This window comes from Vidua chalybeata, chromosome 10, assembly GCF_026979565.1.
Source record: "Vidua chalybeata isolate OUT-0048 chromosome 10, bVidCha1 merged haplotype, whole genome shotgun sequence".
Classification (NCBI taxonomy): domain Eukaryota; kingdom Metazoa; phylum Chordata; class Aves; order Passeriformes; family Viduidae; genus Vidua; species Vidua chalybeata.
Window position 1 is genome coordinate 896542 of NC_071539.1, and position 280074 is coordinate 1176615.

Below are 280074 nucleotides of genomic sequence, written 5' to 3' on the forward strand. Positions count from 1 at the left end.
TCACACTGTAAATACCCAGGGCTCATGATTTGAGAAACGACAGCTTTCTGGAGGATGGGAGTTATGATTTATACATTACTGCAACCTGTTGCTGTGGCTTTTACTGTCGACTTGGCATTTTCTTCAGACCTGAAAGGCATTTAATGTGTCACTTGGATTTGCACTGAATCCTAACTCCTGGACCAAGTTAGAACCCCAGGCTTACCACGCTGCATTTTCCATCTGATTTTTCTGCTGTGACAGAACAATGAAGTTAATAATTACTTCATTCTGTTTCTTTGGATGAGAAAAAAAATAACCTGCAGTGCACTCTGTGTGCAGCAAAGAGTCTGAGGAGGGCTCCGTGGTGCAGGCACAGGAGGTGGCTTTGGCCCCGGCCAGGAGCCAGAGTCACCTCTTGCACAGCTCCATGGTGCTGGCACAGAGCTGGGAGGAGCCCCAGGGCACCCCCAGAACACACAGGGCCCCCAAAGTGCCCTGCAGCCAAGTGACCACCACCCCTCACCTGCCACTGTGGGCTCGGTGGGCAGGGACCCTGCAGAGGGGGGCTGAGGAGGGGAGGCAGCAGAGCAGGAGGCAGGAGCCACCTGGGGCACTCCAGCAAGGGTTTTACCAGCGTGCTCTGGCTGATGCTGGGCACAGGGGTGGGAACAGCCAGACTGGATCACGGTTTTGGCTGCTCCTTTGTTCAAACTCCTGAAAAACAAGGGGCTCAGCTGGGATGTGTGTCCCAGCCCTTGGTTCAGCCCCACGTTTCCTGGTGGAAAACAACTGACCAGAGTGAAGATGCTGCACTCACAAACAACCACTGGCCTGTATCATTCAGCTCATGTGCTGGCCAAAGTCAGACACGGGCTGGAAACATCTTTATTTGATCTTACTGTGTCCTCTGAAAGAACACTGGCTTGTGCCAGCAAGGAACACAATGGCAAAACACAAACTGGCTGAAGAAAAAAGCGTGTGTTCATCATCATAATCTGTGAAAGACTTTCTAAAATGCCATGTTTGTCTAAGATTTATTTCTTGACTTGACCATTCCAGTTGACCATAAATACTGGATTAAATGGAGCAAGCTAATTTCAATGTCCTCTTTAGAGCAAAATGAAGGATTCCTTCAGAATCTTATTCTACATTTTCATAGAATAAGGGAATGGTTGATGTTGGAAAAGACATTTAAGATCACCAAGTCCAACCATCAGCCCAGCACCATCATGTATTAAAAAACTACAGCTCAAGTGGGTAGAAGGCAGCCCTAAAGTCACCTTCTCCAGCAGAGACACCTGCAGATATCCTTATCTGCTCAGATGACGACTCCCTGCTCTTAAAAACAGGGAGAAGCAAGGCTGGGACAAAATTCAAGAGCAGAAGAAAACCTCTGATAAATCCAAGGCATACCCAGGTGCAGGGACCCCCCCAATGTGTCCCAGCAGTTCCTGGGAGTGCCAGGGAGCTCCACACACTCCAGACTCACCCCAGGAATGCCAGCTGGATCCCCGGGACCTCGGTGCCAGCCTGGCACTGTGCTCCTGGAGGAGCTGCCTCACTTCCACTCATCTTGCAGACAACCAGCCAGGTCATCTTCTCTTTCCTTTTCCAGGTGATTCTGGCTTCAGCTTCTCTGATTCCATACCCCCATGGAGATGTTCCCTCCTTTAGCAGTCCATCTGCCTGAAGGAGAACATGAGAAGGATCCTTTTCCTTGCTTTTCCTACAGCTTATATATTCCTTTTTAAATGAACCCTCTGTGCTGGGAAAAATGCACTTTTAAATTTACCGTGGCAAATCAGTTAATTCAAAAAAAGCTTTGCAAGCCTTGAAAAGCCGTGAAGATATTACCAAGTTTTAGGTGACCAGAAATAAAGTTCTCAAAAGCAATAAAAATGGACCATTTCATGCACAAATTAAAGACAATCTTATTTGTAAGAAGGGAGCAGTTTTAGGAGGAAGATGACTGCGATCACGGAGTCCTTGGAGAAAAGGTGTGTGAAGAACAGCAGCTCCAAACTGGTGCTGCAGTTCCCTCTTGTGACAACCAGAGCAAATTCCTATTTGCAGGGAACCAGGAGGTTCAGTCAGCAGAGCCACTGCAGCTCTGTGCACACAAAGAGGTGTTGCCTGGGGATTCCAAACTAACTGAACCTGCTGGTTTCGGAACATTCCTCACAGAAGATGCATTCACTCTTTTGGGGCTTTGGAAAAGGAGTTTCCCCACCCTGGGGTGCCTTTGCCCCTGTGCACATTAATCCCCCAACAGCCAGAGGAAATGAAGGACCTGAAGCCCCTTCCTCAGCCTGAGGCCCCTCTGGCACTGGCAAGGATGCTCAAGGTGACAGCCATGGGCACTCTGCCTGCTGCTCAGATGCCCTGAGTAACCAAGGGCAGGATTTGCAGGCAGGAACAGAGACTTGGCTGCTTGCTCAGCAGGAGCTCTCCCTGCCCTCCTCATGTCTCCCGGTCCTTTCACTGCATTTCACCCCAAACTGAGCCCCCAGAATTGCCTGGGTTTAGCTTTTGGAAGCCAGTTCTTGGTTTGGGAGGGACCTTAAAGCCGACCTTGTTCCACCCCTGCCGTGGGCAGGGACACCTTCCACAGACCAGGATGCTCCAAGCCCTGTCCAACCCTGGCAGGGAGTGTCACAGTGCCAGCTGTGCCCTGCTCACAGCACCAGCACTGCTCTCTGGTTAAACACCTGCAGTGTCACAGTGCCAGCTGTGCCCTGCTCACAGCACCAGCACTGCTCTCTGGTTAAACACCTGGAGTGTCACAGTGCCAGCTGTGCCCTGCTCTCAGCACTGCTCTCTGGTTAAACACCTGGAGTGTCACAGTGCCAGCTGTGCCCTGCTCTCAGCACTGCTCTCTGGTTAAACACCCCCAGGAGTGTCACAGTGCCAGCTGTGCCCTGCTCACAGCACCAGCACTGCTCTCTGGTTAAACACCTGGAGTGTCACCAGTGTCACCTGGAGTGCCAGCTGTGCCCTGCTCTCAGCACTGCTCTCTGGTTAAACACCTGCAGGAGTGTCACAGTGCCAGCTGTGCCCTGCTCACAGCGCTGCTCTCTGGTTAAACACCTGCAGGAGTGTCACAGTGCCAGCTGTGCCCTGCTCACAGCGCTGCTCTCTGGTTAAACACCTGCAGGAGTGTCACAGTGCCAGCTGTGCCCTGCTCACAGCGCTGCTCTCTGGTTAAACACCTGCAGGAGTGTCACAGTGCCAGCTGTGCCCTGCTCTCAGCACTGCTCTCTGGTTAAACACCAGGAGTGTCACAGTGCCAGCTGTGCCCTGCTCTCAGCACTGCTCTCTGGTTAAACACCTGCAGTGTCACAGTGCCAGCTGTGCCCTGCTCTCAGCACTGCTCTCTGGCTCCTGGCACACTCTGGGTACCCCCAGACCCTGCCCCGGCTCCGGCCGTGTCCCTGCCCAGCTCAGAGGGAGTGGCCGGGTGCCCGCGGCTCCTCCGGGCGCTCCGCAGTGGGAATCCCCCCGGGAAGCTCCTCAGTGGGAATCCCCCCGGGAAGCTCCACAGTGGGAATCCCCCCGGGAAGCTCCTCAGTGGGAATCCCCCCGGGAAGCTCCGCAGTGGGAATCCCCCCGGGAAGCTTCAGTGGGAATCTCCCCGGGAAGCTCCGCAGTGGGAATCTCCCCGGGAAGCTCGGCAGTGGGAATCTCCCCGGGAAGCTCCGCAGTGGGAATCTCCCCGGGAAGCTCCTCAGTGGGAATCCCCCCGGGAAGCTCCACAGTGGGAATCCCCCCGGGAAGCTCCACAGTGGGAATCTCCCCGGGAAGCTCGGCAGTGGGAATCCCCCCGGGAAGCTCGGCAGTGGGAATCTCCCCGGGAAGCTCCGCAGTGGGAATCTCCCCGGGAAGCTCGGCAGTGGGAATCCCCCCGGGAAGCTCGGCAGTGGGAATCCCCCCGGGAAGCTCCGCAGTGGGAATCCCCCCGGGAAGCTCCGCAGTGGGAATCCCCCCGGGAAGCTCGGCAGTGGGAATCCCCCCGGGAAGCTCCGCAGTGGGAATCCCCCCGGGAAGCTCCGCAGTGGGAATCTCCCCGGGAAGCTCCGCAGTGGGAATCCCCCCGGGAAGCTCCGCAGTGGGAATCTCCCCGGGAAGCTCCACAGTGGGAATCTCCCCGGGAAGCTCGGCAGTGGGAATCCCCCCGGGAAGCTCCGCAGTGGGAATCTCCCCGGGAAGCTCCGCAGTGGGAATCCCTCCGGGAAGCTCGGCAGTGGGAATCTCCCCGGGAAGCTCCGCAGTGGGAATCCCCCCGGGAAGCTCCGCTGCCCCAGGCAGGGCCGGCTGCCGGCAGGCGGCGATCCCTGCCCGCAGTGCCGGCCGGCCGCTGGGGAAAAAGTCTTCTGAGTGGTTAAAAAACCAAAAAGCAATGAAGCATTTCTAGAATGAATTACACTACGTGATGTTTACATAGGATAAACAGTATTTTGTCTTGGATTTCTGGATGCAAGCCCCAGGTAGAAAACACTGAGGCAGCTCTCCCCTTCCCTCGGCCACCTCAATGATACCTCAGAGCCACCAGGAAATTATTTAAAATCAGCACCACGTGAGAGAAGGGAGCTCCTCCTGCAACAGCCCTGCCCTGGAAAACATTTCCATGACCCACATTTCTGTTACCCCACCTCTCCACCCCCTTCCCTTGTTTTTAGGGAGCAATGTCTGAACTCACCCATCTTTCCTCAAAAATCAGCGTGTTCTGCAATGCTCCTCAAATGACAAGAGAGGTCACCAGTGACATTTCCCCAAATTGGTGTTATATTTTGAAGAAGAATAATGGGTTTATAAAATCCTCCTTCAAAAGATAAAAGGCCACTGATGCCTTTTCCAGGCCCTTCCCCACACACAGAAATTTATCACTTTAATTACTCCACTTTTAAGTTAATTGCTGCAAAAATACTGAAATTCTTATTTCAGTAAAAGGCTTTCCTCAGAGTCAGTTTATTCTGGGTTCATTTAAATTAATCTGAAATAAGCTCTCTTTAAACCTCATCAAGAGCATGTTATCTTTTGTAAGGGCTTAAGAGCTTTAGAGTCATGCTGCCAGTAAAAGCACAGGCAGAAAAGCCTGAAGGCTGGGGGAAAAAAGATAGTTTTGAAGATTTTTATAGGGATATAATCTCTAAAGTTATACTTTTGATAAGTTATCTTGAGGTTTGGATTTAAAGCAAAAAATGGAGGAAAATCACCCTCCTGGGGTGTGATAATCTCTGCTGGATCATCTTATCAGCAGATAGCAAGATCTTCTTGTTTTCTAAATGTGTGTCAGAACTTTTCATGGATTTTTACCTGAGCACCAGCCCTTGCTACTTCAGCAGGTGCTGTGAACTGCCATCGAGTTTTCTAGGCCACAAAAACCCCCAAAAATACTGAAGTCAAAATATTCCATGTGTTACATGAGCAGTTACCATCATCATCAACCAGCAGCCATAGTTTAGAATATACAAAAACCCCAAAAGAAGCACAAGAATCACTTACTGCCCCTCTCCAGAGAAACTGATGCTGCTGGTAACTGATACAAATATATTCAGTGAATATTACTATTATTATTATCTGATACATTCCCTCGTGCAAATAGAGGATTCTAAAACCCCAAGGCTTATTTTTGTTTGAGCAGACACATGGGAAGGAAAGTAAAACAACAGTTTAATTTCCAAATAGTTTGGGATTTTTCAGACATTCCCTAAATGACTTTTTTCCCTTAGGAGTCATTTCTGAACAAGCAACATAAAGTTTAAATGCTGTCAAATGCCAAAGGATGTTTTCTCCTAAATGAATGCTAATTAAATGAGTAGCAAAGGTAATTACATTGACCTTAAATTCTGGATGTATTAAGCGACATTCAAATGGAGTTAATATTCAGTGTCATGTCTTTCTGTACTGATACATTAGCATATAATCCTCAGTGGTGCACAGGTTTTCAGTTAAGGATCTGTACTGTCCTGACCATGTCCTGGATCTCTGTGTGTGCAGCTCCTTGAGCCACTGCCAGTGCCACTGCCAGTGCCAGGTGCCCTCATCCCACAGGGACAGCCTTGCAGGGCAGTGCAGGATTTGGTGCCGTGGCTCTGTCCTCCTAAAATAAGCTCAGCTGAGTTAAATTTGATCCCAGAGAACTTCATTTAAAACGGTGTCCTTCACACAGCTTTAGGTCATCCCTTCTGTGACTCCTTCCAGGAATTTGGAGCTGTCCCAAGGATGCCACCCTTGTCCTTCCAGCAGCTCCACACAGCCAGGAAAGGGCAGCAGGAACCTGGGAAAGAGCATCAGGAGCTGGAGGGACAGGACACAGGGCATGGCTTCCCACTGCCAGAGGCAGGGTTACATGGGATATGGGGAAGGAATCGTTCCCTGCTCTCCTTGGGGGAAGAACAAGGGCAGCACAAACCTCAGCATTCACATTTAGTCAAACCAGGTCACAACCTCCAACGTGCCAACGCTCACGGCAGTGACAGCATCAAAAAACCTGCTGAAAATCGAGTAAAACAGTCATAAAAGGCCATTCTTTGGCCTTTGTCCTGTGCCTGACAACTGTCCCCTGCCAGCTAGAGAGAGGGGGGTTTGTGACAGCTCCTCCCAAAGCAGCCTGTGCTTCACGTGGAAACAATTCCCAGCCTCTGGCATTTCCAATTCCCAGCCTCTGGCATTTTGGGCAGCACAGCTGAGCAGTGCTGCTCCCTCCCCTCACTGCCAGGGCACCTGGGGCTCTCTGGGGACTGCTGACTGACAGCGTGTCCAGTTCCAGGTCTGTTGATGTCCAGGCTAATTTTAGTTGATTTATTTTTAATGTGCTGTCTGTACTGCACATACTGCTGCAAGATCCCTGCACTGCATTTCCCAGTGCAGTGCTCGCCCCTGTGCCACTGCCCCTTGCCCCCAGCCACTCCAGAAGCATGAAGTTAGGCATACATTATATATTATATGTTATATATTATACACTGGTGCACACAGGAGTCACTAAGATCACAGCTTTGGTCTCTTCGTGCTCTGCCCTGGGCTCTGACACTGGAATGATGACATAAAAAAAACCTACACAATGGAGATATTTCAAAGTATTATCCTCTAGCCTCCCCAGAGCAGTCAATATGTTTTAAAATGTCAATAAATTAATTTTCTCCTACAAAAAGTTTTGGATGGTTCTCTCCAGGCTGGTCAATAATACTGACAGAAGGAGCTGGTTTGGAGCTCTTCACTGACTTTGACAAACATTACAGGAGAGCCTGGGCCTTAAACAACAACATTTTCTATCCCCTCTGACAAATGACTGATTTCCTTGCTTTTCTGGCTGTGAGGAAAGCTCTCCCTGCCATCCAGGTACATCCACCAAGCTCCTCCCAGCATTATCTCACCACAGCACAACACTCAACCCAGGGACACCAATGATCCCATCACTTAAACGTCCCCATCTTTAAATGCTGCACCTGGAAATGCATTTTAAAATTTAGCAGGAGATAATATTAACAAATTCCCAGTATTGCACTTATCCCTTATTTAAAAGGCTTAAGATATATCCCTTTCTCCTTGTATAAACCAATTCATGTTACATAATGTGTGTGGATTTACTTTGCCCCAGTTCCAGCTGGCAATATATTGCAAAGCCAAGGCTGTACAATTGCAATTTGGCAGAAAACAGGTCAGGGTTCTATTACACATCAAAACTCAAACTCTTCTGAATGTTTCAAATTAAAAAGGCAAATATAAATAACCTTTCTGTCAGAATGATCCTCTTCCTTCACCTTGCTCATAAATTTGTACTGGGGACACTATTTATTGGTTTTTTGCTGCTTTTCCACATCTGTAGGTGCAGTTTGTTGTGACAGATCCTGGGAAAAGCGAGGCTGGGAGTGCATGGACACGGGAGGGGACACCTGCACCTGGCCACTGCTGCCCTGCCCAGCCACGGGAAGGGCTCAGCTCCACTCCTGCAGGGAAAGGGCAGCTCCAGGAAGGAGCAGGGAGGCAAAGAATGATGTGGGAAAGACCTCACAGGTGGTGGGCTGAAGGTGTGGTCATCCTGGCAGGCACTGGGATGTGACCCAGCCAGGAGGGACACTGGGCTGTGACCCAGCCAGGAGGGACACTGAGCTGTGCCCCAGGGCATGGGAGGGACACTGGGCTGTGACCCACACCACTAAAGGGACATTGGGCTGTGACCCAGGGCACTGCAGGGACACTGAGCTGTGACCCAGGGCACTGCAGGGACACTGGGCTGTGACCCAGGGCACTAAAGGGACATTGGGCTGTGACCCAGGGCACTGCAGGGACACTGGGCTGTGACCCAGGGCACTAAAGGGACATTGGGCTGTGACCCACACCACTAAAGGGACACTGGGCTGTGACCCAGGGCACTAAAGGGACACTGGGCTGTGACCCAGGGCACTGCAGGGACACTGGGCTGTGACCCACACCACTAAAGGGACACTGGGATGTGACCCACACCACTAAAGGGACACTGGGCTGTGACCCAGGCACTGCAGGGACACTGGGCTGTGACCCACACCACTAAAGGGACACTGGGATGTGACCCACACCACTAAAGGGACACTGGGCTGTGACCCAGGCACTGCAGGGACACTGGGCTGTGACCCACACCACTAAAGGGACACTGGGCTGTGACCCACACCACTAAAGGGACACTGGGCTGTGCCCCAGGCACTGCAGGGACACTGGGCTGTGACCCAGCCACGAGGGACACTGGGGTGTGCCCCAGGGCACTAAAGGGACACTGGGCTGTGCCCCAGGCACGTGTGCCTCCCCAGGCTCATTAACAACGAGCTCATCTCTGGAGCAAAGATCTCCCTGGCAGCATCCCGAGGGACATTGCTGCCTCCCCGGTGCCATGTCCTTTGGCTGCTGCTCCCCTGCAGCCCCCAGCAAAGAGCCAGCAAATCCAGGGATCTGCAGCCTGTCCTTGCCTGGCACACGGGGTCAGTGCTGCCTGGGAGCTGCTGCTTTGGGCAGATTCACTTTGCCTTGTGCCACCCCACTGCCCAGCCTCTTCCTGGCCTGCCTTAATCCTCTCAACATTGTATTTTTAGCATAATTACAGCTGTTCTCTAATTTGCTGCTAACAGATGAGTCCAAGTTCATTGAAGCAGATACCAGAACCACAAAGAGCCTCTTTGACTCTCCAGTGCCAATTTTAACAAATATTAAGGAGTCTCTAGTAAGTCATGTTAGTACTGAAATTAAGCTGCATATTGGTTCTTTTGGGAAAAATATCTTCCTAACAATATAGATCTTGAACTAATTACAGATCTTAAGTTATGGGACTGTCTCCCAGCAAACACAACATCCCAGTATAAGCATGTCCCAGTGAAAGCTCCTCCTGCCTCTGAATTCTGCTTATTCCACCCTTTTACCTCTGTGATGTCACACTGTGTGCCTCAATTTCATGAACAGCAGTTGCTCCAGGAAAACAAACACAGATCATTTCCTTCCTTATCAAATCCCCTTCCCAACTTGTCCTGTGGGTTTTTAAACAGCCTGTTGCTGAATGATGCCTCTACACATGCTGACATTGGTACATCCTGAGCCTCACAGTGCTTCCCTGCCACACCTGCACATTGGTTTTTTAAGGAGAAAAACAGGACCATTTTGTATCCCCTCAATACATTGCAAAGCTGATCATCTAATCCTAAAGATTAATGAAAGCATGTAAAGCCTGGAAGCTGGCACTCCTGGCTCAGGGGCAGTTGTGGATGGCACCCCAGGGTGGGCACACGGGGTCTGGGGCAGGAAGGGAGCCAGGGCTGGGAGGGGACAGGGACACGGGGCAGCTGCAGGAGGAGGGCAGGGTGGAGGGCTGAGCACCAGCTGTGGCCACTCACTTGGTCTGCTTGGCTAACAGAGGAGTGCTTTGCTGCAAGGACACAGTGACAGACACGACCCCACGCTCACTGCCGGCTTTCAGGGCAAGGCAGGGATTTTTCAGCCTCTCCCCAGGGAGAAGAGGAAGGTGCAGCACCTCTGTCTGCGCGGCTGCCCATGCCCCGGGCAGCATGCCAAGGTAATTCCAGGTTCTGCCACGGCTCCTTGGCTTCAGAGAAAAGCATTCACAACCCCCCTCTGCCGTTAAAATGCCTGGAAGAGTAAGGGTGGCTCAAGCCTGTCTAAACAGTTGTCATTTATTAACTTATGTTTTATGGCACCAGCTCTACTGCTGCAAGGAATTAGTCATTTATTTAGTTCTGACAGTTCCTCTCCTGTCATTAAATTCAGTCTTCTGTATAATACAGAGAAAAGAAAACAATTCCCCCATAGCTACTCAAACTTTGTGTATAACAATTCTCTGAACACGATGATGATTGTGTGGGCTGAAATCTCACAGAACTGTGGTGCGACTCAGGATCGTTTCCAGATGACTTTAAAAATCCTATTAAAATTCATCCATATCCATTATTCGTGTCTCCTGACATGTGACAACTCATTGCACCAGAAATCAATGAATTTTCATTGCCACAAATGCATTTCCCAGCACATCTTTGCACAGGGCTTGTTCCCTTCTCCCTCCCTGCTGGGAGGGATTGCTGCCACACACAAGGAGCTGTGAACAGAGCTGCCACACACCAGCCCGACTTGCACATTCTTGGGCTTTTGTGATTCAGTAAAAGACACTTTGCTGCAGAATCCCCCATTTCCTGCTGGCACAGGGAAGGCTGCTGGGCATTCCCAGTCCGAGGAGTGAGGCTGCTGCTGGACAAGTTAAGCTAAGGACAGGAGGAGCAGGAATCCATGGGCTCTCCTTAAGGGATGGCTTTACTGCTGTTTCACAGCACTATCTGCTCCACATCCAAGAAGAATTCTCTCTTCAGTTTACTTCCCTCCACGGAGGGAAGCCAGGACTGCTGGAGGTGAGAGTTCCTGCTGGGAGCTGGGCCAGAGCAGCTCAGCTCCCTCAGGGATGTGACCTGCACACTGAAATCACTGACTCCACAGACCCCAGCTCTTGAGGGGACTCATCAGCCACAGACAGCAGTGAAACCGAGCTCCTGCTATGAATTACGGAAATAAAACACCACACATTTTTCTCTGCTGCCATATCCCAAGATTAAACTGCAATTCAACAAAGCAAATGCTGAGGAAATAAATTCTGCTCTCTGAACACGAGTGTAAGGAACTAAGGATGACAATAAAGTTGTTGATCATCTAACAAAACGAAGGCAGGACCATGTGTACATCTAGCAAAATAATTAGCTCAAGATGCAGGAATGCTAAACAAAGTCAGGCTTCACTGCACTGATCCATCAGAGTTTTTGCCTTACAGCTGGACCTGGCACAATGCAATCCTGTCACAGTGGGAACAATTAATCATGAGAAGTCAGATGATAGAGACTTTCCTAACCCTATCCAACAGTTTACAGATTCAAATATATATGACTAATGAGATATTTTCCATCATATTTTTCCACCTCCTCAGTTTCTGTCATTTCCAGGTACAGGTCCTCTTGCTTTTGTTTTATAGAGAAGGAAGAGATCTGTTGTACCTGCTCATTTTCTTGGCATGAAACCTCCATGTTCAGAGCAGGGGCTGTGGGAGAGGAGCTTTTGAATTACCCTTTGTTTTCAAATGAAGATCCACTCACGTTTATCCCACTGAACTTTAATTTGAAGTGTAATATTCTGCAGATGCTGCTCTGATTCTTTGTTCCAATTTCCCAAAAGCAAAAGGACTTGACAAGGGGCCAAAAGAAGCAGAAATGTCTGAGTGAGTTCCAGCTGCACCTCGAGAGCTCCTGCTCTGCTTTAGGAAGCTCCTGGTCTCCATGGTTACAGAGGAGTTGAAAAATAATGATCAAATCTGACCTTAAATGCTCCCATCCAGCACAAAAAAATAACCCTGCTCAGGATGCCCCACGCTGACAGCCCAGTGGAGCGTGACCCCACATCCTGCACACCCTGCCCCCGGGGCTGCTCCAGCCCTGGGCACCAGGTGCTGCTGGGCACTGCCCTAGCTGCTGCTGGGCACTCCATTTCTCCTGCTGGGCACTCCCTTTCTCCTGCTGGGCACTCCATTTCTCCTGCTGGGCACTCCATTTCTCCTGCTGGTCACTCAATTTCTCCTGCTGGACACTCCCTTGCCCCTGCTGGACACTCCATTTCTCCTGCTGGTCACTGCCCTTGCTCCCCTTGCCCCTGCTGGGCACTGCCTTGCTGCTGCTGGGCATTCCTTTGCTCCTGCTGGGCACTCCATTTCTCCTGCTGGGCACTCCATTTCTCCTGCTGGACACTCCCTTTCTCCTGCTGGACACTTCCTTGCCCCTGCTGGACACTCCATTTCTCCTGCTGGGCACTCCATTTCTCCTGCTGGGCACTCCATTTCTCCTGCTGGGCACTCCCTTGCCCCTGCTGGACACTCCATTTCTCCTGCTGGACACTGCCCTTGCCGCTGCTGGACACTCCATTTCTCCTGCTGGGCACTCCATTTCTCCTGCTGGACACTCCATTTCTCCTGCTGGGCACTGCCCTTGCTCTCCTTGGTCTGAGCCCCCAGAGCTGCCCAGGCCAGCCCCAGGGGACAGCCCCAGGGGACAGCCCAGTGCCATCAGCTGGGCCAGCAGTGGGAAGGCTCCAGTGTCTCTCTGTCAGGCCCAGCCCTGGAGCCCGAGCTGCTCCTCAGGCTGAGCACACAGAAGGGAAGGACAGCCCGGAGAGCAAAGCCACCCCGCAGCTCCTCCAGCACAGATGGCATTTGTTTCATATAAAAGGGCAAAGAACAAAGCCTCTGATTCACATTACACAACCCCGAAGAAACAAACTCCAAAGCCCAGAGCAAATCCCCAAACATCCCAGAGAACCCAATTCCCCCCTCACTGCTGTCCTGGAGCAGTGGCAGCTGTGATGGAGGCAGGGAAGGACTGACCCTGCACACCTGGGGTGACTCAAAGCTCATCTCTACTGCCACGGTTCAGCCCCTCTCTGGCTCCTCCTGCCCACACCTGGGGTGAGGATGAGCAAGAGATGAATGTCCCCAGGGTGGAGGGGCACTGACTTCATGTGTGCCACCAAGGAGAGCTCACTCATCTCTGGCTCCTAAAGATGCTGACTGCTTTAACAGGTATTTTTGTTTTGCTGCTGTCCCTGCTGATCAACAGGTGTAGTGAGTCTTGACAATATAATAAATTGACAAGTGAGAAGTGACATTCACCAGTGAAAAGTGACATATGCCAGGGATGCCACATGGAGAGGCCACAAGGGCAGCCCAGTGATAGAAAAAAAACAGCATTTTTTGTATATAGCATGGAATAGCAAAAAAAGGGGGAGCCAGGCATGAGAAATGGAGGAGAAAAATTCCAGACAAATTCTGACCCCAGAGGATATATGACTTCATTGAGTCCTACAAACCTGACACCCCTAGGTATCTCCAAACAGGTTTATTGAATAGACTGAGGTTTCAGCTGTCCCCTGGAAAGCACAGGATCCATTTCAGTCTGGAGGAGCTGTGTGTCATTCAGACACTGACAGGCGAGCACACACAGAGCACAGGGCAGCAGGGTGACACCACAGCTGTGACAAATCTGTTCTGCAGACACTCGGGGTCCCTGCCAGCGCTGGCAGCAGAGATGGGACAGTGGCAGCACCCGGGTGTGCAAGTCCCAGAGCTGGATCCACCCTCAGTGTCTGAGTGATTCATTAACCTCTAACGACTGTCTGTCTGTCTGTCTGTCTGTCTGGCAGCTATTTGGTTCTTGTGCCCAGCTCCAGCAGGTGTTTTCTGGCTCAGGGGGCCAAGTTAAACCCAAGGGGTTTGTGTCAAATCCTCCCCTGCTGCTGCTGCCACTCCCAGTCCATTCCTGCTGCCTCTGAGCCTTCCAGGCCCAGGTGTGCCCAGGTGTGCCCAGGTGTGCCCAGGTGTGCCCAGGTGTGCCAGGCCCACAGTTCAGCAGAGAGGCTGCACTTGCTGAAGAGATACATGATCTGGAGAGACTCCCAGCTTTTGCCAAACAAAGCTCTGTGTGTAATTCTGGGTAGCTCAGGAGCTGCCTGGATGGAAAAGCCTTTGGCAGGAGTGTCAGATCCATGTCAGGTGGGCAGTCCTGGGCTCCATCAGCCCCTGAGCTTCCCCATCATATTCTGGATTGGTCTTGGTAAGGTCTCCAGTGATCCCTGCTCCTTTTTTTTTTCTTCTTTTCTTCTTTCTGAAGCTTTTTAAGCTCCAGGAAAGGCTGCTGCCAATGCATTCAGCAAAGCCCTGTCAGCCAGTCTGCCTTGCTGTGAAATATTAGCAAACAAGCACTGATGGTAACACAGCCAAGTTTAACAAGATCTCCACTTATTATCCTGTCAATTTTGGTGGGAGAATATGGCATTGCTGTCAGATCCATCTGTTCAGTGCACAGCCCGTGTATAGAAATCACCTCGTCTCACACATGGGGAAAGATTGGGGAGAAATCTGAAGGTAAGAGTGAAAGATGAATTAAAGATCTGTTACTAAATAGTGAGAAGTCAATTAAGATAATTGACCATCTGAGAGCAGCCAGGGTTTGTTCTGGTGGAGGGGGTGAAAATTCTGTCTCTCTGGCCCCACACAAACAGGATTTGTTGCAGCCTGCACAGATCAAATGTTATCCACAGCTTGGATCACCACAAAGTGATATGGACAGGAGGCACAAGAGCATGGCTGGGAAAAGCCACAGAAGGAAAGCCTCTAAGAAGGTATCAATTTAAACATATTTTTTTTTTAAATCAACAAATTAACCTGATCACTGGTCACAAAAAGCATTGCTGGTGTAGTTGGAGTAACTTTCTTGGAAGAAGTAGAAATGGAATGGAAAAACTAACAAATGCTAGAGAAACTTCAAGGGACAAATATCTATCCCTAACAACATTCCATTATTGTTTATCCTGTTCCATCTAAGAGGTTGAAGGAAAGTTGCTGGGCAAGATAATAGCTGGTCAAATGATTTTCTCAGCAAAAGCAGGAGGCTGCCATTGGATTCTGCTGGGGGTGAAAACTGTGAGCTCTAAGGGTTCATGTTCCTGTCCCTCCTGCAGAGGAGATGCCTCAGGAAAAGTGTCTGGGCAATCCAAACTGGATATCACATTCCAATTCTCACCAATCAATCAGTAATGGTTTGACTAACTCTAAAACCATTTCAATAAAAAATGAACAGAAATGCTTTCAGCAACTGCAGCCTCTGGACTGCTGAGCCTGGGAAGGCTTTGGTGGATCAGCACTGCAGGACTGCCATCACTCCCCACAATTCTTCCACTTGGTAACAAATGAAAATGTATGGGATGTGAATGACCACCAACTCAGAATTTTGGCCTAATTTAGATTATTATATAGCTCAAACCAAACACATGGAGTTACTCCTTGTTTAAAGCTTCCCATCAGAGCAGCACAGGGCCTGCTGTGTGCATTCCTCCTGCTGAGCTTTCAGCATCTCCATTATGTGCAGCAGGAGGTGCTGCCAAAACCATCCCAGAGACAGGAACCATTTCCTCTGGCTCTGGACTGCATCCCTCTGCACCACTCCCAGCACAGACCTACAGCAGAGCAGGGCCTGCTGGCCTGGTGATGGATGGGCCCCAGTTACTGGCTAGAGAAACACCTCCATTGAGTCAAAACAAGGGCTTTTGTGCAAGGAAATCAAAGGGGCAATTCCTGCACATGTGTGCATCAGCCCTTCTCCCTCACTGCTGCTGTCAGTCCAGCAGCACTCCTGCTGCAAGGCTGGCCCAGCTCTGTGCCTGGAGCACAGACCAGAGGAGCTGGTGAGGATTTATCTTTCCAATTAAAAACTGCATTGATTGGTAAATCTCAATTTCTCTCATGAAGGCACACGGTGGCTTTGGGAAATGCCAAAAGATGAAATCCTCTGCAGTTTTCTCTCTCAGTTTGGGTGGGGAAGGATCCCACTGCAACCAGGGCCACATGGCCCCAGTGCTCCCACAGCTCCACGCTGCAGCTCCAACTCTCAGTCAGCCTTAGAGACCTAAGGAGCACCCAAATAAGAACAGTCCCCTTCCACACCCTCTGCACGCAGCCAGAGCCTGGAGCAGCTCCTCCAGAGGCCAAATCCATCCAGGAGCTTAAGCCATAGCAGGAAAGTGGGGTTCAGGCCAATATCACCACTGCTTATTTAAATTAATTCAAACAGCACATGCATCTTCACCCTTAGAAGGAGGGGCACATTCTAAATATTTAACATCATAGTTCCAAGACAAAACAAATACAAGAATATTAATTACCATCTTGCTCACTCAGCATCACCTCTGTTTGGAAATCAAATATGAAATAGTACAAGAAACCTGACACATGCTTTAAACCAAACTTCCATCCCTGGTGCCTTTGGAACAGCTTTAGATGGACCGAGCCTGGACAAGCAGACAAGGAACAGACCCCACCCCAGCACACACCTGGGGAAACTCCACCCACTGCACCAGTTACACTGGATTCAAACTGCCTCAAGCACCCAAATTTAGCACTCAGTTGTGTTCCCTCATCCTGCTGAACTCTGCACTGCAAGAGGATCCCCCTGGATGCAGCTGAATTTCCATGTTACTGAAAAAATGATACCAGCTCTGGAAATAAGAAAGTCAAATTAATATGGCTTGCAGCACTCTGCAACTCTCCATATTCTGTTCTCTGAGCAGTGTTCATTTGCAGAACTCCACTGAATTTAAAAGTATCACTTTAGACAAACACATCTTTAACTGAAATAAGATTTTGACTATTAATGTTTAAGATGTGAAACACTAAATTAAAGAATCCACTTTAAAGAGCTTGTAAGTTAAATGAGTGCTTGAAAACTCAGCACAAATTAATCATCTGCTTCCAGACATCTGTCACCTTAAAAATGTGCTTCCTCAAGTCTATTACTCCTTGAAATGGGATCACATAAATCCTGCCTGGCTGCACTGGTGAACTGCAGCCCCAGCTGCACTTTAATTCCCCATCCCAGCCATGCCTAGAGCAGGGGCTGGAGCAGAGCAGCAGAGCTGGAACCACTGCCACAGCCAGGCCTTGGGGAGCTCAGTGCCCCAGGGCAGGTCCTAACGGGGACCCTGCAAATCCCACGCGGTGCTGCAGCACTGTTTCGTTTTATCCCGGTTTCTGCAGGAATCTGCAGCTCCCCGTGCAGCCGCACAGAGCAGTGGGGCCAGCGAGGTGGCTCCTCAAGGAAGGAGGGCACAGCTACAGGGCTGCACCACACCCAAAGTTTTGGGCTGTCAGACACCAGAGTTCCCAGCCCTGGTGTCACTTGGTACTGCATTCCCTGTCTGCTGGGATTAGATCAGAGAATAGTGGGGTTTGGAAAGAGACCTGACTGGTTTGAATATAAAGGAACTATTTCTGTGTCATTATGAAGTCTAACATGGAAGTTGCCATTTCTTTTAAATGCTCCCACCAGGAAGAATGGGATTTATCTTTATTTACAAGTGCCCAGCCAAGCAACCAGTGAGATTCAGGCTGCTCAGAACCTTGAACTCCCTTTTCAGCATCCCTTTTCTGTGTTTTCACTGCACACACACACACAGAACCAGAGCAGCAAATCCACGTGGCTCCACCTGCAGAGAGGCTGCAGAGCTCCTCAGGCTGGAGCTGGACTCCAAATGCTGCTGGGACTGCAGCAGTGGCAGGGCAAGGCTCTGCTGCAGAGGGTTTTCATGTTGAAACCCCAGCTGTTCCTAAAGCAGGGACTAACAAAGCACGGCACCCAGCTGCTCTCTCTCCCTCCCTCCATGCCCCCCTCACACACAAACACAGCCGTGCCCTTCTGCCAGGCCAGCACTGGGAGCAGAGACAAGGCAAGGCCGGGTAACTCAGCTGAACCCCGACTGCAAACGCTCCTGGCTGCTCCACAGCCAGACTGAAGTCATGTGCAAAAGTAGGTATTTCCACTTCCACGGCTTTCTACACGCACAAAATCCCTCTACATGCACCTCAGCTAGGCCAGCCAGGCACTGTTCATTTTAATTTCTTTCTGTCTCAACCAACACAGGACTTAAAAAGATAATCTCTGGTAGAAATTCAATTTGTCTCTCCTCCTGCATGTCTAAGCAGATCTGTAATCAGTGTAATCACTGTGCCACTGCCTTGTGTGTGACTGAGGGTCCTGCACGATTTTCCCTGTTGCAAAAAGGAACAGCATTAAAATCTCATCAAAACAAATCCAAATGAGCATCAGTCCAAGAACAAAATTGACCCAACAGGCTCCTGGGTGAAAATCTGGCTCTTCTTTCACGAAATGTTTTATTCTTACATACCTTAATCTTATTTAAGATGCAAATGGGAAATTCAGGATGAAAGCCCTCCTACCAAAGCGTTGGAACAGGGGCTCCTGTGCAGGAGTGGGGGATGTGGAATGGCTCCTAACACCTGGAACATTCTGTACAACTGTTTAAAGCAGGGGCTGCTGATACTCCAGTAAGCAATCATAGAAATGTAACTGGACACTCTTCCTGGCTTTCAATTAGAAAATGTATAATTTCTCAAAAGTAATATTCCAAACCCATCTGTTCTCTGCAGATTCTTGAGCAGCTTAATTTATGCCTTCTTTCATGAATTAGCAAAGCAATTTAAGTCTGCTAACCCAGGATGTGAGCCACTAGCCTTTACTAAGCTGAAGTGATTGTTTATTCTGCATTGGTGCAGATTCTGCACCAAAAAAGTCTTCACTAGATGGATTTTCAATAAGCTGCAGCCTTCTTCAGACAGTTTAATTAATTTTGGGAGAGGACTAAAATTGAATGGCCATCTAGATGTCTGAAGTGCAGATTTCTGGTCTGTCTCATCCAGAAGTCTAAAAGCCCTGGCTCTGTACAATGCTGCTGGGATCCACACACAGCTGTTCCCAGAGTTTCACGGCTGAGCTCTAGAGGTGCCGAATTTCTGAACTCAGCATCCCTTCAGCTCATGATCCAGGGCACTGTCACCAGATGACACAAGGAAAAACGACACACCACAGCTTTGGTCACGATGAAGAGACTCATTTGTTTCCTCTGACTCCAATCTTTTATAGTTCTCCAAAGGTGCCAGTGGGTTGGAGGGTGAATGTGCCACCTCTCCAAGGACACTGGACAAACTACCTGTACATCAAATTTCTCTGCCTCTGTGAAAGAATGCAAAACAATAGGTTGTTTACAGAAAGTTGTGTGGGAAAGTTCTCTACAAGAATGTCAACTCAGAAGGGTTTAGAAAACTCTTGATAATCAGGGCGACAGGGCACAAAGCTGGAGAAGGAGGCATGTGCGGCTTTCCCGAAGCGCCCCGTTCCCATGGAGTTTTGGAGTCGCTGCACAGAGCAGCCACCCCCAGGCTGGACTTTCTGGGACCCCAAGTGGCTGCTGCAGCACCGATTCGCAGGGACACAAACATTTCTGACCCAGAGAGTCCCACACCTGCTCGGGGCTGGCACCACAATACTCACCAGCAACACCACATCACCTGGGCTCTGGAGGATCAGCAGGGTGCTTCAGGTACCCCAAGACACTTCACAGCAGGAACATCCCCACGGGAGCAGCTGGATTGGCAGCAGGTACCTTTGTTTGCATTGCTTCCACTCCATGAAAGAAAATTAAGCTTGTTCATTTAAACTAAAAACTGAAGAAATATTTTTTTTATATATATATATATTTAAAGGCTGATGTGTAATGTGTATTTGGCTTCAGCTGCACTACAGAAACCCTGCCCTGCTCCATTAGCCAAATGTCACTGTCACACAAAGAACTGTCCCCATCTGGATTAACTTCTAAAATTAAGAGTATAAGAGATTATGTGGTAAAACACTGCTGCAGTAATCTGTCCTAACTCCTGCAAGCACCATACAATTTTTCTAAATTCATTCCAATTAAAACAAGTTTTTTCACCTCCCACAATGGAGATCTTCTCATTTGCTTCCTTGCAAGGCACTTTTGGTATCCCTCAGTCACACCTCCCAGACTGCATCCTGGCTATGAGACAGAAACCCAGGTCCAAAGCTTAAGGGAGTAATCCAGTGTCTGGTTCTGGTCCTCCATGGAAAGATGCTTTTTGTTTAGAAAATCCACTGTTCCCTCCCAAGTGATACCACAGCCACTCTCCTGTGTTAGAGCCCGAGTGGAACAGACAAACTCAAATGTGGCTCGTGATCCAGAAGGGAGACCAGAGCTCAGCTGCCACCTCCAGCCAAGAACCACCCTGTGAAGTGAAGGATCTTCCCTCCTTGCATCTCCAGCCAAGACAGATGTGTGCAGTCACTAAGTGCTGCTGGATTCAGCACCAATCTATTTGAATAATTTTTTTTTTTCCAGAACACATGTAACCAAGTGCTTAAAAATCTATTTTAATGACATTTTCAAGAATAATAATAATACTCTGCAATACAAAAGAAAGAGGTAAAAGGTACGTCTTTGACATATCAGAAAAACTTACAGCAAAGGCAAAGAGTATCTTCCAACCAAAATAAAGCTATATTGTTCCCTACAGGGAAGCTTTAGGTGTCTGAGATTCCTTCACCCAATTCACTTTCAGCCTTCATAGAAAAAAGGTAAACAGTCAAAATAGTCACTCTACCATGTCAGTTTAAATATTCCACTGACTGTCAACAACTTAGCCATAAAATTACAAATATACAGAAAATGGACCTACTGTACCCAAGCTACTCACACAACCAACAGCAAAAATACATACAAAATAAGCAGAAATTGTTTTCATTCATAAAAGCAGAATTACTCCCACATTTCACTCTGTCTCAAATCAACACAGTAAACAAAAAGGAAGACAACTGTTGTCATACTTTGTAGAGAGGGCAGAAGACAAATCTACACAGGACTCACAAATCTGGACTAACCCTAATTCTACAAACCATTTGCTGCAGAATCACAGTTCATACATGAAAACATGTAAAATTTATAGTAACAATTCTGAACAAGTGATGCTAATGAAGGGTCGCTGCCTGTTGGGCAGAACAAGCCCCAGTCCAGCATTCCAGACACCACAGTGCTTTGGAGAATCCTCACAAGAGGCTAAAAGTGATCACCAAAAGTGTTTTTTTCCAAGCAGGAGGACAAGACACAAGGAAACCAGTATTGCCTTCAGTGCAACGTCAGGCTTTGGAGCACGGCATTGGAGACACAGAACGCTACAAATGCACACAGGCTCCGCCAGCACCCCTAAGGATGGACGGCGGCTCCTACTTCCCTCAGCTCTGACAGGAGGGGCACGTTAAATCACCCCTGACTCACGGGAACGAAACTGCGTTTTGAAACGCCCTAAGCGCTCCAAGCTGCGTTTTGAAACGCCCTAAGCGCTCCAAGCTGCGTTCTGAAGCGCTCCAAGCTCTCCAAGCTGCATTTTGAAGCACCCTAAGCACTCCAAGCTGCATTTTGAAACGCCCTAAGCGCTCCAAGCTGCGTTTTGAAGCACTCCAAGCTCTCCAAGCTGCGTTTTGAAGCACCCTAAGCACTCCAAGCTGCATTTTGAAACGCCCTAAGCTGCGTTTTGAAATGCCTTAAGCGCTCCAAGCTGCGTTTTGAAGCACCCCAAGCTGCGTTTTGAAGCACCCTAAGCGCTCCAAGCTGCATTTTGAAGCGCCCCAAGCGCTCCAAGCTGCGTTTTGAAGCACCCCAAGCTGCGTTTTGAAGCACCCTAAGCACTCCAAGCTGCGTTCTGAAGCGCTCCAAGCTGCGTTTTGAAGCACCCTAAGCACTCCAAGCTGCGTTTTGAAGCACCCTAAGCGCTCCAAGCTGCGTTCTGAAGCGCCCCAAGCGCTCCCAGCAGCTCCTGGCTGCCCCAGCCCGGGGCCGTGCGCGGCCTACAGCCTGAGCAGGAAATAGATCTCGGGCTGCTCCTGGGCGCCGGGCGGCAGCGGCAGCTCGCCGCAGCCGTGCTGCAGGGCGGAGCAGGCTCCCTCGGGCACGCCGCGGCGCTCCGCGGGGCAGCCGTGCAGGTAGCGGCCGATGTAGGAGCCGGTGGAGTGCCGGTTGGCGGCGGGCGGCGGCCCCGCGGCCTTGCTCCGCAGCACCACGGCGGGCGCGGCGCCGCACGGCCTGTGCTTGCCCGCCGCCTCCTGCCGCTCCCGGGCGCGGCTGGCGATGTTCCGCACCCGGCTCTGGCTGCGGGACGACAGCTTCCTCACCAGGGCCCGCGGGCAGTCCTCGTCCGGCTGCCTGGGGCACAGGGGCTCCCGGCCGTCCTCCTGCTCCGGGGACAGCAGCCTCCGCAGCTGCTCCGTCAGCGCGTCCGTGGAGTGCGGCCTCACGCCCTGCATGGCAGCCACCTTCCTGTCCCTCAGGCCCGAGGAGATGAAGCTCCTGCTGATGTACTGGTACTTACTCTCAAAGTTGCAGGAAATGTCCTCCGAGGTCAGGTCTCCCAGACTCTTGGACTTGCAGGGGCTGCTGTGCTGGATGGCCGGGTGCGGGGGGAACGGCAGAGCCCCCGGGAGCAGGGGGCAGGCTGAGCCGGCCTGGGCGGCACGCGCTGCAGCCTTGTGCTTCTCCGAGGGCTGCTGCCACAAAACCCCGGCGCTCTCGCAGGCGGGGAAAGCGAGCTGGCTCCCCGCAGCCCCGAAGGTCTCGGAGCAGAGCCAGGCGGCGGCACAGGGCGCGGCGGTGGAGCCGCTCCCAGAGGTCCTGTCACCACCGTGCCCGGGGTCCTGCTTCTGCCTCAGGCTCACAGGAGAAGCCAGCTGGCTCATGTCCTCCCGTCTGTACTCACAGGCGGTTACCAGGAGGTCCTGGCAGTCCCCGTCCACCTCCAGCAGGCTGCTGCTGTCCGAGTGCTCCCCAGGGACAGGGGGTCCCAGCGCCTCCTCAAAGATGCGGCTGTTGGAACCAAAAGAACTGGCAGACTCGGGGGCTTCCCAGCTTGGTCCAGATTTTGTAGCACAATTCCTTTGGGGATTTGCATTTAGCAAAGAGAGGGATGAAGAACAAGAGCCAGGCAAGTTACTTTCTAGATGATTTAATCTTTTCTTGCAAACTAATGCCCCGTGGCTCTTACATTCAGATGCTGGAGATGCCTTGTGGATAATTGTGTATGTGGAATACTCTGCATCCTCCAGGCTGGAGAACGTGGCTGTGTCCGGAGTGGAGAATAAAGAGGATTTGTTGGATTTTGTGGGAGTGAAGTTGTGCCTACAGGGGCTGCTCAGGTCTGCAGCAAACACGTGTGGAACTGCAGCCCCCACCCTGGGGGTCTGGCTGCTGCTGCCTTGGGGGCGGGAGACAGGGGGAACGGGAGTTTGGTCATCTGTGCCATCGAGCTGCCCGATGAGAGTGGACACGGCGCTGTCCAGCTCGCTCTCAGTCGAGAGAGAGACTTCATCAATGAGGTGAGAAATGTCACTGTCCTGCAGGGCCACCGTGGAGTGACAGTCAGGGCCCTCAGAGCACACGGCAGAAGAAAGGGAAAGAGGTGCTGCAGTGCTTTTCTTCATGTCACATTTGTGATTCTCCACCTCTGCGTTCTGAGAAAGAGAAGTCCCCATGAGACTGATCTTCCCTTCCTTAGATCCTTTTGCGTCATCTTCCTTTTTGCCATCTGCACAGTTTTTGTGGTGTAATTTTTCTGTGGGAAGTTCAGAGTCAGAGTCATGCATTAGGGGGACAGTTCCATCAGAAAGATTATTCTCCTGGTAATCCACAAGGTGATTTGGTCGAGCTACACCATTTGCAAAAACCAAATGTTCAGGTTGCTCCTGTGGAGGTGGTACTAAACAGTCAGCTGTAGAATCCCGCTGGTCATTCTCCTTCTTGAACTGAAATGCTACATTTAAAGCATTTGACTTTTGCTCCAAACGTGGAAAACCCAGTTCTTTCAAGCTTGTTTCCTTCTCATTTGTATTGTCATCGCTGTTGGCTAAATTAAATGAGAAACATATTAGTGGCATACAAGACTCTGCTCTGTCTACCAACAGCTATTTTGTCCTTAGACAGACAAATGGAGAACGCAAAACTAGGTACAGTTGTGACAGAACTTAATCATGGGGTTGTGCAGGTTTAGTACAAATTATCTGAGTGACATGAATAAATGGAAAAAATACAACTGCAGGCACTTCATTGAAATTTCCTTGGAATGTCTATTACATCAAGCAGGTGATGTAATATTTGTTGTAAGTAATGTTAATGAGGTACCACATCATAGCTTGCACGTGGCATTACCTTCAGCTGTGTTCCTAGTCACATTTGTACTATAAAGAAGCGTGGCAATAAAGACAGAACAAAACAGCTCTGTTAAAACACACAACACTTGAAAACAAGATGCATGCTTCAAGCTGAGTCAAAAGCATCAAGGAGATGGACTCCAGACTGGTTTATACATGTGGTTACTGCAAAGTGTTACAGTACAAGGATTTCGCTTGGATCTTCTACCAGCAAGCAGCATTCACAAGGGCAAGGGTTTGAATTCCTCGAAAAACACATATTGGATGTTTTCTCCACAAATCCTCTTGTCTTTCTATGCCAGATTTGAGCCTCGTGACTCACTCCTTTGGAGATTTAATGAAGCAGGGACTATAGAAGTAAACTTGGTGTAATAGATTCTGGCTTTAACGCTTGCTAGAAATCAGGTACTCTTGGAAGAAGCAAGGGGAGCCCTGAGCATTCACAAAAAGTAATTTTGGAAGCATCTTACCAGATGTGTTTTCCTCTCCCTTGGCCTCCTGGGCAGTGTCCTCTGCTGGGCAGGGCAGCTCTACCATGAGGAATCTGTCCACGGGCATGGACGCAGGACGCGCCTGCAAGCTGCGGTTCGGCCGCCGGACCACCCCCTCCTTGTCCTTCAGGTCTGTTGGCTCAGAGGCACTGTCCTTAATCTCGGCAGCCTCCAGGAAGCCCATCTTGCTCTTCTTCCTGCCCTTGGCCGGGGCGCTGGCCGTGCGCCGCAGGATGCGCTCGCCGATGGAGCGTTTGCGCACGTGGTGCCCGCCGGCCTCGGCGGTGCCCGCCTTGGGCGCCTTGGAGAACAGCCCTCGGAGCCCCATCAGCTGCTTGCTCTGCAGGGACAGCAACACCACAGCCTGGCCTGAGCTCACGCTCGCCCACAAGGCAAAGAGCTGCTCTCACAGTGCTTATGAGTGATGACGACAAAGTTCAAAACGCAGCAAAGCAAAAATTCACACCAAGCCACTCACAGCTACTCTGAGCAAGGAGCTCCCAGCACAGGTCTCCATGGATGCATGCATGCCTGCCTTTCTCCTCATTAGGATGGCAGCCTGCCACAGTTACCAGAGAGCTTTGCTCAGTCTCCTAATGGGACCTGACAAGGCTCTAGGAAGCGCTCGGCAGTGACAGGCTGCACATTAACGTGGAGTTTGCTATGCATGGGTTTCATCAAAGCAATATTCAGATGTTTCAGAGCCTGCATGGAGAATGGTTCCAGTTTGGCAGTTGCAGATCATGCGATTGGGAACCACTGGAAAGTCTGTGCCCAGCAAGTGCAAAGTGCATGCTCATGAGCTCTACCTTTGTGGCTCCTAGAAAGTGCATTATTGTGTAACTGGGATTGAGGATTAAAGGGCTCCACTGAAAGGCAAAAAGAAATGCAAATCCATTTGGCTAATGTTTTCAAGACTGCCACACAAGCAAATAAGGTAACAGTACATCAGCTGTAAACAGAACTACTCTACAGCAAACCATTTAAAGCTATTTCTTAGTGTAATTATGTGTCCCCCAGGAACTGAGCAGATCTCCTCACTCACAGATGCCAACTCAGCCTATGAGAAACAGCAGTGCAGCATCAGGGGAACAGACCCAGGGACAGAGATGGAATCCCAGTGGGTGTCCCCTCCTGCTCCTCTTGCCTCCCCTCTGGAGTTACACTGCTGGTTTTCTTGAGCATATTTGTTCTTACAAGGGCAGCAGCCAAACAGGCCCCTGCAGACCGTCCCCAAGGGATGTGATCTCACAGATATGCCCAGATGTGCACGTACCAATACGTGTGATCCCATCCCATGATCCCATGGGATCAGGGAGGAGAAAGGAAGCGGAGCTGGGAGAGGATCTGGACAAGAGCAAACCTCAGGCCTGGGCCCTTCTCTCTGCTGTTCTCTCTCTGTTCCCCGGAGCTTTCTGTGGGTGCTGCACAACTTTGGGTTCATGTTTGTCATGACATTCTCTGCACCCTCTCAGAAGGCACAAAGGCTGAGGGGCTGAGTGTCCTCTGCAACCTCAAACCTCACAAAGGTCAGCGTTTTGTGTTTATCTTCATTTCTTAAATCGCTGCTAAGGTGCCATTTTACTTTAGCATTCTGCTGAACATGGCCTTAATTTCTTTGTGCCGCTTATCTCCAGATGGAAACAGCTAAGGAAGGGCAGCTGAAAACACAGAAAAAGCACTGTGCTTTCACTTTCACTTTAAAGACACTAAAATTAGCAAACTTGCAGAAAAACAGAACCTATGCACTAAAACATAAAATTAAACTAGGTTAATTTAAATTAATTAAATTAGCTGCTAAAACCAGTTTGTCAAATATGTTCTGGTGCAGCTACAGTTCTCAAGAACTACTTCCAAAATAAGATTAGTTTAGCACATGGAAGAAATGTACCTCCTGTACCTAGACAAGAGAATTGTTAGGTGCTAACAGTAAGAACATCTGCAAGTATGTGCATAGCAAGGGTGGAGTCATGGTATGGTGAAGTTTCCTTGCTGATCTCCTGCGAGGAAACCCCACACACACTCTGAGCCTCCTGGGCACTCCAACACAAATCCTGGGAGGTTCTGGGGTACATTTAAATCCATTTTTATCAGAAGGAAGATGTACATTTCCAGCTGTACCTACCTTTCCATAGGTCTCATTAATGATTATATGAACAAATATGGAAGCTTCTGTCAGTCCTTCTAAATACACGTGGCGATAGCCTGGGGAAACAGAAGCAGAAATATTCCCACACAAACCTCCACCAAGAACCAGCAGTTTGCATTTTATGCCCAGCTAACAATGACTCCCTAGAAAGTGATGTATACACAGGAAGCCACCTGGTGTCTCTAGTAAACTTCTCTGGTGTCCCCACAGGTTTTCCGAGTTCATCCAAGTTCTAAAAAACACACCAGCAGTAATTTCCAAAAGCACAGACAACCAAACTCCTTTGAGGAATGGTCCATAAAGCACCCTAAGAGAACAGAAGATTTGTCCAAGCTTCACATGAAGTCACAGAGACAAAGATTTCTAAAATCTATCATCTCATGCTGGTAACGTTCTCCTTGAGTTTGAGGGTGGGTTTGCACGCCCAGGAGAACAGAGGGACTCACCAGGCACGAGGCTGCTGAAGGCCACAGTTCTCTGCCCCACAAAGTCTCTCCCGATGGGATCGTGGTCCCAGACAAGGAACCGCACCAGGGCAATTTCGGGCATGTGGATGGTGAAGGTGAGGGTCTCCTCCCACACAGGATTGAACCCTGCAGGACAAACAGGACACACTTTGGGAAACAAGTCCATAGCGAGTGCTTGCCTCAGTTCCAGGAGGCACAGGACACAAGCAGCAGTGACAATTCCATCATGTCAGTCATTAGACGTGGCAGATCTGCCTCTAGGATTGCTTTAAAAACAAAATGGGTCTGCCTGGGAGCTGGCAGGATACCCAGGCAAGCCCTGAGATAGATACAGATAGATTTGAACATCTGCACGAAGGAGATTAAAGAACAATTCAGTTAAAAAACAATGTGGGGAACAACTCCTGCCCTTCACCTCTAACTTGTTTATCTCCACACCAGAAATTCTGTCTGGGAAGCAGAAATAATTTGTTAAAATACAATAATTTGATTTCATCAGATAAGATGCTTTGCAATTCAGAGAGCAATAACAGACACTGATTCATTTATACTTATTTAATATTTTGCTCTAAGAAGAGGAAATCACTTAGATTATCTTACCATTGTCATCCACCACCCTGGTCTGATCTTTACAGCAGTCAACAGGCAACCCAATAATCTCCACCTCAACAAATGGATCTATTATCTGTTTTTCAAAAACACAATATTTTAAAAGGAAGCCAGTCATACAAATGAAGGTGAATTTTTAAAAAAATAATGGAGAGAGCTGATTTAAATTCACATGAGAATTCAAACCCCCTTTGATTGACATGAATTTTCAAGCAGCACTATCATGGGAATTGGCTCCATGAAGTCCATGTTGATGTGTGGTTTGCATCAAGAGCTATGGACAGCTGTGACTAATTTACATAGAAGCCACACTTTAAAATACAAAACAAATCACTTCTTAAACATCACGAGTAGAATACAGGCTGGGGGAAGTGTAGTACATAGTGACCAAAAGCTTGACAATATCTGAAATGTACTGGTGTATTTGAATGGGGAGAAGGTTTGAGTCACACACTGCCATGTCAGTGCAGGAGCTCCCCTGGGACCAAAGCATCTCACCTCTCCTCTGTCCCCCAGCATTGAGTCAGGAGGCTTGGGGAGCTGCTGCCCACTGATGATCTTCAGAATAAGCTGCTTCTTAGGACTGGCAGGAAGTGGATCAGCAGAGTAGGGGTTGAACGTGCCTGAAAGATGGCAAGAATGAGAGCGAAAGGAAAAAGATACACATAACAAATAGCACCCTCCAAGACACACACAGACAGACAAATTCAGTCAGAAATTAAAAACTATGAGTATGGAGCAGCTGTTTAGTAATTTTAAATTTCTCCTCCTCTCTCTTACAACCTTTTCTGAGTGGAGAAGTTCTTGGTTATGTGATTCCAAGGCAGAACTGGACCATGCCCTGGGTACTTGCTCCTGGGCCACTGCAGAGCTTGTTCTACTTTCCTGCAGCTGGTCATCTTAGGACCCCTTTTTCTTCTTTTAAACTCGTGTTTGTAAGGCAAAGACCTCAAAATATACATATATGTATATGATCACAGTAAGAGATTGCACACTGGTGCAAGTCTAAGAGCTATGAGAGCATGGAAATATGAAAGATTCTAGATTTGTTTGCATTTCCTTTCTTGTGCCTTTGCTGTGAAGGACACTTTGTGAAAGGCCTGGCAGCTACAGTGATAACTACACTGGACCCTTACCTTTGCACATCTGCTGAGGTTTGAGGACATAACCACAGTTGCCATTTACCCTGAATTTTGCTTCATTTAACTGCATCACACGTCCCTCAGACTGGTAGTTTAGAGCCACTGAAAGAGAGAAGTCGGGTGCCATTAATAAAGATATTACTAGGCACATACACACCCAAAGGGAAGGAAGTCTTTCACACAGCTCCTACCTAACTGGCAGCCCACATTCCAGTAAGGAACAGGGTTGAAGTTGCTGGAGTCGATCCGGTAGGCTGAGGGATAGACCCTGGTCAGCTGCCTCTGGTTGTAAAGCATGAACTGCTCAGCCTTCTGCTGCACTGCCTGGTGGGCTCTGGTCTCACTGAATGACAGCACGTTCCCTGTGGAGCCTGTGTGCCACGGTACAACCAACAGACAGGTGACAAACAACCCCAGGGCACGGGGCCTGAGCCCAGACCTCATTACCTGGGTGTTAACCAAGGGCAGTGTGAGATTTAGTCCAGTGTTCCAGGATAGATTGTCTTTTCTTACACAAATCATGCACCGTGGGTAACTGAAGGGCAGCAGCTCCCCCTTCCAGGAGGGTCTGTTGTCCTCCCCTCAAGTCTGCAGACTTGAAAGGAAAGCCAAGTGAGAGCTCCAGCTAAAGAGCCCAAGCTCAAGAGCTCCTGCTGGGGCCTTTCCTCCTGCAGACCCCCAGCTCTGGGGAACCTGCAGCAAAATCCTCTGCTGGCAGCAGGGGCAGAGGAGTCACTGCCAGGCAGGGAGTGCCCTGCTGGGCTCTGGCTTTGCCCTTGTGCCACCCTAACAGCAGCACTCAGCCCCCTCCTCTCACAAGTGACAGGGGACATGCCAGCCCTGTGCCACCCCAACAGCAGCACTCAGCCCCCTCCTCTCACAGGTGACAGGGGACGTGCCAGCCCTGTGCCACCCCCACAGCAGCACTGAGCCCCCTCCTCTCACAGGTGACAGGGGACGTGCCAGCCCTGTGCCACCCCCACAGCAGCACTGAGCCCCCTCCTCTCACAGGTGACAGGGGACGTGCCAGCCCTGTGCCACCCCCACAGCAGCACTGAGCCCCCTCCTCTCACAGGTGACAGGGGACGTGCCAGCCCTGTGCCACCCCAACAGCAGCACTCAGCCCCCTCCTCTCACGGGTGACAAGGGACATGCCAGCCCTGTGCCACCCTAACAGCAGCACTCAGCCCCCTCCTCTCACAAGTGACAGGGGACATGCCAGCCCTGTGCCACCCTAACAGCAGCACTCAGCCCCCTCCTCTCACGGGTGACAAGGGACATGCCAGCCCTGTGCCAGCCTAACAGCAGCACTCAGTCCCCTCCTCTCACAGGTGACAGGGGACGTGCCAGCCCTGTGCCAGCCCCGTACCATCATCCACGATGTCCTGGGCTGCCACGGAGTTGGTGTACACCACCAGGTCAGACAGGGCCCGGCACAGCTTCACTGTCTTCCTGCGGCGGGCAAGCCTGCTGGGTTAAAGCAGACAAAAACGGGCAGTTGCAGGATTGAAGGTGTGTTTCAATCCCCCTTTCTGTTCTTTTCAACAACAAGGAAATGAAGAATTGTGAGCAGGGAGCCCTGTGAGGCAAACTTCCTTGGAGAGGGTTCTGGGATGACTGCTCCTCTCTACCTCCCCAGCCCATCCACACAAACAACATTTTTCATTTAAAACATAATGAAATGGCTGCACCATGGCTGTTCTAGGCAAAACCAAGGAGCATTTCAGTGAGAGCAGACACATTCTCAGTGGCACTTTTTTGATAGCTTTTTTTCCCATTCTCAGATGCAATAAAGTTGCCTGGGCTGTGATGCACCTTCTTTAACCTGCCCATTTGCTGTGTTTGCAGCGGGTGAAATAGGGCTGGCATCTCTGCCTGAGCAGTGGTACTGTCACACTGCTCTGCAGTTAATTGCTGCGTGCAGCCTGTGACAGGCGACACAGCCAAAACACGGGGCTCACAGCAAACCCACCTGACAGCTGTCACGTGTCACAGACACATCACAGGTGACACACAGACACAGGGCACCTGCTGCGGGCACAGCCTCACACGCCGATGGCACGAACAGCCCTGCCCTTACCTGAGGGGCTCCAGCTCACCTGTGGGGCTGCCCCGGCTCCTTGCCCGGAGGCTGCTGCTGGCCATCCTCATCATCCGAGGCACCCTGGGCTTTGGCTGCTGCCTTGGCAGCTCTCTGTGGGGAAAGAGCCAGGCAGGGTCAGTCACTGGGGGCTCCCCCGTGACTCTGCTGGGGTTGGGCAGGAGGCTGAGCTGGGCTGTGCAGCCCCAGGGACACGAGTGACCCCTGGGGCTGGGCCAGCAGAGTTCCCTGCTGTGGAGGAGGAAAGGCAGCACAGAGCACACTGCGCCCCAAGGCAGGGATTCCAGCTGTGGCCACGAGCAGCTCTGTGTGCTGCCAGGCCTCAGGGGTTATTTCTGTGTGCTGCCAGCCCAGCCAGGCCTCAGGGGTTATTTCTGCCAAGGTCTGTCCAGCACAGGCCACTCTGTGCTCTGCACCTGCCCTGCTCCCTCCCAACACCAGAGGACAACACTGCTCCCCTGGCTCCAGGGCACTGCTCCTGCTGAAATCCCAGTGGATTGTGTCATATTTAACAAACAGCAACACACAGCAGGGTCTAAATATACAGAGCACTGCTTCTACCCACCTGTGCCTCCCCCCAGTTTAGAAAATTAAACATATTCATTAGTGAAGGTGTGAACAGAGTCTGGGCAAAATGTTCAAACATCATCTTCCTGCTCCATTTTGAGCCACATACAAATATTTAAGTGATTCTAAATTATTACACTATAAAGAAAATAGCTATGATAAAAAAGATTAAAACTTCAAAATCCCCTTTTTCCATAAGCACCTATGATTTAACAGTTTCCAATTTCAACATTACATCTTATGTAAGGCTAAACACAGCTTCAAGTGAGAGTTATTTAATTCCCTTCTCATCAAGAGGTAATTAATATAATTGAGAGCTCCTTATCCTTTTGCATCCGGCTCACTGAGCACAGATGTCTTTCCTCCTCTTGTCATACACCCATATTGGACATAATTCAGTTTGCTGTGTTTGCTGCTGACATGAAGTTGGCTATATTGGAAATCATTTGCATGGTTCACTTTGGAGACTGAAGGTCTGCACTGAGCATGTTCCATGCAGTTAACTTTCAGGAATTGCCAGCTTTAGTGTCTTTGTACCTCCCCAGTACTTTATTCATTTGGCACAAGAGCTGGTGTCCAAGACTGAGCACCAAGATGTTTCCTATTACCATCGAGTTGCATCTGGACAGTTTTCCTTATCTCCTGTTAATGGCCCATCAACGTCAGAGATAACACTCTCCAGGAGCCAGTTCTTTAACAGGTGATTAAGAACACACCTTGTGACTCAAAATAACATCAGCCCATTGTGAGCTGCTCCGCCCAGGGGGAGAAGCTAGGCATTCCCACCTGGATAAATCCAGGGATTTCTAGACAGAAAAGCAGCCTTTCCACAGGTTTCCAAGAAGACACAGCAACCACATCTGCCACTCCAATTTGGACTGCTACCAGCACGCTGGCCAAAGGGGTGTCAGGTTGTATTCTGACTTTGCCAGTGGTCTTCCTTTTGTATCATTGTGTGTATTTTTGTCTTTTGTTTTCCCTTTTCCCAATAAATTGTATTTCTGACTTGGAGTCTCTCACTGGTTTTGCTTTCAAACCAGAACAGCTGGGTAAAAATGTCATGTGTCAATATTGTTGGGTGGATAATTCTCTATCTGCAAAAATATCAATAATAACCAGTGCTCCCTGGCATCCCTTCAGCTGGAAAGGCATCGGGGGCAGTTACAGGATGTCTCTGTTGCCTCAGTCTACAATACAATCACTATTAAAAAAACAAATCTATAAATACCCTTATTTTTTTCACCAGAGATGAAATGAACGAGATTTCCAACGTGCTACATCCATTCAGATAACTAGCTGAAGTAATTAAATTATTGATAGAGCTTCCAGCCCTCAGCAGAACAGGCAGATTCCAGTGGCTGACATTCCTGTGACATGTCATTCCCAGCGTTTGTGTGGCCAGCAGCAAGCTCAGGGTGCCATGGGCAGTGCCCACTCTCAGGGACCACAGGTACCTGGAGTTCTTGCCCACCCTGAGGGGGGAACTGCACTGAGCTAAAGGTGCTGAAGGAAACATGAGCACTTTAACTGATGCAAGCTTGGAATTGAAGTGTAAATTTGAGACCTGGAACTGTCTGCTTAGGGGATTGTTGATGGCTCCTAGCTGGCTTCAGGGCAGATGGAGTGGTGGCTGATTAAGCTCTTTGAAATGTCTCTTAATCATAAAAAACTGCTCAGATTCTCAGTCCCAAAGCTCGGTGCAGCCCTCACCATGGAGGGCACAGAGCAGCAGAGTCTGGCAGGCTGGGGCAGAGGGCAGCTGGTGGCACAGGGACTGGCTGGGCTGCAGACCTGCCTCTCTGCTCAGTCACCCACTGCAGCTCTCACTGACTGCAGCAGGAAGGGAGCTGGCAGCTGCTGCAGCTCACGTTGAGGCTCAGGGCACCGTGGGAGTGTGGCAACAGGGGAGCCAGGTGCCAGGAGCACGTTTGTCAGGACATGGGAGCGGGAGGAAACGTGGGCACTGTCCCTTGTGGGGGCTGCTCTGTGCCCAGCTGTGAAATGAGAGCTCTCAGCTCCTGCCTGGGCCAGTGCAGACACCACTGAGCAGCAGCAGAGCAGGCAGTCCGACCCAGCAGCTGCACAAACATAACCAGGACATGAAAAGCAGGAGGAGATCAGGCAGGACACATCTGCACAGAGCCAGCACTTGGCCACAGCAGCCCCTGGGAGCAGGGACAGTCCCAGCATGGCCCTGACCAGGGTGGGACACAGCAAAACTGGGCCCTGACTGAACCAGGCACTGTCAGCTCTCTGCAAAACAAGATATGCCAAGACATTTGTCTCTGCTGCTCTTCTGCTGCTGCAAGTTTTATCAGAAAATCAGCAATTCCACAGCATGAGTAAAGGTGATCTTTTAGCCATGTGAGAAGTTTTTGGTCATCTTAAAGGTTCTCAACCTTCTGAACAGAATTAAGACACCAAGTGTAATCACACAGGCTCCCTCCTTGCTGTTCCATGCCCACCACACTTGTCTGGAGCAGTACAACATTGCCAGGGTCTCTGGAATGCTGCCAGTCCTAGAACAGCAACCTTAGCTCTCATTTCTTTTACTCACCTTATGTTTACCAAAGTTCCCCATTAATGATCGACCGTGAGACTTTTTTCCACCTTCTTTTGTGTCCAAGTTCTGTGCAGAAAAAGTGCAATAAAAGCATAACTAAATACCTTCAGAAATGTCTTTAAAGACTCTGCTACAGTCTCCAAAAGGCAGCATTTCAACCTCATACAAGTCTATGTCACCCTGGTTCACTATTAGGAAAGTAAAATTATTCCAAATGAGACAAAGTGAGCTAAAGTCTGATCTGTGAACAAACTGAAATCCAAAATCTCATTACAGGACCTCTCTGATTTCTTTGTACGCATCATAGTTTAGAACCATCTAACTGTAAAGAAAAATACTAACATTAGCACTCAAGACAACAACAAACCATGTAGAAAAAGCAGTCTAGCAAAACCAGGCAAATAACAACAAACCAAGACGTCTGAGTGTTCTTGAAAGCAGCCACAAAGGGAAAAGGGAGAGGAAAAAGAATCTCCTAGCAGATAAAAGTGGAATTCTCATAGGCAGCCTGCAGGCTGAGTTCCACATTCCCAGCCATGCCCCTAGACATCAGCTGGATAACTCCTGGCAGCATCTCACTTCTTCTGTCAGGAACACACAGCCCTTCATCTTCTGAAGAGCAAAACAAAACTGAAGAATATTCCCCCAGCATTTCAGCTGCGTGAGTGTTTCAGTGCTGTGAACTCCAGCTATTCCCTGTTCAGTGCTGAGCTGGAGTCACTTTGGGCTTCCATGATGATCAGGGCACTGGGGGCCCAGCAAAATCAAGAACCCGTGTTCAGAGATTTGCTCAGAGCTCAGGCTGGAAGTCTCTGTAACATGTAGAAAGAATCTTTAGCAGATTTTTACTTCTTTTAATAGCAATTATTTGGGAAAAATCAAAGGCAGACCAGTAATGAAGGAAAAAATAAATGACCAGTTAAAAAAACAGGAAAATATTCCAACTGCTCCCTTTCTGGTCCATCAATTGCACAGTAACTCCCAGAAAAGAGCTCTGTGACACTGGTTCCAGAGCAGGCACATCTCCACAGAAAATTCACTCTGTGTTTAATGAGCCTGGAGTTTGTATCCAGTTCCTGGCTCTCTCATCTGAAACAGTCTGCAACACATTGCACTGTCCAGTCCTCACAGGGGCTGTGAAGGGAGAGCCCACGTACCTGCTTCAGGTTCATGCTGAAACTCTGGTGAGTTGCCTTCAGCAGGGCTCTCACAGTGAAGCTGTCAGGATCCTCTTTGTCCCTGATCTGGGATTCTTTTAGCAGAGACTCCAGTTTTGTTCGTATAAAAGATTCCACCTGGTGCTGAGTTGCACCATTGCTCTGGAAGACACCAGGAAACCCAGTTCAAGTAGGTGTTTGTGGCCCTCCCATTACACTGAGGGTCACACAGTGCTCCCATTTCCTTCCCTCTGCAAGAAAAGACTCCTTGCACAATCCTGCCTGATTCTGCCCTTTCCACCTGTGGCTTTCCCTGCCATTTCCCTTCTCCTTTTCCCCTGAGTCCTCCCAGCTCAGCTCACAGTCCCCCTGCAGATCCCCCAGGACCTGGCCAAGGGCTCTCTCTGCCTCACAGCTGTCACAAGCCCCACCTTCTCTTTCAGAAGAGCAGGAATTCCCAGCTAATGCACTTACAGACATCCTAAGCCTTCAATTCCTGCTCCAAACAGTTAAAAAAGGAAGTGATTTCTGTTAACAGTCATCCAGACTGTACAGACTCAAACCAGTCTTTTACATAAGGCACTTAAAATAAAAATGAATCCTATAGAACAGCATGAACCTGACACAGGAATGAAAAATTTAGGAATGAAAAACTCTGCTAACAACTGTAAGTAGGACATGGGAGTGTGCATGTAAGAAATGCAGAGCTGTCACACTCTGGGAACTGACTGTGTGCACATACAAAGCAGGGCTTTAATTTGCAGTCGTCCTCAATTTCATCAGCACTGTCCTCTTCTGAAACCTCTCCTTCCTCAGCATCTGCTCCAAGGCTGCAGGGCAATTTCTTACCCTAAAATGAGGAAAAAACACCCCCAATAAAATCTGGTCAGTGTTAGTTAGCACACCCAGTCTGCTCTTCTTGCTTTACCATCTGCTCCTAAATAAATCACCTACTAAACTTCTGTGATATTGCTCCTGAGCACAGAAATGTTCTCAGCCTACCTGCTTCATCAGTGGGAGACAGGAATGACACACAAGATTTCTGCAGAAATGCAGAGGATTGATTTTTAGGCTGCATTTTGAAATTAATAATGCTGCTGCTAATGAGTAGGTCAAATTCACTTCATGCTGGTACCTTTACACTGGCTTAAATCCCCGAGTGTTACTAGAATGGCTCTTTATATACACTTACAGGATGAAAATTATGCCATTATTTGAAATTGTTTGGCTAGTGAATCAATACTGCCTTTCAAAGGAAAATGTATAAAAGGAGCAAAAACAATAGCAGAAAGATGAGAAGCCAGCTTACTTCTCAACAAGGTACCGATTCCTAAATCTGATTTTATCTTTTCCAACAGAGCTGCTCAAATTGAGCAGGGGATGGGAGACAGGGCTTTGTGCAGGGATCCTGTGATGCTCAAGATAGAATTTCTCATCCTGAAAACAGCTCAGCTCCACAGCAGTCTGCACCCACGGGGCTCCAGCAGTGAGAGCTGGAGGATCAGCTGAAATGACAACCTCAGGCATGCTGAAAATCCAGCTCAGAAGTCCAGGTAAGAGCCCCGAGCACCCAGCCTCTCCTGCCCTTAGTGCAGTGCTGTGGGATTTCTCACGGGAGTGATGTTCCACACGATTTCCTGTGGATCCCTGAACACCAGCCCCATGTGAGTGCACGGTTCATTCACCAGCAGCCACCCCAGAAAACTGATGCAGTGAAATGCAAAATCACAGCTGAGCACTCAAAGGGCTCCTAATTTAGGGTCAGCTCTGTACTGTGCACTGCAGCATGTTCAAACTAACATCAGACAAAGTGTGAATCCCTGCAGCCAGACTGATACCAAGGACAGGGGGAAAGCCAGAGCATCCTGAGAGTTCACACAGAAGTAATTGCCCCCCTGTGTCCAAGTAAATTAGACAATCTAATAGGGGAGAACTCTCTTAATCATCTTCCCAAAGGTCTGCCTTGTGCTTCTTCCCTGTTCTATCCATCCTGGCCTTTGGAATTCCTTTCAGAGCAAATCTGTTTGGAGTGAGAGGCTCACACAATTAATCCTGCACAGAGCTCCGGGGCCTCCTCCAGCTCCTCCTGAGCTGCTCTTCTCCCATAAACACAGCAGATGAACCATGAAGAGTTCCATCCCATGAACTACAGCTCCAAGCTGGGTGAGGGGAAAGGCAGGAAAGCTTCACTTTTCTATCACTCCAAAGTACTTTGTCCAAGGAAAGACTGTCAGATAATGTTTAGATGCTAAAGGGATATGAACTGGTCCTCCAAAGAAAATCTACAATAAATATCACAAGCTGACTTTTGCTGCATTCTGAACATGCCCAGCACTTTTGTTGCATTCTGAACATGCCCAGCAGCAAGTTACCTTCACTAGGATTTTCCCTTTTAAATCCTGAGGGCTGGGAAGCTGTCTGGGATCTCCAGTGCTCACAGATGACAAGTCCAGTTTGTCACCAAATATCTCCTTGAGGTACTGGGCAATCTTCTTTTGCTGTTGAATACTGCAGTGGTTTTCAATGGACAGGATCACTGGAAACCTGGAAACAAAGCCCCAGACACTCTCACAGCTGTGTGTGGAGAGACAACACCTGCACTCTTTCCACCCCACCTGGGAATGGAACAGCTGAGTTCTTCCACAGATTTGCCCCACTGTTTTCTAAACCCCTGGCAGCCCCAGGCTTCTATAACAAGAATCCCACACTAACCCCAACCAAATAATGACAACCACCTCCTTCAGTTTTGAAAGTACCACCTTGCACTCCTCATCAATAACACCAACCTTTTGGGCTTGGTTGGTTTTTTTCCCACAAATCCATTGTTGGGTGCTTTTTATTAAAGAAAAGGAGGTATTTTCCTTTTATTCTCCTTAAACTACTCAAAATTCTCTACACCCACTCATGATTTGAGACTACTCTGTGTGTGTGTGTGTTTGTGTGTGTGTGTGTGTTTATATATGGGTAAAGTCCACAGTTTTCATAATAAACTGTTATAAAGCATCGTGGCAAATGAAACAGATTCAGAACAATACCCCACACCTCAGTATTTCCTCACACTATACATGACAGCTTTTCAATTCTTCTGCTGAAATGAAGTATTTTCAGTAGGTAGAGAACATCACAGTATCGATTTTTCAGGAGAATTTCCCTGTGGATGTGAGTGGGAAGTTCTATTGAAAGGTAATCAGCAGTGTCAGACTGTCCAAAGCCTTACTGAGTTTAAGAGCACAAAAAGGTTCAACTTAGGCAGAACTCTCTCCCTCAATTGATGGAAGAGCTTGTGCAGCTGAATAATAAACACAACATGGGTGATAAACAGGGGAACAGAACCAACCCTGATGTGTTTAAAGGAATAGTTGCACTTCCTGGGCTTGATGGTTGTTTTCAGTGTGGGATTAACTACAGAAAACAGGTGCAGCTTCAAACCTGGCTCCACACTTACTCGTTTTTGATGAAGGCATATTTATTGATGGTTTCTGCCACGTCCCGGAAGAGGATTTTGGAAGTCAGGGTGTAGCCATGGTGCACCACTGGCTCCCCATCTGGGCCATCCCAGCAATCCACTGTTAAGACCAGAAAAGCCACACATTAGGAGATGCCCCCAGTCTCATCCTGCTGCCAGCAGAGCTCACCTGCTCAACCATGCAGGGGCCAGCGAGGTTCACTCCACCTCTTGGCACCTCTCATTCCATCTCCCCCAACCTGCCAGCTGAGCTCAGACTAACAGGACAGTCTTTTCCTAGGTCAGATGAAAATTCTGCATCCTAACTTTTTTTTCCCTTGTATTAATTTGAGGTTTTTTCCTCATATATAAAACTACAAAGGTCAAAATATTATTTTACATATTTCCCAAAGCTACCTTGGGAATGCAGTTTTTGCTTCTGAAGACAAACTATTTTAGAAGAATCTATCTTTTCCCACTCCCGATTTAACTTGCAGCTTTATAACTGACTGTATGAAGAGTAACATCAAATCCAGCACATGCAGAATGGAGCAGCATAAGAATGCTTTTCCTAATGAACGCCTGTACCCTGAGTTTGTACCAATCTTGTCACTGCTGCTGCCTCTACAGGCAGTTGAACTTCCCAAGGAGAAAGCTGCAGAGCTATTCCCTGGGCTCTGAAGTAGCTGCAATAGCTTTGAGGTCAAGCAAAGTAACACTGCTGAGTGTTCTTGGGAGCTGTTCTGCAGAAGGCAATCACCCAGTTTTCTCAGGTTCATTTTCTCTAATTAATTTTTAAATAGAGATTAACAATATTTTTTTTTTCAGATGACCTTTTGTAATGCTAGCCATAAAAAATTAATATTGCGTCTAACTTTGCCAAAAGACTTTACTTATTGCTGGAAAAGAAAAATACTAATACTAATATTAAAACACTAATGTTTTGCTACTATGTAAATCATGCAGAGCTTAAACTAGAATGCAGTGTGATCCCCACGTTTCCCCGTGGCAGGGGGCTGGAGCTGGATGATCTTTAGAACCCCTTCCAACCCCAGCCATTCTGTCATTCTCTGGTGCCTGTGACGCTTGCCCACGGTGATCGTTCCCAACAGAAAAATCCTGTTTGGAGTGGTCCGAAAGTGCTGCAGTGCCTGAGGCAGCCCAGCATCGCTGCTGGGAGCGTGGCCCTGAGCCCCTGGCTGGTGCAGCCCTGGTGCAGCCTGGTGCAGCCCCCCTTGCAGCCCCAGTGCAGCTCCCAGTGCGGCCCGTGCATCCCCCAGTGTGGCTCCCCATGCAGCCCCCTGCAGCCCCCTGTGCAGCCCCAGTGCAGCCCCCCCTTACAGCCCCAGTGCAGCCCCCCCATGCAGCCCCCCATGCAGCTCCCAGTAGGGCTCCCCATGCAGCCCCCTGTGCAGCCCCCCCTTACAGCCCCAGTGCAGCCCCCCCTGCAGCCCCATGCAGCCCCCCATGCAGCTCCCAGTGCAGCTCCCAGTGGGGCTCCTCATGCAGCCCCCTGCAGCCCCCTGTACAGCCGCTGTGCAGCCCCCCATGCATCCCCCAGTGCAGCCCCCATGCAGCCCCCCTTGCAGCCCCAGTGCAGCTCCCAGTGGGGCTCCCCATGCAGCCCCCTGCAGCCCCCTGTGCAGCCCCATGCAGCCCCCCCTGCAGCCCCCCATGCAGCTCCTCCTTGCAGCCCCAGTGCACCTCCCAGTGCAGCCCCCTGTGCAGCCCCCCATGCAGCCGCAATGCAGCTCCCAGTGCAGCTCCCAGTGGGGCTCCCCATGCAGCCCCCTGCAGCCCCCTGTGCAGCCCCATGCAGCCCCCCCTGCAGCCCCCCATGCAGCTCCTCCTTGCAGCCCCAGTGCACCTCCCAGTGCAGCCCCCTGTGCAGCCCCCCATGCAGCCGCAATGCAGCTCCCAGTGCAGCTCCCAGTGGGGCTCCCCATGCAGCCCCCTGCAGCCCCCCATGCATCCCCCAGTGCAGCCCCTGCAGCCCACCTTCGACGCAGCGGCAGCCGGCCTGCAGCACGCGCGCGTACATGTCGGCCCGCGACTGCGACAGCAGCTGGTCCCCGCTCAGGTAGGTGTTGTGGGACGAGGCGATGAAGTAGTGGCACAGGGGCTGCTGCATGTCCTGGTGCACCTCGCGGTGCAGCGGGTTGCACACCTCGCACGCCGGGCTGCGCATGAAGCTGGTGAAGCCTGCGGGCACAGGGACGCGTCAGCCGGGGCCGCGGGCGGGGAGAAGGCTCTGAACGCCCCCCAGAGCTGAGGGTCTGACGGTGGCCACGGACTCCGGGGCACAGTGGGGGCCAGAAGGAAATGCCTGTTTTTAACAGGGTTCCTGTTTTTTCAGTTTTTCACAGAGTTCCTGTGCTGTGAATGGCAGTGCCCTGAGCAGGGATGGGGCACGCGGGGCAGCAGCCACCCAAAGCAGAACCGTGGGTCAGCAGCCAAGTCACTGACCCATCATCTTCACTTCACAATTTTCTTTTTCCTGCAAGTTTAGTCAAGAAGATGGTGCTTCATTTATAACCCTCTAAATGAGAGGGGCGCTGAACAGAGAAAGTTTTAAAAAATACCTCCTTTAAGAATGAAACGTGTAAAATATTTGCAAAGGACAGTGCAAACAATACCAGCCCTGAAAGCAGCTCAGAGATAAAAGCAGCTGCAGCAGCAGGTTAAGAGGAGCAGAAATGCTTGCAGAAATATTGTTTAAGTGTCACAGCTCGTTTGTTTTACTTTCCTTTTTTCAGTTTGAGCGCAGTGCCCTGGGTCACATCAGAAGCTTGTTGAAGGGAGGCCATACCCAGGATTTAAATACCATGTGGAGGAAAATTCCTACTTCCCCCCTCCCCGAATCCCCATGTACATTAGGCTGCTCCACAGAAGCTTCCTTCTGGGCAAAGGAGCACACCATGGCTTTTAATCTATTTCATCTCAGCTCTGAGGCTGATTTGATACTAAATTGGATTCTGAATAAACATACAATTTACAATTGCTTTCACAAACAATGGGAATCAGGTATTAAAACCCAATGAAAATGCAACTGTCTGTACTTTATTTCACAGAAGCATAAAAGAATGGATTGTGCAGGATCCCAGATCCCCAGAGCCAAGGCAGAATGAACCCTTGGCTTTCATTACCTCACTGGGAGCAGGCTATAGATAAACTGCATGGAACAGGACAGTTTTGTAAGAGTGAGCAATGAATCCCCACAGCCTCAGGCATCCAGCCCCACTCCTGAGGGTGGCTGTGATGGATGGCTGAGAGCTGCTGCCTCACCACACCTACTCACATCTCCCCCCGGCTCACAAAACACACCCACACTCCCGGCTGCTGATCCAGGGCACAGCAAAAGCCTCACCAAAACACATCAAAGCACTTCCACTCCACTGCAGCGTGGCAAGGGAAAACTCACTCTGAAACCAAAACTTTTACCTTCAATCCCAAGAACATTTTGCTTCTTGTTTTCTTCTGACACTTCAAACTTCTGTATGATGTCCAGACAATATTCTGGTGTCACATTATTCATCTGCACAAAAACAACAGGGAGGTACACTCATTCTTAACGTCACCAGCATGTGGAAATCTACTTAACTTGGAGGAGACAAACAGGAGTGAAAGGTAGCCATCAATTAAAACCTATGTCATTTTAGTCTCAAGATTAAAATTAGCTGTTTAGCAGCCTTAATAGTTGTACTGGCCAATACTGCTGAAATGAGAACTATGACATTATGTTCTTTAATATAATCTTCTAAGACATGCAAAAAGATTTGGCAGGCTTGGATTTCATTTTCATGCGTTTTCCACTCCTATGATTTCATTACTTCCAAGGGAGTTCACTGTAATACACAGGCTAGGAGAGAAATAATTAAATTCTGAAATGAAAAACAGCAGCTTTTCTGAAACAAATAGGAATTTTGTCAACAGCTTCAGCTAGGCCACAGCTGAGGTTCTAACTGATTTGTCGGGCACTTACAAGTAGACACTTATCTTTCCTTCAGAACTGAAGGGAAGGAGTAGCTCCCATCACTCATCTCATCTTTCCCTACTGCCTTGAGATGTAGAAAACCAAAGGAAGAACGAGGACTGGGTGGATTTCATTTCTCCACTACCAACACCACAGGAAGACAATACTGGCACTCAAACCTCTGGCACCTGACTTGTGCCATCATCCTGTTCACTGTTTGTACTGTCCCAGCTAAGCCACCCATCCTAAAATGCTGCAGGAATTACACAGGATAATAAAAAAAGTAACAATTCAGTAGAAAAAATAACCAATTTTCCTTGCTCAGGTTGGTGTTTGATTGCAAACACTGCTCAGAGCAGGCCCTGTTCTGGTACAAGCTGGCTCAAATTAACTTTTCCATTATCCCCCGTGGCTCCTTGCTGGCCCAGTGTGGGGTTCTCATGTGCTTGAGGAATGGAAATGTCTAATCTAGTCCAAAGCTGCATCTGCCAGGGAAAAGTCCACACATTTGTGCTTTTTTTAATTGTATCTTGAGAGGTGATGACTTTGGCCACTCCCTTTTTTGTTACACTTTAAAGTACTCCACTAAAAATCATATGGAGTGTTCTCCTAAAGAGGGAGTTCTCCTAAAAAAGAAGCCAGTTTAGCAAGCTAACAAAAACCCCAACCCGCTTTTGTTCTGTCCTCAGGCTGCAGAGTATTTCATATCTTGCCAAACGAGTAGCAGATGGAGCAGAACAGACTGTCCACAGATTTCCAAGCATCCAGACAACAACAAAACCAAAATGCTGTTTGGGTGAGGGTACTGGGGAGCTGCCTCCTGGCTGGAGCACGATCAGCTTTTGGAGCAATGCTGCCCTGCCCCAGGGCGTTGCTGGCACTGGGAACATTCAGGGGAATCTCCCTGTCCTCCCAGTGCCCCGCACTGGGAAGGGGCACAGGGGTTCAAGGTGCCTCCAACGTGCCCAGACACCTCCAGGAGCTCCTGGCTTCACTCTTTATGGTTTGCTGCTGGAGCAATGCTGAGCAGAGCAGCTCCCCAGACAGCTGTGCCCACGCAGTGTTCTCAGGAGGGCACTCAGAGCACTGAGAGGATGCAGAATGCCAGACCTGACAGTCAGCTCGAGGTTCTGCTGCATCAGCAGGTCCACAGTGCCCTTTGCACCCCCAAAGGTGCACTCCCCAAAGGAGCTCCCCCACCTGTGCCACGTGTTCCTCTTCCTGCTCCAGGTCCCTGAGCACCCTCTCACACCACTATCCTGGGCACTTCAAAAATCATCCAAAGCAGCTCAAACTCTTTCTAGAAGCATTTCAAAAAACAATAAAAGCTCCAGAACTCCCTTCTGTCACCTCTGTGCTTTGCCCTCTGCCCCAAGTTAATATTTTCCATAAAATCCTTTCCCTACGCTTGAATGTAAGAGCATGGCCATAGACATGGATACAGATATTGCCCTACCTTCTGTTCCACCCTCAGAAACTGGGCCAGCTCCTCAGCAGTGAGATGATCCTTCTTGTCACTGTAGCTTAGGAGCAGCAGGTAGAGATCTCGACGCAAGGACATCATCTTGTAAAACACTGAGAATTCCTCAAAGTTCAGGGTTCCTTGGTTCTCATCTGTGTCTGCTTCCTAAGAGGTAATGACACTCAGGTAAACATGCTCAGCACAGGAGAAATCAGGGAATAAAACAGAGCAGGACTTGTGCACGCCAACAGAAATGCAGTAAATTCTAGTCTGCAAGACTGTTCAGACACAAATCCTAACAGACTAAAATACTTGCAAATTTATATCATCATCTCTGGGGTTTTTGGTGAAAATGGTTACTAAACTAAAGCCACAGATTCCCTGTGAAACTCTAATTTCCTTCTTTAATTTCGTATTTATTTCCCCCAGAAAGAGGCTCACCCTGGGCTTTATTCTGATCTCTTGCCCTCCTGTATGCCCTGCAGTTATCCTGGATTAAAACACAGCAAGAGGCATAACAATATCACCCAAAGCTCCCCCAACAACAGTCTGATATCTTAAAACATTCAGGACAATATCAGAGTCTTAAATGCACATTATTTCATCCACAGCACTCTCAGCCCCAGCAGCACTCTGCAGAGGGGACAACTCTGCAGCAGCACTGAGATTCCACCCAGCATCTCCAGGCTTGATTTGCTGTTTCTCCTCAGAGGTAGGAAGAGAAGAAAACAGTACTCAACACACACTAATACAAGCTTTTTTTCCTGTGAACATCTGCCTAAGAGGATTGCTTTGGATTTTCAAAACAAAGAATATATTCTGGAGAATGGCTGGCAGGCACTGTGTGGGTCTCCATGCAAAAAGGAGCTGCAAACTCCTATCACAGCAAGTCAGCTGAGAGGAAAGGAATTCTCAGCTAAATGGTGTTGAATGGGATTTTTAATCATTTTAGATCTATTACATAGCTTAAATGACATTTATAATCTGTGGGAACGAGTACAACCCAAATTAATCTCTGCAACACCACCCCACCAGTTTCCAGGTCTTTGGGAGTAACTCCAGACTCCAAAGATGTATCTCTAATGGGGATTTTATGCTATAGAAGATTCTTCAACTTTCCCATGTTATACAGCAAACCAGCTTTGAGCTGGTACCGGTTTAGAAAAGTGAAAATGACTTTTTTTGCTCTCCATTATGTCCTTGGCTTATCTTTCCTTTCCTACAGTAAACACAAGGACTGGTGGAAAATGGGAGCTGTTTTCAGACAACAGAAGTAAAAAATTGATTCTAAATCAATCAAATCTGAATGGCTAAATATGAGTAAGTTTTTAAAGAAAATCTAATTACTTGCATAAAGCCAGTTTCTATTAAATAATTTTCCATAAAGGAAATAAAAAATATTTTAGTAGCGACAGAGTAACTTCATTGTCCATCAATGCCAGCATTGAATAATTCAGTTCACAGAGCTGAAAGCAACAATGCAGCAGAAAGAGTAACATTGGTAACTCTTCTGTGTGCTTCATGTCATTTAAACAATGTTCTGATGTCTCTTTGTCTACAAAAAGGTAGGACTTTGCAAAAGCCTGTGAGGTGCTGTGTTTTTAGTCCCAAGCTGCAGAGCCTGCTCTGGATGTGCCCAGAAGTGGATCTCAAGTGGCCCCTGGTGCCCCAGGCACGGACCTGGAACATCTGCCGGACCTTCCTGCGGGGCAGGCTCACGTTCAGCTTGTGCATCAGCTGGTGGATCTCCTCGATGTTCAGCAGCCCGTCGCCGTTCTTGTCAGCCTCCTCGAAGGTCTGCTTCACCCAGCTGCCAGCGTGTCAAGGACAGGCACTCAGGGGATCTCCCCATGGACAAGGGAGGCAGGGCAGCTCCGGAAAGAGCCCTTTTTGCCCCTGCCCTCACTACAGCTCAGACAAATGCTTAAAACCAGAACTGGTTTATGGCAATTATTCACAGCTCAGTTCACAACTCCAGCCCCTCTGCACTCCCATTTCTGATGCTGGTTCCTCCTCTGAGAACGTGCTCCAAAGTTTTTAAATATTGCTGGGCTTACTCGGGGATCTTCTTCCACCTGTCCCTTCATTCTACCTAACTTCACTTCCCAACCAGCACCTTTCACCCCTCCTTGCACAAATATCCCTCTAACCTGCTGCTAAGTTCTTGGAGTGGGACAGGGCCATTCTGTGTGCAGTCTCCCAGCTGCCACACTGGATAAAGCAAACAGGACTTGCAGGGAGGTTTCACCAGGAGAGAAGATACAGCAGACAGGAGCAGCTCAGAAAAGTCATGGTTAAATATAGCAAGCTGAGGACAGGTGCAACAGAGCGTGCAATACAACCCCAATGGACCTGTGCCTGCTGTGATCAGAATCAAACACGGGAGATATAAATTAAAAATACCTGAAATATGTGTATTCTCCAGGAGTACCAGTGGAGATTTCCATGAGGCAGAAGAACAGACAGGTTACAATATTACTTAAGATGGCCTTGGAGTTTGGTTTTTGGGGGGAAGAGTGCTCTTTGTGTATAACATTTTAGTCATCACTGTTGTGAAAAAAACTGTTGTGAAGAAAAAGGCACATGAAGAAAATATTCAGAGGACATGAGGTTCACTCTGGCTGCTGGGCTACAACAAACATTTAAGGAGCTTTAAGGATTTCTGCTCCTGACAAACAATGGAGGCTGGGAAGGACACAGGCATCTGACTTACACAAGAGCAACAGAGATGGCCAGGAGTTACTGAGATATTGAGATAACTAGAAATAACTGGTCTGCCCCTTCAAAAAGGAATTCATTAACAAAATGCAAGCCTATCCCCTGACTCCCCTGCAGTTTGATCCAGTCCCCAAGGCATAGCCCATGGTTTATCACACACATAAGTGTCCATGTCAAACCCATTGCCCAGGTTTCCATTGCAATCAGTGGAAGGGTTTTGGTCACTTAACAGGAGGAGAAAGGACACGCTGTGCTGAAGAGACTGGAAAGCAAGGCAGGAATATGAACCAGGAGGAAGGCCTGGCTCCTCAAAGGATACTGGTCGTGCGTTCTCTGGCGCTTGGCGAGCGAGTCCTCGTCGCTGATCCCGGCCAGGAGGTACTTGAGCCCCGTGATCCAGGTGCGAGCCTCCTCGGGGTTGGACGTGATCAGGTCCAGGGTCTCCAGGTGGTTGCCATGGTAAATAGTGAAGCAGCAGCTGGGGTCGAAGCTGCCCTCGGCGTGGCGGTGGAAGATCTCTGACTGCCGGCCCTCGCTGACTTTGTAAATGGAGTCGATGACAACTGGGGGGAAAGGGAAACCAGAGGACACGCTGGGACAGCCAGCCAGCCTCTTCCTGCTTCTCATAATTCTGAGCCATTCAGGCTCAGAGGCATTAAACTTTTATTAATGTTACATCTTCACATCCCAAAGCCCTGTTGGACTGAAGGTTTCCCTGCCGTGGCTGTGCCACGTGCCAGCTGCCCCGGAGGCTCTGAGTGCTCCCCAGAACATCACAGGGCTGAGGCTACAGAAAGGGAGCAGGGGAGACAGACACCAAGTGTCTCCCATCAGCCCACGAGCACCTGTGTAGCTCTGTAAGTCACATTCTAATACTGAACTGCCCCAGAAATTAGAAGAAATATGAGGAGTTTACTTTTTGCCTTTTCGCTCTTCCGGGAGGGCCTCCATCGGATGCAGGTCCTGTGCTCGTCCAGGTAGAAGAGCCTGACCAGCCCCTTGGTTCCACTCTTCAGCTTCACCATCTGCGTCCCAGACTGCATCACACTCATGCATCTTTCAACTGTGGGGCAGAGCAGAATAAATTCCACTGAGCAGCCACCTCATCCACTAATGACATGACCAACAGAATCTGCCAGGCACACACCAGTTGTGACCTGAACCTCCAGTGACAGAAAGTGGGCAGTGCTGGGAGACTATTCCTTCTTCACTACCACCTTCTCCACACAGGAAAATAGAACAGCTCATCTGTCTGAACACCCTCACGACAAAATTGAGGCAAAGAAAACTTTTATCTATGTTGAAGGAAAACATTTTATAGTTGTTTCATGCTCATCTTATTTACATTTTTTTCCATTACTACACACAGTGTTGTAATTTTAAACACCAGCACTCCATGTACTTGGACTGGTGAGATCCTCATTCAAACCCCACAGTCCTTTGGGCTCAGTAGCCCTGGAGTTTGTCCCTCATGCTGTGACACTGGCAGAGCTGCTCACAGAATGACACAGACACATTCACACCCTCTCCATGCTGCCACCAGCCTTCCAACACACACTGGGATGATTTCCTTTTATCCACCCATCCCATCTAAATGATAAGGCTTTTTTCCTCCTCTGTGTTTTGACTAAAATAAAACCATTTCTTCCATTTCATCTCACATCCTCCCTCCTGCGGCCTTCCAAACACAAGGATCAAGATAACATTTCCTCTTGATCTCAGTATATATCCATGCTCTTAAATTACCTTCTGGTTTTATCCATTCACAGCCTCTCCTCACTTGGTATCACTCCAAATTCATCTCCCCGGGTGATTTGTTTACACTCTGGCTGGCTCCCAAATAAACTCTCTGGGTCTGTCTTTATTTCTTATCACCCTTCCTCTCTCCAGCACTTCTCTCTCCAGTGCTCCTCAGTGTCACAGCAAAGACTAACCCACACTCCCACTCCTCTGCCAGAGCTGGGATTTATTTATTGTCCCAACAGCTCTGACACACTCACAGGCAGTCAGAGCAGCATCTAAACATTGGGCAAAGCAGGGCTGAAGAGCCCTTGGCACTGGAATAACCTCCCCTGGCTCCCTCACTCACCAGGAGCTCCAAGGCAAACCCCATATGGAATAAAGCCCATCAGAAGGAGCCTTTGCCCTGAGTTCTCTTTCTTGGAGGAAGGAGGGACTGCGGTTGAGCTGAACAGAGCCACACTCTTCTGAAAGCCTAAATGTGTCCTTCCTTATGTCCATAAATAATGGCACCCCCTGGAGCAGCACACACTGAATGAAGGTGAGTTTGGAAGGGCTTTAAGATAAACCACAAATGTGACATAAATCAAGCCAGAAGGAGATGCTAGACCATATCCACATGGCTGGGGCAGCATTGACTTGGATCTATCTGAAGATGCACAAAGTAGCAGGAAGACAAACATTTACACCACAAGGGATGGAAAACTCAGAACCTGAGAGAAGAAAGGTGAACTGAAGCACAAATAGTCTCTAAAACTCCCTATGTACATCCACACAGGAATGCCTTTTCTTGGCAGACCCAGCCTTTCCCTGTGGAACTGAGTTTAGACCAGGTTTGTCTTGGACTCCTACCAAGACAAACACAACCTGTCCCAGCACAGAAATGAGGTCCTCCCTGTGAGTGTGGATACACAAACGTGCCCTGCTCCATCAGCCTGGCACACACACCACAAGCACCTTTTGATTTCACTAATAGAGATCACTTCCAGCAGGGCTTTAGCTCAGTAAGAGGTTTAGCAACAAGCTACTCAACACAGAAAATCTGCTTCTTTGCACCTAAGGCTAGCAGTGACTGGTGAAAGTCTTACAAAAAAAACCTACTTCTCAAATAAGTCTCTCTATTAGGACCAGCTCAGTTGTCAGAGAAAAAATCCCAGCCCGGTTTCACCAAGATGCCCTTGAGGACAGCCAGCAAAAGGTAGAAGGGAAAAGACCACATTTATTCAATACAAGAAAAGCAGAGAATGGGCCACAGTCAGGCAACTGCAGCCAGCAAAACTATGGGGGAAAATAAAACCCACAAATGTAATCCAGTTCCTTCTTCACCATTTCAATTGCTTAGACATTTCTACATCATGTTTGGAATTGTTGTGGGTGCAGTCACATTCATGCTTCAGGTATACTTCAGTTACAGGGAACAGAATTTAAAACACTTTCTTTCACAAAGTGGAAGAAACCCAGTTCCTGCCCAATATCTCAACAGCCTCCACCTCCCAAATCCCACCTGCAGCCGGGCCAGTGCCCCAGGGAGCACCATCTTTGCTGCTTGCATTTTCCCAATTGCAAGGAAATACCATAAGAATTCAAACATTTAAAGAATAGTAAACATGTAAGAGAGTTCATGGCATCATTCCTGCTGTGTAGGTGTTGGTAAGAAAGGCTCCACGTTCAAGAAGGGACTGGGGTAATGGAAATGCCACAGCAATCAGAGCTCAGTGGATCTCAGCTCTGCAAACCATTTACAAAGCACCCCATCCTCCCCTTCAGGCTATTTATAAAATATAAGCACGCAAATGAAAAAGGTCTTTTTCAAATCTATTCTCAGTATGCTAATGCCGGTCCCTTGCCAGACACCACACATTAGCATCTGAATCAGGGAAGGTATTGAGCAGTGCAGGGCAGAATAGAGCTCCAGAAGAGCAGTTCAGGAAGGATTTCACTAAGGAATAGGGAAGCTGGTTCCAGAAAAACATCTAATCCTGTAGATAAGCCAGGAATACAGAGTAAATGAAGCAGCTCTTCAATGCAGACATAGATTAAAATTTGAGGAAGCAAGACATGATTCCCATTAAAATATATTCTTCTAACACAAGGACTAGCTGTGCATTTTTTGCTCAGAGTCTGAAAATTAACTAAGTTAAACTAGAACACAATATAGTTTATGTTACAAGATCAAAGAAAATTAATCTGGAAGTTTAAATAACAAACTGTGCTTAGGCAATGTATAAGGAAGGTATCCTTGCCCAGGGCAGGGGGTTGGAACTGGGTGGTCTTCCAGGTCCCTTCCAACCCAAACCCATTCCATGATTCTGTGATATTTGAAGCTTTAATTTAAAATTAAAAACCCCTGAAAACTACATTCACTTCTGTTTGCAGAGTTATGCAGACTTGACAGTCTAAAATCATCCCAACAGACATCCTGGAGTTTAACAGGATTTAATAATGAAACACCAGTCTACTTTTCTTCCTCCCGAAATAACCCCTTAAAGCAATACAGACCTGAATTCAAATAGCACTTTTTGATTTAGTTCAGCCATGAGGATCACTCCCAACACAAACCTCTCCTTAGGGAGAGGAGCTGCTTCTGTACCCGCGGGTAAAGCAGATACAAACCCGAGGGTAAAGCAGATACAAACCCATCTGTGCCAGCTGGGCCTCGTCTGGGGTGGCCACGCTGCCCAGCACGTGGCAGGTCTCTGAGGCCAGGAGCAGAGCCGTGGAGCCCCGGGATGTCCCTGAGAGCCGTGGAGCCCCGGGATGTCCCTGAGAGCCGGGGTGCCAGGCAGCTCTGTGGGTGCCCCCTGCCCACGCCGCTCTGGCTGCCCACTGAGCCGGCCCTGCTGGGCAGCTGCGGCCGCTCCAGCGGTGCCAATCCCCCAAACCAGCCCGTGCCACCCTCCGTGCCACCCCCTGTGCCACCCCCTGTGCACTCGGGCTTGGATAACCTGGGATGGGCTCAGCACCAGCCCCCCAGGATCCCCACAAAACCTCTGTGGCTCACAGCCATGGCCGTTCCCTGCATCCCAGGAGCTGGGTAAATGAAGCATTTATATTTTAGCTTATAGAGTTATATGTTGAATTTTAACCTTTTACTTAAGAAACCTCTGCCTAGTACAAAAGGCATAAGAAAATGCACATTTCTGAAACCTCTTACATAAAGAACAATACCAGAAGGAACCAAAGGTGCAAAAAAACCCAAGTAAAGAAGCTCTGCTGTCTCCAAGCCTACCAAGACTGACAGATGTACACAAATAAGCACCAAAGGACTGAAAGCACATGCACAGAAGTTCGAAAGTTCAGTCATAAAGAAGACCACAATCTTCAGCCTCAGAAGACCCCTGAGAGACCCCCGTGCGACCACCACAGCAAACCACGCGTGGCCAGAAGGGTGTGGACTTATTCAGCATGAGAGGCGAGGACAGCAGGGCCAGAGGTTGAATATGCATGAAAAAGTTGTGCAATGGATTGCATATAGAACACCTTTGTGAATAAAGGTGTGGGTCAGACCTCTGGTTTAAAGTTCACACTGGTGAGTGCACTGCTGCCTGCTCGTGTGCCTCACCACAAGGACTTCAGGGTGTGCAGGACCTGCAGTCCATACCAGAAGGAAATTATTTAGGGAAGCAAGACATTACACTGAGCAGCATTTCCCAGCAAACAGAAGAGCATTTTGCTGTATGGTGCACATCCCTGCAGTGAAATAAACACTCTCTTCCATAAAACATGTTCTCTGAGGTGAAATAAATATCCTAGCTATTTTTTGCTACTATATTTTGGGGTTTAGTTATTCAAGAAAACACTATTACCTTTGCATTAGCAGCACAACTCTATTGCCAAGAGTCTACAGCAAAAGGTTACACCACTGTTGTGAGACAGATAATTTTACTTTAAAGTCAAAGATCAAAACAAATTTCTTATTGCTGTCCACAAACAGTTCTTTTATTTTCCTGTATGTTAAGAAATTAATATTTCAAAGTGCAGCTAAATGACAAAAGGTCTGGTCTCATCTTGCTTTTATGGACTTACTATAACAGCCATCTGACAAAACAAAAAGATTAAATATGGTATAAAGAGCATTACCAAACACTGAGAAGTATAATTATGAAAGAGGATATAAACTGGGTTTCTAAATGATAGGCATCAACTGCATTAAGCCAACATTAAGCTTGAAGAGATAAAAGGAACCCATAAAATGCAGGAGTTACTTTCCTAATTGCAGCAGCAGCAGCTCTTCTCCCCTGCATTCAGTATTTTGGGGTTTCCTATGTATTTTGTGAAGGGTTGTGAAGCCCTGGCACAGCTGCCCAGGGCAGTGGTGGGTCACAGTCCCTGAAGCACGTGAAAAACGAGTGGATGTGGCTGTTGAGGACCCAGTTAAGTGCTGAACACTGTGGTGGTGCTGGGCTGATGGTTGGACTTCATGATCTGAAAGGTCCTTCCCCAAAAGCCCCCACCCCTGCACTGGAGACCAGCACACAACTGCACCGTCCTGTCCCAGCAGTGAAAATACTCTGGATCCAACCCACCCCCACAGCAAACCCCAGAACCCTGCCATGTTCTCAGCTGTCTGCACTCTCCTCATCCCCCTGTCCTGCATCATTCCCTCACCCTGAGCACTAAGGTTGCCCTTCCAGTAATGCCATTAAACACCATTTTCTGCCCAGGTGTGCCCCCCGAGAGCACATTGGATCTAAATCCCACAGAACAGCACTAATGCCATCAGCGTGCTGATCTTTGGGGTGTTACAGAACAGCCAAAGAGCCCGGGGGGCACAGAGGGCAGATGCAGGTCTGGGGCACTCCAGGGCCCCAGGCAGGACTGGGTTTGGTTTAAATAGCCACCGCTCATATTTGATGCCAGAATTTAATTTGCTCCGCAGCAGCTCTTCTAGGCTCACGGAATTTCACATTAAGCTCCTTACAGTGGCTTTAATGGTAATCTCTGGGAAGTCCATGGACATGAGATGGACAATCAATCTCTCACACTTGTGCATTTCTTAAGAAACCCTTGAGGAAGCCACACAGCACCAGCAGAGACACCAGAGGCTGAAAAGGGCACAGGCAATTATCTCAGCCCTGCAGATACAGAGAATCAAAGCAAGTAACCAAACACAAGTTGAGACTACTCAAAACAACTGAATGGCATCTAATCAAAGGAAATCCCTAACTCTGGGAAGCAGCTCGTGCTTGTAAAGTCACTAAATAATATGCAAACAAAAAAGGAGTGAAGCTTAAGAGCAAAGTCATTCACTATCCAGAATGGAGAAACAACCCCAAGCACAACCAAAATCAATCAGCATGTTTCAGCTCTTTGTAAGTCTGAGAACTGTCTGGTGGTGTCTTTTTCTCTTAAAAAAAAAAAAAAAAAACAAAAAACAACAACAAATGCAAAAACTTGGGAACAGCAGCTCCCAGAAGTCATGTCTGAGTAAGACGTGTTTCACAGCAAGTGCTCTTTCAGCCTCCCCTATTGACACTGCAGGCTCAGTGCTTCCAGGATGACCAATAACTCATCTTGTTTTCACATTACAGGTGAAAGGTCTCTGCTCTTCACCTTCTCAAGCTGATCCTTGACAACCTTTAGTTATTCTTGCCATGAGAGAACCCAGAGCTCCTTCCCAGACTGAGGCCCCCTCCTCTTTTGCTCTTAGACATCAGAAAGGAACCAGAAGCATCCAAACAAAAGCTTGGCACTGCAGTATAATCCAAAAAGAGCCTGAATGATCCTTAATGACAAGCTTTGTTCCCTCACTGAGACTCCACCGAGCACTGTGCAGTGCAGAAATGTCCTGCCAGGCCAGTGGCCCTTTACAGGGACTGTGCTGCCCGTTGGACACCATGAATAATGCATGTTTCCCACCCCTGCCCAAGGACCCCTCCTTCTGCCAGCTCAGCAAAGTTCCACTTATTATCTTCAAGCAATTAGCCCAGGTTTCATCCTTTCTTCAGAAACAACTCCACCAGAGCTGTCCATTGTGAGAGCCCCGGTGCCACTGCTGGCTGAGGACTGTACGTTTTCCATTAGGACTAGGGAATTAATCCTTTGTCAACACTGAAAAGCACAATCGTTTAAGCACAGCCATGGCCAAGTGCCAAAGCACATTGTCACATCAATGGGGTGAACAAGGAGCACAGATTTATTAAGCAAACACAGTTAAGTTTGCACATCCTAATCCTCTTTCTTCCTCGAGGATCCCTCAGCGGGGAGGGCACAGCAGTTGATTATGACACTACAGAAAGTGGAAAAAGCAGGAGGTGGGAAGAAATGGAGGAGGAGGAGGAGAGTTTCAGCTGCTCCTGCCAAGGGGAGGACGAGCACACAGGTGTGTGGTGTCACTGTGCCAGATCGAGGGTGGCTTTCAGGACACGCACCCTCCCTCTGTGTGACCATGACACGGAGCACCAGGCACCATGCCCAGGGTGTGTGCCCATGTGCCCAGAGGAAAGCCCAGGGCTCCCCAGGCCAGGGAAGCTCTGCTCAGGAGGGCAACCCCTCCCTCACTGCAGCTGAGCCACCTCTGCAGTGCCAAGGGGCTCCCCCTTCGAGGCCTGCAGCTGGCAGAGAGCAGTCTGAGCATCCCAGGAGCCGTGCCTGTGGATGCAGAGGTGGAGAACAGTGAACCACGAGCTCTTTCTCTGCCAGAATCCCCTATCTGCCCTCTAAAAAAATCAGTAAGGACATGAATAAGGATCATACACCAGTGAACCAGACCTTGTTCCCAGCCTCCCTGTGTTTGATACAAAAACTACAATTCCTACCACAACATACTGTGCTAGGGCAGATTCCCACACCGTCCCTTGTATGTCACACCTCCCACTTAACTTCACCAATTTAACAAAAAATAGGAAAAAACCCCACCACCTTCCTAAAGCTTGCTCCTGTGCCCACACAGAAACGTGCAGAGGATGATCTGTCCCAGCCTCAGCACAAACAGTCAGTTCTGATGTCTGCAGTTTGATCAGCAAACAGCCACGTGTGGCAGCATCTCAGCCCCTGTCCAGCACCACGGCCTGGGGAGGGGAGTGCCCTGAAGACAGGGCACAGGAGCAGCTGGAAGAGGGATCCAGTCCCCAGGACCTGGGGCCAGGCTGGAGGCAGCACTGCTTCCCTCCAGGCTGCCAAACAAAGCCACATCTGGGGCTCAGCTAGAGACTAGGAAGAGGGGAGAAAAGCAGAAGAGAATGGAAGGTGAAGTTAATTAACCTTTAAAAGTAATGAATGGAGACTGCAGTGCAACAGATGATATGAACTAATTTATTCACCCTCCTCAGAAATAGTAATTTTGCTAAAGAAACATGTTTATCTATTCTATTTTAAATTACCTCGGTGCAAGTCACCGACAGTGAGTCATCTGTGGGCAAACAATGAACTGACAGTCTCAAACACCGAAGTGATTTTATTACTGAAAATGATGCTGTTTTGTGCATCTGAGTTCCAGGCTGATCAATGTTTCCATTGGTAACGTGGGAACACCTGTGAGCCCGTTCTCTGCTGTATCGATAACCTGCCACAGCACAGGCTCGAGCTCCCTGCCCTACAGCCAGCTTTGCTGGCACTCCCAGGGAAAAGCCAGCCTGGGCTCCTCACAGCTCCCACTTCAGTCATGTGAGGAGACACGGAGCAGCACATGCTCCCTGAGGCACCAGTGCTGAAGGAAAGAGGAAAAACCAGCACACGCAGCCCTTGCAGCAAGCTCAGTGCTGGACAGAGCTGGGAAGGTTTCTGTCAGCATGGTCTGCTCACATGGTGAGCCTGGTGTCCCCAAGCTGCTGTGTGCCACCACTGACCCCAGTGTGGCACTGGGGCAGCTCAGGCTCCAGCAGAGCATCTCAACAATTCTAATCTCTGCCCCAGGGTTTTGGAAAGACAACAGTTCTTCAGCAAATGACAACAACGTTTCCCCTAACACCATGACAGTGTTCTGTGGATTTATTGAAACGAGTGGATTTCATTCATAAGCACCAAAACCACTCACACTAAGTAGTTAGCAAGCACATAACCTAGTTACTACCTGGCCAGCCACATCCTCTGCAGAGCTGATGAGACACTGCCCCTGGAGCCATCAGCACCCAGCTCCAGCACCCTCTGAACCCTCTGCAGGGCCATGGCAGGGACACTGTGTGGTGCCCACTGTGACACTCGGGTCAGGCAGCACTCAGGGCAACACTGGGCAACCTCCTCAGGATATGCCAAACCATCTGGAGGCTTTCCACCTGCCAAAGCTGCCATGTGCACGTGCTAACTTCTTGTGAGTGCATTTAATGCTGAGACAGATTTAAGCTGGTATTGGAATGAAACCTGTGGATGACCAAGTTCTTCCCAGGAGATTGATGCCTTCCATCTCCACTCAGACCAGTTTGCTGTTCCAGGCTAATTCCCTTACATATCAGGATTCCAGAGCCTACACTCAGTGCCTGGACAGCTGCAGGCACAGGAGTCCCAAAGCAGCACTAATAAGGACATTAAACAGGGCACTGCCATTGTCTCTGGTACAGAGGGGAGCCTGGCCATGACCCCACCTCCGAGAGACCAAACCTCAGTGCCAGGGACAGCAGGGACAGCCAGGGACACCCTGGGACAGCCACTCAGTGCTCTACAGCCCTCGCTGGCCTCCCCACACAGAGATGGCACTGCCACAACCAAGGATGACCAACTGGAATTTGGCCTTGCTGTCACATCTGGGTGAGGAAGGGGCTGCAGAATGACCTCGAGCAGAACTCCACCCTCAGCCGAGTTCTCCGCTGTGGAATGTGCTCATCCACACATACACTGCCATGAGATTCAAAACTTGATGCTTTCCTTGCAGGCCTGTTGCCAGCCCCTCCAGGAGAGCTGGCTGCTGTGAATTATTCACTGGGGCCATATCCATTACCTGCTGCACCTGGGAAGGCAGATGGAGTAACACCTGCCCTCCTTTAGCCACGGCCACCAAAGCTCCATGGAGAGCTCTGGGTGCCCAACACCTGGGAGAGGAGCAGCAGCCTTTGGCACCGCAGCTCAGCAGCCCCAGCACAGGCAGCCCTCCCCACAGGGCACCCACAAATCACTTACTTTTGCCTAAAATGGGCTCTGGTTTTTATACAATAGCTGCGCCTATTCCCAGAGACTTCCACTTGATAAAAAATATCCACTAAAATCAACCATGACAGATACAAAGGAAAAAAAAGTATCAACCGCCAACACTGCCCTGAAATTTTCTAACATTTTATACCAGGCAAGATGATATTTCAAAGTATAATCCATGAATTTTGATGGCTTTTAGATTAATTTGTTTGATTTTAAATTACAGATAATATTGTCACAAAAATTTCTTCTGAGCTACACAATTCTGGCAAGAAAGCTCTTATGCTAAATTTATTTTCTAAGTGGTTTTTTTTAAAATAACATAATCCAACATCTAAAGGATGAGCAAAATACAAAAATTAACTTTAATCTACCATGATTTTTCCTCCTCTCTACAGCATTTACTCTCTATCCACTTAGAGGTTTAAGCTAATTGCCACTTTCCATTCAGCACTGACTTAAATTGAACAAAACTAGACATTATAAACTACAAGATACTGAAGAAAGTTATTCAAGATGTCTTCCTTTTTTGTACTATCTCCTGCAATTCTTGGAAAGACATCTTTTATCCATTGCTTTCATTCAAATTTTACATACCACTTGCAAATGTGTTATGCTATTTATAAGTGCTACTAAAAAAACCCATCAAACTCTTCTCCACTGAAAGCTGCAGCAGAATTCCCAACAGATGAAAAGGTCAAGAATGTTTTTATTCAAGGCAAACACATTTGTAATAATTTAGGCTAAAACAGAAGTGCAGTTTGTCCTCATCAAAAGAGCAGTATCTCAAACACAAGCTATATGGTTTCATGGAGAAATTGACTTTCAAGTCAATACAAACCTACCAGGTTTTCTTGTTAAACATTTAAGAATAGATGCACAGTTGTTATACCAACAATGTCCACATAAACACTGCAATTTACCAAACCCAAGGGTTAAGTTACCTGATTTTTCTACAACCGTTTCCAGACACACTACGAGCTCATCCTATGGATTTCCAAACTCAAACATCCTTACCTTTTTCTGGACTTAAATTTTTATATACTTCAAGGTCTGCCATTAAATTTGTAACTCGGGCATTATTGGCAAGCAGAATGGAAATTCTCCCTTCGGGAAAGGCTCAGTTTGATCTTCATGCCTTCAGAGCCAACACATTTGGAAAGCAATCCTTGGAAGTACAGCCGAGCACTGCTGCTCAGGATGAGCGAGGAGACCCCGGTGATCCATAGCACAAATCCAGAGGCGAGAGCAGGTAACTTCTCTCGCGCCCGAGGAGCGCGGGCTGCCAGGGAGCCGCCAGCATCTGCTCGTGCTGCAGCTGCGGAGCGGCGCTGCTCCCGTGTCCCCGCACACAGCGCTCCGGGCACCGCAGCCGCTCCGGGCTCCGAGCGTGCCCGGCCCCGGGAAGCGCTGCTCGGCGCCGGGAAGCGCAGGGAAGTCCCGCGGGCCGCGGGGCGGCTGGGCGGGCAGGGATTACCACACTCCGGCTCAGGAGCGGCGGAGTGACGCAGGCTGAATGCGGGAGGGGAAATCCAACCCCGCTCCAGAGTAACCCCCGGCATCTGCAGCCGGGGGTTCTGCGAGCCGGAGGGGAGAAACCCGCAGCGCCTTTGCCCTGGCTCTGTGCCCCTCCTGCCGCTGTCCCTAACTCCAGGGAAAGCCACCCTGCAGGGTCAGGCCAGCTGCAGCACAAATGCACTCGGTTTGGGCTGTGCATCCCTGAGCAGTGCGAGGACCAAGGACCGGGAGTGCCCTGGCAGGTGCTGAGCACCAGCTCTGCCAGCAGCTACAGAAACCCCCCGTGTCCCTGGCGAAACCCTGGGCTGGTTTACGGCATCCCAGTGCTCCTGAAATCAGGGGGTTTACAGGCAGGGTGGAACAATGGGCAGAAGCATTCAGACTTGCATAAATTGCACTTCCTTACAAGGGAGCCCAAGGGTTCACAGGGCTGGAAAGCACAGCAAGAATGAAGTCAGCTCCACATACAATGCTTCACATCTTTCATTTATTGCATTTTCTAATTCTTTCCTTCTTCAGCTGGCTCTTCCACTGTGACATTTACATCAGCACACCAAAGGAATTCCTAGCTGTATTCCCAAACATTGTGACAGCAATAAAAGAGACAGAATTTGTCAAGCACAGGCCAGGAAAAAGTTACACGAGAGACAACATGACAGAGAAGGAAAACAAAAGAAAAGCCACTCAAAAAAACCACCCTCATAGTTTCACATGCTTGCAGAACTTCAGTGGGATGGGAGACAAGCTCCAAGTGGAGCTGACATGTTTTATTTCCTGAGAGTCATTATTTCTTAGCTGTTGCTAACACAGAGAGCCTTCCCACAGCCCCCATGACAGAGCTCAGGACTCTTTGGGGTATCCATGGACTATGTCCAGCACCCTGGAATGTGAAAGCAGACCCCAGACCCACTGCAGATCTCTTGGCTGCTCAGCTGTGGCTCTAATGGCACTGTCAGGCTGGGATGGCAGGAGGTGGCACAAGTCCCACTCTGAGGAGGGGGTGTCACCCATTGCCAGGCAGAGCGAGGGAAATGGGGCGGCCACGGCGTTACCCCAGCTCTGGCTGAAATCACCACTCTGAAGCCTCTAGACAGTTACCAATGCCTGTGCATTGAAATTATGTGCTAGATCTGCAGTTCAACAACAAAAAATAAACTGTCACTGCTGTACAGTTTAATTATTGATATATCAGATTGCACTTGATAATGTGTTACATGCAAATTACTCACACTCCTACTGTTCTGTTAATTATAAGACGAGCTATACACAAGCACCTTCAACACCACAGCTGCTCTGTAAGAAACCTTACACAATCACCAATACACTCTGCATTGTTTTGTCTCCAAAATAAACTTCCTTTTAAAACCAGATATGCTTAAATGCTACATGTCTTTAGAAATTCAAGCATGTTATATAGGTTAGAAGAACATTACAGCAAACAAATGAAGATGTTATGTAATTCAGTTGACAGGTGCCAAATGGTATAAGAAGACCTGTAGGTTTATTCAACTTCAAAAAAAAAAAGTAAAAAATCAATCCCCATGACAACTCCTGAGCGTCAAGCCAGGTTTTGCATTTAATCCCAAGCCCTGTCAGTTTGCTTGGCTTTTCCCTCGCTCCCAGGGCTCACAGGCTCCTGCTGGGGATGCTCTGCAGGGCCACAGCTCACACAGTTCCAGCAGTCCCAGAGGTGATGGTGACAAACAAGCTCTCTGAACCAAAAACTCATTTCCCTTTACCTGTAGTTGATTGATATCAATGGTCAGTGTAAGACAAGACCTTTGCAGCCATCACTGCTGTCCCGTGGCTGTTGCACAGTCCCGAGCTAAGGTCGGGCAGGACAGTAACAGCCTCACCTCCACAGCCTTGCCCTCTTAGGTTTTCTGCCCACACCTCACCAGCCTCAGATTACTGGACAGAGACACAACCCTGAAAGTTCTACTGCAAAAATTCTCATTTATTGGAAAATGGATAATGATTTAACTAACAGTTTGGAAATTACAGCATCAGAGGAAGGTTCATTTTCTAGCTCATTGGGTTTTCCTTTATCACTGTCAAAATAGCTGGAAACCAGCACAAAGCCTAATTCTGCTAAAGAGCAAGAAAAGCTGATTAGAGAACTAACACCTCTTACAGGGAATAGATAATGAAATAAGGAGATAACAACATCTTCATAATCATCTTCCAAGTGTAATCTTGCATCTGAACTGTGAGACAATCTCCTTGTGAAAAGTCAGCCAGCAATGAATAAAACCTTGTATCAGCTGCACAGAAAACTTGTCATTTTTATCAGATTAAAGCTTTTATCAACTCATTTATCGTTAATGAAAACATGGTTCTATGGAAAGCTGAGAAACACAAACATGAAAGGGGAAAAATACTTGGCATTAGAACACAAGCACCTGAAACATTGTCTGGAGACAGATCCCACATGAGACTCTTCCTTTCATTAACAGATGCAGAGACAGACACAGTTCTTGAACAAAGCAGAGAGAGTTTCTTCAGGCCTTTTTTAAATCTAAGTGGACTTCAATACATTAATTCCTTAATGCTCTTCTTGAAAACACATTTCCATGTACATCTGTTTGTCTCAAGGAATGGATTGTGGATATTTCACATAAATCAGAACATGAACCCAAACACAAATTCCTGCACTAACTCCTTCTGCTTTCCCAGCATCATTACAAAACTCCAGGATAAAAGGCTGAACCCTGCAGCCCACAGCTGGCATCTGTAGCTGTGCCCCCAGCCTTGCAGGAGGCTTCAGCAGAGCTAATTATAGAGCACTGCCCATCAGCAAACATCAGGCCTGAAGGATTTGTGCAATGTGGCAAAGCTCCAGGACTGCTCCCCCAAAACTCTTGTGCTCCAATAACCAAAATAGACCATTTGACTGCATAAAAAAGGACAACAGAAGGCATTTTATGTTCTCATTGGGCACAGAAGTCTAAGGCCACTGCAGCAATGAGAGGCTCTCTATGGTTTCCTCATCAGGATGTTGGACAGCCAAAGCCACCAGGATGTGCCCAACATGACTTAAGGACCTGTGTCACCTGTCAGGCTCAGACCCACTCACACCTTCCAGGCAACTCCCTTTTCAAGGTGGAACAACAGGGCAACAAACCTGCTCCATCCCTGACAGCCTGCTTCCCTCCATCCAGACCACCACAAGTTTTGGGGTTAATTCCCACAGATGGTCACAAGCATAAATGAATTCCAAAAATCTTATGGAAAAAAATAAAACTATCAGATGCAATGATAAAACCTGCAATTATCTAGATGCAGTTTTGGCTGGGGAAGTACTTGCCTTGCTGACTGGGAGGCACAGGAAGGGCTGCTCTGTACACTTTGGGTTTTTTTTTCCCTTTATACTTCTAGCCCCAACCATCTAGTAGCAAAGTTAAATGGACGTTTGCTCTGACAGCACAGCCATTCCTACATTGTTACTGCCAGCAAACAAACAAAACATGATGCACATTTACAGCTTCAAACCCCTGCAAAAAGAAAAAAAAATCTCTTCTTCCAAGCCTAGAGGGATGCTGTACTTTGTATTTTGGAACTGCTTGCAAGAGGAAGGAAATGAAAGTGGGTTCATCAAATCCTCGAGGCTATTCCAAACATTCTAATTGCTTGTCTTCTCTGTTCTGCAGGAACTGCTAAAACAGCTCACCCCCAGCCCCTGTCTCTGGTCTGTTATTCTCTGTGTGCACACACACTGCTGTATCTCATTGCTGCTGCTGCTGAAGAAAACTGACATTTTTGCTTCTGGGCAGATAAGACTCCCCAGAATACAAGGCACAGCAGCAACCTCCACTTCTGTAACCAAAAATTTCAGACATAAACAGATAAGAATTTTAATATCCTGCAAATGCAGCCATTAGCAGGTTTTCCTAATAAAATTATAAAATGATGAGAGAGCCTTAGGCAATGTGGATGCACACAGTACTTCATTACACACACGAATCTCAGTCATTACTTAAAGACAACCTGCCAGAGCCCCGTGGAAAGCCCCACAGTTGTGTATCAATACTTCTTGTCTAACAACCTGCAAGTGTCTCAAAGCACCACTAAAACCCAGCAGAGAGCAGCCTGATCCACGTACAGCAGCATCTCCTGAATGGAATGGGAGCACTGCTGTTTGAAGTTCACTGGACACAGGGATTGAATTGGGACCACAGGTAGTTTTCCAGCCTTACTTCCCATTAGTCAATACATTGCCTGCTAATCACATTTACAACTTCAGAGCGAGAGCACAAATACAATGCTGTGACAATTTTTCCAAAACCTGTCAATGTCCCACAAAAAAATACCTTCGTTTTTCCTGGGCCTGTTTCATATACTTGTGGACAACTTTCAGTTTGCTCTTGTGCCAGCTTCCCCCATCAGCTCAAATAAGCCTTTTCCTCTCTGAGCTTTCCCTTTGCAATGCACTCAGAGCCAGCAGTCACATCCCCTCTCAGTCTTTGCTTTCCCAAACCCAACAAACCTCACTCATCTCATCTCCACTTCTGTACCCTTCTCTCTGTTCCTGAGCTCCCCCTGCTCAAACACTGCTGCCCTGTGTTGGGCCCTGTGGCACCAACACCTTCATCTTACTCCTGAACGCCCAAAATTGCACCTTCCTTCGACTGATCACAGAACCAGAGCGCTGTGGGTTGGAAGGGACCTTAAAACTCACCTTGTTCCACCCCCTGCATGGGCAGGGACACCTTCCACTATCCCAGGGTGCTCCAAGCCCCTCCAACCTTGAACACTTCCAAGGATGTGACATCCCACACTAATGCAACCCCCTCCTGCTGCAGGGGCACTGCATTACAACAGGGCTGCAGGCTCAGCTGGGTGCTTCTGCTGCAAACTGAGCCTTTTTTCCTTTTGGTTTCTTTGGGGAGGTTTGATTTTGTTTGGGGTTTTGTTGGTGATCTTTTGGGTTTTTGTATTTTTTTACAAAAAACAATTAAACCACTCCAAATAGACACAGAACTTCAGCATTTTAATTAATGCAGTCCATGAGTTCTTGCATTTGAGCTCCTTAGCAGGAGGTGAACAAATGGAACCCCATCTGCTCAGGTGCTTAAACTAATGCAGGTGCCACAAGGGTGTGAAGAAAACACCAGAGATGAGCACAGCTGGGCAGCAAAATTCCTCTTGTCCACCTCTGCAGACACTTCCAGTCCTTCTAAAGGTACTCCTATGCTTTTTAAGAACACTGACTGGCCCTGTGGGATATTTTTAACCTGGCCTGCACCCAAGGTGCAGCAGTTGCTCCAGCTCACAGGTTCAAGTCCAGACAATCACTCCAGACAGCTCTGATGCCACTGAACTGCCCCACTGCTCCCAGTGAGGGTGCACTTGGTTAATGTGAGCAGCATGAATTACCAGCACAGCCCTGGAGGAACCCAGCCTCTCTGGAGCACCAGAACACCACGCTAGTTCCTGGGACATGCACACATCCTTACACCATGCTGTGGGACTGCCACCTCTGACTGCCTGCAGGGAATTCAGCCCCTCCATACACTCAGAGGGAAAGGAACTGTCTCTGCAGCATCTTGCTTAGGTTAAAGGAGACAAATGGGAAGCCCTGATGGATTCTGTCAGAGAAATATAGTTAATCTTATCTGGTCATCAATCAAAGACAGATAAATTAGGCCATGAAATCTTTCTGGTCTAGGATTCCTGCTAATTATGCCCTGGGCTGTAGATGATTATCTCTGTGCAGACTCATCCCTCAATAGCTGTTCATGGATACTGGACTGTGTGCTGATGGATCATTACCCAGCCTTTGCACCATTAGCAGGATAAAGAGGTGCTGAAACACCACCTCACCTCAGGTCTCAGAGCATGGACCAGACTCCTCCTTCACTATTCTGGAATGGCAGAGCTGCAAATACACACCCCTGTAGCTGTTCCAGCCACACACTGGTGCAGGAGAGCAGGGAGCTGCCTGGGAAGGACGGGGATTAACAGGCATCTGTCACAACACTGCCACAGTGCTCAGGGGCACCCGGGTGAACACATCCCTTCCACAAGGTCAGAGGGAATTCTGAAGGAACATGATCCCACCAAAACCAGTGGGACCGCACGAGTGGCCTGATAAATCCCAGGAACAAATTCATTTCATGGGAGGAGCAGAATGGTTCTGCCTGGAGATGACAGCACTTTCCCTCTAATGCAAGTCCCAAGTGCAGCACACACATGAATTAATGTGACAACACCACTGTCAGACTTACTTACAGAAAGTTATTAACATTCTTCTGGTGTCCCAAATAGAATTAGAAGTGCTCATGGGCAAGGAAAAAAGCAGTACAGGGAAAAATGGGGCTCTCTCTGAACTGGCTTTCATTAGGAAGATTCACAGACTGACAAATGATTAATTCTCCCACTATGCCATTAACTTCATAGATGGTGACATAACCACAGTGAGAAAAAATGCAGACAGTTTGTTTTACAGTGGGCTGCAAACCTCTCCAGTCCTAACAAACACACTGAAGATGGAGCTTTATGTTCTCTAGGGAAAAAAATCACCTTTGCTTTGAATGAGATGAGTATTTCTGTCTTTAATTCATAGCAATTCCATGCTGCTGTTATTAATAGTGCCATAAATCTGCTCTAAAGTGATGGGTTTTAATTACTGACCTCAAAGGGAATAAAGAATACAAGGTCTGGGCCTCTCAGAAGAGCATTAGGAAGTCAGTCCCTCAGCAGACAGACGGGTCCAGCTGTCTAATTAGATGAGAGACCTGCTGGAGCCCCCGAGCCTGTGTCACCCAAAGCACAAGGAGCATTGACCCCGAACAGCTCTGCCACCAGCTGAGCTGCAGCTCCTCTGCGGGGTTCGTTGCTTCACCGGAGCCCGGCAGCTCTGCCCGCCCCCGCTGCCTGCCCGGGGCTGCCCGTGCTGCACGGGCCACGAGGGGCGAGCACCGGGCCACGGGCCGACCCCAGCGGGGTCAGTCAGACCTCGGTGGGTCCGGCACCGGCAGCACCAGGGGGATTAGATGAGACCTGCTGGATCAGTGGGACCGGGGGCGATCGGTCAGTCCCCGCCCCGGGGGATATCGGTGGGACCCGGTGGAATGGGTCGGATCCAGCCCCAGTAGCACCGGGGGGTTGGGAGTGGGGGGAGGTCCGGGGGACCTGGGGCACGGTCCGACCCTGGCGGATCCAGCCTAGGCAGCACCGAGGGGGGATCGGTGGGACCCAGTCCTGGCCACACCGGAGGAGAACGGTGGTACTGGGGGAATTGGTCGGATCCAGCCCGGCAGCCCCGGGGGAATCGGCTGGACACGGTACCGGGGGGACATCAGTCGGATCGGGGGAGACTGGTCGGACCCGGTACCGGGGGCAGTGGTCGGATCGGGGGGGGGATCAGTCAGACCCGGTACCGGGGGACATCGGTGGGATCGGGGGGATCGGTCAGACCCGGTACCGGGGGACATCGGTCGGATCGGGGGGATCGGTCAGACCCGGTACCGGGGGACATCGGTCGGATCGGGGGGATCGGTCAGACCCGGTACCGGGGGACATCGGTCGGATCGGGGGGATCGGTCAGACCCGGTACCGGGGGACATCGGTGGGATCGGGGGGATCGGTCAGACCCGGTACCGGGGGACATCGGTGGGATCGGTGGGATCGGTCAGACCCGGTACCGGGGGACATCGGTGGGATCGGTCAGACCCGGTACCGGGGGACATCGGTGGGATCGGTCGGAGCCGGTGGCGGGGGGCGGCGGTCCCGGAGCGCCCCCGCGCGGCGCCGCCGCAGCCCCGCCGTTCCCCTCCATCGCTCCCGGGGGTCCCGCACGGCCCGAGCGCGCCCCGCCGAGCCCCCGCACGGAGCGGGCACGGCCGGGGCTCGGCCCCGCAGCCGCGGCCCCAGGAAATACACGCGTGGATACAGAATGTCAGGGGCAGCGGGAAACACCAAGAGCCGCAGATGCAGAGTAACTGTAACTCACCGTGGAACACGCCGTTGTCCGCTAGGAAGTGCCGGCAGTACTGCAGGCAGCTCTTCTTATCCAGACTCCAGTAACTCATCCTGAGGCAGCTTCCCGCTCACCATCAAAGGCTCTGACCCTGCAAGGGAAACGGGAATGGGTAACTGGGACTTAATTTACAAAAAATGCCCCCAACTACTGCAAGCACTGTAGTTATTTGAGCCCTTTATGCAAAATGTTCCGTCGGCTTCACACAAAGATGACAACAAGCGTAGTTCTTTGCTCTCCAAACGTGCCCATCCCCACAGACACATCACCTGGATGGAGGCAGAGCTGCTCTGCACTGGTGCCACCAGCCAGCAACTCCCAGGGTGCTGCAGGGAGCAATGGGCACCCTTGTCACCCCTGTCACCATCACCCCCCTCAGCCACCGCAGGCCACGGTGGGGCCTGGAGACACAATCAATTTAATCCATTCAGTGATGCTGTCCCATATTTAACAGGCTACAGACACATCTGGCAACACCACAGAACTATAAATCCTCCCCAAGTGAAGGTTATAGTAATTAAAAAGGTGATTTAGAGGTAATCACCCCCTGATTTTGAGACCAGAGCAGTTTTGAGGACACAGGGTCCCTGTGCCCTTGCCAGACATTGCCCTGTGGCACTCGGGATGAAATCGCCCATGGACAGGCGGTTTGAGCCCGAGGAGGAGCAGTTACATCAGCCACCCAAAATTAACACTGACGCTTACAGGCTGACACACCAGCATTTCATACTTCTTTGAAGCCATGGAATTCTTAATCTCCTGTCCTGACACCAAATCCTTTCACTAGATCCTCCTTCTCCCTTTGCTATTTTATGAAGCTCAGGTTCTGGTTTCAGCAATCCAGACACCCCTTCCTGTTACAAGCCCACTTTGGTCTCCCATTTTATCTCCCTCCCACCTTCACTCTGGTCAACCCAGCTGCTTGCTCGCCCACACTTGGCACAAACAACTCCAACTGTCTTTATCCAAGCAATTCTAGCAGGATGTAAGGACACTGCCACCCAAATCTCCTCAAAAAACTACTGCCAGGGACATTAGTAGCAAACCCACCCCCAAATGAAGCACCACAGCACATGAAGGGCTTGGCCTGCAGCTCTGCCAAGGGACACAGATCCATTTCATTCAAAACAAAAAAGGACAACAAATAATCTGAAATCCCAGCCAATGGGACTCCTCTGATCCTTAACGACCAATTTAGCTACAATCAATTCCTGGGGTGCAGCCAGCTAACAAGGGAACAGAATTTTTCCTGGAGAACTTTCCCCCTTTCCCCATGCAGCCTCAGTGTCAGTGCTGATGCTGACTTGCAGGCATTAGAGACCCACAGGGCAGTCCCAGCGACACCCGTGCTGCTCCTGCCCCGGAGGCTGTGGCTGCACAGCTGGGGTTTGCCCCTCTCTGAGGGGAGCAGGCATGGTCTGGATGCTCTGCTGCAGGTGGGAGCCAGAAACACCTGTCTGAGGTTTGCTCCATGTTAAAACGTCCCCAGGCTCCACTGGGGGGTGTGTTTTGGGTATGGGCCGTGTATTGTTGACACTAAAGGCATGTTTTGCCAAACATTGGAGCCCAAGCAGCAATACCCAGTACCTCTGCCAGGCTTCATCTTCTACATTTCCTGCACTTTCGCCCTCGCTACCCACGAGCTTTCCTTATAGCCTGCACTAAGGCCCCCCTGCCTTAAGTAGTAAGACACAAGCTGTTAGTTACTTTTAAAGCACAGGAATAACACCACAGTCCAGCCTACTGCCAGGCTTTTTGCTTTAGGCTACAGAAGTCCAAGAGGCATTGTGTTTTAATTAAGGAAACCATATCAAATATTCACCATTAAGAATTTGCACACAATAAAAGCAGATTTTATCTCCCGCCCGGCTCCCACAGAGAACCCGTATCACAGGGGAGATTTACAGGGAAATGTGACTGTCAATACAGCCCTGCAGTGCCTCTGAAAGAGCCCCTGAGCCCCCTCCCCTCCCTCTCACGGCCGCGGCTGATACAATCCTCCTTTGTTCTTGCACAAAGGGTTCTCCCACACCACGGTGGCCCCTCGGAACAAAGGTTCTCCCGGGCACGTCAGCGACGAAGGCAGACTCCCTAAGGGGTCGCATCAGCTGACACAAACATCCCACAAGAAAACCTTCCCAAGAAACACCAGCAGTTTTTTGGATAGTCCTCAAAGTTATTTGCTTTACAGGGTTCCAGGAGAGACCTGCCAAGATCATGCCTTACCCTACAGTACAAAAAAAAGGCAAACAAAATCCCAACCAACCCCACACTTGGGCCAAATACCATCATTTCAAAGGAACACACACTTAGGAACATAACTGTACAGAAATTTGCAGCATTTCAATACAGGAGAAAACGTGCATTCTGTCTATGCCACTGCCTAAAATGCAGGCTATACCCGTATTACTTATTTTATACATGTAGAATAAACTATTAGAGTAAAAAGTGTCCGTAAGTATGTAATTAGGTTTAATTAGGACTGTAATAACAAAACTATTTTGGCAAAAAGTTACCAAAATCCTGACCAGATATAAATCTGAGTTCAAAACCAGCTTGAGAAAGCAGCCAGTTCAGAGAGAGTTGAAAACACTCCTCACTTTTCCACTCTGCAGGTTTCTCAGCTTGGGGTATCATTTTCACAATAAGCAAAATTCCTGCAGGTTCAGCCTTGAGCCTGCCACATTCATTCCAAAAGGTAAAACAACTGGTGCTTCACTACCTGAGAGCAGAGATGCTAGTGCAGCATCCACCTACTTTGTATCTGCATAAAATGTATTAATCTGGAAGTTGAGCAAGGTGTCCATTACGTGCTGTGCAGAAACACACACCTTGAGAGAACTGCATCTGCTATTTTAGCTGATTCATTTCCATTACACCTGTCAGCTGCCTTATTTTTGTGTTATTTTTGTGTTTTGAGCACCGTGTTCCATGAGACACTTTTCCAAAGAGCTTTGATTAGTTGTACAGAGCTGTACTTTACAAGAGAGTTATTAATGGAAGGAAACTGATACTGCTCAAGTTATTAATGGCAGTAAACTGGTATTGCTTGTTATTAACAGAAGTTGATATTGCCCAAAGTTTGATGCAAGGAATAAGTTAGCTTACATATTCACATGTGCAGGCATGAATCAACAGTGCAGATATAGACAGATGAGATGAACAAATATGATCCTCTGTTATCAGAAGGTGGGTAAACTCCTCACAAGCAATGTTTCATTCTACACATGCTTTGTGAAGTTATTTGTTTCTAAAAGCTGTGGAAATGAATGTGTAAGGTATTCTGAATGCAGCAGAGGATGCATATGCCCTGCCAGGTTGGGAGAGATGCTTCTCACGGCAAGAGGCTCAGCACCAAGAACATCTGATCCCCCATGTCTCACCGTGTTCTGCAGTTTCCCCTCTCACACAGAAAGAGCCCATGCACTGTGCAGGGAAGCAGGGAATTCCCTCATCCCAGGGAATCACAGTGCTGTCACCAGCAGCTGCAGGCTGAACCACACTCAGCAAAACCTTCTCAGCTCAGGCTGTTGGAAAGGCTCAGCACAGACCTGTTCTGGAGAGCAGCAGCACAATCCAAACGTGTATCTGCAGTGTTTAACCTGGACACTGAGCAGGTGCCCAGCGTGAAGAGGGAACAAGCACACAGCCAGGAAGGTGTTTGAGCCCAGTGACAGCTCTCAGAGCAGCATGCTGAGTGAGTTCAGGGGCTGAGACCGCTGATCGTGCCCCTTCTCACCTGCCCTCTGCCCTGCTGCTGCCCAGGGCACTTGCACAGGTTACAGCAGCAACTCCATCAGACACCAGGGATCATTCCTAAAGGCAGGGCAGATCTGCAGGGCACCAGCACTTCCCTCAGACAAAACCACAGCTCCAGGACCAGGGATCACTCCTAAAGGCAGGGCAGATCTGCAGGGCACCAGCACTTCCCTCAGACAAAACCACAGCTCCAGGACCAGGGATCATTCCTGATGGCAGGGCAGATCTGCAGGGCATCAGCACTTCCCTCAGACAAAACCACAGCTCCAGGACCAGGGATCATTCCTGGTGGCAGGGCAGATCTGCAGGACACCCTCAGACAAAACCACAGCTCCACTTTCAGAGCTCAGATCTACCCAGTGAACACACGTAGGAAGTATGACTTATAAAAAACTGATTCCTTTCCTTAGCCCTAAAAGGTGTATAAAGTTCATGTTCCTGGTAATTAAAGGAAAGTCCAGAAAACACTGAATATTGAGCAGGCTACTGATTTTGGAAGCTTGTGCCCGTTAATGACAAATTTTAGCATGCAAAATAGTTCAGAGATACTGGGCTCTCCAATTGACATAAAGGAAAAGTGTAACAAAATAATAATATTAATTATTAAAAAGGTAAGAAATGAGAAGAGCAATCCAGAGTCACACAAAGGCCACCCCAAGTGTGTGATGGAAATAATGCTGTGATGGAAATGATGCTGTATTGGCCCAGCTATGGCCAGAGCCCTCTGATGAGCTTTAGAGATCTCAGTATGGGAGGGAGGACAGACCATCTGGCTGGCACTAAGCAGCAGGAATAGAGTCCAGAGAGAAAGGCTGGGCTTTAGTGTGGCAGCTGGGATTGTGGTGGGGGCATGCAGCATCTCTGATGACACCATCTCATGTGGGCAGCTAGCTCCCAGTCACTGCAAACAGAAAATAAACACCAAAGGACAAATACTACTTTGAACTTCCCCTGGAGAATCCTGAAGTGGTATTAAACCTAAGCAATTCAGCTTCACAACAAACCTTCAGTGTTATTAGAAGGGAGGAAGCAAAGTGCTTTATCTTCAGTTTGAGAATAAGCAAGAGATTCACTTGCTCTCCTCAGGAACAGAGCAAGAGCTGCCCACAGGGGATCTCTGGGTTTTCTCTACAGACTCTTACTCAATAAAGAAATGTTCCCCATCAAGCTCTACATCATTTCCCAAGGTGCCATCAGCACTCAGCAGCTTGGCAAGCACACTGCAGAGCACACAGACACTTCTCCAGGACTTCTCCCCAGGGCTCAGCCCTTTGTTACACTGATAGTAGAACTAACAGGTAGTGACCAGAGGGAGAGAAGTCATTTGGATTTCTGTTCACACCACAACATGCAACCAGGAAACTTCATGCCCTCACCACCTTCCTTTCCCTGGACCATATCAAAATACGCTGCAGGTTCTGTCCTAGTTAATCAGTAGCCATCAACAGGAACTTCCCAGTCCATGTTTTTACTTTCTAACCAAAGTGACAACTCTGGTAGAACAACTCTCAAGCTTTCAGAGACCAGTTCTGCACAACATGGACTGGATTTTTTGAAACATTATCCACAAACCAAAGAAGTTCTTGGATGAAAAGCTTAGCCACAGTTAGACCTAAAAAACACAAATCTGAAGAGATTATAAAACCCTAATATGACAATATTCCAAGGGGCATTCACCCATCTGCAGTCTTGGGCTTCTTATTCCACTAAGCCACTAACAGTCACCCAAATATTGCTAAGCATTTAAGCTGGTCTAAATTCATGCAGATTTAGATTTAATTGTCACACAAGCTAGGCTCTAAGGGTTCCACACATCATCTGTGCAAATCTCCACTTCAATCAGCATCAAATATCAACATTCACTCAAAATAACTTGCATAAACATTGCTAAAGTTACACATATGGGAGCCAGGCAGAATAGGCAAGGCACACAAGATGGAAGTTCCACACTGCTGACACAAAAAGATATTTTTTCCAACAAATTGATATAATTTTCATACTTACAAAACAAACTTTTACCTACCTATGGTATTAACTATGTCATTAATGTATGGCTACTTTCAAGAGTTAAAGCATCTTGTATAAAACAAAAGGCTTAAAAAATACCCTCAGAGTTACATTGCCTATTGAACAGCAAATATTTAACCATAAACATTACCAGCATGGAAAAAACATCAACAATGCTTGGCAATAGAAAACAAAACCATCCAGTATGAGATCCTTTTCTTATTTCTCTAGGAACTGGTCTGGAGGAATAAAAGCAGAGGTTTTTGCTTGGTTTGTTTTCCTGACAGATGAGTTCTCTAATCAAATGTGCCAAGAGCCCAGAACAGCTGTGCTGGCACCACACTGGCAGCAAAGGTGTCTGAAGGGGCAAGCCAGAACAGGAGCAAAGGAACACATCCTGTGGATTTCCCTGGGAGCTACTGCAAACTCAGAATTCAGGGATGTCCAATCAAAGGGGAAAGGTCACAACAGAGTTTGGGATGCAGACACTGCACTTGCATGCTCTTAGCTAGATGAGACTTACTGAAAATGCAGGTTTTTAGAAATTTTAACTGGGTTTAATCTGGTATTTTGGCTATTCCCCCAGTAGAGCACTAAATACATCTTGCACCGCTCACCAGATGAAGACAGAGGCTCAGCCCAACCCTGACTGCATCCAGTTTGAGTCCTGCTAGAGGACAAATTCCCAGGATTTGCTCTTCAGGAGCAAGAGGAACAGGCTGGGCTCCCTGCACAGCACCAGACCAGGGTCTGGCACACAAATTCCCTGGCACCCACCCCTCCCAGGCAGGCAGGACACGGGGCTGAGCTCCCTGTGCAAAGGACACCTCCACCTGTGCCAGCCCAGCCAGCCCACAGCAGCCCCTGCTCCTCCCAGGGCTGTTCATTCCCATGCAGCTTTTGTTCCCAGTCGTTTCTCCATTCCTTCTGGAAGCCATGAAAAGCATGTGTCAGCACAACTTGCTGCTGAGGAAGGCATTAGAAAGGATTTGAACTGACTCCCCATGGCAACGGACCCTGAAAGGGAATTAGCATTTGCTCCCCATTCCTCGAGAAGCCTAAATGGAATTTGTTTTTCTCCTCTTTAAGGAATTATTTGCAGGAGGGCAGCGTGCTGCTGCCTCTAAGGTTCAGCAGGCACAGCTTCAGCTGGCACCTGCCTTGCACACTCTGTTCAGGGTAACACTCATCCCACCAGACATGGGATGGGTAAATATGAGTGAGAGTCCATCCATGTTTTCCTTACACAGACCTCCAGTGCTCTGCACACCTTTCTGCTGTCTCTGGCAGCTCTCTGTACACGCAGTCACCAATCCAAATTTGGTTTGGGTTCGCTGCACAGGGAATTTCAAACTGCAAATGAATGCAGGAGTCCTTCTGTAAATGAAAATCTAAAATGTGCAGAGACAACTCACAATGTGATAAACTGTGGAGATAAAAATAGGACACCTGGAAAGGACTTGTGCCAATGCAGCCGTGTCTGAGGCATGGACATGGACAACCTGCACCTTGTGTACCTGGCTGCTCACCAGTGTGTGTGTGGCTCCCCCAAGGAGTGGGCATTTCACTCCATAAGATCCTCTGTGCTGAGCATCAGTTAATGCAGATGGTAATTGTTAATATTCTCCCTTTTTTTTTTTCACCTGTGGGTGGAACAACAACCAAGCAAAGAAGGAGAAGCTCGTGAGGCTCAGCACTGCCTGGTGTGACCCACGCCATCCCAGCCACACGCTGGATCACACTCGGTGTGCAAAGGAACAGGAACTCCGTGTCAGTTCCAATAAATCATGTCTGTACCAGAGCACACACCACTCTGCACCACAGCCTGCCTCCACTTGAAGTTTCTTGCAAGCAACCTTGAGTTACTTCAGCCTGAAGAGACTCACATGGGCACCTCATGCCAAGACCTGTAACACACATGCCAAACGCCCCTGGAGAGGTTTTACATCCCTCAGTGCTTGACTGAGCCTCCACCAGGGCACGTGGCATCCTCAGCACCCTGTGCCCCACTTCTTCTAGCTCTGCAACAGGCGTCTGCTCCAAACTCTGCCCTCCTCTCCCTGCCCCTCACTGCCCCTGGGGGACCTTTGTGAGCGCCCATCTGCAGTGTTGGATACTTCCTCGCATTGTGGATCCCCCAACCTGCCTTGCCATCCCTCACATCCATGCTCCACGTCACTCTCAGCCACCCAGGTACAACTGGACAGTCCTTCTGTAGTGTCAGATGAGCAGCAAAAGGCTCCAAAGTCAGGAGAGCAGAGGGCAAGCTCAGACCTCTGGAGTAACAGCAGTGCCTGCCGTGACCGTGGAGACTGGAACAAGAAAGCCACCTTTGTTACAGAAAACAGTTCCAGTTTCCTAAAATAAACAAGAAAGGAGGAAAACAAACCAAAAGGAGTACACAAGAACACACAGCTCCCTGCTGGCCGTTAGATCAGTCTGGCACCAGCTGAGCCCCGCAGGGCTCCACCAGAAGCACCTTCTGCTTGTGGGCTGGGAATCAAAGGCACATTTGTCCGTGGCACAGCCCAGAGCCACAGGTTCAAACCAATGAATCCACTGCCCAGGGAAGCACTGGCTGCTGGCCAGTGCCTCCAACACCTCCCAGTGCAACCGCCACCACCGCTCCGAGCGCGCTCTGCATCTGCCGTGCCGCGAGGAAAACTGTGCTGGTACAGCGACACAGCCGAGCGCACTGCAGAGTTCCTCTAAGAACTCCTCCAAGAGTTTCTCTAAGAGCCTCCAGGGCAATTAGGTGTGACAGTCTCACCTCCTCTGAAGGCACGGGCAGAAAATGCTGTCCTACAGCAGGCAGTGCAGCAGGTCTCCAGCAAACCTGGAAACAGACATTTGCTTTCCCAATTTGGAGAGTTTGGTTTTGTTTTGTTTTTTTTTTTTTAACATTCAGGCTTGTTTAAACTTACTAAAAAGCCCGGAGCAAACAAACAAAACAAATCTCCACACCACCACACGTGGCTGTGCCCTGACTGTGCCATCAACGTTATCAATTTAAATTGAATTGGATCTTGGGTGACACCTTAGAAAAAACTCAGCTTATTCAGATTTCATTAAAGGAAAACTGTTCCGTTTATAGAAAGATTATTTTGTAGAGCCAGCAGAAACACACAGCTTAAAGCCTTTTCCAGAAATAAGGGGAAGCCAAATCTTGAACAGAGAACTAATTTTCATTCTACATTTTGATGCTCATGTTTTACTGCCATGGGTATTTCTTGACAGTGTTTTAAATTACAGATCAGCCCATGCAAAACTGGGAGCTGTTAATAGCGGGTAGCCTCTCCTTTGCTTTTATGGAGTGAAAATTTTATTCTCCTTCTCAAATACCGGTGATTTTGATCAAAGTCATGGCGGGACACCCGCCTCAACGGCTGAAAGGACAGCAGCATTAAATCAATTCCCTAGGCAACCTCCCAAGCCGAGCCCCTATTGTTAAAATAATGAGTTGTGCATCACTTGATCCCAACCCACCAGCTGATCCCCATTTTTATAGACAATAGGTAGCACAGAACCAGAAAGCACCCGTGAATGGATCATTTCTCACAAATCCTGCATCTTCAGCTGATAAAACTTTATATTTCTTTCTGTAACAGCTTCCGGGCATTTTTAAATGTAGGACACGAGCATCCTTCAGAGTTCAAAACAGATTTTATAAAAGTAGCACTCTCAAACTTATCCCAGGGAGCTGATGCTTAAAGAACCAGGAAGACTTTTTAACAGCGTGCATGCACTCTGCTGCCTCTCACCTCCCAAAAAGCCTGGATTTTCTTTCCATATCCCACATTATCTTTAACTCAGGTGTCTCACTGCAGGGTTAAACCCTGCCTCTCTTTCCAGTTACCTGCAATAATTCTTTCACATTTCAAAACAAATACCTTAACTTTTCTTTCATTTCCTAAGTTTTGCAACATGTGGGCCAGAAGTCCCAAGGACAAGTAAATCAGGAGGGCCCCCTGAAAACAGGCAAACATTGTGTTTTATAACTCAGGAGTTAAAGCACACTTTAAACAAAGAGCCTATGACTGGTCCATCAGATAAGGCTTATATCTTTCTCCCTGGAATTTAATAACACTTCTTCTAAAACACTTTTTGGCCAGCTGGAGCTGAAGTTCCCAGAATTGCACAGAGTCGCTTAATTACAACAAAACGCGCATGGAGTTTAATCCCTACCTCATTGTACTTCATTTTTTAAAAAATGCTTTATGGAGTAGGCAATTAGAAATAAGGTGTTTTTAGAGAGGACTCAGTCCAGCAAGAGGTTTGAGTCTTCCCAGCACCGTGCCAGCACCTTCCAGGTGGGCACAGGCGCGCTCCCACCCGGTGGCACTGCTGGCTGCTGTCCTGCGCTCCTCAGGGGGGTCGGGATTTTCCACTAAGCCTCACTGAGCACGGGCTGGGCTCGGTCTGGGGCGAGCCGAGCGGCTGCGGCTCGCTCCGGTTTCACCGCCCGCGGCCCGGGTGCTGCCCTGGCACCGCCGCGGGGCAGCGCCGCCCCGGCACATGGCGAGCGGCTGGAGCTCATCGCGGCGATCCTCCGTGTGTCCAGCAGCACAAACACGGCCGAGGCACGGCGGCGGCAGCCGGGAGAGCCCCGGAGCGGCGGCTCCGCACAGCGAGCGCTCGGGGCACGCCTGTGAAACGGGCTGAAAAGAAGCTCCGGCTCGCAAACCCCCACCTCAAGTCTGGGCCGCGAGCCCCGGGAGAAACCAGCATCAACCGCATGGGAAAGCCCGGCGGAGGCTCGCAGGGACACAGTCCCGTCCCGCCAGGAGCGCCCGCGGGGCCGCGCACAGGGACGGGGCTCGGGGGGCCCGTCCGCCCTCACTCACCGCGGCCGCCGGGGTGGGCTCGGTGCGCTCCGGTGCGGTGCTGTGCCTCGCCACCACGGCCGCACGCACAGCCCCAGCCCGGTGCGGGCGCACAACCTGCTCCGTTCAAACCCCAGCGCTGCCGCCCGCCCCGCCCGGCCCGGCCCGGCGCGGCCCGCCCCCGCCGCGGGCCCTGCCGAAACCCGGAGCGGCCACGGCGGAGCGGAGCGTCCCGGCCGGCCGGGAGCGGCTGCGGCCGCCCGAGCCGAGATCCAGCCCCGGTGTTGCCGCGGCCCCGAGCCCGTTCAACCTGCTCCATTGCTCCATTGTGTGTGCGCTGCGAGCGGCGGGGCAGCGCCGCCCGCTCCCCTCAGCACCGCCGGGACTGAGCCCCTTGAACCGCTCCCCTCAGCACCGCCGGGACTGAGCCCCCCGGCCCCGCTTCCCTCAGCACCGCCGGGACTGAGCCCCTTGAACCGCTCCCCTCAGCACCGCCGGGACTGAACGCTTCCCTCAGCACCGCCGGGACTGAGCCCCTTGAACCGCTCCCCTCAGCACCGCCGGGACTGAGGCCCCCGATCCGCTCCCCTCAGCACCGCCGGGACTGAGCCCCCCGGCCCCGCTCCCCTCAGCGCCGCCGGGACTGAGCCCCCCGATCCGCTCCCCTCAGCACCGCGGGGACTGAGCCCCCCGGCCCCGCTTCCCTCAGCACCGCCGGGACTGAGCCCCCCGATCCGCTCCCCTCAGCACCGCGGGGACTGAGCCCCCCGATCCGCTCCCCTCAGCACCGCCGGGACTGAGCCCCCCGGCCCCGCTTCCCTCAGCACCGCCGGGACTGAGCCCCTTGAACCGCTCCCCTCAGCACCGCCGGGACTGAGCCCCTTGAACCGCTCCCCTCAGCACCGCCGGGACTGAGCCCCTTGAACCGCTCCCCTCAGCACCGCCGGGACTGAGCCCCCCGATCCGCTCCCCTCAGCACCGCCGGGACTGAGCCCCCCGGCCCCGCTTCCCTCAGCACCGCCGGGACTGAGCCCCTTGAGCCGCTCCCCTCAGCACCGCCAGGACTGAGCCCCCCGGGCCCGCTCCCCTCAGCACCTCCGGGACTGAGCCCCCCGGGCCCGCTCCCCTCAGCACCGCTGGGACTGAGCCCCCCGGCCCCGCTTCCCTCAGCACCTCCGGGACTGAGACCCTTGAGCCGCTCCCCTCAGCACCGCCAGGACTGAGCCCCCCGATCCGCTCCCCTCAGCACCGCCGGGACTGAGCCCCCCGGCCCCGCTCCCCTCAGCGCCGCCCGGCCCGACCCCCGCCCGCCCCGGCAGTCTCCTCCCGGCCGGACTCACCGAGCTCCCCAGGCCGAGCCGTGGGGAGCGGTGCCGGTGGGACGCGACGGGAACAGAGCGAGAAGCGGCCCCTCGGGGCGGCCCCACGCCCAGCGGGTGCCATGGAGACCCCCGGCCCTCCCAGCCCAGCCCAGCCCAGCCATGGCAGGGACACCTTCCACTGTGCCAGGCTGCTCCGAGCCCCAGTGTCCAACCTGGCCTTGGGCACTGCCAGGGATGCGGCAGCCTCAGCTTCTCTGGGCAACCTGCGCCAGGGCTTCACCACCCTCTGAGTAAAACAATTCTTTCTTAAATCCAATCTAAACCGATCTCCCTTCAGTTACTGCCGTTCCCCGTTCTCCTGTCACAATAGCCCTGCTCAGAAGTTTGTTCCCAAAGGACGCAAAGAGCAGCCCCGTGCCCGCGCTGCCGGTGGGCTCCGAGGGGCCGGGGATGTTTATTGCCATTTGCCTGACATGCCACACCAGCAATAAACAGTCTGTGCAGTGTCGGAGGTATTTTTCTTGGGCCATTTGGAGGCCGTGTCTCTCCTTTCATTCCCTCTGGTCTTTTGAAGATGTGGCACCCCTCACGGCACATTCAGAGTAGCAGGGGCAAAGGCACAAGTGCTGAACAGTTTAATTCTTGTCCTTATTCCCAGTCTCAGAACTGCCTCCTCTGTTGGAAATCCTCTGCTGGGCACTGCTGCGGGTGAAGGGAGGGATGGAGCTGCTGAGAGGCAGCCGTGGGGGTTCATGTAGTGGAGAAAATGCTGCTTCTCCCCCAGCCAGCTCAGCCGGGCGCTGCAGAGATATTTGTCTCTGCTCCTATTACTGCTTTTCCAATAGCCAGGCCTCCCACAGAGACAGGATCTGCAACCTCTCAAGCCCTGCACAGATGGAAAGCACAGCTTTGAACTGAATTGGGCTCTTTCTGAGGGGGGAGGGTGTGCTGGTGGGTTGTTTTTTTTTTTAAAGATAAGCCCTGTGTGATAAGGAAAACAGCATTAACAAACAATTACAGGACCTGACCCTCAAGAAATCATTTGTCACTGCAACCCCAAATCCATGTGAGGGAACAACACACTCTGTTCACATTCGCCCACACCTCACCTCTGCTTGCTAGAAATGTAGCACGTGGCTTCCTGAGACTTTTCTCTCAGCTTTACAGTGGATTTTTGTGATAAATCCTCCTGTGACTCATCTACAGAACAGAAGTGTGAAGTCCAGAATTATATTTAATTATTACAGAAAATAAATCAGAAGTGTACAATTATGCCCAGCTTGGAAAAGCTCTTCCTACTTCCCAGTCGTTGGAACAGGAACACCTATAAACCCCCAGAAGTGGATTATTGCTGAGCCTGAATGTTTGGGGTTAAACTTTGGGGTTAAACCCCAGCTTTGAGTTTTGCTCTGGAGGATGCCACAGCCAATCCCAAAATCCCTGACTGCCTGATGAGTTTCACATCCAAGAACCACGGTAGTGGCTGGCTCAGCCCTTTTCTGTCTCATGCATAAACCCAGGATCTCACTTCTCTTATTTTCCGTTTTCAAACAGGCACAGACCCCTGGTTTGCTGCCCCAGAGCTGCCTCCCCTCTCCCCCACACTGGGTTCCAACACACTGCAGGTATTTCATGGCTCCCTGCTGCCTAGCACCACCCTGGGAGGACCAGCAACAAAAGGAATAAAGAACCACTAATATCTATTCTTACCCAAGGAAACTGGGCTTTCTTAAGGATCTCAAGAGTCACAACTTTGCCCTGAAGTCAACAGAGAAAATGCTGATGTAGCAACTAATTGCCAGATAAGCAGTGCTCAATTATTAAGGTTTTTTTGTACCACACTCTTCTCCCCAGTGTTTCACTGGAAAGCAATCACACAGAAGGAAAGAAAATCTGTAAAACACTTCACTTTAAATAAATACTGGGACTGTGGGAGGTTAAACAAGGGTCAGGGGCTTGGTGTATAAAACATGTAACAATGAACTTGAGAAATTCAATCTTTATTCAGATAATATTTACAATATAAATAGTAATACACTCATATACTTCACATGTGTATCAAAAATAAAGCAAGAATTCAAGTTCTTAGCACAGTCTGATCCTTCTTGTCAAATTTCATGTTAAAGTTTTATATTCAGCTGACATTAGATACAGAACCATCAGAAAAAAACAACACAGGTTTTTCCTCTTCAAATGAAAGTCCTCTTTGAAATATTTGGATTCCTGACATTATATTCTTTGATACACCAAGTGATGTTTTTCCCCTGAGGAACTTTAGTTATTACAGCCTTATCACCTTTTTGAGATCAACCATAACAAATCACCTTTTATATCACTAACAATGCAACCCATCATTCAAGATGAATGAGTTTTAAACCACAAATTACACCAAAACGTAGCATGAGAACAGAATTCAAACAAAAAGGTTGTGTTTGAACCCATCCCAGGAGCTTTTGTAAAGGCCTGACATGGGGTTTGTGTCCAGTGTGGGCTTGGCAGCAATGGCACATTGCAGAGGTGTGAAGGGACCCTGCCCCTCACACCTGCACTGGGCAGCACAGCCTGGAGGAGTTCAGCAGGTGGGAAAGTGGACAACTAATTTAGGACATCACTGTGGAGAAGTCTGGCATCAGAACATTTTCACTGGTGGCCTGCACACTGCTACAATCCCATGTGGGTTATGCTATGGGATGTATTCTAAATAACCATGAACTGGGGGTTTATATTCTGTGTAACCATGAACTGTGGGGTTTGTGTTTGAGACAGGGACCCTCAACATCACAGCACTGTTTGTGATCACAAACATACACATTCCCCACAACCTGGGGAGCTGCGTTCCCCACCTTTTCACCTCTCAGTAGAGCTTCTAACCCAGCTCACAAACTGTTTCAGCCTCTGCAGGAATTTATTGCTGCTTATGCGCTCCTGGACTCTTTCAGAGTAGCTCTGCTCTTTCCATATGCCTTTATTTTTCTTCACAGCCTTTAACTCAGCCCGGAGGAGCCTTTTGTGCAGTTTCCAGTAGAGGCGGGAGTGGTGAGGCAGCCCCTCAATCCGGGCTGCTCTGGCCAGCCCTTGGCTCAAGAGCTCTTCGTTCAAGCACATGCTGAAAAATCCACCCTAGAAAAACCACAATAAATAGATATTCACCATTGAAACAGGGTTACTTGGGGTTTGGTGTGAACTCCCTCAGAGGTACAAGGTTTACTCATGGCTGTGTCTACACTTTGGCAGGAGAAGTTAAAAGTGAAGAGCAATCCAGGTGACTTCAAACCCAACTCCAGTGTGAGGGTGGGCAGGGCCTGGCACAGGTGCCCAGAGCAGCTGTGGCTGCCCCTGGATCCCTGGAAGTGCCCAAGGCCAGGCTGGGCAGGGCTTGGAGCAGCCTGGGACAGTGGGAGGTGTCCCTGTCCATGGGCTGGGACTGGATGGTCTCTAAGTCCCTTCCAACCCAAACCATGCTGTGATTCTATAATGCAAGGCATTTGTGAGGGAACATTGGATAACAAACATTAGGCTAATCAGAACTACAGATGCCTTTTTGGCACTGGCAGATCAACACATTCCTGCCATGAATCAGTCTGAAAAACTACTGCTCCTGCAATCAGATTTGCAAATGCAACATTTAGAATTCACACCAAGGACGATAAATCATAAACAATAACATTTGTTAAATGTACTGAGAACTGTGTGACTACAGTCACATCTGAAACTGCAGATCAGAGCCAGTGTTTGTGTCTCTCTTTACCTTATGGACCAGGACGAGGCACTCCAGGGCTGAGCTGTCCCTCCCCAGGAGCTGGAACCACAGGGGCTGTTTGGGGAGCAGCTCCCGCTGCAGCCAGGCCGTGCCACCTGCAGCCAGCTCCACCCCGGCCAGGCGGATCAGCAGGAGCCCCTCTGGCTGCCCTGCAACAGAAAGGGACAGATCTGCTGCTGGGGCAAAGCTCAGCCTTTGCACAGACCCTCAGCTGGTGGTCATCAATCGATTCCCGTGGACTGAAAGAATCCCTTTTAGTTCCTCAAAGCAAACAGGAATTGGGTCTCATCGCTTCTTCAGGGAAAAAAATATATCAGTTCAAGATTGCCTAATTCAAAGTGAGTTCTGGTTTATTTTGCATGCAAAGAAAAAGATCTGCTCCCACTCTCAGTCCCTATCCTTCATCCACAGGGGCAGAAGCATCAGCACCTGCTGGTGTTTGCACAGCCAGTGTGAGAGTCACAGACTTGATGGACAGGTTGTTTCTGACAGAAGAACTGTCCCCAAAAATCGGTGTCTGCAAATAAAAGCACAATCCCAACAGAGGCTTTTTGCCAGGAACGAGATGAGCTGTGCAAGCAGAAGTACTGCCTGAGTGCTCACTTCTGCTGCTGGAAAATATCACAGTAACTGTAAGGATTAACAAACACTGTAGTGACAAACTCTCTGTCTCCTCATGTCTTTCACTCCCCAGTTTCCCACCTGCAAAGCACAGAAAGACCAAAAGGCAGAGCTGGAAATGTGCCTCAGCTCTTCCTCTCAAGCTTGCAGCCACTCTGAGAGCAGCACATTTCATTTCTGCCCTTGGTCTTCACACTCTTTTCCTCATTACTCACATTTTCTCTGGATGGCTGAGATGAAAGGAATGCTGATGGGAATGTGCTCAACTTCCAGGCCCTTCTCTGTGATGTGATGTAATTTCCCTCTCAATTTCACATTCTTTTCTACAAACTCCACAGGTATATCCAAAGGATTTGTGAACTTTGTTGTCTGTTGATGGAAGGAAGAGAAAGACAACATTTTAAGAAAAAATATAGAGCAGTTACAGCCACACTAAATCCAACGTCTTACAATAGTTTGGGAAATTCCACCTGTATTATTAGACACCATGGGCAAGTGAATATAGATATATATTTAACAGTGGCCAGCTGCAGAAGCTCTGCCAGCCTCTCCACCCTTACCATTTCCCTGTTTTACAGGACTTGCAACGTCGGCGCAGACATAAAATCCAGGTTTAGAGAAAGAACAGAAACTGCCATTTTTTGAGCAATGCCTATTGAAGTTCACTTGATTCCCCCAGAAAAGAGTGTTTTAGGAGCAGCCTGAATGGGGCTGGGAGAGGGGTGAAAGGAAGCCAGAGGACAGACACGCTGCTGAAAACAAAGGCGGCGCAGGGAGGGCAGAAACAGCCCCGCCTTTGATGCCGGAGGGAACCAGGAGAGGGACAAAGGCAGGTGAACAGCTTTGAGAAGATCACAAGAAGATTAAATTTGATACTACAGCCTGGGAGGATCCAAAGGGGATGGTTATGTGATCACACAGGAAAACCAAGCTGAGCAGCAGCAAAGACTTGGGCCGTGGCACAGGAATGGAGCTGCCACAGGTTTGGGGTGAGGGAGAAGGACATGTGAGACCCCAAAAAATTAAGATCCCCAAAATTTAAGACACTGAGGTCTCACACAAGAGGCCTTAGCAGAGCACTGACTCACAGAGCTGTGAAACCCACTGAGCACTGCTGTACAACTGCTGGGAAATAAACCCCCAACACACCACAACTAAAGCTGTGTCTCCTGGGTGTTATTTATCCAGCAAACCTCCCCCTCTGCGGCCCATAGGGCCTCCCACTGGAAACGCGGGAATTTGGGACCTTGCAGGCAGGAAGCCTGGAGGTTTTTAGGAACAAAAGTCGTTCAAAGCTGATCTCATTTGCTCCACCAGCCAGGTTAATGCATTCACAGGCCCCTGGGTCGAAACCAACCAAACAAAAGACAGAAAAAGAATTCTGGCAACATTTGCAGTTCAGGTTTTCTGGTAGGATTTTTAAATAAAAACTCCACACAAATGCTCTCTTGTATCATTTGAAATTGTAATGGGGGAAGATGAAAGTAACTGTGATTTTTTAAGCAGCTGGAACCTGTGGGAGCACAGTGGCTCCTGCCCGTGGAGGTTCAGCTTCTCCAGGAGTGAGCAGCGTGGTGTTAGTCCAGCGTGCCCTGACCATCCTGGGAGCGAGGGAAGATTTGGGTGATGTTTAAAACCATTCAGAAGCAGTTCTGCGTGTGGAAGGACAGAGAATACATGAGGCAAGAGGCTGTTTCAGCTGTGTTTGGACAAGGGAGGGTGCTCAGCTGCAGTGGGACAGGCAAAGGGGCCATTGCCCTTCCCAGGGGCGTCAGGAACAGGAGAGAACAAGGGACCCGCGGAGATGCCACAGGACAGTGACATCGAGCCCCTCAAGACCTGAATCAAGCTTTGCTGGCTTTTTTCACTTGTTAATCAGTAGCTGGAGCAGGACCGTTATGATGAAGCAATCGCATGGTGAACCTTGCACGCTTGGCTAATCTTTAATTTTAAGGAAAAAGGAAGACAATGCCAAGATGAATGTGCTGTCTGGGCGGGAGCCACCAGCCGTGGAGGCAGCCGGGCTGAGCCGTCCCTGGAAAATGGCAATTCCAGCAGGGGGACAGCGCGACCACTGACCACTGACCACTGACCAGTGACCACTGACCAGTGACCACTGACTACTGACCAGTGACCACTGACCACCCGGGCCAAAGGGACCCCGGGCTCGGGCAGAGGGAAGGGCTGGGGCTGCGGGCTGATCAGCGTGAGGAGCCACAGACACAGCTGACACAGAGGGGCTGAGCGCGAACTGACAGACAAGCCGCGGAATTTGTAAGCGGTGAATGCTGATGGTTTGTTAAAATATATAAATACCGTTAAGTACTGAGGAGCGGGCAGCCTTTCGCGGGAGCCACCAGCTCCCGCTCTGCGCAAACAAGAACCGAACACGGGAAGGCTGCGGCGCTGCCGCCGGGACGGCCCGCGGGCGGGACAGCCACGGCCGTGAGGCAGAGCGGGACAAGCCCGGGCAGGCCCGGCCCCTCCGCCGCGGGCCCCAGCGGCCCTGACGGGCTGCCCCCGCTTCCGAGCGGCCGGGCCGGGCCTCCCTGAACCTCCCGGGCCTGTGCCGAGCTGCCCCCGGTTCTGAGCGGCCGTGCCGGGCTCTCCCCCGCATTCCCCGGTTCTGAAAGGCCGTGCCGGGCGGTTCTGAGCGGCCGTGCCGGGCTCTCCCCTCACTCCCCGGTTCTGAAAGGCCGTGCCGGGCTCCCCGCGGTTCTGAAAGGCCGTGCCGGGCTCTCCCCCGCATTCCCCGGTTCTGAAAGGCCGTGCCGGGCTCTCCCCTCACTCCCCGGTTCTGAAAGGCCGTGCCGGGCTCCCCCGCATCCCCCGGGCCCGTGCCGGGCTCCCCCGGTTCTGAGCGGCCGTGCCGGGCTCCCCCGCATTCCCCAGTTCTGAAAGGCCGTGCCGGGCTCCCTCTGGTTCCGAGCGGCTGGGCCGGGCTCCTCTGCATCTCCGGGGCCCGTGCCGGGCTGCCCCGGTTCTGAGCGGCCGTGCCGGGCTCTCTCGCATCCCCCGGGCCCGTGCCGGGCTCCTCCCGGTTCTGGGAGGCCGTGCCGGGCTCTCCCGCATCCCCCGGGCCCGGTCCCGCACTCACCACGCGGAGGCTCCGCGCCAGCAGCAGCACCCCGGCCACGGCCGCGCCGGCGATCAGGCCCTGCGGAGGAGAACGGGGTCAGCCGGGCCCAGCGGGCCCCCCCGGGCCCGGTACCCGCCCAGCCCCGGTGCCCGCCCAGCCCCGGTACCCGCAGCAGCCCCAGGTGCGCGTCCGCCCACTCGGAGAGCCGGGCCAGGGCCAGCGCGGCGCGCTCGGAGCCGCCGCCGCCCCGCTCCGGCATCGCCGCGTCCCGAGCGCCCCCGCGGGAGCCGGGAAACGAACAGCGCCCGGTGCTGCCGTTCCATGGAACCGGGAAACGAACAGCGCCCGGTGCTGCCGTGCCATGGAACCGGGAAACGAACAGCGCCCGGTGCCACCCCTGCCATAGAGCCGGGAAACGAACAGCGCCCGGTGCCGCCACGGCAGGGAGCGACACCGGCCCCGAGCAGCTCCGGCAGGGACACTGCCAGGGGACAGGGGCAGCCACAGCCTCCCTGGGCACCCTGTGCCAGGCCTGCCCACCCTGCCAGGGAACAATTCCCAATATCCCACCCATCCCTGCCCTCTGGCAGTGGGAGCCATTCCCTGTGTCCTGTGTCCATCCCTTGTCCCCAGTCCCTCTCCAGCTCTCCTGGAGCCCCTTCAGGCCCTGGCAGCGCTCTGAGCTCTCCCTGGAGCTTCTCCTCTCCAGGCTGAACTCTGCATTGAGCCTTCAGATGCTCCTTTCTTCTTGGCATTTCAAATTTGTTTGGTTTGTTATTCTTGTTGGTTTGGGGTTTGCTTTTTGTTTTTTTTTTTTTTAATGTTAAAGATGCTTAAGTCCGTAATAATTCTAATGTTAAAAAGAAAAATCCCTTTTGAACAGAGTTGGTAGAAAAAAAGCAGCAAAATCAAAATCTTATGGGTGCTCTTCAGCAGCCTGCTAAGGGGCTGGCACAGCAACATTTCCAACTTACAAAATAGCTACTTAAATTAAAAGCACTAATCCATAACTTGTTTCACCAGTTTGAAAAAGGACACATTTATTTCAGGTAACATATCTCTTCCTACCTATTTGGAGTTTATGTGCAATTTTGATATTGTTGATAATCTAATTATTGATTGAGTTAATCCTTAACTCATCTTTATTGGTGATAAGTTTCACTGTGACCTTTAGAAATAGGAAAAAAAAATTGCAAAGTAAAACCCAGATCTAACACACAGCAAATTTAATTTCTCAGCTTCTGCACTTGAAGTTTTTCCTCACAATCAGAAAAGTTAAAACAAGCCCTGTAGGTATGCAGGATGTAATTAAATAAGCAGCCCATGGTTCCACAGAGGATACAGAACTGAAGTGCCTCACAGAGTTAATGCACTGGAGCTGGTGGGACAGGGACTGAAAGGTGCAGCCATAAAGCTGATATATTTTTATGTCGATTTTGTTCTTATGCAGAGGGGAAATTGGAATACATTCGGCTTGGGCAGTAAAACCCACGTGATTTCACTTAGCACGAGTGGTTTTGCTGTGCCTGAAGCAAACTGTGAGGGGTGACCCTCAAGGGAGGGGACAGAGGACAGGAGGCAGCGTCCGGCGAAGCACGAGGTCACAGTGTCCTCTTCCAGTGCCCTCCTTACCCCTGATGCCAAGGAGACCCTCTGTACACCCACCCACCCCCCAGCACTCCGGAGGTGCTACTGGATCACTTTCCCCATAAAACACACAGCAGCAGAAGATCCCAACCCCCCTCCCAGCCCAGTCCTTCCAATATTGACAAGAAACGTGGCAGGGAGCGTCGTGCACCTTTCCAAGGGATGTTTAATAGTTTTCCTTTTTAATAGCAATGTTCCACATAGACCCAGCGGGGTCCGAGTGCCCCTCCAGCACCTGTGGGTCCCTAAGGCACTCAGGAGGGAGCTCAGTGGGAGAAATCCAGCAGGAATGTTTCCGCCACATGGCACCAGCAGTGAATTCTGCAGCAGCTCTGCCGCAGGACCGCGCCCGTTTCATTGGTGTGAGGGCGAGTCCTGCACCAGCCCCCTGGGAATTTGGCAACTCTGTCACCACCAACTCACTCTTCTCACCCCCGCCTGGGGGGAGTCTCGGTGCTCCCACTGCTTTTGAGAATGAATATTCAAACTTCAGTAACACGGTTTGGAAAACCAACGGATTGGTTTTTCCCCCCATCAACTCACCCCTTCCAAAGGCCCACGTGCCCTGCCTTGGGAAGCACCTCCCGTTCCAGCTGCAGGACTCAAGGCTCAGAGGATTGTGCGTTATTCCAGTCCTACCTTACAGCATTTTGCCGTCAAGAAAGTACCTTGAACGTAAATCAAACTGCCTTGAAACAGCGGAAATAAATTAAACAAATGTAATTTGCTTATAAAAATAGTTTCTTATAAATCTTTAAAGCTTATAAAAGCCAGAAAATACATTTAAAAGAATCTCCGGAATATTTCATCCTTTGAGGCGTGGTTACAGTTCAGAAAGTGAGAAGAAGCGAAGCCCACAGACATCTCACACTGATCTTCCCACAAGGAATTCCACAGTACCATGCTTAACCTGCAAGTCAGAATGCCTTGGGCATCCTTCCCCGGGTCAGCTGCCCTGTCAGATCATTTCTGTGTGAAAATAAAAGCTGGCACTCAGCTGGCAATGCTGCTGCCTCTACAGCCAGGGCACGAGGAGCTGTCCCAGAGGTGCCCTATGGAATCAGCAGCTCTGGAGTCAGGGGTAAGCATGGAGCACGGAGGTGCTGCTTTAGGCATTCCTTTCTGAACTGCCCGTGCTGTGGGGAGGGCAGTGGTGCCACACACAGCCCTGCCTCGGCCACGCAGATCTCCCCGGCGTGGCACAGGAACACCGAGATTCCGGGGTGCTGATTATGGGATATGTCTTTGTAATAAAACTAAAACCACCTTGCTGGTCCATCCAACACCTAAGTGCATCAATTGCTCCTCCTGCACTTCCACGAAGACTGTCCTTCGTCCTGCAGCTTTTTGAATTTTGGTCCAAGGAAGAACCACCAGGCAAAGCCCAGGATGACGCAGACGACGGACTCCACGTAGTACCCGTCCAGGGTGGTGATGCAGGAGCCCCCAGCTGCTGTGCACAGCTGAAACAGAGCACAGGGCAATGCACTGAGCACACGGCACTCCAGAGCTGCAGGGGTCTCCCTGCTCCTGGTCAGGACTAAACGGAGTTGTTTACTCTTTGTTGTTTCCTGTGCAGCTGGTCAGAGAGGCTTTCGAGCTTATCAGCAGCATGGACAGTAACAAAGCACCAAACCTGCTCTAGACACGTGGGAAATGGAGCACGTCAGCCCAAAGGGCAAACTCCACAACACAGACATAGCCCCACTGTCCGTGCTGGCCCGCAGGGGCAACCACTGCTCCCAGCCTCACAGAGAAAGATGATTTTCTCCCTAGCCATCCATGTCGTGGACTCCCCAGACCTGGCAATGTCCAGGGCCAGGTTGGAGAGGGCTGGGAGCAACCTGGGATAGTGGAAGGTGTCCCTGCCCATGGCAGGGGTGGCACTAGAATGGCTTTTAGGTCCTTCCAATCCAAACCATTCCATGATTCTGTGATTCTGTATCTGGAAAAAACACGCCCAGGGTGGTTTTGAACTGGAAGACAAACACCCAGCATTCACAAGGTGATTGTACAGCCCAGGATTGTTTCTGCTATTGTTTGGCTTTCAACACTGCTCTAATCCCAGGATTAATCAATTCTCTGAGCTGAGGCTCTGCCAGCAGTTTCATTATGCCGAGACAGGCCAAAGTCAGATTAGGAATAAGAAGGGAGTGGTGGTGGTGGTGGAATGTCACCAACTAGGAGGATGTGAGAAAAGATCAGAGGAGTGAGGTGAAGGAGGAAGGACTCAAGTTCAGTAGAGGCTGAGACACAAGGAACCTAATTAGTGACAGGCTAATGAGCGAGAGGCTGGGAAAGCATCTGCTGCTGAAGCAGTTTCCCCTCTGCACCAACAAAAACTGCACGTCCAGTTCAGACAAATCATGCAGGACTCTAGAACACTTTGATCATTTAGAGAACCTCCATGTCCTAGAGCGTCCTGGCATTCAGGAATGAAATAAATCTCAGTCATGAGCACAGAAAAAAAAAAAAAAAAAAAAAAACCAAAAAAAAAAAACACCCAAACATTTCCACTCTTCAGCCATGTCAAATGTCTCATTTGCTGTGAGGAGGTGAATTTGAAATGTTGCTTTCCCAGCAGTTTTGTGTCCTGTTGTTTGATCTGCGTACAGCAAGTTCTTTGTTCTCTTCCACAGGGCTCCCAGAACTGGGCAGGCAGCCAGTCCCACTTGATTTCATGGGGAAAGTGGACACCAAAATCAGAGAGCAGAGCAGCATCTTGGAGAAGGTATCAAGACAGGCAGATAAGAAGCCTCCAGGGAAACAGGAGAAAGAAAAACCTGCCACAGAAATGGAGGGCCCTGGGGGACAGAGAGCCTGCCATGGACAGAGCCCCTGACTGCACAGCTCAAAACCACACCTACAGGCTCCTCACCCTGCAGGGAATGTGGCACCAGTCTGGTGCTTCCACCCCAGCTCAGCACAGGAAGAAAGGGCTCACTACTCTGCAGCTGCAAACTCTGGGAAAGGGGTGGTTATTCAGAGTGCACAGCTGTTACAAGACTGGATTTTATCACTCAGGAAAATTAGCTCCATCACTGGGAATTTGTGAGCACAAGCCATACATTGTGAAGGTTTCCAAAGGCAAAAAATACTGCAAGAAGCCATTTAATTGAGACACTGAGCAGAGACCCCCCCCCCCAGCCCCCAGACTCACCTCTGTGGCCGCTGCAGTGGCACAGGTGTGGCCCTGGGCCCCGGCACACTCCTTCACTGTGAGGGGGTCCACCAGCCACAGGGCCACCGTGGAGGGCCAGTTGCCCCCCAGGTTGGACACGGTGTTGAGCAGGGTCATGTAGGTGCCCCCGATGAGCGGGTCGCTGACCTTGGCGTTGAAGGCCATGATGGCCACGTACATGCTGTACAGGGTGATCTGGGAGGACAGACAGGCCAGAGAAAATGAAACCCCCAGCACGAAAGCCCTGCTGAGAGATGCCCTGAACTCAGCAGCACTGACTGGAAAATGATCCCAGCAGCAGCAGTTCCTCCTGCAGCCTGTCCCTGTGCTGACTCGGGGAGTGCCCTTGCTGCTTGTCTCAAGCCACGCTGCGACAGACCCAGCCCCACAAGCACTGGCATGACTTGGGGTATCAAACTGAAGTACAATCAGCCAGCTAAAACAGCACTAAACACAACCCTTCTGCATTTGAAAATCGCCTCTCAAGGCCCTGCATTCAGTTCTGATCCAAAGACCACGCTGTATCGGGTGCTTGTTTCCCAAGTCTTTGGATCAGATCCATTATGATGTTCCTCCAACAACTGAGTTTTTTCCCTAAGACCAGGATCACATAACTTCATTTATTTGCACAACCATCAGCATGCCTATCAAGCTCAGACACAGTTCTGGGATTTCTCCAGCTCCTCTGTGCTTTTGAGCTTCTGGGTCTGGGGAAAAAGGAATCTGGGGAACTACATTGGACATGGACAACTCAAAGTAGCTCACAGATGATGTCCAATAGAGCACAGGGAATGGGGAGGAGTAACACCAGCAAGAGTCAAGTCAGTCCTGCCACACAGCACGGGTCAGGCTAGAGGGATTCCAGTTTGACCCTGGAACATCATTTCCCCTCCCCACACTGTGAGTGTTACCTGGTGTAGAGCATAACTCAGCACCACCACAGCGTAGTAGTAGACAGGAAATCCTCCTTCATGCTTTACTTTAGGAGCCCACCACACCAGGAAAGCGAATTCCAGGCCAAGAAGCAACCTGGAGGGATGAGAAAGATGATTTGTTATTCCAAGTAACTCTTCCCATGTGTTTCCTCAACACGAAGCAACCATTGAACAATCGTAGTGAGTACTTTAAAATAGTTTAGATCCAAAGAGTTACACCTATTTCTATCTCAGAATTAGATACCAAATATTTGACAAGCAGTGACATTGTTAATTAGGAGCAGGAGAGCACTGCTCTAATGCTGCTGAACATGCACATCCCCAACACCCCATGCTCTGCTTCCACACAGTGACACTGCATGAACCACAGTTCAACTCACTGTGACAATCCTGACACACTTCTTTGGACCTGGCAGTCAGAGAGTCACACACAAAACCCTACAGGTGATCTGAACACACAAACTGAGCACACCTATTACCGTGTTCCACTAAAATGAGGCTTTACCTGTAAGGCATTGCTTTGTAGAAGGTGTTCAGGGGCTGGGGGCCCGCTGTGTATTTGCTGATAACCAGAGGCAAGATGATCTGCAAAGGAACCATTGGAACTGCCAGCAGAGCCAGGTGCTCTTTGGGGACTCCCTCCTCCACCAGTTTGAGTCCTGTTACAGCATCTGCTGCTGAAAACCCAACCTGCAATGTTAGGGAGACAAAATAAGCTGAGGAGAACAGGGAGTCTGGCTAGAAATTCAGTTTACTCCCTATCACGTAAATCGAGAAATGGATACAGAACACACTGTCACTGAAGTCACTTCTGCCCCTGATTTGGTTTCCAAATTAGTTCCACATGTTCTACACTTGCACACTTACTGTCATCACAGCCAAAACTATTCCAGGAACATTAAGTAGCACTGCCACTCATCCCTGTGCCTTCACTGCTGTTGGCATCCTCAGTGTCCAACCAGGAGCCATGGAAACAGCTTGGACAGAGCTGGGGATTCTGAGCTAAAAAGAAACATTTTCTGTCCTTTTAACTGCAGGCTACACAGCCTGTTTAAAAATGTACTTTACTTTAATACCACATTGCCACCAAGCTTCTCTTCAATGCTTGTGTTAAACACAAAAGCTCACACAAAGCTTTTCTGCTGCACAGCCCTGCTCAGCACAATGGGATAAGCCATTTTGCTTGAATTTCATGTGGAAATTCACAACTCTTGTGACAGCCAACAGCAAAACTAAGTTACATCCTGGGGACTCAGCAGCCTTCTAGACCCTGATGCCAGCGTTTAACAATTCTTAAGTGTATTTACTTACTTTTGAAGTGAGGATCAAGAGACAGAAAGTAAGAACTGCTGGCATCTTGATTATTGAGAATAGCAGCCTGTATGTGTCAGTGATGCCTTTTGTTTCTTCCTTTGCTGGTATTAGCTCCTGGTTTTCTTTTTTCAGAAAGGCAACCAATGTAGTGGTAACTAAGAAGACAGCTCCCCAGAAAAACAGGAAATCTGGAGGGGAAAATAGAATAAAAATTCCTTTGTAGCAGCCATGATTGACAGTTGTAGAATACAAACCTAATAATCAAAGTGGAATAAAAACAAGCAGCAAAAGCAAACCAGGAGCTACATACAGTGAATGACACAGCTCTGCCCTCCTCTGAGAGGAGGTGTTTGCTGGAGCTGAGGCAGAGGAGCAGCAGCAAACCAGGTCACCTCCCTGCTCTTTGGTGGGTTGTCACCACAGTGAGCATGTTGGAGGAGGAACAGAGGCAAAAATGAACACGTTGAAGGATTACACACACAGCCAGCACAGGCTGATAAAGGAGGAAAACCACATGTAATAGTTAGAAGAGAGGGAAGAACCTCCAGAGGCAGAACTCCTGCCCAGCTCCTCCCTTACCCTGCACTCAGGGAACCACTCTGTGCCTCAGCTCTACATCCCTATCTAATACCCATCTCCCACCTGCAGGAAAAAGGGATTTAGGAGTGTGAAGATGGCCCGAGGAAAGTTTTTACAGAGTTCTACGGAGTCCTCAGACCTGTCTGGCTGAAGTGGAGACTCGGCAGCATTCCAGTGCTCTGTTTTAGGCAGATCAATATCTGCTAAATCGTGGATGTGGGACAGAAAAAAGCCACCAAGAGAGTACTTCTGGTTTAGTGAATGGCCAGTTCAAGATCATCCTATCCTCTGCCTCTAGGACAGAGGCAGGAAGGAGCTCAGCCATGTGCAGGGGGTAGGACAGAAGCAGCCTTTAGTCCTCCTGGTCAGGAGCAGCTCCAGCAGCCTCTGGGGGCCTCGGCAGGAGCAGCGAGGGCTGGTGAAAGGGCAGAGACAAAGGTTCGGTCAGTTATCGCCTGCTTCTCGCGCACAGCAGGGAACAGGCTCGGCAAGCTGGAAGAAAACACGCAAGGACTGCTCCAGGTGTGTCCCACCATTCCCAGGGTAACAGAAAAAAGGCTTTTCACACCATTTCTGCTACTCTTCCCTTTCCTAAAATAAACACGACCTCACAAGCAGCACTGTCAAGATTGCTCTCCCTTAAAAAAAAAAAAACAAGGTGCCCTGAACAGACATTCTCACGGAAAGATGCATTTTCTGAGAGTCTCACTAATCACAGCTGCTGGCTGCAAAGGATGTGGAGGAGCAGCTCTCTAATAATAACCCTGAGCATTATCACTGCAGTGAGAGACACAGTGCAAGGATGGGGATAGAAATAGCTCTGAGCATCATCACATGAGTGCTCCTGATCAGGCCAGCCCTGTCAGCTGCAGCACAGCACTGCAGGGGCTGCATCAGCAACAAAGCAAAGCAAGAAAAAAAGAAAAAACCCACCATATCCATATATATAGTAGTTCAGACGAAAAAAGTGGGTTTTTTGAGGCTGTAGGCAGTTTACACAAAAATAAGGTACATTTCCTTTCAAATACAAGGAACCTCACTAACAGGCTACAAGCAGAAGAACTTTGAAATTACAGTTTACTAAGGGATTTCAAGGACAAACTTTCTGGTCCCACCGCTGCTGCTTCCCCCATCCCTATTTTGTTTCTGCAGCTACACTACTAGTAACAAAATAAACCACTGAGATGGGGCAAAACAAGTTTTTGAACTAGATCAGGGATTGATCAGGCTGGAAAACAGCCTGAAAAAGGTACTCAGGTGGTACAGGTACCCAGGATCCCCTCCCAGGAGCAGGGGTGCTCCACAGTCCCTGGCACAGGTAAGGGGCACCTTTGTCCTGTGTTCACTCTTTCCCACTGTCCTTCCTTCCTTGCTGGAACGGGCAAACCAGGCAGGAATCACAAAGCCAGCCAGGGAGCTTCCCCTGCTTTAAAAAAAACTGAAGTTACCTGAGCAGCAAGTGCTAAATACACCCCAGGACAATCAGCCCACGGAAGGGTTTTTCCTGTTTCCTTCTCTGGCACTTCAGCCTGACACAGCCCAACACAGCCTTTGGTTTGGTGAATTTGATGATGGGTTTACTTTTGCCCATATTAATTTCCTGAAGTTAATGAGAATAATGAATGCTGCTGCTGCTTCTCAACAACTCAAAGCTGACTTAGGATCACAGAATATCTTCAGCTGGGATGGACCCACAAGGCTCATCCCAACTCCTGGCACAAGACAACCCTGGCAGTGCTGTCCAAAGGCTCCCGGAGCTCTGGCAGCCTCGGGGCCGTGCCCATTCCCTGGCGAGCCTGGGCAGTGCCAGCACCCTCTGGGGGAAGAACCTTTCCTGATATCCACCTAAACCAGCTCCCTCGGGGTGCTGCTCCTCTGGATCATGGAGTGTTGACTTGTTCCTTCCCTAGCACTGGGCTCAGCCTACAGCAACAGTGCTCAGAGATCTGAGCTGGCAGAGAACGTTCACCTTTTCCAGCAGTGAAGTTTTCTGCTGCTTTACCTGCCAAACCTGCTCATCACCAGCCCATTACAGCCAGGGCAAGGACCAGTGAGTCCCTGTGCTCCTCGGTGAGCTGGTTACTGCTGCTGCTCTCAGCTGCTCCAGGGAAACACTGAACTGTGCCACTCACATGACTGAGAAACAGAATTATTTTACAGTTTTACTACCTGAAAAATCATATCCTGCAACTACAGTGTCAGTTATTTGCTGTTCTTACTCTACCCACATCAATACTCCAGGGCAGGTAAAGAAGGTGGGATTGGTGCTGTTTGGAGATAATATCTTTTAAATACAGCACTTTTATTTATACAAACAGCCCTGAGAGAAAAAAACCCCAAACAACGAAAACCCTGGGCAGTGAGGGAAGCACAGCCAAGCCGAGCTGTCTGAACAGCAGTGGCTGCAAGTTGCATCAGCAGCAAAGACGTCAGTGTGCACTGCAGTGAGGGATGGACACGCCAGCCCAGGAGCTGCACAGCTCCAGGGACAGCCAGGAGCCAGCTGGGACACTTGGAGGGCCACTCTGTGCTCCCTGACATAGGCCAGGCACGAGGCTGGCAGCAGGGAGCAAAGAGCAGGACTGGTCAGCAGTGGTGAGAGCTGCAGCGAGCAGGCAGGCACAGCAGCTGTGGGAACTGCTGTCCTGATTCAGCCCCGAGGAAGGGGCAGGACAGAAAGCAAAGGTCCCCTTCACCCAACAATTCCAGCCTCTTCTGGCATACCTGATCTGAGGTGGCACAGTGTGAGGGGGAGCAGAGACTGAGACCATGGGGATCTGCTCTTCACTGCCAGGCTCACCCTGAGGCTGCAGCCAGAAGTGCTGCCAGCATTTCCTGTACTCCCTCAAACTTGCAACCAAACCAGCTGCCCTTGAAGCATCTCCAGGGTAATACCCCTGCCACCACACAGAACCTTTCTGAGAAAAAACCCCAACCCCAGCAAACAGAAACATCCCTCCACTACCAGCCAGTTATGCTTGGATTACCACACTCCATTTAATTTGCTGAAGAGAAAAAGCAAATCCTCCTTAACTTACTAAAATAAGGCCTTCCTTCAGAAACTAGCTACATGCTCAACCCTGTGCACCTTCACTTCTATTCTGTGAAAAATATCATATTGGAAGAATATCTTTTTTATTTTAGTTCCCCTCTTTCTTCTTCTCACATGGAGACTTTGGCTTGTTTTTCTTAAAGAGTAATCTAGTCCATGGGCATTAAACTAGGAGAAAAAAAAAAGAGTTCCTCCAAAGTGCTTAGGTCAGCCTAGATAATGACAAGGCAGGTTTTCCACACACTTTAGCCCAGAAAAATCTGAACTCCAGTGCATGTAGCAGTGGGCTCTGCCAGCCTCCAAGCAGGCTGTGCTTTCCCACGGGGCAAGGGACAAACCAAACCTGTTTGATTCCCAGCGTCCCACCACAGAGGGGTCCAGGCACAGGGAATAAGCATCCTGAGGAAGATATAACCGTTTTTACTAGGAAAAAAATCCTTCCCTGGCAGGGTGGGGTGCCCAGAGCAGCGGTGGCTGCCCGTGGATCCCTGGCAGTGCCCAAGGACAGGCTGGACAGAGCTGGGAGCACCTGGGGCGGTGGAAGGTGTCCCTGCCATGGCAGGGAACCTCTTTAGTCCCTTCCAAAGCAGCGCACTCGCCGGCTCCGTCGCGGCACACGCGGGCTGCAGCGCCCGGCCCTACCTGAGAGGGTGACGATGCCCCGCGGCTGCGGCTCGAAGCGCAGGTACTTGTTGCAGAAGGAGGCGGACTCCAGGGCCAGGAACAGCACGTTGCCCAGGAAGTAGCCGGCCGTCTGCCCCACGGAGTTGCAGGTGGAGGCGTAGCCCACGTTCTCCCGGGACAGCATGGTGAGCGCCCAGCCGTCCACCGCGATGTCCTGCGTGGCCGCCAGGAACTCGAAGAGGAAGAAGGTGACGGTGAGCGCCGCCACGTCGGGGCCGCGGCCGTGGCCGTCGCCCAGCAGCGCGTCCACCTGCGTGGACATGTAGATCATGAAGAGCCCCAGCACGTACTGCGTGGGCACCAGCCACGACTTGCGGCGGCCGAAGCCCCGCACGTACACGGCGTCCACCAAGGGCGCCCACAGCAGCTTCAGGCTGAAGGGCCAGAACACGAAGCTGAAGAAGGCCTGGTCGGTGTAGCTGGCGCTCTTGCTCTGCAGGATGAGCGGCACGCTGCCCGCCAGCCCCAGCGGGATGCCCTGCAGCACGTACAGCACCAGCAGCAGCAGGATGCTGCCCAGCTCCGCGCGGTACCCCCGCGCCCGCTCCGCCGCCGGCAGCAGCGCCTCGGTGTCGCCGGGCAGCCCGCCGCGGGGCGGCTCGTCCGTCAGGTCCAGGCTGTGCTGGCGGGTGGCGGCGCGGCGCTGCCGGCCGCCCTCCTCGGCGGCGATGGCGGGCGCCATGTCCGGGGAGCGGCCCGGCAGCGGCCCCGGCGCCGCCGCGCTGAGGGAGCCGCCCCGCCCCGCGCGGGCCAGGCGTGGCCGCGCCTCATTGGTGCGCTGCGGGTGACGTCATGCGCGGCACCGCCCCCTCGGCCCTGATTGACGGGGCGGCAGGAGCGGAACTGGGGACGGGAGCCGGGATCGCTGGAGCGGCTCCGGGCCCGGGAAAGGTTGAGGGAGCCGAAGCTGAGCTCCGAGCCTGCTCAGCCTGGAGAGGAGCCCTCAGCCCTGACTGTCCCTGGGCGTCCTGAGCGCAGGGAGCGTCACAGCTCTGCTCTGCCCAGGCTCTGCAGGGACTGAGCCCAGGAAGTCCCACCTCGACAGGAGGGAGACCTTTCCTGTGAGCACTGGAACAGAGACCAGAGAGGGTGTGCAGTCTCCTCACTGGGGATATTGCAGACCTGTCTGGACACAATCCTGTGCCGTGTGCTCTGAGATGACCCTGCTTGAATGCCAATGTAAATACAAGTGTAAAAGAATGACACGTCCCAAAAAACAACAGACCAGAAACCCCGATTTTGAACAAAACCTGTACATTTCTGTCAGCCGCAGGACAGAACAGTTTGGAATTTGACAGCAGAACCAGACGCTGGTGTGTGATTTCATCTTAACCAGAACTCCTTCATTCACCCCTTCCTTCATTCCTTCTGTTTACACTGATGTTCAGGGAAAGGCAGCAAAACCGCGCCGGGACCGCCCCAGGAGGGTTCCGCGGATGCAGTCACGTTCCCCGGTGTGCGCTGGGGAATCACCGAGCAGGCACAGCAGGTTCAGCGTCCGAGGCCGGGATGGACGGGACGGGATGGACCCGGTCGATGGAAGGTGTCCCTGCCCACGGCAGGGGGCGGGACGGGATGGGCTTTGAGCTCCCAACCCAAAGCAGCCGGCGATCCCAAGATTCCATAAGATGGAGCATCTTATGGAAAACCCACTCACTGCAAAGCTCTGATTGTTTTTTACCCTGACAATAGAGCAAAACGAGCCGGCCGGAGCGCAGACCCGCCGCGGGCGCCGGGCTCCCCGGCGGTGTCCCCGGCGTGTCCCCGCATCCCCGTCCCGCCCCTGACCCCGCCGCCGCTCCTCCCCTTCCGCCGGAGCGGCCGTGCCGGGCGGCTCCTCCTCCGCGGGCGGCATTAGCTCATCGGCCGCGGCTCCTCGCGGCCCTTTCTTCGCGCTGCCCGCCGCCCCCATGGCCCTGTGCAACGGGGACACCAAGGTCAGTGCTGCGGCCGCGGGGCGCGGGGCTGCGGCCCGGCCCGGCCCCGTGGCGGGGCCCCGCGGCCCGGGAGGGGAGCGGGGACCGCCCGCGCCGTCAGCCGCGGCTGCTCGCAGAGCGCTAATTCGTTAATTAACTGATTAATTCCCCCGAGCGAGCGGGGCTGTTCCGCCGTGCTCCAGCCGGCTGTGTCCCCGCTCGCAGCCGGGGCCGGGGGCTCGGTTCATTCGCCCCGGCCCGGGTGCCGCCGCTGCAGCCCCGGGGACGGGGCGGCCGCGTGTCCGTGTGGCCCGGGCACGGCGGGGCACGGGACGAGCCGTGCGCCCTAGGGACTTCCAGCTCTTTCCGAGAATGCACCTTCCCACCCGAGCTGCCTCGAGCCGCCGCTGTAGCGGGATAAAAGGCTTCTTCTGCTTTCTTTATCTGGTCTGCACAAACGCGTGGCTCCGGGGCGGTTCGAGCGCTCGGTTTCTGAGGGCTCGCTTGGTCCCCGTGTAAGTTTTCTGACACGCTTTCCCTTGGCCGGGTTCACAACCTCCCCTCCTGGCCGGGGCTGCTCCTCTCCTCCCTCGTTCTCGGCTCTTTATCTCGTTTGCACGAAGCTGTGCCTCTGGAGGGCTTTTTGAGTGCTCGGTTCGTCCCCGGGTGTGTTTTCTGTCCCGTTTTTCCCCGGCCGCGGTCGCAGCCTCCTTTCCTGGCCGGGGCTGCTCCCGGGGGCTCCAGTTCTCCCTGGCCGTGGGCTGTGCAGCTCCTGGCTCGTCCTGCACGAGGGAGAGCAGCTTCTGCAGGGACCGCCTGCCAGCAGCCCGCCGACACCTGCATGGGACTCGTGTCCCTTAAAGTTCCCCTGGTATAACGATTTGGGGGCTCTTGTCTCGCTCTTGGGGATGGCCTGAGTTTGAGGGAGCTGCTTTCCTGTTGTACTGTGAAGTACGAGTGAGCGTTCTTGGACCTGCTTTATTTTGATACCACGGGGAAACAGTTAAACTCTTGTAAAACCTGTGCTGGCTTGAATAGTGCAAGATCAAGGCTCCTGGTTTAGGCTTGTCCTGAGCTACCAGCGTGGGTGAAAGCTCAGGGCTGCGGGCTTGGACAGAGGAGCTGCTGCTGCTTTCCAGTACTCCAGAATGGGACTGGTCTGTATGGAAATGTGGTTTATAAATTGCATTAATGACCAACCTGCAAGCCTGCGGGTGTGTGAAATGCTGAAAAATCCCCTGATTCTGCACACGTGGGCTGCTAGGAGCTTGCACTCTCAGTTTAAGGCACTAGGTAGGTATGTGAGGAACAGGATTTGTGGTGTCCTTGGCTGGTAACCCAAGCCTGGTTCCAGTTCTCCTACCTCAGCTCACTAGAGAACTCGGAATTATTTGTTTTCGACACAGAAGAACAGCAGCAATGGAAGATTTTGTCCTCCAGCGTTAGTGTGGTAGAGCTGAAGTGATGGAACGAGGCTGGCAGCACAGCTGGGGTGACCACACGGCTCAGGTGGCACGTGGCACCTTGGTGCCGTGTCTCGGGTCCATGGTATTCAGGGTGACTTTTGATTTCAGTTAGCTGAATAGAGACTTTCTTCTCTCGGTGTGCACGAGTTTTTAGTCCTGCTTTCAGTCCTGCTCTGTGGACAGCAGCGTGGTGCCTCTGCCCCATGCCTGGGACAGGTGTCAGAGCAGCTTCCACAGGAGGCCTCAAAACCAGCGCGTCCTCCAGACTTTTGTGTGAATAGACCACAGGAGCAGGAGAAGGAGGACAAGGAGAGCTACTTCTGCCCATACTGAGGGGAAAAGGAGCTTTCATTAGAGGCTCTTCAGTCCCAGCAGGAGGAGGTGCTGGCTCCACAAGCCCCGTCCACCCCTGCAGGAGCTGGGCTGTCTGGTGTCCTCTCAATCTCTGCTGGCACACCCGTGGTGTGCAGAGCTCAGCTGCCACCTTGGCTGCACGTGAACAGCATCTGTGCCTTTTTGGATTTCATCAAATGGAGTTTCCCTTGGTAAATTGGGGTTTAAAACCCCTAGCCTTGGAACTGTGCCTTTCGATAAGTAACGCCAGATCCTGTGATGACTTTTCTGCCCTTTTTCCTTTCCTCTTTTTGCCTGTGATTTATGGTGGTGCACGTTGGGCTCTCTTAGTTCTGAGCTCCCTTACAGTTCTACTTGTCTGGTGAGTTCAGAGGAGTTTGGATTGCTGTCCTGCTTCTGCTGGGATCTGAGGGAGGTGCAGGTTCAGGACACAGACCTACTCATGCTGCATTAACAGTGATCCTCAAGCTACTCCTGATGTAACTTGGGGCTCTTTCTGTTTTCACACTCCCCCCCAGCTGTTGCTCGTGCCCCCATTAACCACACCTGCCTGCCCAAAGCATCAAGGGTAGGGCACTGAAAACCAGATTAATTTATTAGCTACAGGTGTGGATGCTTGGCTATCAGTCCAGCTGAGCTGACACCAACAGTAACTCCTGTTTAGTCTTTTTTCGTGAGGGGGCTGCAGAGCTCTGGCCCTAAATGACACAACCTACTCCTCTGAAGCAATTAAAGACTTCAAATAAAAAAATAGCACTGCAAGGAATAGTGTTTTCCCCAAGATGGGCTCAGGAAAGCACAAGGATGTTGGTCTGCCTTGCAAGAGCTGCTAATTTAGGAATTGGCAGGTGAACATGCCCAAAATCACTCTAAAATTGATTTCCTGCCTGCACTGGAAGGGAGGACAGCTCTGGTGACTCTGCCTCGCTGGGGGTGTGGAGGGGTCTTTGCTGCAAAGTCTGCTCTCTTCCAGCATGTGCACTTTTTGTTGTGTAACCCCAGAATAAAAGTCATTAAGAGCTCCCCATCAGGCAACTTGGCTGCCAGCTGAAGGGCAAAAATTAAATCTCTGATTTTAACCTGGATTTAGGCTTTTGAGGGATTTAGCACTATTTTTTCCCCCCACTTACGTCCTTTAATTAAGATAAAACCTCTTCCAGCTGGTGTGAACTTTGGAGGTTTCCAGTGTGTGTGTTGGGAGGTTGTGTCCCAGCACGATGATGCTCTCCAGGGTCACCTGTGGCTGCTCTGGGGCGAGTTCCTGCCCCAGGTGGAAATGCTTGAGCAGCTGTGATGGGAACAGGAGGTTCTGCTGGTTTGGAGCAGGCAGCAGAACCACTCCAACCTGCCATCAGTAAAACTTGAAACGGAGCTCCAAGATGTTTGGAGGCAGCGTTTGCCAAAGTAAAACCCTTCCCAGTTTGTCCTTCACCAGGCTGCATGGGCAAGGACGGGGTAAGCTTTGAGTTGGGGGAAGAACACCTTGACAGAAGTCAATTCTTTATGCAGCAGATTTTTGGTGGTGGAGCATGGCTGTTGATTCTTCCTTGGAGATGCTCTGAAAAGGACACTTCCATGCAATAGCTGCCTCTCCTCACAAGCTTCTTTAATGAAGAACCTCGGCCTTGTGTGTTTTAGCACTCTTTCAGATTTGGCTGAAGTTGGCCAAGCAGTTCAGATGTGAGGGGCTCAGAGGGAACCACTGCTTTGTTCTGACCTGCAGTCTGCTCAAATGCTGCACTCAAAATGTGTTGGTTTTTTTTTTTTCTTTTTTTTTTTGAATCATTTAGCAGCGACATTTGTTCTCAATTTTCCCTTTTTATTCTCTCCAGGAGGTAATGTCAAGTGAAGTTCGGCATATGAGCCAGCGTGACGGGGGAAACGTTTTTTGTTTGGTTTTGTGCTGTTTTGCCTGAGAAAAAGGCCGATGCTGTCAGTTCTCATGGGCTGTGCTGGGGTTCATGTGGAACTGGAAAATGGGAAAAGATGGAGAGGCTGCAGATGGTGATCAGGGCATATGAGCTCTTGCTGGTGGGAAGCTCTGCCCTCATTAGATCATTAGCATTTTTCTTCCCTAATTTGTGCTCTGTTTGGTTTGGGGGATGGGATGTCGTGTCTGTGTGTCTGCTTGGGATGTTCTGTGCTGGTGTCCAGCACCTTTGTCTTGCCAGTGCCTCAGCTGGTCCTTATAATCTTCAAGGGTTTTTTGGTTGGTTGGGTTTGTTTTTTTTTTTTTAAATTTTGAAGTTTCTTGGCTGGTATTTATCATTTTTAACATAAATTAGCATAGCTAATTAGCAAAGCCTTGCACATGTTAGTTGTTAAAGAGATCTGGCTTAGTCAATAGGCTGTCAGTGTAAAGCCAGAGGAGGTTTGGGCTGGATATCAAGAGATGTTTCCTGACAGAAACGTTTGTGAAGCATCCAGGGGGGCTGCCCAGGGTGGTGGTGGGGTCACCATCCCCGAGAGGGTTCTGGAAACGTGTGGAAGCAGCAATAGAGCACGGTTCAGTGGGGACCACGGTGGTGGGGCTGGGTGGACAGCTGCACTTGGGCCACTCACAGAGGCCTTTTCCAGCCTCGTGTCTCGGTGACCCCGTGGGATTGCTGACACGGGTGTGGGGGATCCCATGGGAATGCTGAGTGGGTGTGGGGGATCCCATGGGATTGCTGAGTGGGTGTGGGGGATCCCATGGGATTGCTGAGTGGGTGTGGGGGATCCCATGGGATTGCTGAGTGGGGGATCCCATGGGATTGCTGAGTGGGGGATCCCATGGGATTGCTGAGTGGGTGTGGGGGATCCCATGGGATTGCTGAGTGGGGGATCCCATGGGATTGCTGAGTGGGTGTGGGGGATCCCATGGGATTGCTGAGTGGGTGTGGGGGATCCCATGGGATTGCTGAGTGGGTGTGGGTGATTCCATAGGATTTCTGGTGCGGGTGTGGGTGATCCCATGGGATTGCTGACGCGGGTGTCAGCGGTTCCATGGGATTGCTGACATGGGTGTAGGTGTTTCCATGGGATTGCTGAGAGGGTGTGGGTGATCCCATGGGATTTCTGGCGCGGGTGTCAGAGGTTCCATGGGATTTCTAACATGGGTGTAGGTGGTTCCATGGGATTGCTAAGTGGGTGTGGGAGATCCCATGGGATTGCTGAGTGGGTGTGGGTGATCCCATGGGATTTCTGGTGCGGGTGTAGGTGTTTCCATGGGATTGCTGAGAGGGTGTGGGTGAACCCACGGGATTTCTGACATGGGTGTAGGTGTTTCCATGGGATTGCTGAGTGGGTGTGGGTGATCCCACGGGATTTCTGACATGGGTGTAGGTGTTTCCATGGGATTGCTGAGTGGATGTGGGTAATCCCGTGGGATTTCTGACATGGGTGTAGGTGTTTCCATGGGATTGCTAAGTGGATGTGGGTAATCCCGTGGGATTTCTGACATGGGTGTAGGTGTTTCCATGGGATTGCTGAGTGGGTGTGGGTGATCCCACGGGATTTCTGACATGGGTGTAGGTGTTTCCATGGGATTGCTGAGTGGGTGTGGGTGATCCCACGGGATTTCTGACATGGGTGTAGGTGTTTCCATGGGATTGCTGAGTGGGTGTGGGTAATCCCGTGGGATTTCTGACGCGGGTGCTGTTGACAGCCCGAGAACGCCGGGGCAGAGCTCAAGGATGGGCAGCACCACTACGAGGGCGCCGTGGTGATCCTGGACGCGGGCGCGCAGTACGGCAAGGTCATCGACCGGCGCGTGCGCGAGCTCTTCGTGCAGTCCGAGATCTTCCCGCTGGAGACGCCGGCCTTCGCCATCCGCGAGCAGGGATTCCGGTACGTGCCCTGCCTGCTCCCTGCTCACCACCTGGGCAGCTGTTGTACCCACAGGTGAACCCGGTGGGGAGAAATGCTGATGTCTGACTTAGTCCAGAAGGCTGAATGATTTCTTTATTAGAACTATGCTATAATACATTCATATACTATTTAAAGGAGACATTAAAACTACAAACCTGCTTTTCTAACTCCCATCTCTAACCCACTCACAACTCGTGCCCCTCTCTGAGAGCCCAGCCACAGGTGGGTTGGATTGGATTGGATTGGATTGGATTGGGTTGGGTTGGATTGGTTTGGGTTGGGTTGGGTTGGGTTGGATTGGATTGGATTGGATTGGGTTGGGTCGGGTTGGATTGGCCACCAGCCCCAAACAATCCTCACCAGCATCCAACCAAGCAATCACCCCAGGGAAACAATTCCCCAAACACATTCCACATGGGAAAAACAAGGAGCAGAAATAGAAATTGTTTTCTCTTTCTTTCCTCTGTGCTCCTCCATGAAAAATCCTGAAAGAAGGAAGACTGTGCCTGCGACAGGCAGTAGCTCTGATGTTGCAGTAAAGCAGACAGGACTCTGTTTTTTCACCTAGGAAAAGGCAATTCTTTATTCACATAGCTCGTTTTATATAGTTTTCACAGACCTTGTGTTCGACTCCACGTGGCTGCAATTTTCTTGCCCAATTCATTGGTTCAAAGGTGTTTTTGTGTGTGTGTGCTGAGATTCTCTCTTCACCCAGGTGTTTACATTTTTCTTTGTGGATTTTTGTGGGACAGATCTTCTGTTATTACAGGTGCAGCCTACTGTTCTTACTAGAATAGGTTGTTGTGCTAACTGCTTCTTATTCCTTTGATTCTTCCTTATGGGAGCTTACAAGCTAGCTGGTTAGCTGCACTTAGAAGAAGCAACAGGCTTAAGCCCTGATTTTATAAAGCCTTTCTTTTATAATCTCTCTATCTGTATACAGCTCTCTAATGGCAGTGGTGTGAATGATTCCCTCTGAGCCTGGCTGCAGGAACACCTGAGCTGTGCTGGGGACACTTGGGCAGAGATCCATCTTGTACATTTGTCTCTCCATGCCTTTTTATACATTTGTTTCCTAATGTCATTTTGATAATTTCAATTGCAGAGCATCATTCAAGAGGCTACATTTTAACTATCTGCCAAAACGTAGTTGATTTTGCTGTTTTACCTGTTGAATTTTTTTTGTGGGCTTCTAAAAATATTTCTTTACTTTTTTTTTTTTTTAATTAAACTAACTAACTTGGATACTCAAGGTATTATGGTAAATTGTGCCAGATGTTCCTGGGAAGCAGCTAAAAAAAATCCCTAATTGACACTGCCACTCATTGTTTGCAGCAAAGAAAGGTCTCACAATTATTTAGTACTTTGTACTTTAATTTTTCATGTTTTGTTAGGCTTTCTAGGCTATACAGGCTATACATCTCTTCTGTGTGTGGAAAATAAATACCCTGAAGTCTACAAATCACCAAAGATTTGTACTTACTTGTCAGTTGGGTAAAAATCCAGAAATGTGGTGCACCTGGGATGTTGGTTGTGCTCTGTAACAGATAAGACAGTGCTGCAGAAGTGCATTTTTCCAATCAATGGTAATTAGTGAAGCAGTAAATAGTTTGTGTTGATGCAGGTTTGCAGTGGGAAGAATTCAGAACAGTTGAAAGTTCCTCAGAGTATTGGGATTAGACCTGTGGGAGTTGTCATTGCAAATAGCTGCTCTCTAAAATGAGGCAGAGAGAAGTGACCTCTTCAGCCAGGTCACTTCTCAAGGTTGGGGTGGTGGATTCAGGTCACCCAGGCTGGTCAATAACTCTGTGTGTCCACAAAACCTGTTTGTGTCCAGTGTCAGTTGACAAACCCAACAGACCAACAGCTGTGGTCACTGTAAGACTGAGTTTGTGGTTTTACTGCAGGATTTTGGTGCATGTTCCATGTCCTGGGAGCAGTCAGGCAGCTGGGGCAGGAATGGGTGAGGAGCTGCTCCTCTGCTGAGCTTTGGGATGGGCAGCAAGAGCCAACATTTTGCTAAATCATGTTTACACCTTGTGTTTGAAAAGCCAGCTCCTCAACGTTCAGAACACTTTCCACTGAAGTGTCCCCTAAACGTGGCAGGAGCATTTCCCACAATATCCTGGCTCTGGATTTAGTCTGGGCTCTGGATTTAGTCTGGGCTCTGGATTTAGTCTGGGCTCTGGCACTGAGCTCTGGCAGGAGTGCTGACCTCGGGGTGTCAGTGCACACATTTCCCCTGGGTGTTTTTGTGTGGTGCCTGTAACCCAGTGCAGAGGGGCTTTCCAGAGCTGGGTCAGGTGGTTTGGGAAGGGGTTTAGGGTGAACCAGAGAAAGGGATATTCATACCAACACAGACAAATGTGCAGGAAATGGCACAGTGCTGCAGGAAAGCTTCTGTGCAGGTTCTGACTTCTCCTGCACAGCTGAGAAGATGCAAGTCCTTCTCCTAGCCTCATTTTTTTTTTTTTTTTTTTTTACTTCAGTACTTGGGCACATTGCAGACCTCTCTGTATTATGTCAAATTTCAATTGGTATGGAAAAAAACCCAGGTGTTTAAGACTCTACTTTTTGACTAGAAGAGTGTATAACTATTTTGATTTCTCATAAGAATGTTCAGCCTATAGGTGTGGCTGTATTCTTTCAATTCCTTCCTAGAACCCCAGGGAGCAGCTGGAGCTGTGTCAGGGGAGTTTTGGGTTGGAGATCAGGGAAAGGTTCTGCCCAGGCTCCCCAGGGAATGGGCATGGCCCCGAGCTCCAGGAGTATATTCTGTGGTTCTAATTAATACTAAATAATGTTCTGTACATCTGGCACTGGAACAAATGCTTCTGTGCATGGAGTTGTTTGGAGCAGGAACACCAGCAGGCACGGAGAGAGTTCAGGCTCTTCACAGCAGTCCAGGCTCAGGAAATGCACCGTGTCTCCAGGCTGACCAGAAGTGCCTGTGCAGGACCTGCAGGGAGGAGATTTCAGGATGTAAAAGTGCACCCACATCAGCTGTGCTGCTTCCAGAGCTGGCCTGGAGATCCCAGCAGGCAGGGAGACAAATGATGCCCCTCCCAGCTCCATCCCTCCTGGACTGGGGGGCTGCAGGTGACCTTGGTGCTGCAGGGCTGTTTCTCTTGGTGGCACGGGCAGGAGTGGGCAGCACAGTGCCTGTTCCTGCTGCTGAGAACCAGGAAAACTCTGCTTTGTCAGTACTTGCACGGAACCAGTGCTGGGGGAATGATTAGATACATTTAATCCCATTTGTGCAACTCCTGTCTCGTTTGGTTTTGCACTTGTGGCTCGGGGCAAGTTTGATGTTCTCTGTGAAACAAACAGTTCTGAGTCCAAGGTCTGGTACTGCCCTGCTCCAACCCAGGACGAGGCCAGCAGCATTGCCCAACTGGTGCTTCTGCAGTTCATGGTCCTGTACATCACTGTGGTTTGCAAAAACTCTCTCTTCCCCTTTGAGATGGTTTCATTTTCTTTTATAGTGTGAAGAATTAACTCCAAGCCCTACATGATTGCTTGTATTGCGCTTGTAATTCTCAACTTGTTGCTAATGCCATCTCTGCATTGCCAGAATGGATGAAGGGACATTTTCTTTCAGCAGACTTAGGAGCTAAGGAGTGGATTTTTTGACTGCAGGTCTCCTCCAGATATCACAGACTTCATAAATTGTGTGTGTGTGTATATATATATATATTATTGCTAATACTCTACATTTGTCCCAGCCATCCTGCTTCTCTCATAGCTGATGGCTGGCTGTGAGAAATTTAAAATACAGACACTTTTTATGATGGTTTATATTTGACTTTGTTTAAACTGGGGAAATCCTTCCCTGAAAACCTGCTGGGTCTGGCAGCAAAAACCAAGCTGTGTGTTATGATGTCTGTGTTCAAATGTCTGCTAGAAAGTATCAGTTCTAAGAGTGGTATGAGACCGTGCCAGTGCTTACAGTAAACAGATTTCAAAGAAACCAGTGCATTTGGATTAATGATTTCTTCATGTTCTGTCTGCAGAGCCATCATCATATCTGGAGGACCAAACTCTGTGTATGCAGAAGATGCACCATGGTTCGACCCAGCCATATTCACAATAGGAAAGCCAGTGCTTGGGATCTGCTATGGGATGCAGGTGCTGTTGGGAGACAACACGGAGTCCTTGGGGCTGGGAAACGCCTCCAGGAGCGAGTCCAGCCACTAAATGTGCCTGTCCACAGCCACAGGTCTCCTTCCTGCATGAGCTGAGGAGCTGCTCTCTGAGCAGAGCCACAGGAGCGTTCATTGATGAGCTGAGCTTGCTGCGTGCTCCTCTCTTGGCTCTGCCTTACCTTGGAGTGGCCTTAAACTGAAGGAGGACAGATTTGCATTAGAGATTAGGGAGAAATTCTTCCCTGGGAGGGTAGAGATGCCCTGGCACAGGGTGCCCAGAGCAGTTGTGGCTGCCCCTGGATCCCTGGCAGTGCCCAAGGCCAGGCTGGACGGGGCTTGGATCAGCCTGGGACAGTGGGAGGTGTCCCTGCCATGGCAGGGGTGGAATGGGATGAGCTTTAAGGTCCTTCCAACCCAAAACAGTTTGGGATCAGTTGCATAAATGTTTTTTTCTTTGCTGCAGTGCTGTGAATTGAGGTCTGCACTCCCTGTTTTTGTCAGGGTAAATATAAACTGTCAGTCACTCATTAATTCTGCCCAGCTGGTACTGAAAAAGGCAGCTCTCCTGGAAACAAGTGGAGCAGTGTCTCAGGCATGGGCTGTTCCTGGCAGAGCTCTTAGGAGTGCTTAACACTCCCTCACAAAAAAGGAAATAACCCTCACTTACCTTTGGACTCACTGGTGATCCTGCAGGGATCTGGTAGATCCCAGCTGAGCAAAACAAACTTCCAGGGAGACAAGGGCTGCTGTAGGTGCATGACTTCTGCTCGTGCATCCTGCTTTTCCCAGGGTTAGTCCCGAAACAAAACTAAGGGAATAAAGTCAGGTTTTTGACGTGGCCTCAGGTACTCAGCTGGTTTGCAGAGCAGCCATTTGTGAGGGAAGGAGCTGCACACTATGGAATATACCTTATTTTGCAAATCTCTGCCTGTGGGGCTCTGCTCCCCGTGTGTGGCAGTGCCCCCAGCTCTGCTGGCAGAGGGGAATGAGCCCAGTACAGAGCCAGGATTAATTCTGAATTAATTCTAATTACAGCTCTGGGATGAGGTGTTGGCAGTCCAGGTGAGGGATGGAGCAGTGGTGCAGGTGGGGAGGTGCTCTCTCATGGAGTCCTTTGCTCTGCAGATGATGAACAAGGTGTTTGGAGGGACGGTGCACAAGAAGAGCGTTCGGGAGGATGGAGTGTTCAGCATCACCCTGGACAACACCTGCTCACTCTTCAGGTGCACACACATTTCCACTTAAGGCAGTATCAGCCTGGGAAGGGCTGTCTGGATGAGAGGAAGGTTATTTTTTTAAAAAAAGAGCGAAATTAGCTGATAATTTCTAATAAAACTTCTACAAATGTGGTCACAAATAAGCAGGTTATTCATTGAAACAAGTACTTAGGGATAACTTTCCAATTGGCTCTAAAAAAGCAGGTGTATTTGCTGGGAATATTGTATAAACTCCTTATTTCAGAGTCTTCACTGAGACACTGTAAGTGTACCATGATCTGAGAATATTTGGGTTAAGCCCTTGTCTCCTGCTGTGCACTGCTCTTGTATTTGTTGGTGCCCATCCAGTTTTGGAAAGGGCACAGAAAATCCAAACTCATTCCTCTTCCACCTTCCTTTAAAACTGCTTTGTGACGTTTTATAAACCAGAAGTAGATGTATTGATAATTTTGTTGATGGCTTTCAAGTTCCTTGTGAAAAGTCTGTCAGTTTACTCATCCCTGGTGTTCCAGTTTTATTGTCTTCCCTCCGTAAGGCTCCTGCAGAACTGTCTGATGTGCCCAAATTGTCCTGAAAACACATAGTTTTGAACAAGGAAAGTTCACTTTGTTGAAATAAAAAGCAAGACTCCCAGTATCCTGATGGACTCCAGGTGGCTCCCCATGTCCTAGAGGGGACTTCAGTGCTGGGGTGTCCATAAGGAGAAGCCCACAAACCCTCCAGAATTAGGATCAGTTCCCTGGAGGAGGGGTGTGTTGGACAGAGACTTGGGCAGCTCCAAGGGAGGCATCTCAAAGCTGCAGATGGCTGTTCCTGGGAAGGAAATCCTGCAGACATTTCAAATGTCCTGGGCTGTCGAGATGTGCTTTTGTTGGAATCCCTCAGGGCATCTCCTGGAAAGGCAGAGTTAGGTCTTTGTTCTTTCTTGAATTGATTCTGGTTTTTAATCCTGGTTTAGAGGCCTTCAGAAGGAAGAGCTTGTGCTCCTCACTCATGGAGACAGCGTGGATAAAGTAGCTGATGGATTCAAAGTGGTGGCACAGTCTGGGAATATCATAGCAGGTATTTATTTTATCCTGAATTTGTCTTCTGATAATGTTTGGTAAAGAATTACGGCAGACAGGAGTTAGAACCAAATGGGAACAGAGTAATAGCCCTTGTTGTTTAATTGCCAAATAAATGAGTTGTTTCTAACAATTTCTGGAGTGTGTTTGTATGTCAAGCTGTCACGATAATAAAGAAATAGACTTTAAAGGGAATGGTCCTGATTTAAATGTGGTTAGAGTTAGCATTATTTATATAGCCTATATTGCTTTAAAGCATGCATGTGTTGTTTGTCTTAGAAATGAAATCTCCTGTGCCCTGAAGGCAGGGGAGAGGGAGACCTGCACTGGGGGTTTGGGTTGTGCACTGTAACAGTACAAGTCAAGCACTGATTAATTATTAAAGCTTTATTAACTTGTTATTGTATTTAATATTGCATGAATACTCAACTGAACAAGAATAATGTAGGTACTGAAAGCAGGGCTTTAACACCACACAGAGATTGTCACAGGAAATTGTGGGACCTTAGAATTTGGGGTTTGAAAGCCACTGGAGTTATCCAGTCCCAAAGAGCCACTCTGCTCGTGCTTGACTTGGCTGTGCACTCAGTTCCAGCTCAGTTAATTATTTTTGTTCTGTCCTGTATACCAGGCATAGCAAATGAGTCTAAAAAGCTCTACGGAGCCCAGTTCCACCCTGAGGTGAGCCTCACCGTGAACGGGAAGATGATCCTGAAGAACTTCCTGTACGATATCGCGGGCTGCAGCGGCACCTTCACCGTGGAGAACAGAGAGCTCCAGTGCATCCAGGATATCAAGGAGAAAGTGGGCTCCTCAAAGGTCCTGGTGAGTGAGTCAGAGCTGGGGGCTGGTTTGCAGAAGCTTGGGCTTGCTGGGGTTGATGTAGGAAGTGGGGAATGACTGTAAATGCAGGCGAACCCAGTGGGAAGAAATGCTGATGTCAGATTCTAGTTCAGAAGGCTGAATGATTTCTATATTAGAACTATACTATAATACACTATTTAAAGGAGATACTAAAACTACTTGTTCTAACTACCAAATCTAACTCGCTCCCAACTCGTGCCCCTCTCTGAGAGTGCAGCCACAGGTGGGTTGGATTGGCCACCAGCCCCAAACAATCCTCACCAGAATCCAACCAGGCAATCACCCCAGGTAAACAATTCTCCAAACACATTCCACATGGGAAAAACAAGGAGCAGAAATAGAAATTGTTTTCTCTTTCTTTCCTCTGTGCTGCTCTATGAAAAATCCTGAAAGAAGAATGTGCCTGCGACAGGGAATTGTTGTGGTTTGGGTCCTGCACGCCCAGGCTTTAGGGGAGTTTTTAGGGGAGTTGCACAGCTGGGGCAGGTCGCTGTTGGCTGCCTGCAGGTCGCTGCTGTGCCCTCCCCTCCCAGCTGCTGTGTTAAGCCCTGTCCCTGAAACATAAACTTGAAGGGATTTAGAGATTTTAGAGGAGCTAAGATTTTAGTTAGAGATAAACCTTACTAGAGTTAATTAAAATAAAAGGACTCTGTAAGTAGGCCTTGATGAAGTTAAGAGTTAGTAGTTACCTAATAATTGATTGCTTGTCAGCACAATGTTTAGTTAGCTGGGTTTATAATGAAGAATATAGAAACTGACAAAGAGATTTTAGGAACATAAGACAACTGTGGGCCTCCTCTGTTCTGAAACCCATTGAAGACAGGGAATGGGAGTTCTACCAAGGTTCATTTGTCATATTAGCATTGAAAAGGTAGAAAGGTCATAATGAGGAAGACTTCATTTACTTCCTCACTTTGGGACCCCTCCCCATGAAAGGGACCACCGACCCATTTCAAGGAACAAACTCTGCATGCTTAATAGCTTTGGGAATGATTAGCATAGGAAGCGAGGAATGGGATGTACTAAATGATGAATATGTATTTGTATTTTGGGTATTCAATTCTGGAGTGGATAAAAGGACTCTGTAATCATTTGAAAGGCGCAGTGTGTATTTGGGAGCTGTCCCGCACGCTGCCCGGCGCCGCAATGAACATACACTTTCTAACTTCAAACTGTCAGAGAGTTTTTGTCTAGCACTGGATATCGGTGCTAGATCAATACCCAGATTTCTGTAATGAATCACCCCCAGCCCAGCTGAGCCGCTGTGGCTTGCTGTCCCCTGGCAGGTGCTGCTCAGCGGGGGCGTGGACTCCACGGTGTGCACGGCGCTGCTGAACCGCGCGCTCAACCGCGAGCAGGTCATCGCCGTGCACATCGACAACGGCTTCATGCGCAAGAGGGAGAGCCAGGCCGTGGAGGAGGCCCTCAGGAAGCTGGGCATCCACGTGAAAGGTACCTCCTTCCTGCTCCCCCCCGTCCCTTCCGCTCCCAAAAGCTGCCCTTAGGGTCGGGTTTCAGCGAGCTGCTGCTCCCAGCCCCGGGTACCGAGCGGGGTGGGTGATGCGGAACCTCCTGAACCCGGGCACGGAATTTGAACTGGAGTGATCAGCCTTGTTTCCTTGACTGGAGCATGGTGAGCTGCCCCGTCCCTTTGGGTGTTGGTGTCTGTCGCTGTCGAGCAGGACGGGAACAGAGAACTCCAGATCAGAAGGCAAAGAAAAGAGCTCTGATTTATTTCAAATGTACTGCTCTATATATAGAGAACATCAAGAAGATTAATTTCATTGGTCTTAGAGTAAAAACATGTCACACCATTGGTGTGCAGTGAATGACACACGGTGGCAGAACATATCTATAAACAATGTGAATAACAAGGTAGATTAGAGAATTATTTACATTCTTTCCCAACTGCCTGGTTAGAAAACCTTTCTCTTTCTCTCTGACTGAGCTGAGAATATCCACAGGTGTCTGTGCAGGTGGGGCACGGCAGAGCCGTGCAGTTGTGCCTTGGCCACTTCTCTGCTGAGGGATCTGTTCAGCTGCTGCAGAACTCACTGCATTTCCATTTTCTCCGGTATCTTGATTAACACTTCGGCCTTCATTTCTTATCCTGAGTCTCTTCCTTTGTCAACTGTGAGCTCATTTGGGTGACTGAATGCTACTGTAGCCAAAATGGCTTTCAAAGCGTTTTTTCTCGCTTTGGAAGAGGTGCATTTTAATGGTTCTGGAGTCACTTTTTGAGGCCAAGGTGTTGGTTGGTCAAGGGCTGGACTCGATGACCTGGGAGGTCTTTTCCAGCCTTTATGACTCTGTGAAGGAGTTAGCTGAGAGAGCAGAAAGTGCCCAGATGTGGCTGATGAGAAGGCTCAGAGGTTTTTTGGTACCTCAGGTATGAGGAGGTCAGAGAAGACCAAGTTTGTGCCAGCAGCACAAGCTGCTCTGTGCTGCCTGGTGAGCTCCTGAGCCATAGCTGCCTCTTCTGGGGGCCTCTGGGCTGCAGTGTCCTCAGCTTCATCCTAAACACATTTCTCTACATTTATTTTTACTTTTTTTTGTTTGTTTTTTGTGTTGGGTTTTTTGGATGGTTTTTTTTTTGGTGGTTTTTTTTTTTTTTTTTTTTTTTTTTTTTTTTGTTTTGTTTTGGTTTGGTTTTTTTTGTTTGTTTTTTTGGTTTTTTTTTTTTTTTAAGTGGGAAATCCACATCTTATTCTTGCAGTCTGTGGAGCAATAAACCTGGGCTCTGGCAGGCAGCCAGAGGAGCAAATTGAGGGAATCCCTTTGCTGCAAATGCTCCTTCTGTAGGTCAAGGAGTTCAGTGCTGGTGAAGGATGCCAGAGAGCCTCCCAGCTGATCTCTGGGCTGGGAGCCTCTCTAAATTAAGTGGCATAATGTAGCATGAGTAAATAGTGCATCATTTAATTTTGGTTGCAGAAAGGCCTTGGGGAAACACTGTAAACTATTTAAAGAAAGTAAATTATAATCTGAGAGGGAAGCAAGAACTGGACTTGCATGTGGCTGCCTAATCTCACAATATGGAAAAAGGAATGGGTTAATAAGAGAAATAAAAGGCTCTTGTTAAAATTAAATTTTGAGGTATTGAGCAGCCCTATTCAATGCAGTTAACAGTCAAAGGAATTTTTTTTTTTAAGCAATGAAGTGAAACTTTTATTTTGTAACCTGCACAAAAATCTTTATTGATCTTGTAAAAAGAAAAAAAAATATCCCTGTGATTTCCTGCAGTGGTGAATGCAGCCCATTCATTCTATAATGGCACAACAACTCTGCCCATCTCAGATGAGGACAGAACTCCACGGAAAAGAATTAGCAAGACCTTAAATATGACTACAAGTCCTGAAGAAAAGAGAAAAATTATCGGTGACACCTTTGTTAAGGTAATGTTTATTTGTTGTTTGGTTGGAGTTTTTAAGTACTGTGACTCCTGGGTAGATCTTTTAGTGTCTGATCAGTGGCAGGGGTGCTTGTGTGGGCTGTGGGTGACCCCAGAAGCCTTTGGGAAGGGACAGGGAGAATATTGAACAGGCACTGATGGTCCTGTTCTCTGGAGACCTTTTCCCCACTTTCTGTTCAGCAGAAGATGGGGTTGCAGGAGTGTTTCAGCAGTGGGACCGTGGCACCATGAGTTTGCTGGCTGTGCTTTTCCAGCTCCCCGCCGTGCCTCAGACAGTTCAACAGCCCCAAAACTCCCAAACTCTGACTCTTTGTGCCCACCCTGCAGATTGCCAACGAGGTCATCGGGGAGATGAACCTGAAACCCGAGGAGGTTTTCCTTGCTCAGGGCACCCTGAGGCCTGACCTGATCGAGAGTGCTTCCCTGGTGGCCAGTGGCAAGGCCGAGGTGATCAAAACCCACCACAACGACACCGAGCTGATCCGCAAGCTGCGCGAGGAGGTGAGCCCGGGGGCTGCTGCCTGCTCCTGCCTCTGCCCAGCACCCAAAACCACCAGCTCTGCTGCTGCTGCTGGCACTGTGCCTGCTGCACCCTGCTGACAAGGCCCCCGAGAGTCTGCTGTCACTTGTAATTTATTGGGTGCCTTCTGGAATCGATTGTGCGCCTTCTCTTGCCAAGGGTCTGTTCCTCTGCAGTCCAGAAAAGCTTTTTAAACGCTTTGCTGTGCACAGCTCCTTAGTATGAGCATGTCAGGCAAAGGTGGGAGGCTGGCTGGTTTGGTTTTCTGGCACTGCAGTGGTGAGTTCTCTAACTGTATTGCACTCTGAGGAGGAGCCAGCGCAGCAGAGGGACCTCACCCAGCAATCTCGTGGAAGGTGCTCAGTCACCACCAGGAGAGGACTGATGGTCCCATTTTCAGTATTGATCCCTGCACAGAGTGCTTCCAGGGCTTTGGGGTTGGTCTGAGCATCCAGCAGAGACAAGAAAGGTCTGAATTCATGCACAGCCAGCTTGGCCTTACAGCTCTGTCTGCTCTGCTGGGGCCACAGATTCTTCTGGCACAACCTGGGACTTCCTGGTCTCACCCTCTGTCCTGCAGCTGTTCTACAAAGCCCACATTCACATGGAATTTCTTTCCAGTGTTCATGGAATCCTTGGCACTGGTGCTGTGAGGTCAGGCCAGTTTAGGTGCCAGAACCTAAACATTTGAGGCTTTTTGTTTGGATATGTGAGCTGGAGTATAAATTGCCCCTCTTTTTTTTTTTTTTCTTTTTTAGGGTAAAGTAATAGAACCACTGAAAGACTTTCACAAAGATGAGGTGCGAGTGCTGGGAAGAGAGCTTGGTCTTCCTGAAGAGCTGGTTTCCAGACATCCCTTCCCAGGTATGGAGCTGCTGGGTCACAGCAGAGTTCTCCAGCAGATCCAGAGTAACTGCAGTGTAAAATTGACCTTTAAACACAAAAAAAAAATCAATTTAGGTTTTCACTTAAGCACAGTCTTTCAGGAAAAGATGACCTGAGAGCAGCTTGATAAATATACATGATGTTTTATGATGGAGCCTTTGTTTGGCTTTGGTGGGAGAAGCCAAAGGAGGAGTTCTCAGGAAGTGCAGTGAGCTCTGCCTGAGCTGCCACGTGGATCTGGCCTGGAGTAATGGCCTGGCTCTGCCTTTCCAAGGGGCATTTGCTGTCTTGAAAGTAAATGCTCAACATTTCTAGCACGAGTTCTCCACTAGAAAACAGCAAAGTTGCTAATTGTGGGTTCTTTTTGTCCTTGAGGGTGTTTAGACAGCTGAAGCTGAGCTGGAATGGCAGAATACACAGAAGTCAGTGACTGGCTCACTGTTCCACACTTGCAGCTGAAAACCAGCTGCCTCTTATTTGGTATAATATCTTTTCAACCTTGCTTTGCAGGTCCTGGCCTAGCAATCAGAGTGATCTGTGCTGAAGAACCTTACGTGTGCAAAGACTTCCCAGAAACAAACAACATCTTGAAAATAGTGGCAGATTTTTCTGCCAGTGTGAAGAAGGTAAGGAAATCCTGAATTTTAATTTTGAGTGATGGTTCTGTAGTGACCTGTGGTGAGGTTTAGTCTGCTGAAAGGTTAAAAGAACTGGTTTGTGCTCCTTGAGGAATGCTGCCTCCAAGAACAGCTCAATTGAAGCTGTTCAGTGGAATTTTTAGTGCTGTGACTGGTGCAAGTGTTTTGAACCATTTCTGGAAAATGGAACTCTATTTACCTTTCAAGCAATAAACAGATTCTGTTGTAGTTAAACTCTGTGCAGATGAGAACACATAGTGCCAGGAAAAGATCTTCCCTCCCTGGAGGAGTTGTGGCATTCTAGGTTTGCACTCCCCAGAATCACTGAGTGTGTAAATGCAAGTGCAGAGCCAGGAACTGGCCAGGTGCCCTGATCCAAAACCTGGCATTTTCAATGGCTGATGTTTGACTTCCACATCTCCTAACTCTGCTGACCTTTGTGGTGGCTGTCAGGCATTAGGGGGTCTGCTCTGAGGTGTGAGTTCAAAACAACTTCCAGAACCTTTTTGGTGAATCCTGAAGGACAGGGATTTCTGTCTGCCTTTCCTTTAGAAGACAGGGAATTGTGGTGCCATAAAAGTGGAAAGTGCAGCTTTGTGAAGGAGAAAATGAGCACAGGAAAAGAGCTTCCCCTATGGCCTTGGAGAGCTTCAGTGTAATCACAGAAAAGTGCTTCAGCTAATGTTTAATTGTCAGATGAGAGGTATGCTTTAAATAGTTCCAAGGGGTAAATGTAGACTAAGCAAACAGTTACTTAAATAACAGTTCTATTTGTGCCGTGCAAGTTCTGTCTGAGGGGCTGGGAGCTTTATTTAATCCCAGCTTCTTGTTCTGCATCCTTGCCCAGCCTCACACGCTGCTGCAGAGGGTGAAGGCGTGCACGAGTGAGGAGGACCAGGAGAAGCTGATGCAGATCACAAGCCTACATTCACTGAATGCCTTCCTGCTGCCCATCAAAACCGTGGGAGTGCAGGTACAGGGCTCCTTGCAGGCTGTGTGTCCCTGGGCTCGGGGCCAGGGGCTCCCTGGGGGCATTGGCCAGCCCAGGGGGGGTCACTCAGCAGCCCCTGAGCTCTGCTGTCACCTGCTGGCCCCACCAAGGCTCAGGGGAGCTCGGCTGCACTGGGTAAAACCCCACTTTGCTTCTTTTGGACGTGCCTGTTGCCCTTTCCAGTACTTTTGTGAGTTGTGCTCATCCCTCTCCTCGGGAAGGGAGGAGCTGGAGCAGTGCAGGAACGCTGGGATCTGGGCAGCAGCTGAGCTCTCTTCCCCTTCCCTCCCTGTGGGACAGACTCAGCCAGGTGCAGGCACAGGGCTGGCACTCAGGGACTGTGTGCATTAACTGGCATTTCCTTCCTGAGCTGTAAAGCACCTTTCTCTGCACCCTCAGTGTTGAACTCTTCCTCATATTTTATTTTCAGCTGCCTGGTGTGGCTCTTTGCAGACAGCTTTGGTTACTGTCTCAGGCTGCAGTGTCAGATTTCTGTGCTTTGTCACCAAAATACCAACACTGGCCACAGTAGATGAGTCTTCCCAGCCTGAATATTTCCTTTTGCAGCTCTCTCATCTTGCTCTGTGTTTTCTCACCCACTCAGTCTCTCACTGGTGGCACCAGCTCGGTGTCTGCTAATTGCTGGCCCGAGCTGTGCTGCTGTCACCTGCAGGATGGGACAGCAGGGAGCTGTGAGTGGCTCTGGCAGCAGGGCTGGCACTCAGCGTGGCTCTTCCTGCTCCCCAGGGTGACTGTCGCTCCTACAGCTACGTCTGTGGCATCTCCAGCAAAGATGCTCCACACTGGGAGTCCCTGATGTTCCTTGCCAGGCTCATACCACGCATGTGCCACAACATCAACAGGTGAGCACAGAGCTCCCTTTGTTTCTAATTACCTGCTTGGTGTGGGGAGGTTTAGCAGGTGCACACATTCCCTGTTTAACCTGGGGTGTGATGCTTTTATGTGTTGGGCAGGTGTGTGGCATTCACATTCTCTAGACAGAGAGACATAATTCTGTCTCTCAAGAGAAACACAGGAAGGAGAAGAGAAAACAATCTTTATCTCTGCTCCTTTGTTTTCTCCGTGTAGAATTTAATGCAGCGGTTATTTACCTGAAGTAATTGCTTGATTAAATTCTAGTGAAAGTTGTTCAAGTTCAATAACCAATTAAATCCAGCTGTGTCTCAGATGCTCAGCAAGCAGTCACAAATTTATTAGTTAATTGATAAGTAAGTAAGAAGTATGTATATAGAATACTCTTTAAATAGTGTATTAATGTATTATAGTATAGCTTTAATAAAACAGATCCTTTAACCTTCTGATGTGGAGCCAGCCATCAGCATTTCTTCCCAGTCAGGGGTGCCCTTTTTTACTACACAGGTGTATCATACAGAGGTCACAAACACATAATAAATCAAAATATGGATTTATTTCCAGCTTGAAGAGAAACTGCTGGCCTATGTCCTTGGATTAGGCAGCACCCACTATAATTTATGCAAATCTCTTCTGCAAGGCTCCAGGCTGGTGCTGAGCTGTGATGTGCTGCACTTTGGTTTGCCTTTGTGTCAGGAAGGGATTTGTGTGGGGCTGTCAGTTCTGATGGCACAGGGAGAGCTCCAAAGCTGGGCAGTTTGATCTCAGTTGAGCTCTCTGAGGATACATTTTCTACCCACTCGAGCCCATAACTTTTCCAGCAGCTGAAGGTGCTTAGACATGAGATCAGCTCTGGAGAATTATACCCTCCTTGCCTGGCTGTGGGATTTCTGCCAAAACCGCTTAGAATTGCTTATAGCAAAACTTGAAGTGACACCTACTGACAGAGCTTTTACTCTGAAAGGTGAGACCTGGAATTGCGAGGTACCTGTTCAAATTAAGTGCAGAGGGGACAAAAGGAGGCCTAAATCAGGATTGCCTGTGCAGTTCCAGAGTATGTCAGAAAATGAAAATAAAAGGCAGTTTCTGGCTTTGGAGCACTGCTGATTTCTGTAAGCTCTGCTGGGTTCAGCACTGCCCTCCTGAGCATCCCACAGCTCTGGGAGCTCTGCTCTCCCCGGGGTCTCTGCAGGCTCCTGTGCTGTTCTGGGCAGGGCACTGCCATAGCTGGGCCCCTGCCCCGCTGTGCTCGCAGGCTTTGTGTTCCAAACACAAATCCACAGTGTAAAGTGGCATATCTGTGTGTTTTGGAGCTTGGACAAGCCCTCCTGGTTTGTGTCTGCAGACCCACACAGCTCCTGGTGAATCCATGCACGAGGCCACTCAAACCCTGCTCCTCCTTCTGCAGCTTCTGAGACACAAGGAATGACATTAGAAACATAAAGCTGGTGTGACTGCTTTGAATTCAGACGATGTTTTGTTGCAGATGTGCTCCTGTAGGTTTATAAACTGCAGTTAGTGCCCCGTGCTGAAAACCCTTCATTAACAGTAAGGTGCAGCATTTCATGGGAGGGGGGTGTGTTGGTGCTTTCCTGTTTAAAAACTGTTGCAAATAGAGCGTGGTGCTGTTTCCCAGCTGTGCTCTGTCACTGCAGCTCTGAAGCAGCAGGCTGGAGGCAGTGTGGTTTGCTCTGTGTCTTGCAGGGTCGTGTACGTGTTTGGCCCCCCTGTCAAGGAGCCCCCCACGGATGTCACCCCCACCTTCCTGACCACAGGAGTCCTCAGCACTTTACGTCAGGCTGACTTTGAGGCTCACAACATTCTCAGGGAGTCTGGTAGGTGCTCCAGCTCATCCCAGGGCTCAGACCTGTGTTCTGGGATCCCTGCAAACCCGGTGGGTGTAGTCAGAGTGGCAGTGTGAAAATCTGTGAGCAGGTACCTCCAAAAAAGTGATCAGTTAGTGGAATGGCAGTGAAAATTTATGGAAGCTGATAGCCAAAGGCTGGGAATTAATTTTAGGGGATTTTGGGGACTGACTTGCTTCTGACACATCATGAAGCTCAAAGCTGTGGTGCTTCACTGCAGACTTGTGCAAAAAGTACTGGCAGGCAACTCAGTCACCCAAATCCCTTCTCTTTGCTGATCTCAGTGTTTACCTGAGGTGAAGAAACTTGACACAGTTTTTCAGTGGTGTTGGTTTTGGGGAAAGCCCAGATGCCAGGTTTCTCATGGGGGTGATGCTCACAGCCTGTGGTGGTTTCAGATTTCTTAACTTGAAGTCAAAGCTGCAACCCCAGCCCTGCACAGCCAGGGATTGTGGAGTCCCCTGGATGTGCTACACAGGCAGAGCCTGGGAATAAATAGTTCTGAGGTTCAGCCTCTTCAGTTTTTTACTTAATTACCTTTGGAGATGTGATCTGTGTGGGAAGCCCTGGCTGGATTTGGTATAAATCAAGTTGCAACAGATCCCTGTCTCTGAGGATCCATATTCGGTTTGCAGAGCTGTGTGAACAGGATTTGTACAGAATTAACCTCAAAAGGCTGAGATAACACTGTTGGTAAAGCTGTAGCTGTGTCTCGCTAACTTTTGGTGACACTTGGCTCTGTGTGAGTGAATGGCTCCTAAAAATAAGCCTGGAGTTGTGGTTTAGTGAGAAAACCTCCCTGTGAGCAGCTCAGGCCAGGGCTGGCAGAGGGAGGGAGCCTGAGCAGCAGGAGCTCCACACTCCTGGGTTTTGGACCTTCAGCTCCCTGAAACAGGGAAACTGGGGAGCTGTGCATTGCCTTTGAGGAGGAGATGTGGAAAAGTCAGGGAAATGTGATTGTCTGGAGTTACGTGCCCACCGCCAGCCAGGGATACTGCAGAGCTTTCTCCTGAGTGTTTCAAAGACTTTTCAAATAATATTTCAAAGATTTTGAAATATTTGGGAGTATCTCTTTATTTGGCTTGAAATGGGGACTGATAAAACCCCATGGTTTTATGTTATGTGGGAAGGAAAGTGGCTTTTCCATTGATTCCCAGTTAATTACAGGGATGACACAGATTAGCTGGGATTTTTCTGTGTGCCTGCAAAGGCTGAGGATCATCTCAAGTGGCAATTTATAGAATCTGAGTGGTTTGGGTTGGAAGGGACATTAGGGATCATCTGTTCCAGGCCCTGGGGACACCTTCCACTTATCCCAGGCTGCTCCAAGCCCCTTCCAGGGATGGGGCAGCCACAGCTGCTCTGGGAACCTGTGCCAGGGCCTGCCCAGTGCCCTCCCAGTGCCCCCAGTGCTGCTTTGCAGCTGTAGAGCTGCACCACTGCTGTGAGCCCGGGCTGTGGGATGGAGGGAGCAGCTCCTGTCTGGGATGAGGGAGCAGCTCCCATGGGATGAAGGAGCAGCTCCTGTGTGGGATGAGGGCAGCAGCTCCCATGGGATGAAGGAGCAGCTCCTGTGTGGGATGAGGGAGCAGCTCCCATGGGATGAAGGAGCAGCTCCTGTGTGGGATGAGGGCAGCAGCTCCCATGGGATGAGGGCAGCAGATCCCATGGGATGAGGGCAGCAGCTCCCATGGGATGAAGGAGCAGCTCCCATGGGATGGAAGCAGCAGCTCCCATGGGATGAGGGCAGCAGCTCCCATGGGATGAGGGCAGCAGATCCCATGGGATGAGGGCAGCAGCTCCCATGGGATGAAGGAGCAGCTCCCATGGGATGAAGGAGCAGCTCCCATGGGATGAGGGCAGCAGATCCCATGGGATGAGGGAGCAGGTCCCATGGGATGAGGGCAGCAGCTCCCATGGGATGAGGGCAGCAGCTCCCATGGGATGGAAGCAGCAGCTCCCATGGGATGAGGGAGCAGCTCCCATGGGAGGAGAGCAGCAGCTCCCATGGGATGAGGGAGCAGCTCCCATGGGAGGAGGGCAGCAGATCCCATGGGATGAGGGCAGCAGCTCCCATGGGATGAAGGAGCAATTCCCATGGGATGAGGGAGCAGCTCCCATGGGATGAGGGAGCAGCTCCCATGGGATGAGGGAGCAGCTCCCATGGGATGAAGGAGCAGCTCCTATGGGATGAGGGCAGCAGCTCCTATGGGATGGAAGCAGCAGCTCCCATGGGATGAGGGAGCAGCTCCCATGGGATGAAGGAGCAGCTCCTATGGGATGAGGGCAGCAGATCCCATGGGATGGAAGCAGCAGCTCCCATGGGATGAGGGAGCAGCTCCCATGGGATGGAAGCAGCAGATCCCATGGGATGAGGGCAGCAGCTCCCATGGGATGGAAGCAGCAGATCCCATGGGATGAGGGCAGCAGCTCCCATGGGATGGAAGCAGCAGATCCCATGGGATGAGGGCAGCAGCTCCCATGGGATGGAAGCAGCAGATCCCATGGGATGAGGGAGCAGCTCCCATGGGAGGAGAGCAGCAGCTCCCATGGGATGAGGGAGCAGCTCCCATGGGAGGAGGGCAACAGATCCCATGGGATGAGGGCAGCAGCTCCCATGGGATGAAGGAGCAATTCCCATGGGAGGAGGGAGCAGCTCCCATGGGAGGAGGGAGCAGCTCCCATGGGATGAGGGAGCAGCTCCCATGGGATGAAGGAGCAGCTCCTATGGGATGAGGGCAGCAGATCCCATGGGATGAAGGAGCAGCTCCCATGGGATGGAAGCAGCAGCTCCCATGGGATGGAAGCAGCAGCTCCCATGGGATGGAAGCAGCAGCTCCCATGGGATGAGGGCAGCAGCTCCCATGGGAGGAGGGAGCAGCTCCCATGGGATGAGGGAGCAGCTCCCATGGGAGGAGGCAGCAGCCCGTGGCTCAGCCCTGGGAGCCCCGGCGGGCCCTGTGCCGCGCTGGCGTCACTCGGGTGCGTGTGCCCCTGTGTGCTGCAGGCTTTGCTGGGAAGATCAGCCAGATGCCCATCATCCTGACCCCGCTGCACTTCGACCGGGACCCCCTGCAGAAGCAGCCCTCGTGCCAGAGGTCTGTGGTCATCAGGCCCTTCATCACCAGCGACTTCATGACGGGCGTCGCCGCCACGCCGGGCAGCGAGGTGCCCGAGGAGGTGAGGCCTGCTCCTCTCAGGGTCCGTGGTGAGACCCCCACAGTGGGACAGCCCTTGTTCCCCCAGCCAAAGGAGATCTGGAATGCGTCCCATTGTGCTTTCAAGGTTGTTTATTTCTTCTTGCCTCTCTCTGACCTGCCCAGCTCTGCCCAGCAAGGAGGCCGTGGCAGCCTGCCCCGAGCCCTGGGCGGCTCCCACCTTACACACTCAAAACTGTGTGTGTGTGTTTACAATTCCTTTACCAATTCCTATCACCCGTGTTAGGCTGTGAATCTCTGCCTTAAACCAATAGAAAAGTGTCACCGTCACACCAAGACATGGAGGACAAGAAGGAGAAGGAGGTCAGGACACACCCAAATTCCTCCATCTTGTACCCCTGAACCCCATTCTAAAAACCCCAAATTTCTACTTTTCCACCCTTTGTTAGTTCAAATATCACACTACTCAAACCCTTGTGGCTTGTAATTCCTCATACAGAGTTGGCATGTTTTTCCACGAGCTAAAATGGAAGCCACAGGTGGTTTTGACTTGGTGCCAAGGTCTCTGAGCCCCCTGCCAGGGTCTGGAGCCACCAGGGCAGCCAGGGGGATGTGCTGGGCTCTGAAATGCTCCCCTCAGCCCCTGCTCACTGCAGCTTCCCTCCCACCCCCACTGCCTTCACCTCCAAAAAACTTGCTGGTTTTTCTCTGTTACAAATAATCATTAGAATGTTGTGGCCTTTTGGGAAGAAAATCTAACAAAATGAGGGGCCGGCAGGTGGGTATGACAAACTTGAAGGCTTTCCAGCAGAGCTGAGCTAAAATGCCACTGGTGAAAGAAGGAAGAATACCCCCAGCCATTCCTGGGATTTGGAATTAATTTTTGCATCAGTAATTGGAAATTTCCTGACGTTGGGAATTTGTTTGGCACTTCTGCTTTTACTGGAGCTTGCAGCTTAACATCTCAGTGTCCTGTTTGCTCTTTAGGTCACTAAGAGGACTTAAGAGTCAGGTTCAAGCTTTTTTTTTTCCACCTAACTTTATCCATGTCCAGTCAAGTACTTTGTTCCTCTGGGAATGCACTGTAGGAGTAGGATTGACCTTTGATTTTAAACACACTTTAGGAGCATATGAGCATTGTCTAGTAATTGTATATAATTGAAGTCCTCCACTTTTCAGGCAGCCTATCCATGCAAAGAGCAGTTCAGGTTGCCATGTGAACGACTATGCCATTGTATAAAATGAGGATTCATTTGACCTCAGTGTGTTTAAAAACAACCAAACACCACAAAACCCACCCCCAAACAAAACCCCTGCATTCTTCAAAATGAAAAATGGTCATTTTAAGGCTAGGTAGTAGTGTGGTGACTAAGTAATAAAGGTTATTTATTAATGTTTATGGGGGAAATAATAAAGTTTTTCTATGCAGAGCAATGCAGTGTTAAGTTGTGCTTTCTCTGTAAACAGAACAGCGTGTCATGTAAGTGGTGTTGGGAACTGGGGGCGTTTTAAGGCAGCTGAACTTCTCGGGGTCATCAGATCCTCCCCTGGAATATTGCTGCTAACATGGATTAACTGTGAGCCCTGGAAGATGACTCTCACTGGAGAGCAGAGGTTTTCTTCCAGCTGGTTTTATCTGGTGCCTGCTGGCAGTGTGTGATGGCAGCAGGCTCTGGTGCCCAGCAGAACTGGTGCCAGCAGTTCGCCCGCCGGCGTTTCCGGGGTGATTTTCATCAGGCCTGTTTCACACACTTTTTTTTTTCCTGATGCTCTGTTTCCCCTCCACCGCAGGTTGTGTTGAAAATGGTGGCAGAGATCAAGAAGATCCCCGGGATCTCTCGGGTGATGTACGACTTGACATCAAAGCCCCCAGGAACCACGGAGTGGGAGTAACGAACTGTTCCCTATCCAAGTACTGTGTGCAGTCTAAACCATATCAGAAACCATTCCCAGTGTTGACATGCAGTACTGTGAAAGAGCGACTGGAGCTGCTGCACGGCATCGGATTCCTCTCCTGGAGCATCACCTGCAGCCCAGAGCTGTGCTGGGGATGAGAGCGACGTGGGGCTGAGGACTCTACGGGTAAATGACGGTGGCAGCGCTGCCAGGCCAGGCCCCTCTGCTTTGCCTTTGTCTCTCCAGTGCCCCCCCAGTTCCCCCGTGTCCTGTTTCCTGTCATTTCGGTGTCTCTTTGTTTTTGTACACTGTGTAAAAAGAAGGCAGTTTATTTACTTCTACCAAAAGCATTGTTACGGCCCAGCCATGTAAGAGGAGTTAATTCTTTGTGACCAACCGCTTTGGGACGGATTTATTATAAATAAATATTTTGCCAAACGGAGTTGGAGGGTGCTGCCGAGTCGTGGCGTGGCTGGGTGTGTGCCGTGTTGTGTCCCCTTGTCCTGTGCTCCGGGGCACAGCAGTGAGGGGGAGCGGTGCTGGCACTGCTGTGTCCGTGTGTCTGTCCCTGCTGGGCCACAGCCGCGCTCCTGGGCTGTGCTTCCCTTGCACCTGACGGTGGTTTCTTGTCTACACCTTTGCTCTGACTGGGGTTTTTGGGGCGTGTTGTGCTTAGCTCGGTCTGTAGGATCATCCTGGGTGCTGCTGTGGAGCCCTGCTCGGGGTGGGCTCCCCAGCCCTCTAGCCCCTCCTGTCACTCGTGTTCTGCTGTTGGTTGTGAAGCAATAATTTGGTTGCTGGACAGGAGCTTTCTGAAGTCTTGAGGCAAAGCCATTTCCATCCACCTGAGGCTCCTGTCCCGTGACAGGAGCAGCTGGATTCTGACCTGAGCAGGTTCCAGGAGCCTGCTGCTACCCCCACTGGGGCAGCTGGAATGTGCATCCAGGCCCACCCCTCTTACCCCTGGCTTTTCAGTTCAAGCACTTGTGTTTTGTTCAGCTGCGAGATCGCTGTAGTATTATGGGGTAAAAAAACTTGGTTTAAGCTGTTCAGTAACATGGAGTATTTCATGGCTGTAGCTCCTCTCTGCCCTTGCCTGGATTTGTGAACTGGAATAACACTGAAAGTGTTTGTTCTATATTTTTGGTGGCACGCATTTTCCTGTTCTTGCATTCCCTGCCTACAGCTTATGGAGATGGGGTTTGGAAATTTCTGCTCCCAGGAAATGCCTGGCTGGTGTAAATGTGTTTTTTTGCCTGTGTCACTGAGGGGTGTTCTGCACCAGGGGGAGGAGGTGGCGTGTCCCAGCCGGTGCTCCCAGGGCTGCTGGGGACGTGGGGGGGCAGGAATTGGGGTGGGGGGCTCTGCCTCCCCTCCAGCCCTGCTCCAGGAGGGCTCTGCAGCTTGGGCAGCTTGAGCTGAACTGACAAGTCAGTCACCTCCTCTCCAGACGGGGGTGGTGATTTGCACCCACGGCTGTCACAACCTCCCTGAGCTGCAGTGCTGTCGGTGATTATCGATTCCTTCCCCGCAGGATGGGCTCTGTGCCTGCTCAAAGCCTGCAGCTGGGTGTGTGCTGGGGCAGCTCCTGCCCTGGCAGGTAAAAGCTGACCTCCGAGGCAGCTCCCCAGTGGAGTTCCTGTGCAATTTAGGTTTGGTCAGGAAGGGCTGGGGGCAGCTGCTGTCATTTCTGGGCGGCATCTCACTCCAAAGGGTGCAGAGCCAAGAGCTGAATCTCTGGTGAGAGGCAGAACCCCCTCAGTTCTCACAGCAACAGGCTGCCACGGCTGTGTTGCCTTGACAGCAAACAAGCAAAGCTGAAGGAATCACTAAAAATAATGCAAATAACAAGAGAGCTCTGAAGCCCAGCCCCTGCTGCATTCTGCCCAGGCTGTCCCTGTGCAGCTGGAGCTGCAGTTTGTGTCCTGAGGGGTGAAACGTGCTCCCAGTGAGGGCTGGGGGCTGCAGGGGAGCTGGGACAGCCCCTGCAGCTCTCCTGGGCAGCAGCCTTTAGTTCCCTGCGGGCTGCACCCTTGGAAAAGCCCTCCTTGGAGCAGCATCCTGGCCTGGGCACCGTGTCTGCCGTGTGCTGTCACCATCCCTGATGCCCTGGGCTGCTCCCTCCGTGCCCTGGAGCTGGGAGCACGCCCGGCCCTTCCCGAGCTCAGCAAGTGGGACAGTGAACGTTCTAGGCTGTTGCCCTGTGAATCCAAATGTCTTCTGGGAGTGGAGTCTGTGCCCCTCAGCCCTGCTGGGCTGTTCTGGGCACGTTGGTGTGCTCATCCCAGCACTCCTGGGTGTTTCTGTGCCACCCACCCCTGTGCACTGGACGGGCAGCGTGGAGAGAAACATCGTGCTCTGCTCACATTTCTTAAGAGCCGGTTCTGTCTAGCACCTAGTTTACAAACTAACACCTGTAGCTGCCCTGTACAATGGTTCACCTCGAGTCTTCAGTAAAACATGTCAGCAATTAGAGGAATTTGTATCGGGGCCACTCCCCATCAGTCTCAATTTTTAACATTTTTCTGCTTGTGAAATGATAAAGTACTGTGAGCCTTAATTTTTATCCACAAATAAAAATATTATGTTTGAACCTTGGTGTGATTTTTTTAAATTTTATTTTTCAAGGGCTTATGTGTAAAAATACGTTATGAATAGGAGCGTGTTTTGGGTTGAGCGAGCTGTTGTTATGGATGTAATTGATTTAAATGTCTGCTCAAGAGCCCCTTTAGAGCTCTTTAGAGGATATTTCTCCTTTCCCAAGTGGTTGGGAATACAGAGATCAATATAAAGCTGCTTGCAGGATTTCTTCATTTTTTTCCCATGTTATTTAGGGCGGAAAAAACCACTGTGGGGTAAATGAAGCTTTGGGGAGAGCCGGGTCTGAGTTGTGGGTTAATCAAGGAGAAGGGTGTCTGCTCCTTACGGGGTGTGGCTCTGCCTTGGTGGCTCCTGTGGGGGTTCTGCCCAGGAATGATGTTCTTGAGCAGCCTTTATCCCCTGGGAAATGCTTCCAGCGCTGCTCTTGCAGTGATTCTGGCACAATTTGGGCAAGGTGACCTGGAACAAGTCACTGCCAAGGGCCCAGCTGCTCTTTGCAGGGCTGGAGCTGGCCTGGCTGTCGGGGTTCCGTGGTGTGGAGGGGAGGATGCTGCTCAGGAAACGGGAATTGGGGGAATTTGGGGGGTTTAGAGGAAAAGAGGAGGTTTCCTGGGTGAGCACTGTGGAGTGATGCCCACCTGCTCCTGGGCACTGTCAGTGGCAGAGCCCGGGGCTGGAGGAAAAGCTCAGGGGAGCTGAGCAGCCAGCCCTGGGATGGGCAGAACAGGGAGCCAGCAGCCCCCACGCCCAGGCCCGGGGCTGGCTGAGTCAGGGCTGCCATTCGGGATGATCTCTGGGCTCTGCAGAGCTGGGGTTTATTTTTAGTCCCTGTGTGATGCTGATTGCCATGGCAATGCCACCACGGGGCTGTGCTGGGGTGGGGACAGGGCTTTGGGGTGGAGGGACAGCTCCGTGTCCCCTGTCTGCTCCAGGCTGTGGGTGCAGCTCCCAGCCAGAGCTGGGGCTCTGCCAGACCCCCAGACACAATCCCCCAGGCACAGGAGGCTGGCCAGGAACAGGATCCATTCTGAATGAACATTCTGAATTCGTCCTGGGAGCCCTCACCTGCCCGGCAGGGAATCCACTGCTGGCCACCTGCTCAGCTATTGTACCTGCAGGTGAACCCAGTGGGGAGAAATGCTGATGTCTGACTCCAGTGCAGAAGGACATTGCAGAAGGATTTCTTTATTATAACTATGCTATAATCCATTAATATACTATTTAAAGGAGATACTAAAACTACATACTTATTTTCTAGCTACTGTATCTAACAACTCGTGACCCTCTCTTGAGAGTCCAGCCACAGGTGGGTTGGATTGGATTGGATTGGATTGGATTGGATTGGATTGGATGGGATTGGATTGGGTTGGATTGGATTGGGTTGGGTTGGATTGGGTTGGATTGGGTTGGATTGAATTGGATTGGATTGGATTGGGTTGGATTGGCCACCAGCTCAAACAATCCTCACCAGAATCCAACCAAGCAATCACCCCAGGTAAACAATTCTCCAAGCACATTCCACACGGGAAAAACAAGGAGCAGAAATAGAAATTGTTTTCTCCTTCTTCTCTCTGTGCACCTCTATGAAAAAATCCTGAGAGAGAGAGAAGAATGTGCCTGCCACACTCTGCTCCAGCAGCTCAGCCTTCGGTGTGAAATTCGTGCAGAAAAGTAAAGAGCATGGGGGTGCTTCTGCACCTTCTCGTGCTGGCTGAGCTGCTCACAGGCCCTGCCCAGCACAGCCACGTGCCTCCAGAGAGCTCCGAGTGCCTGGGCTCTCCTTGGCCTGGGAAAACTTTCCCCTTTCTCATCACGGGTTGCGTGGTCGCTGCTTGGTGCAACTCAGAGCAAGCCCCGAGGAGCTGCTCGTGAGTGACCTCCCTGAACTCAGCAAAGAGGGAAAAACGAGTTAATTAACACAGCCAGGAATTTTCCTCTTCTCTTGGGTGTGCTGGGACTGCCCTTTGGCCCTACAATCACATCTAGAAATTACTGGAGAAGATAAAAGGCTGGAGAGAGCCACTTCCACTTTGGCTTTTAATTCCAGCAGATTGGCTCGCTGGGGCTGCTGTGACCTGCTGCCCTTCAGGGAGGCAGCTGGAGCTCTCCCAGGGCTGCTCCTGGGATTTGGGCTAACAGGTGGGTGGTAGGAGCTCTCTGGCCACAGAGAGCAGTACAAAACTTCCAATAGTCGCAGCAGGCGATCCCCAAATGAGTAATAATTAGCACTGATTCTGATTTACAGAAGGTTGAGCAATCTCTTTATTATGTATATCATCATTAAGAAACTCATTGCTTTTATAGACAGTTATGATACAGCTGGACCTTCAATTATAACACCATCACCGTTGGCTAATTAAGAAAGTACTCTTCGGTTAACAAATCTCCACAACACATTGCACATGTCCACAATAACAGGGGCAGTCAGTTCAGGTAAGAATTGTTCCTCCTTCTTTTCTCTGATCCTCTCACAGCCTTTCCCAGAAAGGCCTGGGGAAGTTGTGTGTTGCTCCCTGTGCCCCGAGAGCTGCCACGGGGGCTCTCAGTGATCCTGGAGGTGCTTCGAACGCTGCCTGACTGCAGCACTCCCTGCTGTGGGAGCAGCTCTGCTGGGGCTGCCCGGGCACGGAGCTGCTGGCCCATCAGAGGCTCATCCACTGCCTTCGAGCACTGCCAGAGCTGGGCGAGCCACTTAAACCCAATTAAACACCTTAATGAGCCCTTCCCTGGTGGGGTTCCGATTACCTGGAGCAGAGGAGGGCTGGGAAGAGCCTGGGCCCATGGCTGATTGGATCAGGAGGTGGCAATGGCTCTGCTCCTGTGGGACCAAAGTCTTTGTTTGCTTAGGGATCACTGACAGGCACATCCCCAATCAATCCGTACCTGGGCACGGCCCGAGGTGTTCTGCTTCAGCCTCTGAGCAGGACCTTGCAGGTGCTGAGCTGCTGCTCGTTTGTGGAGCAGATCCTGGGAGGCTGCCCTGGGATCTGCAGGGCAAGGGGGGATTTGGGGATCATTTTAAGGGAACTGTGAGTGTGTTTTTGTGGAATTAGTGGAGAATGGCAGGATCAGACTGCGTGTCCCACATTCCTTTACTCTGGAATGAGACACTGGCAGGCTGGGGGAGCTGGGGGTGCTCACCTGGAGAGGAGAAGCTCCAGGGAGAGCTCAGAGCCCTGCCAGGGCCTGAAGGGGCTCCAGGAGAGCTGGAGAGGGACTGGGGACAAGGGATGGACACAGGACACAGGGAATGGCTCCCACTGCCAGAGGGCAGGCATGGGTGGGAGATTGGGAATTGGGAATTCCTCGCTGGGATGGATTCCCAGAGCAGCTGGGGCTGCCCCTGGATCCCTGGCAGTGCCCAAGGCCAGGTTGGACACTGGGGTTGGAGCACCTGGGACAGTGGGAGGTGTCCCTGCCAGGGCAGGGGTGGCACTGGATGGGATTTAATGTCCCTTCCAACCCAAACCATTCCTTCATTCTGTCCAAATAAATTTGTGGTGCAGAAAGTCAGGATGGGGCTTCCTGTGTGTGACATTGTGGGGTCACACGTGGGCCACCACAGAGGTGGAATGGCACATCCTGCTGCAAAACTGCTCGGGAGATTTGCGAGCCAGCTTTAAAGGGGCCCCGTGTGCAGAGCATTTACTCCTCCCTCCTGCTCCCCCGAGCAGAAAACAGCTGCTGCAGGGGGTTTAGAAGCTTCTCTTATTTACATCTGAAAACAGGAGGTCTGGCTAAAAGGGTGCCTGAGCCAGGGGAAAATGGATGAATGGCGATCTCTGCTCCTGGGGGCTGCAGGCTGGGTGTCACTGCAGTGCTCTGCTGTAGAGCCAGTGGCACAAACAGCTCTGGGAGCCTTTAAAGCTCTTTTAGGGCTGTTCTGGGCCTCTGCACCCCGCGGTGTTCGGGGCCTCCTTGGCTCCGGGAGCCGGGGATTGTGTTTGATTCCCTGTAGATGCAGGGCACAGGGGGAGGGGAGCCCTGGGACACCCCTCGGCAGGAGGTGCTTCCCATTTGGTGAGTCCAACTCTGCTCCCCGCAGCTGGAACAAAAATCAGATTTTAGAAAGCGTTTTAAGAAGAGACAGAGACATTTTCAAACCCTGGTGTAATTTATTAAAAAACGTAAGTTCTACAATATCATATAATTAATATAATAATCAGTGATAATTCATAATGAGCTACAGGCAGAGAGCCCCTAAACATGATTCTGTACATTTGTAGTGTACAGGCAAGTTAGAAATGCACAGTTTTATTACATATTACTTTAACAGATGATGAAAGGAAAAGCAATATAAAGGAATAGGAAAGGAATAGAAAGGAATAGAAAAGGAATAGAAAGGAATAGAAAAAGAATAGAAAGGAATAGGAAAGGAATATGGAAGGAGAACAGAAGGCAGGAGGAGCCCCCAGCCCTGAGCAGGGATCAGTTTGAAGTGTTGCTCCCTGGAGCATCACAGCCCGGTCCCGTGTCATCGGTGCGGCAGCAGGAGGGGTTTTTGGGGGGTTTGTCCCCCCCAGGAGACGCCCCCGGCCCTGGGAACCGAGGGATCCAGCATCAATATTTCACGGCAGCTTTGCTTTCAGGAAATCAATCGTCCTGCAATTTTTATAAGGCGAGCCGGGCTCTCCTTACGTGCGGGGCTATGGAATGGCCCGAGTGCCACCCGGGAACAATGGCCCGCGACACCCCGCCAATGCCCCAGCGAGAGCGACAAATCGCCGGCAGCTGCTCGCCTTTATTCACCTGTGAGCTGGCTGAGAGCCCTGGGAGCGCTTCACGGGGTGGTGAACACTGAGGCAGCACAATGCGCTTTTTACGCAGCTCTTCGCGAGCTTTATTTGGCTTTTGATAACCAACTTCCACATGGGAGGACCTGAAGGATCTCGTGAGGCTTCAGCTCGTGTACGTGCAATAGAAGTGCGTGCTGCTTCACTGCTCAGGGGTGGGGTGGAGGCTTCTGGAAACTCCAGGGAAAAACTCTTCTCCCTTGCTGTGAAGCACTTTAAAGGTTAAGGGTAAACACGTTGGATCAGGCACAGAACTAGAATGTTTCAACAGCTCAAAGTTTGAGTCGTTTTCCAGAGTTTTGCAAAGCTTCCGGTGAATGTTTTAGTGCCGTGTCTGCTGAATAGGTTGGACAGCACCTGTTCTTGTTGGAGGTAAATTTTGTAGGACTTACTCCAAAAAGCGACGGAACTGCTGTCTGGAAAAGCAGCCAAAAAGGTTTTTTTTTTTGTCCTGTAACCCCCCTGGCAGCACAGTGAGCAGCCGTGTGTGCCTGCAGAGCAGGACGGGCCCCTGCTGGGCTCCCAGCACTGGGGCTGGCTCAGGGGTCCCCGGGGCTGGGGGTGCTGAGAGCCCAGCAGGTCCCACCTGCCTGGGAGGGGACCCGACAGCAGCCGGGAGCGCCCGGAGGGGAAGGACGGAGCGAGGTGCGGATCCAAACCCTCCTGGGAAGTGGCTGGGGGTCAGGCAGGGCCCCCGGCACAGCCTGGAGCCTTGGGGCGGATTTTGGGAAAGGCTGGGGGAACCTCCAGCCTCGGGGACCTGCACGGCTCGGGGGGGAAAAACCATCCCGAGCTGGTGCCAGACCTGCTGGGAGTGGGACAGAGACCCCCGAGCTCCCTTTGCCCCATCCCAGGAACCCTTCCATCCACCCCCGGGAGAGCCTGCGGGGCACGGGGGTGGCGGCCCTGCTTTGGGGTGACCCTGCTTTGGGGTGACCCTGCTTTGGGGTGATGACAGCGCTTTTGAGGCAGCGGCTTTCCCATGCCGCTGTCCTAGCGGGGCTTTGCTCCGGCGGCTCTCTCGCACACGGCTGTGCCCGTGCTCCCGAAGTGGCTGCTGTGATTAGAGCTGTAATCTCCGTGCCAGCTTTTACATTTCCGACCGGAGAGGGGAATTAATGCGATTCCCGCGTCCGCCCTTTCATACATTTAACAAACACCGCTTGCTCGGGAGCAGTCGGAACTTTGTTCTCATCCTAAGGGGGGGGCCAAATCCCCAAATTCCTACAGACCCCTTGGAGAATGGAAGCTCCTGCTGGATGGGGCGAGCCGAGGAGCTGCAGGAGGAGGAGGAGGAGGAGGAGGGAAGCGATGGGCACGGGGATGCTCCGGGGCCGCGGCCGGCACGAACCGCGCTGCAATTTGCCCGGGCCAGCCCACGTGGGCGAGGGTTCGCCCTCAAGGTGACACGTGTGACTTCACCTCCGATGTTTACGGCTCTGGGCAGCCGGACGGGTTTTCCAGAAGTCTCCAGCGAAAGCCCTCGCTGGTCCGAGGCCAGCAGAGGCGTGGGGCTGTGCCCGGTGTGGTGTTTTTAGGGACCGTCCCCCGGCCCGGCTGCGGAGCCGCTGGCACGCCGCAGCCGCTACAGATGGCTCCATGAGAAGGTTGCGGCTCTTCTTCCCGGTTAAGCCCCGCAGACACGTCTCTAATTACAGCTCTGAGGCCGGCGTGAGGCTACAGAGGGAGAAGGAGCGCCGCGGTCACTTCGGATGATTTGAGGCTGAGCGCTCTCGCACCGAGGCAGCGCCGAAATGCTGGCGGCACGCACGGGGACCGTGGGGGGCAAGAGCGCCGACGAGTCGCTGAAGCTGAGGAAGCAGTCGGTGCTGTCCCTGGGCAGCCGGGACAGAGCCCTGAAGAGCTCGGCCGAGAGCAGCAAGGAGGGCCGGGCGCGGGCCGCGCAGCCCCAGCAGCGGGCGCGGCGCCTGGCGCTGCTGCGGGAGCTGGAGATGAACTGGTACCTGCGGCTGTGCGAGCTGTCCCACGAGTACACCATCGCCTACACCACCGGCATGCCCCACAGGTACGTGCTGCCCTGCCCGCTGCCCTCCGCCAGTGCTGCTGGCCGGCCTGGCCGTGATAATCGTGACAATAACAACAATAATGACAATAGCAACAACGGCAGCAGTAATAACCACTGCGATGGTAATAATAATAGAAAGCTCTTTGGCTTTGCAAGTCTGATTTTTCTGGTTTTCGTGCTTTGCAGAGATGAATATCCTGCAAACTTGTCTGTTGATTCCCAGAACTTCTCCAGCACAAGCTGCGCGTGGTTGTTGAGCCCTGTTTCTAATTTGCCCAAGTGACCGTGGTTTTGTTTGTGTTTTGAATAGAGTAGAAAAGTTGCTGCAGGGACCGTGTGGGTGGCAGGAGGGTCCCTGTCCCCCGTTCCTGCCCGAGGGCTCAGCCTGGGAAGGAGCCCCCGGGAGGGGGAACCTGCAGTCGCTGCCTCTCTCATCCCATCGGTCTTAAATGTCGCAGCCTCCAGAATCTGATCTGCTCCTTTAAAAAAATATAAGGGGATCTTGGTATTAGTGGAAATTAGACGTGCGAGTCTCTAATCTCCTGTGCGGGGTCAGACCCTCACTGAAATCGGAACCTCGGCAGGAACTGCCCGGCTGCTGCTGCCCCGGCCCCGAGGAGCCGCACCCGGGAGCGCCCCAGGGCAGCCCTGGGACCGCAGGGGAGAGGAGGCTTCCTTCCCCTCCCGCGGGGGGCTTCTCCTTCCCCTCCCGCGGGGGGCTTCTCCTTCCCCTCCCGCGGGGGGCTTCTCCTTCCCCTCCCCTCGGTAGCAGCCGGGATTCCGGCGGAGAATCGGCCGAGACCCTGCCCAGTCCCAGGCAGGGTGGGGGTGCCTGCAGTGCCCGGCACAAACCGAGCTCTTGCCGATGTGCTTGGGTAAGAAATGAACCGGAATGTCGCGACAATAAAAATTAGGAGCGGGGTAAGTGGAAGGAAAAGGAAGCAAAACTGGGAGAAGGAGCAAGTGGGTGTTGATGCAGGAATGTTCAGGAGCGCCTGAGGGGAGCAGAGGGGGCTGGGAGGGGGCAGATTCTGGGTCCGGTGCCCACCAGCCCCTCTGGCCTGTGGTTGGCACCCAGGGGCTCCATCAGCACCATAAAATCAAAGGGCTGGGGAATAACTTCTGGGAGAGCTGGGTTTCTCAAGATGCTGATCCACACAAGCCCTGATCCTCCAAACCAGCAAAACCCTTGTGTCCAGAAAACTCCGAGGAGCTTGCAGAGATACTTCTCAGCGCTGGTTCACCTTGCATTACAGATGAGCTGGGGCTGGCAGGAGGTAAAACCAAAGGCAGCTGCAGCAGAGATCACAGGTACAGCCCCGGAGTTACACTGCAGGGAGGAAACACGGGGCCCTAGCAGGGACAGCCTCGGGGGACAGGGAGGGACAGCCCTGGCACACGCTGCCCTCCCTTGAGTGTCCTTGAGCTGGGTTGAGATCCCCCCCTGCACCCCATGGGATCAGCACTGTGAGAACAGGACCCCCATCCTTGGGCAGGACCCTCCCAGGGCCACCCACGCCCTGATGTGACAGTGGCACAAGAGGAATAACGGGGTAATCCCACTGTTCCTGCCAAACTCCCCTCTGTGACATTGAATTAGGAGCTTTTCAAATATATTCTGGGGTTGGGATCAGTCTTTCTTTATCTGCTTTGAAAGATTTAAGGATTAGTTGAGTTCATGATACATCCATCACTTGATTATTTAACTTATTTTTCTAATGTATTTGGGGCTGAAATGGGGTGAGTTTTTAAAATAGAAGAGTCTCAGACATCTGCCTCAGTGGCATGAACCAGACCTTGGCAGGATTGTCTGCTGTGACCAGGAAAGGTCACTGTGGCCCTCCTGGGTGTTGCAGGGATGAAGACCATAAAAACCATCCCTGGACTGTCCAAGGCCAGGTTGGACAGGGGCTTGGAGCAACCTGGGACAGTGGAAGGTGTCCCTGCCATGGCTGGGGAGTTTGGAATGAGATGGTCTTTCAGGTCCTTTCCAACCCAAACCATTCTGTGGGTCCGTGAACCAGAACCTTTTTGTTTGCTGTTGGGCAGTGGTGAAATCATTGTTAACATCATCATTTTAATTCACATGAATTGTCACACCCCGGGAGGCTGCAGGTGCTGGAGAAGTTCCCAGAGCAGGTAACCCCAGCTGTGAGAGCTCGCAGCGCTCTGTGACAGAACAAAATGTTCCAGTGAGCTGCAGAGGAGGTGCCTGCAGAGTTCCTCTGGTCAGCCCAGGGCCTGAAATACACCCTGGGAGAGTATTTGCTTTGTGTTTATTGGCCTTGGGTCCAATCCCAAGCAAATATTTCTCATTCTCTAAATATAAGACCTGGGAAATGGGGTCAGTGCTCTATTCCCACCAGCACTCCTCACCCCTTGGAGCTCTGGGCCAGGAGAGGTCTCAGCAGACGAACCAGATCGCTGCTCTTGGACAAGGTCCACGCTGGGCATCGCCCAGAAGGGGCCGCTTGCTGTGGGGTGAGGAACGTCTCGGGGAGCAGCTCCGGAGCCGCTGAGCCCCGGTGGCCACCATGCACCTGTACAAGCCACCGTGTGCCGACATCCCCCCGCCCCGGCCCTGGGGTCGCCGGGCGGGCGAGGCCCCGCGGGCTCGCGGCGCTGCCGCCGGCCGGCCCGGGGCGCGCAGCCCCCGCGCCGACGGCAAACAGCTGGAGAGCTTCCTGCAGCTGCACGGGCTGGCCCTGCGCGACTGCCCCCGCCACCGCAGCGCCATGAGCTACAGGTACCGGGGCTGAGCGGGGCTGCGCCGCGGACCCGGGCACGCCGCCGGCTGGGCTGGCAGCGGCCGAGCCCTCGGCTGCCTCAGGGGCTTCTTGGGCTTCTCCGGGCACTGTGGGAGTTTGGGAGACTTTGAGCAAAGCTTTGAGCGTGTGAGCTGTTCTCTCAAAAGGCTCTCTTCCGACGTTAATCACAGAGTCATGGAATGGTTTGGGTTGGGTGTAGTGAAAGTCCATCTCATCCCACCCCTGCCACGGGCAGGAACACCTTCCACGAGGACAGGCTGCTCCAAGCCCCATCCAACCTGGCCTTGAGCACTTCCAGGATGGGGAAAATCACTCTGAGTTTTCCAGCTCAGGTCCTGAGCCCTGAGACCCTCTCTGTCCTCATGGAGCAAGTGGACTGAGAGCCCAAACCCCTGGCTGGGAAATACGTGGCTTTCGGGTTGGAAAGGTGTCCAGGGGAAAGGGTGTCATCCCTCCAGGAGCTGGAACAGCCTGGGGTCAGGGGGTGTTGGCTGGGGATGGTGGGTGAATTGCTGGTGTGCTCCAGCAGTTGTCATTGTGCTTGGCTTCCAGAGAGGTTCCCTTTAAAGGGATGATGTCCTGCATGGAGAGCTTGCTAGTTCTCTCTGCTTCTAAGAAAAGCAAATTTTCTTTGAAACATTTGTTTTCCCAAGAGGTTGATCTTTGCCCGTGGCTAGTCTGAGCTTAAAACTGAAATAAGGCACTATGCCTGGTATTTTTATGGATCCAGCTCAGTTGTGTCCCAGATTTCACTGCTGGATGGGGACATTTGGTGACAATGTCCAGGGACGAGTGGGGCTGTGAAAGAGCAGTTTTGGAGTCAGGAGCAGCAGAAATGGCAAAGGGCTTTGTGCCACGGTGCTGCTGGGCCAGCTGGGCACCCTTGGAGCACGCTGGGGTTAGGGAAAGGGAGCTGAGCCCACCGTGCTGGGGATGAAATGGGAGAGTGTCCCAAGGCCATGGATGGGCATCCCAGGGCTGCAGAACTGTGGCAGGAGAAATCCCAGGGCTGGCAGGAGCACTGCTGTCCCCAGCGAGATCCTCTGGGGCTTCTGGCCTGGAAACTGGACACCCTTTCATGAGAAATTCCTCTGCTCCTTCTGGTGATCCTAATCCCACAGCTGTGGGACACAGCACAGCTGCAGTTGTGTTTGAAAAGGTTGGTGTCCCTTTCAGGACAGGAAAATCCCCATTTATCTGGTTTCTCTCTGATTCTGCACTTTCCACAGTGTCGGTCCGCAGCAGACACGATCTAAAACCTGCCCCTCACTGAGGAGCAGAGGTGCAGGCTCGCAGTGTTCCCATGAAGGGCTGGGATCCCCTGTCTGAGGTGTCCTGTGTTCTCTGTGTTCTGCTGCACCAGCCCGGGGGAGAAACCTGCAAAGAGCTTGGGGAGAAAATTTCTGTAGGGTTGGGGATGGATGGAGAGGGAGTTTTAAAGCCACAGAAAAATGTAATTAATGAGAGACTGTGGGAGTGGTGTGGGGGCAGCTGGGGCTGCCCAGAGCTGCAGGAGCCCCTGCACACCCCCTCAGGCACCTCTGTTTCTTGGCTTAGTGAGTGGAGTGTCCCTCATTCAGCAGAGCCATCAGTCATGGGCAGATAAAGCATGTGCTTCACTTCTGTGGAAGCTGATGGATTGGAGCCCCTGCTCCGTTTGAAGTGTGCACATTTTTCACCGAAGCAGCCGTAACTTCCTGCACTTCCCACGAATCCAGAGATTTATCCTGTGGGACAGGGGCTGGCCAGGGGGCTCTGCTGAGGGCAGGGATGCTCCAGCAGTTCCCACCTGCTGCTTCCACAGGGTGTTTTCCAGAAGTACAGGGATTCTTCTATCTGACTGTGAGCTTGGACGTTTTCTCTTTCTTCTTCTGCCTCCTGGGTGTTTGTTCAGCTCTCCACGGGTCCAGTCTGAAGCCAGCACAGTAGCAGCTCCTTTTTAAAGATTTATTCAATGACATGTGGGAAGTAATGAATTGTGAACAAGGAGCACTTGCTGAACACTTGTAAGCTGGTTCATTTACAGGCTGATCAGCTCTTTTCCCTTTCATTGCTCCAGCCAGTGCAGCACAGTTCTGGGTCACAGAAGACCCCAAAGTGCAGCAGTGCCTGAGCTTGGCTCGTTTCTGGTGACAACAGAATTTCTCCCAGATGAAGCACCATTTACAAAGCTAATTTGGTGTTTTGTTATCCAGCAAGGTGTTTGTTCACTGCGCAGCTCCTTCCTGTGCACTTTGCTGGGCTGAGGCTCTGGCTGCAAAAGCTGCCGAGGTTCTGCTCCCTCCTGATTGCAGCTCCTGTGAGCTCGGGCAGCTGCGCTCGGGGCCTGGGGGGCAGATCTGTAGATGTGTCTGCAAGAGCACCCAGGCAGCTCTAGCAAAACGTGCTGCTGGCAAATGTTGGGGTGGAAAGTATTTATGGAGGTCACGGAGCCCCGAGGCACTGCTGGGTTAACCCTGCTGCAGCTGGGCTGGGGTTTGCATTCCTGGTTTATCCATTTTATGTTAGCTGAGGTCCTGCTCCAGGAGGGAGAACTCTTCCCACGGCACAGAAATCCCTGACAAGCCCACTTCCCTCGGCATGGCCTCCTTGGGGTGTCCTGCAGGGAACCCCTGAGCTCCTGCAGCCCATCCCAAGAGAGCACTGTGCTCTTTGTGTTGCTTTTGTTGGTTAAGCAATGAATTAAAACCTGGCTATTTAGGATTGTGAAACTTTGATGCAGACACTGGCCAGCAGGCAGCCCTTCGTAGGGTATTCCCTTTCCTCACTCCTTTTCCCTTTCTCCTTCCCCATTTTCCCTCTTCCTTTTTCCTCCTCCCTTTCCTGATTGCAGTGGGAACTGTGAGGAGCTGACACCAAGCCCTTGGCCAGTGCTGGCCATCCCATTCCAGATGGATTCAGCCACCTGGGCTCTGGCAAGCAGAGGGGTCCGAGGGATGGGATTGTCCCTGCACCGGGAGATTAAACAGGCTTTTGGCTTAGGGAAAAGATGATGGACAGGGATTACAGACGTGTTTAAATCAGGAACAGCCTGTAGGCACTCACTCACCGTCTCCCACAGCACAGGAACTGGGGCAGGAGGGAGCAAAGGACATTTTGTACAGCAGGTTTGAGCACAGGAAACCCTTTGCCAGCCTCTGTAATGGAACTGGGGTATTGTAAATGCAGGTGAACCTGGTGGGAAGAAATGCTGATGTGTGACTCCAGTGCAGAAGGCTGAATGATTTGTTTATTAGAACTATGCTATAATACATTCATATACTATTTAAAGGAGACACTAAAACTACAAACCTACTTTTCTAACTCCCATCTCTAACCCACTCACAACTCGTGCCCCTCTCTGAGAGTCCAGCCACAGGTGGGTTGGATTGGATTGGGTTGGATTGGATTGGGTTGGGTTGGGTTGGGTTGGGTTGGATTGGATTGGATTGGGTTGGATTGAATTGGCCATCAGCTCAAACAATCCTCACCAGAATCCAACCAAGCAATCACCCCAGGGAAACAATTCCCCAAACACATTCCACATGGGAAAAACAAGGAGCAGAAATAGAAATTGTTTTCTCTTTCTTTCCTCTGTGCTCCTCTATGAAAAATCCTGAGGAAGAGAAGAATGTGCCTGCCACACTCCCCAACACGGGATGTGCTGTGGGTGCTGGAAGCTCCAGCAGGTTGGAGATGTTACCAGGAATCAGCCAAGGAGCTTACACCCCTGCAGAGCTACCCCGGAAGAGGGGAATTTGGGAATGATCCCTTTGCCATAGCTGCTCTTCCAGGCTTCCTCAGTGAGGCCCATTTTGTGCACTGAAGCTTTAAAATATCTAATCTTTAGATGGCAAAATATAGGAGGGCTCTTGATGGGGTCCTGTAATCCTGCACTGTAATCCTGTCCTCATCTGCTCTGAGTGCTGCTGCATTATATTTATTGGGATATATCTTCCAGCCTTAATGTTTCCCCTACTTCCTGTGCAGATTGATCCACGGAGCTGCATCCAGCTGTGTCCTTTTTTTCATAGTCACTCTCAGGCTCCTAAGTGGCTTTTTAGTCTGTTCAAACTACGCAGCAGCTGCCTGGTGCAGTGGTGACAGGACACTTCCCCGTGTCTGGCCTTCTTCCTGTGCCCTCAGTTCCTTGGGGTTTGTGTTGTTTTTGTAGGGTCCTCTCCCTGCCCACGGAGGAGCTTTAAGGTCCCTTCCAACCCAAACCATTCCATGAGGATTCCCTGAAGTCCTCACAGAGCCATGCTCAGGCTGTGTGCTGCTACTCCAGGGTCATTCCCACCTTCCTGAGGGAAGTTCCCATGCTGTAGGTGCTCGGGTTGGTGGGGAAAGCAAAGCAGATTTTGCCCTCCCCATTCCCCACGGCCGCAGTCGATCCCAGCTGACCCTCGGCTGCTCCGGCCGCTGCCCAGCAGGAATTTGCACTTCTGCTGCTTTTCCCCCACTTTTGCTGCTTTCCCCACCCCTCGTGCTCCCGTGGAGCTGTGGCTGGGCTGGCAGGTGCTGCTCCAGCCCGGGTCCTGGGCAGGAGCTCCTGCTGAGCCTCCTCCTGCTCCTGCAGCCGCTCCTGCGGGGCTGGCTCTGGAGTTTGGGATGTTCCTGCGTGTATTTATAGACAGCTTTGAAGGCTGCAGGCTAGGATGAAACTCAGCCCACGTGGTCCTGGTTAAAAGAGGTTTTGTCCGGAGTCTTTGGGCTGACTTTGGGATGTGCTGAGAAAGGGATGTTGCCGGATGCTGCGCCGGCACAGAATGCTGAGTAAATCTGGGAGCAAAACCTCCTCCTGGGGCGTGCAGGTTTATTCCAAAGCTGCCTCCTTTAGGATGGTGACAAATCCAGGCCCTGGCAAGGCTCAGTGCCAGGGGAGAGCAGGTCCCGTGTCACCAGCCTTGGTGCCACGGCAGGTGGGCATGGCTCAGGTGGAGCCCCTGGGGCTGCTCTTTGCGCCCATCTTTGAACCAGAGCTTGGTTTTTTGCAGTCTTAAGCCAGTCAGAGCACCCAGCTGAGATGTGCTTGCACTGCTCTGTGGTTTTCCCCACGCTGAGTCGAGCACTCCTCTGTTTCTGCCTCTCCCCTGGTGTGGGGAGGGCCGTGGGCAGCTGGGGAGGGGGAGCCCTGGATGAAAGGCAGCTTTGCCATGGATAAACCTCCTGTGCAGACCTGTCACTGCCTGATAAGCCTTTTCCTCCTTGTTTTCTGTGTATTTTCATAGTTGCTGGCTTCACCCCTGCGCCAGCAAGGCTCCAGAAGCCAGCAGAGTGTTTCCATCAGTCCAAGGGCACGGCTGCTGCTTTTTCCAGAGGTCTTTGTGGAGAGCACGGGGATCCTTGGAGAGTCCCTGGGGACAGGCTGAGGCTGCTGGGGGAGCTGCTCCCCGTGGTCCAGCTGCTGCTGGGCTGAGGGTTCTCCCCCTGCCCTCAGTTTCCCACCCCAGCTGGGGAGATGAAACCGTTTTTCCCTGCAGAAAAAGACACAATCTGTAGATTGCAGGAGCAATTATTCATTTCCCCTGAGGGCCTAATGAGCGGTTATGCATTTGGCAGTAAGTAATGATCCTCTTGCAAATCTTTTTGTTAATTAAATGGGCGCCGATCCAGTGCAAAAGTGGTTGTTCGATGTTTGGGATGTGCCCAGAGATCGGGGACTACGTGCCCGGCCAGCACTGGCCTGGGAAATGCAGAAATATTGGCTTGGAAGTGCTTGGCAGTGGCTGGAGGTCACCTGCAGACTGGAGAGTGCCTTGCACTTGATTTACTACAATGACATTGCCCCTGGATCCCTGGCAGTGCCCAGGGCCAGGCTGGGAGCACCTGGCACAGCGGGAGGTGTCCCTGCCATGGCAGGGGTGGCACTGGGTGCCTTTAAGATCCCTTCCAATCCAAACCATTCCATGACCATGTGCTGCTCTGAGGTACATCGTGCTCTTGCCTTGTGGGCCAAAAAAAATGTTAAAAAAAAAAAAAAAAGGTTAAAAGCCTCTGCAGAGAATTCTGAAAGTGAGAAGAGCAAAGGAAAATTCGGGAGCTGAGGAGTCACCACGGGCCCTGGCTCCTGCCTGGCAGCAGAGTGCTGTGCCTGCAGCTGCTCCCGTGCAAAGCAGATTCCAGCGCTCCTGAAATGCTGATTGTTAACCAGCAGTGTGGGCTGGTAACTGAGAGGCAGAGAAGTGCTGACACAGCGGGTCTTGCCAATCCCTCCCCCCGCGAAGTGGAGCCTGGCAGTGGGAAAAGGATCCATTAAAATTAATGGGGCTGAAGATGGTTCCCTGGTAATCTGCTGGGTTTCAGCAAACCATTGTCCTGGGCGATGTGCTAATTCTCCTCAGTGATTAATTCCAGCAGATGCCTGTTCTTTTGGGGTGCTGCTGGGGTGAGGAGTTTTGCCTCGGGAGCAGGGAGCGAGGTCTTGTGCCAGTTCTGCTGCGTGCAGCTTTTGGGATTCGCACCCCCTGTCACTCCCGTTAATAATTAGAAATGCTGCTGCAGCTGAAAGAGAGACTCTCCGGAGAAGACTTAAAATTCTTCTCTGAAAAATGCTATTTGGGAAGGTGGTGTTTTTAATAGTGCTTATTATGCAGTGGTGACTTATATAAGATAGTGACTGATGGAGACACTTGGCTTTCTGTGAGTTGCTCAGAGGGGCCAAGTCCTCCATCGGCTGTAGGAGGAGGTGAAAACCGAGGGTTTCCAGAGGAGGGGGAAGTATTTTGAAGGGGTATTCATTGGAACAGAGTTTCCCAAACAGCACAGTATGCTGTAGCTGGTCTTTGTGCTGCCCCTCTGCCAGTTAATCTCACCCAATGAGAAGTTCCTGCTCCGTAATTGCTCCCCCGTGTGCTCCGGCGTGTCCCAGAGCAGGGCAGCTGGAGCTGTGCGTTTGTCACCCAGACAAGCCCCACTCCTCAGCAGCCTTTCTCCATTCAAGTTCATTTAGAGCTCTAAGCTGTTACAAGTAACGCTCGGGTGAGATTTGACGTGTGTGGATAGCACAGCAATGTACATAATTGCCTAAAATTCACTATTCAACGAGCACAGCCAAGCTGGAAGGACACGGCTTGGGTTGAGCTCCGTTTGGGATGCGTTTATCCATCAAGTGATGCGAAGATCTGCATTTTGTGTATGCACAGTGTAGAACACGAGTGTGGCAGGAGGGAAAATCCTTTCTTGGCCACGAGTTGGCACAGCAGCCCTGAGTGCCCGAGGCTGCTGCGGGGGGTGCTGCTCTGCTCCGGGCCTGGCGTGGATGCCTGGATACCACATCAGGGGCTGCCAGGGGGAATAAAACACAAAACCCTCTTGTACAGTGGAGGAATAAAACACAGCACTCTTGTACAGTGCCGTGGAGCTTCGTGCTGCTCTGAGTGTTCTGATATCACAGAATCACAGAGTGGCTTGGGCTGGAAGGGACCTTAAAGACCATTAAGTGCTCAGTGTAGCACGATACATTAATATAATGGTGACTTCTGGAGCCCTTCATGTGAGGCACTGCCTTGCAGTCAGCTGAGAAATGGAATAGATAGCATGGAAAAATCAAATTACCTGCTTTGGAGCAGGGATCCAGCGGCTAATGGGCAGCAGGCACCGTGGGGGGGTGTTGTCTCCACGGGCACAAGCGGCTGATTAATTGGATTGGGCTCCTGATGAGTTCCACCCTCCGTGTCAGACACGGAGAGCTCCGGGCTGGCTCCCGGCACTGATTCCTTCCTGTTGTATCAAAGATTCTTCATGGAATGTTGCAGAGCTGCCGGGTCAGGGCTCCTCGGGGCTCCCTTGGGGCTGGGGGTGCCCCCACACCAGGCTGGGGCTGGCCTTGGACCCTGCGGGGCTTGGGGATGGGATGGGAGTTTGGATTTAGGGCAGCACAGAATCCCAGCCTGGTTTGGGCTGGGAGGGACCTTCGAGTCCACCCAGTGCCACCCCTGCCACGGCAGGGACACCTCCCACTGTCCCAGGCTGCTCCAAATCCCAGTGTCCAGCCTGGCCTGGGACCCCTCCAGGGCTGCTCTGCTGCTGGATTGATCCCAGCCTTATCCCAAGCCCGGGCTGGCAGGGCAGCGTGCCTCGGAGCTGTCACACTCCCAGCTTTGGTCCGTTCCGGGCCGATGGAGCCCTCGGAGCTGCCGCGGGTCCTGCAGGTGACAGAACTCGCGTGTCATCAGAGGAACCCCGGTGGGGCGCTGCCCCCAGCCTGCCTCAAAACCTGCCAGAACGACGCCTTTTAACTAAAAACCGTTTAATGGGAATTTTGATCAGTTTTCCTCAAGTGCAATTACAAATGCAAATGGAGGTTTTGATGTGAAACCAGCGGAAATGTGATGGCTGTGGGCTCGATAAGCGCCGGGCTTTTGTTCTGCAGCTCGTTTCCTCGCGCAGCTTCCCAGCAGCGTTATCAAAAAGAGCCATTCCCGGGGCTCCGGCTGCCCCCAAAGAGCTCCGAATCGCCGCGGGCTCCGGCGCTGCTGCTGCCGGCGGGACCCTGCTCCGAGGGGCTGGAGCGGCTCGCTGGGAATTGGGATTAATCCCAGGGAAACCCTGCTGGGAGCCGCCTCCCAGCCCAGCTCGCTCCGCGGCAGCGCTCCTTGTCTCGCCCGCGTCCGTGTCAGTCCGCTTTGGGGACAAGGAGGGACCCGCCGCGATCCCGGGAGTTCTCCCAGCAGGGATTCTCCCAGCTGGAATTCTCCCAGCAGGGATTCTCCCAGCAGGAAAGTTCCCAGCAGGAATTCTCCCAGCAGGAAAGTTCCCGAGCAGCTGCGGGGAGCGGCGAGGAGCAGGGGCTGTGTTTGTTTTGTCACCGCAGCCCTCGGGGCCCAATGAACTTCCACCGGGACGTGGAGCGGGGCTGCCCTGAGCCTGTCCTGCGGCAGGGATGGGGGCAGGCTGGAAATCACAGAATCACAGAATAATGAGGCTGGGAGAGACCCCCAAGACCATCAAGTCCAACCCCTGCCCTAACACCTCAACCAGACTACAGCACCAAGTGCCATGTCCAGTCTTTTTTTGAACACATCCAGAGATGGTGATTCCACCACCTCCCTGGGAAGACAGTTCCAGAACTTTATTATTCTTTCAGTGATTTTTTTTCCCTAATATCCAACCTGTACCTCCCCTGACGTAGCTCGAGGCTGTGTCCTCTTGTTCTGTCAGTGCTGCCTGGTGGAAGGGACCGACCCCACCTGTCTGCACCTCCCTTCAGGGAGTTGTGGAGAGCAATGAGGTCACCTCTGAGCCTCCTCTCCTCCAGGTTGAACAACCCCAGCTCCTTCAAACGTTCCTCATAGGAACGTTTCACGGATGTGGGATCGTTCTCGGGCTCCTGGAGAGAGGCAGTGTCTGCTCTGGCTGTGGGGAGTGTGGCTCTGGGAATGTGCAGAATGTGGGGGCTGCGGCCAGCTCTGGGCTGTGGGATAAAGGAAAGAAAGGCCTTGTTTTGGGTGGGAAAGCTCCAAGGGCTCAGATTTTGGAGTAGGATCCTGCCCCATGGCACTGCCAGCAGTGTTTTCAGTGCTGCCATGCCATCTCCCGAGGCCTGGCCCATCCAAGGGCATTGCATCTCACTGAGCATCTGTCTAAGTGTCCAGCATGGTTAAAGCTCTCCTCATGACAGCTGAAACCATATTTTTGATGTGTCTCCAGCCTGGAAGCACTGACTGTTCCATCCTGCTGCATCTCCCTGGTCCTGGGGCTGCTCTGGCAGGACAGGACAGGACCCTCCAGCACTGGGAGCAGAGGGAAGGCCTCTAACATGGCTCACAGAATCCCACAATGGTCTGGGTTGGAAGAGACCTTGTTGTGCACCTTGTTCCACCCCCTGCCATGGGCAGGGACACCTTCCATTATCCCAGGTTGCTCCAAGCTGGCCTTGGACACTGCCAGGGATCCAGAGGCAGCCGCCACCTCTGTCATGGGCACTACTGCAGGTTTGCTGCTAAATTCAGTTGTTGTCCTTTCTCGACGTACAAGAATTTCAGTTCAAGAGCTTAGGCAGGCTGGCTTGGCATCATCACTGTGACCTGGATTGCTGGAATCACAGCCTGCTGTGGCTGGAGGGGGCCCTAAAGCCCACCCAGTCCCAGCGCCCTGCCATGGCAGGGAGGGTAAATAATTGAGCCTGTGACTGCAGCCATGAGAAGCAGAATCTCCAGCCAGACTTGGCATTGTATTTCGAAGGAGCTCAACTATAAGGTAAAATTTAAAAAAGGAAGGAGCAATCAGGAGCAATCCGGCCGTGCTGGGCCAGGGCTGCAGCAGCTCACGGGGTTTCACCCAGCCCAGACTGCAGGACCTTGATTCATGTTCATATTTTGGGCTGCAGAAGCATCCTTCTGCCTCTGGTTGCAGCCAGAGCCGTGCTGGACTGACCCTGGAGCAGCGGCCCTGCAGGAGCTCTGGGAAGGGCTCCTCCCTCAGCCCCGCTCTGTGCCCGGCCCCGCGGCCCCTTCCAGCCTCCACAGGGACCCCACCGCGGCTGCAGAAAGCAGCTTTTGGTTTTTGGAGGTTTCCGTCCTGCTCGCCGCGGGGTTTGCATCGTCCTGCAAGGTGCTGGGGACAGTCCTGGGGCCATGGCAGCGTTTGTGGAGAGCCCCGGGGCAGCTCCTGCTGCCCTGGCCCTGCTCGCCCTGGCTCTGCTGGCTCTTGATTTCACCCTCGGGGTGGCTGCAGCGGCCCCAGGGCTGGGGGGGGTCACAGGGTGGTCACAGGCAGCTGTGTTAAACCACATTTGCTTGCTGAAGCATTTTGAGCCAGTCGTTTAATGAGCGGTCGCTGTCTTGCCCAGGGAAATGCACGCGGGTGTGCTGTCACAGGGACTTGGTGGCACTGGGGTGGCACTGGGAGCCTGGGCTTGGCTCGTGGCTGAGTCCTCTGCCAGGGTTGTCACGTGGCTCCTCTTCCACAAGCTCAGGGTTTTCATCATACAGAATTATGTTACTCCAGCGTTTTACTCCAGAGGTGATTATCTCACTCAGGAAATGAAATAAATCCCATATTTAAATACATCTTCTGTGGAGAGACTGTAACCCCTCCAAAGCTAAGCAGCTTGAGGTGAGATGCTCTGTGGGGTGTGCCAGTGCAGAACGTGACTGTCCCTTTCTGTCCCCTCCCCTGGTCCCTCGGGGCATGGCCAGGACCCGGGTGGCAGTGACCTGGGCTCATCCCCAGGACCACGTCAGAGCGTTTGGCAGTCCGGCTGCAGTGGGAACTCTCCAGAGACGTACAGGACAGAGGCAGAATGTGCCCAGGTTTGCCAGTCCTGCTCTGGGCTCTGAAACACAGCTGGGCTCCCAACCCGAGTGCGTGCTGCCAGCTGTGCTCCAGCTGCAGCCCCAGCCCCAGGGAGACCCTGAGGATGTGAGGGGGGCACTTTGGGGTCAGTGACCCCATGGCTCGTGCCCCCCGAGGCCCCACTGTGCAGGGGTTTGCTGGTGCTCTGCAGTGCTGACTCACTGAGGAGGGGTCTGGAAACCCTCCCAGGGGTCCTGCTCGCCCCAAATCCCTGCTTGAGGGTGACTCCAAGGAGACCACGCACAGCTGGGAGTTCGTGGGTCTGCTGCATGATTAACTGTTAATCCTCTTTGGGAAAATATCATACAGAAACTGTCTTTGTTGGGATTTAATGCTTTCCATCCTCAAAGGGATGTGCTGGGTACCTGTTAAAGAGCCATGCAAAGGAGCTCGTCCCCTGTCCCGGGCTGGCTGCCAGCCGCCCCCAGCGGCTGTCACACGCCCCCTCCTCAGCAGGGTAGAGGGGACACACACCACGGTGTGCCCCCGCTGCAGGGCAGGGGTCAAAGCTCTGTCACCCTGAGCTCAAACCGGGTTGTGATCACCCCCAGCACCCCCAGCTCACTCTGCCACCGCCCCTGCTCCAGCTCCGGGTGCCTCGGGCAGGTCCAGCACGGGGGTCCAGCCTGGCAGCTGCTCCCACGCCAAGGGGAGGGCCTGGGGCCTGGCAGTGACCGGGTGGGCACCGGGAGCTCCGGAGGTGCCCCCAGCCCCCCGGGCAGTCCGGGGCAGATGTAGGAGTGGGGTCTGGGGAGCCCCTCGGGACCATTTCCCGTGGCCTGTGCTGGGTGGGAAAGGGACCACGGGTGACCCTGCCCTGCCACCCACGGGCACCCTCTGCTGTGGGGCTGCACCCAGGGACACCCACTGCCTGTCCCACCTCTGTCTGCTGGTGACAGTGACAGTGACAGTGACAGTGACAGTGACAGACAGGTGTCCTGGGGGGCCTCCAAACCTGGCCACCCTGCCACCCCTCCCGTGAGCAGCTCCGCAGCCTGGGGGTCCCCTCGGTGCCCAAATTCAGTGCCCAAAGCCAGCCACCCCTGGAGAGGTGGCACGGGGCAGTGCCGGGCTGGGGATGGGATGGGGATGGGATGGGGATGGGATGGGATGGGATGGAGATGGGGATGGAAGGGGAATGGAAGGGGGATGGGGAAGATTTGGTCTGCTGAGGGATGGGGATGGTTTTGCTTCCAAGCCTTTGCGCTGCGGCTTATTCCGCTGGCGATGCTGGGGGAGCAGGATTAACCCTGGCCCTGCTGCGAGCCGGGGGCTGCGGGCGGCGGCTCCGGGCGCCAGGAGCACGGCATTAACGTGTTAACTCCCTCACGCACCGGAGCACCGCGATTTTCCTCCCCCTCCCCCTATTTTTTTTTTCCTTTCCCCTGTAATTAACCCATTTTAACACCGGATCGCTGCCCGCTATAGAAGACCTCGCTTAGCGATGCCGGCAGCGATTTTTCCGGGCGGATCTGCCTGAGCGCCTGCCTTCCCTCCGAGCACAAAGGAGGCCCGTCGTTCGCATCCTCCCCATCCTTGCCGTCCTTCCCGCAGGCTCTGGCGGGGGATCCCGGGGCCGCTGCGGAGCCGCTGCCAGCGCTCGGCGGGCTGCCATGGGTGGGAGGTAGCGCTGCTGCGCCTGGGCGAAGGACACCGATGGATGCTGCCGCTCCTTAGGGACGCGCTGGCGAGGGACGGGGCTCGGCTGTGCCTGCTCAGCACTTCGCGGTCCAGCGGCGCCGGAGCCGGCGCTCGCAGGATGCTCGCAGCGATTTAAAACCAGCGGCCGGGAGCCTGCAGCGAGGCAGAGCGGCTGCGGAGCGATCACCATGAAGGAGCGGCGCTCGGGGAGCACCTGACTGGATGGATGCTTCTGGCTGAGCAGCAGCGTCGCCGCGGAGAGCCCGGAGTGAGCCCGAAGCCGCTCGCGCGGTTGCCGCGGCCAAGTTCGCGTTCCTCGGCCGGCGGCATCGCGGGCACGCAGCGCGGCTCTCCCGGAGCCCCCGGTGCTCGGGGAGTCCCAGGTCGGGGGTTTGCCGGCCGAGCCGGGCAGCTGCAGCCCGCGGGGGGCCGGGGGTCCGCCCGCCACCCGGCCGGGGCGCCGCGGGCGCGATGCAAGTGTCCATCGCCTGCACGGACCACAACTTGAAGAGAAATGGTGAAGACAGGCTCATCAGCAAGCAGAACACCACGACCCCGAACGTAGTGAATGCAGCCCGGGCAAAATTTCGGACAGTGGCTATTATCGCTCGCAGTTTGGGGACATTTACCCCGCAGCACCACATTTCGTTAAAAGAATCCACCGCAAAGCAAACGGGCATGAAATATAGGTATGGGCACGGTCTCGGTCTTTGTTCCCTTGCAGTGTAATAGCTCTTTACTTTGCCTGCCTGGATGCACCTGGTTTTGCAGAGGAGCTCTCTCCTCAGGTTATTAATAGATTTTTTTAACTCGGGCATAACTGGAAAGCTTTGGGGTGTTCGTGGTTTTGCAGGCATATATATTTGTGATTTTGTACCCAAATCTGCTTGGGCAGATTCTGTGCAACGTCGTGAATTTGTGACAGCGGTGCTAAGATGGTTCCTGTTAAGTGTTCAGTGTAACTAATATTGGTGCTAATGAGCACAAGAGTCAATTAGCCGGGCGTGCTTGGGGCTGGGCAGGGAAAGTTGCTTTGCAGTGTGTTGTTGGAGCAGAGGCGTGTGCCGTGGGTATCAGCCCACCGCGGGGGTGGCTCACGGACTTCTCACCTGGTGCGCCTGGGGAAGATGAGATCAAAGCCAATTTTAGACAAATGCAGAAAACAAAATCTCAGGCATTCTTACGGAATGCCTCCTGCCTCTCACAGGTTTTTATTCCTCCTAGGCAGCAAAGATGAAGGATGGCTGTGAGTTCGGTCTGAAGTGCTCAGTGTGGGCAGCTGATCAGCTTCTCTGTCCTGCCCTTGGCTGCGAGGGAGGATTTGTGTGCCTCTGGGGCTGGCTTTTGCCTGTTCAGGGTGTCCCTTTCAGCCACCAATGGGGGACGTTCGGACTGGGAGAAGGGGACAGCCTGGGATCTCTGCACCCCGTGCCCGAGGTGGAGCTGCTGCTGGGGGAGGCAGCTGGCACAGGAGGGCTCCATGGGCAGGCTGAGGGGCGTGGGGCTCCGGGCAGCTTTATCCTGTTAGTTCCCAGCCCCTGGGATACCAGCCAGGGCTCCTGTGCCCCCAGACCTGCCCTGGGGAGCTGCAGGATGCGGTTTTGTGTAAATGCTGCCTTTGGGGTCCTGGGACAGCTGCACAGCCGCTCTGGGTTCAGCAGCCACTCCCGGATCCAGGCGTGGTGCAGCAGGGCAGGGTGATCCTGCAGCTCGGGAAATGCCAGTGTTCACTCTCCAGGAGCTGCACGGGTTGGAAGCAGCGTGCATGGGGTGCTCAGATGTCATTTTCTGTGGTTTCCTTGCGTGGTTGATCAATGGCAGGGAGGCTTTGCCCGAGTGGAAGCCTGGCCTTTCCAGCTGCCTGTCCCTGTCCTTCAGCCATGACCAACTTCCAGCAGGGAGGTTGCATCCTCCTGCCGTGGTGTTGGCAGCAGAAGCCCTCAGTGAGCCTGTGGCCAGGGCAGAGCTGCTGGTTAATAAATGTCTCCTGGAGCCAGCTCCCAGCTGGACAGGGGGCTGGGGTGGCATGGCAGGGGCAGTGTCCAGGGGGGTCCTGGCAGGGGCAGTGTCCAGGGGGGTCCTGGCAGGGGCAGTGTCCAGGGGGGTCCTGGCAGGGGCAGTGTCCAGGGGCATCCCAGCTCCCAGGCCGTGGGGAGGGCAGTGTTTGGGGCACGGCAGAGGGCCTTGTCCAGAGACAGGACATAAAATCAGCATAACTTGTCCCTTAGCCACCTCCCCAGTGGAGCAGTGGCAGCCAGCAGCTCCTGTGACCCCTGACCCCTCTGGCAGCCCCATCCAGGCCATCATGCCTCAGTTTCCCCATCTGTGGGAGATAAGTCATTGATGGTGTCCCTCAGGGGCAGGACCTGCTCCCAAGCTGGCTGCAGGGGCTAATTGCCAGCAGTTATCCCCTGATTTCCCCGGGCTCCCAGCTCTCTCCCAGGGTACCAACACCCCGGAGAATCGCAATTCCTTGCTCCTGCAGCCTCCAAAGTTGGGCCTTTGGGAGTCCTTTCTGCCTTATTCCTGGATAAGGTTTGGAGAGTGAGGGTGGATTGTCCCACCAGAGTTCTCACAGCCCCGGCACTCCGTCTGCCCCAGACCTGGGAGCTGCACCAGGAATAGCAGCTCGTTGGCGACAAGGCTGAGGTTTTATCTTTATGACTAATCCCTGTTTCTGCTCGCGGATCTCTCCGTGTGCAGAGCTGATTTCTCCCCAGGAGAAGCAGCGCAGGGGAATTTGGAGGAAGAGCTGAGTAACCCTCGGGCTCAGCTGCGCCGCTGCCGAGTCTCGGTAACCTTTGGGTGGGGAGGCTCCTTCCAGCCAGTGGAGCTGGAATTTCGTGTTCACCTCGGGACCTGCTCCTCAACCCGAGGGGAATCCAGAGCCAAAGGCTTTTCCCAGCGGCTGCAGCAATAATTCTGTGAACTCCTCAGCTCCCTCACATTTCGAAGCTGAAGTCCTTCCCAATTCATTTTCTGCCTGAATTATGTCCTTGATGCTGAGCTCTGCAGCGCGAGCTGCTCCAAATGCCACCCCAGCCACGCTGGCCCCTCGATGCACGCTAAAAATACCGAGAGCCGCCCCCCCCCCGCCCCCCGCGCCCCCGAGAGCCGCCGCCGCCCCCGCGGCAGGGCTGCCCCGCAGCTCCCGCTCCGCTCCGGGATGCGCCCGAGCCCCGGCTGCCTCCCCCGGTGCCAGGCGCTCCCGATCCGCTGGGATTATGTAAAAGGGAGAGACAGCGACTACGCCTGTGACAGGGGTGGGGGCGGGAGAGGAGCCAGCTCGGGGGCTTTTCACCAAGTGACATGTTTCTGGCCCCGCTCCAGCTCGGGGACCGAACTGGAATACGAAAGGCAAAAGTTTACGGGAATAAATGCGTTCGCCGGGAAGCAGCTGCAAATAACGAGGACTCAGGTGCGTCCCCGCGGCGCTCACCTGAGCAAACCTCAGCTCTGCCTTTGCAGAACGAGCTTTGCGTTGGCATCTCCCCCCCCCCCCGGCTGTGGCAGGAGCCGGACAGGACCTCCCAGACATCGCCTCCGCTGTCACCGCCGGGCACAGCCTCGCTGCCTCCTCCTGCGCGAGGCGAACGGGCAGAGGGCTGCTCTCTTTTATCCTTCCCAGTGCTCCAGTTCAGTCCCACTGGGGAGCCTGCCCGGATGCTCGGGGGGAATATGTGGGATCACTTCTAGCCTATCTTTGAAAACGATGTAGTTGCAGCGCTTGGCTTGGAAAATTGCAATCTGCCGCACCGCTGCTGGAAACAAAGGACGTGGCTTTGCTTCCCGAGGCGATGCACAGCAGGGAGCAGGGACGGCAGCCCGGGTCTCCCCCTGCTTTGGACCATGCAGAGGTCACAGCCCGGGTTCTCCTCTCGCCTCATTTGCCGTATCTTCTTTAAAATTCTTTTCAGTAAAATGGACCCAGCCCTGCTGCTGGGGCTGGGGGCTGTTTGAGACGTGGCGCTGCTACCGCAGGGAACAACTTCCCAAAGTGAGACTGGCAGCAGCCTGCCTGTTCCCAGACTTTAAAGTACATCTCAGGAAGAAGTTTTTACAACGAGGCTGCTGATGCCTTGGCAATGGGACTTTAAGGTCCCGTGCAGCCCAGGCCCTTCTAGAATTCCCAGATTCTTTGATACCATCCCTATCCATCACAGCTGCAGCACTACAAAGCCTTGCCCAGAGCACCCTATCTACCCAGGAGCCTGCTCTGTGCCCAGGATGTGCCCAGAGCTGGGCTGTGCCTGGAGCTGGGCTGTGCTGAGAGCTGGGATGTGCTGGGAGCTGGGCTGTGATGGGAGCTGGGATGTGATGGGAGCTGGGATATGCTGGGATGTGCCTGGAGCTGGGCTGTGCTGAGAGCTGGGATGTGCTGGGAGCTGGGCTGTGATGGGAACTGGGCTGTGCTCAGAGCTGGGATGTGCTGGGAGCTGGGCTGTGCCCGGAGCTGGGCTGTGCTGGGATGTGCTGGGAGCTGGGCTGTGCTGGGATGTGCTGGGAGCTGGGCTGTGCTGGGATGTGCTGGGAGCTGGGATGTGCTGGGTTGTGCTGGGAGCTGGGCTGTGCTGGGATGTGCCTGGAGCTGGGCTGTGCTGGGATGTGCTGGGAGCTGGGATGTGCTGGGATGTGCCCGGAGCTGGGATGTGCTGGGATGTGCTGGGAGCTGGGATGTGCTGGGATGTGCTGGGAGCTGGGCTGTGCTGGGATGTGCTGGGATGTGCTGGGATGTGCTGGGATGTGCTGGGAGCTGGGCTGTGCTGGGATGTGCCCGGAGCTGGGATGTGCTGGGATGTGCTGGGAGCTGGGCTGTGCTGGGATGTGCTGGGATGTGCTGGGATGTGCTGGGATGTGCTGGGATGTGCTGGGAGCTGGGCTGTGCTGGGATGTGCTGGGATGTGCTGGGATGTGCTGGGAGCTGGGCTGTGCCCGGAGCTGGGCTGTGCTGGGATGTGCTGGGAGCTGGGCTGTGCTGGGATGTGCTGGGAGCTGGGCTGTGCTGGGATGTGCCTGGAGCTGGGCTGTGCTGGGATGTGCTGGGAGCTGGGCTGTGCTGGGATGTGCCCGGAGCTGGGATGTGCTGGGATGTGCTGGGAGCTGGGCTGTGCTGGGATGTGCCCGGAGCTGGGCTGTGCCCGGAGCTGGGATGTGCTGGGATGTGCTGGGAGCTGGGCTGTGCCCGGAGCTGGGATGTGCTGGGATGTGCTGGGAGCTGGGCTGTGCTGGGATGTGCCCGGAGCTGGGATGTGCTGGGTTGTGCTGGGAGCTGGGATGTGCTGGGAGCTGGGCTGTGCCGGGCTCCGCCGCTGCGGGGCCGATTTGGGGCCGTCAGCAGTTCACAAATAAGCCTTTTTGCCTGCCCGCGCATGGGCACGAGGGGCCCAATTTAGAGAGCACAACTATCTATTTGTGTTCATCCATAATTGATGGAGGCAGCTTTGACCATTAACTGCAGCGCGAGCCTAAACAAAAAATTTTATCTGCAAAGGCGAACTGGTGGAGTTCACATTCCGGGGAGCCTGGGCAGGGTGAGGAGAGGCCGGGCACCATCCCCCGAGGTGAAACCCATCCTTCCCACCCAAGGGGGTGACAATCTTCCCCCATTAGAGAAGTGTTACTAACATTTGTAAGATAAGAGCTGAAAAACAAGGGAATAAAGCAGAAGGGAGGGCAGAAAGGAGTTGTGTCCCTACCCAGCATTGTTTGCAAATCTGGGGGGAGCTGAGCGTGTGGGGATGGTGAAGGTACAGGGAGGAATCTGTGGAAGAAAAGCTGCTGACATTGGAATTACATAAAGGTGATCTGGGCAGATAAACCTCGAGAAGTAAAGTTTGCTTTCTTCCTCATCCCCTGGGAAAGAGAAAAGGTTTAGAGTAGGTTTTAGGAAGGAATTGTTCTCTGTGCGGGCAGGCAGGCCCTGGCACAGGGTGCCCAGAGAAGCTGTGGCTGCCCCTGGGTCCCTGGCAGTGCCCAAGGCCAGGCTGGAGCAGTGGACAGTGGAAGGTTGGGATGGACGGCATGAGTGGCACTGGAAGGGCTTTAAAGTCCCTTCCAGAGCTGTGATGATTCTGTGGTTGCGTGGAACATCCCTCAGCCCTTCCTGGAGGGGTCCCTGGAGCAGCTGCCGAGCTGCTGGCAGGGGAGGAGGGATCCCAGCCTGTCCTGGCAGGACGGGAACAGAGAACTCCAGATCAGAAGGCAAAGAAAATGAGCTCTGATTTATTTCAAATATACTGCTCTATATATAGAGGACATCGAGAAGATTAATTTCATTGGTCTTAGAGTAAAAACATGTCACACCATTGGTGTGCAGTGAATGACACACGGTGGCAGAACATATCTATAAACAATGTGAATAACAAGGTAGATTAGAGAATGATTTACATTCTTTTCCAACTGCTTCCCAGGCTCTTGCCTGGTTAGAAAACCTTTCTCTTTCTCTCCGACTGAGCTGAGAATATCCACACCAGCCTGGGAGGGACCGGAGCCCCGGGCGGGTCCGAGAGGGCGAGCACCATCGGCTCCAGCATCCTTCCGCTGCTCGGAGCACGCCCGGGTCAGCCGGGCTGGAAGCAGGAAGGCTTGGGTTAAAATGCAGATTCCCTGTGTGGCACCGGGGCGGCGCTGAGCCTGGCACGGCCCCGCAAAGCACGCGGTGTCCCGGGCTCCTGCACCGGCCCGGCTCGGAGAGACCGGAGCAGCCCCCGGCCCGATGGGCTGGGAAACGCACTCGGGTCACCTTGGGCTGCAGAATTCCTTTGGGAACTGCAGCTACGTCTTGTGCTTGCCAAGGGGTGTAAGTGGAAGCAGGAATTTCTTAGCGGTGTTCCAGGAGCTGTGTCTTCTTTTTCCCCGCGTTTCTGTTTCCAAGCATTAACCATAATAACTGCCTCGCATATTTCGGAGATTGTGGTTTATTTAAGTCTTGCTGCAATTATGAGCAGTTTCAAACTCTCGCATGCAAATGGTACAATTATTTTGGTATCAAGTTCCATATTGTTTCAGTACTCTCTACATCAGGCTGACTTTTATGGCTCATTGTCTGATCTTCATTTTCCTGCTGCAAATTAAGATTAATCCAGTGAACAGAATGGATTTACGCTGATTTCACAATGCTCTTCCCCCCAGGACTGTAGCTTATAATGGCTACAAAGGAGGCAGGAGTAACTCAAAAGGGGAAAGGAAAAGAAACCAGTTGAGTAAACAAAATCTGCTGATTTGTGCTGCTTTCACCTTCCCAGCGGCTCCCCGGGAGTTTGCAGCTCCGAGGTGAGGCCGGGGTTTGGTGGGGTCTGGATTTCTCTGCTCTCATCACGCTGCAGGGTTAGGTTTGGACACACATTTATTCAGGTATAGACACATTTATTCAGGTTTGGACACACATTTATTCAGGTTTGGACACACAGTCAGGTATGGACACACATTTATTCAGGTTTGGACGCACATTTATTCAGGTTTGGACACACATTTATTCAGGTTTGGACACACATTTATTCAGGTATAGACACATTTATTCAGGTTTGGACACACATTTATTCAGGTTTGGACACACATTTATTCAGGTATAGACACATTTATTCAGGTTTGGACGCACATTTATTCAGGTATGGACACACAGTCAGGTTTGGACACACATTTATTCAGGTTTGGACGCACATTTATTCAGGTATGGACACACATTTATTCAGGTATAGACACATTTATTCAGGTTTGGACACACATTTATTCAGGTTTGGACTCAACATTTATTCAGGTTTGGACGCACATTTATTCAGGTTTGGACTCAACATTTATTCAGGTTTGGACGCACATTTATTCAGGTTTGGACGCACATTTATTCAGGTTTGGACTCAACATTTATTCAGGTTTGGACGCACATTTATTCAGGTTTGGACTCAACATTTATTCAGGTTTGGACGCACATTTATTCAGGTTTGGACACACATTTATTCAGGTTTGGACACACATTTATTCAGGTATAGACACATTTATTCAGGTTTGGACTCAACATTTATTCAGGTTTGGACGCACATTTATTCACGTATGGACACACATTTATTCAGGTTTGGACACACATTCAGGTTTGGACACACATTTTTTCAGGTTTGGACTCACATTTATTCATGTATGGACACACATTTTTTCAGGTATGGACTCACATTTATTCAGGTATGGACACACATTTATTCAGGTTTAGACTCTCATTTATTCAGGTTTGGACTCACATTTATTCAGGTATGGACACACATTTATTCAGGTATGGACACACATTTTTTCAGGTATGGACACACATTTTTTCAGGTTTGGACTCACATTTATTCAGGTTTGGACTCACATTTATTCAGGTTTGGACACACATTTAATCACGTTTGGACACACATTTATTCAGGTTTGGACACACATTTTTTCAGGTATGGACACACATTTAATCACGTATGGACACACATTTATTCAGGTTTGGACACACATTTATTCAGGTTTGGACACACATTTTTTCAGGTTTGGACACACATTTATTCAGATATGGACACACATTTATTCAGGTTTGGACTCACATTTATTCAGGTTTGGACTCACATTTATTCAGGTTTGGACTCACATTTACTCACCAGCTCCACTCCAAACCCAGGGCAGAGCACGGGGCTTGGCAGGGCCCCCTCCTCCCTGGCACTGCTGCCTTGGGGCTGGCTCTGCCATGCCCCAGCTCTGCCCAACCTCGGCAATTCCACCATTCCAGGGAAACCGGGGCCTTTGCGGGTGCCTGGGCTGTGTGAGCACCGCGGGTGGATCTCCAGGTGTCAGGTAGAGCAGAGCTGGCTCTGCCCTGCCCTGCCCGGCTCTCCTGGAGGACGGGGCTGCTCCGAGGGCACGCCTGGCACGGCTCGGCTTTGCGCAGGGAAAGCCCCGAGGGCGTGCTGAGGAACCTTCGGACACCGCACCGGAGCTGCGGGGCTGCGCCGCGGGGCCGCCCACGGCCCAGGGGCACGGCCGGGTGTCCCTGTCACCCGTGGGTGTCCCTGTCACCTGTGAGTGTCACTGTCACCCGTGGGTGTCCCTGTCACCTGTGAGTGTCACTGTCACCTGTGAGTGGGTGTCATTGTTACCCGTGCGTGTCATTGTCACCCCTGCGTGTCCCTGTCACCCGTGGGTGTCCCTGTCACCTGTGAGTGTCACTGTCACCTGTGAGTGTCACTGTCACCTGTGAGTGTCACTGTCACCCATGGGTGTCCCTGTCACCCGTGGGTGTCCCTGTCACCCGTGGGTGTCACTGTCACCTGTGAGTGTCACTGTCACCTGTGCATGTCCCTGTCACCCGTGGGTGTCACTGTCACCTGTGAGTGGGTGTCATTGTCACCCGTGGGTGGGTGTCCCTGTCACCCGTGGGTGTCACTGTCACCTGTGAGTGGGTGTCATTGTCACCCGTGGGTGGGTGTCCCTGTCACCCGTGGGTGTCATTGTCACCCATGGGTGGGTGTCCCTGTCACCCGTGGGTGGGTGCCCCTGTCACCCATGGCTGACTCTCCCTGTCACCCATGGGTGGCTGTCCCCATCACCTGCAGCTCTCTGTCCCCGTCCCCCATGAGTGGCTGGCACAGCACTGCCACTCCTGTGCCCCCCAGAGCCGTGTCCCCTGTCTGGGTGGTGGCAGTGGGTGGCTGTCCCCTGCGTGGGGCACCCCCGGGCTGGTGCTGGTGGCTGGGGCAGGTCCTGCCCCACGGCTGCTCAAACTCAGCCTCCTCCCAAGCCCTTCCCTGCAGCCTGCTATTTCCCATCTGAAGGCTGCCTGACAACTTTAATCTAATGCTTAACTGGATGGAAGAGAAGCCGTCGTGCAGGAACGCTGTAATTTAATTACTTGGGGAGCGCACCGTTTAAGACATTTCAAATGTATTATTTTAGCCTGGCTGCTTTGGCAAAATCCAATTGGAATTTTGAGCGTGCTTATTTTTATTTCGGATTAACGCTACAAAACGCCTTCTGTAGAATGCGTTTGTTAAGAAAGTAATTGTCTTTGAGGAAAGTGCCCTGGGTGGGACTTGCTCCTCGAAGCATCCAAAGATGTTTGAGTTGTTTTGTAGCACCATAAACCCCACTCAGGCAGGAGGGGAGCAGGGCCCGGTGTCCTGATCCCTCTCTGGGCTGGCCCTGTGCTCCCTTGGGGCTCTGCAAATGAGTTTTGGGAGATGTTTATTGGCAAAGCTCTGTCCAGACAGAAAGAATCAGTGGGATATGGGCTTTGAGAAGCAGGAGAGGCAGGAAGCTTATGGAAAATAAGGTCCTGGATGTCCCTACTGAAGTCCTGGTGCCCTGTCTCTGGCAGCTCCTCAGGAGGGAAGCTGGAGCAGGTTTATCCTTGGTTTTGGTTACAAAATTATCCTTGGTTTTGGTTACAAAATTCAGGATTGGTATGAGGGTCTCTGCAGGGCCCACAGCAGCTTAAATCCAGCCTTGGGTGCCCTGGGGGGATGGTGTCTGTGCAGGGCAGGAGAGCTGGGCTGGGCTCCTGGATCTCCTCTGAGAGCTCCTGACAGCCACCAGGAAAACGTGCCCTTTATGTAAACAAGCTGCTTTGGAGATATTTTGAGGATGAAGTCATAAAAATTCTATGGCATACCTATATTTTCCTTTTGGCATTGAATTTGCCATAAAAACCGACACAGAAAAACAGCTTCAGCTGTGCTGGCTGGGAAACTGCTGCAGCTGCTTCTCAGAGCCATCAAATCAGCCCACAGCGGGTTGGGTTGGAAGGGATGCCATGGGCAGGGACACCTCCCACTCTCCCAGGTTGCTCCAAGCCCTGTCCAACGTGGTGATTTTCCCCCAATATTCCATCCATCCATCCATCCATCCATCCCCACTCCCTGGCCATGGGAAGCCATTCCCTCCTACCCTGTCACTCCAGGCCCTTGTTCAGCAATTCTTCAAATCTTTCAAAAAAAAAAGCATTTTCTCTGTCAAAAAGCTAAGGTCCTGCGCAGTAATTAAAAACATAAATTCCATTATTTTTTCCCAGTGGTTTCCCTACCCCAGGGTGCTTGTTTTTATAACAACTCCTGCAAATCGCCTTTACCTAAATATTGTTGCAAGGATAAATTGTCCCTGCAAAGGGAAGTCTCCTCTTCCTGGGCCATCCCTGAGGGTGCTCCCGGTTGCCAATGGGATGGAGCTGCCTTGGGCTGTGCTGAGAGCCCAGAGTTACCCTGGGCCTGCTCAGATCCCTTCCCATTCCCATTCCCAGGACTGTGTCAGCATCAGCCTCTCTTGCTATGGAGAAGGTTCCTGTTTCTCATTTCCAGCTGATTCACCCACTTCAGCTCGGTGACTGATGCTTCCCAAGGTGGGCCGAGGGATGGGGAAGGCAGCCCCCCCGACAGGCTTTTCCTGGTTTCAGTTTGCCTCTTTGGGGGTCAGGTGGCACGGAAAGCAGGGCAGATGGCATTTCTGGTTCCCAGCCCCGTGGGGTCTGGGGGCTGAGCCCCCTGTGCGCAGCCATGGCTCCGATACTGATTTCCAAAAAGTGGGATGTGGTCAGCGGGCGGGGCAGGGCGGGTCCCAGGGCTCTGTGTCCACCCCCAGCAACCCCACAGGGCTGGGGACTGCCAGGGGACAGGGGGACAGGGGGACAGGGGGACAGTGGGGACAGGGGGACAGTGGGGACAGTGGGACAGTGGGGGACAGTGGGGACCACCAGGGGACAGTGGGGACAGTGGGGACAGTGGGGACAGGGGGACAGTGGGGACAGTGGGGACAGTGGGGACAGTGGGGGACAGTGGGGACCACCAGGGGACAGTGGGACAGTGGGGACAGTGGGACAGTGGGGGCACTGGGGACAGTGGGACAGTGGGGACAGTGGGGACAGGGGGACAGCGGGCACAGGGGGACAGTGGGACAGTGGGAACAGAGGGACAATGGGACAGTGGGACAGTGGGGACAGTGGGGACAGTGGGGACAGGGGGACAGTGGGACAGTGGGGACAGTGGGGACAGGGGGACAGTGGGGACAGGGGGACAGTGGGACAGTGGGACAGTGGGGACCACCAGGGGACAGTGGGACAGTGGGGACAGTGGGGACAGTGGGACAGTGGGGACAGGGGGACAGTGGGACAGGGGGACAGTGGGACAGGGGGACAGGGGGACAGTGGGACAGTGGGGACAGTGGGACAGTGGGGACAGGGGGACAGTGGGACAGGGGGACAGGGGGACAGGGGGACAGGGGGACAGTGGGGACAGTGGGACAGTGGGGACTGCCAGGGGACAGTGGGGACTGCCAGGGGACAGTGGGGACAGTGGGGACAGTGGGGACAGGGGGACAGTGGGGACAGTGGGGACAGTGGGGACAGGGGGACAGTGGGACAGGGGGACAGTGGGACAGGGGGACAGGGGGACAGTGGGACAGTGGGGACAGTGGGACAGTGGGGGCACTGGGGACAGTGGGACAGTGGGGACAGTGGGACAGTGGGACAGGGGGACAGTGGGGACAGTGGGACAGTGGGGGCACTGGGGACAGTGGGACAGTGGGGACAGCGGGACAGGGGGACACGGGGACAGTGGGACAGGGGGACAGTGGGACACGGGGACAGTGGGGACAGCGGGGGCTGCGATCACGCCTCGCACGGACGGGACGGGATGGAGCTCTCCGTGTTCCTCTTATTTCTGGCAGTAACTCGATTCCATCACGGGTTTTTTTTGCACGGATCACGCAATCCCCTCAGCCATCTGAAATCCTGCACTTTAAAAGCCTCGCTGCAGAATGACAAAGAGGTTTGTTTTTTTTTTTTCCCCTTGCAGCCGGGGTCGGCCGGTGGGGAAGCGCGGCGGGGGCAGCGCTGGGGATGCGCCGGGCCCTGGGCAGGAGCTGCTCCCGGGGAACGCCGCTGCCCGGCCCGGCACCCCCGGTGACCCCGCAGCTGGGGCTCCCCGGGCACCTGTGCCCGGCTGGGCATGGCTCCGGGCGGGCTCGGCCGGCCGCGGGCTCGGGGCCATCTCCTCTGCCTTATCTCCATTTGAATGCGTCATCTGCAACTCATCTGCAACTTCTGTGAGCGAGCAGCCCAGGAGAGCGCTGGGGAATTGCAGCTGAGGCGACCACCCACGCAGCCGGTGGCCCTGCGAGTACGGGAGAGGAGCTGGGAAGTGAGGAGGGAGCCAGGGAACGGGGGCTGGATGCCCTTCAGGCACCTGCTCCTCCCTTGTGCCATCCACGCCTGGGCTGGCTGCCCCTCCTGGGTGCCAGCTGGGTGCCCCCTGCCCAGGAGCCCCCTCCTGCCTTCCCCAGTGCCCGAGCAGCAGCTCCCTTTCCTGGTGTGTATCACTGCCCCAGTCCTGTGTATCACTGACCCGATCCTGTGTATCACTGCCCCAATCCTGTGTATCACTGACCCGATCCTGTGTATCACTGCCCCAATCCTGTGTATCACTGCCCCAGTCCTGTGTATCACTGACCCGATCCTGTGTATCACTGACCCGATCCTGTGTATCACTGACCCGATCCTGTGTATCACTGCCCCAATCCTGTGTATCACTGACCCGATCCTGAGCGCCCCTGCTCCTGCCTGCAGCAGGGCCAGGAGGATGCACAGAGGGACACCTGGGTCTGGGCATGGGCTGGAAGTGTCCCAGGCCGGGCTGGACGGGGCTTGGAGCAACCTGGGACAGTGGGAGGGGTCCCTGCCCATGGCAGGGGTGGAACGGGGTAATCTTTAGGGTCCCTTCCCAGCCAAACCATCCCGGGGTTCTCAGGTGCTGCCCTGAGAGCAGGAGAGCAGCGTTGCTCCAGGAGCGCCTTCACTGCGCTGCCGCTGCAGCAAGGGACCCAAATCCAATTCCCTTCTGTTTCTGTAACAGGTAGGAGCTCTCCCAGCAGTTTGCAGAGCAGCAAACACGAGCACTGTCACACCGTGCAGGTGTCACACTGAGCGCCAGAGCAAAGTGAAGGATGCACGTGCTCAAGGCAGAGCAGAAATCTGTGTTTTCAGCTCGGGCCACCTACGCTGGTCCAGCTGCTGCAGCTCTGTGTGTCTGTGCTGCTCAGCAGTTGGGAACAGAGGTAAAAAATCCCTGAGACTGGTGCTTTGCATAAACATCCAAACTTCATCAAGCCAGGAGCGTTTGGGCAACGCTGTCAGGGCTGCACAGGTGGGATTGCTGGGGGCTGTGCAGGGCCAGGGCTGGGACTGGCTGGTCCCTGTGGGTCAGGACAGGACATTCTGTGACTCTTCCAGCTCAGGACATTCTGTGGCTGATTCTCTCGCTGTGCTGCAGCTTTCTGGCCTGGAGCTGTCCTGGCCTCTGTCCACACAGGGAACCTTGGCTGGGACGTGGCGCCTTGGTCTGGGCACCCAAAGGTCCCAGGGCCACGGGGGATGTGGGGATGAAGTGACGCTGTGGGGACAGGTGGCACTGTGGGGACATGGGGATGAGATGGGGACAGATGACACTGTGGGGATGAGGTGGCACTGTGGGCACAGGTGGCACTGTGGGGACATGGGAATGAGGTGGCACTGTAGGGATCAAGGTGGCACTGTGGGGACATGGGAATGAGGTGGCACTGTGGGGATCAAGGTGGCACTGTGGGGACAAGGTGACGCTGTGGGGACAGGTAGCACTGTTGGAATGAAGTGATGCTGTGGGGACAGGTGGCACTGTGGGGACAGGTGATGCTGTGGGGACAGGTGGCACTGTGGGGATCAAGGTGGCACTGTGGGGACGAGGTGATGCTGCGGGGACACGTGGCAGTGTAGGGACAAGGTGGAACTCTGGGGATGGGGTGGCACTGCCGGCACGGGGCACGGGTGGCACTGCGGGCACGGGTGGCACTGTGGGGACAGGTGGCACTGCGGGCACGGGTGGCACTGCGGGCACGGGTGGCACTGTGGGGACAGGTGATGCTGTGGGGACAGGTGGCACTGCGGGCACGGGCGGGCCCCTCTCGGCTGCGCTGTCTGCCGTGGATGGCACGGAGCAGCCGGGCTGGTATCGGGGTGAAACACGCTCCTTTTTGGGAGCCAGGCAGGCGGGTGGGTTGTGCCAGGGCAAGGAAAGGTGCCCGGCAGGCTTTGCCCAACCCCACCCCGCTTGTGTCGCACTACGGACGGGTTTAACCCCATCCTCGCCGAACCAGCGCTCCCAGCAGTGACGGCTTTCTGCGGCACCCCAGAGCGCCGTGGTTCGTCCCTGCCCGGGGTGCTGGGGTGTCCCGGGGCCCCGTCACCCCCAGGAGTGCAGCAGAGGGGATTGCAGCGCCCGCGGCAGCCCAGAGCTGCGGCTGCAGCGCTGCAATCACCGCGGCACGGGCCGGTCCGGGGCGAGCTGCCTCTTCCAGTTCCCTGTGCCAGGGCTTCACCACCCTCTGAGTAAAGAATTTCTCCCCAGCATCTAATCTGCCTGGCCTTTCGTGCGCGTTTTGGGAAGTGTTTTGTTCCCGACACCGGACACGAAAAGCAGCATTTGCCTCTCCTGCCACCCAGGCAGAGACGAGCCCCTGCCAGCGGAGCCTGGCCCGGGACGGCTCCTGATGGCCCGAGAGCCGCAGGGCTTTGGGAGCCGGAGGAAACCCGGCGCTGAAAGCAGGAAACCACCCAAGTTAATTAAAGGCGAGAATTAACACCTCCGTGAGGCCCAGCCTCGGCTCCCTGCGAGCCTCAGCCCGGTGGATCGTGAGGAATGGATGTTCCCGGGGTGTCAGGACCAGCTGAGCATCTTCCAGGGCGTGCAGGGCGCTGGTAAAACACAGGGAGAGCAAATTTCAGACACAGGCAGATAGGGATGGGACACGGGAACAGCTGGAAAAGAGAAGAGGAGAGATTTGGATTAGATGCTGGGGAGAAATTCTTTACTCACAGGGTGGTGAAGCCCTGGCACAGAGAACTGGAAGTGTCCCAGGCCAGGCTGGACAGGGCTGGGAGCACCTGGGACAGTGGGAGGTGTCCCTGCCATGGCAGGGCTGGCACTGGAGGGGCTTTAATGTCCCTCCAACCCAAACCATTCTGGGATTCTGGGATTCTGCTATTTTCCCCTGCAGGAGCCAGGGATGGAGCTGGGGTCAAGGCCAAGCCAGGTGTCACTGTCCCCACTGCACAGGTGACAGGTGAGGGACGTCAGATGAGCTGCAGCGGGAGAGGGAGATGGGGAGGGTCTCTGCTTTCATCAGGATCTCGGTGTCTCTTGAAACAGGCTCTTTTTTCAGGGAATAAATTACATATTTTATTCATTTCTGCACAGAAAGGAGCGGATCTGGAGCCCTGATGGGGATGTTTCTAAGCAACGTTGTTTTCCCACCACCAGCGTCAGGAGCAGTGACTTTTTTACTTCTTCTCCTTTTTTTTTTTTTTTTTTTTTTTTTCTTTTTCATATTTTTGTAGCAATAAGACAAACTCTCTGCAATTTATATCAGGAAAGCTGTGCCATGATTTCCCCAGTTTGGCTGTATCCCCCCACCTGCGAGGGGGTGTGTGAGGGGTCCCCTGGGGGTCACCTGCCCCCAGATTGCTGCACTGGGACCATAAAACCCTCAGGTTTTATTTTGGTCGAGTTTGGCTGCTGTGGGCACAAGCACAGACACAGGGCAAGGAAACCAGGCTTGGAACAAGCCAAAAGCAGCTTTATCTGAATTCTGTGGAGCTCTCCCAAGCCTGGTGATTCTTCTGTGGGTGTGGACTCGAAAATGTTTTAGTCATTGTATGTGTTATTGCAGAGATTTTATTTAAAACTTCTGGTTTTGCATAGGGGGGGAAAACCTCTCCTTTTCTGTCTCGTTTCTGATAAATGGATGGGTGAATAAATGCATGGATGGGAGATGGAGAGGTGGATGGATAGACAGATAGAAGGGTGGATGGGTGGATAGACAGATCAATAGATAGATAGATAGGTAGATAGATAGATAGATAGATAGATAGATAGATAGATAGATAGATAGATAGAAGGGTGGATGAATGGATAGATAAATCAATAGATGGATGGATAGGCAGATAAATCAATAGATGGATAGATGGATAGACAGATCAATCAATACATGGATGGTGGATAGACAGATCAATCAATACATGGATGGATAGATAAATCAATAGATGGATAGATGGATAGACAGATCAATCAATACATGGATGGATAGATAAATCAATACATGGATAGACAGATAAATAAATATATGGATAGACAGATAATAGATGGATGGATAGATGGATAGATAAATCAATACATGGATAGGTGGATAGACAGATCAATCAATACATGGATAGATGGATAGACAGATCAATCAATAGATGGATGGATAGATGGATAGACAGATAAGTCAATAGAAAGCTGGGTGGCTGGATAGGTACACAGATAAACAAGCAGGTAGCATGGTTATCCTGATCCCTTCCAGCTGGGAATGCTGCAGGGGAAGGGAAGGTTTGGGCCAAACCCAAACTGTCCCTGCTGCAAACAGAGCAGGGCAAGCAGGGAAGCAAATCCCCACCTGGATGAAGGGAATTGTGCTGTAATTGCTCTGTCCCTGAAGGACACGGAACCGGTTGTAGGTTAACGAGGTAATTAAGCAGCACAAGTGTCTCAGGCCATAAATCTCTGCCAGGAGAGGGGGCGGGTGTTGGTTGTGTCCCTGTGTGGGTTTTGTGCTGCTCTTCCAGCTCCGTGTGCCCTGCAGGAGCTGGGCTGATGCACGGGGGGTGTGGGACACGGATGGTGAGGGTTTCCTGAGGAGGGGGATTGGAGATGGATGGTGAGGGTTTTCTTAGGAAGGGAATTGGGACATGGATGGTGAGGGTTTCCTGAGGAGGGGAATTGGAGATGGATGGTGAGGGTTTCCTGAGGAGGGGAACTGGGACATGGATGGTGAGGGTTTCCTGAGGAGGGGGATTGGACATGGATGGTGAGGGTTTCCTGAGGAGGGGAACTGGGACATGGATGGTGAGGGTTTCCTTAGGAAAGGAGTTGGACATGGATGGTGAGGGTTTCCTTAGGAAGAGAATTGGGACATGGATGGTGAGGGTTTCCTGAGGAGGGGAGTTGGACATGGATGGAGGGGGATTGGACATGGATGGTGAGGGTTTCCTGAGGAGGGGAGTTGGACATGGATGGAGGGGGATTGGACATGGATGGTGAGGGTTTCCCGAGGAGGGGAGTTGCCCTTCCCCGCTGCTGGCTGTGGGCTTGCCTGGGGCTGGGCTGTGTTTGGGAGGATGGAGGTGGCCCTGCAGGGACAGGGACAGCCCCTGGGGCTGCTCCCGGGCCCCTCAGCCCAGCGCTGCAGAGCCCTCGGTGCCACGGCTGGGCTCTCAGCATTGCCCTGCTCCAGCATTAATTACAGCCCCACAATTACAATGATTTACTGCCCTGTGCCACAGGAGACAGCCCCGTTCTGTGGTTCTGTGGCACGGGCTGCTTTGCAGGGACGTTTAACCCCTGCTTTCTCTCTTTTCTCTGTCTGCAGAGCCTCTTGGCTCTGCCCCCACGGCAGTGCCCGTGTCCCCCTGCAGGGCTCTGCTGTCCCTGTGGCCTCAGCAGCCGGTGGTCACACAGATGTCACCACCTTGGGTTTTTTTTTTCTCCTAAAGCCTCGGTTTGTGTGCCAGAGCTGAGCCTCGTCCTCCCCAGGGCCCCTGCTCTCCAGTTCTCTTTCTCCTGGCTCCCCAGGCTGCCTGTGCCTGCTCCCCTGGGAGCCCTCTGCTCCGGGCTCATCCCACATCTCCATGTACATACATCAATTACAATTCCTTTAGTTCTCCTTCAGCTCTGCCCGCGCAGGCAGCACTTACCCTTCCCAGGGAACAATTCAACTCCAGATTCCCATGAAAACCCTGAGGGAGGCATGGGCTGAGGGGAGAGGCACAATGAGAATTCTCCATGCCGTGCTCCATCCTCGCTGCTGCCCTGTGCTGAGGGAGGTTTAGGCTGGGCACTGCTGGTTTAGGGCAGGATTCTGTGCAGCATCCACTTCCCAGGAGCAAGGGAGGGTGAAACCAAATCCCAGGGGACTTTTCCTTGTAATGTGGCCCTGCTTGAAGACTGGATTATGTGTGTAACGTTGACTTTAGTTAAAAGAGTCTTGAAAACCTGTGCTATTTCCCATTTTTGCTGTCAGGTTTTGTCCCAGATGCCTCTGGGCTGCCTCAGGATGCGTTTAGTCCTCCCTTTCCCTTTGTGTCACTTCTGGACTTCCTGATGTTGAACTGCAGGGCTCCTGAAGCCAAAACTGCCACCTTGACCTTTAGTGTGAAGTTGGACCCTGGTGCTTCCTTTGGCCACAGAAGGAGCCCTCCTCCCCCAGCACTCCCGACTGGATGGGATGCATCCCTTAGGGTTTTCCTTGGTTTTGCCCATCGTCTCCTCGCAGTTTGGTGGCTGACAAGCCACATGATGGCTTTCCCCCCAGACTGGAGGAGCTGGAGGCTTTTGCAGCTCTGGCTGTGTCCTCGGGGCTGGATGTGGTGCCTCCCTGTCCTGCACAGGCTGGTGTCAGCCCCTGAGCCCGTTACATTTCACAGAATAATTAACTGGGGATTGCTCAGCTCTGCAGCAGAGCCCAGGTGGCTCTCTGAGCAGTGTGTCTGCAGGAGTGAAGGGCTGGCTGCTGGGGTGGGCTTGGGCTGTGGTTTTCCTCTGGGGAGCCAGGTGTGGGTCCCCATGGGGGCTGAGGAGCCCTGTGGCTTGCTGGGACTGAGTCAGGGGCAAGGTGGAGCAGAGCGTGGGAGCCCAGGTGTGACACCTGTGCCCAGGTAGGGGCTCTGCCCTCTGCTGCAGCCTGGGAAGGGCTGGCAGCAGCTGAGCCGAGTTTTCCAGGTCTCTGTGCAGCTGGAATGGCCCTGGGGCGCTGCCCGCGGTGCAAAACCCTGAGCTCATCCCAGGGAAATCCCCAGTGGGCACGGAGGGTCCTGCGGGTGTGGGGCAGGATGAGGCAGGAGCAGCAGGGCTGGGATTGTCCCGGGCAGGGAAGGGGTGACCAGCCCTGTGGCTGTGCCATCCCGGGGGTCCTGCCCGGCAGGAAGGTGCCACCCCTTCCCTGCTGTCCCGGGCTGGGCTCGCAGCCCCTCGCCAGCCTTTTCCCTGCCTGGCACCTGGCTCTGGCTGGGCTTGGCAGCAGCTCCCGGGGATGCTGCCCCGGCTCCCTGCAGGGCTCCTGCCCCAGCCTGGCGGGATCCCTCGGGAGCGAGGAAAAGCCTAGTCAAGGGAGATGCCAGCCCTGCCCGCCCTGCTGGGCGCCTCGGGCTGTTTTCAGCGGCGTGCCAGGCTCCAGGCTGTGTTTGCTGTGACTCAGAGCTCGCTCTGCTCGCCAGGCTGCTGCTGCGGGGACGTGGTGCCAGCCCAGGCTCCTGCTGGGCAGGGAAATGTCACCCCTGGGTGGTGCCAGCAAGGCAGGGCCCAGCTAAACCCACCTGCAGAGCAGGGCTCTCGGGGGGCTGCGGTGCCCTGCTCAGTGCCAGGCCCCAGGACAGCACAGATGCTGTGCTCACCTGTCCCAAGGCTGCTCCCTGGAGAAGGAGACTGGAAAGGTTTGAAGTTAAGCTTAAAATACATCTTGGAGCTACAGACAGCAGAAGGACTGGGGTGTCCCTTCTCTCCCCAGAATAAAGCAGTGCCCTGTGGGCTGAGGTGGCTGTAGCTGTCCTGCCTCGGGGGTTTTGGTGGCCTGGGTGACCTCAGGAGGTTTGTAGAGCTCTGCTGTGGGCACCGAGAGGGGCTGTGCCATGCTCTGCCCCAAAATCTCTCCCTCCTGCCCCTGTCCCCACCCCATCCCCCTGTGAGGCCTCTCCAGTGGCCAGGCTTGGCCCGGCGGTAGCCCAGCCTTGGGCAGCACAGCAGTGTGATGCTGCTTGGCTTTAAAGGAGCTCCGAGCTGAGGTGCTGAACACCTTCAGGCCTTGCCTGTGGGGCAAGCTTGGGGAAAAAGGCAAGGCAAAGGCGGCAGCTCCCGACTGGGAGGTCGGAGCTGTGTTGGGGGGACGGGGGTGGCTGCAGGGATGGGGCCCAGCAGCAGTTAACCCCGTGTTCTCTGGGGCTGGGCAGTGATCCGTGGGAGCAGAGCCATGGCTCCACGCCTGCAGAGCACAGGAGAAGCACGATGGCCGTGCTCGTGGAAACCAGGGGAGGATGGGTCAGAGCTGACTTTCAACCAGCTGCCCTGGCCAGGCAAAGTGGTCCTCAGAGCCCAGAGGCTCCTGCTTTGTCCTCTCTGATAGCTGCTCTCTCGCAGAGAGGAGTTCCTTCCCACCATCCCATCCAACCCTGTTTGCTGGCAGTGGGATGCCATTCCCCCTTGTCCCAAGCCCTTCTCCAGCTCTCCTGGAGCCCCTCCAGCCCAGAGGCTCCGGGGGAGCCCCCTGAGCCCGCTGGCACGGGCACCCAGCAGTGTCCCAGGGGATGCTCAGCTGTGCACGGCCGGAGCAGGTGCTCCCGATGAGCTGGGATTTGTTCCCACCACCGCTCCCAGCACCTCCCAGGCCTGCTCCCAGCACAGCCAGCCTCGGGGAGCTGTGGGGCTGCTGCCAGTTCAGCTGCAGGCACGGAGCTGCCTCATTGTCCCTGCGCCCGGAATTAGTGCAGTGGAAGCACAAAGAGCTTTTACTGCCCCGTTACTTGGAGACAGCCCATTGATTTTACTTGGCGCTTGTGCAGCTTCAGGCACGTGTCTGTGTGTCTGTCTGTGTGTCTGTCTGTCTGCTCTATCTCCGTCTGCATCCACCTGCCTGCTGCAGAATGGGTGTAGGTGTATGTGAGTATTTTCTCGGTGGGTTTTTGTGGGTTTCTCGCTGTGTTGTTTCCTCTGTGTTGGGAGGCAGGGGAGAAGCAGGTCTTGGATGACGAATTCCAGACCAATTCCTGCTCTGCAGGAGGGAGCAGGGCTGGGCTCAGTGAGCTCTTACACAGCACCGGGTCTGTGCTGGGGCCAGTTTCCCCCCCCCCAGTGTGGCCAGTTTCCCACCCCAGTGTGGCCAGTTTCCCCCCCCCAGTGTGGCCAGTTTCCCCCCCAGTGTGGCCAGTTCCCCCCCCCCAGTGTGGCCAGTTTCCCCCCCCCAGTGTGACCAGTTCCCCCCCCCAGTGTGGCCAGTTTCCCCTCAGTGTGGCCAGTTCCCCCCCCCAGTGTGACCAGTTCCCCCCAGTGTGGCCAGTTCCCCCCAGTGTGACCAGTTCCCCCCCCGCCCAGTGTGGCCAGTTTCCCCCCCCCAGTGTGACCAGTTTCCCCCCAGTGTGACCAGTTCCCCCCAGTGTGGCCAGTTTCCCCCCCCAGTGTGGCCAGTTTCCCCCCCAGTGTGGCCAGTTTCCCCCCAGTGTGGCCAGTTCCCCACCCCAGTGTGGCCAGTTTCCCCCCCAGTGTGACCAGTTTCCCCCCAGTGTGACCAGTTCCCCCCAGTGTGGCCAGTTTCCCCCCCAGTGTGACCAGTTCCCCCCAGTGTGGCCAGTTCCCCCCAGTGTGACCAGTTCCCCCCCCGCCCAGTGTGGCCAGTTTCCCCCCCCCCAGTGTGGCCAGTTTCCCCCCCAGTGTGACCAGTTCCCCCCAGTGTGGCCAGTTTCCCCCCCCCAGTGTGACCAGTTCCCCCCCCCCAGTGTGGCCAGTTCCCCCCAGTGTGGCCAGTTCCCCCCCCAGTGTGGCCAGTTTCCCACCCCAGTGTGACCAGTTCCCCCCAGTGTGGCCAGTTCCCCCCAGTGTGGCCAGTTTCCCCCCAGTGTGGCCAGTTTTCCCCCCCCCAGTGTGACCAGTTCCCCCCAGCGTGGCCAGTTCCCCGTGCTGGTGGGGCCTCTCTGCACACCTGGCCGTGCTCTCCAGGCTGGGCCATGGGCTCAGCAATCCTCCTGCCCAGCAGCCTCCCAGCTCCCTGTGCAGGAGGCATCTCGCCCTGCAGGGATTTGGCATTTCCAGCATCAATTCCCCAAATATCCGGGTCAGGTGTGCGCTGAGCAAATGGCAGAGCTCTGGAAACCCAAACACAGCATTTCTGCCCGGATTTGTTGGCTGGGCAGACTCTTCACAGAGCTGGGTGTTGCTCCCTGGAGCAAACCTGGTGTGTTTTACCCCAAAAGCTGGGGAGGGACCAGCCCTGGCGTTGTGGCACGGGGGAGCTGTGGGGGAGGACAGGACAATCACTGAGGTCTGGGCTGAGACCCTGCAGCAGATCCCACTGCCAGGGGGTGGTGGATCCTATAAATGCAGGTGGTGGATCCTATAAATGCAGGTGGTGGATCCTATAAATGCAGGGAAACACCCCAGAGATGCACTCACACTGTGTGTCCGTGCAAACACGTCGATACAGGGCTGTGTAAAGGGATGTGAGGAGAGGATCTGTATTTGCACATAGATTCTGGGAATATCTCTGTGTGTACATATAAAAAGGGTGTGGCCATGAACATAGAGATCTAAAGGGGGATATGTGGGCATTTACATAAAAGGTTACACGTAAAGGATATGTAAGTGCACAGAGCTAAAGGGTGTATGTGCAAAGGGAGTATATAAAATATATATGTGTGTGCAAATATAGATAAAGGGTGTATGGGTAGATGTGTATTTATATTTATGTGGAGAGAGGAGCTCATGGCTGAGCTGCACCCGCAGACTTTGAGCAGCAAAGATCAGGTCGGTGAGAAATAGGATTAAAATCCTATAAAATAATTGGAAGCTGTGAGGGAAGGAACAGCAGCACTTGACTGCAAGGGGTGTGTGGGCTGTGTCCAGAAGGAATGCAGAAATCCCCATCCCGTGGTTCTGGGAGTCTGGAATCTCTGCCCTTGGTGCTGCAGCTCTGGGGCTTTGCCTTTGACCCTCCCGAGGCTTCCAGTCGTGCTGGGGAGGATTTGTGCTGCTCTGGGCATGGATGGGTTTGGTGGGCAGGCTCCAGCTGTGCTTGCACTCAAAAGATGTGGGGGGAAAAAAAAAAGAAAAAGGGAAAAAAGGAAGGAAAACTAGAAAAGGAATAAAGAAGAAAAAATAGAACACACGCACACAAAAAAAAGAGGTCAGTGCCAGCCCTTGCTGTGCTGTGAGCCTGGGGGCTCGTGGAGCTGGAGATGCAGCTGCAGCTTTTCAGACAGACCTGCAGGTCAGGTTCCTGTGCCTCCCAGCATCTGACATTGCCATTAGCAGCACTAAATTTTGGGTGCAGCAGTGCATTAAGGGGTGGGAGGATGGGCAGTCCTGCCCCGAGGTCTGGCTGGTGCTGGGCTGGTCCTCCTGCCCCCCGCCCGGGGATGCTCCCCAGGGAAACTGTGCTGTGGGAATGAAAACCTGACACGGCCAGGAAATCCAGTGTGGAAAAATGGGACGGGCTGGAAGCACAGGTCACAGCCTGGGGTGTGCTGCCCAGCCCCTCCCCTGACCCTGCCCGGGGCCAGCTGGGCTTTTCCTTCTGGTTTATTTTTATTTGGCTTCAAATAACTCGCCAGGAGCAGCAAGAAGTGTTTGAGGTGCCTGCAGCAGAGGGCTGGGCAGTGATTTCTTCCTGCTCCTGCTCCGTGGCAGGGGGTGGAAGGGGATGAGCTGTAAGGCCCTTCCCACCCAAACCACTCTGGGCTGCTGTGGAAGGGCAGGGAACGTTTGTGGGACCCCAGCTGATGGTGGGTGTGAGGTACAGCTGAAGGTGTTTGGGTTTATTCCCAGCCCTGAGCACTCAGGGGGGAGGAGGAGGATGGCAGCACATCCACCCTTCCCCAGCCTGGGTGCCCAGCTCCCACTGTGGGACATCTGCCCCTTTTGGAGGAAAACACAGCTTTTTTGGGCAGAAGCTGTGGCTTGTCCTCTCCAGCTGCTGGCTTCCCCTGGGGTTGAGCTGTGTGTCCCTCGAGGGCTGAGCTGCATTTTCTAATTATCTTCTTTTCCTTCCAGAAACCTTGGCAAGTCCGGGCTGAGAGTGTCGTGCCTGGGGCTGGGTGAGTACCTCTGGCCTCTCTGCCCAGCCCAGCCCAGCCCTGCGGAGGAGCTGTGGCAGGGTTTGTGCTGTGAAACCCTCCCCATGTGCCCGGCCCCTGGGAGGAGCAGCCCGCGGGGATGCCATGGAGCGTCCCCAGGAGCCCCCAGGGCCAGCCTGGCCTGGGGCAGAGCTCCATGCCATGCCTTGCCTTGCTATCCCTGCTTGCTCCAGAAGCACAGAATTCCCTACCGATGCTTTATCCCCTCCGCGTGCTGTTTCCTGCCTGGCTCCTGGAGAGCTCCTGCTGCCTCTGCTCGGAGAAATGCTCTGAAACGCAGCCCCTGAGACACAGAGATGGTGTTGTGTGGTGGAGATGAGCCCTGCAGGGAGGAGGAGGAGGAGGAGGAGGAGGCTGTGCCCTGCTCTGAGCTCCTCCCGCGGTGCCGGGCTGGGCACCAGGGCTGTGGAGCCCCAGGGATGGAGGCTCTGCCCCAGCACAGCCCCATTCCCCGTTCCTGGGGGTCACAGGTGCTGCCCCAGGGAGGTGGAGGCACCACCCCAGGTTCCTTGAAGAATGGCTGAGAAAGGCAGCAGCGAAGCCAGGCTGAGCACACATTTATAAAACCTATAAAACCCTAGAGTTTGATGGCACATTCTGGTTTATTGCCACGTAGACAGAGCACGTGGAGGGAAATCAGGGTAAAATCAGTCTGCAGTGCTGGAAGGGGATGCTGGCACACAGAGGGGTGGGCTGCAGGGTGGGGGGAGACCCTCCCATGGGGGTCAGAGCAGCCCCAGCGCCAGGCTCAGCCTCACACTGACCAGTGCTTCGTGTCTGGAGGATTTAGCAATGCTCCATCAACACAACAATAGCAGGGCTTAATCAGTTGACTAATTTAACATTTATAAAGTGACTCAATAGGATTTGCTATAAGCACAACAGTAGCTTAATTATGAATCTAAGCTAATTACGAATCTAAATGGCAATGTTCATTCTGCGCTTACTCAGAGTATTTAAATCAATTGATGTACCCACAGATCCAAGGAGTCTGCAGCAAGCTAGAAACCTGTGAAACAGTCAGGGAAACACTGCTGTCTGCAGACTCACAACCTATGGGATTGGCTTTAGTCTTCAGGAAATTTCCATCCTGGGTGCAATGTGGGTTGGTTGTTACTGGAGTTTTCTTTGACAAGTCCAGTTGTAATAATAATATTATTATTTAACAGTTCTGTTATTAGTATTAGGTCAGAGCAACCTGGTCTACTGCGAAGGTGTCCCTGCCCAACAGAGGGGTGGAATGGGATGAGCTTTAAGTTCCTTCCAGATTATTCTGCTCGGGCTGTTCAGACAGAAAAACAAGGCCTTGGGGCTGTTTGTTGGAAACCAGGAGCTTGGCAGAGTCCAAGTTGTGAGAGCAGAGAGTGTTTGGGATAAGTTGCAGGGGGTCACCTGCCCAGGTGAGCATTGCCAGGGTGAGGGGGTGCCGCTGCCATGGGGCAGGTGAGGATCTGGGGGGCTCTGCCAGGGCTGGCTGCTCCCAGAGCTGTCAGCCCGTTCTTCCAACGGGGTTTGGGTTGAAACTGGAGGGAATTGTCAAAGTCACCCTGTAGCACAAGTGGGAGAAGCAAGGCCTGTTCTGCCAAGAGCTCTTCGGGCTAAAATAGCCCCAGCCTTGGAAAGGACTCGTCTTGTCTGTGCAGAGGTTTTATTTATCAGTTTTATTTATCAGCCTCACAGCTTCCCCAAGTGCTGCTGGTGTGGTGGAGGAGAAAGCCACGGGAAGGAAGTAGCAGCAGGAAAAGAAAAAAAAAAAAAAAAAACCAAACAGTTTTGCAGAGCTTTTCTTTGATTTCAAGTGGAACTGCAGCAGCATCTAAATATACTGAGCCTTTGTGAGTGCAGCTGTGCAGGGGCTGGGGAGGCTGCTGGGCACCTCCTCCTGCTCCAGCACAGCGAGCCCTGAGCCCTGCCCTGTGTGCAGGGAGAGGGGAGCTGGGAAGCCTGGAACCCAGAACCCCAAATTCCCTGGAATGGGCAGGTGTTTCTCCTGCTGCCCAGCACATTTTCTTTTCGATGATTGGTTTGGGTTGGGAGGACCTCAAAGCTCACCCAGTGCTACCCCTGCCATGGCAGGGACACCTCCCACTGTCCCAGGTGCTCCCAGCCCTGTCCAGCCTGGCCTTGGGCACTGCCAGGGATCCAGGGGCAGCCACAGCTGCTCTGGGCACCTGTGCCAGGGCCTGCCCACCCTGCCAGGGAAGGATTTCTCCCCAATTTCTGATCTAAATCTCCTCTCTTTCAGTTTAAAACCATCCCACCTGCCCCTGCAGGTCCACCAGGTGTCTGATCCCAGCTCTGGCTTATCTGCCTTTCCTCAGTGGCTTCTCTCTTGCAGCTCCCCAAAAGATAAATGTGTTTCCCCGTGTTCTCTGCAGCATGAAAATCTAATTTAGGGCTCACTAAACTTTCTGAAGGCTCAGCAGTCTTCCTCAAAAGCCTTGCAAAACCCCAGCAAGGCGGGAGTGTGCTTCATCCTGCGGGATGGAGGGTGGAGGAGAAGGGGAGGGAAGTGGGGCACAAGTCAGAGGTGGGCAGGGCTGAGAGCTGGGACCCTTTAGGGACACCCTGCTCCTCCCGGCTCAGTGGGATCAGCTCCTCTGCTGGTCCTGCCCGAGGTGCTGGCAGGGGAGGGCTCCGAGCCCCTCAGGGCTGAGCATCATTCCTGGAGCTGGGAGTGCTCAGCCAGGCTGAGCTCCCCTGGCTCCTGCTCCTGCCTGGGCTGAGCCTTCAGCTCCTGCTGGATGAGTGACTCCAGGTGAGCCTTTCCCCGCGGAGCTGCCGGGCTCCTCCCTTGGTGCTGGATCCAAGAGGTGCTTCTGCCTCCAGGGAAATTCCCACATTCCCTGGCCCAGCTCGGGGGGACCCTGCCTGTGGGCTCCTGCTGCTTTGAGAGACCCTCGAGGTGAGGAGCCCTGCCTGCAGGGGAAGGAGCAGGACAGCAGCTGCCATCCCAATCCCCAATCCCATGGACACTACAAAACACCAGAAATGGTGTTTGAAGGGGAAGTGGGGCACACCAGAAATGGTGTTTGAAGGGGAAGTGGGGCACACCAGAAATGGTGTTTGAAGGGGAAGTGGGGCACACCAGAAATGGTGTTTGAAGGGGAAGTGGGGCACACCAGAAATGGTGTTTTGTGAGCCCACAGGGGGCAGGTGCTGCTCTCCCCTCGGTCCCTGCTCTGGGGGTGAGGTTTGGCACGGGCTGGGGGCTCAGCCCTCTGCTCCTGCACAGGTGGCACAGGTGTGCTGGCAGTGGCACTGCTCAGGTGGCACCACACCCTGCTGGGCTCGGGGAGATGGAGCCAAAGCTGGGCCCTGTGCAGGAATTGCCCTTGGAGCTGAGGATATCCACTTGGAAAACCTCTTCAAGGCAGAAGGGAGGAAGGTGATGGGCAAGGGGCAGCAGTGGGAGGTCTGTCTGCCCGAGCCCTGGGGCAGGGGATGCCTTTCCAAACCATGAGCTGGGGTAGGTGAGAGAGAGACAGTGGCTTGGAAAAGGGAAAGGAGCAAATTAAAAAAAAAAAAAAAAAAGAAAAAATATATTTAAAAAATACATATCTTTTTCCAGTAGATTTTTCTTCTCAGATGAGTGTGTTGGCTGAGGTTGTGAATCATCCTTGGCTGTTGTTTGAAATGCCAAATGTGCCTTGTGCTTTTTTTTTTTTTTTTTTTTTTTTGCCTTTTTTAATTTGCAGAGGGAGGGGAGCAGCCTGTGCCACGCCACGCTCTGCTTTGATGGGGGTGCCTTCCCTGACCCAGAGCCCCTCCCTTCCCCAGCCACAGCTGGTGCTGAGCCAGAACTCAGTCCCTGCCTGGTTTTTGTGACGATTGTGGGGAAAGAGACCCCTGGGAGCCCCCACCCACGGGCTCCTGCTGGTGCTCCTGTGCCCCAGCTGGGCCTGGGAGCGCAGGGTGGGCACCTCGGGCAGGGCTGCCCAGCACCCACAGGTATTTCTTCTTGCATTCCAGGAGCTTGGAGGTGCCTGTTGTTGTGATTTGAGCCGTGGTGAGCTCTCGGGCTGCTGTCCCCGTGCCCCGAGCACCTTGGCACTCAGTGGGACGTGCTTTGTGTCAGAAGGTGAATCTTGAGAGAGGATGTGCACTCTGTGGGGAGGATGAATAATCCCCTTCCCTCTCACCTGTGCACCTGTGTGCTGCTTACGCAGAAGGAAAAAAAAAAAAAATCACTTTGAGATAAACAGTCTCAACCCATTTTTTTTTTTTGGTACAAACACATTTTAATGTATTCCTGTAAAAATAACACCTCTGAAGCTTTAACATGGAAATCAGGCTTCATTTGGTTATTTTTTTTTTTTTTATCTGCATGAAGAAGCTTAAAGATAAAATGAAAACAGGTTTCAGTTTTATCTTTGTTGTGCAGGACCAGAGCATTTAAACTCCAATAATCAGAGAAAATACCTCTCCTGAGGTCTGTAGCCAGCAAGGTGCAGCAGGGGTACTCCTGTCCCATTATTGTTGTCCTTACAGAGCTAAAGCAAATACAAAATTAGCTAGAAAATGTGTGCTCTTTGCTCATTTATTTAGTTTCCATTTCATCTCTGATCTGTGGCAAACGTGGCTTTTCCAGCTCGGGTTGTTCTGCAGGAAGTCAGGAGTTGCAGTTTGAACTCACACTTTGTGCATCTTTAAATAGCTTTATTTGCACTGAGAGAAACCTGACGTATTAAAAAATTCAGACTGGCCTTTTTTTTTTTTTTTGTTGTTTTTTTTTTTTGTTTTTTGAGGGAAGGAGAGCGAGCTCCTGCTGCCAGGGATGATGAGTGCCTGGGCTGATCAAAGCTGCCCCAGCGCCCCCACCCCTGCTCGGGGTTCGTGTCCTGGTGCCCAGGGACCCCTTCCCTCTTTGATGAGGGTCTGGGAGCAGCTTTTGCATCTTTCCAAGCGCAGGCAGGCAGGGAAGCTGCAGTTCCTGCCCCTTGGCAGCACCAGAGCACGGCAGTCCCTGTCCTGATCCGTCCCTGCCTCACGGGTGGGTTGGGATGGGCTGGGAGGGGCTCCCCCAGTGCCACCCCTGCCATGGCAGGGACCCCTCCCTCCTGCCCTCCTTGGGCACTGCCAGGGGCTGGGGACATCCCGCTGCATTTCCAGCTGGGAGCCTGAGCCCCTGGGTCAGTGAGAGCTTTGGGTTCTGGGGGGGTTCTGAGAGCGCCGGGAGCTCTGCCCCGTCCATCCAGGGAAGGGCTGGATTTGTGGATTTGATGTCTGGATTCCTGTGCAGCTCTGGAGCTGTGCCAGGCTGGCAGGAGGCCCAGGGCTGTCACAGCCCTGCTGAGCCCCGTGTGACCTCTGCTAGCCCAGCTCCCTGCTGCCTCTTCCCCACCTGTGGGAGCCCAGGGCATTGGGAATATTCCTCTGGCTGCTCTGGGGTGTCCTAACCCTGACCCTCGTTCATGGAGAAAACTTCCAAAGCCTCAAGGTGAACCAGAAACCACAAAAATGTGAAATAGATTGTGGAGAGCAGTGCAGTGTGTCACAGGGGTGAGAAATTCAGGTTTTAGGATTTTTAGGATGGGTTCAAGGTGGAGGGTACCGGGTGTTGTCTTGAGTTCCCTTCTTCTTTCTTCGTGGGTTTAGGTGGTGTCCTGTAATTGGGCAGAAAAATCCACACTGAGGGTCTTTAGGGGTCAGTTATTGGGGTAGAAAGGAAAATAATTTAGGTGTCACTTGTTAATTGTGCAGCTCAGTTTTTGATTAGATTGAAAAGCCTTGCAACACGAGGTCGTGGCCATTTCTGTGCTGCTTTTCCTGCACGCAGAGTCTGGTGCAGACAGTGCTGAAGTTTTGATGAGATAACAATAAACAGGAGCTGGAGACAGAAAAACTCCAATGCATCTCCTTTTCCTGCTCCAGGAGGGTCTCCCCTGCCACGGCAGCCCCCGGGGAGCTGCCCAGTGTGGGCTCTGCACACTCCCACCCAGTGCCTCGGGAAATACGCATTCCCAAAATAAACACACACACGCACACCCAGGGTACAGAAATCCTGTTCCTCTGGGAGTCCCTTGGGGTTGGACCAGCTGACCTTTAAAGGTCCCTCCCAACCCAAACTGAATGATGATCTGGTTAAATCCACATGATGCTTCCACCACAGGATATTTTATTTTATTTTATTTTATTTTATTTTATTTTATTTTATTTTATTTTATTTTATTTTATTTTATTTTATTTTATTTTAATTTTATTTTTATTTTATTTTATTTTTATTTTATTTTATTTTATTTTTTATTTTATTTTTTATTTTTTTTTTTATTTATATTATTTTTTATTTTTTATTTTATTTTATTTTATTTTTTATTTATTTTTATTTTTATTTTATTTTATATTTTATTATATTTTATTTTTTATTTTATTTTTTATTTTATTTTATTTTTTATTTTATATTTTATTTTTTAATTTCTTTTTTTATTTTTTATTTTATTTTTCATATTTTATTTTATTTTATTTTTTATTTTATTTATTTTTATTTTAATTTTATTTTATATTTTATTATATTTTATATTTTATTTTATTTTTTATTTTATTTTATTTTTTATTTTATATTTTATTTTTTAATTTCTTTTTTTTATTTTTTATTTTATTTTTCATATTTTATTTTATTTTATTTTTTATTTTATTTATTTTTATGTTTATTTTATTTTATATTTTATTATATTTTATATTTTATTTTATTTTTTATTTTTTATTTTATATTTTATATTTTATATTTTATATTTTATATTTTATATTTTATATTTTATATTTTATATTTTATTTTATATTTTATTTTTAATTTCATTTTTTAATTTTTTATTTTATTTTTCATATTTTATTTTATTTTATTTTATTTTATTTTATTTTATTTTATTTTATTTTATGCAATGATCATAAAGAGATAATGCCCCAAGTTTTCCTAAGAATAGACCAGAGTCAGCAACTGAGCCTAAACTGCAGCAGCTTTAGGAGCCAGCCTGGAGAAAGCAGTGCCCAGGGCTGGGCTGGCACTGGACATTGGCTTCATGGAAAACTTCCTGGGGAAAAGTCACTCTGGGTTGGAGATCGTTCCTGTCAGAAGAAATATTTCTCTTTTTAATGTCCTTTTCTTTTTTTTTCCCAATCCTAATTTTGGCTTTCAGGATGCTAAATGCTGAAGTACATATTTAAGGAGGCTTTCATTCCCCAAATGATGTGTAGTGGCAGCACCACAGATTTTTTTTCCCAATTTGTCAAATGGAAGCTTTGGAAAATGATTTCTGATTTGGAAAGAGCTTCAGGTTTCAGGGCCTGGCAGTGCCCAGGCCAGGCTGGGCAGGGCTGGAGCAGCTGGGACAGTGAAGGTGTCCCTGCCATGGCAGGGCTGGCACTGGGTGGGATTTGGGGTCCCTCCCAACCCAACCCCTCCCACGATTTGAATCCAGCTCTGTATTTTGGCACCACAGCATCCCCCGGGGGCTGCCTGAGCAGCTGCCTGTGCCAGTCCCACCCTGGAGCAGGTGCCCTGTCCTGCCTGGAGCTCTCTTGGGGCTGCACCACCCTCTGAGCCATTCACCCCATCTAAAACCCATTTAATCCCAAAGGGAATTCTGGTGAAATCTCAATTTTGATGTCGAAACCTTCTCATAGTAACGGATTGTTTTGCTTTTTCCAGGGACGTGGGTCACTTTTGGAGGTCAGATCTCAGACGAGGTGAGTGCATGGAACCAAACCCCACCCTGGGAGGGTTTTTAAATTTCATTTTAAAATTTAAATTTCATTTTAAAATTCGAATTTCACTTTAAAATGAAATTTCAAACGTTCTTGCACGGAGAGACAGCAGCGAGTCACCACACAGAGCTGTGCCACAACCCCCGAATGAACCTGACATTCCCAGAGGTGGCCTCTCACAAGCCCCATCACCCCTCAGGGCCATCCCCTGTCCCCTGCTGTCCCCAGCAATGTCCCCTCCGTCCCCTGGGCTCCTGCAGCAGGAATTGGCACCTATTTTTGTGTGTGGATGTAATGGGCAACAGCCCGAAATACAGGCAGGGCCGGCCTTGCAGAGGTGATTTATTTTTGGCATAATGAGCTGAAACCACTGAAAACGAGCTGGGGTTTCCTCTGGAGGTGCTTTTCCCTGGAGCAGATGGCTCCTGATGCAGGAATCACCCCTGGAGCTGCTCTGCAGCCCGCGTGGCACAGATGGGAGCGCCCCAGGGCGAGCAGCTGCCTGCCCCCAGCACGTGCAGCCACCCCAAAACGGCTCTGGCGTGAGGAAAAGAGCCCAGGAGCCTGAATTCCAAGGGGTTTTCCTTGAAATTCTCTCGCTCTGTCATGGTATCGCTGCTGCTCCTGCTGGATCCCCGGCTTTGGTCCCATGGATCCCCCAGCTTTGGTCCCATGGATCCCCCAGCTTTGGTCCCATGGATCCCCCAGCTTTGGTCCCAGTGGATTCCCTGGCTTTGATCCCATGGATTCCCCAGCTCTGGTCCCTGTGGATTCCCCAGCTTTGATCCCATGGATTCCCCAGCTTTGGTCCTGGTGGATTCCCCAGGCTTTGATCCCATGGATCCCCCAGCTTTGATCCCGTGGATTCCTGGCTCTGGTCCCGGTGGATTCCCCAGCTTTGATCCATGGATTCCCCAGCTTTGATCCCCTGCACCCCCAGCTTTGATCCCCTGCACCCCCAGCTTTGGTCCCAGTGGATCCCCCAGCTTTGATCCCATGGATTCCCTGGCTTTGTTCCCATGGATCCCCCAGCTTTGGTCCTGGTGGATTGCCTGGCTTTGATCCCAGTGGGTTCCCCGGCTTTGTTCCTGTGGATCCCCCAGCTTTGGTCCCCTGCACCCCCCGCTTTGATCCCAGTGGATTCCCTGGCTTTGATCCCATGGATCCCCCAGCTTTGGTCCCCTGCACCCCCAGCTTTGATCCCATGGATCCCCCGGCTTTGATCCCATGGATCCCCCAGCTTTGGTCCCCTGCACCCCCAGCTTTGATCCCATGGATCCCCCGGCTTTGGTCCCAGTGGATCCCCCAGCTTTGATCCCATGGATCCCCCGGCTTTGATCCCATGGATCCCCCAGCTTTGGTCCCATGGATCCCCCGGCTTTGGTCCCATGGATCCCCCGGCTTTGATCCCATGGATCCCCCAGCTTTGGTCCCATGGATCCCCCGGCTTTGGTCCCATGGATCCCCCGGCTTTGATCCCATGGATCCCCCGGCTTTGGTCCCATGGATCCCCCGGCTTTGATCCCATGGATCCCCTGGCTTTGGTCCCTGTGGATTCCCCAGCTTTGATCCCATGGATTCCCCAGCTTTGGTCCTGGTGGATTCCCCAGGCTTTGATCCCATGGATCCCCCAGCTTTGATCCCATGGATCCCCCAGCTTTGATCCCATGGATTCCTGGCTCTGGTCCCTGTGGATTCCCCAGCTTTGATCCATGGATTCCCCAGCTTTGATCCCCTGCACCCCCAGCTTTGATCCCATGGATCCCCCAGCTTTGGTCCCCTGCACCCCCAGCTTTGGTCCCGTCTCACGGCCCTGTGGGATGATGGGCAGTCAGTGACGCTCAGTCAAGGCCTGTTTTGGTGTCCAGTTTGCACTCTGATCCTCCTGCCCCCCTTGCTCCCCGTAATTCCGTGCAAGGCAGGACAAACTCCATGGAAAAGCAGGACACGTCCTTGGGATGCTGAGCCAGAGCCTTCAGCCCCTCGGGGTGCAGCACCCCGGGGGCAGCAGCAGCCCCAGGACTCCTCTGGGGCTCCACAAAGTGACCTTCAGGCGTTTCCCCAGCCCACGGCAGATCTGGAGGGCTCGGGACGGGCTGGCAGAGGAGTGGGAACCCCCCATCCTGTGTGACACCCTGTGGGACTGCTCAGTGTCTCCTGCAACCCTCTGAAATTCTTCCTGATGGAAAGCTCCTGTGAGAGGAGATGAATTCCTGCCAGGCTGGCTCCAGGGGGAGTTGATGTAAATCCGTGTTCTGGTGTCCTTCCCTCCCTGGGTGCCCTGCTGGAGGTGTCACAGGGGCTGAGCCTGGCACGGGATTTTCCTGCTGTGGGATTTTCCTGCTGTGGGATTTTCCCTGCTGGCTCGGGGTGTGGGTTGTTGTTGGGGTTTGCTTGCTTGGAATGACCCCGAAATCATAAAAGTCCTTGTTCCCCTAGCCTGGCAGCCAAAGAAAAGGTCGGGAATGTGTGAGGTCGAGTTTTCAAGGTTGTTTATTCTTTCTTATCTGTAACTTTCTCTCTCTGACCTGCCGAGGTCTGTCTAGTACAGAAGCCATGGCAGTCTCTGCTCAGCCTTGGGGTGGCTCCCACATTTTATACTCAAAATTACGTGCGGGATGTTTACAGATTTGTGCCAATGCCCACCACCCATGTTGGACAGTGTGTCTCTACCTTAAACCAAAAGAAAAGTGTCACCAGCACAGCAGGACATGGAGGAGAAGAAGGTCAGGACACGCCCAGATTCCTCCACCTTGTACCCCTGAACCCCATTCTAAAAACCCCAAAATTCCACTTTTCCACCCTGTGTTAGTTCAAATATCACACTACTCAAACCCTTGTGGTTTGTAATTCCTCACAAGAGTTGTCAGTTTTCCCCACGGGCTAAAATGGAAGCCACAGGTGGTTTTGACTTGGTGCCAAGGTCCCTGAGCCCCCTGCCAGGGTCTGGAGCCACCAGGGCAGGCAGAGGGGTGTGCTGGGCTCAGGTGGTCACCTGGCTGTCCACCCGTGCCTCCACAGGTGGCCGAGCAGCTGATGACCATCGCCTACGAGAGCGGCGTGAACCTGTTCGACACGGCCGAGGTGTACGCGGCCGGCAAGTGAGTGCCCGGGGCCAGGGCGTGCCCAAAAGGGGCTGGGAGAGCCACACCTGGGCAGGGCGTGCCCAAAGGGGGCTGGCACAGCCACACCTGGGCAGGGTGTGCCCAAAAGGGGCTGGCACAGCCACACCTGGGCAGGGTGTGTCTGAAAGGGGCTGGCACAGAGCCACACCTGGGCAGGGTGTGTCTGAAAGGGGCTGGCACAGAGCCACACCTGGGCAGGGTGTGCCCAAAAGGGGCTGGCACAGCCACACCTGGGCAGGGTGTGCCCAAAAGGGGCTGGCACAGCCACACCTGGGCAGGCTGTGCCCAAAAGGGGCTGGCACAGCCACACCTGGGCAGGGTGTGCCCAAAAGGGGCTGGCACAGCCACACCTGGGCAGGGTGTGCCCAAAAGGGGCTGGGAGAGCCACACCTGGGCAGGGTGTGCCCAAAAGGGGCTGGCACAGCCACACCTGGGCAGGGTGTGTCTGAAAGGGGCTGGCACAGAGCCACACCTGGGCAGGGCGTGCCCAAAAGGGGCTGGCACAGCCACACCTGGGCAGGGTGTGCCCAAAAGGGGCTGGCACAGCCACACCTGGGCAGGGTGTGCCCAAAAGGGGCTGGCACAGCCACACCTGGGCAGGGTGTGCCCAAAAGGGGCTGGCACAGAGCCACACCTGGGCAGGGTGTGCCCAAAGGGGGCTGGGAGAGCCACACCTGGGCAGGGTGTGCCCAAAAGGGGCTGGCACAGCCACACCTGGGCAGGGTGTGCCCAAAGGGGCTGGGAGAGCCACACCTGGGCAGGGTGTGCCCAAAAGGGGCTGGGAGAGCCACACCTGGGCAGGGTGTGCCCAAAGGGGGCTGGCACAGCCACACCTGGGCAGGGTGTGTCTGAAAGGGGCTGGCACAGAGCCACACCTGGGCAGGGCGTGCCCAAAAGGGGCTGGCACAGCCACACCTGGGCAGGGTGTGCCCAAAAGGGGCTGGCACAGAGCCACACCTGGGCAGGGTGTGCCCAAAAGGGGCTGGCAGAGCTGCCCCTGCCTTCCCTGGGCTCTCTGCTCCCCCTCTGATGGACTGGGCTCTGGGTGTGCTTGGAAAGCCTCTTCGTCCCTGAGTGGGACAGGAGAACCTTTGTGTTTGGGGCACCCATCAAATAAACCCGAATGAATTAACCCAAAGCCTCTTGAGCCCAGCAAAGGCTGGAGTGCCCCTCTTGTGCCACTGGTGCTGGCACAGGGAGAGAAATGTGAACCCTGAACAAAGGGAATGTGGCTGGGGCTGTGGCAGCTCCAGCAGGGATCCCAGGGGAGCCAGTCTGGCTGCTCTCAGAGCCACTGGGGGGGCTGGGGACACCACTTGAGGGATTGGGGACACCACTTGGGGGATTGGGGACACCACCCGTGCTAAATGGGACTGGGGTGACCGCCAGGGCTGCCAGCAGGGCTGGGACAGCGTGTCGGTGTCAGTGTCCTGCTGAGGGACCAGCCCAGGCTCAGGCTGGCACCAGGGGCTCTGGGAAGGGGCACTGGGGGGACAGGAGGCTCTGGGCTCTGTGCTGGGTGGATCTGGGGGTCGCTGCCAGCAGGGGAGGGCAGGGGCAGCTGCAGCCGGGCTGGCTGGGGGCACTGAGCACCCCCTGCCCCCCTCACGCCGGGCTCTTCCTGCGCAGGGCCGAGGTGATCCTGGGGAACATCCTGAAGAAGAAGGGCTGGAGGTACAGTATGGCATCCCCTGCCCCCAGACGAGCACTCCCTTATGGCGTTCCCTCTGATTTGGAGACTTTCCCACGCTGGGTGGGGCTGTCCCAGCGCCTGGCGGGCGCCGTGGTCCCACGGGAGCAGCCACACCTTCCCCCGGTGCCCAGGGCTGGTGCTGCCCTGGGATTTGGGCTGTTCCCGGTGACTCCGGGGGGGCTGTGCCCACCCTCCGTGCCCTCCCCTGTCCCAGTCACACCCCTCGCAGCGTGCCCATCCCCTCCCGGTGTGGGAGGCCGGGCGCTGGCACCTTATCCCTGCCGGAAGGCTGCGGGTGAGGGATGCAGAGCTGCGGCAGCCCGGGAGGAGGTGACGCCGCTCAGAGGATGCTCATTAGCACGAGCTGTGGAGCCTGAAGGGATTTGCACAATCCTCAAAGGCCTCCCGCGAGTGTCCTGGGCAGGCTCAGCTGAAGGGAGGGGGGTTCTAGCAGGGCTCTCTCCAAACCCAGCCTCGGGGATTTGGGGGGGGGGGGGGTGATGGATTACTTGGTGAGAAATACTCTGGGTGACGTGGAGGAAATGAAATGAAGCCCAATGAAAGCTGGGGAAATTGTGTTGTACGTGCCTGGTTATGCAGCGAGGTAGCTGGAGGGTGATAAATCTTTGATTTAACATCATATAGGCTTTGCAGATTAATTCAGATGTCTCACACTCGAGTTTAATAGCTCTGGGAATGCTGCCTGGCAGTGAGAGGCACGGGGCAGGAGAGCAGGAGGGAGTAGCACTGCAGCCCCTGGATAAAGGGCTGGGTGCTGCTTCCTCAGCAATTAAAAATGTCTGGGGATTTTGGTTGCTTGGATTACCTTGGGTTTCTATCAGATTTCCAACCCAAACTTCCCCTGACTCCATTCCATTTCCTCCTGCCCTATTTATGAGCATATTTCACCACAACACCTGCAGGATATTTCACTTTCCATCTCCTGAAGGAGCTAAAGCTCAGATCCCGTGTGCTGCTTACCCCAGGTGGAGAGGGACAGTGCCCTGAGCACAGAGGTGCCACTCCCTGAGGAACCTGGCAGTTCCTGGGGTCTCCCTGACTGCCAGAGTTCCATTTGCAGGGAATTCACCCCCCAAACCAACACTGGAGTCAGGGTCTCCTCAACATTTCACAGCTGCTCTTGTCAGTTTGAGCATCCCCAGCAGAAATCCTGCTCCCAGGCTTCACAAGTTGCTGATGGGCAGCATCTGCTTTGTTATTGTTATTATTTAAAATATTATTCTTTTAAAAAATTATATTAATTTTCCTGTTCTTTTCGCAGGAGGTCCAGTTTGGTGATAACCACAAAGCTGTACTGGGGTGGCAAGTAGGTGTGACAGTCACTTGTCCTGGGGTTTGCTGCCCCAGCCCTGCAGCCAGGGGAGGTTACTGGCACCTGGGGGTGGTTTGCTGCTGTCATTGCACTTCTGTTTATTTTACCAAGAGTTTTAGGGAAGGTGGAGTTTCTCACCTGGAGAGAAGAAGCTCCAGGGAGAGCTCAGAGCCTGAAGGGGCTCCAGGAGAGCTGGAGAGGGACTGGGGACAAGGGATGGACACAGGACACAGGGAATGGCTCCCACTGCCAGAGGGCAGGGATGGGTGGGAGATTGGGAATTGGGAATTCCTGGCTGGGATGGGATTCCCAGAGCAGCTGTGGCTGCCCCTGGATCCCTGGCAGTGCCCAAGGCCAGGCTGGACACTGGGGTTGGAGCACCTGGGACAGTGGGAGGTGTCCCTGCCAGGGCAGGGGTGGCACTGGGTGGGCTTTGAGGCCCCTCCCAACGCAGCCAGTCTGGGGTTCTGTAGTTCTGGGGGTGTTTAAGTCAGAGCACAGCTCAGGGCTGGCACTCTCCCAGCTGTTCCTGTTTTTTCCCTTGCAGAGCTGAGACGGAGAGAGGCCTTTCCAGGAAACACATCATTGAAGGTACCTGGGCTCTGCCTGTGCCAGGGGCTCGGGCTGCCCTGGGGTGGGCTCTGGATCCCAATGCTCTCCCGTGGGCTGGGGCTGTTTGATCCCACTGCTCCTGTGCCACTCCCATGCAGGGCAGTTCCCTGAGGTGCCCAGAACGCACCCAAGGATTGTTTTGGGTCCCCTCAAAAAGTGCCAGCTGCACTGGCAGCCCCTGTCCCTGCATCCCCTGGGCTCTGCTGGCTCTGGGGAGCTCTCTGCACACCCCAGCCCTTCCCCGTGGGGCCAGGGGCGCCCGGGCTGCCTTTGGAGCCGAGAGGGATGAGGATGAGGGTGTGGGCGTGATGTCAGGCTGCAGAAATAGCCTCTGGAGGGCTGCCAGGCCCCGGCTGGCACGGCTGAGCTTTGCTCCTGGTGCTGCTGCTCCTCAAGGGCTCGGCTCTGCTGCCCGCTCCCTGCCCTGGCTCCGTGCATCCCACCGTGGGGTCTGACCCCAGCCCCTGCTCCCCTTCCCTTCCTGCTGCTCTGCCTTGTCCTTGTGGCCGTGTTCCTGCAGGGGAGGGGACAGCAGGAGCTCCGGGCTCGGTTTGTCCACAGGCAGAGCCTGGGCTGGAGCCAGAGCTGGCTCAGGCTGGGCTCAGAGCACAGGGAGAGCAGTGCCAGGAACAGAACCGTGCCCGGGGGAGCTGAGGGTCACATCCAGGCTCAGCAGTGTCACCGTGCCCAGGGAACTGAGGGTCACATCCAGGCTCAGCAGTGTCCCCCATGCCCAGGGGAACTGAGGGTCACATCCAGGCTCAGCAGTGTCACTGTGCCCAGGGAACTGAGGGTCACATCCAGGCTCAGCAGTGTCACTGTGCCCAGGGAACTGAGGGTCACATCCAGGCTCAGCAGTGTCACTGTGCTGGGGGAACTGAGGGTCACATCCAGGCTCAGCAGTGTCACTGTGCTGGGGGAACTGAGGGTCACATCCAGGCTCAGCAGTGTCCCCCATGCCTGGGGGAACTGAGGGTCACATCCAGGCTCAGCAGTGTCACTGTGCCCAGGGAACTGAGGGTCACATCCAGGCTCAGCAGTGTCACTGTGCCCAGTGGAACTGAGGGTCACATCCAGGCTCAGCAGTGTCACTGTGCCCAGGGAACTGAGGGTCACATCCAGGCTCAGCAGTGTCCCCCATGCCTGGGGGAACTGAGGGTCACATCCAGGCTCAGCAGTGTCACCGTGCTGGGGGAACTGAGGGTCACATCCAGGCTCAGCAGTGTCCCCCATGCCCAGGAACTGAGGGTCACATCCAGGCTCAGCAGTGTCACTGTGCCCAGGGAACTGAGGGTCACATCCAGGCTCAGCAGTGTCCCCCATGCCCAGGAACTGAGGGTCACATCCAGGCTCAGCAGTGTCACCGTGCCCGGGGAACTGAGGGTCACATCCAGGCTCAGCAGTGTCACTGTGCCCAGGGAACTGAGGGTCACATCCAGGCTCAGCAGTGTCACTGTGCCCACGGGAACTGAGGGTCACATCCAGGCTCAGCAGTGTCACCGTGCCCAGGGAACTGAGGGTCACATCCAGGCTCAGCAGTGTCACTGTGCTGGGGGAACTGAGGGTCACATCCAGGCTCAGCAGTGTCCCCCATGCCCAGGGAACTGAGGGTCACATCCTGGCTCAGCAGTGTCACTGTGCTGGGGGAACTGAGGGTCACATCCAGGCTCAGCAGTGTCACTGTGCCCAGGGGAACTGAGGGTCACATCCAGGCTCAGCAGTGTCACTGTGCCCGGGGAACTGAGGGTCACATCCAGGCTCAGCAGTGTCACCGTGCTGGGGGAACTGAGGGTCACATCCAGGCTCAGCAGTGTCACTGTGCCCGGGGAACTGAGGGTCACATCCAGGCTCAGCAGTGTCACCGTGCTGGGGGAACTGAGGGTCACATCCAGGCTCAGCAGTGTCCCCCATGCCCAGGGAACTGAGGGTCACATCCAGGCTCAGCAGTGTCACCGTGCCCAGGGGAACTGAGGGTCACATCCAGGCTCAGCAGTGTCCCCCATGCCCAGGGAACTGAGGGTCACATCCAGGCTCAGCAGTGTCACTGTGCCCAGGGGAACTGAGGGTCACATCCAGGCTCAGCAGTGTCACTGTGCCAGGGGAACTGAGGGTCACATCCAGGCTCAGCAGTGTCACTGTGCCCAGGGAACTGAGGGTCACATCCAGGCTCAGCAGTGTCCCCCATGCCCGGGGAACTGAGGCTCACATCCAGGCTCAGCAGTGTCACCGTGCTGGGGGAACTGAGGGTCACATCCAGGCTCAGCAGTGTCACTGTGCCCAGGGGAACTGAGGGTCACATCCAGGCTCAGCAGTGTCACCATGCCCAGGGAACTGAGGGTCACATCCAGGCTCAGCAGTGTCACTGTGCCAGGGGAACTGAGGGTCACATCCAGGCTCAGCAGTGTCCCCCGTGCCAGGGGAACTGAGGGTCACATCCAGGCTCAGCAGTGTCCCCCGTGCCAGGGGAACTGAGGGTCACATCCAGGCTCAGCAGTGTCACCGTGCTGGGGGAACTGAGGGTCACATCCAGGCTCAGCAGTGTCACTGTGCCCACGGGAACTGAGGGTCACATCCAGGCTCAGCAGTGTCCCCCATGCCCAGGGGAACTGAGGATCACATCCTGGCTCAGCAGTGTCCCCCATGCCCAGGGGAACTGAGGGTCACATCCAGGCTCAGCAGTGTCACTGTGCCCAGGGAACTGAGGGTCACATCCAGGCTCAGCAGTGTCACTGTGCCCAGGGGAACTGAGGGTCACATCCAGGCTCAGCAGTGTCACTGTGCCCGGGGAACTGAGGGTCACATCCAGGCTCAGCAGTGTCACCGTGCCCAGGGAGCTGAGGGTCACATCCAGGCTCAGCAGTGTCACTGTGCCCAGGGAACTGAGGGTCACATCCAGGCTCAGCAGTGTCCCCCATGCCCGGGGAACTGAGGGTCACATCCAGGCTCAGCAGTGTCCCCCATGCCCGGGGAACTGAGGATCACATCCTGGCTCAGCAGTGTCCCCCATGCCCAGGGGAACTGAGGGTCACATCCAGGCTCAGCAGTGTCACTGTGCCCAGGGAACTGAGGGTCACATCCAGGCTCAGCAGTGTCACTGTGCCCAGGGGAACTGAGGGTCACATCCAGGCTCAGCAGTGTCACCGTGCCCGGGGAACTGAGGGTCACATCCAGGCTCAGCAGTGTCACCGTGCCCAGGGAGCTGAGGGTCACATCCAGGCTCAGCAGTGTCACTGTGCCCAGGGAACTGAGGGTCACATCCAGGCTCAGCAGTGTCCCCCATGCCCGGGGAACTGAGGGTCACATCCAGGCTCAGCAGTGTCCCCCATGCCCAGGGAACTGAGGGTCACATCCAGGCTCAGCAGTGTCCCCCATGCCCGGGGAACTGAGGATCACATCCTGGCTCAGCAGTGTCCCCCATGCCCAGGGGAACTGAGGGTCACATCCAGGCTCAGCAGTGTCACTGTGCCCAGGGAACTGAGGGTCACATCCAGGCTCAGCAGTGTCACTGTGCCCAGGGAACTGAGGGTCACATCCAGGCTCAGCAGTGTCACTGTGCCCAGGGAACTGAGGGTCACATCCAGGCTCAGCAGTGTCACCGTGCTGGGGGAACTGAGGGTCACATCCAGGCTCAGCAGTGTCACCGTGCCCAGGGAACTGAGGGTCACATCCAGGCTCAGCAGTGTCACTGTGCCCAGGGGAACTGAGGGTCACATCCAGGCTCAGCAGTGTCACTGTGCCCGGGGAACTGAGGGTCACATCCAGGCTCAGCAGTGTCACTGTGCCAGGGGAACTGAGGGTCACATCCAGGCTCAGCAGTGTCACCGTGCTGGGGGAACTGAGGGTCACATCCAGGCTCAGCAGTGTCACCGTGCTGGGGGAACTGAGGGTCACATCCAGGCTCAGCAGTGTCACTGTGCCCAGGGAACTGAGGGTCACATCCAGGCTCAGCAGTGTCACTGTGCCAGGGGAACTGAGGGTCACATCCAGGCTCAGCAGTGTCACTGTGCCAGGGGAACTGAGGGTCACATCCAGGCTCAGCAGTGTCACCGTGCCCGGGGAACTGAGGGTCACATCCAGGCTCAGCAGTGTCACTGTGCCAGGGGAACTGAGGGTCACATCCAGGCTCAGCAGTGTCACCGTGCCCAGGGAACTGAGGGTCACATCCAGGCTCAGCAGTGTCACCGTGCCCAGGGAACTGAGGGTCACATCCAGGCTCAGCAGTGTCACCGTGCTGGGGGAACTGAGGGTCACATCCAGGCTCAGCAGTGTCACTGTGCCAGGGGAACTGAGGGTCACATCCACGGGAGGTGCAGGACCTGCTGCTGGGGGCTCGGGGATGGAATCCTCTGGGCAGCAGCTCCTCCTTTCTGTGCTGCACACCTGGAAAATCGGAGCCCCAGGGCAGTGCCCAGCTCAGGTGGGATGAGCTGGGGGGCAGCAGCCCCTCCCTGGGCTGCAGCTTTGGCTCCTTCCATCCTCCTCCTCCCTGCTCCGGGCAAGTTTCATCCAGGATTGCCCTGCAGAGTTTTATCTTGGAGTGTTTGCAGGATCCAGACACATCAGGATCCTGGGACTTTCCCAGTAAGGTAATGCTGGAGAAAGTTTTTTCTGGTAGCAACATTTTGTTGAATTTTCATCTAAAAAAGCTTCAGTGAGGTGGTGGCACTGAAGGAGCTCAGGGAGGTGGCAGATGTGTCACAGGCACTCCAGACCCATCCATTTTCCATTTCTTGTGGAGATACTTCGTGAAATGACAGAAAAACACTGGCAGGAGTTGGAATAATTTCACAGAACACCCAGCAAACAACATTAAGGTCAATGAGAGATATTTTATATTTCTATATATATATATTTATATATATCCGTGTGTGTGAGAGAGAGAAGAGGATTTTCAACAGTTATTTTCCACAAATCTTCCCAAGAACAAAATGTTTTTATGAATGTTCATGAAGAATGAGTCAAAATAGAGCAGGCTGAAAATGTTTGCTGAATTTTGAGCTGGATGAAATGCCCATCCCCTGCTCGCCCTCTCTCACACACTCATAACTAGATATATAAATATATCTGCAGGGGTTTGATGCCATCTCCCATCAGATCCTCACAGGAAGGCTCCCAAAACCTGGACATTTATGGGCCAAGCTGCAAAGGGCTTGCTCTGCCAGGCTCCCTGTGCAGTGCAGGTGGGCACGGCTCACCCTGGCAAGGTGAAGCCCTCCCTGCTGCTTTCCCTGCTCCTCGTGACCAGTGGCACCAGTCCACCCCAGTGCCACTGTCCTGCCCCCCCGGGACTGCATCCCTGGGATGTGCCCCTGGCGTCAGGAGCTGGAGCAAGAAAGGCTCTGTGACAAAATTCAGATTGCATTCGCTGCGGGCAGGAGCAGGGCCCTGGAGCAGCCCCTGGCAGCTGCCCCTGCCAGGCTGGCAGGGACACGCTCTGCGACCAGGGCTGGGCCATGTCACCCTGATTGTCAAGAGTTTTCCAAACCCTTCTGAGTTGACATTCTTGTAGAGAACTTTCCCACACAACTTTCTGTAAACAACCTGTTGTTTGGCATTCTTTCACAGAGGCAGAGAAATTTGATGTACAGGTAGTTTGTCCAGTGTCCTTGGAGAGGTGGCACGCTCACCCTCCAACCCACTGGCACCTTTGGAGAACTATAAAAGGTTGGAGTCAGAGGAAATAAATGAGTCTCTTCATCGTGACCAAGGCTGTGGTGTGTCGTTTTTCCTTGTGTCATCTGGTGACAGGGCAGCACAAATCCTGGAGCTCCAAGCTCTCTGTGTGACCACACTGGTGCTTTCTCCTTTCTGCAGGGACGTGGGACAGCATTATTCAGCATCCCTCTCACATCCTGAGTGGTTATGTGTGTGTATATATCTATATATATATATAAATACATATATTTAAATGCAGCCAGCTGTGTTTGATCCCATTTTGGCTCTGATCCGTGCCTCCCTCTGACCCTGCCTGTCCTTGTCTCTGCTTTCCCATGCCCAGGGCTCAAGGCTTCTCTCCAGAGGCTGCAGCTGGAATATGTGGACGTGGTCTTTGCCAACCGGCCGGACAACAACACCCCCATGGAAGGTTGGTGGGAGCTGAGCTGGAAGGGGTTAACCTTTGGTGCCTGATCCTGGCCTAAGAGCTTAGAGTGAGGAGAGCAGGAAGCCAAAACCAATTAAAACAATTTGTAATCAGTTGTTCAGGCGGGGCAGTTTAAATGTGGAATGTGTCATTTTGGTAGCCAGGTCCATGGAAGGTGTCCCTGCCCACACAGAGGGTTGGAATTAGATGCCCTTTATGGTCCCTCCCAACCTATTTAAGGTTTCTATATCTACCCTGCCACGACATGAATTTGTAGGTTTTAGAAAGAAATGGAAGTTTCCTTTCTGTCCCAGGAGTGGCTTTAATGTTTGGAGTATTTCCTTTTCCCACTTCCTTCAGACAAAGGGGATTTGTGGCTGGATTTAAGGCTGGATTTATGGCAGATGGCTGCAGGAGGTGCAGTGGATGGTCCATGGCAATCAAACAGAGCTGCAGCTCTGTCTCAGGAGTGCTGGCACCCATTTCCTTGCTGGACACGGGGCTGTGCCACCCAGTGAGGCTCAGGGACTGGCCTGGGATTTTCGGAGCTTCCCCAGGAGCTGCAGAGTCGAGGAAGACCCTGTGTTGTGTCTGGGAGGGAGGTGTGACCTCTGTGCTGGGTCTCCTGTCACTGAGCAGCGTGGAGGGGCTCCCGTGGCCAGGGCACAGCTGATCCCACCTTCCCAGGGCTGGCCCTGGCAGCCAGGCACGGGCTGTGGCGCTGGCTGAGGCTCCAGCAGGGTGAAAAAAGGGACATTTCTCTTATGAATGGCGTGCTGGAGATACTTCCCATCTCCTTCCTGCCTTTTTTATGGATCACCTACTAAGCCACTTCCATCCCAGAGCATCTGCTGGGCCATCTGTCGGTGCTGCTTCCCGAGCCACTCCATCCTGCCCAGCACCACACACGCCTCACTTCTCCCACAGGCAACCATGGAGTGCCTTGGAAGGCACCTTAAAGCTCATCCCATTCCCTCCCACTGCCCCAGGCTGCTCCAAGCCCTGTCCAGCCTGGCCTGAGACACGTCCAGGGGTGGGGCAGCCACTCCTGAAGGAGAAGGTGACCTTAACGTGTTCCCTACCTGTGGGTCCTGCTGGAGCAGCCAGCACATTGTGAGCAGCGGGGCACAGCCAAATCCAAACCTGGATGTCCTGTTTGTTTTCCCTGCCTGCTGCTCCTGGGGTTTGTCCCCTGTCCCTCCTCCCTCAGCACCAAGGAGCAGCTTCTACAGATCTGACCCCAGCCAGAGCAGATCCTTCTCTCCCCAGGCTCTGTTCCTCCCCAGGCTCTGTTCCTCCCCTGGGGAAGGAGCAGATGAGCATCCGTGGGGATTTCTGTGCTGTCAGTCACTTGGGCCTCAGGGCACCTGGCCAAGCTGCTTAACCTAAACCCCCGAAGTGTATTTAATGTTCTTAAAGGTCTCAGAGCAAATTAAAACAGTTTTCCGTTGTAAGAGCAGCGAATGTTGGAGTAGGAGCAGCTGGAGCTGAGCACCTTGGGCAGCTCGTGGCACGTGGCTCTGGCCGTGCCCCAGAGCTGGGCTGGGGTCTGCCAGGCAGGGGGTGAGGGCTGCCCACCCTCCCTGGGGCTGGCTCAGCCGTGAGTGGGGTGTCCCTGCTGTCCTGGGCCACCCCCAGCCCCTCGCTCAGGGACCCTGGGGACGGCTGGTGGCAAGGATCCCTTTGCACAGCCCCCGTGTGCTCCGTGCCCTGTTCCTCGGGCTGAAGATCTCATCCCCCAGCTGGGCAAGCAGAGGCTTTTTCTTCATCCCAAGGGGCTTTTCCAGCAGGGCAGCTGGAGAGGAGGGTCCCTGGTGTGTCCCCATTGTCACAGAGCCAGGTGACAGCGCACCTGGCACAGCCTGGCACGCAGGGAGGGAAGGTGACAAAGTTCCTTCCAGGGAACTTTAACCTGCTCCAGAGTTGTTGTTGTTATGGTGCCCCTTAAGGGGCTTTTATTTGGGATTTGAAGCATTGATTTATGTTACAAAAACCCAGCAATTCCTGTTCCTAAGCGCTGCCATTTGGGCATCCAGCTGGCAGGACAAGAGATCCGGGCCTGTGCCCTTCCCAAATCCCACCGCCGTCCCCTGGCTCTCTCAACAAGGAGATACAGATATATTTATATTTACATACATTTTCTGAGTTGAATTGGGGTTTTTTTTGAAAGGAGTAGAGGCTGGAGAAATGAAAACAACCCTGGGCTGAGATGTGTAAGAGGCGTGTGACGAAATGTTTTGCAAAACTCTGAAATGGTGGCGGGGCAAAAATAGAAAACTAAACCCAGGGAGAAGCTGCTGAAGGGAGGCAGGAAGGGAAGGATCACTTACAGGCTTAGACTGATGGTGGTAGGGAATGAAAAACAATTTTAAATGAAATATTCAGATGGGGCAGATTGAAATTGCTCATTAACTGAATTCTGGAGCCCTGCTCAGGTGGAAGGTGTCCCTGCCCACAGCAAGGGCTTGGAAGAAGATCTTTAAGGTCCTTTACAACCCCAACCAGTTTTTGATTCTGTCTTTACACTTCACTGAGATGAACTGATATTTTTTCAGGAAGAACTGGAAGTTTCCTCTCCATCCCAGTGCTGGCTCTAACGCTGTCTGGGGTTCTTATTTCCTTTGCCTCGCTCCCTCGGGCAAAGTGGATTTGTGTTTGGGTTTGAGGCAGGTCTGTGTGTCAGAGCAGCCCTGTGGGTTATAAATGGAGCTCCCCTTGGAGCTGCCTGGCAGAGCCTGCAGGAGGATTCTCAGCAACGCCCAGGCTGGCACTGGAGCCTCCTCTCTGCCAGGCTCCTGCTTTTCCTGCCCTAAGTGGGACGAGGATGCAGCTGCTGTGTGGGCTCGGGGCAGCAGTGCCTGCAGCCCTGACCCCGTGGGAGCTCAGGGATTTTTTGGGCACTGCAGGCTCCAGGGCAGCCCCTCCGCAGGGGTTTGGGGTGGTCAGAGCTGCTGGGGCAGGCGGGCAGTGCCTGCTGACCACGAGGTGCCACGGGCAGCAGTGCCCCAGAACTGTTTTCTTGCACTTCCCCAGGGCGAGTGGAGCTCATTCTTCCCGTTCTGTGGGCAGTGGTTGTGTCCGTGCTGCAGCCCTGTCAGAAATTGGGTTTATGACCACGGCCAGGGCAGGGCTGTGGCTCGTGGCTGCTCCTGGGGGCTGTGACACAGGGCAGGGGCAGATGGGATATTGGGAAGGAATTCCTGGCTTGGGAGATCCGGAAATCCCTGGCACAGGGTGCCCAGAGCAGCTGTGGCTGCCCCTGGATCCCCGGCAGTGCCCAAGGCCAGCTTGGACAGGGCTGGGAGCACCTGGGCCAGTGGAAGTCCCTGCCATGGCAGGGGTGGCACTGGATGAGTTTTAGCATCCCTTCCAACCCAAACCAGTCTGGGATTCCTTTAAACTAAAGTTTATGAGGGTTTTTTTCCACCCCCAGGCAGGCAGGGAGGTCTGAGGGGTGAAATCCAAGATCCTCTCCTGGGGTGTGTGGCCTTGCAAGCTCCCATATCCCAGGGAACCATGGGGACCATGGCCCAGCAGTGGGGACCATGGCACTGCTGTGCTGGGCTTGGCAGAGGTGACACCTGGGGGTGACAGGGCCCTTGGCTTCAGTTCTTGCAGCTTTGTCCCCAGTGTTCCGGGTAAAAAGAGGCAGACCCAGATATGTGCTTTCAGGAAGCGAATTTTAAAAAAACATATCATTTATTTTGAAGTTTATTTTTCCACTGTGCTGCCCTCTTGTGTTCCGTTTGGGAGGAAATGTTCTCCTAAGGCCGTAGCCGGGTGGGAAAGGCAGTTCTGAACCAGCTGCAGGGTCAGTGTCTTGATGTTTGCACTGAAAATGCTTTTCCAGCCACACCTGGGCAGGAGAGCGCAGCAGGGGCGTGCTCAGGGCTCAGGGCTGTCCGTGTGTGTGGCGTGTGGAAGTGGGTTTGGTGGAAACGTGGCCTCTGGGCTCTTCTCACGCTCCTTTTTTTGTCCTTGTTTAGAAATCGTGCGGGCGATGACGCACGTGATCAACCAGGGCATGGCCATGTACTGGGGCACGTCCCGCTGGAGCGCCATGGAGATCATGGTGAGGAGTGTGGAGGTCATGGTGGGGCCATGGAGATCATGGTGAGGAGCATGGAGGTCATGGTGGGGCCATGGAGATCATGGTGAGGAGCGTGGAGGTCATGGTGGGGCCATGGAGATCATGGTGAGGAGCGTGGAGGTCATGGTGGGGCCATGGAGATCATGGTGAGGAGCGTGGAGGTCATGGTGGGGCCATGGAGATCATGGTGAGGAGCGTGGAGGTCATGGTGGGGCCATGGAGATCATGGTGAGGAGCGTGGAGGTCATGGTGGGGCCATGGAGATCATGGTGAGGAGCGTGGAGGTCATGGTGGGGCCATGGAGATCATGGTGAGGAGTGTGGAGGTCATGGTGGGGCCATGGAGATCATGGTGAGGAGCATGGAGGTCATGGTGGGGCCATGGAGATCATGGTGAGGAGCATGGAGGTCATGGTGGGGCCATGGAGATCATGGTGAGGAGCGTGGAGGTGATGGTGGGGCCATGGAGATCATGGTGAGGAGCGTGGAGGTGATGGTGGGGCCATGGAGATCATGGTGAGGAAGGTGAAGGTCATGGTGGGGCCATGGAGATCATGGTGAGGAGCGTGGAGGTCATGGTGGGGCCATGGAGATCATGGTGAGGAGCGTGGAGGTCATGGTGGGGCCATGGAGATCATGGTGAAGGCCGTGGAGGTCATGGTGGGGCCATGGAGATCATGGTGAGGAGCATGGAGGTCATGGTGGGGCCATGGAGATCATGGTGAGGAGCGTGGAGGTCATGGTGGGGCCATGGAGATCATGGTGAGGAGCGTGGAGGTCATGGTGGGGCCATGGAGATCATGGTGAGGAGCGTGGAGGTGATGGTGGGGCCATGGAGATCATGGTGAGGAGCGTGGAGGTCATGGTGGGGCCATGGAGATCATGGTGAGGAAGGTGAAGGTCATGGTGGGGCCATGGAGGTGATGGTGAGGAAGATGGAAGTCATTGTGGGGGGCATGGAGATCATGGTGAGGAGCATGGAGGTCATGGTGGGGCCATGGAGATCATGGTGAGGAGCGTGGAGGTCATGGTGGGGCCATGGAGATCATGGTGAGGAGCGTGGAGGTCATGGTGGGGCCATGGAGATCATGGTGAGGAGCGTGGAGGTCATGGTGGGGCCATGGAGATCATGGTGAGGAGCGTGGAGGTCATGGTGGGGCCATGGAGATCATGGTGAGGAGCGTGGAGGTCATGGTGGGGCCATGGAGATCATGGTGAGGAGCGTGGAGGTCATGGTGGGGCCATGGAGATCATGGTGAGGAGCGTGGAGGTCATGGTGGGGCCATGGAGATCATGGTGAGGAGCGTGGAGGTCATGGTGGGGCCATGGAGATCATGGTGAGGAAGGTGAAGGTCATGGTGGGGCCATGGAGGTGATGGTGAGGAAGATGGAAGTCATTGTGGGGGGCATGGAGATCATGGTGAGGAGTGCGGAGGTGATGGTGGGGCCGTGGAGATCATGGTGAGGGGCATGGCGGTCATGGTGGGGGCCATGGAGGTGACAGTGAGGAGCGTGGAGGTGATGGTGAGGAGCGTGGAGGTGATGGTGAGGCCATGGAGGTCCTGGTGAGGAGCGTGGAGGTGATGGTGAGGAGTGTGGAGGCCATGGTGGGGCCATGGAAGTGATGGTGAGGAGCGTGGAGATGATGGTGGGGCCATGGAGATCATGGTGAGGAGCATGGAGATCATGGTGAAGGCCGTGGAGGTGATGGTGGGGCCATGGAGATCATGGTGAGGAGCGTGGAGGTCATGGTGGGGCCATGGAGATCATGGTGAGGGCTGCTGGCAGGGCAACCCTGGGCATGCTGGCTTCCACTCCATCCAGGCTTTCCACCTCAAATAATTTAAGATCCTGTCCCAGAACGAGCCCGGTGCCGATTAGGAGAAGATGGGCTGGTGTGGGGGGGGGTTGGGTGATTTATTTGTGTTTGTGTCCTTTTGGTTTGACTGAAGTCGAGTCCTTCGGTTTGGTGTCAGCCTGGCCCATGGACGGGGGTGGAATGAGATGGGCTTCAGTGTCCCAAACCAGGCTGTGACTCCAGGAGATGCCAGGATTGCCTTGGCCACCTCCTGTCCCCTCAGAGAACGTGGCCTGGCGTGTCCTGCAGGGTGTTTCCATGGACTGAAGTGTTTTCTCCACGGGTTTCCCCTCGGCAGGAAGCCTACTCCGTGGCCAGGCAGTTCAACATGATCCCACCCGTGTGTGAGCAGGCCGAGTATCATCTGTTCCAGAGGGAGAAGGTGGAGGTGCAGCTGCCAGAATTGTATCACAAAATCGGTGAGTCTGAGCCTGCTGGGCCAGGGAGGTGATGGTGAGGAGCATGGAGGTGATGGTGAGGGCCAGGGAGGTGATGGTGAGGAGCGTGGAGGTGATGGTGAGGAGCATGGAGGTGATGGTGAGGAGCATGGAGGTGATGGTGGGGGCCAGGGAGGTGATGGTGGGGGCCATGGAGGTGATGGTGAGGAGCAGGGAGGTGATGGTGAGGGCCAGGGAGGTGATGGTGGGGGCCATGGAGGTGATGGTGAGGGCCATGGAGGTGATGGTGAGGGCCATGGAGGTGATGGTGAGGAGTGTGGAGGTGATGGTGAGGGCCATGGAGGTGATGGTGGGGGCCATGGAGGTGATGGTGAGGAGCAGGGAGGTGATGGTGAGGGCCAGGGAGGTGATGGTGGGGGCCATGGAGGTGATGGTGAGGGCCATGGAGGTGATGGTAAGGAGCATGGAGGTGATGGTGAGGGCCATGGAGGTGATGGTGAGGGCCAGGGAGGTGATGGTGAGGAGTGTGGAGATCATGGTGAGGGCCATGGAGGTGATGGTGAGGAGCATGGAGGTGATGGTGAGGAGCGTGGAGATCATCTTCTGGCTGGGGTATTCCCAGGGAGAAATGGAGAGTAGGATCACCTGGGGCTCCAGGTGGGACCAGTGACAAAGCCAAGTCTCTATCTAATAGTGACCCAAAAGAAAAACCAGCTTTCTGTGCCTCCGCTGAAGTATTGCTTAATATTATATGTTAATAACTAAAGTACATTAATGAACATATTAAATATTAATTGCCTTGGCTGCGCCTTACTCTCTGGGATTCATGGGGTCCATTAAGTAAAATAAATCCTTAAGGGCACCAGCAGCATCTTCCTGGAAGACCAGCTGAGCGTTGCTGCCAGTGGCAACAGAAACAAGCAGCAATCCGTTTGCTTTTGGTTTCGTTTTTGGCTGAAAGGCGTATTTTTGCTGCAGCTCTGATTTGTCCCACTCCCCCAAACCCCCTTTTTCTGTTCCCTCCGCAGGGGTGGGAGCAATGACGTGGTCTCCCCTGGCCTGCGGGATCATCTCAGGGAAATACGGCAACGGCGTCCCTGAAAGCTCAAGGGCTTCACTCAAGGTATTTCTGGTGCACGTTTGAGTTGTGCTGCTTCTGTGAGGGCAGGAAAACAACGACGAAGGGGAAAGGGCTCCCTCGTGAGAAGGCCGGGCTGTGCTTGGATGGAGCAGCTCGGTTTCTCTGGCAACCACACTCCAAAGAGCAGGAGAATCTGGGTTAGAACGAGCTCGGGCTCCCCACGCAGGGAGCCCAGGGGGGCTTGGGGCTCCTCTGGGGGCAGTGCTGGATGCTGTCCCCACCCTGCACCGAGGGGCTTGACCCGGGAGGAGGCACGAGCCAGGGGCTCTGTGGTGCTCCAGGCTCCTCGCTGATGCTAATCCTGGAGTTGTTACGGTTGGAAAGGATCTCCAAGGTCACGGAGTCCAGCCCTGAATGGATGCAGCTGGTGCCTCTTGCAGCCCCCTGAGCCACGTAGGTCCAACAGACTTGGGCATCGTTTCCCCGGGTGCCAGCCTAGGCCAAGGGGGTGCTCAGCCCCCCAGCATCCCTCCAGTGATCCCAGTAGCCCTCCAGAGACCCCCAGGCCAAGGGCAAGCCCACTGAGGACCCATGGGCTGCTGGGGGCTGCCCTCTCTAACAGGTTTTGGCATTCTGGTGTCACCACAACTTGGCTTCCTCACAATTGTCCTGATTTTATTCTGACTGGGCGTTGTGGGGACCAAAAAAAAAAGAGAGATTCCAGGCTCTGGAGTGAGAACAAAGCCAGAGAGCTGAGGACAACGGGAGGTGTCCTGGCCGTGCCCTAATTGCTTTGTGCAGCCAAGCTTTGTGTTACTCAGCCCCCACGACCCTCTGGGCCGGACGTGGCTTTTCAAGTGCTGCTATTTATACATATTTATAGATTATAATTACAAATCGCCTCAAAACTCCCCGTTTTGGAGGCTGAAAGCTGACAGCCTGACGTGCTGTGCTTGCCCTGCAGTGCTACCAGTGGCTGAAGGAGAAGATCATCAGCGAGGAGGGCAGGAAGCAGCAGGGGAAGCTGAAGGACCTGTCCCCCATCGCCGAGCGCCTGGGCTGCACGCTGCCACAGCTGGCTGTTGGTGGGTGCCTGCACAGCTGCCACCTCCAGGGCTGCTCCCCCCTCCTCAGGGCTCAGGGGTGCCTTGGGAAAGGCTGACACAGAAACTGGGTTCTCTTTCCACCACGGTTTGGGCCGGGCCTGCAGCTAGAGAGGTGTTCGTTGTTTAAAATGCGTAAAAAAAAAATTATTGATCCTGGAGTGGTTTGGGGTAGAAAGGAACTCTAAATTTTGTTCCAGGGACACCTTCCACTAGCCCAGGTTGCTCCAAACTGGTCCAGCCTGGCCTGGAACACTCCCAGGGATCCAGGGGCAGGCACAGCTTCTCTGGGCAACAATTAATGAAACCAGGATTGTTTCCAGCAGCAGCACCAGGCTGTGACTGACAGGGTCAGTGTCTTGGGCATCCCTGGGGCTCCCACCTCCCTGTTTCCCTGGACATCCCTCCCCCCATGAAGCCATCACCTCTGTGGTGCTGGGCTGGCAGACACGAGAATGCTGTTCAGAATGAGTTTTGGGGTTTTTTTTCCTAGTAACTATCTTTATGCTGCTGAGAGCTGAAGCTGGAAAATACCACATCTATCAGGAAGGTGATCCCTGGTTCAACGTCCCAGCAGCGAATCCTTGTGACAGGGAAAATCCAAACCCCACAGGCAGGAGAAGTGCTGGGGCAGGGAGCAGGCTCAGGTGGGATCCTGGAAGATCTGTGGGGTTTGAGATTTGATCTGTGCATCTCCCTCCCGGTAGTGCCAGAGGAGCAAAGTTGAGACAAGGAATGAGGTCGTTTTCAGAGGTTCTGTCAAACATCAGGGACTGGAGCGAGGCCCTGGCAGCCCCTGCGTGCTCCTGACCACTTTGTGCCTTTGTTCCCAGCATGGTGCCTGAGGAACGAGGGGGTGAGCTCTGTCCTTCTGGGATCCTCCAACCCCGAGCAGCTGATCGAGAACCTCGGCGCCATCCAGGTGAGTGCAGGGGGTGGCAGCTCCGTGCAGGGAGACACCCCCAGACCCCAGCAGCCTCCTTCTCTTAGTTCAGGGCTGACACGTGGGATTTTGTCTCTCAGCTCCATTCATGCACCCTAATCAGGCCCATCCCTGGTGCCACCATGGCTCAGCACCTTTTGGGGTCATTGCAGACGTGCCCAGTGACACGAGGGTGGCATCAGCAGCTTTCAAGCACCTGAAAATGCAAGTGAGCCCAGGGTTTGTTGTGACAGATTGTGTGCTGTCACATTTCACCTGCACCCACCCTAATTATTCCCTGTTGTTTTCCCCAGTCAGAGCTTGCTCTGCCTCTGCTGCCCTTGCCAGCAGCTCGTGTCCCAGTGCAGCCAAGCAATATTCCACACAGAGAGCTGAGAGGCTTTGCTGTGACTCTCTCACTGAGTAAAGATCCTCCTGTGGTTTTTCCTTTAAGGGAGAAAGTTATTAGATGAATGCTTAATAACTGTCACACAAAAACCCCAGAGGAAATGTACTTTGATAAAATCTAGGTTTCATTTTGGAACTATCTCGATTAAACATCGCTTTCTTCCACCCCAGGTCCTTCCAAAGATGACATCCCATATTGTAAATGAAATAGATAATATCCTGGGCAACAAGCCCTACAGCAAGAAGGACTACAGATCCTAATGCAATGCATGAATTTCCTGGACTGCATGGTTTAGAAGTGCTCTGTACTCCAGTACAGCCCTGAATTACTCTCATGAGAATCATTCAGCACTTGCTGCTCGGTGTCTACTGTCACTGGATCCTTCGAGATGTGTGCTCTTGCTACTACTCTGCAGTGAATTTAAAAGCACAGTTGATCTCTCTTCTAACCAAGAATAACCTTGTATTTTCTTACCTTCTTGACCGAGTTCATTAATTTTTACTTTACTCTTTGCACCTCATGCTTGTGCTGTGACAAACACTTGTAAAGCAAAAAAAAAAACCAAAAAAAAACAAACAAAAAAAAAAAATTTATAACCTTCAGGTACTTGGTAATTAAAGAAGGATGTACAGATCTATTTTTTCAATGAAGAAAAGCCAGATACAACTTCAGGTTTTAATAAAACCATGTTTGGGAAATCTCAACTATAATGTTTCTTCAGGTTAACAGATGGAATGGGCAAGCTCAAACTTTGCTTTTTTATGCTGAATATAAGCTCTAGGATTTCTTTGTAGTTGAATAAAGGCTGTAAGAGAGAGAACTAGCTAGCAATTAGGTAGTTCAGCTCCTAATTTTACAGCTGTTCCAGCTGTGGAGTGGAGCAGTGCTAGGAAGCCCAAACACGCATGTCAGGTTACTGAACAGAACAGCTCTGCAAAGTTCTCCATAAACCTTAAGCCAAGAAAGCCATGATTCAATATTGGGTTTTGCATCTATAGAAACCTGCCTCTACTTCTGCCTGCTTGTAGACAGAGCTACTGCAAATTTCAATATTCAGGAGCTTTAAAGGATCTAGGTATTATAAATATACACAATATATAGCTGCTGAGAACTGCAGGAACAATCAGGTACATACTCCAAAAGGCTACACCTGCTTCCACTTGCTTTGGAACTGGGAGTAAGTAAATGTATAAGATGCATTTTAAACAGATTTTTGTGAGCATTTACAGGAGTTGACAGGAAGAATTTACATCCTAATTTGCCCAGCTCAAGCCCACGTTGTATCTTCCCAAGGATTTGCTCTGTACCATGCTCCTCTGATTTCAGTCTGTATTTCTCCCGTCCCTGCTGGGACACAGCTCTGTACAGTATTTGTAGGACCCTTGTACTCCCCCCCCTGCAGCACTCACCTGGGCCAGGTGAGCAGCTCCCCACACCTGAGTGGTCTCCTCCTGTATTTGAAGCTGTGGTTGTGTGTAAATGACTCCTGCTGTACATGAGAAATGCAGTCTGACTGGAATTCTGCTTGGACGCAATAAAAGCATTTTGTGCATCTACGCTGAGGGCTGCAGGCCTGTTACTGACACTGGAGCTGCCCTGGGCCAGCAGGGCTCTGTGCTGAGCTGGGGGGCTGTGCCCGGGGACCACTCCAGATGTGCCCGGGGACCACTCCAGATGTGCCCAGGGACCACTCCAGATGTGCCCAGGGAACACTCCAGATGTGCCCGGGGACCACTCCAGATGTGCCCGGGGAACACTCCAGATGTGCCCAGGGACCACTCCAGATGTGCCCGGGGACCACTCCAGATGTGCCCAGGGAACACTCCAGATGTGCCCGGGGAACACTCCAGATGTGCCCGGGGACCACTCCAGCTGTGCCCGGGGACCACTCCAGCTGTGCCCAGGGAACACTCCAGCTGTGCCCAGGGACCATTCCAGATGTGCCCAGGGAACACTCCAGCTGTGCCCGGGGAACACTCCAGATGTGCCCAGGGACCACTCCAGCTGTGCCCAGGGAACACTCCAGCTGTGCCCAGGGAACACTCCAGCTGTGCCCAGGCACCACTCCAGCTGTGCCCAGGGACCACTCCAGCTGTGCCCAGGCACCATTCCAGCTGTGCCCAGGAGGGACAGGAGGGAGCTGGGCTGGCCCCAAGGTCCCCAAGCAGCACAGCAGTCCCAGGTAAGGTCTGACCTGGCCTGAAGCAGGAGGGGGCAGCCGTGGATGGGATTTTGGGAAGGAATTGTTCCCTGGCACAGGTGCCCAGAGCAGCTGGGGCTGCCCCTGGATCCCTGGCAGTGCCCAAGGCCAGGCTGGGCAGGGCTGGGAGCAGCCTGGGACAGTGGGAGGTGTCCCTGCCATGGCAGGGCTGGCACTGGGTGGGATTTAAGGTCCTTCCTAAGCCACGTTCTGTGATTTGGCCTGAAATGAGCCCAGTGCAGCTGTCCCCAGCCTCCCCAAGGTGACACTGGCCAGTCCCAGCCAGCTGAGGTGGAGCCCTGCCATGGGGACATCCCCAGTGCTGCACTTCCACTAACTACTGTTAGTTTTCACAAAGCTTCAACCATTTCACACTTAACAGCTTTATTAATTTAATATAATTATCCTCCCAGTAATGGACTAATTCCTTTTCCTCCCCCTGGAGGTACAATGTAATGTTCTCTCTTCCCCTTCTTGTACTTGAGAATCCAATAATGTATTAAAACTAGATCAATTCCCAACTTTAATTGAGGAGGTGGCATTGTCCCTTACAGGCTCTGAGGGCAATGTGGGGCACAGCAGCAGCCCTGCTTCAGGTTAACCCTCAGCATTAGACTAGAGAAATACAGTTTCAGTGTTTTATATTGAATTTTTTATTTATCATTGCAGCTTGTAGTGGGGATTGCAAGGGAAAAACCAAACACCACGTGTAAAAAAAAAAAAACAAACAAAAAAACACCTGAAAAAGTGAACAAAAATCTAAATGCCAACACAAAAAAAAGCCCAAACTTTTCAGTGAAGGCTCAAGATTAGGTTTTTTGCAGAACACATCCCACCCCACCCACCCACCTGCTTTTGTTTCAGGCTGTCAGTGCTCAATGTTCTCTCTCCAGGAAAATTCTGACATGCTAAGCTCCAGGCCTCAGCAACTGTCAATACCAAAAAAGCCCTAAGAGAAGATGAAAAGCTGATAATAAAAGACTCAGTGAGCCGACAGTAATGGCAGAAGAAAGTGCTGCTTCCAAGCACTTTGCAGACAGCAGATTTTCTGGGGAATACACCTGCTAAAGCCCTGCCAGGAAAGTGAGGATAACATTGTCTGTTCAAGGGCTTGAGTTCAGCACTGGGGGCTCTGAGAGCAACAGAGCAAAAACATCAAAAAAAAAAAAAAAAAAAAACCACCAGAGCAACATCAAATCCTGCTGCTCCCAGAGGAGCCAGCCTGGCTTTGTGCTGGGCTCTGGCTGTTTACAGAGGGCTGTTAAAAATCTGCTTTATGTGAGCTAAATACTCAGCTAAAACCCATCAATTATATCCCTTCTGAGAAGTGAGGCCAAGGAAAGGGAAATTGTCCAAGGCAGGCAGCAGCTTTATGGAATGTGTCCTTCCAGTGCTGAATAGTCAGGCAGAAGGGATAAAGAAAAATCCATGTATTTTGAGAAAAACCAGTTAACTAAAGAGTATTAAACGACCAAAAGTACTTGAATTTGTCAGAAATAGAACCATTACTGTCTCCTGCTTGTCACATTCTCCATTTTACTCTATTTTCCATTTAATCTTATTGAAGCCAAGATTAGCAGAGTAATTGTTACATTAAATCTGATTAAAAACTTTCTTCTCTCTTTAGGATCCCAAGTCTGTAATGGCAGGATCTGTAACTGGAATTCCATTAACATCAGTAGAGTTTAAGTGAACAGAAGAATTTAAGTGAACAGCTGCTCCAGTGATAGCCAGAAAAGAAGGCACAGGATTGTCTGATAAACCCATTATTAAAAGCCAGCTAAAGCATTTTTCTTAAGCTGTGCAGAGAGACTGGCAGGGTTTTTTTTATTTATTTACAACTTTGAAGATTAATGAAAAAAAAGGTACATTCAAACCACTTCAAAAGTGTTTTCCTAGGAGATTTAGGTTTTGTCCTGACTCCACATTACTCAAAAATGAGGAATGCTTCTAAGGAATATGTTAGCTTGTAGAAGTCTCCTCTCTTCTGGAAGCAGAAAGAGTTGACAAACCTAGATATGAAAATCCCTGTTTATTTAAAAAATGAAGAATGAAAATACAAGTAATCAAATGGCAAAAAAAAAAATCTCCTTTTAATTACAGCTTTGCAAGTTACAATGATAAATGGATTGTCCCCAGGGTGGAGCTGCAGCAAGGTGATGTCTGCTCACAGCTCACACCCCACTCCCTCTCCTTGCTAAGTAAAAAAAAAAATCTGAGTAACTCCAATATCAAATACCATGTAAAGATACCAAAAGTAAATACAATTCAACCATTTTGGATTCAAACCCTCCCCACGTTTTCCTCATGCTAAAAAAAAAAAAAAAATATTCCTATTCCACCCTTAGGCATTTCCATGGCAGTTGAAGCCTCTCACAGGAACTGCTGAGGGTTTTGTGTCTACTTGGATCCTGTGGAGAGCAGAGCAATCAGTCCTGAGGAAGCACTGATAGAAAGGATGTAGTTTCTGCAGGGAAAAGGTTAAGGAATTGTCAAGATCCTTCTCTGGTACACAACATTTGGTAGGAGTTTTATGAAAAGGAAGGAATTTAAATGGTCTTTCTCTGGAGTTTTAAAACTGGAATACTGCAACCTGAAACACAGCTTCAGAACTCACCTTCAGAATTAAGACACCCATAAAGTTCAGCCTGTTCTCTTACAAGTTTTATAAATACAGATCTTGAATTAACTGTTGGCAAAACTAATATCCTACAGGAGCAAAACATTTTCCTTGTGAGTTACTGGAGCAAAGCATCCTGTCAGGGAAGATCTCCAGGCAGCCAACACTGACACAGGACACTGAGCTGTGTCCTCACTCCAAACTACAATGGAAATGGCAAAGCCAGGAGGATTCCTCTATACTGTCCAAGCAATATCCTTAAAACACCTCATGTTTTAAGGGACTTTAATTGGGAGACTTTTTTTTTTTTTGGTAAGCTCTTATTTTTGTTTCAACGTTCTAAGCTGCTGTACTACAGTGAGCTGCACGTACCAACAGAGGAATGCCACAGCCCACAGGACAGCTACAGCTAGTGGTGACAGCTAATAGGAGTGGGGCTGTGGGGGTTTTAGGGTGGGGATAAAGGATACACAGTGGGGTTGAAGTTCTTCAGCACGAAAAAGGAAGCGATGATAACCAGGACCAGGAAGAGGGTGTTGTTGTAGAAGATGGAGAAAGTTGTCGCTTCGTAGTCTGCAACTTCATTTTTCTTCCACAGAATCCTAGGAGCAAGTGGAGATAAAATTTCAAATATATTTAAATCAATGGCTATCACTGAATCCTGGAATGGGTTGGGTGGGGAGGGGCCTTAAAGCTCATCCCACTCCACCCCTGCCATGGCAGGGACACTTTCCACTGTCCCAGGCTGCTCCCAGTCCTGTCCAGCCTGGCCTTGGGCCCTGCCAGGGATCCAGGGGATATCCAGGCACCCCCACACGATGAAGTGTGCAGAAGTTTCTCCAGAAGACAGAGAGTTTGGCTCCCAAGCTCCCATCCTGCAGTCCCACTGGGGATCCCCTCTAACACCGAGTGCACCTGAGACCTGCCCTTGACAACTCACCCCAAAAGGGCTTGAAGCTGAACCACGAGCTACACTGCAGCTGCTGCTAAGCAGAACACAGAAAAACAGTGCCAAGCACAGTCCCTACTGCCCCACCCAGAGCCTCAAAGACACTGAAGCACTCCTACAACAAGGGAGAGAAGGAAGGGGACAGAGAGATCACCTTTCATCCTTCTCCTTGCGGGACATCTTCCTGTTGTCTGCCTCGGACAGCTTGCGAGTCACCTCCTTGGAAACAGCATCTTCTCTCTTCTGGGCTACTCTGTAAGTACCACCACTCATGTCACACTTCAGAAACGAAAAAACCCCACAGCCCAACCCTGGGATTACAGGAAGTTTTCTGTACAGTGAAGAATACAACTTAGCCAAGATACCCGACAGTTTTGTCAAGGTGAAGGGATAAGAAATAGTAACAGCAATTTCTAAAAGTAATATAATTCACATCCAATAAGGAATGTAATTTATAATTTAAACATAATTTGTGGTGATACCCACGAAGCATGATGGTGGATTTACTATTTCCCCACACTCTTAGCTGACAAGATTTGACTATAATTACAAGAGAACAACCGAAACCAATCAGGAGATACTTCTGTGCAAAAGTAACGTTTCAGGCATTCTTATTAAGAAAAAACTACAGTAGTAAATTGTGGTTTTGTTAAATTTTTAAATGATAAATTCAAAGAGGCACCGAACTTACTTGTGTTTGAGCACAAACTTGACGTTTTTATATGCAAAAGCCACGAGATAGGTACTGATGAGGGTCATGACGCTGTACAGGACTGCAGACTGAACAAGATCCATATGCCATATTCTCCAGTAAAGCCCTTAAAAAAAAAAAAAAAAGTAAGAATGGTATTTGAAGCAGTTTCTCCCCAAGAAAAACGCCCCATACTGGAGACCCATACAGGATCTGAGCTCTGTCATTCCACAGTCTCTGCCTGAGCCAAAGCCAACTCCTCCAAAAATCACTCCGGGGGTCTTTCAACGGCATTAAAAGTACCGTGGAAGGGGGAAAGGAGCTCTGCGCGTGGCTGGAAGGGGCTCTGTGAGAGCACGGCACAGCCTGCGGGGCAGCGCTGCCGCGGTGACACGTCAGTGATGCTGCCCTGCCGGCCGGGCTCCGGCACCGCGGCCGGGCTCCGGCACCGCGGCCGGGCTCCGGCACCGCGGCCGGGCCGGACCCCCACGGCTGGAACCGGGACCCGACACGGCTGGAAACGGGACCCGACACGGCTGGAAACGGGATTCAATAGGGCCGGAACCGGGACCCGACACAGTTGGAACCAGGATTTGATAGGCCCGAACCGGGGCCCGACACTGCCCAGAGCCAGGACCCGACACGGCTGAAACCAGGATTCAATAGGGCCAGAACCGGGGCCCGACTCGGCTCGTAACCGGGCCCCGACACTGCCCAGAGCCAGGACCCGACACGGCTGGAACCGGGACCCGACACGGCTGGAACCAGGATCCGATAGGGCCGAACCGGGGGCTCGACACGGCTCGGAGCCAGGACCCGATGGGGCTGGAACCGGGACCCGACACAGTTGGAACCAGGATCTGACAGACCCGGAACCGGGCCCCGACACTGCCCAGAGCCAGGATCCGACACGGCTGGAACCAGGATCCAATAGGGCCGGAACCGGGACCCGACACGGCTGAAACCAGGATCCGACACGGCTGGAATCGGTACCCGACACGGCTGGAAACGGGACCCGACACGGCTGGAACCAGGATCCGATAGGGCCGGAACCGGGGCCCGACACATCTCGGAGCCAAGACCCGATGGGGCTGGAACCGGGACCCGACAAGGCCCGGAGCCAGGATCCCACACGCTCAGAACCAGGACCCGGCACTGCCCGGAGCCAGGATCCGCCGGGGCTCGGAGCAGCAGCCCCGGGATCCGCAGCGGGACAGAGCCCGCGGCGGGCGGTGGGGAGCCCTGATCCCCCTTCCCAGCTCCTGATCCCCTCAGGGGCTGCTGATCCCCCTCTTCCAGGGTATCTTGCTCCCCCCAGGGATGCTGATCCCCCTCTCCCCTCAGAACCCGTCGCTCCCCTCACGGCTGCCGCCCGCCCTCGCCCGCTCACAGATAGGGATGGCGGAGACGATGAAGGCGTTGCCGAAGAAGAGCGCAGAGGACTTGGCCGAGAGGTTGCGGCTGAAGTCCTGCAGCAGCAGATCCTCCTCGGACTGCTGCCGGCCGCCGGGGCCGCCCTTGGGAGCCATGGCGGGACAAGGCAGCGTCAGCGCTGCCGAGCGGCTCCGGGTCAGGCGCCACGGGGCGGGGCGGGCCCGGCGGGCCGGGAGCGCTTCCGGAGCGCGGCCCGATCCCCTCCCTCAGCCCGGCCCCGAGCCCGGCCCGATCCTATCCCGATCCCCTCCCTCAGCCCGGCCCCAATCCTATCCCGATCCCCTCCCTCAGCCCGGCCCCGAGCCCGGCCCGATCCTATCCCGATCCCCCTCCCTCAGCCCGGCCCCGATCCCCTCCCTCAGCCCGGCCCCGAGCCCGGCCCGATCCTATCCCGATCCCCCTCCCTCAGCCCGGCCCCGAGCCCGGCCCGATCCTATCCCGATCCCCCTCCCTCAGCCCGGCCCCGAGCCCGGCCCGATCCTATCCCGATCCCCTCCCTCAGCCCGGCCCCGAGCCCGGCCCGATCCTATCCCGATCCCCTCCCTCAGCCCGGCCCCGATCCCAACTCCGATCCCCTCCCTCAGCCTGGCCCCGAGCCCGGCCGGATCCTATCACGATCCCCTCCCTCAGCCCGGCCCCGATCCCCTCCCTCAGCCCGGCCCCGAGCCCCTCCCTCAGCCCGGCCCCGAGCCCGGCCCCGATCCCGGTACCGATCCCGATCCCAGTCCCGATCCCAGTGCCAATCCCATCCCCATCCCGATCCCAGTCGCAATCCCATCCCCATTCCATCCCCATCCCAGTGCCAATCCCATCCCGATCCCAGTCCCATCCCCATCCCGATCCCATGCTGATCCCATCCCCATCCCGATCCCAGTCCCTATCCTAGTCCCATCCCCATCCCGATCCCATCCTGATCCCAGTCCCAATCCCATTCCCATCCCGATCCCAGTCCCGATCCCAGTCCCAATCCCATCCCCATCCCGATCTCATCCCCATCCCGATCCCAGTCCCATCCCCATCCCATCCCCATCCCCATCCCATCCCCATCCCATCCCCATCCCAATCCCATCCCGATGTAGCCCCGCTGCCCCCGTGGCTGAGGCAGGTGAGTCCCCGGCGGGCCGGGATCCCTCCAGGGTGTCTCAGTTCGGCTGGGAAGGAATGGAAATGGGCCGTGTTTTCTCTGGTGGTTTCCCCCGCTCTGAAAAACCCCACCCTGCAGCTCCCACAGCAGAGTGTTTCTGTCTTTTTGTAGGCTTTTAGAACCATTGCTGCTCTCCCAGCTCCAGCCCGGCTTGGGGGGCAGTGCAGAGTGCCCTTTTCACTGTTTCTGGCGTTCCCTCTGCAGTTTGTGGTGACAGATTCCCCGCAGAGATTTTGGGGATGAACATCAGTGTCCAGCATCAGTGAGGGGCACTTGCCAGTGGGCTACAGGCGTTGTCCCGATGGCCTGGGCTGCCTGCAGCACTCCTTGTCCCCTGGACTGCCCATTCTCTTCATATCTTTAACATGTTGGTGTCAGCTTCATTTAGCAAAGCATGTATTTCTCAAAAATTTAATTCAAGTCATTTCCCCATTTATTTCCTTCCAGTACTAGTGTTCTCTGCTTCCAAGAAAACACTTCACGTGCATGCCATGAGGAAATGCTATGTGGAAATGAGATTAAATTTAAGTGAGGTTAAATATGATCAAAATGAATGCATTATGGTAGAGCTTTATACAACACTTGAGTGCAGTAGGACTCTGCTTTTTCAGCTCATAATAAATTCCCAGGACCAAACAGAGCAGATTTTCAGATTCAGAGTGTGTTGATGCAGTGTGCTAACAGGGTCTGTTGATGTCATGTTATCTGCAGGCAGCTATGGGAGTTACACCTCTGCTAGCCAGACCTTCCTTCAGGCTTGGAAATCTGTCTCCTGCAGGGATTGCCAGGCTGGGTTTGAGGAGGCAGCAGCCCGTCAGATGAAGCACAGGAGCTCTGAGGAGCAGCAGGAACACCCGTGAGTACCATTGTGGCCATACCTGCACACCTGCAGCTCCCCAGCTGCCACAGCAGGGACCCAGCCCTCCCCTCAGCACGGAATCATGGAATGGCTCGGGCTGGAAGGGGCTTTAAAGCTTCCACTGTCCCTGCCCAGCCTGGCCTTGGACACTGCAGGGATGAGCCTCTCCTGAAGTGCTTTCAGCAGTCCCTGGATCCACAGGTGGGAAAGGCACTTTGCCTCTTAGGTGCCATCCCCAAAAGCGTGTTCTTCAGCAAGAGTGGAGATCAGGGTTGGTTTCTTTGTAGAACAGGTTAAACCCACAATGTCCCTGCCCGTGGCTGTGGGGTGGAACTGGATGGGCTTTAAGGTCCCTCCCAGCCCAAACCACTCTGTGGTTCTAGTAGAAAACATCAGTAATTCATCAACGCTGCCAAGCATGTGAATTTTTTTATTAAAGAGCATGCTTAGAGTTGTATAAAGTAGTTGGAAACTGTGGGGGAAATTGAGATGGTTTCAAGATTTAGATTAGTCATTATCTCTGCCCTTGCCCAGATTTCTTCCTTCCTCTCATCTGGGTAAGTTTGTTTTGTGTGGTGGTGGGATGTAATTAAGTCTTTTTGTTCTTGGTTTGGCTTACATGGGAAGGATGCTGTCATTTTGGAATGAAATCTGCCCAGTGACCATCTGTCTCCCCATTAGGATGAAACAGGACATTGATTTAGGCAGTGGAATGATGAAAGATTTTCTTGAAAAAACAAATGAGCACTTTGCTTTTTTAAAGCCCCTGCCGCTGGCAAACTGTGGCTCCAGGCAGAACTCTGTGTACAGTGAGAGCTTCATACCCTGAGTGTCACAGATGCTTCCCCAAAAATAAACAGGGCCACCACTTTGTTTATTTGACAGTAAATAAAACAATTCCAAGTTTTGTTTAAGTGCCTAAATTTGCATCTTGGCTAAATCCCCATTCAGAAGCTGTTGGAAATGTGAGGCATCAAGGTCAGAGGAGCAATGGCTCTGTGACCCAAAAGCAAAAGTTCTCTAGCTAATAGGAAAATGAATGCTGTTATCTTTGTAACTTAGCAATTAGGTTTCTTACCAAATTTCTTCTGAAGCACAGCAGCAGTGATAAGTATTTTGAAAATACATGGATTGTCTTCACTGCTCTCACTTTTTCTCCAAACTTATAAAGTGGACTAAGCTGAAAATTTTAAATGAGGGCAGTGACATTTCCTGGCAGGATTTGCTTTGTTTGTTTTATTGTTGCCACTTACATGTGTATAGACTCAAAGCACCTTTGTGCCAGATTACTGCAATTTATGATGCAGGAAGGGATTAATGTGCTGAGTTTGGGGTCAGCTGATGGAGAATTGTTTAACTAGAAAGGAAAACCTCCTTTGGATGAGCGTGGCACTCATGAGCTGAGCAGCTTCTCCCTGTGTGTGAGAACTGGGTGAGTGAGAGGCTTTCCAGTTCTCCTGTGTGCTGTGCTTTCCCTGAAACATTCTGCGGTGTCTGAGGTTTAAAAGTGGAGCCATAATCTGGCTGTGTTATTCTCCAGACAAATCAGTCCCTCCATGTGGTTTAGAATCCCAGAATGATTCGTGTTGGAGGGGACCTTAAAGCTCATCTTGTTCCAAGCCCTGCCATGAGTAGGGACACTTCCCACTGGAATGTAGCCCCCAAAAGAGGTGCCAATCATTTCTAAAAGCTGGGAATTGCTGGATTTCTGTGGCATTTGCTGTCGGTGAAGGCAGCTCAGCGTGTAGCATATGTGACCCATTTTTGATGTCTTGAAATGGTCTCATGTGCTCCAGTTTCCTTCTTTAGCATTTTTAAGGTTCTTGTGCCTGTGGACCACATGAATGAAATCATGTCTAGGAATAGATTCAGCCTTGCTCAGCATTTATTCTGGGAACAGTTTGGAACTGGCTACTTTTGAAGAGCAGTATCAGAGGCACTGTTTGGAAAATAACCACAGCATAAAGGCAATCATCAAGCAGTCGTTTCCATGTGGGACAGTGAGCTTGTGTCTCTGGAGCAGCAGCCCCACAGTGGCTCTGCGTGGTCCCACACTGGGGATGTGTGAGGTGAGGTGCAGTGGGATGATCCCAGTGCAGTTCAGCAGGCTGGATCCCATCAGTGGGAGGGAGCAGGCAGATGGGATTTCTGAGCCTGGCATGTGTCATCCTGGCACCCACCCACGGCTGTGCTCCATCCTTCAGCAGTGTGGGATGGAGGGCTCGGGGTGCTGCTGCCACTTCCCACCTGTGTCTCCTCCCTCCAGAATTCCCCACTCCTGCAGCCTCCAGCTTGGCAAGCACCTGGGCCTGGACCACAGGAACGGTTCAGCCTGTGGTGTGTTGTCAGAAGAGTTGGCCATCCCTGTGCTGACTGCTCCTACAGTGCTAATACCTAAAGTAAGAAGGATGAGCTAAAACTAAAGTGCCACGTGAGGCATGTTTGGCTGAGGGAATAGAAGGGGGTGTTACTGACTGCTTCATCTCCTGGAACAGTTGGAGATTCATGCATCCACAGAAAATTTGTGTTATCCAGCTGACCAATCATGGATGAACCTGAGCCTGGTTAGAAAAAAAATTCTACCAAGTTTTTTTTTTTTTTTCCTAATTTTAAAAACCTTAGGAAATGGGAAAGACAAAAAGTCATGACCAGAATGAACGCAGCAAGGCAGTATCCTGTAGCCTTCAGGAATGCTGGATCCAGCAACACACAGATGGATGAATCCCAGGAATAAAGCATTTCTAGTGTGCTCCCACACAGAATTCTTGTGGAAAGAAATCTCCAAATCCAGATTCTCATTTGCAGAGCAGAGCATCTCCCACTCACAGCGCTTCAGGCTGTTTCCAAGAACAGCTGCTGAGCAGAGCAGGCATTTGGCTGTTTCTACATCATCCTAGGGCTGGTTTTCTTTAGGTGTTCTGCAGCCTGGGCCCACCCAGCTGCTCCTTGACCCTCAGATTTTGGTTCTTCAGTTCTTGCATCTTACAAGAAAAATGTGCTGTTGAATTTAGCATTGATTTTGTCCATTTGGTTACGTTATTATCAGTTTAAGGTGTTTACCCTCCTGTTTCCCTCCTTGCTGTTTGAGTCGTGCAGAGCCTGGGAGGAATTCAAATTTACAAGGCCTCTCCCTTTTCTCTTGTAAAGATTGACCTTTTCCAGGGTTATCTACAGACATCTTCATTCACACCTTCCACGTCTCCAGGAGCAGCTCTTAGCTGGTCTTCAGATGTAAATCAGGCCAGTGCTGCTACCTTCCAGGCATCCTTTTGTCAATGTGATTGAATTTTTGGTTGAAGAATTGACTTTATTTGCATGTAGATAGTAAATTACCGTTAGTAAAACGGAGTGTTAATTACATTATTTGAATGTAGACAGTGACCTGTCTGTGTGCTAGGCAGAACTAGCTGGTGATTTTAGAAAATATTTTGCTTTCAGTTGGTCAACACTGCATTGTAAAGGAACATTCCCATTTTGTTTAGTTCAAAAAGGAGTAGGCCTAAAGGAGAAGGACTAAAACACTGCCATCCACACATTACTGCTCACCTGGTGGCAGGATCCACCTGGGAAGTGTTCCAGAATCATCATTATCCTTTAAAAGTCTCAAAAGTTCAGTGGTGTTTTATGAATCAGTTTGTGTTCGTTGAGGATTGGTAAGCGTTGCTTTGGCCTTGAATAAATTTCCAGGGTTTACATGGATTTAGGAGACTTCCACGAGAGGGTGCAGCAGTTCAACAAAATCCCATCTAAACCAGATGAGCCTGTCCCCACTGTGGGCATATTTTGAGTCATTTCATATATTAATTTCTGTATTTACATCAACTTCCAAATCGGCTGGGTGCTTCAGCAAATCGGTTCAATGTCCCAGAGTGTCCCTCCAGTCTGGTACTTTTTGGTGTCCAGTGTTACCTGGTCTCAGTCTATCCCTGATTCCCTGCAAATGCTCACTACATGCATTTTAAAAACAAAGTGTAGGGATTTTAAAAAATATTATTGTTTTAGTTTGGAAGCATCATTAATTTCCCCCTCAGCTCCAGCTGCAGAAGGAAATTCCACCTAGAAGGCTGAGTTCTGGAGAAACTGCTGACCTGAGTGTGAGTGATAGAACAGAAAGAGAAAAAAGTTCTGTGCCAAATGATTTCTTGTTCCATGAGCTGGACAGGAGCTCAGGAGTGACCCAGCTCTGGCTGGATGCTGTGCTGACGTCCTGAAAGCACAGAGCTGGTGTCTGCTCAGCAGGCCAAGGGTCAGGGTCCATTCCTCTGCCTGCAGCACTAAAATACCTCTGCAGAAATGATTAACTCCTGACAAATTTCCAGGAAAAGGGCCCACCTTGGAAGCTCATGTCCAAATTCATCTATCCTAAATCACTTCCTGAGATAAGATTATTTGATAGTGAAATAACCAGAGGTGTGGTTATACTCATGTATAATACATGGTACTTTTCCCTGATAAGTGCTGTTTTCACCAGACTTGATATCCAGTAGGAGAAACAGCATGCTGTGCTCTCAAAACTTTTAATTACTAGTACAAGATGTTAAAAGAGGGAGAATTTGAGACCAAGGAAATTATTTTGTTACTGCCAGCTGCAAATGTAAAAGTTGGGTCTGAATTCAAAAGGTTTAATTGATGAATTGGAACTACTCTAGTTTTGGGACTTTCCTTTTGAGCAGTGAAAAAAAAAAGAAAAATATGAGGTTTACTAAAAAATCCCCAACACATGGTGAATATGTAACCAGCAAGAAAATTTTAATTTTAAAGGCTAGCACCACCTTCTTCCATTGACCTGCTCTAGATTATCATGTATAAACAGATAAGGTCTGGAGATTAATAGAATGAATGAACAGAATGAAATGAATGAGTAGAAATTCATTAACAAATGAATTTAACGAATAGGGAATTTCATCTTGACATGTTTAGACCGTGACCTTTCTGCCCTCCTTGTCTCGAGGACCGAGCACAGCAGGTGGAGCCCAGTAGGTGTCAGTCCAGCCAAGGCTTCCTGAGCGCAGCTCTGACTGAAGCTCTGCTGCCCTCCTGCCCCTTCCTCCCCGTCAGTGAAACGTGCCTGGCATCGTTTCCCCAGATGTCACAGAGGCACAGCCAGCACATCACAGGTTCCCTTGTCCCTCCTGTTAACTTTTAATAAATGTCTGCATCGCTGACCTTTCCTTTCCCTGGCTGCTCACCTACCCTGGCTGGCAAAGGGTAGAGCTTGGGGTGGTGTTTGCAGGGATTAGTATTTGCCATCAAGTGTTGGGATGGAAAAGCACAAGTCCAGGCACTGGGAGCTGCCCTGAGGAGAAGAATTTGGGAGCTCCACATGATCCCACCTGGCCCAGAACCTCCCCTGCCCCATGCCCTGGACTGAGCCCCAGTGTGGGCAGCAGAGGAGGGGAAATTCTGCCCCACTCAGGTGAGACCCCACCTGCAGAGCTGCCCCCAGATCCGGGGAACAACATCAGGAGGATGTGGAGCTGCTGGAGAGAGTCCAGAGGAGGCCGAGGCCATGCCCCGGGGGCTGGAGCCCCTCTGGAGCCAGGCTGGGAGAGCTGGGAATGTTCCCCTGGAGAAGGGAAGGCTCCAGGGAGAGCTCAGAGCCCTGCCAGGGCCTGAAGGGGCTCCAGGAGAGCTGGAGAGGGACTGGGGACAAGGCACGGACACAGGACACAGGGAATGGCTCCCACTGCCAGAGGGCAGGAGGGGCTGGGATGGAATTCCCAGAGCAGCTCTGGCTGCCCCTGGATCCCTGGCAGTGCCCAAGGCCAGGCTGGACTTTGGGACTTGGAGCAGCCTGGGACAGTGGGAGGTCCCTGCCCAAGGCAGGGGTGAGAATGAGGTGAGATTGAAGGTGTTTGCCACCCAAACCATTCTATGATCCCTTTGTTAGTTGTCAGCACGGTGCTGTTTGTTGCTTTGTGTGAAACACTAGAAAGGACAATGAACTTTCCTGTACTGGGATGTGTTTTAGGAAGTGAAGAATGTTCATTGTGCAAGAGTTGAGGTGGAAAAGGAGTTCTGTCATTAGAAAAAAATGTGTTGGAGCCTGAGAGCTTTGTTGTTTTATCACAAACATTTAAGTCAGATGTTTCCCCTCTTTTCATCAGCGAATCCAAGTGTGCATACTGATTATCCTGTATTTGCAAGTCAGAGTTGTAAATTGCTGTATTCAGCTGGGGCCGTTTACCATCTGAAAGAAATAATTAAAGCTTTCTTTCTCTTGCTTAAGATTTAAACATGTATTTAAAGATGAGATCATGTTTTCATGGTGGTCAGAGTTTCTTTCTATATTTGTGTGGGGTGGCCTCAGAAATGGGTATCCGGGGGTCTGGTGTGCTCTGGTTCTTTTAATTATATATTTGTTTGGGGAAAGATGGTTATTCCAGCCTCTGTCTTTGCCTGGTTCCATCCTCCCAGCCCCAGTGCAGCAGGAGCTGTGCCCACCCCAGTGTGCAGATCAACCATATGTGCCTCTTATTTATAGCTCATGCGTGAAGGGAGCTATTCCAAAGTGGTAATTTCTCTTCTGGTGGTGGCACATAAATACAAGTGTGTGTGAGCAGCTCCTCCTCCCTGAACGAGGATGTGACACATCCCAGTCACCCTGCTCGGGAACTCTCCAGTCCAGACAGACTGGGAGTCTCTGTCTGATGCTTCAGACACTCAAGAGCTCAATTAATTTATAGATGATAATTTGTTTTCAGCTCCCGCAGATACAGATGCCGCCTTTACTCAGCCTCTCTTGAGTCATTCTCTCTCCAATTGCGTTGGAGAGGGACTATTTACAAGGACATGGAGGGACAGGACAAGGGGGAATGGCTTCAAAGTGACAAAGAGTAGGTTTAGATTGGATAAAATTCTCCCCTGTGAGGGTGGGGAGGCCGTGGCACAGAGAAACTGTGGCTGCCCCATCCCTGGAAGTCCAAGGCCAGGCTGGATGGGGCTTGGAGCAGCCTGGGATAGTGGAAGGTGGGACTGGATGGGCTTTAAGGTCTTTCCCAGCCCCAAAAGGTCTGTGATTCCATGGAGCTCAATTTCTGTAATTTGCTGGGAAAATGGCATATCCTACCTGCACTATAAATGCAGCTGTGCAATATTTTCCATCCATGCTGTACAGTTTGTGCCACCTTAAAACCGGTTTCCTTCCAGCTGCCTTTGTTTTCTGTGTGCGTAATTTCATAAAGTCACTGAGCGCAAGGAATGAAAGACTGGCTTTACAAAGAAAACAAGAACACGAGTTGTGGAAGCCCAGAGTGTTTGGGGATGGGAGGACCTTAAAGCTCATCTTGATCCAGCCCCTGCCATGGGCAGGGACACCTCCCAAAGGTCAGGTTGCTCCAAGCCCCATCCAACCTGGCCTTGGACGTTTCCAGGGATGGGGAGTCACAGCCTCTCTGGGCAGATGATACAATAGGTGTTCCATCAACACGGATGTTACACTCTGCAGTTATTGCCTCCTTTGTAATTTATCTTATCTGGCCGTTCTTAGCGCTGTGGGTGCCTCGGTTGTGGTTGGTGTCCGTGTGAAGTGCTGGCCGTGCCCTGCTGGGCTTTCTCCGGGGGCAGGCAGTGATTCAGCAGGGAAGCATGCCAGGCCGGCACGGACAGCCGAACCGGCCGTGCTCCCGCACACGTACAGCCAGACGGCGAGAGCACGGGCACGGCTGGGACAAAGGGAGGCTAACTGCTCTTCACCAATCCCACCTATAAAATACTCTGTAAACAAGCAATAGCTGCCTCTAGTGCGTTATCACAGCACGGCTCGGGCTGGGAAGGGACCTTAAAACTCATCTCATTCCACCACCCTGCCATGCCCAGGGACACCAGGTTGCTCCAAGCCCCATCCAACCCGGCCTTGAGCACTTTCCGGGCTGGGGCAAGCACAGCCTCTCTGGGAAACCTGTTCCACTCCACGCTCGCTTTTCCGGAGTGTGTCACCGGCAGCAGCACAGCCCCGATCGGGGCAGCGCCGTGCCAGGGGCTGCGTGTGGGTGCACCAAGTGAGTCAGGGTGACTTTGTTCCGGGACGGGCTCCCTGTTTGTCTCTTACTCATTAATTAGCGCGGCTGGAGCCGCTCGCAACCGAGAGCTCGGCGGCGCGGGGAGGCTCAGGGTGCCGTGCTTGCCTTTCCGTGAGGACGGTGTGTTCCTCCGTGCTGCGTGACTGGAGCGCCGGGGCTGACACGGCTCATTCCCGGCGTGTTCCCGGCGTGTTCCCGGCTCGCGTGCGAGCCCCACGCACGCAGCGCCGTGCTCGGGGACATCGCTCCCTCCCTGCCCGCCCGAAACGAAACGCTCGGTGCGTGATAAATGCAACGCGAAGGGGCCCCTCGTCCTATCGCTCCTGGGAACGGCCTCGGGCGGCGCTTTCGGTTCTGGCCGCTGACACCGGTGTGGGGCGAGACGGGGGGGGCACGGGGCGTGCTGCAGCCCGGCCGGCGCCGCGGGGAGACCGGCCCCGGGGCGGGGAACGGGCCCCGGGGCGGGGAACCGGCGCTACCCACCCGCGCTCCGCCCCGGCCGGCGCTGCCCTGGCGGCTGCCTCGGCAGCGCTATTTAAACGGGCGGCAGAGCGAGCAGGAGGAGCCGGGCGAGGCAGGGCGGGATGCGCGGGCAGGCGCGGCCCTCGGTGCGGACACGGCGGTGCTGACCCCGCACCGGCCGCGGTCACCGTGTCCCGGCGCCGCCCGCCCTGTTTATTACATCTCCCTCCACACACACACACCAGAAAAGTGATTTCGCTCTGGAGTTACCGTGGATTTGGGTCAGAACGCGGGAGCAGCGCCGAGGGAGCCCGCGCCGGTAGGTCCCAGCTGCGCTGGGCTGGCTGCCCGGCAGCTCCGCCGTGCTCAGGGTCTGTCCCTGGGCTGCCGCTTCCATTGTTCGTTGTCGAAGCGTGTCTTAAGGCCAGCGGAGCGGCTCTGTTTGCAGAGGAGGTGCGGCTCGCGTGCGATGGCGAGCGCTCGGGGAGCGAACCCCCCCGGCGAGACAGCGGCGGCTGCGGGAGCATCGCGGCGGGACCGCTCCTGCCTGCTGCGGCACGGCAGCGCCGGCAAAGCCCGAGCCTCGTCCTTCCTGCTGCTTTATTTTTAGAGCCGTTGGGGGATCCGGCTCTGCTCACTGAGGCGCTTCTGTAAAAATAGCAGCCAAACTTAAACGCTGGTCGAGTGAGGAATATGAATGTTGAAATGGCAGCAAAGGTGCGGCTGAAGGAGATCAGAAGTCACTTGCTCAGCACCTTGGCGCTGGAGGGGTCCTTGAGCCCTGGCGGATCCTCTCCGCTCCTCGCCAGGGCAGTGAGACCTGGGCTGCAACAACGGCAACATCTCATTCCCTTCGGAGTCGAGGATTTTTAAACCTTTGGAGTTACCTGAAGGTGCCTTTGGTGGTTTGGAGGAATTGCCTGGTGTCTGTGGAAGAACAACAGATACACCGACGACTTTGGGTTAATTGCCAAACAGATATACCAGTTGCTTTAAATTTAATCTAAAAATGGGAAAACTGGAGAGGCACAACTTTTTTTTTTTTTTTTTTTTTTTTTTTCCTGGCAATTCTGATGTGCTGTTTCCCAGGGAAATGAAAAAGCCTTATAAATGAATATTCCAAAATACGGAAGGCTCAATGAGAAATTTTCCAGAGCAAGTAATCAGTAGTAAGAAATGATTGCCAAATTTTCTCTGTTTTTTGGGATTTTGTTTTGAAGTGAGGAGTAACTCTGCTCGGAATGCATTTATCCAGGAAGTAATCCTTAATGTGCTCCACTCTGAGCAATGAGCCTGCATGTGAGATTGAAGAGGGTTTAATTAAATGTAATCAAATATTACAGGATTCCTGATTAAAAGGCATAGCACTTGCTTTTCGTGACGTACGAGACACACTGCTTATTTGTGCTTTAAAATAACACAATTCTGCAGCTTGCGAGTAATGCCTTTCTCGCTTCCTGAGTAACCATCACCCTTCCGTTTGCTCCCCTGCCCAGTTTTAATTCCTGGTGCCCAGCGTGGCGAGAGGAGCGCGGTGTGTCACCGCCGGGTGCCACGGGGCGAGGCTGGGGACAGGGCGGGGACGAGCCCCGGCAGGATGGCACGGTGGCAAGTTCGCCGTGGGTCTCCGCAGCCAGCGGCTCCCCGGCGCTGCTGCCGGGCCGTGGGAGGTGACGCGAGGGAGGACACACATGCCACTGCAATGGGAATGTGTAGGTTTGCTCCTCCGGTGGGAGAGGAAATGCTGCAGGAATGTCTGAAATGCGGGGGGGGGGGGGGTGGGGGGGTGGACGTGTCTCATGCTCCTCAGGTCTGTGTGTGAGGGAGGCGCAGAAATCAGCGCTGTCATGTTCTCTTTTGTGGGTTAGAAGGAACCCAAGTGCTCTTGTTTGTTGAACATCCTGACAGGGAGGAGGCGGCGGACCATCCCCCTTTCCTGCCCACCCTCGGGGGACTGCGTGTGCGTGCCGGAGTGTCTCAGAGCCTGCATGTGCGGGGAGAGGAGGAGTGTGGGTTTGGGATTAATTAGCCCGAGTTTAGCTGTTTTCATGCTTTACGTGCCTAAGGGCTACCCGCAGTCACAGCGAGGGGAGGAGTTTGCTGTTGCTGGCTCAAAATCCTCTCCAGGGGTGATCTTGTTCGTGTCAACCGTGAGCAATTAGAGAGATTAACTGTCTCGTTTTCCTTGCTGCCCTAGGTTGATTCCTGGGAGGCTCTGGGACATTTGAAAGTGATTTGGAGAGAGCAAAGTCTGTGTCCGATGGACACCGAGCCCCAGCCGGCGTGCGTGGTGCCCCAGGCTCCCTGCCCAGCAATGAAGTGCTCTCCTTCGGAGGACTTTTCTCCCCAGGTGAGGCTGGCTGAAAAGATCCCCCCAGTGAAGCCTTGCTTCAAGAAGAAGCAGCAAGTGCAGAAGAGGCTGGACACACAAACTCTGCGGGCTTTGCGGCCCATCTTTACCAGCCTGCTGGGAGCTGGGGCCTTGGATAGGGTCTTTGTGCCCCGAGGCCAGCGTGCTGGCCATGGTGATTTATGTGAACCTGCTGTGAAAAAGACTCTGGACCTCGGTACCTCTTGCCCCCAGACAGAAAACAACGTGACTGTGCTGATGCCAACAGCTCCAGACGTGCAGGGTCAACTGCCAGGAGCTCGTCCTTCCCCCGGGCATCCTGAGCAGGACGTGCAGTCAGGAGAGCAAGGTTTCTCCCCAGAAACTGCTGGAACTGCTGCTGATAATGGTAATGAATCATTCCAGGATCATCCTTTGCACCCAAGTGCTGGTGATGGTGCAGCTTGTCCTTTGTTCCCTGACAAGGTTCTGGAAAGCTACACATCTGGCTTACTCCAGGAGAACGGCTGTCCAATGCAATACAACTTGACCCCAAGCAATAAATTCAGTGCTGGGATATTCCAGGATAAAAGTGAAGAAGCTTCCCTTGACCTGGTGTTTGAGCTCTTGAACCAGCTGCAGTATCACACCCACCAGGAGGACGGGATTGAAATCTGTGTGGATTTCCTCCAGGGCACTTGTGTTTATGGCAGTGACTGTCCCAGGCATCACACAGTGTTACCCTACCACTGGCAGGTGAGGAGGACAGCAACCCAGAGGTGGCAAAGTGTGGCCAACGATTCCCAGGAGCACCTGGAAAGGCTTTACTGCAACCCTGACAATGACAAGATCAAAGTCAAGTATCGGTAGGTAACTGAATTTACTCCTTGCTGGGAGGGGTGCAGAAATAGAAGGGGATGTACCTTTTTTTTCCCCTGATACTTGTATCCAAGTGTGTTATAAACCTTAGGATGGTGTTTCCTGATTTATATCCAACAAGTTTAACTCGACAAAAAAAATTCTGTACACCTGTAGAACTGTTATTTAGCATCTGGAATGTGTTCTTTGAAGCTGGAGGACTTGGAGTGTGTGAAATAAGGGAACTTCAGCTCTGTAGGAATTCAGAGGCTGTTGTGGAATGCTGTGCTTGTTCTTGGCGTTCCTTTCCTCTGTGTTGGACAAAGTGGCAGCATGGAAGGCTTGGCAGCGCTGGGGGCAGCGATGACAGAGCAGTTGCTGTGTGTCACCGTGAGCACAGCCTGGCTGTGCACTCCCGGCACAGTCTGCATCGCTGCATCCCAAACAGCTGGACCAGAGGGCAGCTCTGCAGAGTCCGGGGAAGTGTCAGTGTTAGTAAATGGGGATGTTCCAGCTAATTCCCTGGGAGCAGCCTGAGCCACACGGTCAGAAATGCTGATCACTCTTAAAGCAGTTACTGAAGTTATTGTTTTCTCTGTACAGAGCTGTGTTTATTGACTCATTTTCTAAAATTAGCCGACAGCTGTTAGGTTGATGTGGTTGTGTGACCTGTGTGGGCTCCTGCACCCTGAGAGCTAAAACTTCTTCAGCTTCTCCCCTGCAGGTTCCAGTCTGAGGAGCAGTGGGGAAGAGTGATGCTTGCAGGGTCCAGTTCGTGCAGGGTGCAGACTGGTGTGGTGTGTTTGTTGGTTTTTTTTTTTTTTTTTTTTTTTGGAGGAAGTGTGTGGTGCACGTTGTGGCGGGGCAGATAAGAAAGGAGAAGTTTGCCAGGCTGGCACAACTCCAGTTCAAAGTGACATTTCTGGAGTGAAAACTTCACACTGCCTTTGCCACCCGAATCCTTGGGGGTTCTGCTCACTGCCTCTTCTTCCTTTCAGTTCCTGAAGGAAGTATATCCCTGCTTTTTCAAGATTTTATTTTCATTTACTAAGCTGAGATTTCTCATTTGGCACCAGAGACCAAATCTAGTGCTTAAAGTCAGTGTTAGTCTTTACTAACTTCACTTAATTGGATGTTGGATTAGACACTGAATTCAACCTTTGTCATAGACTCAAACTGGTTTGGCTTGGAAGGGACCTTAAATCCCACCCAGTGCCACCCCTGCCATGGCAGGGACACCTCCCACTGTCCCAGGCTGCTCCAAGCCCTGTCCAACCTGGCCTTGGGCACTTCCAGGGATCCAGGGGCAGCCGCAGCTGCTCTGGGCACCTGTGCCAGGGCCTTGTTAGTGATGGCAAAATCAGAATATGGATGGCCCACACTGAAAATGGAGTAGGATCTGTAGCAGGGAACAACTGTATTTTATAGAATTGTCTTGAAGAAATATGCCAGTCTAAAAAAAATTGAAAAATCTTCTAAGTGCATAGCAGATAAAATTTGCTGTATTTTACAACAGAGGAACTTCTATTTCCCGAGTGTTAGAAATGATTTCTGAAAACCAAACAGCACAGCCAGAGACAAGCCCATTAAATGATTTAACTTTGAGCTCTGTGCAAATGAGCAAATGGTTTCCTTTCAGAAGTTGTGTCACCGAATCCATCGGTGCACACGAGCTCCGTGTCCTAAAGGATGGACTTGGGGACGATTAAAGGTAAAGGACACGGTGCTTGGTCTTGGCTTAGTCTCGCCCAGGCTGGGGAGCTGCTGTGCAGTGACATCTCCCTTGCACCGGCTGTGCAGGTGCCAGCCTGGTGGGGCTGGTGGCACATGGAGTGCTGCCAGCTGGGGACGGGGTGGCACACAGGACGTGCCCTGAGCGTGAGGGAAGGGACAGCAGCAGCGTGGGCTGGGGTGGGACACTGCCCTCAGAGCCTGGGGATACAGACCTGGCCTTGCTGGCCTGAGTGGCTTCTGCCAAGCTGCAGATTTACACTGGCTGCTGGGGAGAAATTCCTCCCTGGAGGGTGGGCAGGCCCTGGCACAGGTGCCCAGGGAAGATGTGGCTGCCCCTGGATCCCTGGCAGTGCCCAAGGCCAGGCTGGACAGGGCTTGGAGCATCTGGGACAGTTGGAGGTGTCCCTGCCATGGCAGGGCTGGAATCAGCTGATCTTTAAGATCCAAACTTGGGAAAGCTTCACGCTATATAAGTGTCAGTGAGACCTTTGAAGTGAAGCTCTATTTAAGATCAGAGCTTCTGATTCCAAACTTTTGAGTCTGATCCTTGGAACTTTGACTTGCCAAGGTTTTAAGCCAGGTTTTGAGGCAGGAGGTCAATGTTTTGGTGTGCACCATCACCAGCTGCTTCTTCTGCAACCTCACCTTGTCTGAGGAGAACCTGCCAAGGTGTGGGGAGCCCCAGCTCCCGGGGTGGTCACTCGGGCTGGTGCCAGTGTCCCCGTGCTGTGTCCCCTGGGAGCCGGGAGCTGTGAACGTGCCCCGCCAGCGCCGCGTCCCCTGGTTACAGCATTATTTGTTAAAGCCATTAATCTCCCGTGGTCAGACGAGCTTTGCAGGCCTGTCTGCTCCCTGGCAGCCCCAGGAAACGCCAGCTCAGCACTCTGCCTGGCTGCTGTTTGTCCTGCTCCGTGTCCCACACGCTCTGGGGGTGAGTGGGGATTGGGATTGGAATGATCCTGGCACCGGCGCTGCCCCCAGGCAGCTGGGCCCTTCCAGAAAGTGTTGGCCATCAGCTCAATTAGGGAATGAGCTCTAAATTAGGGTGTTCTTCAAGGAGCTACTTATATAAACCTTCCTTCCTCCTAATTATTGGGATGAGTAATGATGGAGATAAGTTATTGAGATGAGTAATGTGAAATACACATTAAGTTGTTGCCTCTCACCTAAGGGAATGTGATCTCAGAGGAGTGGTAAACCTTGTTTAGTTACTTTGTAATGCAATTCCTTCAGCTACTTCTTGCAGTTTGGACTCAAACTAGTATCATAAATTACTTTTTTTTTTTTGTATTCTTGAGTCTGCCAAGTATGTAGAGCCACATACCAAGCTATCTAAACAAATGGGGGAACATCAACTTAAACAGGTTAAAGTACTTAGAAGCACTCAGTTTTCTTCATAGATGTGAGGAGAGGCCCTGGAGAAGTTCCAGCTTTCAGCAAAGAGAGAGCAGTGCCAAGTGCTGCTTTCCAGCAGGAGATGCCCACGTTGGGATATTTTAAGATGCTCTTTGCTAAGGGGAAATACTTGGCTGAGGAGCTGAGCAGGTTTCCCCACACACACACACACACACCTGTCCTGTCATGCACACATTGCTTTTCAAAACAAGCAGCAGCATTAGAGATTACAGGAGGATTTGTTTAAAACAACTCTGCAGTTCCTGACCCATCAGTTCCCCCTGCTTTGGCTGAAAATTCCACTCTTCCTCTTGGCAAAAAGGGCTCCCAGGTCGCCTGACACAGCAGCTTCTTGCCTTTGATTTGATTTCTTTCTCTTTTCTTTCTCTTTTCCCGTAATTTCTGTAAGTTTTATGGAATGGCTCCTTGTAGCTAGGAGAGAGGCCAGGATGGAATGGCTGCAGTGAGGGAAAAGCAGGTGGCTCTGCAGTGGGACGTGTCCTGCTGGGAGCTCTTCTCCCCGTGCTCACTCCTGGCCCTTGGGTGAGGTCAGTACATGACAGCACAGGAGGAAACTCAAGCTGTCCTGGGGAGGTTCAGCTCGGATATCAGCAGGAATTTCTCCATGGAAAGGGTGCTCAGGCACAGGAAGGGGCTGCCCAGGGAGGTTTGGAGTGCCCATCCCTGGAGGTGTCCAAGGAATGTGGCACTGGCTGCTCTGGGCTGGGGATGAGGTTGGACTCGGTGTCCTTGGAGGGCTTTTCCACCCTCAGTGATTCCGTGACTCTGGAAATACAGAGTGTTCCACTGGAGTTATCAGGGGGCATGTGAAGGGACTGGGAAGGAGAGGCATGGACACAACAAAATGTGCAGGGAACTGGTTTTCCTTCATTCCTCTGTGTGTGTGTGGGATGGCTGCTTCTCTGCTGCTGACAGAATGTGCTTGATGTGTTAAAATCATACAGAGCACGGTGCAGGCATTTCAGGATGGAATCATGGAATCACAGAGTGCTTTTGGCTTGGAAAAGGCCTTAAAGCCCAGCCAGTGCCACCCCTGCCCTGGCAGGGACACCTTGCACTGTCCCAGGCTGCTCCCAGCCCTGTCCAGGGACACTTCCAGGGGTGGGGCAGAGCCACAGCCTCTGGGGCAGCAGTTGTCTGGGGAGTTCTGCAGGTCCCTGGCCCATCAAACAGTTAAATTTCAGAAGTTTTCTGTGTGATCCACACAGTGCCACAGTGTGTGTGAGATAAGGCATGTGTTAGTGATAACAGGGAGATGGGAAACCAGCTGAGAGTCCCTGTGCCTGACTTTGGGGGAGGTTCTTGGCTATACCCTCTGAGTGGCTGGGAGCTGCTTTTCATTCCTTTCCAGCAGGAATGCAAGGCAGAGCCTCGAAACTCCTGTGAAGTGATTTTGGAAGTGTTTCCCTTGTGCTGTGTGGGTTCCATGTGAAATGGAACTAATTGGCTCCTGGCTGTACCAAGCCAGGGGAGCTGTGAGGAGCCGTGAGGAGCCAGCAGTCACTGCCATCCCTGCTCTTGTCTCCTGTCAGCAAACAGATTGCACTCTGGGGAGCAGCTGTCACCTGGCTGCAGGCTGAGGTCAGGCTGCTCCTGGCAGCAAAGCAGCTCCTCCTGAAACAAAGATCAGGGCTTGCTCTCAGGAGCTGCTCCCAGCTAGGGCAGCAGGCACAGTGCTGTGCCAGGACCCGGGGGACACCAAGGGCTGTGACAGTGCTTGTCACAGCAGGAGCAGTGATCCTGAAGTTCCTTCCTGAGCTGCTGAAATCAGGAGGGATTTCAGCTGAGCAATAATGGGGAATCTGATTCCTGTAGTCACGTGTACACAGGAGCGGGTTTTTTTGGGGAAGTTGGTTTTGGAAGGTGTGACAGGGAACATTCATTTTTAGGAAAAGCCTGGAATGACAGGACAAGGGGAATGAATTTCAGAAGGCAGAGATGGGTGGGATGTTGGAAAGGAATTCTTCCCTGAGGGTGGGCAGGCCCTGGCACAGGGTGCCCAGAGCAGCTGTGGCTGCTCCTGGATCCCTGGCAGTGCCCAAGGCCAGGTTGGAGCAGCCTGGGACAGTGGAAGATGTCCCTGCCTGTGGCACTGGGTGAGCTTTAGGGTCCCTGCCTGTCCCAGCTCTGCAGCCACTCAGAGCTGTGCTTGTGCTCCTCTAAAACATAAATAGTTTGGGTTGGAAAGGACCTTAAAGGTCATCGAGTCCCAGGCCTGCCAGGAGCATCTTTTACTGATTTACCAATGAAACAAACAAAGCAACCCCTCCCAAACACATCCACATCCAGCAGCTGAGAGCCCCTGGAGCCCAGCAAGCACAGGGACACTCTGTTAGTGCTGCCCTGCAAACAGGAGGTGCAGCTGGGGCTGGAATTAGGAAACAGGGTGCCTGTGCAATCCCTGGGAGAGGGGGATGTGCTCGACACCCTCATTGCTGTGGAGTTTGAGAACTTAGCCCTGCCCACACCCCAGGCCCCCCTGAGCCAGGACCTCGTGTTCAGGAGTGGCCAGGAGTGGGTTCTTGGGAAGAACAAACAACTTCTGGTACAGTCTCTTCTCCTCCAGCAGCTCTGCCTCAAGGACTTCCTGATCCAGAGCTGGGGGGTTGCTTTTATTGATGTTATTATTATTGTTTTTATTTTCCCTGCCAGGCGTTCATCTAAGCTGCATATGTGTACACACACATGCATATATGTGGGCCAGCTTGTCAGCAGTTGTTTCAGGTTTCCTGGCTGTGGAAATTCCAGAAGATTGCTTTTGCAAGCACCCCAGTCACCAACTGTAAAGGCAGGGAAAAACAGACTTTCCAACCTGTAAAAAATAAAACACAGGAAAAGCAGCAAAGTCACTACTTCTGGGTTCTTCTGTCCCTTGGGGGCCTTTAAGCAGAGAGGGAAATGTGTTTGCAGCATTTCCCAGTCTGAGGTGTCACCTCCCACGTGGCCCACGGTCACCGCAGAGAGCAGCAGCATGACTTGATGAGAGGGCAAACGCAGTAAAATCTGAAACTCACGTGCTGCCCTGGCCCTGATGCCCCTCTCTGGGGTTTGAATTGAGCAGGCACTGATAAGATCAGGCTCAGATGGGTTGTTTGTGCTCTTGCCCTGCTGCACGGGTTCCTGTGTGCCTGGCACAGCCTGGCAGCCCAGTCCTGGTTACTGGGGTGCTCCCACTGCTGAGTTGGGAAGAGCTGCTGATGAGCATCCCTTGGGAGTGTTCCCTGGCCTTTTCCTCCCGCTGTGCCTTTCCATGGGAGCACACTTGGCTCTGCTGTCTGAGCTCTGCTCTTGCTATTTCAGTACCTGTGCTTCCAAATTAAACTCTTGGTTGGGTGCCCAGCCCTGGCACAGGCTGCCTGGTGGAGTCCCCATCCCTGGAGGGGTTTGACAGCCCTGGGCATGTGGCACTTGGGGACGTGGGTCAGCGGTGGCCTTGGCAGTGCTGGGGGAATGGTTGGACTCGATGGTCTGGGGGAGCTTCTCCAATTTAACCAAATCTGTGGTTTCCATGATCTTTTGAAGCCAGCATCCTTTAAGTGACGTTTGGTTTCACAGAGGAGTTTAAACACTCAGCCCCCCACCCAAAGCTGGGCTCGTCTGTGCGAGAATCCTTCCCTGCAGCTTCCATCGAGTGCACAAACGAGACAGGATCCTGCTGCCTTGGTGTCACCAGGAAGTGTCAGTGCCTGCCTTGCCTCTGCAGTGCCTGAGCTCAGCGTGGCTCCCCCAGCCCTGAGCACAAAAGGGCTCTTTGAAGCCCCTGAGGTCCCGGGGGCCGGCAGGTTGTTGCTGGTGCAGGGAGGAACTGGTTGAGTCAGAGAGAGAAGATCAGCAGTTTCAGCAGGGCAGGGAGTGGGGTGTGAGCCCTGCTGTGTCTCACAGCTGTTCTGCTGGGAGCAGCTTTCATTTCCTGCTGGGCCCTGCTGCTCGCAGGTTTCTGTTTTTTCTGAACCTGTTTGCGGTAGCTGCTGACACGTCCCCGAACTCGGAGAGGAGCTGCAAACCACACGTATTTCAGAGCACTTACAGACTGATTCTGTACTCATCTCTTTGTACGTGCCATCTAGAGAGTGTTTGTCCTGCTGAAGGGAAGGAGCCCGGGGGATTCACGGATTGGGCTGCAGTTCTGCAGAAGGATGCAAGGAAGAGCCTAAATTTCCGTATTTTGGCCGCACCGATCTGAAAAAATCTCTCAGGGTTAAAACTTGCCAGTCAAGGAACCTGCTCAGTCCAGTGTCCTGCAAAGTTTTCACCTTCTGTTGTTTCTTACATTTAGGGAACAGAGAAAATGAAACTTATTAGTGGGGGTCACGTTCTGCTGTTGAGAGCTTGTGGAGTTTTATTTTGAATTGTGCTGTTCTACAGCACCAAATTTGGGTTGTGTGCCCTGTTCTTCTGAGAGTTCAACGCGCTCACTCTCTCGGTGCAAACAGTTCCACTGAACTGCTTTATTTTATAAATAAAGACCTTTATTTGGTGAGTTGGTGAGGAGAAATTCTTCAGAAATCTGTTCTCACCTCTCGAGTCTCTGTGGGACCTTTAACAAGGGCACTTAGTGCCAGGACAAGGGGAATGGCTCCCAGTGCCAGAGGGCAGGGCTGGATGGGATATTGGGAAGGAATTGTTCCCTGGGAGGGAGGTGAGGCCCTGGCACAGGGTGCCCAGAGCAGCTGTGGCTGCCCCTGGATCCCTGGCAGTGCCCAAGGCCAGGCTGGACAGAGCTTGGATCACCCTGGGACAGTGGGAAGTGTCCCAGGGGTGGCACTGGATGAGATTTAGGCTCCCTCCCAACCCAAATTCCAGTGTTCTACACCTCAGACAGCTGCTGGGTTTGAGGTTTTGTCCCTCTGTGCTGAATACCGTGTGTTTAATGGCAAACAAAAGGTGAGAATTGTCTGTTTCTCCCACTTTGCCCAGGGGCCAGGAGTGCTGGGTGGACCTGAACCTTATGAAGCTGTATGAAAGTGCAGAGTTCGACCAAATGCGGCGCCTGTCCACAGCCTCCTGCCCTGGCTCCAGCTCCAACTGCTACACGGTGTGGAAATACTTCTGCAGGGACCACTTTGGCTGGAGAGAGTACTCTGAGGTACGGCCCCTTCCCCGTGCTCCGTGCAGCACACACCAAACACCTCTGCACACACCAAACACCTCTGCACACACTCAGGGAGGGGAGGAGAGTCACTGTCCACCTGAGACAGCAGTGAAGGGACAGCTCTGCTGGCCTGGGCTGTGCTTCTGGGATCCTGTGACTTGAATTACCCTGAAAGCATCAGAGACATGAGGGCTGGCCAGACTCTCCCACTGGGGAGCAAACCAGCTTGTGGAAGCCCTTCTGGAGCCTGATTTGCTTTTGTGACAGTGGGACAGTCTCTGCAGCCTTCAGAACAGCACCTCCACTGTTGTTTTTAGGCAGTTTTTAATTGAGTTCCCTGTTCCCAGAGCTCTGCTGAGGCAGGACATGCCCTGCCCGAGCTGTGGGTGCAGCCCTTGGGCTGATGTCTGGAGTGAAACCTCATCAGTGCTGGCAGTCCCAGAAATAATTCCTGAGTGTAAGACCTGGAGAGAGGTGGGCAGCAATACCACAAATAACGTGGTGAGGGTGTTTGAGCCGGGAGGAGAACTGGGTTTGTGCAGTGTAGAGCAGGAATATGAATTTTGCAGCGTGTGGTTTCTCACATGTGCATTTCCCTTCTCCATTTTCCCATGATTTTTCCCCTCTTTTCTCCCCCGTTTCTCCCTGTTTTTCCCCCTGTTTCCCCCCCTCCTTTTCTCTCCTGTTTTCTTCAATTTTCCCCCGTTTTCTTCCCATTTTCCCCCCGTGTTTTTCCCCCATTTCCCTCCCATTTTTGCCCCTGTTTTCTCCCCCATTTCTCCCCTGTTTTCCCCCTGTTTTTCCCCATTATTCCCCCATGTTTTTCCCCTCTGTTTTTCTCCCTGTTTTTCCCGCTGCTTTTCTCCCTGTTCTCTCCCTGCTTTCCCCCCTGTTTTTCCCCTGTGTTTTCCCCCCATATCCCCCCTGTTTACCCCCTGCTTTTCCCCCATTTCCCCCTGGTTTCCCCCCCTGTTTTCCCCCCATTTTCCCCCCTATTTTCCCCCATATCCCCCCTGCTTTCTCCCCTGTTTTTCCCCCTGCTTTTCCCCTGTTTTTCCCCCATTTCCCCCCTGTTTTTCCCCCATTTCCCCCATTTTCCCCCCTATTTTCCCCCATATCCCCCGTTTTCCCCCTCTTTTTCCCCCATATCCCCCCTGCTTTCCCCCGTATTTTCCCCCATTTCCCCCCTGTTTTCCCCCTGTTTTCCCCCCTATTTTCCCCCATATCCCCCCTGTTTTCCCCCCTGTTTTCCCCCCTATTTTCCCCCATATCCCCCCTGTTTTCCCCCCTGTTTTCCCCCTTTTTGCCCTGTCCAGCCCGTGGTGAGGCTGATCGAGGAGGCGAGCTGCCGCGGGCTGCGCGAGGTGCGCTTCATCACCTGGCACAACCAGTACATCCTCAACATCAAGGACGGCTTCCAGCAGAACTCCTGCTTCCGCAGGGAGATCAAGAGGAGGCCCCTGCTGCGCTCCTGCCTGCTGCTCATGCCCTTCCTGCAGTAGGTATCCCCAAAAACTGCCCATTCCCACTGCCCTGCCTGCAGTAGGTATCCCCAAAAATTCCCCCAGGTATCCCACTGCCCTGCCTGCACTTGGTATCCCTAAAAACGGGCCATTCCCACTGCCCTGCCTGTACAAGGTATCCCTAAAAATTCCCCCAGGTATCCCACTGCCCTGCCTGCACGAGGTATCCCCAAAAACTGCCCATTCCCACTGCCCTGCCTGAAGTAGGTATCCCCAAAAATTCCCCCAGGTATCCCACTGCCCTGCCTGCACTTGGTATCCCTAAAAACGGGCCATTCCCACTGCCCTGCTGCACGAGGTATCCCCAAAAACGGCCCATTCCCACTGCCCTGCCTGCACGAGGTATCCCCAAAAATTCTCCCAAGTATCCCACTGCCCTGCCTGCACTTGGTATCCCCAAAAACGGCCCATTCCCACTGCCCTGCCTGCACTTGGTATCCCAAAAAATTCCCCCAGGTATCCCACTGCCCTTCCTGCATGAGGTATCCCCAAAAATGGCCCATTCCCACTGCCCTGTCTGCACAATATATCCCCAAAAATTCCCCCAGGTATCCCACTGCCCTTCCTGCACGAGGTATCCCCAAAAACTGCCCATTCCCACTGCCCTTCCTGCACGAGGTATCCCCAAAAATTCCCCCAGGTATCCCACTGCCCTTCCTGCACGAGGTATCCCCAAAAATTCCCCCAGGTATCCCACTGCCCTTCCTGCACGAGGTATCCCCAAAAATGGCCCATTCTCACTGCTCTCCACGTGGGGCTGGATGGGGGAGTTGTGTTCCTGGGCTGTGACAGGGAGCAGGCACTGTTGGGTGGGAAATGAGAAGGAGAACCCAAAATTTAGGTCGTGCTGGCAGCTCCTGTCCACCTTCCAAAGGAATGTTTGTCTGAGGAGCTCCTTGTTTACATTTGCAATGTACCTTGTGGATGCTGGAACGTCAGCTCTGCCAAATTCCTGTCCATTTTCCAGCATCCTGGGCTGTGGGAGGTGCCCCTGCCTTGGCAGGGGGTGGCACTGGATGGGGTTGGAGTCCTGCCAGCCCAAACCATCCCGTGCTGGTTCAATGGGAGCACTGGGTGTTTTTAGGTCGGGTTTTACAGGAAGGGAACCTCAGGTTATTAGAGAGAAGCTGGAGGGTGCCAGTGAAACACCAAGAGTGGACTTGCTGGTTTGAGCAGTCCTGGTTCTCATCCCAATGAAAAATGAGGATTTCAGGGCTCCTCCTCTGTGTTTTGCTGCCTGGCACTGTTTTACCACAGTGATCTGCTAAAATTATGCAATTCCCAATTAATTCCCAGCTAATTTTATTGGATCTTGAGGGCTCAACACTCGTGAGGGATTGACCAGAACTGTCTGTGCCAGCTACCAAACCTACAGACTAAACTCTGGGATTCTGTTCTGCACCAAACTGCATCCTGATCCTATTTATCCAAAGACCTTGTAAAGCTCACTTAAAAACATGGATTCTTGGCAAGAACAAGAGCGTTTTAAATATTTATGGGATCTGTCCTTCAGGAGTCAGTGTTGCCTCCACTTCCCACATGATGCTACCTGAGATTTGTTCTTTCTTTCCCTCACCTCCCACCTGCTTAAGTCTCTTCTAGAACTGGAAAAGAATCCTTGAATAAGAATGAAAAAATGTTGACTTTTTAATGGCTTCCCCTGTAGAATAAATAACGTAAATATTTTACACCAGTCAGAAGAACTGAACAAAGTACACCAAAGGATCACAGGATTTGTATTGGATTTGATTCTTCCTCATTAATCCAGTATTTACTGGCAATCTCTGCTTGCTCTTCCAGTCCAGTGTGAGTGACGAGGCCCTACAGGAATATTTTTTTACCCATTTGCCCATCAAAGAGAAAAAACAAATTAAAAACAAATGCCCACTTTGGTATTTGACTGCTATTTTAATAGCAATTTGTAGAACAAATTTCTGGGTTTCTGCTCAACTGTTAATAACCAGTGAGAAGAACTTGGAGTGAAGTCAAATCCATGCAAATGAAGGGAATCCTGGCCTTGGCCTCGAGCAGGAGGGAACAGCCACTGAACACTCAGAGAGTGTTTCTGCCCTGAAAAGTGGGAGGGTTTTCCATGAGTTGATTTTAAAACAGACCTTTTTCCACTAAATGTCCCCCTCCCAATGCTTTTCCTTGGGTTTGATTTGGTTTCTGGCCATCTGTGGGGTTTGGAGAGCAGCTCCACCCTGGCTCTGGCAGCAGCCAGTGGCTCTCTCCTGCTGCCTGCCCCGGGGCACTGAAGGGTTGGCAGCTTTTCCTAGAGGAATACTTTGGGAAAATCCTCCTTGGTGGACTTTGGAGCTCGCCCCACGTGTTCCTGCAGCTGCAGGAGCTCTGCTGCTGTGAGCCAGGGCCCTGCAGGTGCCACGGTCCCAATGTTCCCCTTGGCACAGGAGGGAGAAGCCAGGGAGCAAGGATTTACTCAGCTGAGTAAGGGCTGCTCACTCAGGTGGGATCGGGGGAACATAAACCACAAAGGCCACTTCTCTTGAGTTCAGCAGCTTCCAGAGTGTGAGGATTCCAGAGCTGCAGGGGGCAGGAGCAGGGTCCTGCTGGTCTCCTTCGCTGGGTATTTTTCCTGGCATCCATGGGGCTCCTTGGCCACAGCTCCCTCCCTCAGCCCTGCCTGTTCTCCAGGCAGCATTCCCAGAGGAGGGGCAGGAAAATAACCAGCTGCAAAAGCAAATCCACCTCTGGCTGTGTCAATGGCAGTAAGAATCTTCCTGGGTTGGGAAGGGGCCTTAAATCCCACCCAGTGCCACCCCCTGCCACAGGCAGACACTTCCCACTGCCCCAGGGTGCTCCAAGCCCTGTCCAACGTGGCCTTGGACACCTCCATGGCAATCAGAGGCTTTTCAGCCCCGCTGGGGATGAACTGGGGGTGGCTGGAGGCTGCTGAGGGTGTCTGAGCACAACCTTTGTCCATCCCCAGGACCCTGGGTGGCAGCTCTGCCGTGCCCTCCCCGTGCTCCGACCCCGCCGCCGCGCACGACTTGTCCCCAGCTGCTGTCACCTCTCCCAGCTTCTACCCCGAGACCTGGATTGGAATGGATCCAGCTCAGGACTTCATCCAAGTGCCTGTTCTGAAGGAAGACAAGAGCTACAGAACCATTTACAACCTGTTCCACAAGACTGTGCCAGAGACCAAATACAAGATTTTGAAAATCCTGCGCGTGCAGAACCAGTTCCTTTGGGAGAAGTATAAAAGGTAAGAGAGTTGCAGTTCTTTAATAATGGATATCCCTAGAGGAGGAGTTTTATAAGAGAGATTTGTATCTCCTCTCCCAGCTGAGCTCTTCCAGAGGGTGATACCGTGATGAGAACAGCTTTTCCCCGGCTGACCTGCAGCCAACGCTCACCTTCACTTCCCATTTTCCGTTGCAGGAAAAAGGAATACATGTCCAAGAAGATGTCTGGGCTGGACAGGATCATGAACGAGCGGCACCTGTTCCACGGCACGTCCCAGGACGTGGTGGACGGGATCTGCAAGCACAACTTCGACCCGCGGGTGTGCGGCAAGCACGCCACCATGTTTGGCCAGGGCAGCTACTTCGCCAGGAAGGCCAGCTACTCCCACAACTTCTCCAAGCGCTCCCCCAAGGGCGTGCACTTCATGTTCCTGGCCAAGGTGCTCACAGGCAGGTACACGGTGGGCAACCACACCATGAGGAGGCCGCCGCCCGTGGAGCCCGGCAGCATCACCAGCGACCTCTACGACTCCTGCGTGGACAATTACTTCGAGCCCCAGATCTTTGTCATCTTCAACGATGACCAGAGCTACCCCTACTTCATCATCCAGTATGAAGAGGTCAGCAGCACCGTCTCCATCTGACAGCCTGTGCTGCTCCCTGCCGCAGACTCTCAGCTGGCAGCAGTTTGTGTGTGGGGGGATAAAATCTGGACACTTCCTCACTGGTGGAATGACTTGGAAGGAAGGTCACTGAAGTGACCAAATGTGCACTTGCTGGTCGATTCCCTCTGTGGAAATTGTACATATTTTTCCATTGTTTATAGTTGGAAATCTGTGCCTTTTGTTATAAAACACTGTTTATTTATGTTAGTAAATATTCATGTTTCAGAATGTGTCTGTGGGTGTCATTTCAGTGGTGTTCTGTGCCTGTCACGCCCTGATCTCTCAACATTTCAGCATGGCCATTTCTAGGGACTCAGAACCACATTTCATCCCAAGGATATTGAATTAAGACATTCCCCCAAACACTACTTTTTATGATCACATTTCAGAGAGACAGAGTGCGGGATCACCAAACTACCCCCTGCTCATACTTTGCATTATTGAACAGGACAACACAAACAGATAATTTTCTAAAATCAAGGAAAAGCAGGAAGAGATCAGCATGCTCTGTGGGGAGGGTTTAAAGCCTGGGATGTCTTCCCAGCAGGAGCAGGGACACGCAGTCTGTCACTTGTTGGTGTCCCTGCCTGTGCAGGGGGTGGTGCAGGGTGGGCTCTAAGCTCCCTCCCCTCCCAAACCACGGACTGTGTAACTGTTCACCCCCAGGCCTGTGGTTTGGATGTACCTGCAGTGCCCTGTCCTCACTGGGACCTTCAGCAGGAATTGTGTGTCCCTCTGAAAGCTCCTGCAGCAGCACAGGTGTGCCTGGGAGCCCTCGCTGCCCTCCAGGGAGCTCCTGTGGGGCTCAGGTGGCTCCCTGGGGACCCTCAGGCTCTGTGTCCTGGGGCTCTCCCCAAACTCAGCTGTGCCTTGTGACCACCCGCTCTAGTCAGCTTCCTGGGGCCGCAGGGAAACCTGTTTTGTCACGGGAGAGAATTCCCTGCTCCCAGCAGCACCCCCCGGCTGGTTCCTCTCCTCTGGATCCCTCCTGCTTGCCCGAATCAGCCCAGCTGCAGGTGAGCACGGCGTGGGGAGGCACCACCGGCTGACCCCGGTCTGGCAGAGCTGGGAGAGCTTCCACTGGAGGTGCAGACACGGGCAGGGCAGGGTGGGAGCGGCGTGGAGCCGCTCTGACCCCGACCAAGCTGACATGCCACAGCTCGCACCCGCGGCACGGCTTCAGAAAGGCCCCGGGCTCCGGGAGGGCTGCGGCTGCCCCCGGACAGGTGAAGCCCCCAGCGCCTGCAGGTGCCCAGGGGCTGCTCCGGGGGGGCAGCGTGGGGGGCTGTGCTGGCTCTGGAATGCTTGGGTTGACTTCAGAGCCAAAGCCTTGCAATGAGGGTCGCTGCTCTTGTGGGGTTGTGTTGAGGCTCTGCCCAGGCCGGGCCTGGCAGGAACAGGAGGAGTGGGAGGTGGGACAGCAGCTCCCCACAGCCAGGAATCAGCTCTGTTTTTTTTCCCTTGGGTGTTGTAATGGGGTTTTGCTTTTCTGGGTCCTTCTCCCCCGCAGCCCCGTGCCTGGGGACACTCCCTGGGAGGGCTCTGCCCGAACCTTCCCCTTCCCACCTTCCCTGGAGCTGTGGGCTGAGGAGGGAGGCGCGGCTGACAATGCCCTGAAAATATTTGTGGTGTTTCCTTGCCAACGTGCTGAGTGTCTGAGCCACCCTGCAGGGGCTGAGCCCACGGCGGCTCCGCCTCGGTGACACGGCCTGGTGTCCCCTTCTGGGCCACCCGAGCCTGGTGGCTCGTCCTGGGGATGGTCCCGGGACTGGGCACGGCAGGGCCGCAGCCGTGTCCCCGTGTCCCTGTGTCCTTGTCCCTGTCTCCCTGTCCCCATGTCCCTTGTCCCTGTCCCTGTGTCCCTTGTCCCTGTGACCCTTGTCCCTGTGTCCCTGTCCCTGTGTCCCTGTCCCTGTCTCCCTGTCCCCATGTCCCTTGTCCCTGTCCCTGTGTCCCTTGTCCCTGTGTCCCTGTCCCTGTGTCCCATGTCCCTGTCCCTGTGTCCCTGTCCCCATGTCCCTTATCCCTGTATCCCTGTCCCTGTGTCCCTTGTCCCCATGTCCTTGTCCCTGTGTCACTGTCACTGCAGTGCCCGGCCAGCTGAGCACTGGTGACCCCCATCACCATGGGGGATTTGTGGGATCGTTCCCAGCTCCCTGGGCCGGGGCACTGGAATATCGTGGGGCAGAGCGTGCCCCTAATTCCGTGAATTGTTAATTGCCTCCCGCGTGCCCCTAATTGGGTGAATTGTTAATTGCCTCCCGCGTGCCCCCGAGCGCCGGCCGTGGCACCGTTTGCTCGAGGGACCCCTGAGCAGGGCCCTGAGAAATCGCCTGTTCCCAAACCCTGCTCCTGACAGGGACGCTGGGACAGAAGGGGGACCCCAGCTCTGCCAGGGGATGTTCCCGGCCCTGGCTCTGCTTGTGCCCGTTCGGGTGACACGAGGGCGGTGACACCCCGGGCACAAACAGTGCCCGGCTCCAGCCTCGCGTGCCTCCTGCCCTGTCCCTGTGCCCACAGCGGGGGCAGCCCCTGGCACCGGCCAGCCCTGCTGGCATCCGTCCCCCTCGCGCCTCTTGCGCTGCTTTCACCGCCGGAAGGATGGAGCGATGGAGCCGGGTGCCAAAGGAGGCTCTGCGATAAGGATCTCGCTGTGTCGCTGCCGGGCTGGCACACCTTTGGGCAAGGCCGGGCTCGGGAAAAGCCCATCGGGGACCTGGTGGCCCTGTGGGGGTGGCACCAGTGGTGGCCTGGCTGAGAGGGACCTGCTGGGCTGGCTGGGCCACGAGTGGCACTTGTGTTCCCGTGGGAGCCCGGGGGGATGTGGGGTGTGGGGGTACCCCGGGGACTGTGGGGTGTGGGGGTACCCCAGGAGCTCGGGGGGATATGGGGTGTGGGGGTACCCCAGGGGGCTGTGGGGTGTGGGGGTACCCCAGGAGCTCGGGGGGATATGGGGTGTGGGGGTACCCCGGGGGCTGTGGGGTGTGGGGGTACCCCGGGGGCTGTGAGGTGTGGGGGTACCCCAGGGGGCTGTGAGGTGTGGGGGTACCCCGGGGGCTGTGGGGGTACCACAGGGGGTGTGGGGGTACCCCAGGGGGCTGTGGGGTGTGGGGGTACCCCAGGAGCCCCGGGGGCTCCGGTCACTGCTTGGGGAGCCTGTTCTTGGGCACTGCCAGGTCAGGGCAGCCGGGGCAGTGACGCGGGTGACAGTGAAGGGTGAGGTCACCCCTGCCGCGGTCACTGCCGTGCCTGGGCTTTGTCAGGAAACAGCCTGTTCTGGACAGCGGGATAAAGGTGCCCCAGAGGCTGGGAGGAAGGAACAGCCCGAGCAGGAGCTGATTTGGGAGCAGGGCAGAAGGGCAGGAGCTGTTCCTGGAGGAGACTCTCAAGTGTCAGCAGCCCGAAGGTGGGAACAGCCAGCCCTCCCCCCTTCCCGCAGGGCACAGCCGAGGTAGCCACCCTGGCCAGGGGCACCCGGCTGTGCTCTGCCCCTGCCTGGGGTTTGCTCTGGTGATTCTGGGGCTGTGCAGCTGAGGATTTCATCAGAGAATGACCTGGAGTGGGAAATGTTCCTGTCCCCTCCTTCCAGCGCTGAGGGCAGCCAGGCAAAGCTCTGCGGGGCTGCTTGGGGAAGTGGCTCCAGGGACGGTGCAGGCAGTGGGTGGTGGTGGTGGGAAGGTTCCCTGGGAGGTGTCCTGTGAGTGGGAAGGAGCCTTGGGAGGTTTCTAAACCAACGTCCTGCTCAGAGCAGGGTCAGCTCTGAGGTCACAGCAGCTCCTTCAGGGCTGCCCTGGGAAGCTGCAGGGCTGGACCTGCCCAGCTCCTGCAGCACCTCCAAGCACAGCAATGTCCCTGTGAGGGGCAAAACCCCCCTAAATGCAGGATTGTGGTGGCCCAGGATGACACACCCCAGCTCCTGGGCTGCAGCTGGGTCTGTGAGCTCCAGGCTGGGGCAGGGGCTGGAGATGAGTGGGACCATAAATGGATGCAGTGAGAGGTTTCTTGGGAGCAGGGTGCCAGGGCTGGGTGGCTCTCCCAGGATGTCCATAGGATTTCTGTGGCTCTCCCATAGCTCACCAGAGTTTTGCCTGGGGAAAAAAAATCCCTTTGCTTTCAGCTCTGCTGGGAGAAGCAGTGTGAAACAAGGCCGGGGTGCCCTCGGTGTCACAGGGTGGGCACAGAGTGGCCCAGGGCTCCTTCTGCTGGAGGGGAATTTGGTCCCTCATGAGGGGCTGAGTCACAGGTGGCACAGAGCACATCACACCAGAGCCTCGTGATCCCAGCACCAAACCCCTGCCCAGCCTTATTTGTAGTTTTTAATGTGGAAATCTGAGGTTCTCGCACAGGAGTGAGAACTGGGGGATGGACACAGGGAGCATCTCTGGCTGCCCTGGGGTTTCTCCATCCCCACCGTGTCATCCCCATCCAACCATTGCAACACATCCTCTGCATTAATATTTATTTTTCTCTTATGGCTACAAAGTCTGTTTTTATGAGAATAATTTCCCACAGACCCAACAACAAATGTCAGGTTGACCTAAGGGTTGTTGTTGCCTCAATTTTCTTCGGGCTCCCTCTCGTCCAACCAGCCGGGTACAAGTTGTCTCATGCGTAATTAGCCCGTGATAAATCATCTCCTGCCTTCTCCCCGTGCACGAGGAGCACATTCCCATGTGCTGATCCACGCTGGGGTTTGTTTGTCTGTGCACTCAGTGCACTCCCTGTACCTCTGCAGCTCAGCAGGGCCGGCCTCGCCCAGCTCTCCGCAGCTGCAGGGGGACAGGATCCCCGCCACAGCCACGGACTGCAGCTGCTCTGGGCTGGGCCCCTGGCAGGACACGGGTTCAGCTTGGTGGGGACGATCCAGAGAAGCTGTGGCTGCCCCTGGATCCCTGCAAGTGTCCAGGGCCAGGCTGGATGGGGCTTGGAGCAGCCTGGCACGCTGGAAGGTGTCCCCGATGGCAGCGGTGGGGTGGGATGGGATTTAAGGTCCCTCCCAACACAAACCAGTCTGTGGTTCTGGGACCCATGGTGTCTGTGCAGACAGAGGGTGGATCTGCTGCCCAGCTCATGGCCCAGCCCGGAGCCTGAGCCTCTCTGTCAGTCCATCCCCGAAGGTGGGGCAGTTCCTGGCTGTCCCCACCTCCGCTCTCCAGCAGAACAGGCTGCCCCAAGCCCTGTCCAGACTGGCCTGTTGGTGCTGCTGCCCCCAGGCCGGGTGCTCATTGAGAGCCATCCCAAACACCCTCAGCCGGGTCACAGGAAGGACAGGACAGGGAAGTGCTGCAGTAAATACCACGATGGAATCCAATTGCTGTTTGTTTCCCATGAACTCGGTGTTTGCACAGGCAGACCAAAGGGCTCTGCCTTTCACTCGGATGCAGCGCTGGGGCCAAGGCACCAGCTGATGCCTCTTCCAGATAATCTCAGCTGGGATCTGCTGAGCTCAGAAGTCTCCTGCTGACGGAGATGTTCCAGGTGCTTTCTGTCTCATTCCTGCCCATTTTCCAGAGCATTAGGCATGGGAAGCACATTACAGAACTGTCTGATAAAACCACACACGTGTTTCTAGTGCCCGCATTTGTACCACGCTCTGGAGGCCATTGTAGTGCACAAAGAGCAATAATTATTGCAAGCAGCAAAGCAGGGAAAGGAGGAATATTGGTTTGCATTCAGGGCACCTCGTGTGTCCTGGCCTGGGGCTGCAGGGGTCAGTCCAGAGGAGGCCACAGAGATGCTCTGGGGGCTGGAGCCAGGCTGGCACACCTGGGGGTGCTCACCTGGAGAGGAGAAGCTCCAGGGAGAGCTCAGAGCCCTGCCAGGGCCTAAAGGGACTCCAGGAGAGCTGGAGAGGGACTGGGGACAAGGGATGGACACAGGACACAGGGAATGGCTCCCACTGCCAGAGGGCAGGGATGGGTGGGAGATTGGGAATTGGGAATTGTTCCCTGTGAGGACGGGGAGGGGCTGGGATGGAATTCCCAGCTGTGGCTGAGTCGGTGTCATGCCAGGCTGGTGACGAGCTGTGGGACATGGCAGTGGTGGCTGTCCCAGCCCGGGCTTTGGGGCACCTGCTGAGGGCACCGCGGGGAGACGTCTCTGGCCGGGCAGGCCGGGGGAACGAGGAACCAGCAGCAGCAGCTTTAGCTGGGAACAGAAGCACCAAAATGCTCCCGAGCGCTCGTGTTTGGGTGTGAGGAACACAGGTGGGAGCTTCCTCGTGAGCTGGCGCTAAAATCCCCTCCTGAGGGGAGCCGGGAGCTGCTGCAGCCCGGCAGGGTTTGCTGAGCCCCGGCACTGGCAGGGTCCTGCTGCTGAGCCTGCCTTAACCCCTGCGGCCCCGGCTCGCGTCCGAGCCGCCTCGGGGAGGAAGGAGCCCGAGAGCTCCGCGAGCATCCCCTGGGCCCTCCCGGCTGGGCCCGCTCCGGCTCCTGGGGGGCTGTTGCGGCACCAGGACGTGGCGTGTGAGCCGTTCCGATGGTTCCTGCTGATCCTCGGGGTTTCTCCGTGTCCGCGCTGCTGCTCCGGGAGCCGCGCTGGGCCGCATCACGCGGAGCTGCCGCACTCCATCCCCGCACTCCATCCCCGCACTCCATCCCCGCACTCCATCCCTGCACTCCATCCCTCCCGGCAGCGCTGGCTGCTCCTCCCCGGCTCTTCCCCGCGTCCTGCCCCTCTCCTGCAGCTCTCCCGAGGGGCTGCAGCACAGCCGAGCAGCTCCAGTGGCTCATTTGTCACTGATAAGGCTGCGATAACTCCGCCGAGAGCAGCACTGAATGTACAAACGCTGCGAGGGTTTGTTCTCTGCCGACCTCTGCCCGGGGCTGGGGCTGGCCGCAGGGACAAGCCCGGCCCGACCAAAGCTCGGCACAGGCGGTCACTCCACAGCCCCGGGGAGCAAAGCTCAGCCTGAGCTCCTCCGAGTGTCCCAGGCAGGGGCAGGGAACGCGGTGAGGCACCGAGGGGATGTGGGAACACCGTGGTGCCTCCAAAACCCTCATCAACGCCAGGATGGCAGCAGGGAAAAGGCAGGATTCATCTCCCTGACGCTCAGGGGTGCAGCACCAAACACCCCACTCCTGCCTGGAGCACCCACCGTCCCGGGAAGGGTCCGAGATGTGGCCCTTGGAGATACGGTTTAGTGGGAATGGGGGTACTCAGCCGAAGGCTGGACTTGGCAGCTTCTGCAAGGCTGGCTTGGAAGTGCAACGTGAGCATCAGCTGCTCCTGTGCTCCGTGCTCCTGGGTCGGTGTTGCAAACATCTGGCAGGCCCTTGTTTGTTTGTTTTTCCACCTCACACACATTTTCGTCATTTCTGCCGGGGGTGCTCCGGGGAGGCCGCAGGAAGCCAGTCTAGCCAGGGCAAATCTGGGCCTGCTTTGGGAGGGAAGTCGGGAAGAATGAATACTTGCCCTGTGGCATCAATTTCCTGTCTAGCATTCTCCAAAACGCAGCTGGAGAGGGCCCAGGAGCACAGATGTGTGTGTTGTGTGTGCCTGGCACCCTCCTAGCCGGGCTGGGAAGGAGACTTTGCTCTTCCCCTCCCCTTGCCAGAGCCCTTCCTCCCTCCAGAATTCCCGGAATCAGCACTTTGCTGGGGAGCTCCTCTCCTCGGGAAACACCAGGTCGTTCTTCAGTTTAATGGCCCATCTGAGCCCATGCGGGAAAATGCGGATGCTGCCTCGGGCCACGGAGTGATGCAAGGGATGGGTTAGGAGGGAGAGAGGTCGGGCCACTGCTGGCCACTGCCGGTGATCCCTGAGCCCCTGGGCTGGGCAGGCACCGCCACACTGCCTGAGCTTTAATTGACGGTGAATTTCAATGATCTCCTTCAGGGGGCTGGCGAGTGGTAGCTCAGTGCCGTGTCCACTGCTGGCATCCCGGTGGGATGGGAGGGCACAGGAATTGCTGCTGGTTGCCGTGAAGTTACAATAATAACAAAAAGAAAAAAAACCCACCCTAAACCTGATTTGTTTTAAATGTGCCTTGTCTATGACTGAAATTTTGTTGTGGGCTTCATGCAAAAGGCTTTGGATGCCTCAGGTTTGGCGTGTGTGGGGTTTTACTGGATCACAGAACATCCTGAGCTGCAAGGGACTCACAAGGATCATCGAGTCCAACTCCTGGCCCTGCACAGCACAATCCCAACATCCCAACGTGTTCCATCTGATCGCAGCCTATGATCCCCACCAGGACAAACAACAGCTGACAAAAGCTGGCTTCATGTGGCCCCAAACAAAACCCCTGATCCGCATTTTCACCTTCCTTCTCATGAAATGTCTTTGAGAAAGCCTTTCTTTGTCACTTCACAGGCTGCTGGCCGTTGTTGGCTGTGGTTATGGAAATGCTTTATTTGAATAGTTATGGGAAGGAGTTCCAGCTGGGGGCTGGTTTGGCTGCAGCCCCACCTGCGGGGATGGCACTGGCCCCGAGAGGCTCAGGGTCCAGCTGAGGGCAGCGCTCTGGGGGTGAGCAGGGCAGGCTTAGTGGGGAGCACAGCAGATTGCCCAGATTAGCCCTGCCGGGGGGCACGGGCTGGGCAGGATGTGCCACATGGCTGTGGAGCTCCCTGATGGCTCCTGAGAGCGCAGCAGCCGCGGTGGCCGGGACACCTCGGGAGCACCAACCCCCTGCAGCCCCTCCGGCAGCAGCTGGGGTTTGTTCTGATCTCCTCATCCTCGAGGGCTGATCGGAGTCAGGAACCCTATAATTACCCCTGCTTTGGGTTGGGAGGGACCTCAAAGCCCCTCCTGTTCCCCCCTGCCCTCAGCAGGGACACCTTCCCCAGACCAGGTTTTTCAGAATTTAAACCTTACTTACAAATCAAATACATGCTGAAATTCAAGTGCTCCCCTGATACCGTTGTGGGTTTGGATTTTATTCTTCTTTTCCTATTAAGTCATGTGCTGTGACAGCATAAATAATGTGACTGAGTGTCTTTGGCAGTCTGGTCATCTGCAATGTGTCTCGAGGCTTTTGAAGGGGGGGTAAAGCCAGAAGAGCTGTAGCTGTTGGACTGAGCGAGGCTGTGGAAAGGGGATCATTGCCTGGCTGCACAAATAAGTTGATTTTTTCCATCTTCCAGGGTCTGTTTTCCTTTTGCTGTGTCTCTTGTAAGGCAAATTAACATTAATGGGAGTTGTAGAAACAGACCCTTACAGGAGGACCTCGTTAGCTCTTTCCTCCTGTGGTTTTCATGCTGAGTTGCTAAGTTTTATGGATTAGCAAGAATGCTAAAAAATATGGCAAAGCAATGCTGGCTTTTGCCATACTGAAGTGCTTTCTGAGTGAATTTAATGAGTCAGGTTTGGGAATGGATTGGCAGGTCCATAAGTAACCAGACCTCTGGAAAATCCATACCAAGGCAGCCTGATCAGCCAGCTGTACAAATATCCCACTGGCCTCTTCCTCTCGGACAGCCTAATTCCTGGGAAACTCTGTTTCCAGGGGAAAACCACGAGAAACTCTCACAAACTTTGCTTTCCCAACCTGCCAGAGAGGCATCTGGGAGGGAGTCACGTCCTGGGGACCTCCTTGGCTCAGCAGTGCTGCAAGGATTGCTGATTTCCTGGGATAACTGCGAGTCCCAACCGTCCTCCATCCAACTGAGCTGGGATTTTTGTGGGTGTTGTGTATTTAATTCAGCTGTGAGAAACCTACAGCCCCTGACATCACTTCCCTGGCCTGGGTATGTTTGATTTTTCCCACGTTATGGTGGGATAATGAGATGTGTTTTCCTGTGTGGTCTCCCAGGGGGCCCTCAGGCAGGAAAGATTCTTCCCTGTTTCTTCTTCTCCCTGTGAGTTTGAGGGAATGCAACAGCACGAGGGACCTGGGTTGTATCAGAATGTGAATTTGCAGGTCAAAGAGTGAAATATCTGAATTTCAAGTCTATCCGTGTGGATTAATTATCAGGATCACGAGATAAGTGAACGTGGTGGAGCAGGCATGACAGAACTGTGATGGAGAACACGGAGGTTGGGAAACGCCCTCCTTTTTAGAGAGGCAAGTTTTGGAAATCTTACATAAATGTAGGATTTAAACAGAGAAATGTCCCTGTGCAGTAGCTATTTTGATATTCCCAGCTCACCTTCCAAGCCCTGTTGTTTGGAAATGAGCTCTCGGGGTTGAATTTAACATCCTTGCTTTCAAAAAACCAAGCACACACAAGGACAAGGCTTCCTTTCTCGTTTTTACTGCTGTTTCCAGTCCAGCTCTGTAATGCTATTTTTAGAACCCTGTGTTTTAATGCTGTGGCATGAACTGCTGGGATTTCCCCTGGCTGATATAAAAGAGAGGATCTGCACTTTGGTATTAGCAGTCAGCCAGGAAATCCGTGCCTGGTGCCAGAAATGGGCCTTCCTTCATAAATCTGTATTTATTTTCATTTCCTTGTGCAGCAGTGACGTGCCAGATCAGCTGTGCTGGTGTCCTGACACGTTCTGGAGTGCCATGGAACAGGGGAGGCTGGACTGGAAAGCAGAGACAGGATTTGCCTCTGATTCACTGGGGACATGCACAGCTGGGAAGTGCTGGTTTTCAGGGAATCGGGGATGGGACTGTGCTCTGATCCCCATGAAGAACTGGCAAAAGGCACTTCCAGACATAAGTGACCAGTCCTGTCTGACTGCCCTTACCACCCTGACAGAATTATCTGTTATTGATCATCGATTTATTACAAAGCAGGAAAGCTGTGATCAAGTGGGATGAAATCAACGGAACAATCCCTGGAAGTGTCCAAGGCCAGGTTGGATGGGGTTTGGAGCACCCTGGGACAGAGGAAGCTGTCCCTGCCCACTGCAGGGTGGAAAGAAATGAACTTTAACGTCTTTCCCAACCCAAACCATTCCATGGTTCTATAAGCCAGAGATCTGGATGCTCTTTCAGCTTGGCCTGTGTGAGCAAACCTCTCTTTCAGTGGAAAATGAGGATTATTCTGCCAGTTGATCATTTCACCATCCCTGGAGGTGTCCAAGGAAGGCCTGGCAAGGCACACCGTGCTCCAGGCTGGGGAAAAGATGGGGGTTGGTCACAGATTTGGTCTTGGAGGGCTTTTCCAGCCTCAGTGGTTCTGTGATTCTAAGATTCAATCCACTTTCTGTGCAGTCTGTGAAGGAAAAAGGCTCTGTATAAATAACTCATAATTACCCTTCTTTTTGGGTCCAAGTTAATTCCCAAAACTCCTGTGTCCTGTTGCTGCTCTGGCTGCTCCCTTCCCCTCCACTGGGAAGGCTTTACAGGGTAAGGGTTACGTGAAGCACTTTCTAAAGTTCTATTTTTGAGAGTTCTGAAAGGTGACACCTGTGTGGAAGTCATTGCCATCCTTAAAATAACTGGGGTGGCAGCTCCGGGCACTGTGACATTGGTGGTGAGCAGGGACACACAGGGCACGGGGGGAGTGGGACTGCCTCTTATCAGGGTTTTAGAGCACCAGGTACCATGGAGCTTAATCCTGACAGGGCCTCAAGGTGTGACAGCTCGATAAATATTGAATGTGCCCTTAATCTCAGGGCAGGGAGTGCTGTACCCCCAGCAGGAAGTGCTGATCCTCCCTTTGTGAGTGCAAGATACTACAGCGAGTATCTCCCACCCTATCAGGCCAGATATGGGAAGTGTACTCAGAGGGATATTGTGCAAAGAGCAAACAGCAGCAAGGAGAGCTTTTGTTCCGCAGGCACCGAGCCCAGCTCAGCGGGTGACACACTGCAGAGCTCCCAAAATTGCAGCCTCGGAGTCAGATCTGACTTGGTCTGGAAAGGGAGGTTCCCTCCCCAGAAAGGGGGGCTCGGTGTGGTGCCCTCCTGCAGAGGAATGGGGAGAAGGGAGAGTGCAGGGACAGTGGGACACGTTGTGAGCTGATGCCAGCGCTGGGCACCCCAAATGCTGCTGGGGGGACGTGGCTCTCACCCCGCACACCTGGCGGAACAACCCGCGGCCCTTCCTCTCACCCCTGGGAGAAAGGCCAGCAGGTGAAGGTCAGGGAGCTTAGCTGTGTGTGTGCAGCTCGGGGTTCTGCAGGGAAGACAGCCGTGGCTCGTGAGAGGAGGCTGCAGTGTGGGATGCCAGCTCGGTTGCCGTGCGTTGGTTCCCGTGGCGCAGCCGTGACTGATGCCCTGTGACAGCCCGTGCGTGGCGCCTGCTGCTCTGCCGGTGCAGCTGGGGACTCTGTCGCTTCTCACCGTCACCACACGACAGCAAAACTCTTTGGGAATGAGATTTTCCTGCCATGAAATGGAGGCTCACGAAAGCACTCACCGCAACCACTGGGAATGAATTCACTTTTACTCCATTCACAGTGCCATGCAGTGCACTGTCCCTGTGTGGTGTGACGGGGGTCTGGGATCCTGAGTGACACCTTTGACTTTAAGCCATCAGCTGCTGCACTTTAGGATGGACCCACAGAGTGCAGCGGCAGCCTGAGTCCCTGCAGGAACCCCAGGTCCAGCCTGAGCTCCCAGCAAGGCTTGGTCTTGCATCCCTGATGAGATCCCAGAATCCCTGAGGCTGGAAAAGCCCTCCCACACCATCAAGTCCAACCTGTGACCGATCCCCACCTTGTCCCCAGCCCAGAGCACCGAGTGCCACCTCCAGCCCTTCCTTGGACATCTCCAGGGATGGGCACTCCAAACCTCCCTGGGCAGCCCCTGCCAAAGTTTAGCCCTTTCCATGGAGAAATTCTTCCTGATGTCCACCCCGAGCCTGCCCTGGCCCAGCCTAAGGCCGTTCCCTCTCCTCCTGTCCCTGTTCCCTGGAGCAGAGCCCGATCCCTCCGGCTGTCCCCTCCTGTCAGGAGCTGTGCAGAGCCACAAGGTCCCCCCTGATCCCCCTTTTCTCCAGGCTGAGCCCCTTCCCAGCTCCCTCAGCCCCCTCACAGGACTGACTCTGGATGCAGGTCGTTGTTGCCATTCCCTGGGGAGCAATTCCCTGTGACATATCTGGGCCACCTTTGGCGTGCCCTCCCTGGTACCCTGGTGGCTGCATCTCCTCCCAGCCCTGCTGCACCGCAGCGACCTGCGGCAGGGCTGGGGACCTCTTCAAAAACCCTCTTGCCAGAGGGCTATTGCCATGGCGTGTCACCAGGGCTCCCAAATGGTGGCTGCAGGCCACCAGAGATGGGGACAAAGCTGCTGGTGCCATGTTGTGTAAACAGGAAGAAAATCTGCCTGTTCCCTCGGTGACTCCATGGTGACCAGGAAACACTGGCCCATTTCACAAGCCTCCCCTGCCTCTCACGGGTCACACACATGGTTTGCTTTCCCCAGAGCCATGGACACCTCTTTGTGTGCCTCTGACAACAGAGTCACAGCTGCTTGGGCTGCAAGGGACCTTAAAGCTCAGGGACCCCTGGCAGGGAGTCCCCACTCTTGCTCCCGAACATGTCAACAGCTCTGGGCCTTCTGCTGGCAGCTGTGCCAAGGTCTTCAATAGCTTTTATTTGGGATAAATCACAAAGAAACCTAAAAATTTAAAAGTAATTTTATCTAAAATCTCCTTTCTTAAACAATTTAGGATACTTTGAAATAGCAAACAGCTTATGGAAACCATCACGTGCTGACAGATTCACAGGAATGGGGGCAAAGTTTGTGACGCTGAGCGGTGCTAGAGGAGCTCCAAGCCAACCACCCTGAGGGGTCTGCAGCTCTGAACCCTGTAGGGTTCTGTTGCAGAGCCCTCAGAAACCGGCCAGCACGGCGAGCTGGTGGCTGCTACAGCTGCTGCACCTCCCTGGGCTCCACAAGCTGCCAGCTCAGCTGGCATCGAGCCATGGGTCACCTCAGGTGGCCTCAGGGCACGATGACTGAGCTCTTGGTCAGGGCAGCACAAAGGGCCATCCTCAGGCCACCACCTCCCCCAGTATCTACATTTAGAGAGCAGAAATAACCATTTGTGCACTTCAGTAAACAATATCTCTATTTGGATGTTAGCTGCAGTCTTGCCCTTGCTCCTTTTGAGGTCAGTAGGTTTGGCAGATGAGGAAAGGGGTTCTAAAGCAAAGCAAGGAAAACCTCATTCCACCTTATTTTCATCCCAGTTCCGCACATATAAGGGTAGGGCTGCTTTTTAACAAGTCTGTTGTAGCAACAGCCTGCAACCAACACACACGTGCTGTTATCTCTTTGTGGGAGATAAATTTACATTGTCCATTGTCGGGCCAGGCCATGGAAATGCAACATTTGCATTTTCCTGTCAGGATGTGCCAGCACGCTGCAGGGCAATCCCAAAGCAGGAGTTGGGCACTAAGGTGAGGCAGAGGAAGGAGCAGCCTGACCTCCTGCCAGGCACTGCATGCTGCTGTTTAAAAGGGTTTCAGAGGGGATGGAGAGGAGCCCAAGCAAAGATCCAGAAGCGTGTCACCAGTAAAAATATCATAACACAGCCTCAAGGCTTGCAAAGACTCTCCTCACTGGTCCTTACTCGTATGGGTATTCCCATTCCCTTCGTTGTAGGCTGGGAGACCCAAGCCTTGTTTTTGCATGCTGGATCTCAGGAGGATGCACACACACACTGATCTTGCCCCTGGATTCAAGTGAGCCCCACCATCCTCCTTGGGATGCTCCATCCTCTAAACATCCCGGCTTCCTTCACTTGTGTTTTCTCTTTTCCTGTTTTACAGTGACTCCACAGTTCCCCCATCACTGCCTGTTGTTTCTTCCAGTAGCTCACCAAGGCTGTAACATCTGTCTTGTTTCATCCATCCTTGTCCCCTTCCAGTGGGGAGGGCTTTGTGTGCAGTTTCTGTTTTGGCAGGATTTTCAGGTTTGGCTTTTTTTTTTCCTCTTTTTTAAAGCCAGCAGTAGAAACGTTTCGCTCCTTCCAGCTCCTGTGTTTAAATTAGGAAAGAGCAGATCGCTGGTGGCTGGGGGGAACAGGGAAGATTGATGGAGTTTCTGCAATCCCATGGGAGTTCCCTGGCAGGCTCTTGGGAAGCTGCTGAGTCCTGCAGGGATGAACCTCACCCTCATGGTAACAGCTCTGTTTTGCCTGAGGAGCCATCAGGAGCGCCACCATCATTGTCATCCAGGAGCATTAGATCTCACAGATATGCCCTTGAATGCCTTAAAAATAGAGAACAAAATCTCCTACCCCTCTGCACCATGTCCCAGGGGGTTGGGCTTTTGCTTGGACCTTTTGACAGGAGAAGAGGAAACTGCCTCAAGCTGTGCCAGAGGAGGTTCAGGTTTTCAGCATTCCAAGGGGCTGCCCAGGGAGGTGTCCAAGGAATGACTGGATGTGGCACTCAGGGCTCCGGGCTGGTGACAGTCAGAGGGTGGATTTAATGATGATCCTGGCGATCTTTTCCAACTCTAATGATTCTTTGATTCCCTCCCCAGATGCCATCCTGCTGACTGGTGTTTGCCCTCTGCCCCTCCGTGCCCGTTCCTGACTGCCGGAGCTGCCTCTGTGTTCTGCATTTCCTCCTCACTCCAGCCTTGTATCCCTGACGCTTTTCCTGGCACCCTTCCCAGCTCCTCTTGCTGCCAAGTCAGACTCAGTACAAGCGTCTTGTATTCCCTTCCAAATCCTTTCCTATCGTGGCAAATAAACCCACTGTCCTCCACACACACACTCCTGATATTATCCTTGACAGCTCTTCACTTCTGGCACTCAGCTGCTGCTTAATCATATGGTTTCTTTCTCTGAGTCACCTCGTGTGCTCTTGCAGCCAAGAGCTTGACTTTGATTTGGCAATGTCACGGCAGGAGCACATCCCTCGGGATCCCATCGCTGCCCCGCATGTCCCGCTGCCTCCAGCAGCTCCTCGGTGCTCTGCTGTGGGCTGGCATCAGTGCCTCTGGAGAGTGGGACCATTCCCTCCCCTCTGCCCTCCCGCACACACCACCAGCACCCCGCTCCACCCTGCTTTTCCTGATTTTATCATTTCCCTGCTGCTTTGCAGAGTTTCTGTTCTTAGCACAGAGCGACCTGCCTGACCTTGACTCCCAGGTAGCCCTGGCGCTCAGATCCCTTCTCCAAACATCCTCCCACTGAGGCCCCTCTCCCCCACGCTCTCGTCCTTCTGACATTTGCAAAGAGGGGGGCAAGCACAGCAAACCAAACAAATCCAGCAAATACCGCTGGAAAAGGGGAACCAACGCGATGTGCAGGGAGCACCGGGAGTAAGCTCGCTGCCTTCCGAGCCCTGTCCTTCCCCTGACCCCTCCTGCAGCACGTCTGCTCCGTGCTGCGGGCCCGGCACGGGACCCCCGCTCCTCCCCAGCTCCCCTGTGTACCTACAGAGCGATAACCGAGCTCTGCTCCTCCCTAGGAAAACAACCGGAGCTTCCCAGAGGAGCTGTTTGCAGACAGCGCTGCAAAACCGCTTCCCCGCGCCGCTCTTTGTACTGAGCAAATGTAAGGGCAGCCTAAAGCCAGAGGGCTGGGATAAAAGTTGGATTTCTCATTGTCCAGAGAACGCTGCAGGTGTGGACACACCTATTCACCCTCCCAGCCCCTGGGCCGGTCCTGCTTTGTGTGAAGAGGGTGTTGGTGTTTATTGCCTTTTTCCCCAGCTGCACACTGGCACGGACTTTGCTCCTCTGGGCTGGGATTTCTAAGCAGCGGGAGGCTTTCCACGTGTGTTTGAGAAGGTACAAAGCCTGCCGGAAAACAATGGAAATAGCTGCCTTATGACTGCGGCGTGTCACGCACTCGGTTCTTGCCCGCTCGTTTGTCCTTGGAGCTGCTCGCGCTGCCTGGAACCTGATCCCGAGCGGTGCCGGGCGCCGGGGCTGGCACGAACACCGGCACCGTGCCATGGGCACAGACACGGCCGCGGTCCGGCCTGGCCGGAGCTCGAGGCCTCGGGCAGGGGCTGACCGACCCCCTCAGCCCGGAGGCACCGCGGATGTGTGGAGCGGGCGGTGGGTTCCGTGAGGAGTGGGGGGTTCCTGGGGGCTTCCTGCCGGGAGGAAAGAGCTGCCTCAGAGCTGAGTACTTCTCCTGTGCTCTGCTTCCAGCAGGGCTCCTGGCCTGGGAGCATCCCGGCTGGCTCTGCCAGGATCTCCCCCCAATCCCCTCGGACAGGCTCCCTCTGTGCAAGCTTCCTTCAGATCCCAAGGACAGGATCTCCTTTATTTCCCTCCCCTCAGCCCCCCAGGACTGGATCTTCTCATCCACAGGTTCCCCTTTGTCCAATCTCCCTTCAGGTCCCCAAGCACAGGATTGCCTCCATTTCCCCCAGCACTGGATCACCCCACCTGCTCCTCCAGGACAGGCTCCCCTCAGCCTCCCCAAACACGGGATCCCCAAACACAGGATCGCCTCCATTTCCCCCAGCACTGGATCCCCCACTTGCTCCTCCAGGACAGGCTCCCCTCAGCCCCCGCCTGTAAATGGATCCCCTCAGAACCCCCTGGGACAAGCTCCCCTCAGCCTCCCCAAACACGGGATCCCCAAGCACAGGATCGCTTCCATTTCCCCCAGGACTGGATCCTCCCACCTGGTCCTCCAGGACAGGCTCCCCTCAGCCCCCGCCTGTAAATGGATCCCCTCAGAACCCCCTGGGACAAGCTCCCCTCAGCCCCCGCCTGTAAATGGATCCCCTCAGAACCTGCTGGGACAAGCTCCTCTCAGCCTCCCCAGCACAGGCTCCCCTCAGCCCCCCCAAACACGGGATCCCCAAGACTGGATCCCTTCAGCTCCCTCTGGCCAAGCCCCCTCCAACCCCTCCTCAGCGGGCACAGCCGGGAGGGGGCCGGGATGCAGCAGCCTCCGTTCCCCCGTTCCTCCCTCCCTGCCTGCTGCGTGCTGCAGCCCGCCTTCCCCCCGCCCTGCCGCGCTCGCCGCCCGCGGTGATCCGCGCTGAGCTCACGGCCGCGCCTCACGACACCCCGGCTCGGCACGTCAGCCCCGCCATCGCGTGAGAGCCGCCGCCCGCCGCCCCCCCGCCCGCCCGCCGCCATCACGCACGGCGGGAACAGCTGCCGGCACGGCGCGGCCAGACCCCGCTGCCAGCCGAGGCGGGCTCTCGCCAGCTCTTATTAATGCGGATCTTAATTAATGACCCCCCGCGGGGGGCGAGCCGCCCTTCACACGCAACGCGCACTTCCCCCCCCCCCCCCCCCGCGCCTCCGTCAGCGTCGCCCGCGCTTGGCGTGGAAGCACGAAGAGGTTAAAATGGAGGCGGGGGCGTGAGGCGGCTGCCAAGGCGGGATTAGCGCGGCTCGGAGCTCGGCACGCAACGCGGGACGGGGCACGGCGGCCACACGCGAGGGACCCGCTGTGACACGCGTGGCACCGCCGTGCAAAGCCGGGGGGGGAGACGGAGGGCACCGGGCGCCCGAATGGGCGCCCGGTGCCCTCCGTCTCCCCCCCGGCTTTGCATCCCTCTGTTGAGACAGCACTTACTCACCCATTTTTCTATTCCCCCCCCTTTACTGCTGCAATTTTCCAATGAAAAAAAAATGTTTCTGTCCCCTAAAATTCACCACTTTCTTCAATCCAGCCCCCCTTTCCTCCCCATTCATCTCCCAGACTTTACTGATGCTTCGCCTCAGAGACGGGTCGTAAATTAAATTAAGGTCACCTCGTTTTTTTGTTGGTTTTTTTTTTTTTTTTTTTGCCATAAGCTATTCCCCAGTTTTGTGTGTGTGTGTGCCTAAATTACGGGTTTGGGGGTGTATTGTTCTATATAAAGCTGTAGGGAATGTTTTGGGGATGTAGGAATTCCTTTGGGCACACGGTCCCTGCTGTGTGATAAAGGCAAGTCCCAACAGGGACTGGGTTTTGGAGGAACCCATCAGCGCTGGAAAGAAGGGCAGAAAGTGGAATTAATCCCGCTGAAATCTCGCTGCCAATCCTTCCCTGATTTATTTATTTTCGTGACTGCGTGTGCGCTCCAGTGGGTCTCACGGGGAGCTGGCGGCTCCCGGTTCATCCCGAGGCTGAGCTCGTGCCTCGGGTGTGACAGGCAGATGACCCGGCTGGCAGGGCTGGATTTGGGGTGGCGGGGACTAACTTTGGGGTGTCTGAGCCGAAATTGGGCTGGTAGGGCTGAATTAGGGGTCTCAGATACAGCACTGAGGTGTCAGGAGGGGCTTTGGGGGTATCACGGTTAAATCTGGGCTGTCACAGCCGGCTGGGGGGGGGCAGAGGTGGTTTTGGGGTGTTAGTATAGACTTTGGGGAGTCAGGGACTGGTTTGGGATGTCAGGGCCAAATTCGGGACATTGGGGTTAGCTTTGCGAGCGCAGGGCCAAATTTGGGGTGGCAGGGGCGAATCTGGGATGTCAGATTTTGGCTTTGGGGTGTCAGGGTTTGACTTCAGGGTATTGGGGTGCTTCGGGGTGGCGGGGCCGAATTTGGGGTGCCAAGATTTGGCTTTGGTGTGTCAGAACCGAATTCGGGATTTTGGGGCCGGCCTCGGAGTGGCAGGGCCGAATTTGGGGGTGTCAAGGTTTGGCTTTGGGGTGTCAAGGCCCAATTTGGGATGTCGGGGCCGGCTTCGGGGTGTCAGGAGCGGCTCTGGGGAGCCAGGGCTGGCTTTGGGGTGTCAGGGGGATCTTTGGGGTGTCAGGGAGGGTCTTTGGGGCGCATTTACCCCCGACCCCGCGGCCAGCCCGGGCCGCGCTCCCCCGGCCCCCTCACGGCAGCCGCTCTGACGCGCATGCGCCGTTGCCGCGGTTACGGCGGACGCCGCGGCCACAAAATGGCGGCGGCCGCCGCGCCCCCCCCGCCCCTCACGGGTCCCCCTTGCCGGGACCCCGGCGGGCCCTGACCCCCGAGCCCCCCGGAGCCCCGAGCCCCCCGCCGCTCCCGGAGCCCCGAGCCCCCCGCCGCTCCCGGAGCCCGCCGCCGAGCCTGCGGGAGGCCATGGAGCGGCGCGGCCCCGTCCACGCGCTGCCCGAGGAGATCCGCAAGGTACGAGCTGTGGGAATGCCAGACCCCCAACACTCGGAGCTCCCGCAGCAGTTCAGGGATGTTGCCCAGGCCTGTGAGCAGCGGTGCATTCATTAGCTGTACATTTTGGTCCTGGGTTAGGTGGGGTGTTGGGTTTCCTCACTCTTTGTGCGGTGTAATTCCAGTAATTCTGTAGGAACCCTGCAGAGGAACACCTGAGTCTGTGCCGGGGCTGTCACTGCAGGTGAGTCTCAGATTTCCCCTTTCTGGCGTGTTTTGCTGCCGGGAGTTCGGAAGGACTGCAGAGCATGACATGTTCCAGAGGAGTATCAACACACGAAAGGACGGAACATTCCCCTTCCTCTCCCCTCGTGTCTCTGTGTGTTCTTTTGTTTGCGAGACAGATGATTGCCGGTGTAACAGCGCTGTTGTTTATATGGCTCAATTTAGGAGGAGGCTGCACTCAAGTGGAACACGAGTCACTTTCTGTAACACTATCAGGTTTTCACTCTGGCAGTGCAACACCCAGCCGTCCTCATTCCTCGCTCTGCAGCTCATAATTGACAAGTCATTTAAAAGCTTTGTGTACTCAGCCTGGAGAAATTCTCTCTGGCTTAGTCCAGGAAGCTGTTCAGACAATTTCTGAGATGATTTCTGAGAAATCAAGGATGGGTACGATAGACAAAGAAAGGGGAAAGGAATACTTAGCCTTAAAAAAAAAAAAAAAAAAAAAAAGAAGGGAAGAAACTGTGGAACACTTTCAGACTCGTGAGCAGCTGTTTTGGTAGCAGGAAGGATCCCACTAAGTTTGTTTATTTAGCAGTTAGTTTTTTTAGCCCCAACGGGGTACAGTGGTGAGCAAAAATCAGTGTAAGCTTCTCACAGAAACAGTTGTACCAAACTGTTGGAGCTTGTTACTGCTTAATATTTCCTTTAACGACTTCAAGCTGCAGTTTGGTGGCACTTGAGCCTGTTTTATGTTGGGAGCAGTTCCTGCTCCATGTGCTAGGCGTATGCTGGCACAAGGAGGGAGCAGCAGCCAGGGCAGTGACATTAATTCTGTCAGCAGCAGTGTCAGTGGCTGCTGGTTACCACTGAGCCAGGAGCTTGGATTACAATAAGGAATATGCTGGTGCCAGTCGGGAAGGGGTGTGAGCACTCTGGGAACAGCATTAAACGCCATATTCTTAGGAAAAAGAAGTCATTTAAAATTAATCCAATGCATCAATACGAAATCCATAATAACCTCCTTGTCAGACTTAACAGTGAGAGCTGTAGTCAGGTCATAAGCAGAATAATATGAACACGGGGATGTTACACAGAAAGAATCTGTTAATGTATTAATAGTTTTAACATCTCAGTAATTGTAATAGGAATCACTTGTGAAACTTGGGTCTTTGTTGTCCCTCTGTCCAGGGCTGTTGAGGTTTCAGTTCTGAGCTGCAGGCTTTAAAAATAACGATGTGACTGATGGGAATTTAGAAAAGAGCAAAAATAGTAATGAGCTTTAAAATCTTCTAAGAAAGGATAATAGAGCTGGGTTTGCTCATTCTGGAAAATACCTGAGGGCACAGTAACTGCTCACAGGAGGCGGTGGTTCATTTCCAGGTGCAAATGAGTCTTTTCCTCACATTTCTGGATGTACTTTGGTTGACTGCTCTGAAACTCTGGAGCAGCTCTCCCAGGCCGTTGTGGAATTCTCCCAGTGGGATTGTCACTTCAGCTTGTCCCTCGAAGGAGAGGATGGGGCAGGCAATCTCTGGAGATCCCACCAGTGCTGGGTACACCTTTAACAAAAAATCCTGTGCAGAAGACGCAGGATTTCCAGATATGGATAGACTTCTGCTCCTGTCCCATCCTCCTCGTGCCACGTGTGAGCTCCAAGGCAGCGACAGCCCGGGATTTGGGATCTGAGAAAGTGTACCCAGGGGTTTTACACATCCTGTGCTGTTGCTCATCTCCTCCTCAGCCGGCTGGTGTTGTAGCTGCAGCATGGTTCCATGGTTACAAGTCATTCTCACCATTTCCTGCCCTTGCACCTCCCGTCCTTTCTGCACACACGTCCTCATTCCCTCATTCCCTCCCCGTTCTCTGCCGCCCAGATTTTACAGCCTCTCCTTTGGAATCTCCCTTGCAGCTGGCTCCCGACACGGCGTGTGCCAGGGGTGTTCCCTGGCCAGGCGCTGGGATGCATGGATGGATGGATGCATGTATGGATGATGGATGGATGGATGGATGATGGATGGATGGATGGATGGATGGATGATGGATGGATGGATGGATGGATGATGGATGGATGGATGATGGATGGATGGATGGATGGATGGATGGATGATGGATGGATGGATGGATGGATGATGGATGGATGGATGGATGGATGATGGATGGATGGATGGATGGATGATGGATGGATGGATGGGGGATGGATGGATGATGGATGGATGGATGGATGATGGATGGATGGATGGATGGATGATGGATGGATGGATGGGGGATGGATGGATGGATGCTGGATGGATGGATGGATGATGGATGGATGGATGATGGATGATGGATGGATGATGGATGGATGGATGGATGGATGATGGATGGATGGATGGATGATGGATGGATGGATGGATGGATGATGGATGGATGGATGGATGGATGATGGATGGATGGATGGATGGATGGATGATGGATGGATGGATGGGGGATGGATGGATGGATGGATGCTGGATGGATGGATGGATGGATGATGGATGGATGGATGGATGATGGATGGATGGATGATGGATGGATGGATGGGGGATGGATGGATGGATGCTGGATGGATGGATGGATGATGGATGGATGGATGATGGATGATGGATGGATGATGGATGGATGCATGGATGGATGGATGATGGATGGATGCATGGATAGATGGATGGATGGATGATGGATGGATGGATGATGGATAGATGGATGGATGATGGATGGATGGATGGATGGGGGATGGATGGGGGATGGATGGATGGATGCTGGATGGATGGATGATGGATGCTGGATGGATGATGGGTGGATGCTGGATGGATGGATGGATGCTGGATGGATGGATGCTGGATGGATGCATGGATAGATGGATGGATGATGGATGGATGATGGATGATGGATGGATGATGGATGGAAGGATGGAAGGATGGATGGATGATGGATGGATGGAGGATGGATGATGGATGGATGCATGTATGGATGATGGATGGATGGATGGATGGATGATGGATGCATGGATGGATGATGGATGGATGGGGGATGGATGATGGATGGATGCATGGATGGATGGATGATGGATGGATGGATGATGGATGGATGGATGCTGGATGGGTGGGTGGATGGATGCATAGATGGATGCATGGATGGATGGATGGATGGGGGATGGATGGATGGATGATGGATGGATGGGGGATGGATGGATGATGGATGGATGATGGATGGATGGATGGATGGAGGATGGATGGATGGATGATGGATGGATGGATGATGGATGGGTGGGTGGATGGATGCATAGATGGATGCATGGATGGATGGATGGATGATGGATGGATGGATGGATGGATGATGGATGGATGGGGGATGGATGGATGGGGGATGGATGGATGATGGATGGATGGATGGATGATGGATGGATGGATGCATGGATGGATGGATGGATGGGGGATGGATGGATGGGGGATGGATGGATGATGGATGGATGGATGGATGGATGATGGATGGATGCATGTATGGATGGATGGATGGATGGGGGATGGATGGATGGATGATGGATGGATGGATGATGGATGGATGGATGGGGGATGGATGGATGATGGATGGATGGGGGATGGATGGATGGATAGATGGATGGATGATGGATAGATGGATGCTGGATGGATGGATGATGGATAGATGGATGGATGATGGATAGATGGATGATGGATGATGGATGGATGATGGATGGATGGATGATGGATAGATGGATGGATGATGGATGGATGGATGATGGATAGATGGATGATGGATGGATGATGGATAGATGGATGATGGATGGATGGATGGATGATGGATAGATGGATGATGGATAGATGGATGGATGATGGATGGAAGGATGGAAGGATGGATGGATGATGGATGGATGGAGGATGGATGCTGGATGGATGGATGGATGGATGATGGATGGATGGATGCTGGATGGGTGGATGGATGGATGATGGATGGATGATGGAGGGATGGATCCATGGATGGATGGATGCTGGATGGATGGATGGGTGGATGGATGCATGGATGGATGGATGATGGATGGATGATGGATGGATGATGGATGGATGGATGCTGGATGGGTGGGTGGATGGATGCATAGATGGATGCATGGATGGATGGATGATGGATGGATGGATGATGGATGGATGCTGGATGGATGGATGGATGATGGATGGATGATGGATGGATGGATGCTGGATGGATGGATGGATGATGGATGGATGATGGATGGATGGATGATGGATGGATGGAGGATGGATGGATGGATGATGGATGGATGGATGCTGGATGGGTGGGTGGATGGATGCATAGATGGATGCATGGATGGATGGATGCTGGGTTGTGACACTCACACGGGATCCAGGAGCTGCCTCACAGGGCAGCCTGCAGAGCTCTCGTTGTTCCTCTCCTTGGAGCTGCACAAGCTGCTTATCACGATTTTATTTGAAAGGAAGTTTTAGTCTAGAGGGAAGGGGATTTCTCAGCATTTTGTTAAGGGAATGATAGACATGAAGGGACTTTGGTTCTTCATGTTCTGATCAATTTTGCCTCAGAGAACTGTGTAAAAACTTTTACATGTCCCTGCTTTCTTCTGTCTCTCGTTCCTTCTGCTCTCGCACCACTTTCACAACATTGCATTTCTCATTCATTGCAAGATGGGTGCTAAATGAAAGAAACAAAATCAATAGCGGAATAAAACATCTACATGTCTGTTATTAAAGTTTATAGTATTCTTTTATATTTATAGTTGCATACTTCTTGGAAACTAATTGTTAGCAAAGATGGAAATCGGTGGCTTTTAATGCCTATTTTTAATGTATTTACATAGAGTTTCTGCAAGCAAACTCAGCCTGAGAGGTGTCACAGAGCCCAGCAGGGTACAGAAGGGAGTTAGTGTTTCCTTGACTCCAATGTCATGGATGTGTATTTCTGGGGACTTCTGGTTTTGGTGTTTGGTTCATGTTTTATTTTGGTTTAATTTTTCCTCAAAGCTTTTATATTTCACCTTGTGAAATATAAAAGTTGTTTGTTGCCAGTGGTAGATGAATCTTTTTTTGTGCCTTTGGACTTTGTGGCAGGGAAATAGAAGGGAAGAAGCAGCTTTGTACTGAAGATCTCCCTGAAACAGGAAACAGAACAACAACAGAATGACCCAAGTCCTCACAGCAGCAAACACAGTTATATTTAATTTCATATTTTATTTGGCAGGAAAAAAAAATTAAGCTTTGTTACCGTAAATCATAAAATTAATAGGGCCAAGATACCCTTAGAGATTGAGAGTTCTGTCAGCCCAGGAGCTGAGGAGCTCAGGCCGGGCAGGAAGGCTGAGGCTGTTCCCCGTGAGGACAGAACGTCCTGTGGTGTCCCCAGAGTATCGGGTACACCACAAGTAGCAAACGGGTACTCGGTGCCTCTCCCACGTGTGCTATAGATTGGGCACAGTATGGGCCCTGTATGAGCACATCACGTCAGCTTTCCCTTCTCCTGCTCTCTGTGAACCCAGCGCTGGGGTTTTCTTGTGAAAGCTTCTGGAACACAGAGTTCCAGCTGTGGTTGGGAGCCCACGAGCCTGTCCCGTCCTCCAGGACAGCACAGCTCTGTGTTTGGGACGTGCTGCATTGGCACCAGCAGGGATTTAAAAGCAGATAAATTTCCAATTTGTGGCCTCCAGATAAGCGTGGTAGAATGGCAGGGCCCTTTTCAGCATCCTGCTGGCCCCCACCTTCTGGATTCTCCTGGAGAATCCAAGCTGCTCCAGTGCCCACAGAGGTTTTCAGCACTGGGCTGTGGAATTTGTAATGTTTTGTGGCGTTGGGTTGTCAGGCTCCTGCTGTGGGAGTGTTCTGAGTGGCTGGGGAGTGCTCTGGAAATGGGAGAAACTCCTGGAATGGTTTGGGTTGGAAGGGATCCCAAAGTCCCATGGGCAGGGACACCTTCCACCATCCCAGGTGGCTCCAAGCCCAGTGTCCAGCCTGGCCGTGGGCACTTCCAGGGATTGTATCCAGATGTTCAGTCTCTCCACTGATGGACACTCCACACCCTCTCTAGGCAGCACAGCCAAGCTTTTCTCATCAGCCCAGGGCTGTGTTCTCTATATCCAAGGTTTTCTCACAAAACCAGGGTTGTGTTCACTGCAGCCAAGGCTTTCCACCCTTTCTGCAGCCAGTGTCCAAGCGTGCTGCTGGGAACTGGAGGGACTGGAACCTCCTCACCTCCCACCCGCGGGGTGCAGCCAGGAGGGGCCTCCTGACAGTCACACCTAGGGACGCAGAGAGTTTTACTCAGGCAAAGGTCTGCTTAACAATGGGCTAAATCATCCTCTGTGCGCTGCGTTTTGTCAGCAGATGCTTTGTGGCAGCCCTCGGGTTGAGTTCTCCACTGGAACGTGCCCTGACGCGTCCCAAGGAAGCTGGGGAGCTCAGGAAGGGGCGCTGGGCTGGTGTTTGCAGGCTCGTGTGAGTGTGAGAACGCGTTAGGATTCATTGTTCTGCTTTCCTCCAGGCTGCAGAGGGCTCAGCTACCTGAGCTCCCCATGTTATTCCCTGTCGTGACACAGGGATTATCCCAGGGCATGTTTTGAATGAAGCAACCTTCTGGTTTTACTCCCAGCCTGCTTCTCCACTGTTCATGTGTTCAAAGCAAGCACAGGGGTTTTTATTTTGCAACTGTGATTTTACGGGCAGGGAGCAAATAATGATGTGAACAGTGTGGCTCAGCAGTACCATCTGTATTGCTTTGGGGTAGATGCTGATTGAAAACTTGGCCCATAATACACTTTGTTTCTTTTAAAAGAAGTGAAGTTTCCACTGAGACCTTTTAAAAAATCTTTCTTTGACTAAGGCAAATATAAATTTCAATCTGGTACCTCTTCATTTTGCATATGCATCAAAAAGACTCCCCTTTCTTCCTCAAAAATCAGTGGTGTGGTTTGAGTCATCTTTTCTTTTTGTGCAATGGTAATTGACTGCTGTGTCAGAAGAGGGACACACAGGATGAGACACATGAAAATAATGTGAGAGAGGAGTGAAACAAAAAAGAAAGTAAAATTGGGTAACAAGGTAGAATAAATCAACATACAGAAATACTTTAAGACCACCCAGCTGCATCATAAGGGTTTCTTTTTTCTTGACTTTTATGTTTTCAGCTACAAGTTTAATTTGGACAAATCCAGAGTTTTTTGGTTTTGACCAGTCCTTGCTGAAGCAATCTCAGTCCTGACAGCTCCACCAAGCGCTGTGGACCAAGGAGCACAGGGTGGTTGTGAGGAATTTCTCCATGGAAGGGGCTGTCCAGCCTGGCCCAGCTGCCAGGGCTGGGGTCGCCATCCCTGCAGGGATTTATCAGCCCTGTGGATGTGGCACGTGGGGGGCGTGGGTGCTGTGGGGTGGTGCCACTCGATGCTCTTGGAGGGAGTTCTGGGATGGGTGATCCGTGTGCTGGGTGCTGCAATGTCAAAGCCCTGCCAAATGAGAGAGGAGCTCACTCTTCTAAACAGGAATCCAGCTCTCCGTTGTGGGGTGTTTGTGGGTGGAACGTGGAATTCCAGAGGAGGGGGGTGGTGGTGCACGAGCTGACACACCCCGGAGTTATTTGGTCAAGTTCAAGTGGTGCAAATTCCTGTCTCATCATTCAAAAGGCTAAAAATGGTCCAGACCACCAATTTCTTTTCTTTTTTTTTTTTTTTTTTCCTTACAGCTTATGCTCTACAGATGAAACTGAGTCAGACAGATGTAATTTGAGTGATTATCCCTCTTGGCTCAGTCCTCCCCTTGCCCTGGTAGCTAAAGAAATCTTTGTAACCAGGGGATAATATTTCCTTCCAAAACCAACTGCAGAGTGGAAACTGTTCCCCCAGATGCTTTACAGCATCTGTGCATCACTCACAACTGTAGCTCAAAGTCTTATGGATAAATATCTTCCCAGATCAAGCACTTTGTCCTCAGCAAAACTGTTTCTTTAATTCCTAATTGATTTTTTCTGTTCACTGCTTGTCCTCAGTGCTCACTCAGGACATGCAAGTCCCCTTTCTACTCAGAGCTCTGATAGTTTCCTTTTCTGTTCCTTCCAAACTATTTTCCCCTGTTTTTTTCCTGCTTTGAAGTTAAAATGGCAACAGTGTTTTTATCAAATGGAAACGGTGAAATATGAAATCTAAAACCATGCATTTGTATTTAGTACACATCCTTAGTGGTTACTCAGCAATCTCACTGCTCCAGAAGAGGTAATTTGTAAGCATAAAAACTGATGAGTTTGTTTCCTACGGATTTTGTGAAATGGTTGGTCAACTTTGGTGTCCAAGAGACAAGGTCTAGCGGAGCTAGATAAATGGAATGGAACCATAATTTATTTATAAGGCTGCCAGGGGCCAAGTATAGATGGGATATTGGAATTCCTGGGTCAGATTGGATATTGGGAAGGAATTCTTCCCTGGGAGGGTGGGCAGGCCCTGGCACAGGTGCCCAGAGCAGCTGTGGCTGCCCCTGGATCCCTGGCAGTGTCCCAGGCCAGGCTGGACAGGGCTGGGAGCACCTGGGACAGTGGGAGGTGTCCCTGCCATGGCAGGGCTGGCACTGGGTGGGATTTAAGGTCCTTCCAACCCCAACCCTTCTGTGATTCCATGAGAGAGGAACCTTGGATTTAGGATGGGAAATCAGGCCAGTGCCTTCCTTGCTCTATTCACTTTCATCTGGGTCCTGTTAATTTTCCAGGTACCCTGGACAGATGTGCTGGGTTTAAACTGTGGCTGGCATCATTCAACATGTGCCAAATCCATTCCTGGTGTCAGGGAACTGTTCGTGTATTAAGGTGGATATTTGGAAGCTGTTCAATCTGTACACTTACTGCAGTGCTTGCAGGGTAATTATTAATGTGCAGAGCAAGGTCCAGATTTACACAGCCTTTCCTATAGTGTGATTTTTTTGACTCTGTAGCCAATACTGTAAAAATCCAACCTGATCAGAAATCCTCCCAGATTTTAATTTCACCTGAGGAATGGATGGGAAGGAGAGCACTTCCAGCTGAGCCCAGACAGGGAGTATTTGTTGTTCTGTGACTTCATTTGTTTTGAAATTCAGTAACAAAACTGACTTTGAAAATGAAGACGTTTTGGTACTTGCACAAACCCTTTTCAGTTCAGACCCCTGGAGATTCTATTTTGTTTTTGATGGGAGAAGCAGTGAAAGTTCTCAGCTGTTTGTGTGAGCAGCAGCAGTGGCTGTGCTGCACAGAGCACCGTGTCCTCTCTGTGATAAAACCCCCTCCTGTGCTCCCTGCACAGCTCGTTTTGTCCTTTTCCAGTGCTTTGGAACTTTGGGGTACTTATCCTGAAGAACAGTTTCAGGTTTCCAAGCACAGACTGCAGCTGCCAGGAAAAATAAACTTGTATTTTCAGCTCCTTCAGAGCAGCTGTAACCAGGGGGGTTTTAAACTGGGGCAACATTAAGAAATGGGGAAATAAAGCTTGTCCAGGGCACCCTGAAACACTGTTTATATCAAGCTATATTTAAACTCCTAAAGGTTGTTGTATGAGTCTTTAATTTATAATTTTTGAAAGCTCTTTTCTTTCCTCTGGGTAGGGTTTCTTTCTGTTTATCCCAATGTCTCTAAACATCTCTCTTTTTTTTTTTTTTTCTTCTTCTGTAAAAACAAAGTTTCTTAATTGGACTTAAACTGTTTGAGCAGGTGCTTGCGTGTTCCCTGCTTCAAGGTTAATGACTGGATCAGTTGGAAAAGCCTGTTTCCCAGTTTAATAAATGGCCTTTCCATTGGATGGGTGTTACATGCTCTGTGTTTTGCAATCAGTCCTGAGTCCTTCATTCCTGGCAAAGGGGTTTCAGATTCCACAGCCCCCCAGTGCCATGGACACCACATCAGCATCACTCATGAATTATTTTTGTGAAGATTGTGGATAGCATCACTTTATTCACTCTCCCTCATCTTGCCTCCTTCACTTGGATGTGAGCTGTCGGAAACCCACAGAAATAACATTTATCTGGTAATCCCAGATTCATTAATGAAATTGCTTTATAAAACACAGCGTTTCATTTTCCATGAGTACCTCCAACCTAACTCAGAAGTACTTTAGCATTTCAGTGGGAGTTCCCACATATCAAATTGATGTATCTTGGGAAGTTGCCAGGAAGGAAAAGTGCTGCTCTAGCTGGGGTTCATTTTGCTAATGAAGATTTTTGTCTTTATTTGTTAAAGCAATAACATCATCTGATATTAAATGTTCCAGAGCAGCAAGTGGTTTAAATTGTTTGGATTTATTATTATTTCTTAGCGTGACTGAGGTTTTTTTGTTTTGTTTTGTTTTGTTTTTTGTTTGTTTGTTTGTTTGTTTTTTTTTTTTGGTTGTTTGTTTTTTGTTTTGGTTTTTTGTTTTTTTTTTTTTGTTTGGTTTTTTGTTTGTTTGTTTTTGTTGTTGTTTTTTTTGTTTTTTGTTTTTTTTTGTTGAACCTGTTCCTCTGAGACAATCTGAAGCATTTTCTCTCTTTGTAGATGTCCCGGGAGCAGACAGTGTGCAAATACTGCGGGGTCAGCTACCTGACACTCCACGAGTTTAAGGTGATGGAAGACAAAGTCAAAGCAATGGAGAAGGAGATTAAAGTTTATAAGGGAAGTCTAGAACGGGAGCAGAGGCTTCAGGCAGAATTGCAGGCTCTTCACCACGACCTTGAGCGCTGCCGGGCTGAGAGCGAATCCAAAACTGAAAGGTCAGAGCACATCATCTCCTCTGCTGATCCTCTCCTGTGTGTGGCAGGGAATTTCAGCCCAAAGCAGCTTAAAATACAAATAACATTTGTCTTTCTTTTCTCAGATGGCCCATGTACACTGTAATACCTGATTTAAATCATCTTTCCTAGTGTCCTGTGGAAGCAGGTTCAGGCTTCCTGAGCAGTTTTAGGAGCAGTCAGTATGTGGAAGGTGAAGGAAAGGCCAGAAGGCACTCAGAGGGATTTCCCCTGCACACCCTCCCCAGGGGAATTGATTAATATCTCATCTTATCATCTTGGAATAAATCTCTAATATTCCAGGTGAAATTCCACAGGACTGGGAGTTCCACAGCTCTGAAATTTGGGCTGACTGTCTCACAATAAAGAATTCCCAGTGTTCTTCCCTGGCAATCTCAGGATTCCCTCTCTGCAGGGTTGGTACAGAACCCTAAAGCAATGAGGAACTGCCAGGGGCATTGTGCTTCACAAACAGGAGCTTTCACATCCTTACACTGATGGGAAGGCCCCAGTTAAAGGGGGAATTTGGTACCATAAAACTCCAGTAATTAATGATAGATCTCAGAGCCACATTTGGGTTTTCAGGGCACAATTAGGACCTTTAAGTGTGTTCTTTCAGCTCATATTTACAGGGTTTGTATCCTTTTCCATGCACATATTTTGGAATCTATTGTTATATTCCATTAATTGATTACAGTAGGACTATAAATAATTGATATTTTTAGTCAATTAATAAAAGATACTTTATAAAAATGCAGTTTCCTTGAGTTTGCTACTGATAGATTGAGGCTAAGAGAAACTCCTGGGTAACCTTTTGCTCATCTGACTCAAACAGAAGTTTTTTGTGAGGATGGGGTTCTAATTTTAATTATCAGCTCAGTTTGACTTTTGGGATTCCCAGGAGGGGTGTTCCTTGTGTGACTGCCTCACACCAAAGGATCTAGAGCTGGAGGTGCTCTTGAGATTGGACTGAAATGCTTTGGAAACCTGCTTTTTTGGGAGAATCACTCAAATACTGTTAAAAAATTAATTAATGGTCTTAGTTAGGCTTTTGCTTGCTAATATTACTAATAAAAGATTCATTTTAGAGCACAAGTTCCTGCAAAAGTGAACAAAATGCATTTATCTTGTAAATTACTCATAATGTTTCTTGCAATATCTTTTTCATTTAAATTTAACATCTTCCACCCCTCCTTCCCAATATTTAATATTTTCTGTGGTTTAATATCTATTTTTAAAGCTTGTTTGCTCCTTGTCCCCTTAATGACCCTGGCTGGCAGCTCTGGTGCCAGTGTGTGAGCAAATGCACTGGCAGCACATTCTTCCTGTTGAGGATCATTTGCCAGAGCTAAACTTTAAATTTTCATCGAGCTGACTTTTTCTAGTAAAGCTGGAACGGTTAATAAAATTTTTATCTCTGCACTTTTCCCCCCCTAAGGCTCCACTTGATTTAAAAGCTGCTGAAATCAAGTGGAGTACTTGCAGTAGGTTTCCATTCCAGCCATAAATCAACCATTGTGCCTTGTTAAGAAACTTGGCTGAATATTCCTTATCTTCTCCTTGCTGTCCTGGGCCTCTCTGACTACCTTGTGCTGTGGTATAAACTATTCAACATCCTGGCTCTGGCCAGGCTGACAAATCACTGCTCCCAGAAGCCAAACATGCCTTTTTCTTACTTTTATCTCTGCTAGACCAAGGGATTGAATCTCTTATCAGCTGCAGACTGTTTCAGGTTTCTGCTCCCTCCAGGTTCAGGTACTCCTGTTGGCAGCTGTGGTTAACCTTGAAAGCCACCTGGGAGTTTGCCTGTCCTTAGTTCCCTTTCCTTTGGGATCCTGGCAGGAGAAGGGGAACCAACTGCACTGATCCCACTCAGCTATTCAGCCTCATTCTGTGTTAAAATCACTTCAGTCTTGATAATTAATTGAATTACTACTAATCGAATTAGCAAGATTCAGCCGCATCCAGTGTAGGAAATGTAAAATAGATGCAAATGCTAAAGATGTCCTCATTGCCACATCCACACATGCCTTGAATGCTTCCAGGGGTGGTGACTTCACCACTTCCTGAACTGAAAATGAGCAGCTCCCGGCTGTGAAATGAAAGTGAGCAGCTCCTGGCTCTGGGCAGCTCCAAAATTTCATGACAGTGAAAATGCTGGGTGGAGCTTTTTCTTTTTTTTTTTTCTTTTTTTTTTTTCGGACAGAGTGTTCCAGGCTCCCGTGTGCATCCTGGCAGTGCCGGTGCTGCTCCATCCCAGCGGGGATGGATTGCTGTGCCTGGAACTCCTGAAATCCCCTGGAGCACAGGAGCTGCTCCTGTGTGCAGTGGGACACTGAGGGTGCTCCTGTGAGCACGGGGGTGACTCCAGCTCCGGGCAGCACCGCTCCTGTGTCCCGGGAGCACGGGGGGATGCCAGCACGCCTGGGAATTCTCACTGCGGGGCGGGCTGAGATCACTGCGTTCCCACCGTTCTCTAAATGCCGGCTTTTAACCATCCATTGGGCTCTCCCTGTGTGCTAAAAAGCCCCAAAATAACGTGTTCATTTTGCTTCCTTGCGATGGTAACAGCGGTGTGTCTTGCCTTTTCCACGGGTTCTTTAGTGTGTGACTGACCAGGACATGCAGAAACATCCCTTTAATGTCAGCTCTGGAACAGAAAGAGGAAGAAAAAATGTCTTTCCTTATTTACCAGTTTCTTTTTAATCCAAAAGATATTCAAATACTCCCCATTCTAGAAGAAGAATGGAAAATGAGCATCTGGCTCTCCCTGGCTCCCAGAGTTTGGATTTGTTAGTGGTCAGTGATAAATCCCTGCTTTTTTCCTCAGCTGCAAACATAGATTTGAATTCCTGTAGCTGTTTAGGGAATGGACATTTTCTTGTGAGTGACAACAGCTCTGCTCCCAGCCACAATCCAACAGATTTTATCTCTCCCCTCCTGCTCTCCACCTACTGGAAATTTGCAGGTAGCAAAGGGTAACATTTCCTAAAATGGTAATGCCAGGAATGTCTTCAATTTTTAATTTTTTCAAATTTTTTTTTCTGTTTCAGGGATCCCAATTGAGCCCCAAAACCTTGCTTTTTAACCCCCGGATCTTCAGTTCAGATTTTGTCTGCAGATCCAGGTTTCTTAACCAGGACTAGTATTTTTTTAAATGTGTATTTTGGTGCTGATCTGTGTGATAACAGTAACTAATGCACTGTTATAGTTTGGTTTAATTTTTATGTATTTTCAGCATAAATCATTCTCATTCTCTTCTGCTGTTTAAAATTGAAGCCAAGGCTGATGTAGTGCTTCTGCCAGCCTCTGGTTTTGTAAAATTCTTGTCTATTCAAACATTACTTATTTACTTGTGGCAATGAGTCACCCCCAGACGAATAGATCATTTTCTCTGTGTGAGCAGTAGGTGTTGAAAGCTTAAACAGGGGCTGGTTTTTAACAGTTGCTTGTCACTGGAGTGGTATTTTTGGGGCTGGAAGGCTGCTTTAGGATGGTTATCTACAGAAAACAGCTGGGGCTGATGTGCTGTGTGGGATTGTTCCACAGGAAGGGAATTGGATTCACCTCTTTTATTCCTGTGCAGTTCCATTCATCTCCTGACAATTATGGGAGCAAATGCTGAATTGTTGAAAGAGCAATGTTTAAAACTGTGTTTATTTACACTGGGATAGCTGTGCCTGAAAAACAAACTGGTGCTGCAAAGAGAAGTTCCCAAGGTAAATGTTAGAGGTGAAGAACACCTTGGGGGGAAGGTTCTGGGGGTGTTTGCTGTGCCTGAGGCCAGCACAGAGCTGGCTCCTGCCCTGAGAAACCTCAAACCAAACTTGGAGGTTGATTATTGGTGCAAACAATTCTGATTATTTTATTTACATCTGTAGGATAAAAACCCTGACAGTGGAACTTAAAACCAAGCAGGAGGAGATGAAAACTGTGAAAGCTGATTTGCAGTATTTCCAGGAGGAGAAGGAAGCTGCCTACAAGCAGTCACAAGTGCTCAGGTGAGAACCCAAAAAGAAATGTTGATGTTGGAAATGCTCTATTTCTTGCATATGTATTGTTTATAAAGATTCACCATAAACCTGGGCATACAGTCATTTAAACATGATTACTCTGATTTCTCAATTAAAAATGATTGTACAATTTCCTGTACAGGATTTTGAAATGATGAAACAAACCCAGTTTTCTTCATTTATGTATAAAAGCTCTAAACATTTAGATGGGGAAACTTATTATACATATATTCAATACACAGCACATTTCATACACTCAATTATTGTAACCCAATACAGTATAAATTATCAGATAATGGGAAAGTAGTAGTCAAGCTTAATTCAATTCCCAGCTTTTATTTATAGAATAATTTATAAATATACATCTGGTGTATTTTCTTTCTTGCAGAACTACCTTGGAACACCATTGCTCCACCCTGAACAAAGCTGTCTCACTGTTCCCTTTCATTAGAAGTGAATTAGACAGTATTAAAGAGGTCATCTCCACCAACATGGAGAACTTTGCTGCCATGAAGGAAGAAATTTTTCGGCAAATAAAAGCCATGAGCAAAGAAGCTCTGACAGGTAAATCCTCCTGCAACCATTTTGGGCAAGAGAAAAAAGGATCCTCCAGGGTGATGGTCCAGCATCCTTGTGGGAGCTGCTGGAGTGTCCTGCAGTGCTGCCCCCCAAACGGGCCAGGCTGCACCCCTTCCCTTCCAGCTGACTGGGAGGGCAAGTGAAGGAAAAGAGGAAAGGAATGAAGGTGGTGAAATACAATCCTGCTGTTAATTGTCCAGCTTAAGCAGAACATCAGGCTCTGAGGGTAAAATTCAAATTGGTCTCATTTTGAGTGCAAGGACTTCTGGAGCAAACCCACACCCAACAGCAGCAGCTCTCCCCACTCCCGTTCCTGAGTGAGAACAAACTGCCAAGTGCAGCCCTCCTTATCTGAGTGGTCCTTGGGCCTGCAGGGGACAGGGAGCAGCCCTGGGCTGGCCAGAATTCCCTTGGCCCCAGGCTGCTTCCTGCTCCCACAAGGGCCAGAGGAGCTGGGAGCAAGGAGAGCCCAGAGCTTGCTCAGGAGGGGCCGTGCCCAGCCTCAGGCTGACTCAGAGTGAGCCTTGGATACCATTTCTGCTGAGCTTGGTTTCACTGCAAACAGCGTGCAGTGGTGCAATTACAGACTGCACCAGCCACAGCTTCCCAGCTGGCCCTGTGCCCAGTTTACAGCTTTAAAGGCCTTCAGGAATAATAATCAGACATATTCCTTTCCTAGAGTTTTTCAGTGTGGATGAGCTGCTGTTTCATCGAATCATGAAATCACAGAATATCCTGAGTTGGGGGGAATCCACAAGGATCAAGTCTGCTCCTGTCCATGCACAGGACAGCCCAAAGATCCCACTGCTGACCAGCTTATCCTCTGGGGGTCAGTTTGGTCAGGGCTTTGAGGGCAGGCTGGGGGCTGTGCATCTCCCACCTCCCCCTGTCCCTGTGAGCTCCAGTGCAGCTCCACAGCTCTGGTGAAACCTTTGTGCCTGGAGCAGCTCAGGAGCCCTGGAGCTGTTTGGCACAGCAGCTGCCCAGTGGGCTGTGCTTCCTGGGCTGTGGGCAGTGAATTCCTCAAGGATTGCTTTGTTCCCACTGGGAAGGGCTCTGGGGGCAGCTGTTCCTGGAGAGGAGGAACCCACTGAGACACTGAGCCAGCAGCAGCAGGAGCTGGGGGCTCTGGGCCTGCTGCAGATGTGAGCCCAGAACATCCCCCCCAAATCTTCCCTCCTGTAGGAGCAGTGAGCTGCAGTGTCCATGTGACACAGGAAGGCTCCTGAGTCCTGAGGATTCCTCTCAGGCTGCACATCCCTGCAGACATCCTCAGCTCAGAGGGACCCATACATTTCAGGGCTTCTTTTCTGGAGTATTCCTTGTTCTGTTTGTTGTAGTACTCCCAGTATACAGAGGATCTGTGTGGGAGCAGGAGTGGAGCCTTTCCTACACAGGCTCTGTATCCCTCATCCAACATTTCCCACTTCAGACTAGTGCCACACCAGGAATATCACACCCATCCTCAAATCCAGCTTTTTACATCAAAACAATTTAGCCCCACAGTGTTTTTGTTGATGCCTTTTAAAAGCTTTGATGTTCTTGATTAACATAAAATAGCAACAGTCGACACGGGTTTGTTTTGCCTCCTCAGAAATACCCAAATTGAACCAAAGATTGGCAAAATCCCAGCGGGAGAACGAGTGTCTCCAGGAGAAGGTCAAACACCTCACTGAGGTGGCTGACACAGTTGAGCTGAAAACTCAGCAGCTCCAAACTTCCCTTCAGCAGGGGAACGAGCTCCAGAGTCGGTGCCGGGAGCTGCAGAAGGAAACTCTGGGTAAGAGAAGTTTTTATCTTTTCTAGCAAAAATCCCAGGGGAAAAAAAAAAGTTTTTAAAAGCACCAAAGTTGTGGTTGTTATTGTGAAAAGACTCAGCAGGCCTGAATAAAAGGGGAGTTTTGTGCAGTCAGAAGGAGGGAATG

The 280074-nt window shown here is 52.3% G+C and overlaps 9 protein-coding genes across 19 annotated transcripts in view; 4 read left to right on the forward strand and 5 right to left on the reverse strand.

Annotated features, from left to right (window-relative positions):
- Window positions 1-21652: 21652 nt before the first annotated feature.
- LOC128793062 (1-phosphatidylinositol 4,5-bisphosphate phosphodiesterase eta-1-like) lies at window positions 21653-24450 on the reverse strand. Its single transcript, XM_053952013.1, has one exon. The coding sequence runs from the start codon at window positions 23823-23825 to the stop codon at window positions 21747-21749; it is 2079 nt and encodes a 692-aa protein (XP_053807988.1). The 5' UTR covers window positions 23826-24450; the 3' UTR covers window positions 21653-21746.
- LOC128793061 (1-phosphatidylinositol 4,5-bisphosphate phosphodiesterase eta-1-like) lies at window positions 23769-67296 on the reverse strand. The gene is made up of 24 exons (XM_053952012.1): window positions 67218-67296; window positions 47859-48005; window positions 47262-47505; window positions 45905-46034; window positions 44219-44389; window positions 42231-42324; window positions 40788-40991; window positions 38790-38910; window positions 37717-37888; window positions 36087-36194; window positions 35345-35506; window positions 34182-34253; window positions 31056-31150; window positions 30326-30426; window positions 29148-29327; window positions 28951-29058; window positions 28313-28437; window positions 27806-27890; window positions 27185-27331; window positions 26715-26794; window positions 25399-25458; window positions 24569-24929; window positions 24097-24125; window positions 23769-23794 (listed from the first exon to the last, which is right to left on the reverse strand). The coding sequence occupies exons 1-23, from the start codon at window positions 67294-67296 to the stop codon at window positions 24115-24117; spliced, it is 3057 nt and encodes a 1018-aa protein (XP_053807987.1). The 3' UTR covers window positions 23769-23794; window positions 24097-24114.
- Window positions 67297-81139: 13843 nt separating this feature from the next.
- Window positions 81140-87360, reverse strand: C10H3orf33 (chromosome 10 C3orf33 homolog). Of its 2 annotated transcripts, XM_053951578.1 has the most exons (5): window positions 86782-87350; window positions 86634-86693; window positions 83752-83905; window positions 82904-83064; window positions 81140-82275 (listed from the first exon to the last, which is right to left on the reverse strand). In XM_053951578.1, the coding sequence occupies exons 1-5, from the start codon at window positions 87187-87189 to the stop codon at window positions 82003-82005; spliced, it is 1056 nt and encodes a 351-aa protein (XP_053807553.1). In that variant the 5' UTR covers window positions 87190-87350; the 3' UTR covers window positions 81140-82002. The 2 variants fall into 2 exon arrangements, with proteins under 2 accessions (XP_053807553.1, XP_053807554.1); XM_053951579.1 differs by lacking the exons at window positions 81140-82275; window positions 82904-83064 and adding an exon at window positions 83072-83617 and having other exon boundaries at window positions 86782-87360.
- A 464-nt stretch (window positions 87361-87824) lies between these two features.
- On the reverse strand, window positions 87825-98700 carry SLC33A1 (solute carrier family 33 member 1). Of its 2 annotated transcripts, XM_053951576.1 has the most exons (6): window positions 97966-98700; window positions 93690-93880; window positions 92884-93068; window positions 92355-92472; window positions 91423-91638; window positions 87825-89725 (listed from the first exon to the last, which is right to left on the reverse strand). In XM_053951576.1, exons 1-6 carry the CDS (start codon window positions 98687-98689, stop codon window positions 89558-89560), a joined length of 1602 nt encoding a protein of 533 aa, XP_053807551.1. In that variant the 5' UTR covers window positions 98690-98700; the 3' UTR covers window positions 87825-89557. The 2 variants fall into 2 exon arrangements, with proteins under 2 accessions (XP_053807551.1, XP_053807552.1); XM_053951577.1 differs by lacking the exons at window positions 92355-92472; window positions 93690-93880.
- A 1106-nt stretch (window positions 98701-99806) lies between these two features.
- GMPS (guanine monophosphate synthase) lies at window positions 99807-127559 on the forward strand. Its single transcript, XM_053951672.1, has 16 exons — window positions 99807-99944; window positions 105390-105571; window positions 109606-109720; window positions 110863-110960; window positions 111913-112016; window positions 112650-112843; window positions 114169-114334; window positions 116123-116274; window positions 116619-116792; window positions 117570-117675; window positions 118207-118322; window positions 119182-119307; window positions 120073-120188; window positions 121903-122033; window positions 125071-125243; window positions 127013-127559. Exons 1-16 carry the CDS (start codon window positions 99918-99920, stop codon window positions 127112-127114), a joined length of 2082 nt encoding a protein of 693 aa, XP_053807647.1. The 5' UTR covers window positions 99807-99917; the 3' UTR covers window positions 127115-127559.
- Window positions 127560-138940: 11381 nt separating this feature from the next.
- KCNAB1 (potassium voltage-gated channel subfamily A regulatory beta subunit 1) lies at window positions 138941-209080 on the forward strand. Of its 2 annotated transcripts, none has more exons than XM_053952192.1 (14): window positions 138941-139283; window positions 177036-177079; window positions 184764-184801; window positions 187841-187920; window positions 189574-189618; window positions 190920-190964; window positions 191518-191561; window positions 197581-197667; window positions 201651-201736; window positions 203910-204030; window positions 205038-205132; window positions 206055-206175; window positions 207027-207115; window positions 207695-209080. In XM_053952192.1, the coding sequence occupies exons 1-14, from the start codon at window positions 139072-139074 to the stop codon at window positions 207782-207784; spliced, it is 1197 nt and encodes a 398-aa protein (XP_053808167.1). In that variant the 5' UTR covers window positions 138941-139071; the 3' UTR covers window positions 207785-209080. The 2 variants fall into 2 exon arrangements, with proteins under 2 accessions (XP_053808167.1, XP_053808166.1); XM_053952191.1 differs by lacking the exon at window positions 138941-139283 and adding an exon at window positions 151853-152912.
- Window positions 209081-211741: 2661 nt separating this feature from the next.
- Window positions 211742-215597, reverse strand: SSR3 (signal sequence receptor subunit 3). The gene is made up of 5 exons (XM_053951215.1): window positions 215375-215597; window positions 213985-214111; window positions 213448-213546; window positions 212815-212946; window positions 211742-212191 (listed from the first exon to the last, which is right to left on the reverse strand). The coding sequence occupies exons 1-5, from the start codon at window positions 215511-215513 to the stop codon at window positions 212125-212127; spliced, it is 564 nt and encodes a 187-aa protein (XP_053807190.1). The 5' UTR covers window positions 215514-215597; the 3' UTR covers window positions 211742-212124.
- A 441-nt stretch (window positions 215598-216038) lies between these two features.
- TIPARP (TCDD inducible poly(ADP-ribose) polymerase) lies at window positions 216039-242955 on the forward strand. Of its 8 annotated transcripts, none has more exons than XM_053951211.1 (7): window positions 216039-216124; window positions 217341-217418; window positions 228102-229099; window positions 237159-237327; window positions 238650-238831; window positions 241807-242082; window positions 242259-242955. In XM_053951211.1, exons 3-7 carry the CDS (start codon window positions 228165-228167, stop codon window positions 242704-242706), a joined length of 2010 nt encoding a protein of 669 aa, XP_053807186.1. In that variant the 5' UTR covers window positions 216039-216124; window positions 217341-217418; window positions 228102-228164; the 3' UTR covers window positions 242707-242955. The 8 variants fall into 8 exon arrangements, with proteins under 8 accessions (XP_053807186.1, XP_053807181.1, XP_053807182.1 ...); XM_053951206.1 differs by lacking the exon at window positions 216039-216124 and adding an exon at window positions 216436-216523 and having other exon boundaries at window positions 217274-217418; XM_053951207.1 differs by lacking the exon at window positions 216039-216124 and adding an exon at window positions 216438-216523.
- A 6888-nt stretch (window positions 242956-249843) lies between these two features.
- LEKR1 (leucine, glutamate and lysine rich 1) overlaps window positions 249844-280074 on the forward strand; it is a 53058-nt gene continuing 22827 nt past the window's right edge. The window contains exons 1-7 of the mRNA XM_053951890.1: window positions 249844-249937; window positions 260483-260588; window positions 262248-262587; window positions 273325-273539; window positions 277439-277558; window positions 277959-278134; window positions 279744-279929. Coding sequence (XP_053807865.1) covers window positions 249844-249937; window positions 260483-260588; window positions 262248-262587; window positions 273325-273539; window positions 277439-277558; window positions 277959-278134; window positions 279744-279929 — 1237 coding nt within the window. The remainder of the gene's footprint in view (window positions 249938-260482; window positions 260589-262247; window positions 262588-273324; window positions 273540-277438; window positions 277559-277958; window positions 278135-279743; window positions 279930-280074) is intronic.

Coding starts and splice junctions, on each gene's coding strand:
- LOC128793062 (XM_053952013.1), bottom strand. CDS start 23,825: ATGCCACTAATATGTTTCTCATTTAATTTAGCCAACAGCGATGACAAT.
- LOC128793061 (XM_053952012.1), bottom strand. CDS start 67,296: ATGAGTTACTGGAGTCTGGATAAGAAGAGCTGCCTGCAGTACTGCCGG. Junction 40,992..42,230: donor AAATGTTCTTGGGATTGAAG/GTAAAAGTTTTG, acceptor CTGTGCCCGCAG/GCTTCACCAGCTTCATGCGC. Junction 27,891..28,312: donor TGCTGGGGGACAGAGGAGAG/GTGAGATGCTTT, acceptor TTTGAAAAACAG/ATAATAGATCCATTTGTTGA.
- C10H3orf33 (XM_053951578.1), bottom strand. CDS start 87,189: ATGGGTGGGATATTGGGAATTGTTCCCTGGCAGGGTGGGCAGGCCTGG. Junction 86,694..86,781: donor CGCACCTGGGGCTGCTGCGG/GTACCGGGGCTG, acceptor TCTCCTCCGCAG/GGCCTGATCGCCGGCGCGGC. Junction 83,906..86,633: donor TGGCGCGGAGCCTCCGCGTG/GTGAGTGCGGGA, acceptor TTCCATCAACAG/ACAACAAAGTTCACAAATCC.
- SLC33A1 (XM_053951576.1), bottom strand. CDS start 98,689: ATGGCGCCCGCCATCGCCGCCGAGGAGGGCGGCCGGCAGCGCCGCGCC. Junction 93,881..97,965: donor GGGCATCGTCACCCTCTCAG/GTAGGGCCGGGC, acceptor TTTCCCCTCCAG/ATTTCCTGTTTTTCTGGGGA. Junction 93,069..93,689: donor TCTTGATCCTCACTTCAAAA/GTAAGTAAATAC, acceptor CTAACATTGCAG/GTTGGGTTTTCAGCAGCAGA.
- GMPS (XM_053951672.1), top strand. CDS start 99,918: ATGGCCCTGTGCAACGGGGACACCAAG. Junction 99,945..105,389: donor TGTGCAACGGGGACACCAAG/GTCAGTGCTGCG, acceptor TGCTGTTGACAG/CCCGAGAACGCCGGGGCAGA. Junction 116,275..116,618: donor TCGGTGACACCTTTGTTAAG/GTAATGTTTATT, acceptor CCCACCCTGCAG/ATTGCCAACGAGGTCATCGG.
- KCNAB1 (XM_053952191.1), top strand. CDS start 152,695: ATGCAAGTGTCCATCGCCTGCACGGACCACAACTTGAAGAGAAATGGT. Junction 177,080..184,763: donor AGTGTCGTGCCTGGGGCTGG/GTGAGTACCTCT, acceptor TGCTTTTTCCAG/GGACGTGGGTCACTTTTGGA. Junction 197,668..201,650: donor CAACAACACCCCCATGGAAG/GTTGGTGGGAGC, acceptor GTCCTTGTTTAG/AAATCGTGCGGGCGATGACG.
- SSR3 (XM_053951215.1), bottom strand. CDS start 215,513: ATGGCTCCCAAGGGCGGCCCCGGCGGCCGGCAGCAGTCCGAGGAGGAT. Junction 214,112..215,374: donor CGTCTCCGCCATCCCTATCT/GTGAGCGGGCGA, acceptor TTTTTTTTTAAG/GGCTTTACTGGAGAATATGG. Junction 212,947..213,447: donor CGCAAGGAGAAGGATGAAAG/GTGATCTCTCTG, acceptor ACTTGCTCCTAG/GATTCTGTGGAAGAAAAATG.
- TIPARP (XM_053951211.1), top strand. CDS start 228,165: ATGGACACCGAGCCCCAGCCGGCGTGCGTGGTGCCCCAGGCTCCCTGC. Junction 229,100..237,158: donor AAGATCAAAGTCAAGTATCG/GTAGGTAACTGA, acceptor CACTTTGCCCAG/GGGCCAGGAGTGCTGGGTGG. Junction 238,832..241,806: donor CTGCTCATGCCCTTCCTGCA/GTAGGTATCCCC, acceptor GTCCATCCCCAG/GACCCTGGGTGGCAGCTCTG.